General features: G+C 46.8%; 4 protein-coding genes across 8 annotated transcripts; 2 read left to right on the plus strand and 2 right to left on the minus strand.

The window, feature by feature from the left end:
• Window positions 1-32,023: 32,023 nt before the first annotated feature.
• On the minus strand, window positions 32,024-105,849 carry LOC144162707 (DNA-binding protein RFX2-like). 5 transcript variants are annotated; one of them, XM_077693348.1, is made up of 19 exons: window positions 105,756-105,849; window positions 94,882-95,131; window positions 92,883-92,909; window positions 90,402-90,531; window positions 88,997-89,126; window positions 84,781-84,886; window positions 79,834-79,875; window positions 75,321-75,371; window positions 66,869-67,096; window positions 65,612-65,793; window positions 65,142-65,261; window positions 64,276-64,642; window positions 62,279-62,367; window positions 61,374-61,525; window positions 60,179-60,276; window positions 56,363-56,512; window positions 48,691-48,899; window positions 47,075-47,228; window positions 32,024-40,632 (listed from the first exon to the last, which is right to left on the minus strand). In XM_077693348.1, the coding sequence occupies exons 2-19, from the start codon at window positions 95,098-95,100 to the stop codon at window positions 40,393-40,395; spliced, it is 2,694 nt and encodes an 897-aa protein (XP_077549474.1). In that variant the 5' UTR covers window positions 95,101-95,131; window positions 105,756-105,849; the 3' UTR covers window positions 32,024-40,392. The 5 variants fall into 5 exon arrangements, with proteins under 5 accessions (XP_077549474.1, XP_077549475.1, XP_077549476.1 ...); XM_077693349.1 differs by lacking the exon at window positions 92,883-92,909; XM_077693350.1 differs by lacking the exon at window positions 75,321-75,371.
• Window positions 105,850-106,293: 444 nt separating this feature from the next.
• Window positions 106,294-136,563, plus strand: LOC144161639 (uncharacterized). The gene is made up of 7 exons (XM_077692269.1): window positions 106,294-106,390; window positions 106,468-106,588; window positions 116,761-116,869; window positions 118,433-118,548; window positions 121,379-121,562; window positions 122,364-122,484; window positions 132,293-136,563. The coding sequence occupies exons 1-7, from the start codon at window positions 106,337-106,339 to the stop codon at window positions 136,295-136,297; spliced, it is 4,710 nt and encodes a 1,569-aa protein (XP_077548395.1). The 5' UTR covers window positions 106,294-106,336; the 3' UTR covers window positions 136,298-136,563.
• An 8,426-nt stretch (window positions 136,564-144,989) lies between these two features.
• On the minus strand, window positions 144,990-153,007 carry LOC144161640 (uncharacterized). Its single transcript, XM_077692270.1, has 2 exons — window positions 152,669-153,007; window positions 144,990-145,858 (listed from the first exon to the last, which is right to left on the minus strand). Exons 1-2 carry the CDS (start codon window positions 153,005-153,007, stop codon window positions 144,998-145,000), a joined length of 1,200 nt encoding a protein of 399 aa, XP_077548396.1. The 3' UTR covers window positions 144,990-144,997.
• Window positions 153,008-160,736: 7,729 nt separating this feature from the next.
• Window positions 160,737-164,690, plus strand: LOC144161641 (uncharacterized). The gene is made up of 3 exons (XM_077692271.1): window positions 160,737-160,745; window positions 163,728-163,984; window positions 164,533-164,690. Exons 1-3 carry the CDS (start codon window positions 160,737-160,739, stop codon window positions 164,594-164,596), a joined length of 330 nt encoding a protein of 109 aa, XP_077548397.1. The 3' UTR covers window positions 164,597-164,690.
• The last annotated feature ends 78,256 nt before the right edge of the window (window positions 164,691-242,946 follow it).

Below are 242,946 nucleotides of genomic sequence, written 5' to 3' on the forward strand. Positions count from 1 at the left end.
GATTGGATCGGATTGGGTTGGATTGGGTTGGATTAGATAAAATTGGATTGGGTTGAACTGGAAATCTTTTAGCAGCAAGTAAGCATGATAATCAGCTAATCCTAGACAGCCAGGAAACCTAAGAATAACCAGCTACCTTAGCTCACGTTACGTATATCCTGACACAGCCGAGCGAAGCCACTGCTACTTTTTTGTTCGCGATTTCGGTCTTTGAATGTTTGACGATTGTTTTACCACAATTTCAGCAAAGGTTGGAGATAACTTTAGTAAAATCTGGTAAACTTTGGTTAAATTTTGTAAAAGTGGTGGTAATTTTTTTCCTTAGTATCTGCATCATTTGGTCGAAGTTTGAGCTATGAAATCGATATCATCTTTATCGAAACAAAGCAGTCTGAACCAAACTTGCATTTCGTCTCCACGACCCCTTTAACTGTGACGGCGGCACCTTTGTGATCGACCGCCTGCTGTACCGTGGTGGGCGTGAAAGGGTTACCCTTGCTGTCACCGACCCGCGCTATCATATCAGCGGTCAGCCCTACACATGCTTGCTGCTCCGATTTCATTTAAAAGCACTTCGCTGTCCTGGCATTGCTACCGCTTTATGTCGCGCCTCGCAACACCTGAAGCTGCGACGCTAGCCGACATCACGGGATCTAGCGCGGTTCTGTGGCAGTTGTCTTCTTCCGTAAAGTGAGCCTCGTGTCTGTAACTTCCTGGTGCGGAGTACCTTAGGACCGCACAATGTCCGTCCGCGACCGTGCGCATAGCATTTACAATCGCAAAAAATTCCACAGGCACCGGCAGGATTGCGGTCTGGCAGACCAGACAGAGTTAGTGCCAGTCGTCTTACCCATTGGTCTAAGACCGTGAGTTAGTACCCGAGAGTCAAACGGCTTACTCCCTCGCCTTTAATGGTGCGGAGCACCTTAAGACCTCCCAATGTCCGTCCGCGCCCATCCGCGCGCACACCGCCATCAAGCGAAAATCAAGCAAAATTCGATTTGAGCCGTAAGTTCCAGTTTCATTTGGGGAATAATCAAGATGCAACTCATGGCTCAAATCGAATGACGGTCAGGGCGCAAATCGGATGTCCCTCGGGGCACAACTTGAATGTCATTTCGAGTACCCGTACTCCGCACCCTCACCATCACCCACGGAGTGCAGATGCTGCCATTTTTTATGCTACTAATTTTATCGCAAACTTTAAAAAAATATTCTAGATATTAAAGAGAACCGATGAGGCAATGGCGAGTCCCAGCCACTGTCATGCGACGTCTCTATTTCTCGACAAAACCTTGTTAATGCTATTCTATTCGTGGCCGCCGACAAACCTGCCTGTGTGATTGGAAAAAAAACTGCCTGGGTGATTGGAGCGGGGCCTCTAGCCCCGTTTGATCGTTTCACTTGAATGCTAACGTTTATTTCACACACGGATAACTATGCTTTTATTGCTGGCATGTATGACTTCATTCTTTCCCAAAGTGCGCGAAATTTGAAAGCTCTTTCAAAATTTCTTCCATGTTTTTGCTTAGAAATCTCTTTCGTGGTCGGAATGGAGCTGAGGGAGTTAGCAAAGGCTGGGTCTTTCAAATTGAACACACTGTTCTTTGTCTTCCTCGCCTCTTTGAGGGCAGAGAAGGTGTCCCAACACGTATTAGCAATTTCGCATTCTAAGGACGCTTGTTGAGATTTCAGAAAGATAATGCACCTCCGCACAGGGGCTGTTCTACCATTACGGGCTGTGTTAAAATACAGGCTCACCACAGCATCTCCTTGATAACAATAGTGCACTATAAAGTGTGTACCCTCTCTTTGTAAATGTCCTTTAACAGGATTAATGTCTGTTTCAGCACGTTGGCAAACATTTCAAGTTTTTGTAGCGTGAGCTACACTGGCCGAGATTGAGCAGTTTCGCGTGGCTCCTGGAGAGCCGTGCTGCGCATGCGCGAGAAGCAGTGACGTCACACGGCTGCCCGGCGCCTCTCACACACCCCACGCGCCCAGCGTCTTCGCCTATCTCCGTTCCGCACGTGGCGGCCCGGTCCACTTGATGATCATGCGAGGGGTGGCCGGGTGTGGAATCGATGGCTGGTGCGGCGTAGCAACACCGGCGTGCGCCTGTGGAGCCAGCTTAGCTCTGGGGCGATTGGTGACGCTGCGCCGGAGCCGCTGGATAAAGATACATGTTTCACATAATGCGTATACCGTGTGTGTGTCATTGAAGCAGCAGTAAGCATGATCAAGCTAATCCTAGACAACCAGGTAAGCTTAGAATAACCGGCTAAACCTTAGCTCACGCTAGGTATGTCCTGGAATAGCCGAGCTAAGCCACTGCTAATTATTTTCCAAAGTTCCGCGAAAATGTCACTGTCGAATGTTGGCTGCAATGCCCCTTAGTGAGACGAGTCGAGCCCGCATACGAACCTGAATGTCACTTGTCCTGCTGATGTCAAGACATGCCTGGAACATGCCAGCAGCTTTCTGGAATGACGTCTGGCCGACCTCTGGTACCACCGTGGACCGTAGCAGCGACTTGATTGTATCGTATGTCTTGGCCTCGACCTGAAAATTCCCAAGTGTCATTTATTGCCAACAGAAGGGCACATGAAACCACCGGTGCAATGTCTCAGTGCCATATCGCACAAATTATTATACCCGAGTAAGCAAGGGAACAACAGACGCGCACAATTCACTTTAAAGACAGTCTGCGATGCTAAAGTATTCTGTAAAATCACGATGCCGCTCTTTTATTCGGACTCCAGAAATAATAAGGGACTACAGGTTTTCCCGCTCAATTTAATCCAGGCGCCAGCCAAATTAATCTAAGTGTCATCTAATTTAATCCAACCGCCATCTAATTTATTCCAGGTGCCAGCAAATTCAATCCAAGTGCCAACCGATTTAAACTGGGACGAGCGCGCTCTAACAACTGAATTTTATTACTGAATTGTGACTCTCGCCTTGCAGTCAGTGTACTCGATAAATATACGCTTCTTGTGCCTTACACAGTATGTGATGTGTTGATTGAGCAGTAGCTTTGGTGCAGCCTTTCCCGTATGAAATGTGCGAGCAATACGCGAGGATTTTTTTTTTTCTTTTCCGGTGGCCTGAAAGTGTGGGTGCGGGTTATATGCAGGCGCGTGTTATGCGCACGAAAATACGGTATCCAACAATGGTTTGCCAGCAGCTTAGCTAAATTGCAGAACAAAAAAATTACAGCATCTCCACTTTATGGATGATGGCGAAGGTGCAGAGTACGGGGACCCGAAATGACATCCAAGTTGCGCCCCGAGTGATATCCGATTTGCGCCCCGACCGACATTCGATTTGAACCGTGAGTTGCACCTGAATAATTCAATCAATGAAACTGCAACTCACGGCTCAAATCAAATTTCGCTTGATTTTCGCTTGATGATGGTGTGCGCGTGGATGGATGCGGACGGACATTGCGAGATCCTAAGGTACCCCGCACCGTTACAGGTGAGGGAGTAAGCCGTTTGACTCTCTGGTACTAACTCACGATATAAGGACCTCATTGATGTTATGTTACCCATTCCCCTATACAGGTCTATGTATACAGTGGGAAGGGAAGGTGATGTGCTCAAGAGGGTAAAGAGAATGCCCGTGCGCGCCTCCGTTAAAAGTTTCTTTCGTCAGATCCACAGTGGCACGCTTCCTGTAAAGCCATGGCTCCAGGAAAAAGGATTAGACATACATTGGAACATTAACTGTCGCATATGCTTAAAGCCGGAAACTATTGACCACATTTTTCTAGACTGCTCAGACGCGAGATTTCACTGGGACATCCTACAGCGCACTGTTAAGAAGGGCCTGCCCATAAACCCTTTTGGGATCCGTTTTCTGTCTGTGTGTGATACAGGGGGCATGCCATTCGACATGTTTATGTTGATCAGCATGCACAGCTTGTGGCGCACGAGGATGGCTGACAGGCATGCCGATCCCAATGCGCGGCCGGCCAGAGAGTATTTCATTGAGAGTATGGTCAACATACGTGAGGTAGACAAAGCGCTAAGCGAACCACCTGAATGGTTACCAATTCTTGATGACCTTGTTCAGCTGAAGAGATTTCAAACTTGTGTTATCGCAAAGGTGGCGAATGTTATAAAATCACTGTAACCTTCTTCGTTTTTGACGAAGGTGGTTCTTCGTTTTGATGAAGAAAGTTCTTCGTTTGAGACGAAAAAAAGAAAACGGTCGTGGTCCAATGGGTAAGACGACTGACACAAACTCTGTCTGGTCTACTAGACATAGGCTCGAATCCTGCCGGTGCCTGTCTGGTTTTTTTTTTTTTTTTGCGATTGTAAATGTTATGCGCACGGACGCGGACGGTCATTGTGCGGTCCTATATAAGGTGCTCCGCACCTAATATTTTCCGATGTGAAAAGAACGAAAGAGGCTTAAGTTCACCTGGAATGCGAAAACCGCTACCGGGCCCCATACGCATCGCATTATCGCTAGTTTGTCATCCTCTTGATTCCAGTAACGACATTATTTTCATAACACAGCACTCCTTCATTGGTACGGCGCCCCCGAGTGGTGCAAACTTTCTGCTCCTGCTCGAGTGCCATATGTTGGGGCACCGCCTTACTATCCCGCTGGTTCTAGTAAATGCCGCAGGGTTGCGCTGCGGGATTATAACCTCACGCCAATTTTCTCCTCACGGTCAACGTCGACGGCGACACTCAATATTCTGCGACACGGTGCCCTTAACGTTGCGCGTTGATATATTTTCCGCTGTAGCTAACCCATTGATGCCGAAAATGTGTTAACCTCAACAGCGGCACCCTTAGCTCTTCATCTGTTTCTGTATTGGGAAGGGGAGAACGTGCAAAAATGTCGCTTACCGCAGCAAAGACGCTCTTGTGGGGACCCCGATACTTGGAGCAGACGTGTGCGTAGAAGTCATCACACGGATGGCGAAGGTCATCGAGAAACGTGAGCAACGAGTTCGAGATGTTCCGGCACTCGCTTGACAGGCACGTATCGGGCGGAACCTGCATTGGAATTTCACGTTTGGTTGGGGCCATATTTGCTACTTTACAGGGGCCATGAAGAGAAAATACAACCTTGTTCGATTTGAAAAATAATTGGCAATTACGTCGCACACTCTGCCCCAATCCAGACTCGAAAGAAGTGTTAGAAAATAAAGAAACGGAAAAAATACTCAAAAACTTTCAAATTTGGTGCCAGACGACGTAAGCAGTGTCGCAGTAGCGGTACCGATGGCTCATTACGTCAGTATATTATCTCTATGCTTAATACAGGCAACACTTAAACATAGAGTGCGTTACAATTTCCTCTTTAAACGGCTTCGTTGCCGTCTTTGCGGACAGCCAGCCATGTTAAGCCCAGTTCCAATTCGAACGAAGCAGTCAACGAAGACTGCTTCGAGGAGACGGCATCAAAGTCAACAACGATGCAGAGTACCTTCCTGTCTAAACTAATAAGTGACACCAGCGCCACCTTTTGCCGTATTAATGTTGAAACAAAAGCACTCGTTCTTTTATTGAAATATTTAGTATAATTTAGTAGTGGTGAAGATGACTTTGTTTAATTTTTAAATCACGTAATGTTTGTAATAACAATGGTATTATTAGTTACGAAACCTGCGCCTTGCGTTTTTCGGCCTGTCTGCTACGAGGCTGTCGTCTGCGCTAGTGTTGCGTTTGGGACCGCGGCGCCGTTCCAATTTTCTTCCTTTACACGTCTACTTAACTGTCTACCAAGCTGCGCGCTAATTGGAATGCAGCCATAGTGTGTTAATCAAGTGTTAGCATTCAAGTGATGCAATCAAGCATCACTATAAGGCCCCACTACAACGGAGGTCCATGCTTATATATTGATTGATTGATTGTAGGGTTTAACGCGCCGACGCAACGCAGGCGATGAGGCGCGCCGTAGTGGAGGGCTCCGGATTAATTTTGACCACCTGGGGATCTTTAACGTGCGCCGCCATGCTTATATATACTAGAAGGAAATCTGTCGCTGAAGTCGCGGTCCGCCGTGGGCGGAGCCATTGCCGCTAGCCACGTTCCTCGCCTACTTGGCTTACCTAGCCATATGGCTTCTTTTTTTTTTGTCTCGAAGCCAAAAGCAACAAAAAAGGATAACATTTTTTTTTGTTCATTGTACATAAAGCTTCTACATAATCGCTTACAAATTAATCTTTTTGGACGTACCATTTTATAATAACAAGACAAACTTAATGAACATTCTACATTAAAATTGTTGCTTTTTGGCAGCCAGAGCCAACTTTTCAGCCTGTTAATGAGCCATGCCAAGGACAAGTGGAACGTGCCTGCCCGGTACATGACGGAACGCTCGCTGAAGCGGGGCTCCCCGAGACAGTCGCGCCAGATTTCCCTCTAGTGTATATTAGTATGAAACTCTATGCCCACTACAATCATCAAGTCATGTCTCTTGGCGGTGCCTTATGTCGACGGCCGCCAATCGCAGAAACTGGATTACGTGACGTCATGGAGACGTCGGCGGAAAATGGCTGGGGAGTCACCCCTGCTTCATCTGCTTTGCTTAGTACCTAGAGGATCTGTTCGAAGGATCCGGCAACATTGGGGTTGTTATTGTTGGGGCAAAGCAGTTTTCTTCGTGAGCCAATGTACCGTATTTATTCGATTATAAGAGGGTCACGATAATAAGGCGAGGGTGCAGCAGTTTGGAGAGTAAAAAAAAATCGCCATGTACAGTCCAGCCCGCTTATAACGAACACATTGAGAAACTGAAATCAGTTCGTTATATCCGTTCTTCGCTGTATCTGAACATAAAATATACGTGCACAAATGGTAATGGGAAACAAAGATTTGTTCTTTACAGCCGGGACTTCGTTAAAGCTGGGTTCGCTATAAGCGGGCTATACTGTATATACACTGTGATTCGAATATAAGGGGGGTATGGCTTTGAGACTGCGGATTTTGTAAAAAAAATACCTCGCCTTATATTAGAATAAATACGGTAGTATTTTCCATTCATGGCCCGCTTAAAACTTTTTGGGGAGAAGCCCCTTAGGGGCTCGGGCTGTCGGCATCTCTTGTCGTCGTCGTCTCCTGTCGTCACGGTAAATCAAGTTGCCAAACGATGGTCAAGAAACAAGTGTATACTGGATAAAACCGGTTCAAAATAAACTAACATGATTTAAACTAACTGAAAATACAGGAATGGTCAGGATTTAACTGCATTAATAACATAAATTTGTTGAATTCCGTCTCGAAAGTGGTTTAAAACGCCAGGTTTTCTCCTGTAAACCATCTTTCCAGCAGGCTGCGGCGTGTGACGCGAAGACAACTTGCGGCCAGTTTGTCTCATTTAATTGCTTAAATACGGTTCAACGCAAAAGAGGGTGCCAGCGCGTCAGAAAGCGCGTTTGCTCCTCCCACCGGCGCTTCTACGGCGCTGAATCATCGCGCTCCATTTGACAAGAGAGAGAATTACACTTACAATCTTTGAATACACTTATAAACTGCATGCTTCACTCCTTCCCAGGTTTCATATTAGAGGAGACAGCCCCGGGTTTTTTTCTGCAGCAGCCGTACCGGAGAAGTTTTGGAGCACCAATGATTGTAGCAAATATGCATTAAAGGCTCAATTTTCCGAATGACCCTGCTATTTCACGCCGCCGACGAGACTACCCCAAGTCGACGTGACGTAGGTTCTCGGATAACGCGTGACGGAGGCGTTGATTGATTGATTGTAGGGTTTAACGCGCCGACGCTACACAGGCGATGAGGTGCGCCGTATTGGAGGGCTCCGGATTAATTATGGCCACCTGGGGATTTTTAATGCGCGCCGAAATCTTGAGCTCAGCTGATCAGCAGCCCACCAACCCCGCAGCCTTCTGCGCATGCGCCGCTGAGTTGTCGCGGGCTACGTGACTCGTCTTGCGCCGGGGAAGAGGAACGCCGCATTCGCCTGGAATGAAAGTGAGGCCGGGCCTCCTTCGGTGAGCGTTGCACGGGACCGGACGGCTTTGAGCCGTGGTTGGCAAAACAGCTACATCAAAGGTTAACCAAGCGAAACCTAGAGGTTAACCAAGGTTAAAGGTTAACCAACATGAAATAGATTATTAAGCAGAAAGGTGCAATTGTAACATTCCAATTGTATCGTATACTCAGAGGGTTTACATTCCAATGTGTATGCGGTGACGTTTGGCGACTGGATAGTGACAGCACTTTCTTCCAGTTAACCAAGGTTAAAGGTTAACCAAGCGAAACCAAACGAAACCCTGATGATTACCCTACTCCCTAATGCAAAATTCGCGTCCAGCGCAAACTGCTGTCTTCTGGATTACTTCTGCGTCTCAGGAAGCGATCGCGTGATCAGTGAACGCACGCGCGCGCTACTCTGCTGCTATCTCACAGCGCGTCGTCGGCGAGCATGTTGTCGCAAATCGTGTTTGAACCTCCCGCGAAAATGTCACGTGGTTCGGACCTACAGACTCAAACAGACTAAGCCAAGATTTTGCTTTGCATATCCAAGGATGGCTGAGCTAAGTCGGAGCTATTTTTTCAGGCAAGGTCTTGGAACTTAAAATCTCAAACACTTTTTTACGTTCACCTCTACAATTTCATGGCAGCAGGAGATGTATAAGCAAGCTTATGGAGCACTAGGGACTTTTGTGCCACAGTTGCGTCCGTCAAATAAATTGTCTTCTGCCATTTTCGTGGCGTATTAGATCTTTTACATCTCAGTGGTTCAATCAGCGTAAAATTATTTTTCCATGTTTTCTAAGTAGACCTATTTGTGCGTTTCTGATCTGATTTCTGATTTCTGATTCCCATTCCTGATCGAAACGTTTTAACGACAAAGATCTAATTCCGCTACACGAGTGCTCGGGGACAATACAAATTGACTTTTATAGAGATTGTGTGTATCCCATTTGTGTGGTTGTTTAAGTGTGCGTTCTCACCAGTGCCTGCGAGTACCGGGGGGTGGAACTCGGCGATCATTACGGATGAGGTCTTGATAATGGGAAATAAGTGGCTTTGGGCTCGGTAGTCTGCTCGAAACATTTTGCTCTCGATGACTGTCCAGCCGTCCAGTAAGTGAGAATAAATAATCAAAAGAAACTCCCCCCTGCAAACATGTCTAGCCCGGATTTATTTAGCAAGCGTTATCGGTTCGCTTAGTCCTCGCGCGTCCGATGTGACTGTCTTTCTTTTTTTTTTTTTTGTGGTACATGCTGACATCTCTTAAACGCTAATCGCTCGAAGATATTCGTTAGGAGCGTTGTACATATTATTATTATTTTTTTTTTTTTTTTGCTTTCAGGGGAGCTCAATCTGAATCACACATCCAAACAATAGGTTCATGACAAGAACCATAGGCCCGAAGCTCCCGTGAGGACGAGTCTGCCGTCGCCGCTCACATGGAAAGATCGTTCCTATTACTTTTTGCCGCGAAGTGCACAAACGCGGTTAGTCTAGTCGTTCCTCTTTAGGTGGTTTGTATGCATTGAACACCGTCCATATTCTAGCGTTAAATACGAATTGCAACAGCGGCGTTTCAAAAATTGGCCACGTATCTGCTCCTTTCGTTGCAAATGTCCTCAATAGACGACAGTCTTTGTAGACATTTGCCAAGCAAATGCCCCCCTTTGCTTTCCCGCAAGGCGATTTGAATTTACCGCGTTCCACTGCTACAGGCCGGGTTCCTTGATGCCAGCGCTGCAGTACGGCGGAGACACGCGTAAATGGAGGCGGCCAACTACAAGGTTTATAGAACCACGTGGCGGTGCTCCACGTGCGTTCCAAACAGAACGTGGAACCTAACTAGTGGAACCTTTCGTTGCTGTTGCCAAGTGATTTTTCATATGCCGCCAGGAGGCGGCGGTTTTCTGCAGTAGATGTAGAATATCATTCGTTACCGAAAAACCAAGCATCCATGAATTTTTTAATAAAGGAACACTGTAAATATCCCTTGTGTACTAATTTCCTGTCTTATATTTGCGTAATGTCTTGTTCTTGTTCAACAAAGTTGACAAGTGTGAACATATAAACCGGGCTGAGACGTTTACATTTGGCTGAGTATATAAGACTACTGCGCAATATCAATTCTACTTTGGCCGGGTGGCTGAATCTAGTTACAGACAGACAGACGGACAGAGAGACAGACATATAGACAGACCAAAATTTCTGGGTTTAAGTCGCCCAAGAAAGATTATCGTCTTTAAAAAACCCTGATGATTACCCTACTCCCTAATGCAAAATTTGCGTCCAGCGCGAACTGCAGTCTTCTGGGTGACGGCGCATAGCTGCTGCGTCTCAGGTAGCGATCGCGTGATCAGCGAACGCGCGCGCGCGCGCTACTCTGCTGCCATCTCACAGCGCGTCGTCGGCGAGCATGTTGTCGCAAATCGTGTTTGAACCTCCCGCGAAAACGTCACGTGGTTCGGATCTACATATTCGTTTACCGTGCACCGGAATCTCGGACAAACGCCCATTTGTTACTTTTGCGTTTACTAACTTCTTAAACTAAAAACTGTCTTACAATTTGAAAGCGTCTTTCAGTTTTTCAAGCACGGAGGAACTTCAACAACCGTGGCCCCGCCTCTGGACACAAAAGAAGGATCACGGCTAAACCACCCCGCACGCGGTGTATACACGTATCTCTGACCACGGTCAGAGATAAAAATGAATATAGTTTCTTTCACTGTCCCGAAATGGTCTCTGCAAAAAATTTCCAACTGCTAACTGAGTCTGCTCATCCGACCGTTCAAAGACCGCAAGCTGAACCACGGGTACGATGCACGGACTACATCATCATCATCAGCAGCAGCAGCAGCCTATCTACGCCCACTGCAGGGCAAAGGCATCTCCCATTATTATCCAATTACCTCGGTCCTGTGCCAACTGTGACCAATTTATCCCCGCAAACTTCTTGATCTCATCTGCCCATCTAACTTTCTGCCGGACTTACCGTCGCCTTGTTCAGTGGTTCCTGCTTCCGCCGCGCGTGGGCCTGCACAAGAATCGTTCCCAGCAGCAATAGTGCCATGAAGACCATTACGGCGAAGGTGACCAGTACACCCAGGTTCTGCTGCTGGGCCGTGGTTTCAGGTCTTGGCGGCAAGATTTCCTCGGTGCTCACAGGGAAGGCTCGCTGGGAAAAGCGAAAAGGCACAATCATTATTATTACTCCAGGTGCGACTCCCATCTGCAACGTGAGCACTCCTGTGGCCAACGTGTCAAGGAGGTGAAAAAAAAAAGACCTTGCATCAGCTTCCTTTATTCCAAATGTTGTGGAAAGACGATTGTCGTCGGCCAACCTTGCGACGTAACTCTTCCCACGCTTTTCTTTCCTTCCCTACCGCCCCTAACTTCCGTGATGAAGTTTATGGAAGTTTGTTCATTGTAATTCAATATTCTCGTCTCACTCGCATCTACGTCCAAAAGTATTCGCATATTAATTACGCGTTTATAAACCTATGAAAGCAATTAAAAAACCATCGCGATATTTTCCTGAGCCCATCCAGCGAACGCGTCGTAGTTTCAGCAGTTTGAGGTAGAGTTTAGCCAAGCAGTTTTATTAAGTGCGAATGCACTTCTTAAGCGACCCTGAATCGTCCGCCGCCGTAGTCCGCATAGCAACAGCTGCGGGTGCGCGCGCTCCTCGTCTTCCCTAGCAACGGGGGGAGATGGGCGCGCGCTGCCTGGCCGCTGACATGGCACATACCCACGTGGGGGATTGGCCAGAAATCAGGCGTGAGAAGGGCTAATGCACCCGCTTAAAGGAGTACTGACACGAAATTTCAAAGCTGAGATCCGCTCTAGCAATCAAGTACAACGACAACACAAATAGGTGTCTGTGAATAAATGCATCTTTCTTTCTTTGTAGTTGTGTGTGTGTGTGTGATCTCTCTTTCGCGAACATTACCGAACCACGCAAATTCAACTCGTGCATTCGCACTTTCACATTCTTCCCCTCGGGGAAATGCGGGGAATTTTTTTCAAATACCTGCCTCTACAAACCTGAATCTTCGGGCTCTTGAAGCCGGATATCCTTGGTGAATTAAGCAATATACACACGAACCTTTCGCCGCGATTTCACGCATACAACACATCAAGTCACTTCATGACATCTACAAGGTACAGTGGAGTTCACACGGGAGAAATTCGCTTCTGCAAGCACTATGAAGTCGCTTCGCCGGTCTTCTTCTCACAATAAGCTGTCTGCCAACTGCTGGGTTATGCCAGATGCCCTTATCTAAAGCTGAATAAATCGATTGATTGATTGTGGGGTTTAACGCGCCGACGCAACTCAGACGATGAGGCGCGCCGTAGTTGAGGGCTCCGAATTAGTTTTGACCACCTGGGGATCTTTAACGTGCGCCGAAATCTCGTACACACGGGCGTTTTCGCTTTTCGCCTCCATCAGAAAAGCGGCCGCCGCGGCCGGGAATCGAGCCCGCTCAGCAGCGCAACGCCCTAGCCACTGAGCCACCGCGGTGGGTTAAAGCTGAATAAATCAAATCCACTAAAGTGACCAAAGCAACCACGGCGTTGCCAGCGGCGTTTGGACGTTATATGCCGTTAAGTCGTGCTCTTCGGGGGCCGGCGGCCCCACAGAAGTTTTTCCTTTTGTGGAGCAATCGCGCCTTCCCTGACACATACATTATCGCTTCAGGGAGGCGATGCACACACACACGCACACTCCTGCACTCCTCTCGTTCTCTCCGCAACGCCGCGGGTTTTCGTCTTTTTATTTTTATCTTCCATTTTTGCGGCGCTGCTGGTGTTTATTTCAAGCCGTTGCGAAATGACAGGGTGTTGGCACGCAGCGCGTAAACAATCCCGCGCGTATACAACTTGTTTTTGTGTGAGGAATCGCTTTCCTGTCGCCTTTGCGAACCACATTCTGTTTTAATAAAGTACCGTTCGTTGGCCGTTCGTATCGCGTTGCAACAGAATAGCGGTAATTTGTTCTTTCTCTCGCTAATAATCGTACTGCGCGGAATACAATGCTCCCAGACGTCGTCTGCTCACGGACTTCAGAAGTTATGCCTTCGTTGTCCGAAAGATGGCGCTGAACACAGCACATCAGTGGCGCCACCACACCAGCGCACGAGGTCCATATGCGTGCAAGACCCTACGCACGCGGGATTCCGTTCCCTTGAGTGTACACGCCCGGCACTTCCCGTAGGGTTTCTGTGCATAGCTATGTAGAGGAACTCCAACTTCTGTATAACCCAGCGCCAGCTATACTTGTTCGCTTTGCACGCGCCCGCTCTTGAGCAACTGCTAAAAGGAGTCCGTCATTCGGCATCTGTGGCCTCGAACTTGAGCTGTGCGTCCTGAAGCAGATGGCATAGGTTCGAGCCCCAACGGGTGCAACGATATTTTGAACATTTTTAATGAGTTGCATTCTTTGCAGAGTACCCCACTACCAGGACCGTGTAACGCCCTGCATTTCCACAACAATGCAGAATTCGCGAAAGTTCCAAATGTAATCGTTGTAATAACGTAAACGGAGACTAATTTGTCGAATGAAATTGTGAAAAACAAAAATAAGAAAAATGTTCAAAAATTAGGAAAATTTAACAATGGAAATACCACAATGGCAGTATCACAAAAAATAGAAATACCGCATGGCATTTCTACAGTACTCCAGATTTCGCGAAAGTTCCACTTGTAGTCTTTATAATAGCGTAATTGGAGATAATTGGTCGGAGGAAACTTTGAGAAAATAAAAAATAAGCGAACCGGGGATCGCCCCGCATTTCCACAATAATGCAGATCTCGCGAAAGCCTCAATTTTAATCGTTACAACAGCGTAAATGGAGATAACTACTGGGACAGGGTTTACAAAAAAAAATTTGGCTGGAAAAACTCACACTTAAGACAGGCTGCATAAGAATGCTACGGCATTAGTAGACAATTCTGTGAATTTCTGCGGAATTTTTTTACTGTAAAACATTGCCTAATATCATTGGTTCATGAGACACGCCGCAGTGGAGGTCTCCGGATTAACTAGTACCACCTGAAGATATCTAACGTGCGCCGGAGTCTCGACACACAAATGTTTTCTCTTGTCACCTCCATCGGAAAAGCAGCCCCCATGGGCTGGATCGCACTCGCGTCCTTGGACTCAGCAGCATAGTCACTAAGCCACCGCGTCGGGTGTTTTCTGAGATCAGTTCTACACGCTCTTTTTGTAAATAAGGGTCACTTGCTACCTTATATGTCGGTTTAGTCATGAGACCACAGCATATGACCACGTATAATTAAAGGGGTCCTGAAAGGCGTTCTGAGCGCACTAAATGAACAGGCGCAGTGGTTAGGTTGGCGGTCAACGTCATCTGTGTACAGTATAAGCAGCAAGGAGAACGGTGAAAAGAAAAGGAAACGCGCCGCGGAGATGCGCTATTTTAATTTGCGATAACTCCGCTAATACTCATCGCTTCGACAAAATTCTTGAACGAGGCGATTACTAAGTTTTATTTAATTGTGTGTACAGCCATTAGCGAAAATTTACGGACCACGAAAATGGCAGCTTTAAGTTATTTCTCTTCAGATAGGAGCCCACAAAATGTGGTACGCGAGTGAGATGCCGTATAACTGCTACACAGTATTGTAAAAATGCCGCACATGATACTCCGGGCTGCCGTGCGGTCGAGGAATAACATAAAATTGCTGCTTTCGTGGTCCGTAAAATTTTGCTCTTGGCGGTACATGCATGTATCACCGGACAAAAACATTCCAAAATTAGTAAACAAAGCCAACCACTTGCTAGATGAACTTAATACCTGGAGCGCGGTAAACTCTCTTACAATAAACACAACAAAAACGAAGGCAGTTTTGTTTCGACCGCGACAGAAACGTTTTTGGGATGAAGTTAATTTAACACTCGGACCAACAGCTACAGAAGTTGTGCCTGTTATTAAAAGCCTCGGTGTACTCTTTGAAGAACACATGTCTTGGAACAGTCATGTAGAAGCTGTCCTAAATAAGTTCGCCAGAATAGTCGGTATTTTTTCTAGGCTACGATTCTTTCTCCGACAAAACATAAAGAGTAAAATTTATAAATTTCTTTTTTTTTATCGAAACTTAGCTATTGTTACTTGGTGTGGGGAACAACGACAAAAACTAACATAACAAAGTTACACATGATTCAAAAGAAAGCTGTATGTATGACAGCAAATGTTTCCTATGACGGTCACACAAAAGCCTATCTTCCGGAATTTAAAGCTGCATCTTGTACACGAATTTTACGACATGGTCCCTCTGAAACGATATCAAAATTGTGTAAAATACAATGATGCCTTTTTGACCCAGTTGTCCTATCTTACATTAAAAGAAAACGTGCATGACTTACCTGTTAATGAGCTGTCGAAAATTCCACGAGCACGAACTATGGTCGCCAGATGCTGCCTTATAATTGCCTATTTTACTGAACACCGCCTCGATTTGTTAGTGCGCAAATGATATGGCACATGAATTTACTGCCTGCAGTTTTGCTCTGAATTTTTTTTTGGTGCCCAAGTGATTTGTTGCGCGCTTGTGCTTGCGGTGTTGCTTTATTTTTGCAGTTCTCTGTATTTCACTGCAACATATTCTTTTGGGAAAGAGTTCATTTTCTTTTTTTTTTTTGGGGGGGGGGGGGGACGGGAGGGGGGCTGTATTTTCTCTGCGCATGTTTTTTTCGTGCTATAGCGTTATCGCTCTTTGCTTTGGTGAAATTGTGGCTTCCTGTATGCGTTTTCTTTTCTTTAGCTTGTTTGATATTGGTGCGCACATGAAACTTAAAGACTGTAAGCAACTTTTGCCTGTACAATCGATTTTTTTAGCACATGCTGCTACATGTGCGAAGATATTGATTGTATGCTATTTTTAAAGAGGCACAGTCCTTGTCAAGCCTTCGTGGTTTTTTTGTCTGTGTTCCCTTCAGTGTCATTTCGATGCTGGAAATAAAAATGATTTGATTTGATTTTGATTTGAGGTTGTTTCAGGGCCCCTTTAAAGGGGCCATGCAGACAAAACACAACTTTGGTTCATTCGACAAAGTGCCTCGTTCGAATCATACTGACGCAACTTTTAGCGTAAACTTCGCCCAAATAAGCTATATAATTAGGAAAAATGGGAATGGCCATGCGACCCACTAGCTCATTTCCCGCAACAGAACCTATGATGTCATATGTGCCAGCTGTGCGATTGGCTGAGGCCGGCAAATGCAAATTAGGCAGGGCTAATGAACTTGCCAAACGGGCTATTTGCGCTTACATTTAGAGCACATTTTTATAGCAGTAAGAATGGTGGATTGAACAGTGGAAGTTACGAAAGTACATGTAAACATAGCAGTACCGATGCGCACTGCTGTTGGTACTGCGCGCACAATTTTTAGCTGCGCAGCAGTACGGCGTTCTATGGTTTCGACACTGGCCGATTGGCGTAAGCGACAGGGTCTTACGTGGCCATATTTGTCGAGCGAATACCATGTTTTACAAAACGATTATTTTCAACCGTAACAAAAACAAGTCAGGTGCAAATGCGGCCAGAAACAAAGCAAACGCAGAAAGCTGCCCGGCGCAGTAAGGTGGCGCCATCTAGGAGAACTGATGGTAAACAAGCCTCTGCAGTCAGCTGTCGAGCCTAATGGCGCACTAGGTTTCGCTTGAAGACGTGTTCTTGTGACGAAATTGCAGACGTCATGAAACCACGCGATTTGGCGGAATAATCAAAATTTCAACCTAAATTCATTAATTTCTCTGAGTAAAGCGTTGTTCGCTTCAGGACAAGCCCTGGGGACACTATAAAACACGAAATCCTTCGAATAAAACAAACTAATTTTGTATGCATGACCCCTTTAATGTTCTGAATCACGCTGGGAGTACCGGGCTTGTACTTACATCGGAACAGAATGTCACCCTACGTCCCAGACAAATGGTATTCATAAATGGTTTCTTAGCGGCTCTCTTGCCTAGCGTTCAGTACAAGAGCACAAAGTGCAATCGCTTACCACCTGTTCCGGCGATGGCGAAACTGTCTTAGGAGACGACTTTCCGCCTTTCGGCTCGGCATCCTTAGGCGGCTTCTCCTGGGACGAAAGGACGCGATACCGTGAGGTGAGAGAAATGCGCTGTTATTGGCTTCTGACTCTGAGAACCACTACATTCGTATCTATATATAGTCGGCAGCTTCAAACTGCTTAGCGAGAATACCATTCGATTGGCCACAAGCGAGGAAGGCATCCTGCACCTCGGAGAATTTCTCCGGTGTAACCTCTCATCTTTATCACGGATTTTATCAGGGATGTATCAGGGAACTTTAGGGATGCATCAGGGATAGGGAGTTTACCAGGATACGGAGTTTGATCAGGTATGTAGTGACTTTAAAGCCCCTGATAGGGACTTTATCAGGGATGTAACCTTTTATCTTTATCAGTGTATGGCCCACTTATCACCAAAAATTTGCGGACAACAAGGGCACCGATAGTCTGCTGTGCCCCTGGTTCAAAACGACGCGCAACACTGAGTTTCGGTTTGCGCGTCGTTTTGTGTCAGAGGCACAGCATGCACGCAACCAGGGATGCGCGCCCTGATTTTTCTAGTTTCCCGCCTCCCCAAGCGACACCCCAACCCTAGAACACATGCATTTGCATGCCAACACCGCGTCGCTTCGAAACGATGCCCGTCGCTTTTGAGGATTACGCCCGTGCTCCCGCGTTCTTAAAGCTCCGCAAATGGATCATCCAGTACTTTCACAGCGAAGCTGTGTATGTTTAATGCGAGTTCTAGCACCCGTGTGGAACAAAAACTCGCTCATTACGTTTTACTCTTCCCGGCGACCTACGCTGCTCGTCCGTAGGTGGCGGCTGCGTCTCGTGCGCGCATCAGTTTGGAAAATTTCAGCAAAAAGTTTTTTAGAGAACATATTTTAGAAAAATATTTACAAAAATAAAATAAACGTCTTAGGGCCTAAAATATATCAAGCTGTTTCTATTTGACCCTGTAAATATGTCTTTCCAGCAACTCTTTTCTGTTTAGAGGTGAAGCCGACTGTAGAAGCCCGGTGTAAGCTTCGCCTCTTTAAGCTGGCTTTCCCAGCTTTCCCTGGCTTTCCCTCTTTGTCAAAATTTTCTAGGCCAATCCTCTTCTCGACCACAAACAATTCGAAGAAACAGCTTTACCTTTTAAACGCGACAAAAATATCTTATGACGGTAAGAAAGAAAGGTGTTTTTTCTAGCTTTCCGGCATAAAAAGTTTCGGCCTCACTCGAGACGTAAGCTTGCACATTCAAATATTTGCGGCTTGTGCGTTTCCGGCTTCACTTTGTATACACCTCTCCGCCTCCGCCGTGTCCACCTCCCGAGTCGTGTGTACTGCTCGCCAAGCTCTACGTGTATCTCCCCTTTGCCATTGCGCGATGCCGCGCGCTCTTCGGCGGCCACCTGTGCGGCGTACTAGATCCTGCGCTATGATTGGCGTAGCCGTGCTATAGTAAAACGTCATGGTCTCTGCACAACATTCGTGTATGTCCTTAATGTGTGACGTAGAGATTGGGCCGCTGTTCTTTTAATTCAATATAGCAAGTCTCTAGTACAGCTAAACCCCAACAGAGCAAATTCTTAAGCTGTGCACAGGCCAGGAATTGGAGCCCCTGCCTGCTGGTTATCGCGGTAGGCCCGACCAGGCCTGACCCAACACAGAAAGCATACCGTAATGTTGAATCCTTAGCCTTAGCCAGCTTTGCTTTCGTTGGCTCAGGGCAGGGCGTGCAACTATGAAAAGGGCGCTGCTACAAAAAAAAAATTATTCCACTTTCGAATTGAGATGCGAAGACTGGGAAAACAGCAGAGCTGGTGGTCTTCACTGGCTTTAACTTGGCTTTTCTTGGGTCTGCCCATTAACGGTAGATCGGACCCTGATGCCGCCAAGCGCACGCCGTCTCTCTCAACTAGGAGAACACGTGCACGTCAGGGCTTGTGTTATCGCTAGCCTCAGTCAATCCCCACCGCGGGCCTCCACACCCGAACTTGAACTCTTCACTCCAACTTATTCACGTCAACTTCAACTTCTTCACTTCAACTTAGTCAGAGTCCAAAGTCAAAGCCCGCGCTGCGAACCCACAGGAAATGCTGAGCGCCCAGAATGCGATGTGGCTTGGCGGCATTACTGTTGATTTTTCTTTTTGATTCTACATGGTGTCTTGTGTTACTGTCGAAGAAGGGCAATAAACGAAAAAAAAATTGTTGTTGATTCCTCTGTCATAGGAATCGGTAAAACACGAAAGTGAAATGTGTAGCGAAATCTGCAGCTGAGCATGATTTGCGAATCGGCGGCTGTCTTGTGGGTTTGCTTTGCGAGCGACGTCCTGATGGCGGATCGCTTCGGCAAAGGTGTACTGGCGTCATTTCTGTGACGGATACGACGTCAGTGGAATCTTGGTGTATCCCGGCATAAAAGACTTTCGTGTTAAAATATAAAACCCGAAAACGAACAACCCTTCTATACTCGGTTACAACTTAAGAACGGCACCACTTCATGTAGTGTATCACTCCGCCAAAGCACCGGACCCGTGATGTCAGTGCGCGCGCGTTTTGAAAGGGGTTTGCTATGAATGCGTGATATCGTCTGCCTTATCTCACGCAGTTTGTTTGTCGTCACTGGAGTCGTTTATAAGCATATTAAGTCGAAAAAATCACTGCAACGGCACACACCAGGTTCAAAATATTCCCAGTAACGCCCTACTTGCGCCGCGCGGAGTCACATCGGGCTACGGTGATAAGGCACAGCGGCAACTTCTGGTGCCGTTCTTAAGTCGTCACAGAGTATAGTATAACGTACTCGTTTGTTCTAAATGATGCTTCCCCGCAAGAATACCCTATGTGCAGGGGTGCACCCTTTACAGGCCGCTTGCTTCGTTGTATTGGCGTCACTTCCGTGACGCCACTCAAATGTTTGTGTAGCCCGGAATAAAACATTTTCGTGTTAAAAAATGATAGCACAATCGGATACAAGCCGGTTTCATAACCCCCAGGTTCGATCCCGACCACGGGAAGCATTTTTCTTGACACGCGCACACCCCACACCTGCTCGTCGGCTCCGTTCCTCCTCACCACTTTCCCTTACCCCTCTTGGCCTAGAATTTTTTCTTCTCTCCATTTTACTGCCCCGAGTTTTGAGCGACGCCAGGTACGGATGGAACTCAGGCATAAAAAGCTCCGCTGTTAAATCAAAACCCCTTTCGTAAGAGAAAGATGGTTAAAAAGCGAAGCTTTCTTCATGCAAACTGAGTCAAACCAAAGTCCACAAGCCACCCTCCTCAAGTCAAAAGCCCAAACTTCCGAAGTCCAAAGCAACGCCCACGCTACGAACCCAAAAGTAATGGTGAGCGCCCCGAGCGCCATGATAGCGCAATCGGATGGACGCTGGTTTCTAACACGAGGGACCCGGGTTAGATTCCGACCACGGGAGGCGTTTTTGTTGTTGTTTTGTTGTTTTCTTGAGGCGCGTACGGGTGGAACGGGTGGAACTTGGGTTACACCAGGCACGGGTGTAACTCAAGCATAAACAGAGTCACTTTTGAAGGTTTTGTTAAAACCTTATTATGGCTTCATTTTACCAAGCCCAACCCGGGCCGTCGGACATCCCCACACGACCGAAGCGTAATCATTTTGTCATCGGAGCAACAGTGCGAAAAAAAAAAACAGAGACGAAGGAAGCGGATAAGGCGAGCGCTGACTGACTAGTTGTGCGTGCGTGCGTGCGTGCGCGCGTGTGCGTGCGTGTGCGTGTGTGTGTGTGTGCGCGTGTGTGTGTGTGTGTGTGCGTGCGTGTGTAGCGACAAAACCACCTGTCGGTTAGAAGACCATACTGCCGTGCACGCGGCTGTTACCCAGTGCGGCTATTACCCAGAAAGAAACATCCGTTCTTTCCAGGCATGCCAGGTAAACAGGATGAGAAATAATTGAAGCGTTCACCTTCGAAAAGTGGAAGATGACTGCGCTGACCAAAGGTCTGAACTTGTTCTCTTCCTCCTTTATGCCGTAACTCTTATCAGTCCGGCGATTGCCTGTTGTTGAAGCGTCACGTGTGTTCAGTTAGAAGCTTTACGGGTGTTTACTTTGTGGGGAGAGAGGGGAACGAGTGTTTTCGAGTGGAATGCTGTGTTCTCTCTCTTTTCTTCTGCTGATGCCTACGTTTATACTCCGTGAATTGTGAGCCAGCGCTCGCCTTGTCTGCTGCCTTCGTTCCCGTATTTTTCGCACTGTAGCTAAGATGACACCATACCAACTAGCCCAGCTCACCTCTCTATTATAATTATTTAGGACCAGCACGGCCATTTTGGTGATGGAAAGAGCCCTTGCACACCTGACTCTTAACAAAAAGGCTGGCAAAAAGGTAGTAACGGGTTCTATTTACCAACTCCTAACAAACGTCAGCACCCCGCAGGACGGTACGTAGGTGCTGCCACACAGTATGGACCCTAAATGCTATCGTTACTAATCTAGAACGTGCACTAACTGCTGGTTGTTTGATGCTAACATTCATTGATAGTAACAAAATTATATGAGCTATCGAACATGATAACTACACCACCTTTCCCACTCCACCTCACGATTAAAAAGTTTTTGCAAATACACATGCTGGCTTGCATATATTCCCACAGTAAAATGCATAATTCCAAAATTATCGCTAAAATGTTTGATTTTTGCGACAAGCCCGCCGACTTTATCAGAGGAGTTTTGGCTGCTGGCTATAAAAGCAAAAAGAGCAGATGTATTTCTAAGGTAACTAAGTTGTACTCGCTCTCCACTTGCATCTCGTCGCTTTTCTTGCTCAATTTATTTGTTGTATCAATGTGATATGTGCGTGCACGCTGAATGTGTCAATGTCGTGCTGCGCGCTCAGCCGACCCACATTGTCACGCGTAGCTTTTTACTGGGTGACGCATGGCCAGTTAGTAAACGCACTAAGTACCCAGTGTCTGCTGTGACAAGTAAGTAGGTAGTGTTCTGTTAGTAGATGCCACCACCTTTTTTTTTTTTTTAAAGAGTGATCTAACAAATCCAGACTACCAAGTTCCAACCAGACCACAAGCTTCGCTGGACTTCCCTGCTTCCAGGGTGGAAGGCTCCGATTTTGAAACTTCGAGATAAAATTCTTATTGGGGCATTGAGTTTTTTTTTTTTTTTTTTCAAGTAACCAAACTTGCATTTTGCCTTCATGACCACTTAGCACAAAAGCTGTCAACTTTACCGTGGGCCGAAGCATGGTGCTTGCCGTTTTAACCGGCTGTTTCGGCTTTGTTCTGGAGCCTTGATCGTCACTTATTTGTTTCGCTTCTTCAGCCGCTTCCTTCTGCAAAAGAAACACGGAATAGTTTGGCAGAAGCGGAGCGTCTTTGTATTTATCCGCAGTTTCCTCCGCCGAACTGTGAATGCTTACCGGTGGCGCCGGCGGTTTCGGATCTGCCCGGGAGGACTCACTGGCACTTTCTTGTTCCGCTTCTTGCACCGCTGTCATCTGCAATGGAACCACGAGGCAACCTCGCACACGCCCTGCCCCATTTTATTTATACATACTTTTTAGTAGCTCCCACTGGCACTGAAGACCAAAAAAGACTTAGGAAAAATTTGCAGTCCCTTACACGCGAATTTCTATCGTGGACTGGGCGCCGCCATTTTTTAGAGATCGATGCGCCACCATGCGGGCATTCTTGGGGACTGCGGGGCGCGCAGGCGACCCCGCAGTCACACGCTGTTGCTCCGTCCCGTGCGCGGACATCAGACGTCCAAGCGGAATCGAAAATCGGTGTCATTTATTCGGAAGCAGCGCCAAGTTTAACAGTCCTTTAAGGAAAATGTTCAAAGCCTCCGAGAGCTGTCAGGTTTGCCCAAACATTCCGTTCCCAACCCTCTAAGGCTGCGGGCCGCCACCCCCCCCCCCCCCCCTCCCCCATGCGCTTTGTACTGACCGGGTTGCCTGTGAGGCTACGTTTCGCCGTGCCAACAGGACGCCCGACTTTTTACCACCAATTGATGTTTATTTTCATAACTCTGGGCAGCTTCCCGTCATTGCTTTTACTTGGCAATGTACAGAAGCTTATTGTCCGGGCGTCATTACGCCGTTGTTGGCTGCACCAGCAATCAGCGTAAGCGCGAAGTGCTCATGCAAGAAACATGTGAAGTGCACCACAACAAAAGAAGTGTCTGCATGTGCGTAGTCCATTCGCTGCACAAATTTCCCGCGTACCTTGAGTACCAACGCAAATGGGTCGTCACGCTGATTCGAAGAGACTTCGAACCTAGTAAATTTGCGAGAGTAAGTACGGTCGTACGCTACTTTTGGAAGAGCCGTTTATTCACCCTCATGCTTAATCCTGATCGCACGTTTCTGTTCTCTGTAAATATGGTCTGTTCATTTCATGGACTGGAAGCCGACAAAAATCAACCCGACACCTATGCTGCAGCTCGGGTACTCGAAAACGCTGAGCCGAAAGCGAAATAGGGGCGTCGCTGCGGCGGAGCATTCCCGTTCGTGTAGGCAAATATGCCTCCTATACGTGCGCTCAGAAGTCAGTGGGTTGGAGCATTCAGCGAATGCCTCAGATCGCAGGCACGCGTAGTGGAAATTTCTAAGCATGGCTTGCTGCTGTCGGTGCGCGAACGTGTTGTCATTTAATACGCGCTGCCACACATCATACTGAGTTGTTGGTTAAACCAGGCCCTGAAATATTCGCTTTAGCTGTGCAGGTCGTACGCGTTACATGCTCATAAAATAAAAGTAAGTTTTAACAATATTTGCCGCTGCTAAATACCATTTCCTGCTGTCAAAACAGGGCAACTCATTAGATACACCAAGATTTCACGGCCGTTTTCTTGCTTAAAAGAAATTACGCCCACCTCCCCTCGCGGGAACCCTGGTGTGATGCGACGCTGAGGGGGGTTCAAGCGCAAGCGGAGAGCAACCGTCGACCGAAAGGCCGCCGGAGAGCGGCACACCGGTTATATGCGCAGCGCGCCCGAAGGAGAGGAGACCGCGGAAGAGACAGTACTGCACATGCGCCGGCGCCAGTGCGTCTGCCGCGGCTATGACGCAACACAATCCACTTTAATCCAATCCAATCCAATCCAAATCCAACCCAATCCTATCCAATCTAAGCCAAGCCAATCCATTTGAATCCAATCCAATGCCCCTCGCGAGAGAGGGGCATCAGAGAGGAGAGGGCGTGAGCGGCGGAGAGCGCACCTCACGCGGCGAGGAGAATGGGGGAGGGGCGGACGCCGACGACGACGACGCCGGATGCAGGAACAAGGCGAGTGAATGATATGTAGACGCATCTTTTTTTTTTTTTTTTTTTTTTTTTTGCATTTCAGCGGCGGCTGGGAATCGCGAACAGCTATTTCACGACAGACCGGGTGTGCTCCGCCACCGCGACACTCCTATTTCGCTTTCTGCTCAACTTTTTCGCGTACCCGAGCTGCAGCATAAGTTTCTTCTTGATTTTTTGTCGGCTCCCAGTCGATAAAATGAACAGAAGGTACCTCGAGAGAACAGAAACGTGTGATAAATTGAGCATTACGGTGAATAAACAGCGCTCCCAAAAGCAGCGTACGACCGTACTTACTCTGGCAAATTTGCTAGGTTTGATCGAACTTGCCGATCCAGCGCCACAACCCTTTCAACGGAAGCAGGAATTTGTTCGACGAACAGACTCGCACATGCAAACACTTCTTTTGTAGTGGTGCACTTCACACGTTTCTTGTATGAGCCCTTCGCGTTTACTCGGATTGTTGGTGCAGCCAACAACGGTGCAAGGACGCCCGGACAGATAGCTTCTGTACATTGCCATGTAAAGGCAGTGACGGGAAGCTGCCCAGAGTTAAGAAAATAAACATCAATTGGCGGTAAAAAGTCGGGCGTCCTGCTGGCACGGCAAAAGGTATAAGCCTCACAGGCAACCCCCGTCAGGACAAAGCGCATGTGGGGTGGCCCGCCACCTTAGCGGGTTGGGAACGAAATTCATGGGCAAACCTGACAGCTCTCGGACGTTTTGAACGTTTTCCTTAAAGTACTGTTAAACTTGGCGCTGCTTTCGAAGAAATGACACCGATTTTCGATGCCACTTGGGCGTCTGATGTCCACGCACGGCACGGAGCAACAGCGCGGGACTGCGGCGTCGTCTGCGCGCCTCGCAGTCCCCAAGCAATGCCCGCATGGTGGCGCACCGGTCGCCGGAAAATGGCCGACCCTGCAAAATTTTGGTCTATAGCAAGTTGAGGGAAACGCGAAAGCTATCGCATATGAAAACTGCGTCAAAACTTCATCAAAATCTTCGCTAAAAGAGCGTCCTAGCCTCGCTGAAAGTGCGTCCAATCGATCGTAAAACATTCAAAGACCCAAATCGCAAACATGTGCTGCGATGCTTTAGTCATGGATTCTAAAGTGTTGTAATGCTTCTACCTGCCCAGATGGCATGCTAGTTTGAAGTGTAGTGCTGCCACATGCCTGCTAGTTCACTCTAATAGAACGAACCCATGCGACCATTTTTCGCGCACTATGTAAACGCATTCGTGAACAATCTAAATGTATACCGACACGTGGTTTATAAGAGTAAGGTACACTACTGTACTCCTCCTTAATGATCAATGCGTGTATTGCCTTATCTAGAACCGTTCCTTTTTTGCGATTTTCGAGTAACCCATTTGGCACAATGGAATCCCGGTTTCATGCACACGCCGTGTGTCCACAGATGAGTGCATTCTGTCGAACTGGTCGGTGGGGAAATGCATCAGGTTCTTGACAGAACTCCATTGGTCCCACTGAGAACGCTTTCGCTTTAAAACGCTTCTGTAGCTGCAAATGCTATGACCTGACGAAAGTGCGCTTATTTTATTTCCATTGAAGTTTGGGGTAACGGGCTGAACGCAGAAATATTAAAATACAAAGACCGATCTTACTGCGCTTTCAGCGGGGACACTTGATGAACTGGGCTCGGGAAGGAGGTCCTTGGGGTCTTCAGCGGCCGTGACGGCAGTGCTTACCGTTGCCGTATCCGTATGCTTATGTGCGCTCGACCTGGACATTTTCGAAAGCGGAGACTCTGACCAAGCAAGAGCGACTTCCTCTTCTACGATGATTTCGAGCTCGTGAGCTGGGGGTGTTGAGGCTGTTACTGTGGCCTTAGAATACCGCCGATACAATTCGTGTGCAGTTGAGCAGACTTTGGAAATGGGAAGCGTTTTATAGTTTTACCCGCTATAAAAATAGCAAATAAAGCAATAACAAATAGCAATATTCGCAGAAAAATTCCGCTCTGTAATGTTGGCACCGACCTACAAAAGACCTGCCTTCACAATTCAGCGCTGCAAATGTATAATTTTTTTTTTAAATTCTCGAAAAGAAGGGAAGTAAAATGGCATTTTGATGTGCAGGAATAAAGAAGAATATTTAACCGTTGAAAGACTAGCCTATCGGCTTCAAGGCCAAGATCAAAGTTCTTTACTTGCTGAGGGGTGAGCCACCACCCGTTTTTTGTAACATTAAATGGAGCGTCAATTAAAAGAATTCCACTTCAGAGCGCTGCGGGTGTCCTGCTCTTGATATATTTCCGGTGTTGCAACGCTTTTAACATCATCCGCGTCAGCATACTTGTGTCCACTGTTTTCCTCTCCTGCGGTGCCGTATCCATTCTTTTCCTCCGAACCTTCTGATTTAATTACCCCGCCGAGTTAATCCTCCTCAACTACTTCGTATCTCATCTCTGGGCAGCAGCTCGCTGACGCTGACGGTCCACCGCAAAGCAAGTGAAGAAAAATTAGCAGTGGCTTAGCTCGGCTATGCCAGGATATACGTAGCGTGAACTAAGGTTCAGCAATCCAATCCAGTCCAGTCCAGTCCAGTCCAGTCCAGTCCAGTCCAGTCACTGCTCCTCGCGCAGGCGCAGCACGGTTCTCCAGGAGCCACGCGAAACGGCTATCAAGCGGCTCCGGCGCAGCGTCAGACTTGGCTTGCGCAACGGAGGCGCACAGCTGGGCACGCGCCGACGCCAGTGCGTCTGCCGTGGCTATGACGTCACTCCTCTGGAATGCGCAGACCGGCGAATGTGCAGACCCAATCCAATTTAATCCAATCCAACCCAAATCTAAATCTAATCCAATCCAATGCTCCTCGCGCTTGCGCAGCACGGCCCTTCAGGGTCCACGCGAAACTGCTCAACCTCGGCCAGTGTAGCTTACGCTACAAAACTTACTCCCTTCTTCATGAACACATCGAACATCGACTTATATGCTAATTCACCCAAGCGTTTGACTTCCCCCGCCCCATATGTGTTGTTTTTTTTTATCTTAGCCATCATTGCTTTACGGTTCTGAAAGACACCAATTAACTAATTAGACTGATCTCAAGCCCTGGTCAATCGCTTTCATTGGGTATGTGCCATAACCCATAGGAGAATAGTTTCAAATTTCCCGCGCTACATTCCTAGCCCACTGCCTCTTCTTCCTCCCGATTGGAGCTATGTTATCTGCCACCCAAGCTTCTGATACGGGATGCGCGTTTCCTATCATCCTTATTTCCGTTTCTCGTTGTCGCACCCAAGTTTTCATATGGTTCTAACAGGAACGTAAAACTGACCTGAAAACGGTTCATTTATTAATAATACGCTCGTAGATCCTTTTTATGGGTGGCTAGAATTACAGCATTTGCGCATTTTGATCCGCCAATGGTTGTTGTTATGGTAGAACGGGTGCCTTAGCAACATATGGCAAAAGTTTAAGGCTAAAAGTAGTGAGTTTTGGCTTTGTCTCCTTAACACCATGGCACCAGGCCACAAGCCCTCAAACCAACGGTTCAACAGTTCCACAACACGCTTTCTCCTATAAACAACCATTGGCGGATCAAAATGCGCAAATGCTGTAATTCTAGCCACCCATAAAAAGGATCTGGATATTGCACATAACATTTCGAAAAAAGTCCGTTTTAGCCATGAAGGCCCATCGTTGGCTCAACCATGACCAGGCAACATTTCGGTAATGGTAACGGTTGGTGAGCATCGGTGCTAAGAATTTGGACACGCTTCATTGGAATCAGGCTTAGCAGGACGTTAAAAAGAACAGGGGAAGGGACAGTTCCTAATTGATGTAACCCTCTACTAGGCGCCTGAGAAGGACCAAGATACAACTTTAACTGAACTGTCTGTCTCTTAGAAATTCACAAATCCATTCTATAATGTACCTTGGTAAATTTATTCTTTCTAACCTGGAGAGCAGCACTGGATATTCCACGCTGTCAAAATGTTTTGCAATATTCAGGGTCACTATAGCGGAAACCTGCTTATGTGGACGGGCAAGTTTAATCCGGCTTTCAAAATACATAATGTGCATTCCAAATAGAACAACCAGGTCAAAAACCAATTTGGCTCGGGCTGAAGATATAATTTCTGGACGCGAATTGCATAATGCGCTGCTCCAAGCTCCATTCGATTAGTTTAACAGCATTTGACGTTAAATCTTTAGGCCTGATGTTTTCAATCCCGAGGCCATGCTCAACATTCTTAAGCATGCGAAGCATTTTGGCAGGACGCCACACATGCGCTCACAACCCAGCCCTACCACCCCTCTCCACCTGTTCCTTTCCTGAGCTGTGGGAGACACTGTTGACCAGCTGTCAACCGGAGGACCAGACTCTCCTGGTGACACGGGCCAAGACGGCGAGGGCAACGCATGGATTCCCGGACTAGGGTTCCACTCTCACATTTGAGCTCATTAAAATGTTTTGTCTCTCTCTCTCTCTCTCTCGGGGAACAATGCATTACGGATAGAGTAATTGATCATATGCAGTAAGTGATCAGGAGCCTCATCAAATAACAGCTTTAGCATGGCAATCGTAATTCCATCCGGGCCCGGTACCACATCCGCCAATTTTGCCAAGGCGTTAGCAAGCTTACCCGCCGCGGTGGCTCAGTGGCTAAGGCGTTGTGCTGCTGAGCACGAGCACGCGGATTCAATTCGCGCCCGCGGCGGCCACTTTTCTGGTGAAGGCGAAAAGCAAGAACGCCCATGTGTACGAGATCTCGGCGCACGTTAAAGATCCCCAGGTGGTGAGAATTAATCCACTACGTTCAGCGCGCCTCATCACCTGCGTTGCGTGGGCGTGTTAAAGCCCACAATCAATCAATCGGTCAAGCTCTGAGGATGTTGCTCCAGCGCTCTCGCTCTGTTCGCTCGCTTGCTGCCGATGGTAAATTAGTGGCAATATATAACTGCTGCTGATGCGGAGAGCGGAAGGCTATATTAGTCTTAATTCTGGTCTGGCTGGACATTCAGTGCGCACGATGCGGAGCTTTCCTTGCGTGCTCCACATACCTTTGGTTAACTGCGCACATGTCCGTTCTGTATCCACATTTAAGTAATATCTCGTTTGAATAGGTGAGTCCGCCGTCGTGGGCGTGCCCGCTGATAATATCGAGGCCCTGTTGTGTATTCCAGCAGCCAGGGAGCGAATTAAGCTCAGCGCGGCACGTGCTAAAGTCAAACCAGTTTAACCAGAGGTGTTATTGGGCACATCAGCAACCATGTAAACAGCGGCCGTGCTGCCGCCGCACTCTCGAGTTTTCCACACCTCCGCCCATACCAAAGCATCACCTCAATCGAAGAGCCTGCATGCTCTTTTTAGATGCAGAGCATCTGATTCACTCGCCTTGTCCCTCCGGCGTCGGCGTCGTTGTCGGCGTTGTCCACCCCTCTGCCATTCTCCTCGCCGCGCGAGCTGCGCTCTCCGTCGCTCTCCGCCGCTCACCCCCTCTCCTCTCCGATAAGGAACACTCTCTCGAGAGGGGCGTTGGATTGGATTTGATTTCATTTGATTGGATTGAATTGGAGTGGCTTGGCTTGGATTCGGTTGGATTGGATTTGGATTGGATTGGATTAAAGTGGATTGTGTTGGATTGTGTTGCGTCATAGCCGCGGCACGTTGCGTCATAGCCGCGGCAGACGCGCTGGGGCCGGCGCATGTGCAGTACTCTCTCTTCCGCGGTTTCCTCTCCTTCGGGCGCGCTGTTACTACCGGTGTGCCGTTCTCCGGTGAAGCAACATCCACGCTTGGCTCAAACACCTAGAGTCCACGCCGCTTTACAAGTACGCCAACGTCGTCATCGACTGGGACCAGCTTACGCAGTCCCCTCAACGTTATGCGCGCTATAAAACGCGTTCCCTTCGCCGCTCCGCCTATGCGTCGCATCTACACAGGGGTTCCCGCGAGGGGAGGTGGGAGTTTTCTTTTGTGCTCGATTTTCAATGCATGTGCTTTAGAGTCGCACAACGTACGCAAATGACGATGGTGTAGGGGCACAGGCAATGAACCATTGGATGAAACAGGCCCAATGAACCATTAATTAAATATTCGCTCTCAGATCGAAATTTTCTAAACAACCACTGCTAACGCAAGCTCTAATTACAATGGCAGGTGCACCCCCGTACAGACATATGTTCTCTTTGAAACATCAATCGACACTCAGCTGCTCACATTCATTGTCCCCCTTGGCACCAAGCTACATTTTACGCAAAAAGGTAGAAAAAATCGACTGGCCAATGCACAACATTTTTAACCCCTCTTCTTTGTAATGAAGTAATAAGTTGTTTGGTTATACGTAGTTATGGTGCAGAAGTATTTTAGTGCCTATCTGGGGTACACGAGGCAAGGGTTAGTAAATCAAGGCGACTTTACTGCAAGCCACTAACTTTACAATGTAAACAATTGCCCAAGCAACCACGGACGCCCGTGGGACTTCCACATCCCCTGTACGTCCATGTCTGGATGTATAGAGGGCAACACCCTTGTCTATAACACAGGTTTCGTACTTATAGCCTTATCTTGCCTCGGCCGAAAAATATTTGAGGAAAACAATTGTGCTATTCTGAAGTATGAACCATATACTTTAACCTCAACATTTTTTGTGACAAGTTTGAGCCCGCAGTTTTGAGAGATAACCAGTTCAAATTCAACTCAGTGTTATAGACAAGGGTGTTGCGCACTGTACATTTGTGGACGTACAGTCGACATCCAGCAGCCCATGTACATTTCCGTATGTCCCAAGGACATTCGACCATGGATGTGCAAAGTTACCAAGAAGCATCAAATAATGGCATAAATTAAATATAAAAGCTAGAACAGAAAAGCTACTTTGGTTTTCCAATTAAAAAGATTTTGTACATCAACATCCTCACTTGTATATTGCAAATTTCATCTGTGTATTACTAAAATTAAGCCTCATTTCTTAACTTTTTTGATGCACCTCACTGACTACAACGATAATCTCTTTGGGGAAAGGTATTTAAGAACTGTACCTTGCTAGCGAAATGTGTGCAGCAAGTTTCGTTGTTTCTCTTTACCCCCCCATAGTTTGTTGGTGTTGTACAGTGTTAGTATTGGTTGTAGGACACATGCTTCTCCTAAACGAAACATTTGTGATTCTGTACGTTTTTGCTGAACATCCAAAATACTTCGAACGTCCGAATGGACGTACAGAAGTATTTTGTATTTTGCTGACATACTGGTATGTCCACCGACTCTGAAACAGATCCGCTAGAGCCGGAATGAACGTACGTTGGATGGCCGACGGAGGTCCCGTGGTTTCTTTAAGTGCCCCTAAAACTATGAAAAAACATATTCACATGATTTTGTTCCAACTGTGGAGATTACCCACTTTCTTGCCCACAATGTCCACCTGACTGCATTTACTAGCAGTGAAAACGGCATTGCTGTTGGTCGTGTGAATGGACTTTTGGTTCCCTTTCCCCTGCCCATGGTCCCAGTCCTACAAACGTATATAACAATTTTTTTTGCATAAGAAAATAAAGCATTGCGCAGGCCTGTATGCACATCCCATGTGCAAGCCAATCATGTGTGCCTCCAAATATAACAGCGTTTATCCAGTGTGCCGGGCCAGTCCCTCACAGTACTACACTGTTATCATATTGGTGGTTCAAAATTTAACATTTAAGTAGCTGGTGAGTTAACGGCAACGCTAACTAAAGGAAGACAACGACAACTTCAATTTTCAATACCGGTGTCAAATTCTTTTTGTGTTCTTTATTTCACACCCACACACGCACAAAAAGCATCAAACAATATTAGCTCTTTTACTTCTTTCATCTCATATATATGTATAAAGTGCTATAAATAACAATAGTACTAAAGTCGCCTGCTCTGAACTCTGAAGGAAAAAAAAAAAGACAAAGCACTCACATTCACTTGTGCAGTCGTCTCGGGCACAATCAAAAACTGGTTATAATTTTCCTCCCAACAAAAAAGTAATGCGGAATAGAAATCCGTAGCATATCACACAGCATGTCAAATCTTTGATGCAGCTTACGACAAAGCGCATTTTCGGCAACGAGAAAGCAACTAAGGAAGATAACTTTAGATATCTTTCAAAGCATCGGTGAACTGGAACACCCAGGCCTAAAAAAAAAAAAAAAGACAAAAAAAAAAAAAAACGTTGCCTTTTTGCTTTTAGCACAACACCACAGGCAGTGCAAAAGGATATGGCTGCAAATATTCTGAGCGGTTCAAAGAAACAGCATACAAGAGACTGCACAGAAAAATGATGGCAGCATTCGCACTATGCGCTCTTTCTTTTTTGTTTCAATCCTTTACATTACCCAACCCGCATCCTCAGCTTAACTAAGTCTCCCATGAATTTGCAATGTGAAAAATTTGTTTTTGGCTGTAATCATGAAATGTAGCCCTTTCCACGCTGTGCCTACTGAATTTTCATCATAACCTATTGCCAAAGTATTTCCAGTTCACAGACGAATTGAGCCACGATTGCGGTCTAGACATGAAACTTTTTCTGCGCGAAACGCAGCTCATTTACAGGCAGGCAAAAAACTTTGAATGTCTGTCGGGACGGCCAGTGAAAAAGAATGGAGGGGGAACTCCCCACGCCACAGTTTTGAGAGTTAAGTTCGAAACGATATGCTCGAGTTTTTTGTGATCAACATAAGCATACGTCGCACAGTATTGGACATTTGAAGTTTCTCAATAAAACATACTTTTTCTCACACATTTTTGCCCTGAAAATTTTTACTACTGCTTCCGCTTGACTTGAAATTATGTCACCAACATCATTTGTGCAGAATACTACATCACGGCAAATGGCTGTGACAAAATTCACCCACGCCAGCATTTCATTTGCTCACTAAACAGAATCTTAGCATGCACTTTCCATGCCTACGATGTGCTTGTTGCGTCCTCTGAAATTCCAAAGACTTCGTCGATGACAAATGCCGCTATTCTTGTTAATTCAAGCTACTCCACATTGACAAGGTAGAATGCCCTAGTTTTGAAGCCACACAGATGAGAATGCGGGATATCGTGACCCAAGCGAGGACGATTCCAAACAAAACACAACGCGACACATTGCTCCGTATCATACGGAGTGATGATATGGAAATACGGAGGCCTCAGAGACAGAGCGAAAAATAGCACAGCGACCACACTCGGTACATTCCCGCATAGCTGGAGAATTCAATGAGAAAAACAAGCCTTGGGAACAGCGATAAAACGCTCCCGAGCACATTCTTCTTTGTGCGCATATCGTAACACACACACACACACACGCGAGCACGCGCAAAACTTGTACATTCGCATTTAAAATGTAACAGGCACGTCACACGATGATGCGTTACCAAGCACTTCCTTTCTGCGATAAGAACCCTGCGCTTTTCATATTGTACATGGAAAAAATCTGACTCGTCTTGTATAGTGCAGGCACGGTACGTCATAGGTTAGTAATGACTAGATGTCTTCATTTTTCTTGCTCAGGCAAGTACACACACCCAGAAAAAAAAAGGGGGGTGCTCGAATAATGCAATAAGCACACGATGGCATCAACGATGATAGCAGCATTTTTCTTTTTCACACCACGCAAGCTGCACGCTAGAAGATGAAGTCAAAAGAGAAGCTTGATGATGTGATGTTGTGGACTGTTGGTCAGAGTGATGCCGTAATGGCCACCTCTGCTGGCAATCAATGCCGAACAGCTAACCACGGGTATCAACGCTTAGCTCCAGAATGAAATGTGGGTCCACCTAGCCCTTTCTGCCCTGGTGGTGTCAATCGACGCCACCACATAAACGTTCCTCTAGTGCATAGAGAACGAAACCAAAACAGCTAGCTTTCGAGGGAATTGTTCTGCAATGATGGCTATTGCAATTGATATCACTAATGTTTCATTTTAGTGAAGCTGCATTATACAAAGAAGCAGCAGCCCCGGTGAAGCCGAAATTACGACATTAAGGCTGAACAAAATGGCGGCCTGAGTTTAATTCCCAAGCTTGTAAATTTGCACTACGAAGTAAATTTGCTTGCACTACGAAGTTTTCTTGTTTGTAGGTTCATGTAGTCACAAAGTTTAGGAAAATAGGCAAAAGTGATGTCTCTGCTCAAGATAAAAGTTTTAATTGCCAGATGTCCTAATTAATTGCTTCATTAATAAATCTGCAATTACTTCCACTTCAACCTTAATTTTTTTGTTTTGCTTATGGGAACCTAAACTTTAAGAAAACACACAAAAAACATTGTTTTGCTCGAAGTAAAAAAATCAGGGCTGAAAGGGCTAGACATGTTTCCGAGTGGACTGCGTGAAGTTTTCAGATGTAAGTTTCGAAGAAAAGAAATACTTGAGTGTGAGCAAACGAAACCTGCGTTTTTGGCCTCCCTCACTCGGCATTGCTTTTGCCATTCGCTCATCTCGCGATGAGGTGAGTGGCTGGTTCTAAAGAGATGAGGAGGTAAATCTTGCCTCTCCCACACATAAGTGTGGATAGATGAATGTGTAACAGCAATGGATGAGAAGCTTAAGTCTGTACAGGCCCGGTGCAGCAACAAAAGTAGAAAAAAACACATTCAAAGCAGTAATATTCATACCTCCCACGCTCTCGTGCTGAAGCAACCGTTTTAGCGATACATCAAACCACTTCTCCCTTCTTGGGTTTGAATTACGAAGACTGTACAGTGATCAAGGTGCGAAGCGAGCGCAAGTTATGGGTGTGCGTTTAAGGCATGATACAAGCAATATGCAGTACCTCGTAGAAAGCTCTTTCCTTCAATGTGTGTTCAAGTTGGGATGCAGTAATAAGCGTTTTTGTCGTGACGAAAACAGCGACCTGGTGTCAGCATCCGTCTTAATCAGTTACGAAGATTAAATCCTTGGGGAGGGAAAAAAACAACAACAACAAAAAAAAAAAAAGCATGCATGCAAGTCCTAGACAGTGTTTGACGAAGCTGCATTCCTCAGGGCCGAGATAATGTCTGACGAAGTTCCTTGCATTCCAGATAATAATGACTTGTGTCAAGAAACTTGATACACAGCCATGACTATTGTGATGGGCAAGTTTGACGAGCCTGTCACTCGTTTAAAAATCGAAAAGTCAGTGCACATTCTCATGTTGACACAGCAGCCAACCAAAATATCTATACTGAGTTCAGGCCTGCAACTAACAAGGCAATACAAAGCTCGGGTTAAAAAAAATGTACAACAATCTGACCCTAAAACGTCTGCCCAAGATTGCAGAGATCGTCACAAGTTTTTAACGACGCTGATCGCATTGCAAAGCACAATGACGACAGACACTCCAAAAGAAGCATGCCATCGAGAAATAAATCTCACAGTGTAAGACACTGCGGAGACATCATTGCGGTGTATCAACCTGCCAAACAACAAAAATACCATTTGTAACATCAAAGCAGATCACTTACCCATTAAAAGAAGCAAATGCAGAGTTGACAAACCAAGGCATTCAGAACACAGCGCTAAAAGAAGTTGCACGCAAACATTGCAGCGAAACCTCAGGAAGTTCTGATACGGCAACAATTCAGGCAGACACGCACCCCATACATGTTCCTACAGTAAAAGCGGCAGGTTTGTCGCTTGGTTAACTCTTTCGTGACCGCGCCATAGGCCTTCGTTCACCCGTATCGTTCACAGGTCAACGATTTTCAAACCTCCCACGAAAGCTAAAAACGGCACTTTGCAGGCAACTAACGCCATCTGGCGTATTTACTGACACAAAACTCTTTTTTTCATTTGATCATTGTTTGTTTCCATTTCGTGAAAGTAGGCAGCGTCGGGAGTGAAATTTGAAACCAAGGTAGCGGCAAGTTAGACCATAATGGCGTCCTGTATCACTGCGCGCTCCACAAAGGCGGACAGCTCTTTCAGGTATTTCGGCCGCTGCTGCTGCTGATTCTTTTTACCCCAGCAGCAATGATGACTTCAGTAACGATGTGGATTCGTCAGATTTTAGTTCTGATGAAGACGCTCCCACTCAACGGCCTTTGACTTTGACAGGTGCCGACAAGTAAGGTTCGTTTTTGACTTCGCGCTGTACTTATAAATAAAACCTGCTTCCTATCTGATGACTGCGGTTTTACTTTCCCGTGTAAGGTCTGGTCAATGTGTGGTGGGGATATTTTGCAAAACGCACCACGCCGTATTGCGTTATCACCTTCAAGATAACCTGGCGCTCGTGTCAGATTAGCGCTGCAGAGCGACCCGCTGAGCGCTGAATTTTTTTCTTGCTTTTTACCACTTTAGTTATAATCATTTTGTGTCATAACACAAACAGGTATGCATGGATGCATATAGTGGAACGGCAGTCAGGGTCACTACGTTGATGAACCCGCAAAAATCCAAAACTTGGTGTACACCATTGATGTATTAAATGATAGCTTGGGAACGTAGAAACAATTAGTGTATCTTAGAATTGCCAAAATAATATTTAGGCTCAGTACAATAGCCTATATGAACTGTCTGTATACTTTATTGAGCATTTTTTTGGTTTATTTTACCAATAAACTGTAAATAATTGCACCTTTCACAAAACTGCTGTTATTTGTTTAAAGGAGCAATTTATAAGGAACAATTTTATGCATAGCAATCCTAAACGTGTTGAGTAGCTCAAGAGAAAAAAAAATGTTTTGTGGAAGCACTCAAAATCAACCATTTTTCCGCGGTCACGAAAGAGTTAAACTTTAACTTAAGCCTTGCAAATTACACAACAAATGCTAGGATTCTGTACATCACAGATTTGACAATTTTCCCCACGTCTGCAGACACAGTGAATAAATTCCACTTGTCACATGTGACGTCACAATCTTGTTGAAGCAGACAACAGAAAGACCACTCGTTTAAAATACCTCGTCAGGTTGGTCCCATAAGTAGGTACATCACAACATGAGAATTGTAAAAAGGTTGACTTTTTTCATACAGAGCGTCACTTCTGGCGTGACAATTAACTGTCCCGGGTTCACCAGTAAATGTGGAAAATGTTAACAAGCAGCACATCATCTTTTGTTGCCCCAAGTTTTCGCATGGTTTGCCATAGTCTTGTGGGCAAATTTTTAACTTGAGGTTTGGTTTTTACAAGAATGTAATAAATATAATTAAGAATGAGACAAGAACATCCGTTGTTCTCACTCACTAAGAATGCACGTAACTTTCGTGTGCAAGAACAAAAATGTTAAACCACGAGATAACATTTCCTTTCAATTTTTTTTTTTACCGTTCATAAAACAGACGAATCTATTGCAAACCATGCGAAAATTAGGTGCGTGTTGAATAAGGAGCAACATTTCAGGATTTATACCTACCGGTGAATGCTATTAAAGGGGCCCTGCAGCACTTCGCATCGACAACTCGGAATGTTTTTGGGGTAAAGTCCATTGTCCCAGCAATCTCCTCCCGCAAGAATTATGAAAATCCGTTCATTACACCGAAACCACACGCGATAAAAAATTGCGCATAATCGTTCCCTGTCAACTCGACTGCGGACAACACGACGAAAGCTGCGCACTCTCTCCCAGAGAGGGGGACGCCTCGCGGCATTTTCTACGGCGGCCTTCAATTTAGCACAAGTCAGGGAGTTTTCTCGTTTTCTCCACAGCATGAAGGGGTCTATTTCCTGTCTGGTGCAACAAAAAAGCAGGCATGGCTGCCTGCTTGCAAGCATGCTAAGGCTGGTAGGGCGTTTTTGAAGCAATAAATGTTTGTTGTCGAGTGGTCTGCTTGAAAAGGCAGTATGAGTTTGTCACTCAAACTCCGTGCGCACTCAAAACACAAAAGAAGCGCCAAAACTATGCGTAAGGTTCAGGCATAGAAGAGGTTGGTACACAGTGCCGAAGACGGCGGATCGTCACGGGAAATGCGAGAAATAAGCCGCGAAGTTTGCCAGTGACAACCAATAGGACAGCCATGGCCACAATGATGTTGTTTAGGCTATGCCAGGGGTGCATAATGAGGAAAATTGAAAAGAGCGCGGTTGGTTTTTCCGCATCTCTTTCACGGCGATTTGCGCGATCACCGCTTCACTCGCATGGTAATATTTGGCTCAGGTATTCCTGGCAGCGTAATCTAATTGTTTCACCGGTTTATTTGGACTCATCGAAGAGTGTTGCAGGGTCCCTTTATAGTTAAAGACACGCAGCTCCTGGCACACAGTAAAAAACAAAAACTACATAATTATACGATCATTAATTACGCATGCACAGCAGTCTTCTGAAAACTCTGGCCTGTGCAGTTCAGTTGTGCATCCATGCAAATACGGCTATCCGCATGCAAATACGGCTAAAATAAAATCCACCTTTCCTCATTTTTACACAGCAGCCACCAACAAACACAACACAATTCAAACACAGCGGCTTGCGGGAAGCGTCCAAAACAAAAACATATGGCAACTGTCAGCTTTCGGCCGCAAATAAGGGCTGTCGCGAAGACGTCTCCGGAAATGGCACTTTTTTAAAAAGTCCGGAGCATGGTAAAAACATAAAAGCTATTTGGTGCAGTTCACTCCATCGTTTAAAGCATGCAGCATCCACAAATAGGCCAGAAAAACACTACACTACCTCCCACTGAATTTGCGAGGAGAAGACCAGAACATAGCAGCGCCAACCCAGTGCTCCATTTGACTAGGGCTTGGACAACTCTCTATTGGGAGAAGTTGTGCGCTAATGAAAGGCAATCATTTAGAAACTTCCCGTCCACACGATGGTAGTCTGCTTGCTTAGCGGTATCTTTTAAGTAATAAACGCAACAGTCATTTCAGGTTAATGCAAAACAAGCGATGTTATCACAAAAAAAATTGTCCTCGCACATATAATGCTGGCTGCAATGAAACTGCGAAACTAAGGCTAAGTCACCTGAATGGATTGATAATGCGTACGATAAGCATGCCCGCGCATGCACGAATGCCCTGCGTCCATCGCCCGCCCCGAATGATGTAATTACCGCAAAACATGCATTGCGATTCATATTTGTTTTTCAACCAGTATATCCCCTCGAAAGTTGCCTGTCTTTCTTGGCTGCAGTTTCTGAAGAGTATACTGGAACTCGGTGAAACAATGCTTAAATGAGAGTTGTCACGTGATGTGCGCGAGGTACTGGCGAGTTCCCGTTCCACACTCACGTGACACTCCTTGTGCGTGCAGCGAGGACAGAAGTTAACAAAACAAAGGCAATGGCTGTGGATATGACTGCCTGTTTTGTGACATCACCTCGAACAAGACACGTTTAAAAAGATGAACGAACCGGACACACACTTGCTACTGGACGACTGACATCTACCTTCCATTGCAATGAGGCACCTGTTTCACTCTTTCTTCCATCCTCCTCTCGAAACAGAACAGCCCTTCGACTTCATAAAAACACATTCACCAGGAACGCCGACACCGACGCACGTGTTTCGCTCAACTCTTGCCTGGCCTCCGTAGAACAATGCTCTGCTTCAAGCCTCTCGAAACTCAAAACTCAAACGCAGAAAAGTGGAGAGTATATCCACCACTCCCACCTTTTCCTGCCCTCCCCACCGTTCTTCATTCCCAGCATATACGTCACTTTTTCTCGAGCTTAACATTAAACGTCACCGTAGCAATCTCACCGCAATCCAACACTCCAAGCGCGTTGGTCCTACAGCTAGCGTCCACCTCCGATACCGTGCTACTCCTGTACATTTGAGACCACCGCTGTGTTCTCGTGCTCTTAAAAACTCCAGATCGCCAGGCCTATTGGATTCAAGAAATACCACAAACTTGCCCGACGTGTAAGAAGCACCTTTTGCCCGCGCGGACAACAAGTCAACGCCAACAGGGAGTGCGTGTTGATCCCTGCAGCGCCAGCGACGGGGCTTCAATGGCTTCCATTAGTCCCCCTCTCGTCTCAGTTCTTGTCACATGATGACTTCCTTCGCACATCCACTTTCGATCCTCGGCCATCTACGTCGTTGGGATCAAGGGGACAGGGTGGATGCCGCTCACATCACCCACTTAGCCCAAGGTTCAAACGACGAATGGCGTCTTGATGACGGAGTGGTGAAAGACATCGACTTCGGCGGGACACGTCTCTTTCCTGGTCGGCCACTGACTAGACGGCCTTTAGCTTTTTGGCCGGCGGAGAGACGGTGGCCTCTACTTCGATCACCTGTGGCTGGCCGATGATGTTGGAGGGCCAGCCGTTGGCAAGGACCACGCTGTACGCGGAAGAGGAGACGGGCCGGGAGGAGCAGTTGCTGGTCGTTGACGAGGACGGCGACGAGCCGTTCTCAACGAGCCCGTCGGGGCTCAGGGCGTCGCTGGACGCTCCCTTGGCTCCCATGCCCAGAAACTGCGAGAGGAGAGAAGAGAACGGGGAATGTGTTATTGGAGCCGTCTCTAAGAGCCAGTAATGATGGGATGTACTGAAACGTACAGTTTCATACCACTACAGTACCATCATCATCCTGACTACGCCCACGGCAGGGCAAAGGCCTCTCCCATAGATCTCCAATTACCCCGGTCCTGTGCTAACTGCGACCAATTTATCCCCGCAAACTTCTTGGTCTCATCTGCCCATCTAACTTTCTGCCGCCCACTGTAATGCTTGCCTTCTCTAGGGAAGCACTCTGCTACCCTTAATAACCAACGGTTACCTTCCCTTCGCATTATGTGCCCTGCCTACGTCCATTTCTTCCTAATTTCTACTAATATGTCCTTAACACGAGTTTGTTGCTTTACCCACTCCGCTCTCTTGTTGTCCCTTAATGTTACACCTATCATCTACCGTTCCATTGCTCGCTGAGTCATCCTCAATTCAAGTTGAACCCTCTTCGGGAGCCTCCAAGTTTCTGCCCCGTAGGTGAGTACCGGTGAGACGCAGCTGTCATACACTTTATTCATCAGGGGCAATGGTAGGCTGCCACTCATTATCCAAGAATGCCTGCCAAATGCACTCTATCCCATTCTTATCCTTCTAATTATCTCTGCCTCATGATTGGGATCCGGGGTCACTACTTGGCCTAAGCCGATATATTCACTTACCACTTCTACTGCCTCACCACTATATACTACTATATACTAGAGAGAAATCTATCACTGCCATCGTGGCCACCGCCCCAATGCCTAGCAACCTTCCTGTCCCACTTGACCTGGCTAGCCATGTGGTTTCTTTTCGCAGTAGAAACTAAAATCAACAAGAAAGGGTAACATCTTTTTCTCGTTTGTCTTGCATGAAGCTTCGAAGTAATTCCTGACAAATAGCTTTTTTCAAGCTTCACTTTTCTCCTAATAAAACAACTTTATATAATCTTTTGCAATAATATTGTTGCTTTTTTTCAGCCACAGGCAAGTTTTGGAAAGTTGTGCCAAGGAAAAATGTAATGTTCCTGCCCGGTCATGACAGAACACTCGCTCAAGCACGGCTTGCCTTTATATGAACACCAAATTTTTCTCTAGTATATAGTAGAATGAAATTCTATATGACATTAAAACACTACTGCACTGATGTGGGAAGAAAAAACTTGAAGGTAGACAAGGTCAATAGCTGGGCTTCCCTACGATTTGGACGAAATAAACACATGATTTTTTTCATTTCTTCAAATCAGTGCTCCTCAACTTCAATATTAAGCAGAAAAGTGTCTCAACAATTCAAAGGTATCTTTGCACAAATAGATAAACTCTGTAAGTCACTTTGAACCTTTTCACAAATTCATTGTATTGTATTCCGCTTACTTGAGAAAAAAAAGTGCTTTGTTCCTAATTTCTGAACGAGGATAAGATAAGGATGAACATCCTCAATCTAAATCGCTCGCAATTAGCGCTGTTAAAGGGACACTGAAGTGATATGTAAACATTGCGGGATTACTTGCGCAAATTGCAGTCCGGAGTCCCTAGGCCATGTTACGACCACTCTGAGCTCGTTTACGCGATTTTATTTAGTAGATAAATTAATTCGAAAATGCTGTCCTCCTCTCTTTACGCTCGCCCATTTTCTGCGGCGTTTTCGTGTGACGTCGCGAGGAGCCGAGCTCGCAATTGGCTGCGCTACTGCACGTCTCCCCGGCCTTCAGGCAGAGTCAGTCGGCCCAGCGTTTCGTCCGCCGGCCGCCGACGGGTCGTCGCAATTCGTTCGCTCAGTTGAAACGAAGCCAGGACACGTTTGTGAATGGAAGAATGGGCCTTTGTTTGTACACCTAGTTTGTACACTGTATCTAGCTCCAAGTCAAGGTCGCTTCACACAAGCGCTGCACAAGCGCACATGCGATGCTTCGCTGACTGGTACGCCAGTAGGAAAATATAAGGCCTCTTGAAGGCGGGAGAAGAGCCAGCGAAGTCAATATAGGTACTAAGGAAATAAAATCAACTGATATTTTTACCGTACAGCGTAAAAATAGGGTGCGGGAAGCACTTTTTTGTGTTGGGCGAACAAGCACAGTGGTCAGCAGCACGACTACGCATCTGCGAACGCTTTTCCGTCTGCGAAATGCAATTGCTAGACGTGAGCTATTGTGGAAACTCGGGGGACGCTTACTGCACGAGCGCAATACAACAAATAGTCACCTAAGCTGCTTGAAATGCCAAAACTAAATAAAAGTGTAAACTGGTTGTACAATATATACCCTATATTACCAAGGCCAGCGGAGCCCGCTCCGTGGCCGAGTTGTTTGGGGCGCTGTATATGCCACCGCAAGTATTTTGCAAGTCAGGAGTTCGAGTCCCCGTGGGTACGTGCTTTTTTTGTTTTTGTTAGTTAACTTTTTTGTTTTCTGCCGATGTTTTCTACATTGAGTTCACCTTTTTTTGGGCCGCAACGTTCATGGCTCCACGAACTAGTTCACAGAACGCGTGCAGGCTGGCACTGGCGCGCTAGCGAGTTCTCGTTGGCGTGCTGTTGCCATAAGCACCGACTGCTTGCGGGCAGTGGGCACAGGCCAGAATGAACAGACCCTTGGCCTGGTGCGAACACGCTTTTTGCGGTACAGGCATGAGTGAGGCAAGCTCCAAATATGGGGGAAAAGCGCATGACATTTGGGCGTCTGCGGGTACGCGGAGGGCGTCCATGCACTGCTTAGGCCTCGGCTAGTGAATGCTACGATTCCAAGCCGTCCTGGGAGGCTTATCTTTATGCATTTTTACAGCTGACAACATGGCAGAAGCGCGGTACGATGATTACTGAGTTATTGAGAATGCCCATCCAACGACACCACCGGTTGTGTTTTACAGAACCGAAACCGAATCTTGTTTGGTTGCTCACCTTGGGCATCGTCCAATCACAGAGCCCGCTCCTCCCAACATCACAGCTTTAGTTGGTGCGGCCGCCGCAAACCGCGCATGGTAGTTTTTCTTCTTTCGCGCTTTGTAAAATAATTACCGATTTGTAAACTGCATAAACCATGAAAAGTGTGCTAATTTGAGCAACAAAACCGGGAGCTTGACAAATGCACTTCAGTGTCCCTTTAAAAATGAGTGCAAAGTGACAGTAGCAAAAGCAAACTAATCCAGCATAGTGCTACAGACTTCATCACAGAGATTTCAAACAAGATGCTACTTTACTTCGCACGCATGCATAACTCGTCCCCCCATATAACCTGGATTCTCAAGTTGTTCCCGGAGTAAAAAAAAGAAGGATACTGTGTATTACTTGCGTTATTGCCCACATAATGCAACATTTCAATCTTCACAACAGCAACAAAAAAAATTTTTAGAAGGAACAGAAAAGCGTCCGTAAAAAAAGAGGTTGAAATAGTAAGAAGTAGCAGCAGCGTTTGAAAAGGCAGCCTCCTGTCTCACTTCTCTTCACCTGACCCTATTTTTACATTTGGTGCCGAAATCGTATACGGCAATCAGCCAGGAGCTAGAAGACTTTCTTACAGCAGATAAACTCGACATCGAATTTCAAATGGCCAAGGAATACAACGATCGGACCCTCAACAACACATTGGCACAAATTCGCCAAGAGATCCACCTTCTAGAAGGAGCCTTTTAAAATGCCCTACGAGCGTGAGCCATCAACGATGTGGTCCTGTTTAGACAGGAAGGTGAGGCCACGACCTTGATACCTTGGCTTCCACAGCTGGGCATATTTGGCTCTCAACGCGAGCTTCAGCTTTGAACGGAACATGCTTTTGGGAGCAGTTTCAACAGACATTTCGTACCAATAGCGCACTTACGGCCATGTTGGTTTTATTATCTGCGCCGTTACGTGATGGGGGAAGTGGCTGCAGCAATTGCACGTTTACCAACCACGGAGTCATGCTATGCAGATGCTGTTGAAATTCAAACAGTGGTACGGGAATAAGGAAAGGATACGGCAGCATCATCTGTCTGCAACGAGGAATCTGTTGCCTGTAAAATGGACTACTGACATACGGGGCTCAGGCGGCTCTATCCTCTGCCTGAATTCTCTCTGAACGTGCCAACTTGTACTTTCTCTGCCACGCTGGTGGATCTCCCACACGACATAACGTTGAGTTTGATTAAAGAGAAATGGCATCGAGAGCTCAACTTTTAAACAGCTGATGGTTCTACACCAGCCCATTCACCGGCAGCGACGGCTGAGTCGGATGATGAGCTAACGAACTGCTAACCATGTGACGATTGAAGTAGAGAGTGTGAGCGGGGCTGCGGGTTGGCCCAACCACAATTCACTGGCAACTGACCAGAGAAAGAACGGAGTGAGCTCCCCATGACGTCGGCATTCCATGTCAATGACCGTAAAAAAGAGTGCTTCTTTTGCCACTCCCAGAAACACAGCACCTGCTCATGTGTCGCTGACATCTCTCCGACTACTAAAAAAGAGTGTTGCCATCTTTGCCATACGTTTTTTTTTGTCTGTGTTGCACGTTTCTGCTTTCTGATGGTTCTGCGATGGTGTCGCTTCATCAGAGCTTCACTGCTGACTTTACACATCACGTGATACTTTTTGCGGAAAAGAGCAGCAACTGCGGCACTCAACGCGAGTTCGACGTAAACGAGAAGTTGATCAGGGGTTGGTGAAAGCAGCGGGACCGACTTTTTGCGCGCAACAGGTGGCGTTGTGCTTTTTGCGGCCTAGGTACCGGGAGGCATGATGCACTCAAAACAGAACTGAGGCTTCATGTGGAAGAAGAACGCGTGAAAGGCCTTCAGGTATCCTGCGAGGACATTCAGGCAAAAGGCCGACAGGTGGCGCGTCAAGATGGGATCGGCCACACTACATTTAAAGCGAGTTGGGGCTGGGTCCAGATGTTCATGCGAAACAACGCGCTGTCCCTTTGTTGTAGAATGGCTATCTGCCAGTGTTTGGCAGCTGAATATAAGGAACAGCTGGTGGAGTTTCAGAGGTACGTAATCAAGCTCCGGCGTGAGAAGGATTACATTCTTGGCCAGATTGGGAATGCTGATCAAACCCTGGTTTATTTTGAAATGCTGACCCACACGACTCTCACAGCAAAAGGGCCCAAGGACATGTGGTTGCTGACAACAGGCCACGAGCACACACACGGCTCTGTAATGCTGTGCTGGATGGCAGATGGGAGGAAGCTGCCACCATACATACTGTTTCGGCGGAAAATGATCCGAGAAGTTCCTGAAACAAAGTGATCATTCGCGCGAATTAGGAAGGGTTCATGAATGAGGCAATGGTCAAGGAATGGTTTCAGCTAGTTTGGATGCGGCGACCGGGCGCACACTTGCACCTTCCTAACATGCTAGTCCTTGAGTCGTTCGGGGGCCAGTGTCGAAAAGGCCGTACAAGTGGTCGACGTGGACCTGGTCGTCATATGACGACCTCAACTTCAACCTTTAACCTCAACTATGACGTCTCAACTTCAACCTTTAGACGTCACCGTGAACAAACCTTGCAAGGACCGCGTGGCCAGGTACTACTGGGAGTTACTGGCGAAGGACGCTGCCACCATAACACTGACAGGATGCCACAGTAAATTCGCAACGTGGGTCATGGATGCGTGGGACAACCTACCAGAGGAAATCACCCGCACTGGCTTCAAGAAATGCTGCGTTTCCAACCCACTTAACGGCACCGAGGATGACGTCATTTGGGATGATGATGATGCCAGCAAAGCATCCAAGGACGACAGCTTCCCCACCTCCTCCGACGATGAGGCTTGTGGCTAGCGAAATACAGTGCCTACAGCACTCGTGTTAATGATAAATAAAGGTTTGTCATGTAAAAATTTTTCTGCTTTTTTATTAAAAAAAATGGTAAATCTATATTTTACTTTTCTTTTTTCTTTCCTTCTTTATTCTTCTTCTTATTATTTTTTTTTTTTGCAGCAGCAGGACTCTGGTGCGAGTTAATTGGTTCATGAAAAGACGGAACAGCACGAATTAAACAGGTCCGAGGAATAGAAACACACGGTACACAAAAGGGCACTGACTACCAACTGTACTACTGACTCCTCACCAAACAGCAGTTGGTAGTCAGCGCTTCTTTGTGTACTACATGTTTCTAATCTTTGGTCCTGTTTCGTTCGCCCTGTTCCGTCTTATCACAATTTCTTTTTATTTCTAAATGAGCACTTTATATAGGGGTCGACCTATATTCGGGCTTGACCTATTTTCGAATAAATCCGGTATGGTGTGGAGATTGCGCCTGTGTCTTCCTGGGGGGAGGAGAATGTAGAAAAAGAGGTTGAAACAGTAAGAAGTAGCAACTGTTCGGAACGGCTGTCTCCTGTCTCACTCCTCTTCGACCGACCAGTCTTTTTTACAGAGCCTCTGGTTAAAACGGCCCTTCGTGGATGAGAGATAAAGAGGCGACGGTTGTGCAGCACAGCCGGTCGCAGCCTCACCTCTCCCATGACCGCAATGGGGGTCTTGCCGGTGGCCTCGGAGACCTTGTGCTCGACTAGGTAGAACATGTACTCGTCGTACAGCAGACGGATCAAGTGGAAGGACCCGAAGCTGGCCGCACTCCGCAGGGTCAGGTCCCGAATCACCATGGAGCTGCATTGAAAACAGAGGCGGTTGACTGAAGGAGATTCAGTGATTACGACAAAAGAGTCCACAATAACACAGAATGTGACGACAACAATAATTAGGCTGTAGCTAGGGGTGAGCCGGCCCTAGCTACCGTATTTCCGCGCGTATAAGCTGCTTCTGCATATAATCCGCACCACCCCTTTCAGCCCGCCGGAAAAGAAAAGAAAAAGAAATCCTCGTGTATTGCCCGCACATTTGATACAGGAAAGGCTCCACAAAAGCTACTGCTCAAGCAACACATCACATACTATGTAGGCAGACAAAGCGTATATTTAGCTAGTAGAATGCACTGACTGCAAGGCCGAAGTTGATATTCCCTAATAAAATTCAGTTGTTAGAGTGCGCTCCCCTTGGTTTTTCTTCGTTGTCCTTGTATGTTTTGTGCAATCGCTGCCATAGAAGGCTGTCAGTGTTACTGTGTAGGAGCTTCATGGCACAACACACATTGCCGTGAAGCTGCCTTAAACGAAAAAACCTTGCATATTATCTGCCCCCCTACTTTGCCACTGAAATTTTAGCATTTTTGGTGCGGGTTATACCTGCGAAAATACGGTAGGTACTTCATGTTTTCAAGGAGTCAGGAAGACAAAATACAGCTTCCTTCGAAAAAACTAGCCCGTGGTAACTCACTCAGTTTCATCCAAGCCATGCAAGACTCTTTTTTTAACTGAAAGAGGCAAGAATTTATAAAAAAAAGATCTTGCAAATTTCAGGCCAAAGTGATTTGATATGGACGGGCAGAAGTGACATAACACATGCCGGCACTACAATCAGAGTGTTAACAGCATGTTAGTGTTCAAGTGACGTGACTGAATGAAAGTGTAGGCTCCCCTACAATTTATTGGAAGTGGCTTAGGTCAGCGGCCGTCGATCGCACAAGCAAGGTTGTGCGACGTCATAAAGAAATCCCCGGAAAGCGGCCGCGGAATCGGCACTGTTCCATGTGTTTTCCTTAACACCTTCCTTATTTGTTTGAAGTTAGCAATAAAATTGGGGTCACCATTATTGGGACGAAGTAGCCCTTTTATTGAACAACCAAGCTAGTATTTTGCTTTTGTGGCTGGCTCCTATAATAAAAAATCGCAGACTATCTCCACTAATGTGAAACCTGGGGAGGGGCGAAGCATGCAGTGCATAAGTGTATTCTTGGTGCCTTTGAATTTTTGCCAGTGGAGATTAAGCCACTGGGGGGCAGAGGTATACAGCTGTAAGTCTCTAATTTTTGAAGCCCGAAGCTCTCTAGTGCGAGGCGTAAACGAGTGTACCAATGTTTTTTTTAGTACGCGTTGCGTTCTAGAGCAAGGCATAAATGAGTGTCCCGGTGTTTTAGTACCGTGACTACATGAGACGATGGTTACGACGACGACATTAGACGCCGACGGCCAGAGCACCTACGGGGCTTCGCCCCTGATATAGCGAGGCGCACCTGTAGAAGGACCACTTGAGCAGGAACTGGCGGGCGGCGCGGGGGAACTCGGGGCGCCCCCGGAAGGGCTCGAGCACCTGTCCCACGACGCCGTCCAGCCAGGCGGCCCACTGCTCCAGGGAGGTCTGCTGCTGCAGCGTCAGCTTGAAGTCCTGCTCCAGCCGCTGCACCAAGCCGTCCTCGCACTGGCACACCCACGACGCCTGCTCCTGTTTCAGGGGGGAAGGGAAAAGGAAAGGGGACAGTGAGCGCTTGCCACCGCCAGGCTCATCAAGATGCACCACAGCCTCCTCGAGTGCGACATTCCGTTTCCAAGTCAGCGCAGGACGCGCACTTCCTGTTACTCCCAAGCACCGTCTGGTGGTTAGGTTTTAACACTACCTGCCGCGGTGGCTCAGTGGCTAAGGCGTCATGCTGCTGAGCACGAGGATGTGGGTTCCATTCCTGGCCACAGAGACCGCTTTTCTGATGGAGGCGAAAAGCAAGAACACCTGTGTATACAAGATTTCGGCGCATGTTAAAGATCCCCAGGTGGCCAAAATTAATCCGGAGCCCTCCACTACGGCGCGCCTCATCACCTGTGTTGCGTCGGCGCATTTAACCCTTCAATAAATCAATCAATCAGCTTTTAACTTTAACACAGCCACAATTTTCTTGATCAACTCCTAAAACGAGCTCTCCATTCGGCCCCTGCGGCCAAGCAGGTAGCATTGTGGCTTACAATGCATTTACCCTGGGTTCGAGCCCCAGCAATTCTACCTTCTTTTTTTTTTCAGGGATTTTTACTACAGTGGAACCCCGATTACACGTCCCCTGGTTTTACGACGACCCACTTACAACGGGCCAGCAAGGTCCTGGAAAACTCACCATAGAATCAATGTTTTAAAAACCCCAATTATACGGTGCTCAGGTGTACGCCTTTCGCTTAATACGATGAATGCTGGCGGGGATAAACCAGCACTTTTACAACTTTTTACGCCGCTTTGCCGCCTCGTTCCGACCTTTTTCTATTCTTAACCCTTGTTTGGTGCTGCTTGATGTGCAAAGGTAAACAATAAGCGGCAGGCCCGATTACTTGGTACACAGACTCAAGCAAGCTGGCGGGCACTGGCAGTGGCGGGCACTGACGGTGGCGGGCGGGAGCCTTCGACGGCCCCACGCGGCAGCAGAGCGCCAATGCGCCAACCGGGAAATGTCAAAGTCCAGGTAGCCGGCAGACCGCCAATTTGAAGCTTCCGTCGAGCCGATGAACGTCACATGCAATACCAGATTCCTTCAATGCTTCCCTGGTCATAAAACTCCCGCTCAAGTTTCGTTTGGGGAAAAAGGCGACCACCAGGGGCGCCGCCGCCGATTGGAGGGCATCCAGCAGCAACGGCGACCCCGTGTGTCGGGACGTGCTGTGGAAGGTAAATGTGCACTTGTTTTTGGCAGAACCTTTTTTATAGAAACACAGTCTTGGTAGTTATGCCCTCAAGGTTGATACAAAATGAAGCCGGGAGGGAGGTCTCATAACTGCAGCCGTACGGAGAATCCGTATAAGGCAGAATGCCTGCTCAAAACGAGTGATGGATGTCTAGATTTGATTCTAAGAAATTTTTCAGCAGAGGGCATGCGTAGGAGATTTAGCGCGCGTTAAGTTGTGTGATGGTTTACATTCTTCTGCGACCCTTGACTGCTGCGCTTCTCTCCGCGCTGCTGCCTTGCCCCGCTATAGTTCGGAATCTCGAGAATTGATTTCACAGCACGGCCAAAGCATGGCTAGGGAAGCCCTGAAAATGGCACTGTTCGGGGATAAGAAAAATTTCCGCAAATAAAAGCCTAAGTGGACTGGCCAGCATGCTCCGTGATGGTATTCATAGGTGCTGAGGTTCCAAACATTTTTTTTTACTCGGCATGAGGTGGATACAGTGAGCGACATGCAGAATTACTTTTGCCCGCCTGTTGGGACTGAGCCCCACGCAAAAAGCAGTGGACACATTTCAACTGCTCAAGAGGAAACTCGACATGTCTGGCAAATTATTTTTTTGCAGCTTCCTCGGACTTAGCTTCTGAATGTTTTCCTTTGTCCCGAACACACGGTGCAGTGCGTTGTAGTGCATGTGCTTTTTATCAGCGCGGTAAACTTTCGAAATTATTGAGTACAGTGAAACGAAGATTACTCTCGCTAGTTGTGGATTTTGTCAGAAACAAGGTGAATGTGTGGGATATAAAGTGTATAAGGCCACAGCCTTTTAAATATTCTTTTATTGATTCTCGCAGGTAAATAATACACACTGGGCCGCTGATTGGCCACATCAGCCACAATTAATGGTTTGTACACGAACAATCACGTGATCTTATCTACTTATATACTCTCACTTATCCACTCCAAGATATTCCCCAAGACACAAGCACATCACTAATAAAAATCAACTAAAACCAAGTATGTTCTCTGCCCATCGACTCTCAGGTGGCCTCTCTAAAGTATTATCAGAGTCCTTCAATGGTACTGTGAATACGACGCGTGCCTAAATTAGGTATGCCCCACGCCGACAAATTTCCAGCCTTTGTCAACACGGCGTGCACATTACAAAAGGGGCTGTCACTCCCTCGTCACATATCTCCGCCATCATGGCGACACTTTAGACCTATCACGAATTTCAGAAGGAGGAGGTGGAGAAAACTTCATTGAACAGCGAGATCGAGCTGGTAAGTGGGCAGGGTCCTCAGTCCAGGACTCCGTAGGTGCGGCCTGCCGTCTTCGCCCTTTGAGCAAGCCAAAGCTGCTTACTTGGGTCCGAGCTGGTAAGTTCCCTCTCCCACTGCTCGTATGTAGGACTGGGAATTGGTGCAAGGTCTGGGTTTGAAGGGCATGCCCAAACCATATGGAAGAGCGTTGCTGGGCTGTCACAGTGCCTCACTGCGTACCATGGACTGTACGACTTTCCCAAACTCGGCGGCACGCGTTTCTTTATTCATATGTAGCCCCACAAATGAACTCGATGTAAGCTTAACTTTAGACCTACAACGAATTTGAACCTCAGTGCCTACCATGGACTGTACAACTTCACCAGACTCGGTGGCGTGCCTTGCTCTATTCATATCGAGCCCCACGAATGACCTCGAAGCCAGCTTAACCCCAGAAGAACACAACTGCACTTTGCATGCTCTGATGCAGTAATTACCCCCAACAACTAGACAGGCATTAAGCCAGCATCTCAAGGCACCCTCGGCACCGCTTGGACTTAGGACAACAAAGATGCGGTTTGCCGCAAAAGGACATTGACAACCTTTCCCTGACAGGAATCATTTCTATTGGCTAGACGCACATCCCCGCCACCCCTGGCAAACGATGAAAGGTGGACAGCGTCCCCGTGACTGGGCTATGCACCCCTTCAAAATTACCGTATTTTCGCGCGTATAACCCGCCCCTGGATATAATCTACACCCCCACTTTCAGCCCACTGGAAAGAAAAAAAAATCCTCGCGTATTGCCCGCATATTTGATGCAGGAAATGCTGCACCAAAGCTACTGCTCAATTAACACATCAGATACTACGCAGACAGAAAAAGCGTATGTTTAGCAAATACAATACTCTGACTGCAAGGTGGAAGTCACAATTCACTCATAAAATTCAGTTGTTAGAGTGCACTCGCCCATGTTTTTTCTTCCTTGTCCTTGTATGTTTTGCGCAATCGCTGCCATGGAAGGCTTAGTCAGTGCCACTACGTAGGAGCGTCACGGCACAACGCGCATTGCCGTGAAGCTGCACTCAAAGAAAAACCCCGTGTATTATCCACACCCCTACTTTGCCACTGAAATTTTCGCATTTTTGGTGTGGGTTATATGCGTGAAAATGCAGTAAACCTTCAAACTTCTTTCCGGGGAATGGCACGCCTCCATCTCGCGCACAGCACGGCGTCAGAAGGAAAGCGAAAGAGCGACACTTTTTTATCATTTCCTCTGTAGCAGAACGGCAGCCGGGAACGCAGGAAGTCAACGGCATGACCGTTCACCGAACACTTTTTGGCACTCATAAAACAAACAATCCATTTCACCAGTACACGACTGGTAAAGCGAATGAACTCTCCTAATAATGCCAGGAGTGTCTGCTTCACGCCGCGGCCTTCTTGGGCACCGCACGAAGCTCTCCCAAAGCGTGACGGTGGATTTTCATGACCAGGAATCCCACTTCCCTTGCCCGCTTGCCGTCCCCTGTATAACTTGCCTGTGGCCTTGGCCACACTCTCGCCTTTTTCTCCTCATATTGCTCAACCGCATAGGCCTTCCCAGCTTATGTTGCATGTGCAAGGCACAAGGCTGGTGGGCTAGTGCAGACGGTGCGAGGGGGGGCTCAAAATAAGCGTTGTTCTTTTTTAGAAACTTGGAAATTAAGTTAGGGGTTCGCACGTTACGCGAGAACGCACTAAATATAGTAATTTAAACAAGTCCTTAGCCCACCTGTCTCGTGAGACCATCTATTAGGTGGCATTTACCCATACCCTGATTACACACTCCGGTCATGCAACGCCTCCACGCGGTGCTTTGAAATTCGTATTATCGAGGTTGCAATATATTAGAAAAATGCTTCTTTAGGCCAGTTTGTGCATTCTTTTTGCAAGTAAGGGTGGTTTAGTATCTTTTTGGTCAGTTTATGTGCGGAAAAAAGCCTGTCATCACGATTAATTGAAGTTTTGCATCGCACCAAAAGTGCCCGGCCAGCTCTGACTTCGGTACAGAATGTCCCTCCTCCAGTAGCGGCGATGGGCTTACCTACAATGCACAGGTGGCTCGCAGCTGGAGGAAAAGGGTAAGGGGCTTTTGGAGCACCTCTAATCTCCCTCTCACTGGGCCCACTTGCACTTCACTTTTTGAATGTCAATAACTTGATCGCACCCAAGTGGCCTCGGTCAACACCCCTTAGACAAGAGAGCTTAGCTGCGCACTGCGACAGCCCCTGGTTTCCTCATAAAAGGACGCTCAACGTTAATTGTTTTCTTTAATCTCACAATGGTCCTTTTTTATGCGAGAACAAGACGCTTTTCTAGTTCTATGCTACGACGAGCACTCGGTCCACTGACTGCTTTGTTTCTTTCCCGCACTCAGATGTACAGTTGAGTCCACTTATAACGATACCGTTTATAACAATATATTGGATATAACGATGAACAGCTATGGCGCCGTCAACTTTTGTATTCTTTCTATGGCAAAATAAACCGCTTATTACAATGCTCCAGTGCCACGATATCGGATATAATGATTGAATCCGGTTACAGTGTGCACCAAAAGTGCAACAGTGACGACTCTGATGGCGCGGTTGCGCAGCCTACTCAGGTATACTGTCTTCGTAGGAGGCCCAATGCGTGACACAGTCCCTCGGGGACTTTGTTTCTGCCAAGGACTTTTACCTCAGCTACGTGAAGCACCTGTAGATGCTCTTGGAAAAGATTTGCGCTAGCTTCCCATGCGGCAAACAAAGGTGACCAATTATTGCTTCTTTTCCGCAAATTAGTAGTAGTACGAACTTGCTGGCATGCGAATAAAATGTATTGAGCTCTGTTCCGTCTTTTTATTTCGCTACCCGCTTATAACAATTATCGGTTATAACAATGGGATTTCCGTGGCACTTGGATATTGTTATAAAGTAAGTAACTCAACATGAAATGCTTCACAATGAAACCTACGTTATGTGGTTTTACGCACTATTTGGAAACCTCAAGTATTTTCGAGGTATTCCGGAGTTTGAAAATGCAAATAGGCTGTTGTATCAATTAATGTGGATACGTGAAATTATGTATTGTCGAAATCAAGAAATGCACCGCTGAGGAAACATGCAGCAACACAGGTGGTGTGATGTGGCTCTGGGCCAAGAACAATACAGGAGTGAAAACAACATTTGCTAAGATGGCCAGATAACGTAGTAAGCGCTTGGCCTAGGCCAGGCGTGCAGCATCTGTCTCAGGAGACGAAACAGCGTGGCCACCACGATAGGCATTTCACTGCACCGCCCCGGAATGAATTGTGGCCATTATCACTTCATCCATCAAGTGTCGCTACCCTCTCCTTCGCTTTCGCAGCTACAATGCCTTGTATTCTGCGCATTGTTTTCCATCATGACATTATCTGGTTGCTCACCTGCACCAGCTGCAAAATTCAGTGGCAAAGTAGGGGTGCAGATAATAAGCGGGGTTTTTCCTATAGTGCAGCTTCCCGGCAAAGCGCGTTGTGAAGCTCCTACGCTTGCGTGAAGCTCCTACGCAGTAACACTGACTAAGCCTTCCATGGCAACAATTGTGCAAAACATACAAGGATAAGGAACAAAAAACAAGTACGAATGCACTCTAACAACTGAATTTCATTAGTAATTTGTGACTTCCGCCTTGCAGTCAATGTATTCTACTTGGTAAATATACGCTTTTTCCGTCTACATAGTATGTGATGTGTTGCTTGAGCAGTAGCGTTGGTGCAGCCTTTCCCGCATGAAATGCGCGGGCAATACGCGAGAATTTTTTTTTTTTTTTTTCTGGTGGGCTAAAAGTTGGGGTGTGGAGTACAGTCGAACCCCGCTACAACGAACGCCGCTTCAACGAAATTTCCGCTTCAACGAAATATTTCCAATTCCCCGTCAGCTAGCCATAGAAGTCAATGCAACAAAGTCCTCGCCACAACGAACCATTTGTCAGGCTTGCTTTCGCTTCAACGAAATTTTCGATGATTTGGGCTGGGTTTGAACAATTATTTTACAATAAAATAAGCATAGTGCCAGCTATCTGTAACTTTTTATACATTCAGGACGCTTAGTTTCACCGAAAATGCGCGTTGCGACCACACTGCCACCCAAAACAAAACAAAAAATAACTCATAGGCGCACGCCATTGCTTGATAGTGATAACGATGTGGCTGGCCGTCTTTACACGAGGCGCAGGCCCGCTTCGCCAAGGCGGAGCCCCAGAGCTACAGCCAATCCGTATCCAGTTGTAATTGCATGAATGTGCTCCGCTGCTGGCGCGGTGCCGTCATGTATGCGTTTTGAGCAGCTGTCCTTGCCGTTTTCCTTCTACCATTCTTCATAGCCAAGAGCGAAAATCATGTTTGCGCGTTCGGTCTTGAAGCCTAGTCATCCTATCTTAGTCGCGAGCGTGCGGTCCTGTTAAATGCAAGCGCGCGCGTCTTGCCTGCCAAGTTCAGTAGCTGCCGTGCCCTGTCAGAGGATAAGATAACGGCGCTGTTCCTGCCACAAGCGAGAGGGGGGCTTCCCACGGCCTAGCAGCTATCTGCAAGTAATCAGCTCGGTGGACACGCCTTGTTGTACAGCGATACGTTTTGCGCCTGTTTATCTTCACCCCCCTCCGTAACGCGTTCTTTGGGTGGTGAAAAAACAGATAACCATTGGTATGTTTGTTATCCGAATAAACATGAGTTATTGCGCGTCACTCCTTTTTCGAAACATTGTATTATGCTGCCAATGTTGCAGAAACGCACGGGGCTATTTTTCTGGCCTTTCCGTGGTGTGTTGGGGCAGATTTCGCCTCAACGAATTTTCGCTTCAACAAAATTTTTCGCACGTCCCGTCAATTTCGTTGTAGCGGGATTCGACTGTATACGCAGGGACGGGTTATACGTGCGAAAATACGTTATATTCCTGCTCTGGGTGTGAGGAGAGAAGCCTCCGCAGCGCTGGTGACTGACCTGGACGTTGTGGAAGTCGACGCGGTTGAGGTCGGCCAGCATCTGGCTGATCTGGGCGGAGTTCTGCAGCACGGCCCGGGCTGCCTGGGCCAGGTGGTTGAGCGACGTGTACCGCCGCAGTGTCTGCGCAAACGCGCTCACCGCACCAATCTGCACCAGGGGGAGATGAAGGTGAGGTCGGCGTCAATTCTGAGATGACGACTATCGTCTGAAGGAACCCCTTCCGTTTTTTTCCTTTTCCCCTTTTCGATTAGCGTTCGAATTAGCCAATGCACTACGACGACCAAACAGGAACACAGGTTCAAAAGAATTGACACACGTGTAAGTGATTGACACACCAGCAGAGGAGGCGAGAACATACAGTAGAACATTGTTGATACATTAAAGAAAAAAAAGCGCGAGGGAAAAACATACTACCATATTTACACGATTTTAGGTCAACCCTTTTTTTCAAGTTTGACAATCCAATGTTGAGGGGCCGACTTAGAATCGAAATCGAACTTTGTGCCGCTTTAACGGCAAGAGAAATGAGAAATCTGGGGTGCTACAAGCTGGGGAAAGCGTAACACCCTTGTTTCTATGGTTACGGCTGAATCGGAGCGTTTGCCATTGTGTACATTCTGGCGTCAATAAAGCTGATGCCGACTTTGAAAGTTGGCATTCCCGATCTGCGTGCTTTGTCCACCGTACCTAGAGTGGCTAACCTTCCACCAGCGCGTTCGGATGTGTACTGAACAACGTGATATGATTGTGCCTACGTCAGTGCCGTGCATTGATTCAAGGAATTCGGTAATACCCATTTTGTTTATTAGAGATGAACAAAAGGCTTCTTGAATGCGAGTAACGTACTCACGAATCAAAGGAAATCGCAAGCAGCCACTTCCATCACCTGCCTTGTTGTTTGTTTTGATATCGTGCGGCAGTGGCTGACTGCTAGTAGCTTTGATGGTTGTATCTCGCAGCGAATGTGTTCTCATGATTGGGAATAAAGTTTCCCACTCAACCCACCGCGAATGGTTATTCCGTGTGCTTATACAAAAGCTCTTCTTTTTTAAATCTACTGTGCGCACCACGAGCATACAGCTCTTGTGGGAGCATCGATCATAGATTGAAGAGCTGCCGTATGGGGGGTATTGGTAGTTGACAGAAGAGCTTCTCTTTGTGATACGATTTTCTAGGTGACCGCGTTGCCGTGTGCTTGTGTCACTTCTGTGTTGTGCTGAATCATCCCGTCTGTCATGAGTGCCCTGGGCCAGAAGAACTCTCTCGGTGCTCGTTCACAGCAGCGTTGAAACGGGCTGCTTTCTGCGCTCGCTTTCTTTTTTTTTTTTTTTTTTTTGAGAGAGAGAGAGAGAGATGCAATTTTGGGGGGTCGACCTACATTCGAGTTGACTTACAATCGTGTAAAAATGGTATCCAAGAAAGTATACTATTCGGTAAGAAACGTACTACGGGGAATTTTTAGTGTTCACAATTGACAGCGTACTAACCGGGAACGGGAAATCGTATGAACTGAGAACATATCAACGCGGTTATAGTGTAATTCATCTCGTAAACGCCTGTTAAATTAAACACATGTACGTGTTGTACGTACAAGCACGTGTGCATCTGTAGTTAACCGTACAAATACTCATACGTATACACCTAGGTAGGCATACATGTCATCTCTTCAAGCTGCACTTGTACCGCCAGCGATGCCAAGCCAAACTGTGCATTTGCTTTCCCATTCTATCTACTGCGTGAAGTATATATATGCCAAATGTTCGTTTGCAAAACTCTTTTTTCTGCTCTTACTGGGCTGACAGTAATACACGTGGCATCTTCTGTTGGCCATTTCAGGGCACTCTCACGAGCAGTGTCGTGTCACCGGTGGTGTGGCGGTGATGCTGGTGATCCCTGCTGGCCTGACGGGGCAACTCCAGCCGCTTGACGTGGGCATAAATAAGTCTTTCAAAGATCTTTTGCACCGTGAATACGATGAGTGGCTGTCAGCGGACAACTGAGAACTCACACCAGCCAGGCTCACTGTGAAGAAGGCGTCGCTGGCTACTGTGTGTGGGTGGGTGCTTTCCACATGGTCGGTCGGTCATTCCGTGCAATGTTGTGACGCGGTCTTTTGCAAAGTACGGGCTCACACTGGGTGACAGTGTGCTGTGGTACCACAGCAGCTGTCATGGCAGCAGCAGCAGCAGCGTTAGTGAAGATGATGACACTAGTGAGGGCGAGATGTAGGTCAGGTGACCAATATATTTTGGTATTAGAATGCACTCGTGTGTCCTGTCTTCTTATTTTGTTTTTTAAAGTGCGATCGGGGGGCGATCGACCTACATTTGAGTCGACCAGCAATCGTGCAAATCGTGTAAGACGATTCCCCTAGGCAAGCAATTTCTACCGTGTTATTTTTGTCTGGTTGCAGTACAGTGAAAGCTTGTTGATTCAAAGTTCCATATTTTGAATTTATGGATAATTCGAACTGTATGACTTGGTCCGGCCAAGTCTCCTTAGAAGGCTATATTTTGAAGAGCCCGTTAATTGGAACGTGAGGGTCCTCTGCCACAGATAATTCGAACTACGCGCCATCGTGCCGGAAGCTTGGGGCCTGGCTGGCGGCCAAAGAAGCACACCGTTTTCCTGCTCTTTTTGTCTCATTCGCCTGCAGTGTTCCTTTCGTTCACTGGGTTACAATGAGGGACGATGGCACCGTAAAATCACTGGAGCAGGCGCTTAGGTGGCACGCATTTGAACATTTATAGTTTCTTACACATAAAGCAGAGGCAAAACACCGGCAGCCACGCTTTTACCCACTCAAGCCTAGCCCTTCCATCCCTGATTTTTTTATTTCAAGCAAAGCAATATTTTTTCGGTGTTTTCCAAAATTTCAGGGCCCCATAAGCCCACAAACAAAAAAATAGAGCTAGTAGTGAAAGTATTAACTGGCTTATTAATGAGGCAAATACTTAGTACATCTGGCAAGTAAAAATTCTGTGCTGTGCAGAAACATCTGTTTTGCATGATTTCCTAAATTTTGATTGGTTGTGGGGCAACATGCCGATGCAACGCAGGCGATGAGGCGCGCCATAGTGGAGGGCTTTGGATTAATTTTGACTACCTTAGGATCTCTATCGTGCGCCGAAATATCGGAACACATGGGCATTTTTGCTTTTCACCTTTATCAGAAAAGCGGCTGAGTACCTTAGGATCTCTATCGTGCACCGAAATATCGGAACACATGGGCATTTTTGCTTTTCACCTTTATCAGAAAAGCGGCTGCCACGGCCCGGGAATCGAACCAGCGTCCTCGTGCTCAGTAGCACAACGCCTTAGCCACTGAGCCACCGCGGTAGGTGATTTAGTAAATTTAATGATTACATGAGCCTACAAACAAATAATGAGCTTCGTGGTACACGTACTTATTGATTTAAAAGCTTTGGAATACAACTAGGGCCTCTGTATTTTTAGTCCCAATGTTGTAGTTTCACCTTCAACAGAGCATCTTCTTTTATGTAGCATCAAGCTTGCGCTAAAAGGCCACAACAGCGATGTCTTTCACAATAGGCATCCTTGAAGAACAATTCCCGCCAAAACTAGCAGTTTTGGTTTCGTTCTCCACGCGCTGTGGAAACTCTTATGTGGTGGTGTCAATTGACACCGCCAGAGCCGAAAGGGCTATATCATAGTGTGGGTTCCAATGCTGGACAGATGAGGCGACCTGCTTTATTTGTGTAAGCCCTCGATTCAGCATGCACGGTGAAGAAAGTGCAATAAAAAAAAAAAAGAAAAGAAAGGGCGCCAGGGGGCAACCTTGGAGAGACCTACCTTGACCTTGACCATTTCCTTGGGGCAGCCCAGCATGGCATGGGTCAGCCACCCTTCCAGGCTCTTGGCAAAGTTCCGAATGGCCTGCGTCAGAGAACCTGCAGGCAGTACAAAAGGAAAAAATGAGATTCACTGGCCGTCTAGACGATACAACAGGTTGACAGTTGCTGGATGGAAAGACTGTAATGACGTGCTTCACAGAAGCCAACCAAGCACAGAAAGGAATAGACTGAGGAGTAGAAAAATTATTTTGAGATTAATTGACACTTGTAATGATGTGGGAAGTGGGTGCATAAATGCCTACATGCCTTTCGATTTGCATAACCTGTCCGGTGCCTTAATGTCTTAACAAGAAAATGACGGTCACGACTACAATAGCAATGCATTAAAAATCAATTAAATTACAGAGGAACCCCAATTATACAAGTTTCTCTGGTGCAGTGGAAGCACTGCCCAACTGGGACCTCATACAATTCCAACAACAGAAGCAACGTCTACGACTTGCAGTCTCGCGTGACAGTACAGTGAACAGGTTACAATATTTAGGGACAGTGGAAACCTGCTTATACGATTGTTTCGCTTGCAGCCTTGGCACTTTCACGCTTTCACCTTTTACCCTCTCAATCTGCTAGGCGCAGGCAAATTTCCCAGCTTATCTTCCAAGTGTGAGGCGGGGGGCTGGTGGGCTAGCGTAAATGCTACGGGGTGAAGGGGCACAAAATAGCAGCCTTTTTTTTAGCTAGGGGTTCTCAAATTACATGAGAATGTGCTAAATACAGCCATTTAAATACATTCTTATTAGTCCACTTGTAGCGTGAGATCGTCTACTAGGGCGGCATTTACCCATACCCTAATCATACGACACCCCGGCAATACGAAGCTTCCATATGGTCCCTTGAAAGTCATGTTAATAGTGTTCCACATGCATAAGCTATTACTCCATGCAGCCTATAAATCAAACCAAACACCCTTTTACAGCTCAATCCCACTTTCACTGAATGCTTAACTTGTCTAAATCCCTCCCCCCCCCCCCCCCTGCAACCCTCCTGTCACAAGACTGCTGTCACAATGTCAGCGCAAAAACTTTGAGCTCCGTTGCACTTCAGTGGGAAGGTTAGACGAACGCCCCAGAGGGGTGAATGGATGACGACAATGACACTGTTTCGTGCGTTGGTGCACTTATGCTTGCACTCACTGGGTATGGGCCTGAGCACGTCCGGGATGAGCACGTCGACAAGGTTTTGGTAGAACTGGTAGTCGGCCCGCTGCACAAACTTCTGCACCGCCTCGCACTGACACAGCAGCTCCATCTTCTCGGGGGAGAGGCCCGCCCGCTCGGGGTCGTCCCTGGCAGAGGCAGCGATGCGAATGCGTGAGACACTGGTCTTTGGGAAGGACATTGCTCTTAAAACAGCTTCTTTTAATTTTCAAGTAAACTTTGAGAAACTTGTCAGTCTTGCTGCTTTTCCACCACTGATTTCAAATACGGCATTATTTTTTGAGTCGTTCAATTAGTTCCCAAGAAAATTAGAGATAATTAGCCATTTTTGGTGCAACAACAGACAGAATAGCCTTAGTCATAAAGCTGTAATCTTTACATTTCCCAACACTACGAACCCTGGTGAGTGCAATAAGAGAATCGGTTTTCTGATGCACCGCTCAGAACTAATTTTACAGCTCATCAAACTTTGGTGGCACCAGTGGCAAGGAACCTTTTCGAATGCCCATTTCAAACACCAAAGTTTAATGAGCTGTAAAATTAGTTCCAAGCAGTGCATCAAGGAACTGCTCCTCTTACTGCACTCACCAGGGTTCATAGTATTGGAATACATAAAGATAACAGTTTTATGGCTAGCACTTTTTTGCCTGTTGTTCCTCCAAGAATGGCTAATTATCTCTAACTATCTTGGTAACTAACTGACTTAAAAAATAATGGCATATTTGAACCCACCAGAAAACAAAGCAGCAAGACTAACAAGTTTCACAGAGTTTACTTAAAAATTAAAAGAAATCGCATTAAGAGCCATGTGCCCCCTTAATTAGGCAGAGCTTACTTTAACCGCCAGTCTCTCGCCAATCGTAAAAGGGAGTCCCACTCACCCGCCGTCATTGCTCAGGCCTCCCCACAAGTTTTGCCAGAGAGACTCGACGGTGGAGAAGTGCAGGTTCATCACCGCTTCCAAGAAGGTCTGCAACACGCAAGCGACAACAGTACGTCCCATTACCATCCCCAGCCGCAAACTAATGCAGCGAACAATCCCGCCGGCTGTTCTCCTTTCATTGAGCTCCAGTTTAGATTCAGCACTATCGAATGGCAGCTCATCCTTCTATCTCTTATCACTCTGTTCCCCAGAAGCTTGACCTCCTGAAGGTCTAGCTCGAGCTTCACCCTGGCCTTGGTCAGAAGCATTTCATCCCTTTCCCCACTAGCATGGAAGAAAGATCATCTTACTCCTCACCAAGGATAACGGCATTTAATCCTCTCATTCACTCCCATGGCAAACGAAATGACCTGTGAGATCCCTATGCTGCACTTGATTGGGGACCGAGACTACAAGTCACAGCACAAACAAAGTTCTTTTGGAAGCACCAGAGCCCCAAAAGAGGGACAAAGAAACTGGGCATAAAAATGAATGCCCAAAACGAATGCATGACCAACACGCTCGACAGCATGTGAGAAATGACGACGACCATGCATTACGGGTGACGCACCCCTCAATCACGAGATCACACCCCACCAGGAGACAAGGTTCCCTCAGAACATGTACGGTTCAACAAGCTTAAAACCACTCGGTTAGAAAGCAACAATGCTGGCGGGAAAGGAGACAGAGAGAGAGACGGAGAGCAAGAGGGATAGGGAGAGAGAGGGAGAGACAGGGAGAGAGAGAGACAGAGAGAGAGATTTCCTACCTTTCAGGTTTGTAGACGTGCTTGAATTGCACACTGCTTTAAAATTAAACACACAACTTACCTTTGATTCCAAGAGGCCTATTTTGTAGCAGTCGCTAGTCTGTGAGCATAATTACACCTATCTTGCCCAGAAGGGGCCAGTACACATGTCCGTCTGTCTTTGCCCTTTCGGATGGAATACCGTGTCATGTGTCAGCACTTCCTGTCCAAGTGCTTCCTCTATCAGGTGGTGTGGTAGAAAACAGATGGGGAGAGGGGTTGTCCAAGGCATCCACCAGTGGCTCATCAACATTTTCATTAAAGAGAGGGGGGAGATAGGGAGGGAGAGAGCAATACAGAGCGAAACTGAGGGCATTCCAGAGTTGTAAAATGCAAATAGGCTGTTGTATCAATCAATGTGGATACATGAAATTAGGTAACGTCAAAAATGAAAAATGTCCTTTGCAACCACTTAGAACAAGTTAGGAACTGGATGTACCACAGTGGGTGTATCTCCCTCTCTCTCCTTCTAAAGTAGAGAGAGAGGGAGATAAATAGAGGGGAGAAATAGAAAGAGAGAAAAAAAATCCCGGGCCATCTCCACTAACGTGAAACCTGGCGAGGGGCGAAGCATGCAGTGTATAAATGGATTCTTGGCACCTTGGCTTTTTTTCCCACGGAGATGAAACCATTGGGGGGTACAGGTGTACAGCTTTGCTGTAAAAGTCTCTTGTCTTTGAAGCACGAAGCTCTCTAGCGCGAGGCGTAAACAAGTGTCGCGGTGTTTTCTTTGTACGCGTCACGAAGCACTCTAGCACAAGGCATAAATGAGTGTCCTGGTGTTTTTTTAGTAAGCGTTACGTTATAGCGCGAGGCGTAAGCAAGTTTACCAGTGTTTTAGTACCGTGACTACATGAGACAAACAATGATTACGACGACGACGACAGGAGACGCCAATAGCCCATGCCCCTAAGGGGCTTTCACCCCTACAACAGTAAAGGCAGAGAGCGAGGGTATAGAAGGGGAGAGAGGGTAACAGTGAGGGGGGGAGAGATGGAAGGAACGAGAGGAGGAGATAGAGGTAGAGACTCGGACAGAGAAGGGGAAGATAGGGGTGTAGAGATCAGGAAGGCGAGAGGGAGATAGAAAAAGAAATGGGGAGACAGGGGGAGAGAGCGAGTGAAGAGGGAGAAAAGGCCCCTCCTTGCCTCGCAGTGGTCCCGGTAGAGCCTGCGGAAGATGTCGAGGTCCTTCTTGGTGAGCCCCTCGGGCAGCGGGCTGCTGCCAAGGTCCACCTCCCCCAGGGCGGGCACGGCCGCCGAGGCGTCACCCAGGTACTGGTGGTGCTGCTGCTGTTGCTGCGCCGACGAGGGCTGCGCCGCTACGGGCGGGGTCGCGCTGCTCGCCACAGCCGCCCCCCCGCCTGACGACGAGTCGGCCGCCTGGCCACCCTGGCTCGCCAGGGCTCCCACCCCGCCTCCACCACCCACCCCGCCTCCTCCTCCCACCCCTCCGCCACCACCCCCGGGCTCAGGGGTGTCCGCCAGGCCGGTTTTGCTGCCACTCAACCGGAATCTGCTGGGACATGGGAGGAAGAGCGGGTGTTCCCAGGGTCACCAACCATAACCAGGCAAATGTGAGCAAAAGTGTGAAAGATCCCAGTACTGTGCCTTACCAAAATCTGAACATCTTCGAACAACAACGTAAAAACACAGACACTAGGGAAAGAAAATGACAGGACTAGGGAAAGACAATGACAGGACGACACAGCATTGTCCTGTCATTTTCTTTCCCTAGTGTATGTGTTTTTACGCTGTTAGGAGATGTTCAACCAATACCAACTCGCCTAAATGTTTATCCTTCTGCTGTTCCTAAAGTATCCCTGTCCCGTGCTTTCTAATGATTTTGGCCAATTGCAGTAGTAATCAGCCCCAAAAAACAACTTTAGGCAACTGTCTCAACCAAAGGTCTCTGTTGAAAGAGGAAACTACTCAGCTGCTTTTTGGACTCCGCAAGCATTAGTTTCAAACTGTTCCTGCATAGCCCTTCGAAACAATGTCGGTGAACTGCTCACCTCTTGGCCTGTGCCGCCGACTGCTGGAGAAGAGCAGTGGTGGTCACCTCCTCAGAGATCTGGTTGAGTGGCGAGTTGGGCTTCACCCGGATGCCGTAGTAGTGGTACTTGGAGTTGCCCCTGTGACCAACCACCGGGAGAGGGAAAGGGGGGGGGGGGGACTTTCATTCATGAAATCAAATTACGGGTCGTGATAACAGGTATTTTCGTGCAAACTTTAAATTCCACCGCATTGAGGTTGAAACATATGTGACAGCCACTCTATTTGTACGCTGTAAGCAAATGCGAAACTCAATTTGAAAATCAAATTCATCGACACAACTTCAAATATGTAGAGTTCCACAGGGAAATACAAACCACAGCTCAAAAACAAAATTTGTTAATGCCCCACCCAACATGCGGTATTCCCCAAGGTCTCCACCTGATGCCCACGCTATTTGAAAACCCCGAAGACAGCAAGGCGAGTATACCGGGTGCCCAGGCGGCGGGTGCGCAGGCCGAGAAAGACGGAGCGGATGAGCTTTCCAAAGGAAGCGGCATTGACGGGTTCCAGCTTGTGTTCCCCGCAGTGCCGCAGGTAGTGGTCGTACAGTGTGCTCCGCGGCAGCGACACCCCCTCCGCCGTCTCGTAGTTGTCGATGAGCCACTGCACCTGCATCGATCATTTCGCACCAGGGGGATGAACGTCTAATATTCCGACTAAATCAGACGGTCGTCGCTGGGTTCGCACTCTTTCCAGCCCTTCCATATGTGCATACAGAGGGCACTTCGTTTTTGAGTTTCATGACATTGAAAAATCTAGCGGGAAAATGCTGGTGTGCTCTGAACGTCACAACAAACAGGTAAAAATCAGATTCTTAAAAATGTCTCTCCTAAATGAGGGGTTCATTTTCATTAACAAAATCTCTCAGCAATACCAAATGCTTGTTTCATTAATTTTTATGTGAGGTAGAAAAAGTGTCATGCAGGTTGTGTGCCAAAAAATTTTAGCAGCACAAAAACGATGTCGTAAAACTTAAACAATCTGTCCTCAACAGGAAATTTGAAAATTTTCATCACACCAAGACAGAGCCACTTCAACTTGTAACAAGGAACAGTAGTGCTGCCTTTGTTGTAGGCTCCTGCTAGGGTGTCTAGAAAGTTTCTCTGACACTCCCAAACCTTGTCTTTAGCTCATTCTTGCTAATTTTGTGACCAGATGCAGCTTGCAATATTTTGAGATTGTACAAGGTCAAACAGACAATGCCCTGTCAAACTGCTATAACAATAGAAGTTACACATGTTACACGAGTTAATTAAATGTGGGCAGCAAATACATTTTTTCGATTCAGGTTTATTAACATGTCGGTAACAACCAAACTGCACATACTATTAGGCCAAAGACAGGCAAATAGCCAAACATTGTCTTAATTTAGCACGATTTGTAGAAGCGGCCCAAATGAACACAGAGGCAATGGGCCACTGTGAAATGCTGAACAGGAATGTTCGAGCAGACAACTGACCATTTTCCTGTTCTGAAGAAACTAAACCTATGGCAGTTACAACTGCCACAAAAAAACAACAAAGATCAAACCGCCACCAAGATGCGTCCACAACACCACACGTTCCAGTGCAGACGTACCGTATAACACCCTGAAGAAATAACAGCGGCAAAAAATAAGCTCAAGTGAGTTAGCGCGAGGGGGAGGTGGTCCCCACGGCCTACCGACGGTGGCAGCAGCACCTACATGGATGATGTCCATGTCGCGGATGTTCTGGTGCTGCCCGCCGACCGACGAGGGCGAGTGCTGCGCTGAGCCGACCGAAGCCGTAGCCGTCACGATGGTGGGCGCGGCGGCCGGGGTGGTGGCTGCTGCCGCGGCCAGTGGCATGGGCGACCCTTCCTGGAGGGTCTGCACCACGCACTGGTCCCCGGGGTAGGCCGACATCATCTCGACCACTTTGCGCTCGTCATCCTGCAGTCACCCCCACCGCCCATCCGGCAACCCAAACCGAGCCGTGAGGGACCAACCCCACTGTCACAGGAATCGCGTCGTCAAAGGGTGCATTCCAATTGACAGACAGCATCACAGGACGCGAGTCAGGAAACAACTTGCTTGAATGTTTATTACACATACTTTGATTATGCTACTTATATATGGATGAATTATACAATATATTATTATAAGCCTGAATTATATTACTCTTGCATTATTATATTATATGCACTTATATACGTAAGTCTGTTACAAATACCAAAGTCAAAACTGTTAATGACAACACACGAACGCATGGTGTTCAATACATGAAGCACAGTTCGCTGATAGCCACCCACGCTACTAGCAAGATTATGGCTCTGAGCTGCGACAGCTAGGCATGTAAAAGCATGTGTTTCTTTGAGTTCTTTTTCCTTGACAGAAAGCTTGTCTTGAGTCTTGTTTTGGGTTGCAAAAATAAAAAAAGTTAACAACTAAATAGTATTGCGAGTGATATGTAATTCTTGTGGGATCCGTCGACCCCCAAGGACAAGACTCGACCGTCAAGGGGGGAGAGAAGCGACCATAGAGGTCTGTCTTTAATGGAATGTCGAAGTGAAGAGAAGACAAAGAGGAAGAAACAGTGCATGCGCTCATGCAGCCTGAGACGATGATGATGCCAGCCACGGGAGATTGGCCCAAGGCCATCAGGTCCATCAGGCTAGCTGGCCGCAGCAGGTTGATGGCGGTCGATGGCGATGGGGCTGGGATCTCAAAAAGATTCTACATCTTCCCGGCCCCCAACGCCGTGGAGCCAGCATGCTTATAAACGCTAGATACGTCGACCGCGCAGCCATGATGCAAGTCCCTGCTCAGTCTGTGCGTATGGTCGGCGTACCCGACGGCACGATACAAAGCAGCGTTGTTTTCGCACACTCTTGTCAGGGTCCAGTACGAGACGAATGGATCTTGTATTAGCGCCGCAGAAAATGTCGATGTGGACGCGGTTCCCTGAAGACGCAGTTTTTAGGAAACGTGGTCCTTTCAAGCAGTGGATTCCGTAGTCCTCTGTTATACGACATTTATCAGTCGTCGGAATCCCGCTGATTCTTCTTTGGTTCCTAAGGTTGGAGACAAATGGACACGATCGCGTAACTACGCTGTGGGTTTGTAGTAGACTGCTGAATGGGGTAATTTCCGCCGGATTCGAGGTACATATCTTAAGTGTAGTGGTCAGTGGGCTCGTTTCCTCGCTTATTTTCTGTGGCTGCATGCGAAAATTCTCCGGTTCGTGGGGTGAGTTGCGCATAGAAGTGATCCATGAGGGTCCTTCCCACGACGCGGAATGCATCAGTGGCTGGCTTTCTGATTTCCTGGATAAGTTCTCGGCTGAGTTTCCACTTCCTAGGGAAAATTTGTGATCGTGCTTCTTGACCAAGTGATCGGTTCTTCGCTCTGCTCCTACGGAATTGTCACGTAGGTCAGTCGCTTGTTCGGAGGGATCAGCAAGTTCGTAAGTTGCGCCTACAAAGTTTGTGTTTTTCTCTGGCTCTTCTAGGTATTCGTTGCACATCGAGGGAACGTGCCGTCGTTTGCAATATGGGCAATCTATCTTCCTTTTACACTGTCGAGCGATGTGTCCATGGGTTAGACAACGGAAACAACATCCATGTTTTGTGAGGAGAGACTTCTTTTGCTCCATAGTGATTTTCCTATCCGAGCAAGATCCTGGATCGTGCAGGCCGGAGCAAAACAAGCACTGTCGCGTCTCGTTAGCTGTGGCACACAGGGCTGCTGCAGAATTCGGATGTTTGACCATTGCTCTTTGACGCCGTTTCCTTGGCTCTTCATTCGCCTTAAACTTCGTTCTCCGAGGTGAGTTCAGTATAGCTGCTTCCAGACACTCAAGTTCGTGTCCAAAAAAATTAATTAAATCGTCGAACTGTTTCCTGTGGTCTATTGGTTGGTGCTGACAATCCAGTCCGGTAGACGTTGAAGCAGTAGACAACGTTTTCGAATGCCGGTAGTATCTGAGGACCATGTCTCGAGGGAGTGCCCTTAGAAGGATCTCGCGTAGCATGGCACAATAAGTATCTGGGCTCGTACCAAGTGCATTCAAGCTTCTGCAGTGTATCTGCACATCGTCATGGAGCTTCCGTAATAGAGTTACGTCAGTTGAGGATGAAACACGTGGTATATCAATCAGTGCCCACAGGTGGTCTCGTGTAATAAGAGTCAGGTCGCCGAATCGCTTCTGAAGTATCTCGATCGCGTAGTTATAGCCTTGTTCTGTAATGGGGAGCCCAGTTACTGCGGAAGCGGCTGAGCCGGTAAGTAGGTTGGTCAAATAATGAAACTTCTCAATCGCTCGCAGTTCCGAATTCTTGTGTATGGCGTATTCAAATTGACTCCAGAATCTCGTCCAATTATGACGGTCTCCATCAAACTTCGCCAGTTCTATTGTCGGTAGCTTCGTTCTGGTGGTCGAGGGCTCGCTATGAGGCGGTCTCGTTACAGAAGGCAAAACGAGAGACTCACCAGCCTGCTGGTCTCGAGATCTGTAGCGAAGTTCCGCCATGATCTTCACCACCTTGTCACTGAACGAAGTCGCGCTGGAGGTCTCTTCTGTGACCATTTCCTCCGTCGCTTCCAGAAAAATGTCGGCGTCCAGCTTCTGGATCGGTCGATGCATGGCCTCAATCCTCTCCAAGGATACCGCTGCGTCCATCGCCGTGGTCAGGGTGCCACTTCGGAAGCCGTCTTCTATTTCGGACAAGGCGGTTGAAAGCTCGTCCCGAAGGGCGGTTCGTCGCAGCAGCTTCCGCTCGATCGTAGTCATCCTTGGTCCTTGGAGGTAGGTCCGCCGGTCTCTCAAGCAGAAGCCGTCGAAGAAAGGCTGTCGGTTCTGCTTGTCGGTGTCGGCCTGACAGACACGAGTCCCGGGTCGTTTCGGCACCAAGTTGTGGGATCCGTCGACCCCCAAGGACAAGACTCGACCGTCAAGGGGGGAGAGAAGCGACCATAGAGGTCTGTCTTTAATGGAATGTCGAAGTGAAGAGAAGACAAAGAGGAAGAAACAGTGCATGCGCTCATGCAGCCTGAGACGATGATGATGCCAGCCAGGGGAGATTGGCCCAAGGCCATCAGGTCCATCAGGCTAGCTGGCCGCAGCAGGTTGATGGCGGTCGATGGCGATGGGGCTGGGATCTCAAAAAGATTCTACAATTCTCATAAAAATGATGCGCAAAGCGTCAGGCCACAGGCAAGCTCTCACCACTTCACATGCTTACGCATGCGTGCTAAATCTGCCTGGCGCAGATAATGAACATCCCTGCCAAAAAGCCATGCCAAAGGCGAGATTGACAGTTCACTGGTTATCAGCCGAAGATAATTTTTAAAATAGTTGTTGGCTGCTGTCATCGTGACGGACTGTTTACGTCAAACCTTGCCCCCAACAACATGGAGACATCCGAATAGTTTTCGCATTCCTAGCTGTCGCAGGTACATTTCATTAGGCCATGCGTTCATGCGTTGTTGCTAACAGTTTTGACTTCCGTACTTCAGTAAACAACGGTAAAAAAAACTGCAGGCGTCCAACACTGGCATGCCTAGACTTCTGAAACTGCCATCATTTCAAAAGCAGTCGCGCACGACAGCAGTGGCCCATGCATTTCTGTGCAGTCAGTCCACAGACCGTAAAAAAACAAAAACCTGAATAGCCCATCGTCCACTGTCGCACACTGGAACACCCTAGCTTGGATAACAACACATGCCAGGTGCAGTGAGGTAAAACAACAAATAAATTAAACTACAACCATTTGAGTAAATTGAATAATTTAATCAATCAGAGCTAATAAACTAGGAGAAAGTTTTCAGCTAAAGAGATCTATTTCTTTGTTGAATTTTATTACACCCAGAGATGGCACTGGCACCGGTGACCTTTTCAAGCCACTACTTCATCACTTTCTGAAACTAGACCCACGTAGCTATGTAATTTGCCGTCTACTAGTGCAATTGGAACGCACCCAAATTCATAGTAACAGCAATGACTAACAGTTTGAATCTGGTGTATAATTGAGCAACGTTCATAAACCGACCAGTTGGCATTCCACGACGGACTCCACAGGACAAGAAAAGGAAGATTGGAGTGCTCGTGTGACAATCACAAATGCTGCATTCAAGTTCAGCGTATCAGCGTTCTGCCCGTTTTATCTCTTCCTGAACAATCAGATGCACTGTATGCTGGCACAACAGAAGCCAGCTAAGTGTAACACACCGCTGTGTATGAAGCTTTCAGCATTTGGCTTTTTTTTTAGATAGTTAAACAACATTTTATATCAACTTACTGTTTGTTGTCTTACATTCAGCTGCTTTTCCTAATGACAGGGTGAAGTGCATTAGGAGTGCTTCTCAATTACTTGATCCACAGATATGAGTGCATCTTTCGACGGGAGCAACGAAAGACAGTTTGAGCAGGAGATGTCCCTCACTCCCAATTTTCTTCAGCGCTTTAATCTCTTGCGACTTCCATAGCTGGAATGCTTCCCTAACAAGCATTTATTTCAAATTGCTTCATTCTCTCTCACTTTTTTCTAGGAATCAAGTATCGATGGGTTTGACTGCCTACGTTCCTGTTCCTATGATCACTCCTATAAAGTGTGAGTGCAGAATCTTAAGACGTTTCCTTATCTGCAGCACCAGCCTATGATAGGGTAACCTTAAACACCTCAAGTGCAGTCTTGTGGGGCAAAGCAGCAAAAATTGGGTGGCTTTTGCCTAAGACAGTTTCTAGCAAGCTGTAGGTGGCAAGAGTACAGCACACACCAAGCTGGGAAATTTTTCCATTCTTGCACTCCGAAACTGACACCCACGCAAAAACACGTGCCGGTTCTTCTCATTCCTTTCATTACCAGAGAACGCAACAAGCATATTTAAGGGTGGACATGGCTCTGCTCTTAAAACAATTTCTTTTAATTTTCAGGTGAACACTGTGAAACTTGTCAGTCTTGCTGCTTTTCCCCGCGCTGATTTCAAATAGGGCATTATTTTTTGAGTTGGCCATTTATTTCCCAAAATAATTACAGATAATTAGTGATTTTTTGAGGAACAATAGACAAAACAGTGCCAGTCATAAAACTGCAATCTTTATATTTTGCAATACTATGAACCCTGGTGAGTGCAATAAGAGAATCGGTTTTTTGATGCACCATCCCGGAACTCATTTTACAGGTCATCAAACTTTGGTGTTTGAAACTGGCATTCAAAATAGTTCCTTGCCACTAGTGCCACCAAAGTTTGATAAGCTGTAAAATTAGTTCCAAGCGGTGCATCAAAAAACCGATTCTCTTATTGCATTCACCAGGATTAATAGTACTGGAAAATATAAAGATTACAGTTTTATGACTAACACTGTTTTGTCTAATGTTGCTCCAAAAATGACTAATCATCTCTAATTATCTTGGGAAGTAATTGACCAGCTGAAAAAATAATACCATATTTGAAATCAGTGGGGAAAAAACCAGCAAGACTGACAAGTTTCACAGCGTTTACTTGAAAATTAAAAGAAGCTGCCTTAAGAGCAGGGTGCCCACTTAAAATCCCATACTGCTTCCCAACAGATATTAAGAGTTCCTGAAGTATGAATGTTCTACAAACCAGAAATTTCCTTGAGGTCGTTTAACTAAACGAAATGACCCAGTCACAGAAACCACATTCCGTGTTTAAATTGGGCGCATGTTCCGAGAAATACAGCAGGTACATTTTCTTCACCGTTACCAACGTGGCAGGGTATATGAGTGATACTACAGTGCAAGCACCTCGAGATGCAACTCACCTACAGGTATTTTCAGTAATTCACTGCCACAAAGGGTTCTCATACAAGTTCACAGAGGTTTTCACACACACACAAAAAAAAAATCTTCCGACACTGCTCAGTGTACAGAAATGCAAGCCATGCACAGGCAAATTCCGCTACAAAGTGAGCAAGCAAGCCAGCCAGTAGCATTGCAGGCATTTCAGGCACTTTAGCCCACTAACCTCTAAGGGGGGCCATGCAGACAAAATTCGGTTCATTCGGAAGATTGCCTCGTTAGAGTAACACCGACACCACTTTTAATGCAAACTTCACTAAAACAAGCTGTATAAAGAGGAAAACAAGAGAATTGGCACATGTGACACCTTATCTACTGCTCTGCATTGAACTCATGACCTGCTTATTATGGGCAGCTCATTGTGATTGACTGAAGCCGGCAAAATCCAACGCAAATTAAAGAGGAATTACTGTAATCTTGCAGAACGAGCTATTTACACTTAAATTTAGTAAATATTCTTCTTATAGCTGTAAGAGTGGTGGCATAAGTAATGAAAGTTACGAACACTTAAACATGGAAGCGCCAGTGCGTACGGCGCACACCATGCCAACCGAAGCTGCGACAGCCGTTGGGCGCGTTGGGCTTGGCCAACTGGCGTAAGCGACATCTCCACTTACGTGACCCTGTTTGTCGATGATACAAAATTTTTTACACGAGTACTATCAACCGTAACAAAATTAAGCCAGGCACAAATCTGGTCAGAAATGGAGGAAGTGTGGACAGCTGTCCTTGAGCGGTACTGTCGCGCCATCTATGAAGGCAGACGGTAAACAAAGCAACAAAAGACGTTTTGCCATTCGCAGCACCCCCGAGTCAACATACTAATGTTCGCTTTAGGCATCTTCCCTAAATATATCATTGCTGACGTTACGAAATGCACCATCTATGAAGGCAGACGGTAAACGAAGCAACAAAAGACGTTTTGCCATTCGCAGCACCCCGAGTCAACATACTAACGTCCGCTTTAGGCATCTTCCCTGAATATATCATTGCTGACGTTACGAAATGCACGATTTAGAGGGAGAATTAAAAATTTTGGCTTAAACTGCTCAATTTCTCTGTGAATAAAGCATCGTTCGCAGCGTGACGAAATTAAAAGTGGTGCCAACAGCAAAGTGTGCAGATAGTACCGTAGTGTATAAACTGTGAACCCCGCTCACGCCATTACAGTCTAGTCCACTTATAACAATATCCAAGTGCCAAGAAAATCCCATCGTTATAACCGATAATTCTGATAAGCCGGTTGGGAAATAAAATGACGAAACACAACTCAAAACCTTTTGTTTGCTTGCAAGCTGGTTCGTACTACTACTTATTTGCAGGAAAGAAGCCATAGTCAGTCAGCTTTGTTTGCTGCTGGCGACACCTTTTTAAAGAGCATCCATAGGTGCTTCACCTAACTGAGCAAAAAGGTCCTTGGTGGAAACGAAGTACCCGAGGGACTCTGTCATGCGTTGGGCCTCCTCCGAAGATGCTACCCGAGTAGGCTGTGCAACCGCGTTGTCCGAGTCTTCGCTGTCACCGCTGTCCACAGCACGTATCCGCGCAACGATTGCCTCTTCAGTAAGGCACTCGGACATTTCCAAAACATCGGCCCTGACATCCCTTCCACGAAATAAAGAGGCAGTTGAAAAGGCAACCAGTCAAATTTAAGCAGCGGGCACTGACACGACAAATGAACGCGTGAGTGAGCGAGTGGGCGCGAGGACGATGCCAAAGTGGCGGCAACAAGAGGGGGTTTGGAATGAAAACTATTCCCCTCCTCCCCTCGCTTCCTCATAAGTAGCGCAGTCGACTCGTTTTCTGAGGGGTGGTAGGGATGCGAGGCACATCGCGATGCGGCAGGCGCGGAGAGCCGGCGGCAGCTCGCATTTTTGGTGCACACTGCAACCGGATTCAATCGTTATATTCGATATCGCGGCACTGGAGCATTGCAGTAAGCGGTTTATTTTACCATAAAAAGCATACAAAAGTGGACCGTGCCATAGCTGTTCATCGTTATATCCGATATATCGTTATAAGCGGTATCGTTATAAGTCGACTTGACTGTAATACAGTAGCCAAACGTTTTTTCAGACTCCAAAAATTCGGACTTGCTGGATATTTCGGACTTTCCCGAGGAACCGCCAGTTTTACCATAGGAGAAATGACTCACGGATTTTTCGGACTCCTCTCTTATTTGGACTATTTTTCGTTCCCCTCCAAGTCCGAAAAATCGGTCGGCTACTGTACATTACACTGAAAGTGCAGTGCACCAAAGCAAACTTTTTCAAAACAGTTACGTGGTGTTAAATGTGGTGTCACACGAAAAGACCACACAAAGGTCGTGTTGTGCTGTGCATTATTCCGCTCACCTCCTCAAAGATTTCGGCCTTCAGATGAGCGTCCGCTTGTTGAAAACATTTCTGCAAGCAAGTTGGCTATTCAGTGCACATGGCCTTACGTACAGCATGAACGATTTTGCCCTCTGATAAGTTGGATCCACAAGCTTTTTTTTAATAATATGTCTCATACAAAAAGCCTTCTTCAAAATGTGCATTCCATTTTGTGCATTTCAACGGAACATTCCTTTACAGTGTATCTATGACAGCAAGTATATGCAACTTTTCTGATGCATACCTGCCAACCTAGCAACATAATAATTTGGGAGACCGCAGCAGGGGGGGTAAGGGGGAGAGAGAAAAAGGGATTTTTTTTTTTTGCAAATTACTGAGACTGCAGATTGACATCAGAAAGGGGTAAGGATGTTTATTTTGAGCAGCTTTGTTCTTTTCGCGAAGCCACGAAGCACGGAAACTCAGCTGTGTATGAGTCCAGAAATACTTGCAAATAGTTCTTATTTGCTTCTGACAGCGCCATCGATCTTACAACTGACCTCGGGAAAACATGCAACCAACGCCTAGGCAGGCGGCGCAGGCCAAGCGTACAAAATGCGCTCGCACTTCCTTTAAACCCGGTCGTGCTCTAAACAACGACTCCTATAGCAAGATGCCTGCCTGCCGCGTTCATGAAAGACCTGTTTTTCAGAGGTGGTAGCTAGCGACCCTTGCGGAGGTCGCTCGCAACAAATTTCCGAACACACGGCCACGGCTGCCTCGATCGGCGCTGCCGCCATGGCGCGCATGCTCCCTTCCACCGGACCAACCGATCTCGGCAGTTGGCGATCCGAAGTGGCCGGCGTTGCTACAAATTTCAAGTTGACAACACGCCGCATTAACGCAGACAATCTCGAAGTACTCGCATCAACGCTTCGTGCCAAAACTATGCGTCGGACGTCAGCTACGACAGACAGATGCGAAAGTTGTGGTACCATTTCCCTCGCCTTCTTTCGGTACGGTGGTGAGCGCGTCTCACGGCGCTTTCGCCCAGATGCGCGGTACTCTATAGCAGTCTAGCGGTACTCTACGGTAAGGTTACAATAAACTAGAAGTATAGTGGTGAGTGCTCTGCCGCAGCACCCCAACTGTCGCAGCAGGAAAGACTGACGTACATGCGTGATTAAAAAAAACGGCTCTACTATGGCGGCCAGGAGATTCGAGATAGCTTTCGTACAATCGGGAGATTAGGTCGAAATTCGGGAGTCTCCCGGACAATTCGGGAGAGTTGGCAGGTATGCTGATGTATGTCAAGGTAAATAAGCTATTCGGCAAAATATTTAACGCTGCTTTAAGAAATTGCACTGACATAGCCCATAAGATAAATTTCCAGAAAAAGTAGGAACTCAATTGATGGCTGGCAAAACTATCCTCATAAATTAAAAAAAAAAATCAATACTTTTGAAAGTTTGTGTTTTTATCCTGAGAATATAGAGAAGCAAAATCAATTATAACGTAAAAGCTCAGTTAATTCGAACTGTAAGAGGACACTCCCTCAGTTTGAAATAATAATTAAAGTTCAAACTAACGAAAGTGAATAACAAAAGCCGTACAATGTGATTGAGGAGCAGTAGAGCATGTCAGCGATTAATTGCCTTAGAAAGTCCGCAACTGAAACCCGCCTTTCACCCCTAAATTGGAAAGCCCGCACTTTTTTCTAGAGAAAGACCTCCTTTTCCCATAAACTCCAAAACGGAAGAAGAGACGAGCAACATTCTATCCGGTCGTCACTTCCAAGCAATGGCCGCATGGGCGCTTCAACGGTCCCCTCCTCGTGTTCTTCGGCAGCGACAGGTTTTACGCGTCTGACCTCAGAAATGATGCACCCTATTAGCACACCCCCCCCACTGAACTCTGTGCCTACATAGACGCGCGGTCCGGAAAGAAACTTCTTCCAAGAAGCTCCGCCATGGTAGTTTTCAATTGCTTTTGCCTTATTTAACTTCTCTCTCCTTTCTTCTCTCTTTTCCGGAAGCGATGCAACCGTGTGTGTAGACAGCGGGTGCGTTTCTAGAAATAGCCGTGGACCAGGCCCCGAGCTGCTCGAGCAACGGTGCATAGTTCGAATTATCCGTGGCGGAACCTACTCGCATTCGAATAAACAGGCTTAATAATACATGGACTTCTAAGGGGGCTCCGACAGACCAAATCGTACAGTTCAAGTGACCCATAATTTTGAATTAGTGATGTTTGAATTAACGAGCTTTCACAGTAGCATGAAACGCGCTATAAACAAAGGGAATTTAGCTTGTGCTGGATTCTGTTGCAATTTAACTGGTTTTAACTTTACAGTAACCACTACACCTGCATTCAAACAGTCTGCCTTCGAAACACCCTCCTCCTCCTCCTCCTCTTTCTCTCTCTCTCTCTCTCTTTCTCTTTCTTAACTGAAAGCTGACACTTGCATTGTCTATTCTTTCTGCTGACTTCTTCCCCATATATTTCGCTGCCCGCTATGAACATATGCAGTCTCAATGCCTTAATGTTATTTATTCTGGTACACGCACAATTTGTATAGACGAATGCTCCTGGCTGGACCCTAATCAATTGGCTGAAGTCTGAAATTCATTCTGTCTTGTGTATTACGCTTTCATAAATTCTTTCATTTTCAAAATCTTTATGAGAGTCTAAGTGCACATTCAGCACCTAATGCATGTTGTGTTTTAAAAACTTTGTTTGTCACATGCGCTTATCGTTGCTGTTACATCATTGTTTGTAGAGTTTCAGTGAGCTGCCTACCACAGGAAACCACTTGGACAACCTCAGATTTTGATTGATTGATTGATTGTGGGGTTTAAATGTGCCAACACTTCACAGGCGATAAGGTGCGCTGTAGTGGAGGGCTCCGGATTAATTTCTCGAGCCCTCCACTACGGCTTTCCTCCACATGGAGGCAAAAAAGGGAAACACCGCGTGTCGAGATTTTGGCGTACGTTAAAGGTGGTTCCACGTCGTCAAAATTAATCCGAACACTCCACTCCCCCGCACCTCACGACCAAGGTGTAGCTTCGACCTTTTAAACCCTCAAAATTTTATGTATAGTTTCCTCCGTCAACTGCACATGCTCTTACTCTACAGATGATATTGAAAGAATTTACACTTTTTAATTAAAAAACTACGGTCGTAGTCTCTCTTTTTTATTTTTTCCAACCTTCCTTACTATGCAAACAGCAATTTTGGTGAGTGAACCCTGTCGCAAGGAAAACGCAGAGGCCCTTTCTCACTTGGTACTAATCAAGAACTGGAATGCACTAGGTTTGAATGCAAAGTCACTTTGGAAGCGTGACAAGTACGACGGATTAAAATTATTTTTGCTGCAGTGAACATTTAATGATGTGTGAATAAATACAAACACACCAGCGAATAGCGTGCAACACGTGTGCCCAAACGAAGCAGCTTGACCATAAAACGACATTTATGGTTAACTTGTAATAACCTTGCAATAACCACTACACCTGCCTTCAAAACATGTGCCGTAACCCCCCCCCCCAACCCCCCAATTCCTAAAAGCGAACACTTGCACTGTCTATTCTTTCTTCCGACTTCTTCATATATTTTGCTGGTTGCTATTACTATATTTGTTGTGTATTATTGCTGCTTGTGATAACTCACTTAGAAGTTAGAAGATTGAATACAATACACATAGGATAGAAGCAATTCGAAGTCAATACGAGGGCCTTAGTCCTTAAAACTCCACCAGACTAAAATGATAACGATGTGACACATCGAATGCGGTGGCTCCAAAAACAATGAAGGCACTCCTTATAATAAACCTACGTATAATAAAAAATGTATTTGTACTTATGGTACTATAATATAACACTATGAGATGATACAATTGTGATATGATACTATGATGATATTTTTTGGCAGGTTGACATCTCATTTCCCACTCAGCTTGAAAACACTACCTTGACCTCAGCAGGTAACCAGGTTTAGCAAATCCCAACACATTGCAGGGTCAATTCGTAGAATCACTCTTATTTTAATTTAACTAAGTTGAACTTAGTGCAATCTTTGCCTGCACTTCAATTTTCCGGCATGCGAAAGCTGCGAACATACTCAATTCACACGAGTAAAAAAAAACTGTCACACCAGATTCGCAAATACTATTTTCATAAGTTATTACACAAAATTGCAAGGCATACCAATTTGCTTTAAATGTTAAAACTGAAACAATAACAGCCTGAGCATAGCAAGACTGAAATTTCGCTTCTTTAATATTCAGTACGGCTTTAAACTCGTTTTGTGCCAAACTTAGCTTTCTTTTCTCTCTAAGTCAGACATTCATTCTCAATAGGCTTCAACTCTATGCATCCCAGCCAATATACAAATGCACGGCAAGCACCCTTCCCAGTCATGCAGCTAACTTCTGCAAAGCCACAGTGGGAAACCCAGCAAGACGCCATGCAAACAAACGCAGGCAACCAGTGCTAGTTAGGTGCAACAGTGCGGCAAGCGGTTCAACGCAAAAGGTTAGTAAATGGCTTACGGTTTTCGAGCTTAGAAAGGAAACTTCCGCCACTTCCAGAGCCTGCGTGACGCGCAGGTTTTTGAGGGGGGGGAGGGGGAGAGAGAGAAGTGGGAGGAAATGAGGAAGAGAGGTAAACAAAATTGTGTTAGTAGCCTTCCCATGTCCAGCCAAAGCAGCAAGGGCAGGATTTCGGGAGTTTCAAAACGTCCATAAACGACAACGCAGCCACTGACACTGACACCAACAATGAAAACGGCCCGAAAAACACCTTTTTGTGACACCGGCTCCAATCTGTCATCAACTCGGTGTAAAGGAAGAAGCAGGGGAGTAAACAATTCAACACATTACACTCAATTAATACGATGCATTTTAGCGGCAAGAAAATGACAAACAGGTCAACACTCCTCAATGGCTACACAGAAATTGTGCTAACATTTGGAACATCAGAGGTTGGGAGCATAGGTAATGTTGTTTTGCAAAACTCAATGCAACACCCTTACGAATCAAGAATAGCAAAAATTTTGAAACGCCTACGACGCATCATGCCACGATGACATCTAGATATGGGGAGCTTTACGATTGGGTTTGGCAGAATGCAACTCGCTGACAACATAGTCACGTTCAAGGCAAGTGGCTAGACTTCAAGCTACTTAAGATCCACAGCTGAGGTAGCAGTCATTAACAATGTACAGTGGAACCCCAATGATACGTCCCTAGGTGACACGACGACTTGCTTCTCCCCATAGCAACTTCCCCATAGAAACAGTGCATTAAAAACCCCAATGGTACAACACTTGGGTGCACGCGGTCAACTTCACACAGCAGACCCTGGCAGGGATAAACCGGCATTTTTCCGGTTTTTTACACCACTTCGCCGCCCCGTCTCGACCCTTCTGTATTCTTAACCCCCGAATGACGCTGCTTGATGTGCAAAGGTCTGCAAGTGAGACAGACCACTCGCTGAACAGACAGAAGAAAGCAAGCAACTACTGGCCGACGGGAGTTAACCTTCAACGGCCCCACGCGGCAGCTGAACGCCAACACGCCAACCACAAAAAGTCAAAGTTTAGGTGGCCGGCGGACCGCAAATTCGAAGCTCCCGCTGAGCCACCGAATGTGAAAACAGATACGACGCAACCCCATGATGGTACCCGCCGCGGTGGCTCAGTGGCTAAGGCATTGTGCTGCTGAGCACGAGGTCGCGGGCTCGATTCCCGGCCGCGGCGGCCGCTTTTCTGATGGAGGCGAAAAGCAAAAACGCCCGTGTGTACGAGATTTCGGCGCACGTTAAAGATCCCCAGGTGGTCAAAATTAATCCGGAGCCCTCCACTACGGCGCGCCTCATCGCCTGCGTTGCGTCGGCGCGTTAAACCCTACAATCAACCCCATGATGGTGACTAAACACCTGCTTTACACGTCTGCTTCATTCAAGTTTTTTTCCTTTCACGATGCTCTCTCTCCCGCTCTCTCTGCTCTCTGCTTATCAGTGTCTTACAAAGCCCCGTTGTCACTCCATGAGGCACATGGCTGGCAGGCTAGCACAGACCCCGTGAAGAGGAGGGGGGCACAGAAAAGGTGTTTCTTTTTTCTTTTTTAGAAACTTAGGAATTCAGCTAAAGGTTCACACATTGCGCGAAAAGGTGCTAAATATAGGTAGTACTTTAAAGGGGACATGCAGACAAAATAAAAGTTTGTTTCATTCGAAAAATTTAGTGTTTTATAGAGCACTCAGCGATTGTCTGGCAGCAAATGATGCTTTATTTACCGAGAAATTAAAATTTCAAGCCAAAATTTGAATTGTCCCACTAATCGCGTGTTTTCGTGACGTCAGCAATGACTCATACAGAGAAGGGACTAAAGATGACCTGCTGACCAGGGCTGCTTCCATCTTACAGACGGCTGTTTGGTTACTTGGTTTATCACCCACTTCCATAGATGGCGCTGCAACCCTTCGATTCTGGCCAAACTTCTATACCTGCTGTATTTTTATTAGGTTCATACTAAAACGTAAGCTATGACTTGACAAACATGGTCATGTAAGTGACCATGTTCCTCAGTTGGTCAGTGTTGTGCCAGACAAGTCCAACCCGTCTGACGGCTGTGCTAGGTAGTGTCAACCGACAAAGTGCCGCACTAACTCCTTTATTTCATTGTTTATGTGTTTGCAACCTTAATTGTTCACCCCACCATTCTTACTGCTATAAAAAGAATGTGCCCTAAACTTAAACGCAAATAGCTCGCTCGGCAAACCTATAAGCCCTGCCTACTTTGCGATCGCTTTTGCCGGCCTCAGCCAATCGCACAGCTGGGCATATGGTATCATAGGTTCTGTTGCGGGAAATGAGCTAGTGAATCGCAAGGCCACTCCCTTTTTTCTGAATTAGATAGCTTATTCGAGTGAAGTTTACGTTAAATGTGGTGTTCGTATGAAAAGAGGCAATTTTTTTAATGAACTAAGCTTGTGTTTTGTCTGCATGGCCCCTTTAACTAAGTTCTTAGACAACCTGTCACGTGAGGGCGTCTGCTAGGCCAACATTTACCCGTACCAAGATCATACGACACTTTTGTTCGGTCCCTTGAAAGCCGTATTATCGGGGTTCCACTGTAATTGTAATTTCCCCTCCAAATTTGTTGTTACTCTTGTAAAACATCATTACAAGAGACGCTCAAGGGACCCGGGAAACATGCCTCTTGTAACTGAGGTCTCTTGTATGCAATTTTGCTAACATGGTGAACGTAGGAAAACCAACCAAACTGCTTTAATTCATATGTCTCTTATAACCAAGTGTCCCTTGTAACAGTGTCTCTTGTAAAGAGGTTTCACTGTGACAGCTGTTAGCAGTGCTTTCTTTTAGCTCCTAAAACAGTGCACTCGACATGTGAGCCCAGTACTGACATTTGAACAATGAATTTCAACGTGGAGCGTCAGGTTTTCATTCGTTTACCAAGATGGGACAATAGCACCTAGGTGTCATTAAACTAATCAATGCACGTCTTTCCGTCCCTATGATGGCAAACAACCAAGTCAACACACACACACACACACACCACAAGGAAATGGCTGTCAGTAGTTAATACATTCTTGCAAGAAGCACTCAAGAATCAACAAGCAGCTTAGCTTTTGGGAATTCAGGAGTTTGGACTTGATAACTCAAATAACACAATTCTACAAAGGCCAAGTCACAGTATCTCCCTAACCATTCGTAGTAGTGACAACCCAAAAAGTCAAGAATTAATCGACACACTAATGTTCCCATTGGAAGCTGCTTCACTTCTATGTATAACCCCTCTGCGGCATGAATTTTGTTAAAAGTTAGAAGGAAAGCTGAACTAAAATGACTAAGAATGCACAAGTTATAACTGAGCTGGTTACAAGTAAGTTCGCAAGCACTGTTAGTTATGACAGAGAAACTGTTTGCCTTCAAATGTAACTACGAGTGTAAAAATGAGCCCAGCCCGATTTGTGTAAGGAAGCTATCGTATTCACAAGTATGTCCTTTCCATGACCACAAATGGTTCAATTAGTTTCCCAAGAGAAAATGGTAGCAGGTCCCAGCTGGGACCAGTTAGGACCAGGTGGCAATTTGACCATAAACTAGCTGCGACCAACTACTATACCTCTTGATTTCTAATAAAATTGGGACCGCCTCCACATCTACACACAACCACTCTGTACACAGAACAAAAATAACCGAAACACACACACAAATGTACACAGAAAAAACAACAAAGAGCGGCACTGTAAAAATCCTGCACACCATAAAGAAACCATGCAAAATGCAGGCATTCAATTATAATTTATTTACAAAAAAAAACAGCGTTTATTGGAAGAAATCACATAAAGAAGCAGAAAGGCTGACAGATAAAAAGGGCTTGAAGTTTATAGCTAACAAAACAAATCCCCTCTTACCAAAGTGACGCACAAACCACGAACGAAAATGAAAAGAATATGAAAAGCTGCAGTGAAGCCTTACCAGCTACCGTATTTATTCGATTATAAGGCACTCACGATTAAGGAGAGGGTGCAGTTGTGAAGTAAAAAAAATCACTATATATACATATATATACATAAACTGAGCTTCGAATATAGGGCGAGGAATGACTTTGAGCCTACGGATTTTGGAAAAAAAAAACCTTGCCTTATATTCGAATAAATACGTTTCTCACTAGCACAAGATACAAACGAAAACAACACTTCGAAACAAACAGAATGCGGCTGCCAGCCCCCCTTGGTGCAGTCAACTTTTGCTAGCTTGAATTACATCCAAAATAGAATAAACTAAGTCAACATGCCTAGATTAGAAGTCCCTGTTGAGACCACGCAGCTTCTTCAAATCAAGCAACAGAACCAAATTTAATCGAGGTCACACTATTGAGAGTCGACCACTCCAACACTTCAAGAGAAGGATAAACGAAACAAAAGGAACCCACTTCAGCAAAAGACACAGTATTATAAGAGAAGCCATGAAGATTGGACTACACGAAAAAAACAGTCAAACCAAGTGTGCACACAACCACACGCACAACAAAAGAAACACAAAACGAAAATCACACTGCTCCAGTGACACACAAGCACAATCAAATATGAACAATTTCGTTTTTTAATCAATTTTTTCCAATGAACACTACGTTTCCCTGAGTCAAACAGTATCTCAGGCCCACCTCCAGTGTTAAAAGATGAGGGTACTAGAAACCTCTTTTAGACAGCTACAACTGTTTGAAAGCGCATGTTGTTGCGAAAAAAAAACAAAAAAAACAACGTTAACTGGGGTTTGTTTTTGGTCAGTAGCTTTGCAGAGTGAAGGGACTGTAAAGGCACCTAGGTACAGCAAGTACCTAGATACAACGACTAGGTACAAAAAGTACCTAGACCAGTTCAGATGCCCAAAACCCGACGTCTTCAGCGAAACGGCGCATTACCAAAGACCAGCAATGGGGAAAGAGCAGGGGCGGTGCAAAGCTCACCTGCGAATAGGTGACCGCAGTACCGCTGGCGGTGCTGTAGTACGCAGCATTGCCAGGGGTGTACATCGCACTGCCGTCCGTGACGCTGTACACAGGATAACCCGTCCTGGCAGGGAGGAGGGAGAAGAAAGAGGCGTCAAACAAGAGGAGGACCGTCAGTAGGAAGGCCAACAAAAAGCGCGAAGTTGAACAAGTTGGTTACTGAATAAGGAATTCATCGTACTAGCGAACATTAAGACAGGGACAAAGCTAAAGAGGAGACGAAACATACACTAGAACTTAGTTTATGCCACATATTTGGAGGGGTTATCATAAAAATGCAGTGAAAACAAACAAAACACCATCGCTCATATCACAGGCCACATTACAGCGCCGGCCAATATCACATGGCAGAAATTACCGTATTTACTCGCATAATCCTCGCACTTTTTTTTCGGAAAAGTCAAGGCGAAGTTAGGGGTGCGAGAATTATGCGGGGAAAAAAAAAATCCGGTGCACAGTGTTGCCAATTTGCCTTCGGCCAATCCCGCTAAATGTAGCGGTCGTTTTTTGTATATGTAAGCTCAGTGTTGCCAACAGCAGCTATTTCTTTTTATTTTATTATTTACAACGTAAACAGTCTCCCGTCAATCAGCGATCATGAAATTGCCGCCTTTGCTTTCTGGCGCGCGCCCTATCTCGTCGTCGTTATGTGTGTGTCGTGTGCCACACTCGCGTCTTTTTTCGTGCACTGAAACTACAAAAGTATTTCTTAAACTGGCTTCGTTCGTTACAATAGACTTCGGTACTCAGAATATCGGGGACGGCGGTAGATTGCGGGTTAAGCCTGTTTTACATACCTTTATTTGCCTTGTTTCGCGACGCTATTTCATTCGCAGTTTTTGCGCTGGAAGTTTGAGAGGATACGAGGGTGGGAGGCCGTGCGCAGTGCGTTCCCGCATATGGATCACGTAGTTGGCCCTAAAAAGGGCCTTTGGAAGAAAAAAAAAATGCAGCCGACTGTCAAACTTTCTTGGACAATGGTCAGAAGATCCGAAGAGTCCTAGTCAGTGCTTGCATCACTGGTCGTGGCCTCGTCGTCACCTCCCGATTCCTCGTCGGCTTCAGACGTCTCGCCTCCGTCCCACAGCAAGTGGTCTTCGCTTGAATCCAAAGCATTAGATATGCCAGTCTTCTTGAAGCTGTTGACGATAATGACTGCTCCAACCATCCTCCACGCTTCCGCAATCCAGTCGCACAGCAGCTCCACTGACGGCCTCCTGATCTTGCCGGAAGGCGTCAAAGCGTGTTGGCCTTGGGCCATCCACTCTGCGTACAGCCTTCGGACGTTATCTTTGAACGGCTTGTTCAAAGACACGTCCAAAGGCTGCAGCACAGACGTTAGGCCACCTGGAATTACAGCCAGTTCTGTGTGCAGCTCCTTCAGCTTTGCTCGAACGGGCTCCACAAGGTGGCCCCGAAAGCTGTCAACAACGAGGAGCGACGGAAAAAGAAGAGCTCCCGGTCGCCGCCCCCACACAGTGTTGATCCAGTCGACCATCAGGTCTGAGCTCATCCAGCCTTTCTCTTGCACGCGCACGTGCACACCGGGGGGAAACTTTCCTTTGGGGAGGGTCTTCCTTTTGAAAATGACGTACGGTGGTAGCTTCCGCCCGTCCGCCGTCACGGCCAGCATCACCGTGCACCGCTGCTTTTCCGCGCCAGTCGTGCGTACGTGCACGGTGCGCGCGCCTTTCTGCTCAACAGTAGTGTTGCTGGGCATGTCGAAATTCAGAGGCGTTTGGTCCGCGTTTCCAATCTGCGACAGCAAAAAGTTGTTTTGATGCCGCATCCTGATCACGAACCGGTGGAAATCCACGATCTTGTCTTCGTAGGCTTCGGGCAGGCGTTGGCAGAGCGTTGTTCGCCTCCTCAAAGAAAGGCCGTTGCGCCGCATGAAGCGCGTGGCCCACCCGTTGCTGGCTCGAAAATCTTTTGCCGGGATGCCTTCCTTCCTGGCAATCAAGCGCGCCTGGTTGCGCAAGATCTCGATGGATACGGCGCACCCATCTCCGCGTAGAGCCTTCAAATAGTCCACGAGCAGCGCCTCAACTTGGGGAAACTTGCCCGTCTTCGGACCACGGAAAGCCCGGCGTGACTTCTTCGTCGCCTTCAGCTCCTCGTGCTGCCGCCTCCAGTAACGCACGTTGAATTCGGTGACGCCGAAGTGCCTGCCTGCGGCGCGGTTGCCGTGTTCGATGGCGAACTCTATCGCTTTCAATTTGAAAGCGGCAGTGTAGCTGGCGTACTTCCCCATGGCGAAGCGGCACCAAGCACAAAACAAAGAGATCAAAAAGTTCTCAAAATGGCAGCGAGCTATCCACCACTGACGCGAGTGACTCACTGACTGCTATGACCACGACGGCGACACGGCGACACGACAGTGGGCGGCGCGAACGCCGTCTAGTGGCGCGCACGCGAAACCGGCTCAAGGACGGCTCAAGGACGGAGGGCGCCTGTTAGGGAGTAGCCATGCAGGTTGTTAGGGCGCGTGGATGGAGAGGCGGCGGGGGAGGGCGCGCGTTGGAGAGCGCGTGCACCATGCGGGTTTCGCGAGCAGGCAACTTTCGCCGCTGCAGAGTTGGGGGTGCGAGGATTATGCGAGGAACCAAAAAATCCATGTTTTGGTGGCTCACATTAGGGGTGCGAGGATTACGCGAGTGCGAGGATTACGCGAGTAAATACGGTAAACCCACACGTGCGAACAGCCTTCATCCATCGACCATGCGCAACTACCTTCCCCTCTCCAAAAGTTTGAATTCCTTTGTGGACAGCGCCAAGAACGGTGCACTGACCCCCCCTTCTCTGCTTATCAAGAAAGCTTCAACCATTTCTCGGTCGGTTTGGGAGGACGACCTGTACACGATGCGTGTCTGGCAGAAATCTGGAGTGCAACCCATGCACCTACAGCAATGATCAGCCAGGTGGCCAGCCCCCATCTGCACATCCACAGCCGCATGGTGCTCTCTGAACCTCACATTAAGGCACCTGCCTGCTTGACCAATGTAGCACTTTTGCACGACAGGGGGGTCCTGTGCACTACTTTCGTAGCACAATTCACAAACCTACTTGTGTGCTTTACGGCACGCTGGGCCTGGTGCAGGGGTTATTCACCCTACAACCATCATTGACAGCCTCTCAGGCACTGAAAACACCACCTGTTGAAGGCTGTTCGCACGTGTGGGTTCAATTTCCGCCATGTGATATGGGCCAGCGCTGTAATGTGGCCTGTGATATGAGCGATAGTGTTTTGTTTGTTTTCCCTGCGTTTTTATGATAACCCCTTCAAATATCATGTGCACCTTGGTGTTTTCCTGTTTCTGTGGCATAAACTGAGAGGAAGTTCTAGCGTGTTTCGTCTCCTCTTTAGCTTTGTCCCTGTCTTAATGTTCGCTAGTACGACGAATTCCTTAGTCAGTAGGAAGACACAGAAAGGATCGCACAAAAACAAGGTTTTAACTTTTGGTTTTGGTTTTTCAAAAGCGAGCAAGGTGCGTTGCCTCCTATCATTACCGTGGCATGTTGTAGGTACAAACTGGGTACACAATAGACTTCAACCAACAGTGGTTGGCAAAGAAACGAGATAAGCAACTGCTGCCACGTCGAGTGTGGCCAGTGATGGACATAGCCACTTGAAACAATACCAAAGAGATCTGCAGCAAACCCCGGCTAATCGCATTATCAGGTTACTTGCTTGAAATTTACAGTGCACCTTTGTCAGTACACAGACTCGGAGTTCAGACTAAGGCACACATTTGTATTGTAAACATCTCACTGCAGTTGTTGCAGCTCCTGCTGTTTTGAGTGTTGATTCACGCGAGATTCTCATGCAGTCATCAGGCTTAGGAGCAACACATGATGCGGAATTGGCAACCTTGAAGCGCCTTCACGCCTCGAGGGGCAATTTATTCAAGCTGCACGCAATGAAATGCGAAAACCTTCAAACGAAACATACGGAGTATCGAGCACTGAAACAGAAACAAAACCAAATCAACTGATGCAAACAAAAAGCTCAAGTCTACCACTGGAAAAAAAACTTAGGGCTACAATGCCTCAGCTGTCTTGAATCATCTCTCAATGCAATGTCATCTCAGAGGAGTCTTTACACTTTGGCAAACACTGTTGCCAACACCAATTCCAAACGCTTTGGCTAGGTAGGCAAAGAGGCAGTACGTACATCTGTCCGTTAGTGGCGGTGTAAAGACTCGGATCGCCCGTGCTGTCGACGTACTGGACGTACGTCGGATGCACGGCGGACGTCGGCTGGAGGGTCACAGTGCTGGGCGTCTGTCCATCAGCCTCAGCCACTACCGAAAAAGAAGTCGGCAATCGATCAATCAATCAACACGTGACAATCAATCAAAACATGGCCCGCTGACGCAAAAGAAGAGATGCAAAACAAAGGAAGAAAGTAATGGCACAATAACCGGCTTGTGCTTTGAAAAGTAGCCTGACTCAGCTAGTAGCAGACAGCTGACCAATGCCCAACTAGAGTTGGGGTTTCATTCGTGAGTTACTCATGCTGGCCCATCGTGTCTTATGAAACCCTGCCTTCTGTCTTATGAAACCCTGCCTTCTGTGTCATTTTATTCGAGTGTATTATTGAGTGGCACTGCCTCTGGTGGTAAATTTTGTACACTGCAATAAATGCTTCAGAGTGAAGAACAGGTGGTGTGGGGGACTCTCACTGCTTGGGCTTAGTTGAAAGTCACTCATTTCTAGTGCCGTGCCCCACATTGCAAGCACTTTAGTACTCCCTTCAAAATTTGATTCCGGATTCAGACCAAGCTGAAGTATTCCGTTAATGCTAACATTTAAGTGTGTCTAAAGACCGCAAATATTACATACCTTTACTCACAAAAAAAAAAGGAAAAGAATTAGCAAATAAACTATCGTATCTACATAAAAGGGGGTGTGATACCTGCGCACATAATTTTTACTTGTGCACATGATTGTATACTTGTGCACATAATCGTTTTTAAACCATGCGTCAAAATGTAAGCAACGAAGGTAGCAATATTTATGCCTCACATCAATTGCAATAATGTAGTAATTACATTTACGCACAAGCATTTGCAGCTGAGAACCCTCCCTTGAATGGGGCGGGGCGCACTGTGTTCACTTGAAACTACTAATGAAGTTAGCAGCAACACATCATTGTTTAGACAACTTCCTAAACACGTAACTCACAGTACTCATTTTCCATTCCGCTCCGTTGGTGAGTTCAAGTTTCACTCGGAGTGCTCCGCAAATACATCGCACTCCGTTCTGAGTGCGATGTATTTACGGAGGACTCCGTTAATACACGCTCTCGAATGCAATGCTCTAAAATAATGCTCTCAAATAATCTCAAATATTGCCCTCAAACAACCTCAAATTCTCTCAAAATAATCACCCCCTTGCGCACAACTTTACCGTTGAAAGTCACTATGACTGTGCGGTGGTAATTTCCAGCTTAACCATAAACCGCGTGCCCAATTTTATGCGCCACTTCCCTAAATCCAACGCCTTCACTGGTTTTGAAACACGTGTAATGATGACTACGAATGAGAGAAGACCGTCTCCAAGTGACTTCCACTCACCCGCGACGGCAATGAAGTGGGGGGTGCCATTGGTGGTGGCGACCTGGACGACGGTCGTTTGTGGAGGACTTGTCTGCGACGACGGCGACGTAGAGGGAACCACGTGCTGTGCGGCCGCCGTGGCAACCACCTGGGAGTACCGAAAAAAGGTAGCGGCACCACCTCATCGCCCATTTCTTGAGCTTCAGGATGTTAGACGTCATAAGTGCCGAAGTCCATGGCTCTCAAAAGTTGTTCTTAAGATTGGGCCGAGCTCTTGCACTTGCAAGTGGGCAACTTTGCAAGAGGTGTCCTCGTGTCTCCATGTCTCACACATCCCTTGCTGATGCATTACTAGTGTCTTTTGGGGCTACTTTGAGGCTACTTCGAGGCCCCGAAAGCAACTCGTGTGCATTCTATCTGCATTTAAATTTCCCAGTGAAGATGATGTAAATGGGCAGTGTGTGTTGCGTGGGGAAGCAGCGAAAACAAAAAAAGATGCCTGCCTCGTGGATGAGTGAATCTTGTCCGCAGCTACCGATTACGTGGAGAAATGACGGAAAAACAACTCCACCCACATTCAGCCATCAACTATTGTCTCTGACTATTTCACGATTCTTTTGCGTATAAAGATATATAAAGGCAGGCAGAAGGAATAATTGCCCAAAATCGTTCATTTGTCTACACAGCGAATGAAACACGGAAGACGAAAAAAAAAAAAAAAAAAAGGCCCCGAAATGTTCACAAAGTTATAACTGTGATTAGGCAGGTACACAGTCCACTTATTTCCTGACCACAGTGCAAAAACTGAAAATCAGCGTAACAGATAGACTGCTCAACAGTGCCAAGTCACTGGGTCTTCCTGAACCTCACACATCAGGCACTTTCGCTGCATTAAGCTTTTCAAATTTTGAACAGAGTTTCCGTCCGCAGTATCAAAGAACAACTAGTTTCGTTTCTATTGGTCATATCAACATCATATTTAAGAAATGTTCTTGTAACTACCCTGCAGCATTTTACGTCCCAACCAACACGTCTGCTCAAATTACTAACATAGCACCAATATTTTTTCTTTACCTTGTTTCGCCAGAAATAGGCAACTAAAAAAAAGCCCTACATTTTCACCTTTTTTCCTCAACTTGAGACTGTGTCCCAAAGAAAGACAAAACAAAAAACTTCCCATTGAATTCAATACCTACAGTAGTTTCTGCGACAAGTTATGAGTGACCGAAAGATTAGAACACCATGGTTAGCTTTACTTACAAAGCAACCAATAGCCTTGCAAAATAAATAAAGACAATCCCCCAGTTACATTGATATAAACCCTTTATAAAGGCAGCATCAATTCAAGATGCTAGCTAGCGATTTAAATTCAATTACATCATCAATTTCAGGTCAATGGCACTCAGCAGCCATAACAACACTAACAACAAAACAACCAAAGGCATCAGTGTGCAATATCAGGGTCAAATCACCAGTAGCTTTACCGCCATTCTGTTTACCAACACCACTTGCAGGCTCCCATGGCAATTTTAAAAGGGCCACGCAGACAAAATACAAGTTTGTTTTATTCGAAAGGTTTTGTGTTTTATAGCGCTTGCCTGGCAGCAAATGATGCCACCGTATTCACTGAGAAATGAATCAATTTAGGTTAGAATTTTGATTCTCCCGCCAAATCCTGTGTTATCGTGACGTCTCTAATGAAGTCATAACGGCGCGCATTCAAATGAACTTCCACTACGTCGTTCAGCCTTCGGCCTTGCTTGCCGTCAAGACCTCCCAGATGGCGCTACGATACTCAGCCACGAACCATTGTCCGCAGCTGCTTTGTTTTCGACCGTATGTACACCTGGCTTGTTTATGTTTTGGTAGAAAGTAATCACTTTGTGAAACATACGGTATGCTCGACGAACAGTCACTAACAGGGTGTGCTCGACAAACACTGGCAATCAGCCAGTGTCGTATAAGGCAACTCCAAAGCGGAGGAGTGCTGTGCAGCTAAAACAAGCATAGTGCACCCAATACCAACAGCAGTGTGCATTGGTACCTCTATGTTTACGTGTATTTTCGTAACTTCCACTGTTTACCCTACCATTCTTACTGCTGTAAAATGGATATGCATTACATTTAGGCACAAATAACTCATTCGGCAAGCTTATAAGCCCCGCCTTATTTGTGTTTGCTTTCGCCGGCCTCAGCCAATTGCAGAGCTGGCGCTTATGACATCATAGGTTCTGTTGCGGGAAATCAGCTAGCGGGTCACATGGCCATTCCCGTTTCTTTTAATTATATAGCTTATTTGACCGAAGTTTGACCTTATTTGACCGAAGTGTGCGTTAAAAGTGGTGTCAGTGTGATTCTAACTAGGCAACCTTTCGAATGAACCAAACTTGTGCTTTGTCTGCATTGCCCCTTTAAGGGGAGGAAAGCATACATAACTACTAACAAGCTAACTCGCACTCCCAATACTAGTTAAGGCAGGTGAAACAAAGCAATACTTACCAAATGCAGTTTCCCCATCTCTAAAAACTTGACGGAGGAAAGAAAAAGTACAGAAAATAACAGAAATAACTAGCTAAAACCATTAAAAACAATGGCACTAAACAACTGATTATGACAAAAAAGAAAAGTGAGAGAAATCATACCAACGTAAGAAGCAAAGTAAAAATAAGGAACCCACTTTCTCCACACACACACACGCAAAGAAATTTTGTGTGTTTCAGTTTTCATCTATTCCAGGAACACCGCCGGAGTGGGAAGTGTACCTATGACACGCATGTCAGAAATAGTTGTACCCTAGAACCCTAGATCGGGTTGGCTGAGCATTCATGAAATGTCAAAAAATCCAAAGCTTCCAAAGCTTTTAAGAAAAAGCCATAAGCCCTTCCTTTCTGTGAAGAAGGACGTGCAGCGAAGCTCGAGCGACAGTAGCGTATTTATTGAAATATAAAGAGATACTTTTTTTTTCCAAAATCCGTAGTCTTAAAGTCATACGATGCCTTATATTCGAAGCTCAGTATATATATAAGATGATTTTTTTTACTCTCCAAACTGCACTTTCACCTTTATAATTGTGACCGCCTTATAATCTAATAAATACGGTATGTATCACGAAACTTGCGCTAAATGGACATACAGACAGACGAAGGAAGACGGACGATGCGCATTCTGTCTGTATGTCCATTTAGCGCAAGTTTCGTGATACATAATGCACCAACTAGCCCAACAGCACATTATACTGAAATACGGTATGCATTGACCACTTGCAGTCCAACGAGTGTGCAAAACAAAACATGTTTGTTGGTAATTTGCAAGTGAGTATATCGTATTTATTCAGTTATAAGGCGGTCACGATTATAAGCCGAGGGTGCAGTTTGGAAAGTAAAAAAAATCGCCACACACACACACACACACACATATACATACGTACATATACATACATACACACACACATACATACGTACATACATACACTGAGCTTCGAAGATAAGGCGGTTTGAGACTACGGTTTTTAGAGAAAAAAAAAATCCTCGACTGATATTCAATAAATACGGTACTTCCCAGTTTATTAGCTGAATGAAAGTTGGGAGGACTAGAGTTTTAGTCTGGCGGACAAATGTGGGGCTGCATGTTCCCCTTGCGCAGAATTCCACGCATTGACAGCACATGAGAATTCTACAAAATTTACGACTTCACTGCGAACCAACTAATTACGAGAAGTAGATAAAACTTGGCGCACTGTTAGAGTCATCATAGCGGCCAAATGGCATATCATTTATTTAGGGGTAGTTTCGACAAAAAAAAAGGGGGTCGCAGGTCCTTTCTGTAAACACACTACAGCCATAGACGGCTGTGCGTCGACAGCAGCCAGGAATTCTGTAACCTCCACAACCTCACCGTGAACAAAATCCCAGGGCATCTCCACTCAGGTGAAACCAGAGGAGGGGCAAAGCATGCAGTGTATAAGTGTATTCTTGACACTGACATTTTTGACAACGGAGATGAAACTGTTGGGCGGTAAGGGTGGGTATACAGTTTTGCTGTAAAAGTCTCGTCTTTGAGGCACGAAGCTCTCTAGCGTGAACGAGTATCCCGGTGTTTTTTTAGTACGCGTTTCGTTCTAGCGCGAGGCGTAAATGAGTTTCCCGTTGTTTTAGTACCGTGACTACGTGAGGCGGCGCTTTTGACAACGGCATGAGACGCCAACAGCCGCAGCGCCTAAGAAATTTCATCCCTACTATTTATTACAATAAAACTTGGTGTACCGATAGGATCAGCCTAGCGGCCAATTTCAGTGTGAATTTTTACAGTATATTGATAGTCACAGAGCAATCGCGAGACACTAAAGATGAAAACTTTTTGTGTCGACGCAACACGTAGATGAATGGGCTTCAACCATTGCCGAAGCGTAGCTCTATTCGGCTTTGCTGTAAAAAGCTAGGAAGGGTAATAGTCCACTAAAGTGAAAAGCGAAGTCAGGCGGATGGGGGTGGTTACTCACCACCTGTGCCTGTGCCACCTGGGGTGCCTGTGCCTGGGAGGCCGCTGCCGGGGTGGCCACCTGCATGGTGGCCGTGCTGGTCGGCTGGGAGGAGACCACCACAGCCTGTGGCTGCTGCTGCTGCTGGGCAGAGGGAGGGGGAGGAGGCGACGAGTTCTGCCCGGCATGGCCCGAGCTCAACGGCTGCATCTCCGCTATGAAGCCCTGCGCCGCTTCCATCGAGCCCGGTAGCACTCGCCCTCACGCCTGCCTGCCAGTAAGGTGGAGGAGGAGGAGGAGAGAAAACGGCATGGCCAGGGTTAGAACACCAGCCAAGCCAAGCCAAGCCAAGCCAGAGAACGTGCATCGATTCGTATCTCACCGTGGTTTGTCGATCAAGCAGCAAGCTCAGGACGTATACCACTCCGTGCTAACTCTTTATCGTTTAATGGCTTATTTTGCCAGCTATATCACACAGATGTTTGAGAAGCAAATTTTACAGCGAAGCTGTTTCTGGCAAGGGTTTTGTCCATGTGGAAAAACTCAGGCCCCCAATTTGGTGTGAAATTGTTTGATTCTATGCAAAACTTTACATGCCTCGTCACTTGGACATGCATTGTGCGTAGATTTATTTCCAACAGGCATCTTTTTTCAAGATCAATAGACACTTGATTTGTCAAGATTGGTGTCAAACACGTCTACGTTTACACGGCCCTCCCTCCATCAGTGTTTCAAGCCCTTGCATGTCTCGTCTCCTTCGGCTCCACGGGGTGGCAGTACAGTCTAAACTCCGGCTTTTCCAGTCATCCATCTTCACAAAATAGAATGGCTCATAAATTTTATTTACTCCCAAGCTCAAATGTATGGGAACCAAAGTGTACCAGACGTTTCAAAAATGTTTGCAAGACAGCAAGCACATGAAACAAATAACGTTGTCCCGCCAACCTTCTAAACCCCACTTCCCTTCCTGTCTTGTTGCATCGACGTTCCTGATATCTCATTATCTGCTTTTTCTATAATCTATTTTTATATAATATATTCTTTCTCAATAATCTGTAAAAACTGCGTAAACTACATATTAATATGCCAGCACATGTATGAGTTGTAAAGGGCAGCTGCTGACAGTGAAGATAACAGAGCTTTCGTGCCTGTCGTACGTCGACATGCCCCTTGTGAAATGGATGAAATATGAAATGGATAACTTTGGCAAAAGTGGTACCCGGAGGCAACAATCAAAGTCTGCAGTACAGGCAAGATTTCCCACATCAAGCCGTTTTGTACACCCAAATTGAAATACCTAGTTCTAAAGTATGTGCAAATTTTTATTTTTCTTTAATAAATTTCGAAAGAAGAAGAGAGCAAACCAATATATCATTTCAAACGCTTCAATGTTCTTTTTAAAATTTTTCATGGCATTTGCTTCTTGTGAAACGAAAGCGACTTGCAAAACAGGTGAAAACAATGTACAGGCCAAGAACACAAGGGCAGGAAATGACCAGAGGTTTATTATGTGCTTTTTTCCGCACCTGGCAAGCATCTGGGTTCAATCTCGAAATTTTAGTTGTTGCAGAGCTAAATCTAGGCGGAGCACTGGGATGACATTTTTCAGCACCGGAAGTGCAGCACTGTCATTAAATGGTACTTTCCTAGCTTCAGTTCAATGAGACTACTGCAAGAATTAAGGCAGCAAAAATGACTACGAAATGTGGAGCACATAGAGTTTAATGTACCAAGTTTTTTTCTGCACACCACGACGATAAAATGGCTTTCCATAGTTTTCAAAGTGGCTTTCAATAGTTCTCAAGTCACCAGTGAATACAAATTTTCAATAGCCTGCAGCTAAAAAGCAGTGGTCATTTCAGTCTTATAAGTGTTCTATGCACAACACAATAAGAGTATCACAAAGGCTGAAATTGTAATGTTGCAACTGCTCTCTCTCTCTTTTGCTTTATTTGACAGACAACCATGCAGCACATCACACTCCACACCATGCCATAGTTGTCATGGTAGGGCATTGCTTGCAAGTAATTTTATTTCCAAAAGCGGTCTATGCCCGACTGACAGCGCCCCAAACAGGCCCATAGCACCTTCATTCTGTGCTGCTCACAATCCAGATTTGTCAGAGTAGCAAAGCTTCACGCATCAACTCCACTGCCATAGTATTAGTCTTCATAGAGTGAAACACAAATGCACAAAACGATGTAGTTCCGAATTATCCCCTTTGAAGGATTCAAAATGGGAAGCAGCCTGCACACGCTGTTTCCTTCAACTTCACACGGAGGTCCATTTTCCCTTTCAATAAAATAGAATACACCAGAAAGACAAGCCCTCACATTCGAAAACTGGTTGCGGTTACACAAATGCCACCTCACCAACTGGAGCAACCTTTAATACGACAGCGAGCAAAATTCCAGCTTCTTGGCAAACCTGTTGAACCGACACAGAATCATCGAAGATGGTATTCAGAGCAGCTGAGTGAACTAGGAGTGAAATGCCTTGTGAGCTGCTGGAAAACTTAGCACAGGATAAGACAGCACTCGGCACTTGGGTTCACTGGCTGAAGGCTGCTCGCATATCCCTACAAGAAGCCCCTGCCCTAGCCTTGAGTTACCATTATCTTCTTTTTTTCGTTTGTTTAAAATGTTTTACCCACAGCGGCTACACCTGCGCTATGAGGTTCGCCGAAGTGGGACATTCCAGATTAATGTTAAGCAACTGGAGATCCTTAACATGCACCAAAATCTTGACACAGCGCTGTTTTTGCTTTTCGCTTCCACCTGAAAAGGGGACGCCGCGTCCGGGAATGAAACCTGCGTCCTTGTGGGCCACTGAGCCACCGCAGCGGGTCCTCTCTGCCTTCCGCACCCACACTTGCATGGTGGTGAAGGCATGGGATAACGAAACGGCAGCTGTCTTTTCTCGGTCTGTTATCATTGACAGCTGCACTTGGATCTGACACCTCTCCCTCCCTCTCATCACCTACCCTTAACCCTTTCACGGCCACTCCCGAGATAACTCAGGCAGCCACGCAGGCGCACCATCTGCTACTCCCAAGTATACTCGCGTTGCCGTTGTTTAACTCGCTCCCTACCACTACCGCAACAACTCAGGCAAAAAAAAAAAATGATGATGATGCTTAGCGGCTTCCCCTTTGTAACGGAGGGGCGTTGCACAGCAACCTTAGTCGTGATGCCACTGTACAATCACCTCGCCAAAAAAAAAAAAAAAAAAAAAGAAAAGAAAAGAAAAAAAAAACTAAGGAATTTTGGTGCTAGTCTGACTTCTATATTCACATGTCTTTCTCTGCTCTTTTACCACTAACATTCTAACCTTCTTTTACTAACCTCTACCCCGCTGTCTAATTCACTTCTCCCTTAACCTTAAAGCCAAGGGCTTCCGGAAGCTGGATGTCTCCCTCACTGAAGATGGACGGATTCTCTTGCACTCCGTTATAATGTTTACAATATGTCGCATGGTTCCTGGCTCCCTGCTGCAACCTGCGCACAGTCCTTTCTGTACGGGCTCGCGGATAAGTGGTTTTGCGGCAAGCAGCCTGCCCGGGCTTCAAAAAGCAATGTACTCCTTTTGGTATTATCAAAGAACTTTTCCCTCGTGATCTCCCGCTTCCCAATTCTGCATATATCTAAGCGCTTCTTTGCATCCATCCCCTATTTCCGGGTCGTCGTCTCTGAGTCTTTAAAGGAGCCATGAAGACAAAATACAAGTTGGGTTTATTAGAAAGACTGCTTAGCCCCGATAACAATGATACCAATATCATCGCAATCTTCGAACAAGTAACGGAGATATTGAAGAAAACGTGTGAAGCAGTCGCGACCCCCTAGCCAATTTCCCGCAACTTTTCTATGACGTCACGGAACCTTGTTTGGGCGATTGGCGGCCGTCTAACTGACCTGTCGCGATGACACATGACTGGACGTCTGTAATGGGGCCTCTAGCTCCATTTGACCGCATCACTTCAATGCTAATGTGCGGTTAACGCACTGAAAATTACGGTTTATTGCTGGCCCGTATGACGTCACTCTTGCTCATAACACGTCACTGTGGCGCAGAATTTGAAAGTTTTTAAATACTTCTTGCTTTTTTATCGTTAAAAAACATCTTTTGTGGCTGTAATGGAGCTGAGTGAGTAACTGAATCCTAGTTCTTTCAAATTAAACGAAGTTGTATTTTCTCTTCATGGCTCCTTTAACTTCAGTTTTTATTGCCTTAGTCGTTTCCCCTGCATTTCCAGGTTTCAAATACTTTGCCCTGGGCCTTCTGGTTCTTTTCCTCCACTGTGCGTCCACACTTTTCATGTAAAGAGGCCGTAACACACTGGCCACCAATCTCTGGTCATCAATATTTCTGAGTCATTCTTCAAAACGCATTTTTCTCTGTGCTTCTCTCACTTCAAAGGAGGCCTATCCCATGTCTCGTTGCACTGCCTCATTTGTTGTGTGCTCCTAATGCCAATCGACCTACCGCCCTTTGATGAACTTCTAGCCCTGATTGAATCTCTGATTTGACACACACTACTGTGTTATAGCGGGCATGTCACACTATCTACGGAGAGCTCACACAAACGCAGAAAATTTGTACGTGAAATTTTAGACAACAGATGGAACACACATTCCAATTTAGCTAGCAATTCAGATTGGTCCAGAGTCGCATCTCTAAAAGATGCTCAGTCATCTTACGCTGAATTCGCATCAATCATAAATCATTGCATACTATCTTCAACATCGGTCATGTCTTGCCAAAAAAAGCAATCGTCGCCGCAAAAACGATGGCTAACAGTTGGTCTGCTCAAAAGTCTACGAAAAAATGATAACCTTTATCGGAAGACTAAAAAGCAGCCATTCAACAGCGCACTAAAGCAACGGTACAAGAAATATTGTACTGTACTTACATCAATACTAAAGAAAGCGAAAAGAGTTTACTACGAAAACCAAATCTCTGTGTCTGGCAGCAATATAGGAAAGCAATGGCGTTTGTTGAATGAGTTTATGCACAACAACATAGGCCGGAATCTGATAGCGGAAATAAATCATGATGGCAATACCCTCACCCTGCCCGATGATATAGCAAATGCTTTCAGTATCTTTTTTTCTGCCCCACCGAGCTCAGCTGACCCGCCTACTTTAGACAGGGTTCGTACAGGCTTCAAAAGCAAAAATTCAAGGGTTTTCAAGGACTTTCAAGGACCAGAAAACAAATTATCAAGGTCCCCGTCTAATGTTTTATCAGGGATTATTTTATAACTTTTTCAACACAATGCAAAGGTTTTTTATTGCACAATACCTAAGCACATTAGTGCCCATTTAGATAGGCGCTAACGGGTTCGTGAATGCTCCCCCAGCTCTATTTTTTATTTCATGGTTGGCAGTGAAAGGTTTTTCTTTTTTCTTGGTGTTTTGCTAAAGCTGTTTGATTTCAAAAGTTCGTTAATGTTGCCTGCATCTCCTGCTTTGTCAGCAAAGTATCAGTTGAAATTAAATCCGCAAGTGTTGCTGCAAGGCAGGATGAACAATGTGAATGTCCACCATTTGCACGTAAAAGCAAATAAGCAAATGCAGATGGAGCGTATGCGGCACAGCAAACATGCAAGGAGCAAGCGTCCACAGACTAGATGGAAGATGCAAGATAGAGAATACAAGCTGGCTTTCACTGCATTGTATAGTGACATGGACTGGATTGACAAGTGCCTGCTCCCAATGTTGCCTTCTAATAAAAACAATCCACCAAACTTGTCATTTCACGCAATACACTTAATCTTGATTGTTACAATATTTCTTTACATTTGTTAGCACCTAAACTCCATGACAAACACTTTAAATTCTAGTGAAAAGACAGGGCCATTGATTCTCTCCAGAAAAATCAAGGGTTTTCAAGGACCATTTAAAAATTCCAGGACTTTCCAGGCCTTGAAATTGACACTTCTAAATTCAAGGGTTTTCAAGGTTTTCAAGGACCTGTGCGAACCCTGTTTAGATTATCCGCGACTCGTGCCCCAATCATTTTTCTTATTATCTACTACTCCCAGTGAGTACGTTCCACAATTCTTAATCTTAAAAATACGAGTGCGGGCCTTGATAATATGCATGCAAGCTACATTAAAGCCATTGTTGACATCATTTCTGATACTTTTGCGCATATCGTTAACCTTATATTTGAGACAGGCATTTTCCCAAAGGAACTGAAGAAAAGCAAAATAATCCCTGTGTTTAAAAAGGGTGACAGAATTTTGATTTCAAACTACCGACCGATCTCAATTCTTCCATTTCTCAGTAAAGTTGTTGAAAAATTATTCAAACAGCATTTATCTAATTACCTCGAACAAAAGAATATAGTAACCAAAAGGCAATTCGGTTTTCGTCATGGCTTATCAACCAACCTTGCTCTAATAGCCTTAACTGACAAACTTAAAAAAGAAATCGACCAGGGAAAAATTGCAGGGTCTGTGTTCATAGACTTTACCAAAGCCTTTGACACGATTACCCATACCATACTTTTCCGTAAGCTTGCTTCATATGGAATAATTGGACCCCCCCCCCCGAAACTGATTCAAAGCTATCTACTTAACCGTGAACAAATTGTTTCTTTATCTGATGTGCTGTCAGATACCAAAGTAATTAACACCGGGGTTCCTCAGGGTTCCATTCTTGGGCCGATTTTATTCTTGTTATACATTAACAATCTACCGCACTGCCTCAGCTGGGAAATGGAATGCCTATTGTATGCTGATGACACCACAATTTTTACGTCCCATACAAGTACTGAAGCCATAACTGAGAGATTAAACTCTGACCTCCGAAACCTGAACTTGTGGTGTCAAAAAAATAATTTAAAAATTAATCCGATGAAAACTCAATTTATGATATTCGGCTAAAGGGTCCAGTACACTGATAGTATCACTATTATGATTAACTCGCACCCCATAACAAGTACTGCTCAGAGCTCTTTCCTTGGTGTTCGAGAGCTCTTTCCGATACTACTCTGCTATAACGATGTTGGAATGTACTTTTGTAAACCCTTCCCAAACTAGCTTTTACCTAAAAGGATTTTTTCAGTGAAAGTAATAAAAGAATCAAGTGGTGCCATCACTTATTGATGTGCCAACCAAATGTTTCATCTTTCTGAGGCCTCCCAGCACAAGATGTTGCAAGTAAGCTATTTAGGCTCACAATAATACAAAAATGTTGTTTGACATTGCACAAACCAAACACTGATTGAGACCACACAGCAACCACGGGGTAACAGTTACAGAGCAAGACAACTTCAAGAGCCTTCGTGCAAAACCAATCTCAACGAGATCGCGGGTTCGATTCCCGGCCGCGGCGGCCACTTTTCTGGCGGAGGCGAAAAGCAAAAACGTCCGTGTGTTCAATATTTCGGCGCACGTTAAAGATCCGTGGTCAAAATTAATCCGGAGCCCTCCACTACGGCACGCCTCATCGCCTGTGTTGCGTCGGCGTGTTAAACCCCACAATCAATCAATCAAAACCGGTCTGTGGCCTTATAAAATTCGCATGAGGAATTTTTGCATATGCCCCACACTTCACACTCCAATTTACCTCGAACCTCCAAACCTTTCAGTGTGAATTATACGCAAGAAAATATGACGCACCAATTACAAGCACACAGCCACTAAAGCCTCTTTGTGTTGGTGGGCAATGCCTTCACTGGTTGTACTGCTTTGAGGTTTTTTTTGTACCATTACAAGAACCATGGCTATGCATACCATCTTCAGCTAGAAGTGCCTCTTTGAAAAGCAGCAATCGAGAGACAATCACGAACCACGGCAGTGCAGTGCACTCAAGGCTGTTTATTAGCAAAGCTTATCAAGGTCACTGAACATTGTTTCAAAGATAACGTCACAACTAGATAATGATCTAACGAGCGCTGTGAACGTAATTCTAGTGAAACAAGCTTCCACTGAGTACACATTGCTGAGAATCAATCGCGCAGTTCTGGACGGTTCAGGCTCTGAAAATGTGGGAGAACTGTTTTGATAAGAGATCTCATTTGAATTTGGTTTAACGCACTAAGCTACACGTGGCCTATCAAGCAACTGAAGCAGACGGCTATGGATTAACTTAGATTTACAAGGTTATTTATTACGCACTAAAATCTCTCTTTTTTTTTTGTCCATGTGCGAAATGCAGCCTCTGGGACAGGGAATACATTAGAATAGAATTGAATAGAATACAACAGAGAATAGAATGGAGCTTAGACACCGTACGGCCACGCCAGGTTTGCGCTGATGAGTTGGACAGGTGAGACCCACTGATAGCTACCCCCTGCTCTTTAAATCTACGGGTGAAGAGAGCGAAACAAAAGATTAAAACGACACATAAACAAAAAAAAAAGGCAAAAGAAAGAGCAAGTAGTACTAATTTTAACATCAACTGGTGCGGAAAGTATCAAACAGCATGGATGTCCAACACCGCTACCAACCAATCTTTCAGCACTTCGAATATTCCAACGTTTGTCAGATAGTTCAGTAACCCAGAACTGCCACCTGCCCAGTTTGTGACCGGCCCGACCAGTTTGTCAAACAGCGGGCCGGTTGCTGGTCCATACTTAAAACCGCCCGTCATTGGCCGTTTTTTAGCAATCGTGCAGCAATTACTTTTTCTTCACATTATATAAGTGTCAATTCAGCAACTACGACGACAAATATGTGTCGACAAGCTGTGCAAAGACACGCGAGCGCAAAAAAAACGTGGGCGAGAGCACTCCCTGAAATGGAGGGGGACCAAAGGGAGGAACAATACAATATAATGCCGCCGACGTTGCCCTGCGTCGTTGGTGGGTTGCATATTATTGTGCGTGTATGTATACGTGAATATCAAATACATCACGTCCCATGCATTGCAAACTTTTTAACGTTTGTTTGGTGGATCCATATTCAAAGAAGAGCTTTTAATGGACGAAGAATCTACCCGCCACGGTAGCTCAGTGGCTAAGGCGTTGTGGTGCTGCGCACGAGGACGCGGGTTCGATTCCCGGCTCTGGCGGCCACTTTTCTGATGGAGGCGAAAAGCGAGAATGCCCGTGTGTGCGAGATTTCGGCACATGTTACAGGTGGTCAAAATTAATATGAAGCCCTCCACTACGGCGCACCTCATCGCCCACGTTGCGTTAGCGCGTTACTCTTCAACTTTCAGCAAAGGTTTTGTCTCTCACTCTCTAGACCCTACAATCAATCAATCAATCAATCAATCAAAAACCCAGATCTCAGTCACTTTCAGTATAAACATTATGTTGATTTCTCTCTAAAGAAACGTTACAGTAAATGACAGTCAAAAAAACATGTCGCTTTTTTTTTTCAACACAAATTCAATCTTCTATACCCCCCCACACACACACAATTTTTTTTTTGTCTCTCTCTCTGGAAATGGTGGCAACCATACAGTGATCTTGAGTGGACCTTTTCCCCGTCCTCTTATCTCAACCTCACCCAGGCCCCAAAACACTGGCTGCTTGTTCTCTACAGGTTAAAATTCTCGGCACAAACTTAATGCAGAGACATGACAATCCCACCAGATACGCCACAACCAAAAAGGTCAACACAGTCCCCCAAACTGCCTATACTGTAATGCCGGTCTTCAATACAAATAAAATGGATTTGCCGGAGAAGCCTTTTCAGCCTCTCAAAGTAGTAACTTAATTTATCACAAGAAATTAATAATACTGCTTCGCATGTTCGCCCTCGTGCTACTTTGGCACTCTAAAAGCCGAGCGACAGCAATGCTAAATACGGCAAAACCAAGCCTCGACGAACGAAGATATCTAAAAATAAATTCCTCATCCCGTACAGCGACCTTTCGATTGTGTAACGAATGTAACAGATAGCATACAGCGTACGATACACCGATCACCAGCTTTTTCCGCGCGGCAAACGCACTGACCGCAATCTGCGTACTGGCTACTTAATCGCAACCTTCTCCGCAAAGGCGTGCTGCGCTGGGCCGCAGGTAAGGCCGAGGAAAGGGTCGGGGGGCAAGGTCGGCAGTGCCGAAACGTCGTAGTAGTTTCCAATCGCCGCAGAAAGTCGTTTCACACCAGCTGTTCAACGCATCGGCTAAACTCGCGCACCGCCAGCGACAGCTACATCGTCAATCGAAACTTGTTCGGCGGTGCTCCATCAACGAAACCTCAGCGCTAAGTTTCGTTCGAGCAGATTAATAATAAAACGTCCGGACTTTGTCCCGTCCGCGCGCGCGCGACGTAACGGACTCCTGTCCGCTCTTTTCGGGCGGTGGGCGCCCGCTCGTCGTCACACATCGCTGACTGCGTCTCGTCTAACGGTTTCGCACTGGCCCGCTAGACGCGTCTGTTATCGCCGTACCGGCGCAGGCTCGGGCTAGACGACCCTCCGGGTGACTAAGCCTTCGGCAAACACGAGATCGCCTCCGTTCTTGGAAGAGGCGTTCCGTTACGCCTGGTGCGACCTCCAACAAACGAAACAAGACGAAATATTACGGAGTTCTGGGTGAACCCGATCGCTGGTTTCAACCACACCTCCAAAGGTAAAGGATGGTACGGGAATGCGATCGCTCTCCTGGCCGACTTGGCTGTGAAATAACCCTGCGGGCAATACGTATAGCGTTGCCGTCGGCAACCCCAGGTCCCTCGATCGCAATAAGAGGGCGTGGGAAAAGAAAAACGCGCGAAGTTGGGGCGACGACGGCGTGTTTGTCGTGAAATCGGACGGGGGAGGTGGGGGACCGGCCCTGCACGCCTGTCGCGAATATCGCCATTTTCCGCGCCGCCGGAGGCAACTGCGAGCGATTCGTGACGCGAGACTACGACCCGGCCGGGACGGCAACCGAAACAACCGCGAACGTCGGCTGTGGCGAGCACGATGCAGCATGCCTAAGCAAATTCACCTTTTTGTTGACAGGTTACTAAGTCCTCCCAGCTTCCGTAGTTATGGCGTTGACTCCAAGGGCAACAGTTGCCAACTGCCGTAACACGGCATCAACGAGATATCCCTGCGCGTTTGTTGCATAGTAACGGTACACACAACCTTAATATAAAGTTTTGGCCAACTTTTTAAGCATATTTGGATTGATAACACAGTGTTTTAATGTTGTGTTTTCGTTCAGCCAACTGTTTTTTAGGTTAAGTGTTGACGAATGACAAGAATGTTGCACTATTTTTTAACACGCGTGCAAAATTGAGCGTAATTAGGCGGCCGTTGGAGACGAGGAAGCTAAGGACGCTTTCGTCGCCATGTTGCTAAGCAAAAATATTTTACGGGAGCAAAAAATCCTGAAGAGAAAATTGTCTGAGTCAAACTGAAACAAAATGAATAAAGAAAATATAACCTATTTTTATATTACAAAACTCAGGACAGTGTGAAAAAGAGATGGACGTAACAGGGGTGTTTGTGTTTGCATGACCTTGATCTCTGGTTGCTAGGACGCCGCTTGAGCAGACGACACGAAATTCTCTCTTGGCGCCGGCAATGGAAGGCTTCGGCGGTATTTTCAATTTCCAGGGTTTTGATTTCCTTCAGGAGGTGAGTCCGCTAACGCTTCAAAAATGAAAATGCGTACCTTCTAGCCCAAGATTTAACCAATTTCTGTTCCTCTACAGGTCAGTGCCGAGCGGTTAAGCAACGCCAAGTCGGCGTATCTGTTCAACTACAGTGACAGCCCTCCTCCCTTGTCTCCTGTGAGGAAGGACTTGCTGTCTGACTGTGAACGCATTGAAATCCGTAAGTGAAAGTTTTCTCCATTCTGTTGAGGAGTCGGTCTTTGTAAAAACTGCAAAGGACGACTCCCGGTCATTTCAGACTGTAACGTACAATGTAGCCTAAGACGCAATTAACTAGGAAAATACTACGCCTTTCCATCACACCCAGTCGAAAATAATTTACGGTAGTCCCTTATTTCTGTGATGCGCAAATATACAAAAAAATTACTTTTTTTCATTACTTACTTCAACTAGTGGCTTTCCCTATGATATTGCTCTTGTCTCGTAGAGCCGTCAATTAATTCTTTCTACCCTTAGGAAGGCGGGGTCGGAGGTACCTGGTTAGAACTCTGAGTCATATGACAAATTTTTGAGACTAGAAACACAAGCCTGTACTTTTTCGATAAAGAGCGCAGCAAAAGAAAAAAATAACTTCAAAACTCCTCATGAACGCCTTTTATTTGTTCATTTGGCGCGGTGTTTGAGCCCGGTACAATGCGATTGGGTTTCAGACCTTCGGTGACGAAAAATTTTCGTGCTCGCTATACGATGGTAAAATTAGTCAGGAACACCCAAAACTGTGTGCAAAGGAATATTTTATTTTGTATTACTTTCTTCTCTCTTATTTTGTCTTCTGAGCAATGCATTCGTGTCTAGTAGTGAAAGTGACTATAAAGGGGCTTGATATTACAGCACTTCGGGGATACATGGGTTTTTGAGGGGTTATTCAATATGATGCACTAGGGACTACACACGAGCAATCATGTGTCTAGTAGTAAAACCGACTGTAAAGGCGCTCGATATCCAGCACTTATTAGGTGTACATGGGTTTTTGTGTGGGTGCTCAATACGACGCTCTAAGGACTTCACACTTGATATAATGTCCTATAATATCCCTATAATGTCCATATAATGTCCAGGAGGAGGACCCTGTCCCTACCATTGTCCCTAAAGAGGAAAGTGTATGACAGCTGCATATCTCCCCGGTACTCACCTATGGGGCAGAAACTTGGAGGCTCCCTAAAAGGGTTCAACTTATAAATTTAGGACGACTCAGCGAGAATGGAACGGAAGATGATAGGTGTAACATTAAGGGGCAAGAAGAGAGCTGATTGGGCCAGGGAACAGACGCGTGTTATGGACATCTTAGTAGAAATTAAGAAGAAGAAGTGGACGTGGGCAGGGCATGTAATGCGAAGGCAAGATAACCGTCGGTCATTAAGGGTAACAGACTGGATACCTAGAGAATGCAAGCGTGGTCGGGGCGGCAGAAAGTTAAATGGGCAGATAAGATCAAGGAATTTGCGGGGATAAATTGCTCGCAGTTAGCACAAGACCTGGATTATCGGAGATCTATGGGAGAGGCCTTTGCCCTGCAGTGGGCTTAGACAGGATGATGATGATGATGGTGGTGATGATGATGTCCCTAAAAACATCTTTTCCCAGCAATGCGTTTGTGTTTAATAGTAAAGCCGACGTCAAAGGGGCGCGCTGTGCAGCGCTTTATAGCGATCCGTGGGTTGTAAAGGAAGTATTTATTAAAAGGCCGTTCTGTACTATTATACTAAGGAAGCAGAATTTCAAGGGACCTGGTATATAGCGTTCCACAGGGATGCATACGGTCTTATGGAGGTATTCATTAAGAGGTTCTTGGGCTTTCGTACTTTCGGAGATAGAACTGCCTATGCTGCGCCCGAAAAAATGTCATCCCAGCAATGCCTTTGTGTATACCACTAAGACAATAACTTTAAGAAGGCTCGTTGTGTACATGGAGTTGTTCGTTTTAGTGTTTTACCCGATTCTTACACCCCGAACATGTTTTAAGAGAATCGGGTTAAACCCGCTTTCTCGCGGCGAATGGACCTCTTCAAAGCAGCAATCGCGCCACAACCACGCGCTCACGGTCCAGTACTTGCTGGAAGCAAGCCCCACAAACACAGCTTCCGAACTCATTGAGTATTGGCGTGACTCTACCGTTCACTATCCCAGGCTGGAAAACACTGCACTAACATTGTTACGCCTAGCTAATGGAAGCTGTGATGTCGGGAGAACATTCTCCCAGTTGAGGTACGTTCAGCGATCAGACAGGCCTCGAATGGAGAAGACCGACATGTTGCGCAAGCAGATGACAATGTACGTAAACAAGGATGAGTTAAAAATCGATGACTATCTTCTCGTGAAAAAAAAATGTTTCGTTTTGAAGAAGTTATCAATGCTCTTTACTGTCATCATTAACTGATTCATTTCCAAACAAATGACATATTTCGGAGAGCATTTTCAACAAAACTCTGAGCTAGGTTGAAACAAACGCCAATTTTAACGCGCTATATAGAGCCACGAAGCTCGTGATACCGTCTAAAATAAATTGAGCGTATTACTAGATATAACCTGAAAAAAAAAAAACGATTTTCGGAATGGTTTAAAAAAAACCCCGATTTCTCCACGATTGTCAGTTCAAAAAATGGCACCCGGTTTTTACCTCCCGATTAAAAAAAATATACATATAAAGCCAGAAAACGAACAACCCTATGTGTACAGCGCAGCGGCTTAGAATTGGTGCGCCTTCGAACATTATTTTGCTAAAAATCTGCGAAGTCCCACGGAATCATACGCGTATATATGAGGGAACATTAAACACTAAAAATCGCCATTTTGTATTGAAATTGTGGCTGCAAACTAACCGTGACAGGTCTTTATGGATTAATCCTGGTTTAGCATTCAAAGTGCGAAACAATTTTTCTTGCTTTCTCTAACAATGACGTCTTTTTGTTAGAAGTGGGGGCTAATTGCGTTAGTAGAGAAAATAAAGACAAACAGGCTTAACAGTTCCCAGAAATTGGCGACGCTCAAACGCGTGCAATTTTGCATGCGCTGGCAGTTAACTCAAAACAGATATATATGCAAGTCAGCTAACACTGAAACTGAATACCAACATGCCTAGCAGTTCTCCCAAACAGATGACGCTTTAACTATGTGACTGGCAACTATATGACCGTGAACCTCACTTAAATACATCCAGCATTTCTCTGAATTCACGCGATCTTAGAGACCTTGCAATAGATGAACAAAAGAAGGCAACATATTATGGAGAACTTTACGCCCATTAACAGATGCGGGGGCCTTCATTTTACTCATGCGGAATTTCTGAAATATTCGGACTTTTTATGAGGCGTTGTTTTCTGTATATTTTTCAAGCTTTCGTCTTTCTACCAACAGATAAATTTTATCGTTATATTTTCCCCGGTGTCTTTTAGTTGTAGCTGTGAATGTGCGCTCACAGTGTGCCCTATTGATTAAAAAAAGATTTTTTTTTTCGTTTGCCGAAAGTGCTTGCTGCTTTGCCTATATATTTCACAGCTAGTTCTTGTAGATCATAGTGGCTTTAACTACAGTTCTGGCTTTTTGTTGGCTTTCAACAAATTAAAACATCCTGTAGGCGTATGAAAAGAACTTCGTAGGCGCAGTAACAATGGATAGAAAGCTTTCAATATACAATAAGGCATTTTTGAGTCTTTTTCGACCAAAAACACACGTGCGATTGTTTAATTACGCCTTTAAATCATTGCAGACTCACGGTATTTATACCCAGCTTTCTCGCTCAAAGTTCCGACCTCTCAGGAACCTAGCAAAACCACTTCAGGAAAGTGATATTTGGCATAAAGCAAGAAGTCAACGTGAAGATGAAAACTCTAAAATAATTTTTAAGATACTGAATATCATTTTTTGTGTAATTCGCTGTCAGATATTACTCCCCGTGCATTTGTATGGGATAGTTTCCAAGGCTCAGGAACTTAGTCGCGCAACGTGCGTGACTCGAAACTGTGCACAAAGCAAGTTTTCACCCCCAATATTAGCTGTGCAAAAAAAAAACTTTGCATTTCGCTAAATAACTACAGAATAATCGCTGTTGAAAGGACTGCCATGAGCGGGAAAGCTGCACACATGTATGGGCAGACTTTAGTAAGGAACGCCATGTCATTTCTTGAAAAAAAAAAAAAACATATACATACTTCTACTTGGGCGACGCTCCGCTTATGTGTGTATACAAGTGTGGAATGCAGGTTTGAAGGCGGCCAATACCAATTTAACGTATGCTCATCTTACCACAACGAAGAACAAGAGCAAAATTCACTGATGATTCCTACACTCCCTAATGCGAAATTTGTGCGCAGCGCGAACTGCCGTTTTCTGGTTATGGCGCATACCTGTTGCATCACAGAAAGTGATGGCGTGATCAGCGAACGCACGACGGCGCGTGCTACTCTGCCGTTGTCTCGCAGCACATGACCGCCGCCGGCGAGCATGTTGTTGCAAATCGCGTTTGAAGCTCCCGCGCAAATGTCACGTGGTTCGGATGAGCGGCGAGCGGACCAGCGTATGGGGGAGTCGCGAAAGGGAGGGCGCTCCCTGGCGGCGACATATAGCGAAAGTGTGAGGGGAAGGCAGGAAAGAGATGACGTGACAACCGCGCATGCCGCCCTCTTCCTCACACTTCCGCCATACGCTCTTTTCCGTTTTATTTCTGCCTTCGCTGCTTCGTTCGCTCGCTCAGTTACGCGGACGGCGACGGCCGCCGCCACCGCGAAACCCAGGTAGCGGGCGCCAAAGTGCTGCGCCCTAAAACACACTATGTACTGTGTCAGAGATACGTCAATTGGTTTGCACAATAGTGAAACGAAGTTTAATCAAGAGCTTCTTTAGGCTGTGAATTTTTTTGTTTTTTTGTTATTTTAACTTTCTTAAACCATCTTAATGCTCCTTTCCATCCTAATCCGCCATAGTTGTCTAACATGAGGCAAGCTGGCTAACGACAAAAATTCGGACGAGAACTTCCTACAGGGGAATGGCCGGTGGATTTTAGCAGCACGAAAAAAAAAGAAGAAAACTCAGACGAAGATTTGGGTTGATCTCGACCAGTCTTGGGCAGTAACTTGTTACTAGTAACAAGTTACGGGTAACTAGTTACTTTTTTCAGTAACTTGTAAATGTAACCAGTTACTTTTACGTTGGAGGAACTTGTAACTGTAACACTGTTACGTTTTTCCCCAGTAACTGTAATTCCAAATGCCGTTACAGTTACTTGCTTTTAAATGCAGATCATTTCAGTAACTCACGATGTCACCTGCGTTGACGTCCGTAGTCGTAGTCCGCACCCCTCCCCCTACACTATATAAAAAAATACTATCCGGCGCCTGGTTTCGATCCCTCGACCCTGCGGGCGGAACGCAATGTACATGGTGCTCTACCCACTGCGCCACAAAGCCGACACAGAATGGGAGGCTACGAACGCGCCTTATATCCTTGACTCATTCAAACTACGTCAAGAAGCTGCTGATACAACGCATTCACTACCACCAACTCCCCAAACATTAAACGTTAACGCAATACACCCACCCCCTATGCGACGCATTTACTCGAGTCCCCCTCGCGGGGAGATGGGCCCAATTTTTTTAATAAAAAATATCCAACAGCAACACTCGTCAAGGCTAATGTACAGTTCTTGCTCTCCACTATTTATCATTTTCTTCTTTCTCATATCCTCTCCACCGTTCACCTTTCCACAACACAGCTCCCCTCGCAGCTTAGGAGAGGATGTCGAGAGGAGAATTATCTTCCTTGCAGACCGAGGTCGGAGGTCGGTCCATGAGGTGATTTCGTAAATCTATTCGGTCGCTTTGAGTGGAGCAGAAACAAACAAACAATAGATAAATAAATAAATAAATAAATCATTTGGTCCCGCTAGACTTTTGCCCACGTGTGTGAGGGAAAGTGGTGCGCCAACTACAGACCACAGCCGAGGCGCTTTTATACAGCACCGAATAAATTCATGATTATGAAAATAATATACAGCAATCCCTCGTTAACTCGAACTCGGTTATCTCGAAATATCGGTTAAGTCGAAACTTTTTCGCCACGCATTTACCTTCAGTAGGTGGTGCGTACTTGTCCCCCCTTGTCGCGAACGTTTTTTCGGGGGACCACGGATATCTCGAAATGTAGCCAGAGAGGAAGTCTGCTGTAGGCAGCTGATAAGGTCTCCGTTCGAATCGTTATCTCCCACTAGCGTTACTAAATAAAGGCGTGGCTTATTTAGTGACGCTAGCTCCCACTACGCGCCGAAAGCTGTCGTGAACGGCAAATTTACGGAGTACGCGCCCTGTACGAGGCTGATGTCCCCATTACGGGAATGCTGTCCGACGCCCACATCGTCGAGATAGCTGCGGACGACCAGCTGCTCGTACAGGCGACGAGGAGACTTGAGAAGTGCCTACGATGGCAGAAACAAGAAACATGCTGCGCCTGCTTCGCGAGAAAATAAAATGTAGCGGTGGCAGCCTATGTTTGATGCGATGCATTGAGAAGCTCGTGAACGCCTTTCTGGACGAAATGGAAACACAATACAGGCGACCATCACGCAGTTCTTTCTGCCGCAATAATAAAAATTCGGTTTTCCTGTGAATTGTTCTGCCTTTATCGCGAAAGCTCCCCTGTGCAGTGCAGCATTTCCTACCAGCACTTTAGCTCTTGTATCAGTGACCTGTTCACAAATTTTTGGCATTTTGCTTAACTCGAAACTCCGGTATTATCTCGAAATTTTCAGCGGATTTTGCGACTTCCAGTTAACGAGGGATTACTGTATGTGCATTTTTAATGTAAACGCCAGAAGATACTCCCACTCCACTGTCATCAAGCTTACCGCTGAAACTTTGTCTTTCTGTCAATGTGTTAGGTGAAGTGTCTACCTGGAGCTAGCGCACCCTCTGTTTTTGTTCTGTAGTACTAAGACCCCCACTTCCGCATTTCGCCAATCTTTCTTTGTTTGTCCGGTCCTGTGCGCCGCACATTTGAACAATGAGAAGACGTCCGTACGTGGTACTGTAGAAAAATTCGTTATTTTACGGACGTTTTCTGTGAAAAAGAAACAGCGAACGCTTTATCGGTCCCCTCAGTACGGGAATCTTATTCCTGCTCCGGATATTTGAGAGTACCTATAGCACTAGTTCTTTCGCTGTAATGCCCGTCGTACTCGTGCCTCTAGCACTGGTTGGTTACTTATGAAGGCAGCCTACAGACTATGAGACAGTCTAGAGAAGGCTTAAAATTAGACAGACAAAATCAGACACTCAATCAGACAATATTGGGGCTTCACTAGTGCGCGTTAGGTTCTTGATGAATAACTGCAGTTGCCTGGCGTTTTGGTTAATACAACGAACCTTTTTTTTACTGGCAAGCCTCTTTTTGTTTGTACATTATAAGTAGCATTTTATGCTGAAATGTACATGGTCTGTGACCTGATCGCACCTTAGGCGGCGTCATGCATGAGAGCCTAATTATGGCTGGTGCATTGATTCGCGGTCCCCGTTGCAGGCTTCAGCCACCGGAATATATAGCTCACGTAAATGAACGGTCAAACACAATTTTCTCTTACGATTACAGAACCTCCTAAACAGACGAAAAGAATCAATCGCAAAAAGATACCTATAAAATCTCTGGCATCCCTTCCTAAAGAAAGCGGAGAGAAGCGCGAAAGCGACGATTATTTGCGCACCATACAACGCATTTACGAACATTCTAAATGCATACCGATACGTGATTTATGAGATATATATTATGGTACTCCTCCTTCATGATCGATGCATGTATTGTCTTATCCAGAACCGTTCATTTATCGCAATTTTCAACTGACCGTTTTAACACAAGCCAGTCGTCTTAGCGGGTAATTGTCGTGTAATTTGTTTGGGGATACCTTCGTTAACAGAAGAGTTAAAGCCGTTTTTTTGTAATCATACTCCCTTCGTAGATGGCTATGCTTCTCTGCACAACAGGCAATGTGGGGAAGCCAACTTACAAAAACCAATCACACACCGATGTTTAGAATGTCGGCTTCACCTCCAAACATAAGTGCATTGCTCGGAAGACATCTCTTTCGAGGAAATTTAAGCCATCTTGTATCAGAATATGAAAGCCCTAGAACCTTTTTTTTAGATGCGGCGCATCTCTTGCTCTGAGGCATGTCCCTCCTGCGTCGGCGTCGACGGCGTCCGCACGCCACCTGCGCATGCGTGACTCTCCTCCGCTCTTCTCTCCGACAGCTGTGCGCAACACTCTCACTCGGTCTCATTATCATAAACAACAGTTGCGTGCGCGCGCTTCGCTCCGCTCCCGTCGTGCAAGTGCGCGCATGCGCGACTCTCCTCCGCTGTCTCCTCTCCTTCAGGCGCTGTGAATATAAAGCGGGTAGCGCGCTGCGGCGGTTCAGTCAGCGCTCGCTCTCGTTCGACTCCGCGTGACTTCGATTGATGACTTCGTGATTGGCTTGATTCTTCCAATGAAGACGTGATGGAAGCGACGGTCCCTTCAGCGAGTGGATTGACGCAATCCAATACCAGCGTCACCCCAAACGCTCAAGGCAACGTTACGACCATAGAGAATCAACCAATGGAAACGCCAATTGAACCCCCCGATGCGTCGCATCACATCAGGGTTCCCCTCGGGGGAAGATGTGCGTAATTTTTTTTTCATTAGACCTTTTCGGTCGGCCAACCAGTCTTTGGTGAAATGCGTTAGATTTTTGACAGGACGCCGTCGGCCCACTAAAGAAATTTTTCGGTTTAGCAGAAATTCAGTCTCCTTCCACTCTGTGAACAAGCATGACCAACGAAGCTGGGGTGCCGAACCTGAACGTGAGCGACATGCTTTTACCGGGACGCAGTCCAATGAGTACAAAACAACTTGGCAGCACGCGGGAATTCCCAAAAATTTACAACTTCGGTGTGAAGTATGTAACTCTGAAACGTAAAATGAAATTTTGCGTAATGGTAGAGCCGTCATAGCGGCTAACTTTCGTATAAATTGATTTTGTGATTGGTTCAATGAAACGGTGATAACTTACAGCCGTTTTCTGTAATCGGACTCCCTCCGTAGATGGACATGCTTCCCTGCGGAACACACAACGGGAAAAGACAGATTACAATAAACGCCACTTAAAGTCGTCTTCACCTCTAAGCACAAATTTATTGCAGAAAAGATATCTCTTCAGGCGCAATATAAGCCGCGTTATATGAAAATATGGAGGCCCTGGTACATTTTTATGAATTTTTGCGATTTTGTAGCGTAAGCTACACTGGCCGAAGTTGAGCAGTTTCGCGTGGACCCTGACGGGCCGTGCTGCGCAGACGCGAGGAGCATCGGATTGGATTGGGTTGGATTAAATTAAATTGGATTGCATTGTATGGGAAATACAATTCAATTCGAGTACGGGTGTGTATAGAATTATGTATGCACATTCACCGGTCTGCGCATTCCAGAGGAGTGACGTCATAGCCGCGGCAGACGCACTGGCGCCGGCGGATACCGAGCTGTTCGCCTCCGTTGCGCAGTAGCCAAGTCTGACGCTGCGGCGGAGCCGCTTGATAGCCGTTTCGCGTGGCTCCTGGAGAGCCGTGCTGCGCATGCGCGAGGAGCAGTGACTGGACTGGACTGTACTGGATTGGATTAGATTGGATTGCTGAACCTTAGCTCACGCACGTATATCATGGCATAGCCGAGCAAAGCCACTGGTAATTTTTTTTTCCTTACGCTGAAGGTGTGGCGCGCAGTTTTACGATTGCAGGGATTTAAATGGGCGACGCAAAATGGCGCTACGCTGGCGTGGTGTTCTTGTCTACAAGTCGGAGACGGTCTGCTGGGTTCTACCCATAGACAGCTTCGCTGTAAAACTGAGTTTGAAGGGCTGGGGGGAGGGGGGGGTGCAAGGGAGGATGAATCCTCACAAGCCCTCTCCTATAAGTTATGCCGCGGTCAACACCGAAAAAAAAAGAAAAAAAAGAGTGGAAACATTGAATGACGGCTCAATGTCGGGAGCAGAACAAATCTGTAATCGCCTTCTAAAACTCCAACGCCTTTCTTTTCGAGATGCATGACCAACCGAAAAAGTGGAACTCGCCGAAAACCAAGACGTTGAAACTTAGCCTAGCTGTGACAGCAACTTAGCCTTGAAATGAAAATTGAACCCTGCAGATCTCGAACGCCACCTTTCGTTTGCCCAATCACTTCCTCGGGAGGGGCAGCGCGTAGAACTCTAATTTTCTAGAGAAAATTTCTAGAGAACTCTAAATTTCTAGAAAAAACTCTAATTTTCTAGAGAAAAAAAAAAACTCTAGAAAATTAAAGTTTTTTTTTTTTTAACCGCAGGTCCCCCGGACAACGATTTCCTGCGTGAGGCTTCTAAAGAGGCCGAAAGGATTCTCAGCAACTGGCCCATCCCCGAGCAGTTCACCCGACCACCCGTTCCGACACCCAGGTGGGCTGCTTATACAAAAGGTGGTGCGACGATAATTCGAACACTTTAAATTTCTTTCCTGAACGAATCGCTGCTCTGTTTGCGCTCAAACTTCACGCGAAGGTCGCATTTTGTGGTCTATTTTTTTTTTGACACCGGGAACAGCGACGGCACTTTTCTGTTTATTCCGAAAATAAATAAAAACCATTTTCGCCTATGGGAAAATGGCGGCTGATTACGGCGTGCCAGGCAGCGCAAGTCGATCTTGGAGCGACGGCGCCACCTGGGGTATTCAGAGCGAAACGTACGTTTGGGATTACCGTGTTAGGAGCCAAATGGTGTAGCAGACGATCAGAAAATGTGAAAGCGGGTTTTCTGATCGTCTGCTAGCTCATTTGGCCGGGTAATGAGCCGGGTAATGAGTTTATCCTAGGTACATTTTCTGATCTGATCTACTTTAAGAAAAGAACGTCAGTATGGACGTTAACCCGTCCTATCAAATGTAACCAGTGGTACAAGCATACAATTGTACACTTGCATTTATTCGCGTTTATTTATTGTTGACGGCCAGTTGTACAAACATGTTCCTGTGACGTGAAAATGGCGTTGCGATAAACAAAGTATTGATTGGTTGTAGTGTCCGACTCAACGTAGTGGAGGGCTCCGGATTAATTTTGACCTCCTGGGGTCCTTTAACGTGCGCCGAAATCTCGTACACACGGGAGTTTTTGTTTTTCGTCTTCATCAGAAAAGCAGCCGCCACGGCCGGGAATCGAAGTTTTTGTTTATGGCACCGCGGCGGGTGCCATAAACAAATCAGCTGATACCATATTTAATGCGCGTCCACTATAGTCTAGGTTAATTCCCCGAAGTTTGCATTAAATTCTGAATTATTTCTTTTGTTGTCGCAATATTTGAAATGAACCAAAGATTTTTTTTTTCTTCAAGTCAAAATTATCTACTTTGTTAACCAACGCCTCACTTATGTGTGAACTGAAGTACTTGTTTTTGTCCAATTAGTTGGGTGGCTAACGTAAGAGCTTTTCAGCGCGATTTCCGGTGTCGTAGTTTGCCTCCTTCTTGCCACATTCAATCGAGACCGAAAGCAGATCTATAAAGCTCGTTAATTTGAAACGCGAGGGGAAGCTGTCTCAGTTCGAATTAATGAATGTTCGAACTAGTGAAAGTGAAGAATAATAACAGCAGCGCACTGTGATTGGAAAATAGTAGGATATGTCAATACTCCGATGCTTGAAAATGTTTGTGGTTGCACTTCGAATTATCCATACCAAAGCCTATACTCGCGTTCGAATTAGCGGGCTTTGATGTACACAGGCTTCTACAGAACTTCGCGAGACCAAATCGTACACTTCGAATGATACATAACCATGAAATATTTAAGTTCGAATTAACGAGCTTTCACTTTACTATCTTTTGTCTTGTTACCATCTAAACAGCATGACCATTTGAAGCAATTCACGCAGTATATTTATCGTGTATGCATTTCAAGCCGTTGCGTAAACGAAAATTCTAATGCTTGATGTTTCTTCGTAAACAATTACTTCGCTTGCTTTGAATCTTCAGAGCGGAGGAATGGCCGGGAAAGTGGTGGCTCGAGGGCCCCGACGTCGACGAGGAGGATGACATCGACGAATTCTCCGACGACGACCGACGAAAAGCACGGGATGACCTGATTAACGGTAGGGTCGAGGCAACTTTTTACCTTTTTTTCAGATCATTTATTTCTCGGAACAGCGCAAAAGGGCGAGGATGAGGTGAAGACGGGGCACAGCGCTGACTAACAACAGCTGTTTATTGCACAAAATTATTTAAATACAGCATTCTGTTGCAGCAAATGAGAGAAAGAGGGCAGATGAAAGAAACGCACAGACATTTCAAGCCGTCACTGCAGCTCACGGTGTTGTCACCAGATAGAAAGGCAATTTCTTTGTCGGTTAACAACAGAGTGAGCTGCAGTGACGGCTTGAAATGTCTGTGCGTTTCTTTCAACTTCCCTCTTTCTCTCATTTGTTGCAACAGAATGCTGTGTTTAAGTAATTTTGTGCAATAAACAGCTGTTGTTAGTCAGCGCGCTGCGTCCCGTCTACGCCTCGTCCTCGTCCCTTTGCGCTGTTCCGAAAACGCTATACCAACACGCCCAAGCTTATCCCTTAGCTAATATGATTTATTTATTTATTTATTTATTTATTTATTTATTTATTTATTTATTTATAGGAAGTACCTACAGTGCCATTACGGCAATATTGTAGGGGTTTATTATTGTAAGTATTATTGTTGTTTTTTTTATTATTATTGTATTATATTACAATATTGTAATTTTGGCATGCAACGTGAATAGGTAAAATAATTATTGGATTTTTTAAAAACTGAAGATGGCGGATATCCATTTTTTCAAAGTAAAGTTGCGGAGCATCCAAAGAAAAATAGCCGGCATATATGTACATGGGCGGACAATTAGGCCGGCTATTCTGTGAGAAACATCGTTACGAAATTTAGGTAAGATGGCATTAAGTCTTTGAAAAGCAGTGACTACGTCATTGTTGTGCACAATCGACAAGGGAGAAAGAGAATGAGAAGAGGGTATTCAGTGCGCAGAACTTTATTGAAGGAGCGTACTATTACGCCATTAGAAAAGCGTATTACGCCATAAGCAGATGTAGCGTCACTTCCGGTTACATCACAGATGCCGGTGGCACTTCCGGATGCTTTCACCCGACGCGGTAATGTAGAAGCGGTAATAAAGTAAGTAGAGCAGGGGGAAGATTGCCGTGGGGCGAAGACATGGTAAATTCACACACACGCTCAGACACATTTTTCAGAACTCTGACAAGTGCAAGTATTTTTAGGGTTAAGTGATGCGGAAGTTTTCCTGAAAATTAAGGTCAGGTAAAAAAAAATGAAGGAACGCGCTAGCCAAGCTGGAGTAGGCGCATGCGCAGTCCGCATTCATTAGAGCCGATGGCTCAGTTGAGTGCCCTGCATTGGCAGACGGCATCGTATCCACCCATAAAGGAAGCACAGAATACTCAATAGAGGCCCGACTTTAGTTTTTGGGAAGTCACTTCGCCTCTAAAGGGGCCCTGCAACACTTTTCTTCAACGTTTTTCGTAATAATAAATGCTTGCAGATCATAGTCAGCCAACAGTTGATTGATTGTATACGGCTTAACGCGCCGACGCAACGCAGACGATGAGGCGCGCCGTAGTGGAGGGCTCCGTATAAATTTTGACCACCTGGGTATCTTTAACGAGCGCCGAAATCTCGTAAACACGGGCGTTTTTGCTTTCCGCCTCCATCAGAAAAGCAGCCGCCGCGGCCGGGAATCGAACCCGCGACCTCGTGCTCAGCAGCGCAACGCCTTAGCCACTGAGCCACCGAGGCGGGTTTAGTCAGCCAACACATCAAGTACTTAGATTAAAGGGTGGCAAAGTGAATTACTGCGTTGTACCCATAAGATAACTTTGGAACTTGATCAAAATAATGCTTTCTCTTTCCCGGTACTGGCACTCTTCAACTGGTGGAATGACGTCATTACAGGGGTGTAGCGGCTATTGTTAGGATTTCCTTCAGTTGCAGCAATGAACGCATTCGATAGCCACTTTAAAAAGAAAGCCACAAAAGCAAAGCAGAAACGGCAGGCGTATTATCTGCTGCGACGAGAGAGAGAGAACTTTATTACGCAACAATGTGATAGTGGTTCCTCAGTCCAGGAGCCCATGTGCTGTCCAGGCTGCTGTAGCCCTGGTCACAGACAGGAGCTGGTCCTCACGTCGACATCTGGACAGCAATATCTCCCACTGCTCAAGGGAAGGGGGACGGGCTAAGGTCTGAGTTTTTGCGCAGTCGAATAATGTGTCAGAGTTCCTGGTTCCTGGCAGAATTTACACTTATCAGAGTACTGATGAGTAGGAAGGAGTAAATGCATACGGATGGGGTGGGGAAAAGTGCCTCCCAAATCATACAGTGCCGCTGCTCCGTGCTGGCGATAACTGTATCTTTCGCAGTGATCCCAGAAGCCAAGGAGAGAGTGAAAACGTTTATTGGAAGTATGGCGGAGTCCCCTTAATATAAAGGCCCTGGGATCATTGTTTAAAATACCTCCACAAGGCTCCACGCATCCCTATGCCACATGTTGCGTTGGGGTCTGCCGATTTTATTCCAAGGGCGTAACATGCTGGGGACTCGCGGTGGTTAGAAGAGTGCATCTTCCGCCGAATATCAAGACCCTCCAGGAAAGGGCATCGCCTCCTCAGGGCCAGGTACCCTAAAAAGAGATTGTCATGTCACTGCGGACTTTCGCAAGTACCACGGGGATACACACAAAAAAATGCAGACGCGAACTCCTTCACCGCATTCGCCAGCCCTGGCTATAGTCCTCGAGTCACGCTTTCTGAATAAAGAATAGTAATAATAACAATTCCAAGGGGAGGAGTCCTGTACTGTTTACGCATTGATATTCAACGATGAAGAATCTCGAGCAGTGTGGCGGCAGAAGAGCTTCTCGTGCAGCGATCATGCCGGGCAAGGACAAAATACTGTTGCCCGAGCTACCCCTTCGTGAGTGGGCCACGCGGAACGACGCTATGGACGTGGAGAAGACGCTCGCGAGGTTCCTGGAGACCAGCGAGGTCCACTACCTCCAGGAGATCCTGACCATCCACGACCAGCCCTTGGACCAGCGGGACATGATCAGGTACTCTGCCGTACTTACTCGTCCACCAGGCCTCTGGCGTACTCAAGGGAAGGATGGAACGGACGAGGCCACTACCTTAACTTTAGTGTCATCAGCTGCAACAGAATGGACAACTAGGCGAGTTGGTATTGTTTGTTGGCTATTCTAACAGCGCGCAAAAACGAACGACGAAGCTCTTCGTGTTGTTTCTTTCCTCGCCATTCGTTTGTACGCGCCGTTAGAAAAGCCATGTATCATCAAATAATGATTATTGTTACATTTGCGAATGCGTCCCCGTACCCAGTTTCGTCGCCTCCGTCATGTAGTGGTAGTGTGGTGGACGAGCAGCGAGCCAAACCACCAAGACTTGTACCATACTTCATACCTGCCAACATTTTATGCAAAAAGGAAGCATTGGGCATATTTCAGGCAAGACGGCAATACCTTACTGGTACTAGCCAGTGTTCTTTTAATTGAAAGCAGATCCGAGCCCGATGTTTTCGATATAAAATGAACAAATGCGCCTCATTAAACAGCATTTCGACACAGAAATACAAAAAGAGCTCGCGCCCGACCCTAGACCTCGTGGCGGCATTCCAAGAAGTCCGAGAGTAACAAAAAGTTCCAACAGATGGCGCGCGAGCAGTGGAACGCAGGAAAATTGATTTGACTGGAGCGAACCTCCACCGTGTTTATCGTGGCAGGCTTCTAGACGGGAGAAAGGAGAGGCTTTTGGGTGGCAGTGGCGGCAGAAGACTGTCGTCTTTCAACGACACTGATTTGTAGCGAAGTGAGCAGATACGCGGCCATTTTGTTTTTCAGGCAGTACATACCGAGTGCAGAGGAAGGCGCCGAGGCAGAAGCTGCCGTAACCGACTTCCTGTTATCGGGGTGCGACCAGGATGAAGACGTTTGCGAGCCCGATTCCATCTTGAATGCTAAGGTTGGTCCCGAGACAATTTGTTTGTACCGTAATTACCCGATTCTAACGCGCCCCCTATTCTAACGCGCACCCAATTTTCCTGGGGAAAAAAACCCGGAAAACTTGCACCTCTGATTGTAACGCGCACGGAACTTTGTGAGCAAGAAAAATGAGTGCGAGAGAAACGGGCGATTTAGTTCCCGAAGTAATCTCACTCATGTCACTCCTCATCGCTCTCCGCTGACCACAACATCTCGTCCTCAGTGCCGTCAAGCGCGTTCGCGATGCCACAGTTCTGAATGAACGTTCAACCATGGTCGATGGGATCGTGGCCCACGCCTCGCACGCCCATCCCGCGAGCTTCTCCAGAGGCGCACGCTTCAGCCGACCGCTCGTTTTGAACGCGCGAGAGCCGCTGCTGCCATTGCTATTATCAAGCGTGCAAGTGGAACGATTTGACGATTTGTGTGAACGCCGATAGAAAAGCCTAGGCGCCTAAGCTTCCTGCGTCCGAAAAATCGTCGCTAAAAGCTTTGACGCCATCTTGAGATGGCGATGGCGATGGGTGAGATAGAATTTCCGCTGTTTCGGCAGTTTCGGTTTCGTATCCGATTCTAACGCGCATGCGATTTTTCGACCTATTTTTCCGGAAAAAAAGTGCGCGTTAGAATCGGGTAAATACGGTACATTCTGATGCGCTGTCATGCATACCGTGGGTCTTGTGAAGCGTGTTACTATAGCCGACACTTCAAGAAAATGTATGGCGACCGCTGGAAATTGTGGGCGTTACAGTTTAATGCAAAGAATTTTAACACCGAGGCTGTACTATCATCCCACGGTGGCAGTAGTGCGGTCTGAACGTCGCATCTACTTGGAAAACTCGTCGTCTCAGGTTTCGTCATGAATGCTCTGTAGCTCTCAGTATAATGTAGCCATGTTGGCAAAAATCATACTGAAATTGCACGCTGTAAGATCACTCTAACATTGCGCCGGATTCAATTTGCTTATAGTTCACAGTGAAATTGTAAACGTTACAGAATACCCGCCTGCTGTGAATACACGAGCTTTTACGTGGGGAGAACGGGCAGTACTTTCATTGTCCCCTGGACTAAACCTCTAGTCCTTCCAAGTTTCTTTTACAAATTACAGACAAACGCGTTCTGGCTGTTTCGTGTATAAATGCGTCGATTGAGATAAAACGCACATCTTCGCTGTTCGTCCTTCCTCACAGCGTGGTATACGCATGACGAATTTTTAAAGCGAAGCTTTCAGCTTTTCACCGAGGAGGAGGAATAACTCTAATTGCACAGCATGTCAGCGCTAAACGCGCTGGGTGAGAGTGGATCCCTCTTCACAGGATTCCATATAAGCTGCTTTCGCCACCTGGCCCCTGTTAAACAGCCGTAGCTGATCCTCCAAGGCAGGACTGGACAGCAAGATCTCCCATCGCTCGCTAGGGTCGCCCGTAGTATATGCCGAAAACTCGCTGCAGAAAAGCCAACGTTCTCTGATGATGATGGCGATGATTGTGGGTGAAGTTATGAAAAATTAAATCACTTACCGTGGTGGGAACCGAACCTGGGTTCCTGGCGTTATGAAGCCGACGTCTATTCGATTGCGCCATTTCGGCCCGCTCGGAGAAGTTCGAATTTGGAGAGGGCTGCATGGATGTGCAAAATTAGACAGCCTTAATATTGACGCCGGTGAGGCGATAGACACCAGTGACCGAGAGTAGAACCGTGGGCCTGAAAATTAATATGCAGAAAACTAAAGTAACGATCAATAACCTCGGGAGAGCACAGCAGTTTGAGATATATGGCGAGGCAGTGGAAGTGGTAAGCGAATATATCTACTTAGGCCAAGTTGTGACCCCGGATCCCAACCATGAGGCAGAGATAATTAGAAGGATAAGAATGGGCTGGAGTGCATTCGGCAGGCACTCTCAGATAATGAATGGCAGCCTACCATTGTCCCTGAAGAAGAAAGTGTATGACAGCTGCATCTTACCGGTACTCACCTACGGGGCACAAACTTGGAGGCTCACTAATAGGGTTCAACTTAAATTGAGGACGACTCAGCGAGCAATGGAACGGTAGATGATAGGTGTAACATTAGGGGACAACAAGAGAGCGGAGTGGGTAAAGCAACAAACGCGTGTTAAGGACATATTAGTTGAAATTAAGAAGAAATGGACGTGGGCAGGGCATGTAATGCGAAGGAAAGGTAACCGTTGGTCATTAAGGGTAGCAGAGTGGTTCCCTAGAGAAGGCAAGCGTTGCAGGGGGCGGCAGAAAGTTAGATGGGCAGATGGGATGAAAAATTTTTGCGGGGATAAATTGGTCGCAGTTAGCACAGCGCCGGGATATTTGGAGATTAATGGGAGAGGCCTTTGCCCTGCAGTGGGCATAGATAGGCTGGTGGTGATGATGATGATGATCGAGTGTTAGCACAGTTGGTTTTTTTTCCAAGAGCTGGTTAAGAGATGACAGCAACGTCTGCGTGCTTGCCGTGTCCGACTCCAAGCATCGTCTTCTTCCGCCGGTCAGATGATGATGATCACAGCTGTTGGTTTAATGATGATGAAGACGGATGATATCTGCAGCATCTCACAGCGGCAGCTGGGACTGAAGGGACTGATGAAGTCCGCTTTGATGGTGTGCTTACAGTTGTGTCAATATTCCAGTAACGGTATAGCACTGGGTTGGTTCGTTTGGTGTTGGACTTGATTTTGAAAAACTTGGCATTGCCACATCGTTCTCGTTTGGGCAGGGGGGTAATTGTTTGTACAGCGCAGTTCACTGTTAAAGGGACACTGAAGGGAATTTGTCAAGCTCCCGTTTTTGCTTGCACTGTGTAGACTGACTCAAATTAACACACTATTCATCGTTTATCCGGTTGACAAATCGGTAATTATTTTACAAAGTGCGAAAGAAGAAAAACTACTATGCGCGGTTTGCGGCGGCCGCACAAACTAAAGGCTGTGACGTCAGGAGGGGGGGCACCGTGATTGGACGATGCCCAAGGTTAGCAATCAAAAGTTTCGGTTTCGGTTTCGGTTCTGTAAAACAACATGCTTGACATCTGATGGCGTTGTTGGATGGGCATTCTCGATTTCTCAATTATCGCCGTACCGCGCTTCTGCCATGTTGTCGGCTGTCAAATGTCTAAGATGAACCTGCCAGGGCGGCTTGGAATCGTAGAAATCACTAGACGAGGCCTACGCAGTGGATGAACGCCCTCCGCGTCACCGCAGACTCTCAAATGCCATGCGCTTTTCCCGCATATTCTGAGCTTGCCTCACTCATGTCTGTTCGTAAAAAGCTAGTTCGCACCAGGCCAAGGGTGTGCTGATTCAGGCCTGGGCCCACTGCCCGCAAGCAGTTGGTGCTTGTGGCAACAGCACGCCAACGAGAACTCGCTAGCGCGTCATTGTCAGTATGCACGCGTTCTGCGATCTCGCTCGTGGAGCAGTGAACGTTACGGCCCAAAAATGGTGAACTCAGTTCAGAAAACATCGGCCGCATACGAAAAAATCAACTTACAAAAAAAAAATACATGTACCCGCGGGGATTCGAACTTGCGACTTTCCAGCGCCTCAGACCGCTAGGACACGAGCCGGCGCTGGCGGGAACGGATATATAAGGTTTATAATTTATGACCAGTTTACACTTTTATTTATTTTAAGCACTTTAAGTACTTTATGTGACTATTTGTTGTATATCACTCCTGCAGTAAGTGTCCCCCAAACTTCCACAATATCTCACGTCTAGCAATTGCATTTCTTTGACGGAAAAGCGTTCGCAGATGTGCGGTCGTGCTGCTGACCGCTGTGCTTGTTTACCCAGCGCAAAAAGTGCTTCCTTCTCCCTAGTTTTGCGCTGTACGGTAAAAGTTTCAGGTGATTTTATTTTCTTAGGACCTATATTGACTTCGCTGACTCTTCTCCCGCCTTCAATTGGCCTTAGATTTTCCTACTAGCGTAAAGTCAGCGAAGCGTCGCATGTGCACTTGTGCAGCGCTTGTGTGGAGCGACCCGGCCTCTGAGTTTGACACAGTGTACAAACTAACAAAGTAAGGAAAGGCACATTCTTTCATTCACAAAGGTGTTGTGGCTTAGTTTCAATTGAGCGAGCGAATAGCGACGACCCGTCGGCGGCCGGCGGACGAAACGCTGGGCGCTGGGCCGACTGACTCGATCGGTAGGTCGGCTGGTCGACGAACCGTGCAGTAACGCAGCCATTTTCCAGCTCATCTCCTGCTGACGTCACACGAAAACGCCACAGAAAATGGGCGAGCGTAAAGAGAGGAGGACAGCATTTTCGAATTGATTTTTCTACTAAATAAATTCGCGTAAACGCGGCCAGAGTGGTCGAAACAATGCCTACGGACTCCGAACTACAATTTGCGCTACTAATCCCGCAATGTTTACAAATCACTTCAGTGTCCCTTTGAAGGGAAACGGCGAGCGCGTGGCCGCTGCGCTCCGCGAAGCGCCACCGCTGAGAAGTGGCGATAATCGGAAACAGCCGGCACATGCGCATTGACCACTACAGGGCTACAGGTGGCAGAAGCCGCTCAGTCGTCTGCTACGGCGCTTCGCCGTGCCGCTCAGATCCTTTGGGCAGGAGTGCGAAATCCGCCTCTTTCATTGCGGTGTGCTGCCACCTAGCGTGCCTAGCGGAAGTTGAAGCTGTAGGGCATGGAGGAAAAAAAAGCTTAGGAGAGGCCCCCAGCTATCCCCGCGCATTGGCAAAAGTGTGGAGGAAGTCACGTGTTTTCGGCGGCCATTGGAAGTCGCGTTAGCAACGGCGTCCTAGCAACAGCCCGCCCGCCGTTCGCCAGTCATGGAGGAAAGGCAGCGCCTGCCTTGTCGTCCGATTGCGAAGATTGCTGCTTCGCTTTGCTGCGCTGTGGTCTTGCGGAACTCGAAAAGGATGCTGCGAGTTGCGACAGCTGCGCCGATGTGAATATGTCATTTAATTTCTACTTGCAAGTGCACCTTGTACCGCGTCAAGCTTTTGCTCCGGTCGCGATCACGACGCGCCTATTGAAGTGCAGATATCGTGAACGCGCCGTCCCGTCGTACGCGCGGACACCCGTCAGGTAGATTTTCGGGAAGTGATACACGGTGTGCAGTACGTAGGCGACTTGCAACCGAACGATTCGCAACTCAATTTTTTGGTTATCGCCGCTGCAATATATAGTTTGCTAGGCCGGCAATGCGCGGCAGTGTCTTTGCAACTGTTACAAGGTAGATTCCCAGTTGATATAATTCCATCGTCCTATTACCTTAGTAGGTGTCCGTCTGTTGACTGGAAAAGTGCTGGATCTGGAATCTGGATCTTTTTGTGGTCTCGCTCTGGATTTCGCTTTTCAACGCTTCATACTGCGAGGTTAGTGTATGAACGTTTTCAACTGATATCACCTTGAATTTATTGACACTGAGACAAGTTGAAACTTGGCGAAAAAAAGTTTATTGACGCCACCCACCCTCTCATTTTTTTTTTACTCAATAAAACGTTTTGCCTCCTCCTCCTGCTCCTCCTCCTCCTTCGCAAAAAATTCTATCGAAGGCACGCGAACAACGGTAAAAACATTCCACAATTTTTTAGCGTGAAATCTGCATGAAGTACTGCTTACCTATATATATAGAACGGCCGTTTAATTGACTAATCATCTCTGATTGCCAGTGAAACTGCAACGCAAACTTGGGCACTTTCCAGTCCGGTAGCCGCACGGCGTTCGCCCACTGTTTGCGGCGTTCTCCATCGCTTGGGAACCTATAAACGGCGGCGATTGCAAACAAAGGATGAACGCACACCAATGTACAGCAATACTTGTCAGCGGAATGATGCACTAACCGGTGGAAAGTGACGCCCAATTCCTTGGGTACCGATCGCGACTTGCAGCCTGGCACCGAGCATATTGCGGCATTGTTAGAGCGAGCCGCTTCGCAAACCTGCTGCGGCCACACTGAAGACGTGTAACAGTGTAACCGCGCGTTCAGGTTCACGGTCACGCGCTGCAAAACGGCCTTCTACCTGCCCATCAGCTGATTTCCGCCGGCTCGGCGCTGGCAGATGCAGACGACAAGAGAGGCGATACAGGACGGAGGAGGCGGAGAAGGTGCACCGAGAGAGAGGGGCAAAAAGAGTCCGCCAATGGCATGGAGGGCCAATGGTCCGCCATTCGACTTACAGAAATGGCGTTTCCGGCTGCGCTGGGTGTGACGTCAGGGCCTCTCCTAAGCTTTTCTTTCCTCCATGCTGTAGGGTTTGCCGGCGTTTCCTCCGGCTGCGTTCTCGTTGTATGCACGGCAATCCCACATTACGGCGAGGAGCAGCCGAAGTTTTTCTTCTGTGTTGGTGTTATAACGCCTTAAGATGACAGCCCCTGGTCAAAACATAATACCAGGCGGCTTCTTATCACTGAATGAGGGCTGGCAGAGAAATCTCGGACAGATCCGTGTGCCGTCCGAGCAGCAGAGCGAGCAGTACTTGGAGTCGTCTGGCATGAAGTGCGATCGCCAGCTCAACAAAGGCCGGCAGTTCGCAAAATGCCTTTAAGCGCTGGACACATGTACGATTGGTACACGCGATTCGCATGCGACTGATCGTTACGACTGTCGCCACGACTAGTCGTACGCGTGAATTTGAGACGGCCCGATGCGCGCATGAGATGCGTCGTCGGCGTCGATCCGCCCACTGTTTTTGCCCCATGGTCAACTACGATGATCGCTGAGCTGAGTTTGTAGATTCTGCGCGTTTGCTCGTAAGAAATGGAAAAAGCAAGCAATCGTGAAGCGTTTACTGCCTTCGGAAACAGTCCGCGCACACGCCGGCCGCGCCTGCCAGCTCGGCACACTCAGCGGCTCGAACCGGCGCAGACCACGGTAGCAACCGCGCTTGTCGCTGCTCTTCTGAATCAATCTGATCGCTAAAAAGTTCCACATGCGAGAAAGTAGGTGTTAGTGTGGTGAAAAATTGTGCTAGGAATTGTTGTCAGGGCTTATTTTAAAAGTGGCGATCAGATATATCTGCCGCGATGCAAGCCTACGCTGACCGGTCGCCGCGGCGCGCGGTGCGTCGAGCGGCCGAGAGATGATCGGCGCAGGGGTGCGCCGTAGACGACAGAGCGGCTTCTCTCGCATGGAGCTGTCAACGCGCATGTGCCGGCTGTCTCCGGTTCTCGCCACTTCTCGGCGGGGGCGCTCCGAGGAGCGCAGCGGCCACGCGCTCGTTGTTTCCCTTTAAGAGTGGGCCGCACTGTACATGCCGACCCTGGATGTCCAGCTCTGGCTAACAATCAGGGCGACGCAGGCAGCTGAAGACCACGGCTTCTTGGGCTGAGGAAGCCGACCAGAATTGCAAGAACAGTTTTAGATAAACTCCTAGTCAATCATTAAATCAATTAAGGCAATCCACTGGTTCAGCTTCACCACAATGAACATTAGTGGTGAATCAATGTAGCCAATAGGAAAGTTTCGGCGAATGACAATGCCGAGCATGCCGTTTGACTCAGAGGTTCTGTCTGCGCTGTAGCTTCGACTGGTGGAGCGGGCTGTAGCGGCTGGCAAAGCATATGGGGTCCTGGACTGAGGACTCCTCCTCCTGAAGACGCCATACAAATTTACTACACAATACAGATGTTTATCCTCCTCTTCCTCCTCTGCGCTGTGCCATCACGCAATTCAAGTGTGCTGTCTTGAGAAAAAGCGCGAAAAACGACTACACGTAGAAAAGAACACAGGCAGGCGCGCTGGTCCTGTGTTCTTTTCTACGTGTTGTCGTTTTTCGCGCTTTTTCTAAGGATGTACCACCAACTCGCCCAACTTTCAATTGTGTCAAGCGTGCTGTTGTTCTCCATGGCGCAGATCTCACTTCTGAGTAAAATGACTTGAACGTTGCTGTCATTCTCGGAATTCGCTTTGGTGACGGTATGGAGTGGCCACTAGAGTGCACTGGGTTGAAGCTGAACCGCGTGATTGCGTTACAGTGTAGAATAGTAAATACGCTATCATCACTCTTAAAAAAAGGTTGTGGCTGTCAATACCGGAACGATGTGAAAAGCTATGGCTGCGATGGCTAAAGCTGCGACGTGAAAAGCCATGGCTAAAGCTACGATGTGAAAGGCTATGGCTGGGACAAGTTACTTGTCCCAGCATACAATAGATACTTAGTAACTGGAGGTAGTAAGTACATCGCTAATCAAGACTACTAACTGAAGCAGGCAGTAAGCACCACAACCTTCACTAGTGAAGTCCTATCGATAACAATCATCTGAGCTAGATGCGTTTACTAACTGGGCATGCATAACCTAGTCATTAGCATGACCTTAATCTAGTGTATACTACTTCTATACACCCAGTCAATATTCTAACCATACAGTTGCTAGTGGCAGAGCCTACGCACTGTGCCGCGTCGTAGTAAGGTTCGTAAGGAGTTTGTAAATATGGCCGTTACTACCCTTTACGACCTTTTTTATTTAGAGTGATGCATGCCCCAAGGGTTGGTGTACAGTGGGCTGCAGCACGCTTGAAAAAATTATGGTGGAAGCCGCAGATATGGCGGTTTTTGTTTTATGCAAGGATTTTCTATGCGACGGGTTATGCTATTTTAAATAGTGAGCCCGCACTACGTGCCTACTTGCTAGCGTGCTGGGATGCCAGCGTGCCAGGGCTGCCGATGCCTTCACGTGCCTTATGTACAGTTCAGCGCACACGCTGCGGTGGCTCAGTGGCTAAGTCGTCACGGTGCTGATCACGAGTTCTCCGGTTCGATTCCCGGCCGCGGCGGCCGCTTTTCTGATGGAGGCGAAAAACAAAAACACCCGTGTGTGCGAGATGTCGGCGCACGTTGAATATCCCCAGGTGGTCGAAATTAATCCGGAGCCCTCCACTACGGCGCGCCTCGACGCCTGCGTTTCGTCGGCGCGTTAAACCCTACAATCAATCAATACAATTCAGTGAAAAATAGACAGGGACTAAAAACGACACAACACAAAAGCGCTATATACTACCACTGAAGTTTATTTAAAAAAAGACACTCGCTTATAAACACGCTAAGAAGAGATAAACCTGGCAAATAGAAAAGAAAGGAAGAAATGTGAGGTACCGTCACACGGGATAAAATTTGGCGCAGTCAGACACACCCGTCAACAACGCGTACGCCATAAACCTCAAGAAATTCAATTCATTGGGCTGAAAGGTGCGAAGATGGCACACTGATACACTTGTCATTCTCTGTATGAATATTCACTGCTTCCATTATTACCCTGGTGCGCTAGGCTCTCGACCTGAAAAGCACTTACCCGTTTTGCAATAACGGACCACAAGCACCATCTTCACAATCTTTGCCGTGGGCAGCCAAGTGTCCCTCATTGCCACAGCGTACATTATTTGCATGTTCACGCTCTTGTGTTGTGTCTTTTCTAGTCCCTGTCTATTTTTGCGCTGACCTGAACATAATGGAATACCAACTAGGCCAGCCCATTACGTTACTAAACCATATGTGCCGTAATTCTGCCGCATGTTGACTGGTCTGGGTAGGTGCGATAATAGTATCGCTTGCGGGGTAGCCATGTTGACAGCGGATAAATTCGAGCTGCACTGGAATTCCGTCGTTGCAAGTCACGATATTTTAGTGGTGTCGTGAAATATCTCCCGTTTGCCTCTTTTGCAGCTTTCAGAAGCAGCTCTGGACATAATAGTATCGCTTGCGGGGTAGCCATGTTGACAGCGGATAAATTCGAGCTGCACTGGAATTCCGTCGTTGCAAGTCACGATATTTTAGTGGTGTCGTGAAATATATCCCGTTTGCCTCTTTTGCAGCTTTCAGAAGCAGCTCTGGACGCCGTCATCCTCGACGCCAAGACGGTTTTCTGCGAGCGGTCGCCATCTCTCGAAGGGAGCCAAACTAAATCCGAAGAAACGAAGTCCGACGACAAATCAGCAACGGCCACAGTGGTGTTCGCCTCTCAGGTGGCGCCGAGCTCCACGCAACCTGGTGGCAACGGAGACGAAGCTGACACAGGAGTCACCGATTCGGAAAACAGCAGCCACTCGGAACAGGAGGCTCCGACGTCGCCGAGTGGAGACACAAGCGACCTACACGAGATGGACGAGAAGATGCAAGACAGCGGACATCCTGTGAGCGATACCACGACCGTTACGTCTTCCGATTCTGGATCGGCGGAAGAAGCGGCGGCACTTCTGGAAAGTGGCGTGGTAAGTGTGACCGAAAGCTCGGGGGAGGAACCGGAAGTGGATGCGGAAGCCCACCATGAGCCGGAAGCCGCCACGGAACAACGCCGAGATGCCGTGCAGCTGCAGGTCGTTCAGCAAGTAACGGAACCTAAGGTTGATTGTTGGGAGAACAAGGTGCCCATCAACGAAGAGCCTACCCAGAAGGCATGTGAAGACACAGAAAAAAACGATCGAAAATTGCCTCCCAACGAAAACGATGTTTCTGATCGGAAAGAGGCTTCAGTTGGGGAAACTCTTGAGCAGAAGGAAAAGACGTCCACTGGAGTGAAGAAAGACAATATCGCCATCGTAGCGCCACGGCAAGTGGTCCAGGAGGATTCCGAGGTGTTTCCGCGCGTGGTGGACGCCTCCTTAAGTACGGCACGTATTGGTTTTAACGACATCTTTGATGGTAACTGGGACGACGTCTTTCCTGAAACTGAAGGAATGGACTTCACGTTTTGCTCCAACGTCGCTGTCGTTGACGAAACAGAAGGGCGTCATTCCGCTAATGAGCATATCACCAGTGACACTGACTCTGAGCCCACAGCTATGGCTGAGGATGATGAAGAGCGAGAAGACGGCGACAAGGGACGAGCTCAAATAGTGGAAAGTCCAGCCGCCAGCCCGGCCAAACGAGCTAAATGGTCTCAAAGGATGGCCGCTGGAGTCACCCAGCCTAGCTGCCCAGACGACGCACAGCTAAAAAATGTGACGCACAGAAGTGACGCAAAAAGTCTGGGCAATCAAGCCAACATCAGTGCCCAGGTCACCAATATCACCGGTTTAGAAGAGCTGGTGCCGGGAAAAGGTAGCGCTTTGGGCGAAGGTTCACCGCCGATGGATAGTCGCTGGGACCAAGCTCCAAGCGCCGCAGTGGACGACAGGTTGGAGCAAAACACGCACCACGACCAAGCCCAAGATCCATTGGCGCAAGGCTGGAGTGCGGAGATCTTCAAGACGCCTTTGGATCACAGCGTTGGCGAAGAAGTTGAGTATGGTGAACTGATACTAGGATCCACAGGCCCGGGTACCCCGATCATCGATCGGAGTAGAGTCATGCTACCGCCTAGCTCGGTACGCGAGACTTTCAAAATGCCTCTCGCACGACACACACTATCGGAACCAGAAACAAGCAGGCAATCAGCATCCGGTTCACGTCCGACGACGTTCGGTTCATTGTCACACGAGCGTATGGTAGACCTGTGCGGCGTCCTTCCACAAGGACCACTCGAGGAAGATACGCCGCACCGTGCTGTGAACTTCGGCAAACTAAAAGATAGAGCTTGCCGAAGCACAGGGCCAGGGATGCCCACGAAGCTAGAAGACTGGTACAAGGTGTGCAAAGGCAACGACGGTCATCAGTATCAGCAAAGGGAGCCGAACGTCTGCCACGGGCGAGGCGCCTTCAGCGGAGCCAGAAACGAGAGGAAGAGCTGTACACTCGACACATCAGGAGTCTTCCGCAACAGACGCCGACAGAAACCTTTTTCTGACCAAACAAACCGCATCACGCGGTACTTTCCTGCCAAGAAACCCACGGGGACCCCAGCACTGACCGATCTGGTCAGCCAAGCCTCACAGGGCAATCGTCCTTTGCCTAACTTCGACAAGTTTCGGTTTGACCGCTTCGAAGCCCGTTCGAATCGACCCGTCAACACCCCTGCTTCGACTGGCAGTGGTTTGGACGTCAGGGAAGATCACGAAATGAAGGGCGACCCCGTTGCACCGAACGTCGGCCCTTTGGGGACAAAGAACGGCCAGGGAAACGCCACATTCCAGGTGGGAGCCAGATTCAACAACCTGGGAAGACCGAGTTCGGTGCGCCAGGTCAGCGCAGGTCAACGAACCCCAGCAGAACGCTTCGGGTCTGTGCCACACTCACGCGAGGAAGCCTGGTTTACCAACTTGCACGAAAAGCCGTGGCCGAGGAGCGCCAGAGAGATGCAGGACTGGGAAGACAGGGAGAATATGCGAAGGATAGCTGCCCGGGGATTGCACGCAAATCACGACGCATGGAACCTGTATACAGTGCATGCCTCGACAGTGCCTAGCACGACCCGAAACCTGCCCAAGGAGAGTGTCGGCGGACTAGACGAGTTTGCTCAGAAAGCAGCCGGCTACAGCCGCCCGGCCATTACTCCCATACATCAAGAGGTGAATGAGAATGGAGATAAGGCTCCTGACTTTCGCGCACCCGGAACTGGGGTTAGTAATACAGGCCAGCCAGTCCCCTTGGTACAGCAGACTCGTGAGGCCACATCAGAACGTCCGGGACCACTGGCGGAGGAAGACGGGATTGCGTACAACGCCACCAGGAAGGACGCCAATGAGGCACGTCTTTCCTACAACAGCATCGCTTTCGATCGGCGAGGGCATATATCGGAGGTGTCTCGGCACATTAACAATGGTCAAGCGACAGTTGGTTTTCCCGGTCGCAACACTGATGACGCGCTTCCGCATTGTGCTACCCTGCAAAGTGGCAATCAATTCGCACCACAGATGACACCCCGAGACACGTTTTTCATTCCCGGCACGTCTCGCTCAGCGGTAGCTGTCATTCTCCAGGGAGAACTCAAGGGCTTATCCGAGCCAGATGAACTGGACGAAGCCATTGAGGCGGAATCGCAAGGCAACGAAGAGCCCGCCGCCTGCAAGCCTCGTGGTACATGCCAGGCTGGGTCGACTCTTCTGCTTCAGGGACGACAACCACTTCCTTCACGCGACAATCGCACCTGTTTCGACAAACGCGGCCCCGGAAGACAGCAAGGCGAATTTTCTAATGACAAAGGCCTGCAAGAATATTCTGGCGCTGCCGCGTCAGCCATGCGCAGCCACGATCACGTCGCCTTCGACGAAGAAGGATGTTTCGAGGATGGTGGAATTTGTGCCAGTGACTTCTGTGAGCAGGAGCTCGAAGAAGATGATGGAGTCTTGTACGACGACGGAGATGGCTGGTGGCAAAACCAAGAGAAAACCGTCGTGGAGCCAACGAAAGAATCTGAACGTGAAGTCCGTCAGATCATCAGGGAGACCTTTGGTGCAGCGCGACCCATGGACCGTGGCGGTGTGAGATCAACTCCGCTCGCTAAACCCGACAGCGGACAGTTCTTTCCGAGGGGAAACAGCATTGCTGAGGTCAACAATCAGCGCCTTTTGAGGGATGACCGGCCACGTTTCGGTAGAGGCGGCTCAACGGCGTTCGGTCAGTTTGGGCACCCGCGTTTCGACAAACCGACTGGTTTCTTCTTTGACACCTTTCAGCTGCAGCGCCAGCATCAGAGCGCACCTCTGTTCAAGGTAGGAGCCACTCAGAGGGTTGGGGAGGACGACGTTCCGACAAGGGCTGGGAGCGTTCGAATGCCTTCTGCAGCTAGCTGCGCTGCCCCCATGAACGCGGACAACATCGCTCCTAAGATGGCGGCAATGCCAAAGGCTCAGCTGAAGAAACAAGTGGATCCGAAATTAATCCCTGCGGCTCTCCTTAAGCCAGCAAAAAACAGCCCCTTGGCGAGCACATTTATGGCGCCTCGCGGCGTCAAGCTGAAGAAAGCGGATGAGACCACCACTTTGGAAGGTCAAAATCCCTGAAGTGCCTTTCTGTCCTGTTCTTACTGTTTCTGTTTCCCAATACTTCAGAGGCTCGTTTCCTTTTCTGTTGGAGGACTGTTGGAAAAAGCGTTTGTTTGACGTGGCTCTTTCCATGTTTGCTTCAGAGACTTTTGTATGTTTGTGTTTGGGAGTTTGTATTTATGAGTTTTCGTTGATGAGTTGGTACATTCAGACGGACCTAGTCCTGTGGCGATTTCGCTACGCCCAGGTGAGCGTTTTGGCGTGCTTCAGCATTTGTTTTGTGTTTCGTTACTTCTCGAGCTTCTTACTGGTTAATAAAGTTCTTGCTGCGTTTCGAGACTGTTTTCAGCGTCTGTCTCTTATTTTGCTTTCTTCTCCCGTATCTGTGTGTATATTAAAAAAAATGAGAAGAAAAGGCTATAAGGCACTGCAAAATAGCGTATACAGATCAGAGTGTTAAAGAAGCCCACAGAATAACGACACAGTTGTGGTACGTCCACTATTAAAGGAATATTCTCATCTGTCTTGATTCAGGGACGGAGTTTCTCGATTTTGTTAATTTTTTTTACATCTTCTTGTCCGGGCCGTAATTTTAAGATCGTTATGATAACTCTTTTGTCGAAATCTGACTTCAGGATGCATTGTGCAGCTTAACCCATGTGACCCACTAATTGACAATAAATCCCTGGCCTGTACAGCTTCACTGTACCTGCAATGCCCTGCGGAACGAAAAAAAAAAAAAAAAAGGGCTCAGCTTGCACATAGTGGTGCGAGACTGGAGAAACAGCAGAGCTGGCGGTCCCTCTCGTTTCGCCGGAGACCAGGCTGTTGCTCCTCACATGGATTTCCCAACTTGCCGCTAAAATTTCTCCATGACTGGCAGGCCCGGATCGTTTTGCCAGCAGGCTTTCGCGTCACTCTCAAAGTTGACTGTGTTTACGCGCGCTAGAACCCGCGGCAACCGGCTTTTGCGAACACGGCGTCTGCAGGCTCCCCACTTCAGGCGCAAACGCACGTGAACAGGCGAGGAGAACAGCACGCGAGAGATCACGCTACGAACGCGCTAGGCAGAGTGTTCTCGAAGGTCGAGCAGGCCGACGCCGGGCGCTCCTCACCCGGCGCACGCTCACGCGCTGGTAATGCTGGGTAGCGGAACAAAAGCTTACACGTCTCTGCTGTTAAAAAGAAAAAAAAGTGATGTGCATGCGTATTTTCTTTTGTTTGTAATTTACTTTTTTTAGGTGGATTTTAAGAATAAGGAGGAGTTTATTTAGGTGCGAAAGAAAAGTACACAAAAAAAAGCACTACAGACAAGGGTCCCAAAGTCTGTGACTGTACCGGGACCCTCGATGAGATATTGCAGAGGTAATAATTACAAAAACCATTAGCAGCAACAGTGTAACAATATAAGGCGCTCAAAAAAATAATAAAAAAGGGTGATTTCATTTCCACTAAACAATCAAAACAGGAAAAAGTTCACAATTTTACAAAACAAAACAAGATTGGCATATTCAATTTCCACCAGGATTAAATCAGCAAGAAATTGGAGCAAATACCAATTAACAGGACAAGATATGGTCTTTTATGGACGATTTAAATGACTACACTCGCGTAAATAGTTTCACAGCAGGCGGTAAACTATTCCAAATTGATATTGCAGTGAAAGTTGAAGTCATTTTGCCGTAATTAGTTTGTCCCGTGGTAGACTTTTCCATCAAGAATCCATTCGGCCGCCAAGCACCTTTCCAATTATGTTATTCAAAACGTTTGAAGTGTATTTGGCAGGGTGGGTCGTCTTGCCTGCAAAACTGGGATAATATCATATTGCAAATGAGAAAATTTGTAAGAAACAGTCCTCATTTAAGAACATGCTAATTTCTTAATAAATCGCCCTCTCTCTTACGTTCATTATTTGTGCCTGCTTTTCTTGCGTCGTAATAATTTGATCTCGCGAGGCAGACGTAAAGTGGCGCTTTTTAAAGCGGTATTACCAGCTTTAAAGTATCCTTTTCATGCCTGTTCCTGCCACGACGCCCGAGCAAGCGACAGTGGCCATTGAACATGTGCGTGCTCCTGTTTATTTAGGCCAATTGGTCATCATTAACAAACACAGCAGTTTCACGGGACAATTGAGCGGATATATGTTCAACTGCGGGCGCCTTCGTGCCGCAATAAACTAACATTTTTAGATGTTGAGTCGCCTTTCACAATGCAAGAATTAGTGATGGCTATCGAATCCGTCAACGCCAAGAGCGCACCAGGAAAGGATGGCATCACCTGGCAGATGCTGCGCAACCTTAACGAACGCGGGAAAATGCAGCTACCTGAAGAAATTAACAAGGTTTGGCTGTCAGGCGAAATTCCTGCTGAATGGAAGCACTCCGTGGTGAGCCCCATTCCCAAACGAAGGAAGCCAGCCGTCAGCATCAGTAACTTGAGGCCCATCTCGCTTACCTCAACACTCAGCAAGCTCTTGGAGCGGATGGTTCTCACCCGGCTTACCTACCACCTTGAAGAGGCACAGAAAGAACCCTACTTCGACCCGGGCCAGACAGGATTCCGACCAGGCCTCTGCACACAAGACAGCATTTTCTTGCTCCGTCGTTGTCTTCAAAAGCGGAGAGGAAGAAAAAGTGTTCCTGGCATACTGGTAGCCGTCGACCTGCGGAAGGCGTTCGATACCGTAACGCACGAGGCAGTAATCTCCGCACTCGAAGACACGAAGCCAGGAGCCCGCATCCTCAACATCGTCAGGTCATTCCTGGAGGGACGCACCTTTGAGATTCGGAGTGACATTAGAAACCCTCAGATTTACAGCAGCAGCATTGGTGTTCCCCAGGGGGCCATACTGTCGCCCACGCTATTCATGGTGTCGCCCACGAATTCATGGTGTGCGCCTCACCATGTACGCCGACGATGTGACGCTGTGGACGGAGCCCGGTGACCCTCTCAGAACAGCAGAAGACGCAGCCAACGCTATACAAGACGCCCTCAATACTTTAGCCGACTACTTGAAGACTACGGGAATGGAAGTGTCTCCGGAAAAAACAAAATATATTCTCCTGGGCGGCTCCACGGTTGAAAACGACTAGGTCAAGCTCTGCCTCACCGGCCAGACACTCGAGAGAGCTCCAGACCGGCATATCAAGATTCTTGGCATCCCGATACATGAAAGCGGAGGTGCGGCAACGTGGCTACGGCAGCTAGAGCCTAAGTGGAAACAGCTTCTGCATCTTGTAAGACGCATAGCCCACAAATCCGGAGGAGCCAGCACACGCACAGCTCGTACCCTCACAATGGCAATACTAACGTCCAAAGCTTGCTACGGAGCTGTGTGTTTTGACCTGACAAAATAGCAATACGACAAGCTGGAAAGACTACACCGGGAGTGTCTTCGGGTGATAACGGGCCTGCCCCGCCATGCTCGGGTCGAGGAGCTGCACCGCTACTCTCGCATCCCGCCGCTCAGAGACATCATCGCAGAACGCAATGTAGGACACGATCGCAGCCGTTTCTACACGCCAGCGGGCCAGTCGCTCCTATAGCTGGACGGGGAACAGCTGGGTGAACAGATAGAAGTGCTCCGCACGATCGCTCCCTGGGAAGACGTCCAGGTTCGTGTCACGAAGCCAGTCACGCGCCGACGCACGAAAGGGGATCACACGGCCCAACGAACTGCCCTTGCTGAGAGGGCTGACTTCCAGGACAACGCCATCTTCACGGACGCCGCCTGGGACCCAGACACCTTCCGGGGAGCGGTCGCTGCCGTCCGAAGACAGCAGCGGGATGCGCAGGCGTTTCAATACTGCCAAGAGCAACCTGTGAGGTCACTTGAACTGCAGGCCATCCTTTATGCACTAGAGAAGTTCACTGAATGTGCAAGGACCAGCCCACTTTCTGTGCGAGGACAAACCTGCACCGTTTGTACCGACTCTTTGGACGCCCTCAAAAATCTGACAAAGACACCTAGAGCCGGCACTTTGGCGCACAACGTGAAAGTCGCTTGCGCAACCCTTCACGAGCTCTACGGCGTGATGGTGCGGGTGGACTGGGTCCCGGGGCATGCGGGCAGCATCGGAAACGGCGCCGCCCATGACGCGGCGAACGAGCTGTTACGTTTCCGCTCGTCCCCCCTTGACACAGTCCCCCAGACTCCGCTGCTTTTTGACCCGGACGCGGAACGCGAGCGGATGAAGGTGCAAGCCAAACGAGAACTGATGGCGAAGGTGCCGCACAATCCCCACCCACTTCCCAAAGGGCTTCCGCGTGGTGCGAAAGTGCTAATATACAAGGCTAAGACAGGTGCTGCCCTTACGGAAGATGTTCTGGCAAAGTGGCGAGCACACGCTGCATCCAAAAGAGCTCGTGGCGGTGACCCACAAGCGGACATCACCGATCAGAACGAGGAGGGCGACCAGGCAGCCACTGCGAACTGCTGCACGTGCAATACCGGTGCCTCTCCAACCTTAAGGCACCTACTGTGGGACTGCCCCGGCCTTTCACCGCTTAGGATCAGGCACAAGGGCTCCGGCATTGCATCATTGGAAGAATGGACAACCCCGCCCCCTCACTTGGACGCCGCGAGCACGATCACTTTCTTGTGGGAGTTCGTGCGAGCGGCAGACCTGACCGGACGACTCCGACGGCCGCCCCACTCCCTTTCCATTCTCCCCTCTTCCCCAACTAGGCTACCAAGCCCCCCGTATCATTAATAAAGTTTCATTCATTCATTCAGATGCGATGCTGAGCATCTCTTGTCGGCGGCCCTGTCCTTCCTGCGTGCGTCCGTCGTCGTCGTCGTCGGCGTCCGCACAGCTGCGTCTCTCCTCCACTCTCCCCCTCTCCTCTCCTATAGCGAACACTCTCTCGCGAGGGGCATTGGATTGGATTCGATTGAATTGGCTTGGCTTGGCTTGGCTTGGCTTGGATTGGATTGGATTTGGGTTGGATTGGATTGGATTAAAGTGGATTGTGTTGGATTGTGTTGCGTCAGAGCCGCGGCAGACGCACTGGCGGCGGCGCGTGCCCAGGTGAGAGCGAACACTCTCTCTACCCCCTTCAGCGTCGCATCACACCAGGGTTCCCGCGAGGGGAGGTGGGCGTAATTTTTGGTTTTGCTGTCGTAGTTTAAGGTCGCGCGCGTCATCGTTTCACATTATTTGAATTTATGGAAAAAATTACGGTGCCTATATTTAAGGCGTTGGAGGTCTAAAATGTTTTTCCTGATCTTTCTGGCGCCTATCATGCGCTTTTTAATGCCTGAAAATACGGTCTCTTGTTATCAACGTAAAATTGGCAATTATCGTGCTAAGGAGCAGCCAAATTTCTAGGAACGCGGATATCGTAACTTGCGCAGAAAATGCCAATGGGGCATGAAGCAGGTAAGGGGGGTGGTGAGTCGCACGTAAAAATACTGGGAGGGGGAAGCTATGGCCTTCACCCCCCCTCCCCCCTGCCCTCCTGACCGGCGTCCCTGCATGGCCTCAAGGACTTTGCTTTCAATAGAAAAGATCGTTGAAAAACGTTCTAATTCATCACGTCAGCAGCGGGGTCTTAGGGAGAATAAGAGCTGTCAGCGTGTTACACCTTGCTACCATTAAGGTGTAACGATATCACAGAAGAGACACCAAAGCATTCCACAGACCGGCCCTTTAGTCCCTATGGGACGACATAAGGGCTGGGCGAGAAAGTAGCACGTCGAACCTCACTACTTCAGCTCTTTTAAATGCAGAGCATTTCAGTAACTCACGATGTCACCCGCGTTGACGTCCGTAGTCGTAGTCCGCACCCCTCCCCCTACACGATATATAAAAAATACTATCCGGCGCCTGGTTTCGATCCCTCGACCCTGCGGGCGGAACGCAATGTACATGGTGCTCTACCCACTGCGCCACAAAGCCGACACAGAATGGGAGCTACGAACGCGCCTTATATCCTTGACTCATTCAAACTACGTCAAGAAGCTGCTGATACAACGCATTCACTACCACCAACTCCCCAAACACTAAACGTTAACGCAATACACCCACCCCCTATGCGACGCATTTACTCGAGTCCCCCTCGCGGGGAGATGGGCCCAATTTTTTTAAGTTCTCCTTGAAATTTCACCCCTCTTATTTCGAAAAATTACTAGTTTCAATGAACGAGGATTGCTTTTTAAAGCGAAGCTTTCTAGCGCTACCATCCAACAGTTCTTTCGTGGCGTGCGCGTGCGGGACTCCCAGCGCGTCGGAGGCAGCGGCGGAGAGAGGGAGGGGGCGGAGTGTTTCACTCATGGAGCGCACTACAGATGCCGCTGCGAATTTACCCAGCGTTCCCCGCGCGGAAGTGCCTGCTCGCCGGCGGCGGCGTTGGCGGTGCGGCTTTGTTGTCTGCTTTAGCGACGGCTCTTTTGGGCCTGTTTTAGTGCAGCTTCGCGTCCATTGCGCGGTGCCTTAGCAGGGCTTGATTAACTTGTTCGACAGCACCTCCTGGGTAAACCGTACCCGACGGAATTAAGTGGTTGTACGGCAAACATACGTTAAGGATTGGATTACATGGCGGGAAAACCAAATGTAGAGACCACATACAGACACCTGACCGATAGAGAAACGCTACATTTTGCGCACTGCTTGCCACGAATGGGACTCCGTTTTCTAAATTTGTGATTAGGTTGTGTTTTAAGAGGTATTACAAAAAGCGAAAGGAGCAACTGGTTCTGATAAATAGGGATTATAAAAGTTCCCTCAGCTTTATCGCAATTCTGAAACTTACGAAACTAGCTAGTTGAAATCGGTATAAATGGTAATGACTAAGCTCACATGCCGAATTGTTTCGGTGTCTGCGCTTGTGTCACGCGGTGGTGTAGCCCCGAGCTAGCACAGCAGGATGGCTAGGTTCCGCTGTCTCACCCTTCGAAAGACGCCCCTCTCCGTTTTCTCTCTCCCGACTCACGGCCAGGCTACAGCGGCGGCGTCCGCCGCGCTAGCTCGGCCGTGGCCGACGCTGCTGCTGCGTTCGGGACGCCGCCCCCGCGAATTCCAGGTAACGGCTGGCAGAATCTCTGGTTTCACTCTTTGTAGAGCCAATTCAAGTGACGTCACATGGGCAATTGTTGTGGGTGTCGTTTAAAGCTTTGCTTTCCAACCACTTTCACAGCGTGAATAGGAGCCAATTTTTTTGTCAACTTTTTTATATCCAGGTTGTTACATCCAGATGAACGAAAGCATCTGTTAACCAGGCTGAGTGCACTATCAGCCAGGATAAATGTGGTTATGAGCTGAGTATGAGTTGCTGTCTAATTTAGCCTACCTAATATCCCAAAGGTAAATCGCTCTCTTCGTTCTCGCAGACCAATTTTTCTCGCTGAAGTTTTATTACCCTGGACTTCTGCCAACAGGGACAGCTTCTATCAGTAACTACGCCTGTTTCTTAATGAGAATTTTGCATTGAACACGAAATGAACTCCTCATTTAGTAGGACTTGATTGCTGGCTAGTTGGTTCATGACGTACGAAGGAATACTTTTGCGCAAAAGATGAGGACGAATAGAAGAGTGGACAAGACGAGCGCTCATCTTGTCCTCTCTTCTTCGTACTCGTCTTTCGCGCAAACTTATTCCTTCATTCCTCATTTAGATCACCTTGTGTTTTTTACAAGCCCCCTTCCTTGATCGAAGCGGCCAGAATAATGTGGTTTAAGTTCATGTGCCCCAACACCGTGCGCTGGATAGCTGCTGATGCCAAAACGCCTCTCTCAATAACGAGTTGCAACACCCTGGCGTCGCCCCGCTGCCCAAAAATCTCAGTGCGCGGCGCGGCTATATATGGCATCCAGCAGTTAACACTTGAACGGAGACAGCAGTCAATACGAAAAAAAAAACGAAAATACGCACGTTGTTTCGTCCAGTAAACAATCTGACCCCGTTGAACTTACGTCGGAGTGCTGTGGAACCCGCGCAACGCCACCGTCGCACTAAGACCAGCACTCGGCCAGCATGGATTCCCCACGGAAAAAGCACCGGTTCTCGAGGTTTGCGGTTCGGAGGGACACTTTTGTCAAAGATGAAAACATTGGCTGCGGCTTAACCTAGTTTTGCACGGGTGTGAAAAGCGAGAGGTATGGTTAGTGTTATTGTTTAGCTTGGTTCTCTGTGCGGTTACGACGTTTCTCGAGGCGTGCGGCTCGTTCTTCCTCCGTCTCCACGGTTCGCTCTCTCCTCTTGGTTTCGTTCCGATGACGAAGCCCGAATTCTTTTAGTCCCTCCGACTCACGTTCTATATATGACGACGAATCCCACCGAGCCGCTTCTACATATATACGTTTTTATTTTTATTTTTTGTTATTGTTTATTTTTAATTTTTATAATTATTATTTTTCTATTTTTACTTTGATTTTCATTTATTTATTATTTTTTATTTCTTTATTTTTGTTTTTTGTCGCGGTTAGCGGCTCTGCCAGCTGCGGGGGATAGGGAATCACTAGGTTCTTCAGCCGCCGCAGGTTCCATAGGAACCGCTGCCAGCTAGCACTCCGCTCGCGGGGCGGCCGCAGGCCAAAGCGAAACGGCAAGAACACGGCCATTGCAGCTCTCGCTACAAAAGTGGCTCCGCAAGAAAACACGTACAGACCCTTGGGATACACAAAGGAATTTACTTCAGCGACACAGCCCAAATTTCACATCACACACTCGTCCTTGCAAAACCTGAATCCCATCCGCGTCCCTTCCCCTTCCTTCGCGTCACGCCGAGTCGCCCAACACGTCCACGGACTTGACGAGCTCGACGATCCTGGTCTTCTGCTTCCAGCGGGCCAGCGACTGCACTGGCAGCAGCGAGAGCACCATGAAGCAGCAGCAGAACGTGAACACGTTGCAAAGGTACTGCGTGTCCAGCTCTTTGCCGAACGCCAACATGGCGGCCGCCAGGAGGCGCCCCGCGCACCTGGCGTACGCCTCGTTTCCCGGAGAGATGTGGGCGCAGCTGCGGAGCTTCCTCATGACGGCGCCCCACAGGCCGAGGCCGAAGTGGAAGGCGAGCATGGCCATCACGATGACCAGGACAGAGTCCGGGTAGACGGGCATGGCCACGGCCGCGAAGAACATGCCCACGCCCGCCAGAATGCAAGCGAGGGTGAGCGAGTACCGCGGCGTGGCCCGGATCATGCGCAGCACGCGGAAGAAGCAGCTGCCGAAGACGTGGAAGAAGCAGTACAGCGCGTACAGCAGGCCCACGTCCATGTTGCTGGGGTTCACCAGCGGAGCCCAGTACGCCTCGACGATGGTGCTGCAGCACCACAGCGCCACCTCGGACGAGAGGACGGCGAAGGTGACCACGCGGTCCGCCCGGTACGGCTCCACGAGGCCCTTGATGGGCTGCGACTTGGGCTTGAGGAAGTGAAACAGGAAGAGGCCGACCAGGATGTAGGCGGAGCTCTTGTACAGCAGGTAGCAGTTGTAGTACATGATGTCGCAGAGAATGCTGCTGACGACTCCGCAGACTATGCCCAGGAAGCCGATGACGAGGATGATGGCCAGGTCCGAGGGGCGCATGCGCGGGTTGAACTGGCCCAGGGCCAGCGGGAACAGCGTCAGCACGCAGACCTGGCGTTGCAAAAAGAGCGATAAAAGAAAGTTGTGAGAGTCTAGCCCTGCCAAAAAATGGAACGGATTTTTGTGAGGAGCGTTCTACAAATTCGTAGAAATGCCGCACCAAAAAGTGCTTAGTAAAATGTGTCATAATCGGAACTGGATTGACCAGAATGACGGCACAGGACACAAATCGCGATCATACGGCCAGGGCCCCAAGACCATCGTCCGCTGTGTAGTTCCGTGACGGGGGAGTTAAAGGAGCCATGAAGAGAAAATGCAAGTTGGTTTTATTCGAAAGATTTCGTGTTTTATAGTGCCCCCAGCGCTTGTCCGGATACAAACGATGCTTTATTCACTGAGAAATTAAACAATTTAAGTTAAAATTTTGATTTTCCCCGCTAAATCGTTTGTTTTCGGGATCTGCAATGACATCACAGGAACCGACCGCTGTGCAGCCTAGAATACCTTCATTCACGCATCCGCCGTACAGGGTAGAGACACGTATACGCTGGCGCCGCCATTTTGGGTCGCTCGCTCGCCGCCGAAGCAAATCATTGTGTCAAAACCGCGCTAAAATTATCGCCGCAACGCGGTTTACTGAAGAAGTTTGAATCATATTGTCTGTTTCGCGTTGCTAGGTCTCGTGGGAAACGAAAAGAACAACGCGTTGAGCACGTTGGCCCAATTGCGGCGGCACGGGACCGTTCAAAGGTTGTCTCCACCCTGTACAGCGGTGTTGGCTTGTTCCTGCGTTTCTTTACGTTACCCGAACCTAGATGGCGCCACCATACCGTGGCAAGCGTTTGGTTTGTTTTTGCCCGTATTTAAACCTGGCTTGTTTTTGTTCTGGGAGAAAATATTCGTTCCCTGAAACACTACTGGCTCGACAAATGTGGTCACGTAAGACACCGTTGCTTGCGTCAATCGGCCAGTGTCGTCTGAGACAACCCCAAGCCCCGTAGTGCTGTGAAGCTAAACCTAGCATGCTGTGCGCAGTATGAACAATAGTACGCATCAGTACTTCTATGCTTACATGTGCTTTCGTAACTTCCACTGTTTGTCCCATCATTCTTATTGCTTTGTAAAGAATGTGCCCTAAATTTAAGCGCAAATCGCTCGTTCGGCTAGTTTGTAAGCTCTACCTAATTTGCGTCTGGTTCTGCCAGCCTCCGCCAATCGCAGAGCATTCTCGTGTGACATCATAGGTTCTGTTGCGGGAAATGAGCTGGTGGGTCGCATGGCCATTCCCGTTTTTCCTAATTATCTAGCTTATTTGAGCGAAGTTTACGTTAAAAGTGGTGTCAGTATGATTCTAACGAGTCAATCTTTTGAATGAACCAAACTTGTGTTTTCTCTTCATGGCTCCTTTAAGCGTAGTCGGAATGCCCGGTTAATAATTGCGAGATTCGAAACACCGGAGTTCATCAATACACATCTGCTGCGAAACTCCGCGCGCTTCGTGCTTTGTGGACGCTGAGGGGAAAGTTTACAAAGACGGCACCCAGGGGACGAAAACTGAATTTTGCTTTAAGTTCACCTAATAGTAGAACATATTATAATAAATCTTGCTTTAAAAATTAGAAAGCATACGTAATGTAATAGTAATACCTCGTTAACTCGAAGTAGTAAAAACCAGGAAATATTTCTCGATAAGCGGATTTTCGAGAGAAGCAAAGTTGCTCGAATTGACATGAAATATCGAGTTCTTTGCAAAAAAGGCGCTACTACTTACAAGCTCTTCAACAGCCGCTTCCAATCTTAGTTTTCATAAAGGTTTTAAATAGCAAAAAAAAACATACAAGAGACGTTCACCGGCAGGGTTTTGTGGCACTGCAATTTTATTGAGCAGAAAAGAACTGCGTAATGCTGGTCTGCTTTGCTGCCGCAATCGGGCCTAGTAAAGAGTCCTCTAGCTGCTTGACGCATTGCATGAGCCGATCTTCCCCGCCGCTGCACTCAAACTCACTTCGCAGCAAGCGCAGCAAATTCATCCTTTCGGCAGATGTCGGCACCTCTCGAGGAGGGTCTTCGCCGTCCCCTCCTTTTGCGGCCATTTCAACGGTTTCGGCGTCCGTATGTTCTCCTTTCACGGGCACATTCTGCTGTACGTCCGCGCATTTCTCTACCGTCACATGACATGCCACAGGGTTGCTTGACAAAGTTGATATGCCTGTAGGCTCAGACTTCACGTTCGGGGAAAACACCGGCTTTGTGGTAGGCGTGGCTAAATAAGAAAAAAACTGAGGGACTTCGGCGCGGCAGTATCGCGTGCGAATCTTGTGAAACGGTCGCGGCGGCGAAATTTTCGTTCCACTCTCAGTCACGATTTCGAGATATGCGCAGTTTGGCCCAAAAGGAAAAAGGTTCGGTGCCACGGAAAATTTCAACTTAGACGATTTTTCGAGATATGTGAGTTCGAGTTAACGAGGTGTTACTGTATTTATGTTTCCTCGAGTTTTCTTATCATGACGTACGGCAGCGGCCGCAGGCACTTCACCTTTCTGCCGACAGACGTCAGGCTTGCCAGCGTTCCCCGTGCTTACCCCTGTAGGCAACAGTTGAAGGGGGCCAACCGGGGACCGACTTTTGATACATAAGGCTTCTGTGAAGTTTCCCAACTGGTATATATTGAGTAAATCTGACGAAATACAGCCGCTTCAAAGTGATATTCAACATCTTCCAAGTTAAGAATCCGCCCTGCTAAGCCTTTATATTTAGGAACTTGTTGCTTGAAGAGTTGGCAAGCACTTTACGGCATGATTTAAGCACTCAAAGAATACCGACAAAGGAAAGGGGCCAGGGCAGCCGCCTTTCTTTTTTGCGCTGAAAATGTCGTCAAGCTCTATATGTTCACGTACAAACATGCTGTAATGGTTTTAAAAAATCCACCGCCGAGCTTGTTGCGTAGGGTTTGCTTGTTTGTAGCCTTTCACACTCTTTCCTGCCTCAAGACGGCTGCGGAAGTTGTGCCGTTATATCATTCTCATTAAAATTGATATTGCTGCGTAAGTGGATGACGACGATGCCCAGTCAAAAATCACAGCAGGAATACCGCAAAAACCTAACAAGAATTCCTGTTGCATGACAAAAAAAAAAAACATTGTTGGGACCACAGAAGTCCTTTTGTTACGACAAAGCCATCTGTTACGACGCACACACATTTTTGTTGTAACGAAAAAGTCAATTTTCTCAACGACAAACATGCCTGTGGTCCCAATACAACTGCCATTTACGCTACTCTTCACAATGGGAATTAACAATCAAACCATGTTCAACAACTGATGGAACATCAGGATCCCTACAAGACAGGAATTCGGCACGATGGAACATAAAATTTAGGACAGGAATACGACACACGACAGAACATCAGGATCACGACACGACAACAATACGACAAGACGACGCGAAAATAAGACAAAGTACAGAAATTTTTTTTGTCGTCTTTAATTTTCTGTAAAATTTGGGGGTTGTTTCTGACGTGTTGGACATGTTCTTCAGAAGTCGTCGGGCGTACGTGCGTCGTAAGGAACTGGTCTTGGTCAGTCGAGTAAGCTGAACAAGCCCGGTCTCTATAAAGTAGTATGATGGCGGATCGTTCACCCTCTCTCTAGATGTACCCCCAAACACACCCCTTGTGGCTCCTGAACGGCTCCTTTTGGATACCCCAATCATGGTCGTAGTAGAGTGCCCTCGTCACAACTTCACCTGTGCATATCGTGCTAAGTGAACGCTCACAGTGCAGTGCAGACTTTATATGAACAATCTTCCCCTCCCCTTTTCCCCGTGTCCCACACCAGGGCCTATTGGCCTCCTCCTGTAATAAAGCCATCCATTCCATTCCATTGTCGTCTTTTTCGACTGGGTGATGATATTTTATGGCGCAAGGGTTTCACAACGGGAGAGCGCAAAAATACATTTAATACGGACCAGTGTGGAGGGCCGAAAAGGAAAGGTAAAGGAATTGGCCGCGTATCTGCTCGCTTCGCTGCAAATGTCGTCGAAAGACGACAGTCTTCTGCCATCCCTGGCCCATAAATGAGTGCTGCTAACCTGCGAAACCACTTTTCCCCTAGCTCGGATGAAGAAAATCCCTAGATTTCCCTAAGTTCTTGCTGAATGCTGTTATTGGATGTTTTCTCTCAGACAACGTGTTTAGCGGTAACCACATGGGGCGAATTTTGCGGCAGACGCGACAAACCATGCGACGGGGATCCGCCATCGCTCGTCCTAATCGCTCGCTGAGGCAGCCACATGGGAGTGATAAACGCGATCTCACCATTGCCGCACAGCGTCCATAACAATTATGGAAGCACACGCGGCCGCAAGGTTTTTTATGCGTGCATTTGTCATAAAAACGTGAAATCTTGCACTACGAAAGAGTGCACTTGTAATACCACGCTAGTGTATAAAAATAATAATAGTAGGAACGAGCACAGACGATGCGCAGTGCATGAGAAGCGAGAGCGAGAAAGTTTATATTCATCAGTCATGTTCTTTTCAAATTTACACCAGTAATGTCAAACGTAGGGGCGATCGCTTTGCGGGATGCACATTTGTGTGAAATAGATATCTGGGCTTCATTGAGAAACTGACATGCATAGGTATATAAAAAATGAATGCTAAAATAAATAAAGAGCAGCATTACACGACTGAAGGCATAAGACCACGTAGACGGGAAAAAATTCCCTAGATGTCGACAAATTTCCTTATTTCCCTAAAGACAACCGAAAGTCCCTAGATCGAGGGAAATTCCCCTAGAGTTGGCAGCACTGCCGTCAATGCCTCTCTTCTCTTTCCCGGCGACCTCTCACGGTCTTCCGCCTTGCGTTTCACTCCTCCCGCAGTTAACCCTCTGGAGGTTTAGTCAAGCCAATTAAATTTTGTCGCGTTCCACTTCCTGGGTGACATCTACTGGAACATTTTGTCACGGGGTTATCCCAGCAGACAGGGGTTATCTGCTGAGTAGTTTGCTGGGTGTTGTGGAATGTGATCTGTTCTTCGAAGCATGGCCTATAGTGTCACTAGGTAAGGTTTCAGAGTATCGGCGCTCTTTTCTCCTATTGTTCCGTGCCGTCGCTATTATCATTGATCAATTCGCATCACGCGACATTCGTACTCCTTCGGCATTTGTACTCTTTCGGTGACATTTAGACTCCTTCGAAAGCCGCCCCGAGAGGGCGACGGGAGCGCTTCCTGTACTTTTCGTTCGAAATATTTTTTTCAAAGGGTGTTTTTTTATTAGGTATGATAGAATTCACGAAGTCGAGTAATTTTAACTAAAGGAACCTTGCAAATATCACATATATTTTGATGTCTTGTGTGAAATATGCCTAATGTTGTTTTTTTTAACTCAACAATGTTGACAAGTATTACCTTGTAACCAGATTTAGTAGTTTGGGAATGTTTTGCTGTTATAAACGTCTCGTTCAAGAATTCCTTCAACTTTGGCCGGGCGGCTGAATCGAGGGGCAGGCAGGCAGGCAGACAGACAGACATAGAAACCAAACATTTTGGGTTTAAGTAGCCCAAGAATCCAGGAAGGGCTGTTTGTTTGCATCTACGGTGCCTTCAAAAGCAGCCGTGGAAGCATTCTGACCTGACTTGATTACCTGAAAGGGACATTTGAAACACTTCCGATAAACACGTTCACCCTCTCCTTCGCATCCAGTAGCATTGTGAAAACTATAGTTATCACCAGCACGGAGCGGCACTGCATGATTTGCTCGTCGCAGCAGATCCGAATTTGATTTCTGATTTGATTTTGTGGTGATCTTTTTTTCAAGTGGCTATCGAATGATTTGTCGTTGCAACTGAACAGAAGGCGGCCATTAGCCGCTACACCGCTATAGTGACGTCATTCCAGCACTCGAAGAACGGCAAGACTGGGAAAGAGAGAAAAATCTTCTGAGCAAGTTTCAAAGTTATCTGATGGGCATAAAGCAGCAGTTTTTGTCTGAGGTAGTTTGGTACCTTTATTCTAAGTACAGGATGTGTATGTTGAGTAAGCTATGAACACATATAAGATTTACAAAAACGTTGAAAAAACAGCGATGCAGGGTCTATTGAAATGCCGCACTTTTCAGGGACCCATCACACTATTGCTTAAGTCCTAATACGTAGGGTCCCACAAGTGCTCCTAAAAGTGCTCTTTAAGGTGCGTTTTTAGGAAGTATGCATGATGCTGGAGCAGTCGGTATACTGTATCAGTGAGTCTGAATCAGTTATCGAGTTGTCTGTTTTATGTTTTGTTAACTATGTATACGCTTCGCCAGTAAAGATGCCGCTGTTCTTGTCTAAGGTTTTTGTATACGAAACGTTAGGTTAATGAAAGGCCCATGATGCCGCTCAACTGGTTTTAGATGCGTCACCGTAGAATCCAGTGGTCGAAGAACTCCAAGACCAGGAAAGAGAAAAATCTTTTGAGCAAGCTTCTAAGTTACCTGATGGGCACAGAACAGTGATTTGAGCATGAGTATGAGCATGAAAGCTGCCGTGGAGAGGAGGTGCGCCGTACAGGATTGGCTGAGCCTGGTGATGACGCAAGCTCTGACGTGCACGTGCTAAAAGAGGCGATGTGTATGCCGTTGGCGTCAGTATCTGGTCTACTGTCGAGCTGGGCAGTCGAGAAGGAGCGCAAACAGCTCTGCTGTTACATCAGTCTTCGCGACGTTAAGTCTGTGATGCTGGCATAATATTTTTTGTGTAAATGCTGGGAGTTTCACGGCTGAAGCTGTAGGGGCACTCGGCAAAGAATGCTACGCATTAACTCCGGGCTGCGCAAAACTGGCATCCTGCCATTTATGACGTCACCGAAACGCATACCTTGGAGAGGATCTTGGAGACAACCAGGTGGCTTAGCTTTTCGCTGTCCTTAAGCATGCACGACTCGAAGTAGAGCCCCAAGAGCAGCGGCGCCGTCAGGGTCCATCCGACTCGCTTGGACACGGCGACGCCCCAGAGGTCGGCCATGCAGCCGCCCAGAGCGCCGGCGGCGTAGATGCGCGCGATGGAGCCCTGGTCGAGGTTGTAGTAGTAGTACAGCTTGTACTCGTACGGGTTCTGCAGCCGGTCGGCCACGGTCAGCACAATGTAGAAGATGGCACCGTGCCACAGGGACAGCACAGACGGCGGCTTCGTCGCGGCGGGGGCTTCGTCCGACATGGCTTGGCTCGGCTTGGCTGCGGGAGTGAATACGGATGGATTCAGGCTTGGGCATCGGATTTACTCGCGTTAAAGTTTTTGAAAAAAAAAAAAGCCGTTCCACTCAATGTGAAAACTGCCGGAAGTGCAGACCAGTGATTCGCCATAATGGGCTCAGCGCCGTTATCCGCTCACTGCTGCCGCCCAATGCATTTCAAATTTCCCTCCTTCGCAGTGCTCGCGCACCCCCAGAATGAAACTGCGCCAGCGGGAGTATTGTTCTCTTTGTGCTTGCCTTAACTGCGTATGCTGGAGCTGTTCTGTGTCATTTCGAACGCGTAGTTTTTTTTCTTTGGTGGCTGGAGCCATTTGTGCGTCATTTCGAACGCACCATTTTTTTCTTGCGCGACCGCTTTTTTTTTTTTCACCGCTTTTTTCGCTTATAATGTCATAATAACTAACCAACCGAGCGTTCCTAAGTAAATGAACGCGGGCGCTGCCGGTTAATTACGCATATTTTGCCTCAACTGTACCGATAGTTTTCGTTGCGCCAAACAACGGGGAGAAGCATGACAAGCGCCAGCGGTTCACGAGGTTCGAACGGTTATGACTATTTAAACCGCGTAGTTTTTGAAGCCTCAGCGTGACCCCCCAACGACGGCACACCAGGGTCCACTTGGGTCCGTTATCTCGCTGCGCCGCCTGATTCCGGCAGTCGCATCGACCGTTAGCTAGCTACGACGACAGGGTGAGCCCATAAAGTGCTCTGCACCTAATATAGTCATCACCACCGCCACTATCATCATCGTCGTCGTCAGGGTCCACGAAGACAAAAACAACCTGTTCAGCTTTAGATAGCTACCCTTTGATAACTCACTCAACTCTATTCCAGCCACGAAGGACGCTCTTCAACCAAAAATCACCTACTCCTCTGTCGAAACGACAACGATAGAGGAACACGAAGCGTTAGAAAATCAAGTCCAACATCACAGTGAAAATGCGCTGGACATACTTATACTAAACAAACTGGACAACAAAGGGGACAATGGAACCCTCAAGTAACACGAGAGGGTTCGATTGGTTACCACCAGGCTTTCAATTTGGTAAAGGTTCTCTCTAGAGGAACATTAGTAACGTTGGTCTAGAGCGCCGTCCGGTAGTACTATAAGCACGAGCACGCCTCACTAAGTCATTCCATATGGCAGTGCCCAAAAGACCCCTTCCCTCTAGTCACCAGCAGCGAGCCGTGGAGGGAGACGTTGGGTAGCTCCGACCGGGCTACACAAGAAGCCCTGGTCAAGAGCCACCGAATTCGCCACCAGCCTTAATTAGGACGGCGGCCCCCGCGCTTCTCTGACCACTTGCTAGAATAAAGTTTTCTCCTCCTCCTTCTCCTCCTCCACTAAAGCGACGTCCACCTGCGTTTCACAATACAAATGTAGCGCGTGGCCCTGCTTTGCTCTTCCTATTGTAACGTAGCGTAACGTGCCTTAATCTAAAAAACCCAACGAGCAGAAAGCACTCATTTAAAGCTCCAAAACTAACGTAATCAATAAAAATCACGCTTTGAGAGAAATATTACACAGGGTTTGTGTAAAGGCCCTGTCTAGAGTTCCGTTTGACGGTATTATAAGCACTCAATTATATCGACGTCCACCGGCGTTTTGTAGCAAAATTGTTGCGTCTGGCACTACATCGCTCCAGATAACGTAAAGCTAGTCAACCTAACCTAGACATAACATAACATGACCTAACGGACACAAAGAAATCATTTCAAACACCAAAACTAACCTAAGCCATAAAAAGTCTAGTTTAATTTAACAATAAAAGGAAACACCCGAGGCAGGAGCCGGTCTCAAACCACCGTCCTTGGGATCCAAAAACTAGGACGAATATTCTACACTACAACGACAGACGCTTTGGCCGGTGCTAACCTAGTCTTAAATATTCGAATGTCGTCACACGGCAATCTGCACCTTGCGTTTGGTAAATGCGGCGTGCGCTGGCCACGTCATTTGCAGCCCTACGCGGTCTTTTTCAGTGCGGAATTCCTACTATACGCATGGGGAAGTTTCGGCAACCGCGTCGAGAAAGCGTCAGGTTAGAAATAGCACAAAATCAAAGGCTCACCTATATACGGCAGAGCAGGGAGAACCCGATGTTGCAACTCGTCCTCACGGTGGAATGGCCGCTCCAGGCTACCACCTCTTCTTCTTCGAGGTGGTGGTGGCCCATATAAAATGACGCGTACATTCTTGGGGGGATTGGCCAAGAAGAATTTGTTTTTGTCGTGGAAACCAATTCAGATAAGACGAAAATAGGGGAGCAGAGAAAAAAAATTTCTTCAGTATGCCGAAGAGAAAGAAGGAAAAAAGTAAGAGAAGGGGAGAAGAGAGCGAATACAAAATAATAAAAAAAAATTGCAGCAAGTCAGAAAATTGTCCTGTAATGCGTAGCATTCTTATGCCGCCTATCCGGAACATACCCAGCTTTCTAGATCGAAATTCCGACCTCTCAGGAACCTAGAAAAAACACTCCAGGAAAGGGATATTTGGCATAAAGCAAGAAGTCAATGTGAAGATGAAAACACTACAAGTAGTTTCCAGGATTCTGCATATTTTGTGTGTAATTCGCTGTCAAATCTTACTCCCTATGCATTTCTATGGGATAGTTTCCATGGGTGAGGAACCTAGTCGCGATACGTGCGAGACTTGAAACTGTGCACGAAGCAAGTTTTCACCCCCAATATTAGCTGCGCAAATCTGTAAATTTGGCTAAATAGAGGAGGACCGGTAGCCTTTATTGTGGCAGGAAGACTCTACGTTAAGTGGGGGAAGGAGAAATAACTACAGAGTAATCACTGTTGAAAGGACTTCCATGAGCGGGAAAGCTGCACGTGTGTGAGTTATTTACAGCTATGAGTAGCAAAAGGCGTTGGAATAGTTTATATTTTTGAAGTTTTTGTTCCTTTTCGCGAATGATGTAAATGTGTAATAGCGATGAAGTGCCGTTACTTCGCTAATTTTGTTTTGTCTTACTGAAGATGCAAGGCGTAGTGCAGGGTAACATCCCTCTAAATAAAAAGAATGTTTCCCGCGTCTTGTTGCCGATGAGCTAGAGAATGTGGGCCACTTCAGACACCCTCTTCTTCAGAGAACACACGTGGACGCTCCATGAAGGTTCCTGTCTGCTAGTATACGCCCATAGACTTGCGGCTTGAATCTGGGGTTTTAAAATGTGGGCGAACAACAGCGCTCACCCCCGCTGCAGCTCACATGTGGCGCATTCTGCAAACACACACCTTCCCACATCGCACCCAACTGGTCCACACACACCCCCACATTTTCACATCCCCTAATTGCTCAGCATGTGGGGCTCTGGACACCCACTACCACTCCCTTTGTGAGTGCCCAGCCTCCCCATATCCCCCTCTACCCGCCCCCACCCTCTGGGAACAGGCCCTGGGGAGCCCGATCAACTATTGGTGACGTCGCGGGCACTGGACGTCGCGGAGGCCTTATGGTCCTCCGCCCCCCCCCCCTTTCCTCATCCCAGAGACTAATAAAGTTTGCTCTCTCTCTCTCTCTCTCTCTCTCTCTCTCTCTCTCTCTCTCTCTCTCAATGCTTTGCCGTATTACCCGCATTGCCTTCAGGAAGGGCATATCGAGTGGGATAAGTAGTTTGAAGTGGAGATTCTTCTAGGGGCGCGTCCTAAACATTCTGCGATAAACAACACGTTTTAAGCTAATCAGAGAATGCTGCTGCGGACTTCGGTTTGCAAATACTACACGTGGCTATCAGTTAACAAGCAAAGTGCTGGTAAAGCTGAGTGCGCCGAACGATATGAGCGTGTTACTTTTGTACGGTCAAGGCAAACAGGCGCAACGATGACTCCAAAAAACAAAATTCAAGAGCCATTTCACTCTGTGCAAGTGGATTGCAAGAGAAGCTGTAGCGGCATCCCCATGATGAGGACCGTCGAGGCGGGAATTTCAAAATGAACAACAGTAACTATAGTCTGGACGACGGGACCACCACCCCGAGAAGCTGGAGGAAACTAGACACTCAAGCGTTTGGAACACCCACGAATAGAGGGCGGTGCGAACACAAGTCCTCCGCTGGTCGTACAGCGACAAAAAAACAAAAACAAAAAACGTACCCGAGAATCTAGAAATCTGAAAAATTGTACCAATTTATAACTGATCTATTAAAAATGCACATCCAAGTAATTAAATGCGTGAGATTGAGGTCGAAATCATGTTGTGAACGCGTGAGACTTTAGGGGTGACCCTGTGCTAACAAAGCGCGCATGCACACGCACAGACGCACACACACGCACACACACAACACACACATGTACACACATGCAATAAACACACACGCACACACACAGCACATCACACACAGACAGGCGCACACATAGAACACACACGCACACACACACACACATGCACGCGACACACACGCATACGCACAACATACACATGTACACACAAATCACACATACGCACACACACAGCCCATCACACACAGGCGCACATACACAACACACAGGCGCGCACACACAACACACACTCGCCCTCAACAACACGCAACACACACGCACACACAAACACGCAACACACACGCAACACACACATAACACACACCCACGCAACACCCACGACACAGACACGCGCACACCGGGACGCCTCTTTTCCAACTCTTGGCGATTCAGACACGCGAATTTTTGTTCACATGCAATTAAAATACACGGGACCGTACCCATATAAGGCTTCGCTTTAATATCTGAATAAGGCCTGCCCGCCGAGGTGGCTTGGTGGTTGAGGCGTTTGTGCTGTTGTGCCCAAGGGCACGGGCTCGATTTTCGGTCGCGGCGGCCGCTTTTCTGATGGAGGCGAAAAGCGAAATCGCCGATGCATAGGAACTTCGGCGCTCGCTGAAGGTCCCCAGGTGGTCGAAAGCACCCCGGAACGGCCCACTACGGTGGGCCTCACAGCCCACTTTTCAATTACCGAATTTTCCAAAATGCCTCTGCCTTGCGCATTCTGGTATAGAGACGTAACAGTCTACTCGAGAAGTGGAACGATGTACAGCCGACATGTCCCACTTTCCCATCCTGAGACGCCTGTGCCGCGCCCGATAAAACATCCACCATCCCAATCGCATTGCTCCAGAACAAACAACGCGATAACAACACGCGCGACCAGACACGTAAACAAGCTGATAAACAAACAAGGTTCTTCGAGAAAAAAGCTGCCGCGGACGTTTCCTCGCCGTGTACCATATCGTTTGTTCATTTCAGGCTACGACAACATGGAGATCTTGTTTCTGTACCGGCATGTTGGGCTTTCCAATGGTTATGTTTGTAATAGAACATGACTGGTTAGTTACTAAAACTCAAAATAGCAAAAAAAAAATTACTACGATCCCATCCCTAACAGAATACGTATTGCGAGAGAGCCAACGTTCTTGGGGGAGCCCTTTTTATATCTATATAGTAAAGATGTGTTCCAGCGCACCCTGCTTAACAGGGCCAAGGCGTACTTAGATGCCCTACCACAACGGGGCGCCCGGAGTAGCCTCGAACCAGGTCAACAGACGTCTTCTCTCTCTCCATCTATCTCTCTCGGTACAAATGGTAAATCGGCCGCTGAGATGACATTATCATAGGGCTCAGTTTTATTTACTTGGCAGAATTGGTTTGTTGACCGTAGAGGGGTAGATGTTAAGGAATTTCCGTCTACCTGCCGCGGTGGCTCAGTGGCTAAGGCGTTGTGCTGCTGAACACGAGGACGCGGGTTCGATTCCCGGCCGCGGCGGTAGCTTTTCTAATGGAGGCGAAAAGCAAAAACGCCCGTGTGTATCAAATTTCGGCGCACGTTAAAGATCCCCAGGTGGTCAAAATTAATCCGGAGCCCTCCACTACAGCGCGCCTCGTCACCTGTGAAGCGTCGGTTCGTTAAAACCCGATAATAAATCAAGGAATTCCCATCTGCTCCTAGAACATCAACTTCTACAGGAGCAGTATAGCTAAAAATTAAAGCAGTTGCACTCAATGTGAAAGCTGTCGGAAGTGCAGAGCAGTGATTCACCATAATGGGCTGTAGCGCCCTTATCCGCTCACTGCTACCACTCAATGCAAATGAAATTTCCCGCATTCGCAGGGCTCGCGCGTCCCCTGCCTGAAACTGCGCCGGCGGGAGTTCTGTTCTCTTTGTGCTTGCTTTTCCTCCCGCACGTACCAGCGTTGCACAGCCACTTTTTTTCGCTTACGATCGTAAAAACCAACACAACGAACGTTTCTAATTAAAAGAACGCAGGCGCTGCCGGTCGTCTGATCGCACCAGACCGGTATTCTGGAGGTCGTGGGTTCGTATCCAACCTGGCGGGCATTTTTTCTCCGCTTTCTTTCACTCTTTCTAAATTCTTTATCTGTTTCAATAACCTACCACAACCTCCCCTTTGCTTTCCGACTGCGTATTCAGCGTAATTTTATTATGTGCATGCTGTTTTGATAATTATCCTCATCTCGAGGTAGTCATTGATGAAATCTGTCACACTTCAACAACTTCCAGTGCTTTATCTCCTGATGTGTCAATGAAGTGCCAGTTCTACGAAGCCGACCCGCCTGAACCCACCCCCTCAAATAGAAAGTATGCGTACTAACGAGCTGGAGGGACACCGCGAAAGGTGGTTGGACGTCTAACAACGATATTTCAAGGTCGACTTTATTTCCTCATGCGCGCGGGCTGTTGCTCCATTTTACATTTTCTTTCACGTCTCGCGGTTGCGCTCGCTCGCGTTGTCCATTAAGCCCCGCGACCGTCTCTCGCGCTCCAAAATGGGCGAGAAAAAGTTACGTGGTGCCAAAAGTAAGAAAAGCACACAATAACTGGTCTTGCTTTTTAGACGGCGGCGTAGTGACCGAGCAAAAAACATGAAGTAAAGAGAAAAAGCAGACGTAGGCTCATCTTCAGTGCGCGCAAGCCAGTTTTAGAGAAGGTAAAACGCGACCGCAACAACGCGGGAACTTGGAAACTTACGCGAGCGCGCTTTGAGAATTGGCGCCATGGACCGCGACACGCGCCATGGAACTGGACGCGTGCCCCACGCCGCTTTGAGGTGATGAAGATTTGAGAAATGTGACGGCAGGTGGGAGCGCTTTTAAAATAGGTTGCGAAGTAACAACGTCAAAACGAGCTCACTCGTATATCGCTGTATTTTTATCTTGTGTGCTTTTTTTTCGGCTCGAAAATTTGGCCTGTGTACTAAAAAAAGAAGCAATGGATGGCATCTATCTGAAGTTCATGACCGCCTTGTGCTTGGGATCTTTGACTTCAAGATGACACCCTGAGCCGTGCCGCAAAGTCGTCCTTGTTCTTTTTCATTTTTACTTCCTCGACGAGTCACATTCTTAACCGTCCTTATTATATTTGCCGCTCTTTCTTACTGACCGCGATGGGCGCATCTCAGCCGGTCCTGCGTTGACGTACCGGAAACAACCGTCAACAAAAACTTCTGGCGAGGTGAGGGAGAAGTAAGAGGCGGAGGGAGCGCGTGGCTATAAAACGCACCTTTCCTCCCGACTCGGCTCCAGAGAACTAGACAATTCTGAAACCGAATAGAGGAGTTCGCTTCGCCTTCGGTGCGTCGTAGCCCGCCGATCGCGGCGTCACTGGCAACGAAACTTCGAGCCCCTCACCTTGTCGGGACCTACAACCCATAGGACTGCGGATTACAAGCCGATATGAAGCCTGTAAGTAGGTCCTCTCTGTTAAGTATTCTCTGGAGGTTAACAAATGTGGCCTGTTTCCCACGATTTAGTCGGGTTCTGCAACTTTTGCAATCACGAAGGTAGGGACTGCAGCTTCTTTCGCTCAAGGGCATGGAAGGACAGTTGAACGTTGATTTTAGGATAACAGAATTTACAGTATACCGAATTAACGAATTGATTCAGAACACCCGTGCAGTTCGCCATGGGCTTAACGATTTCTTGGTTTTACAAAGTTCGCCATTAGCGAAATTAGCAAGTCACCCCAAAGCCAATGGTTCGATGCGTAGTACGGCGGCACCCAAAATACGAGCATGTCGGGCCGACAATAGGGCATCAATTCATCGAAATTGACACTTCTAAAAGAAATGCATCGGTCAGAGTAACCGTTTTCACAGCCTAAATTTTGTAAGTATAGCGCATGGTCGTTCCAAATAAGCTAACCAAAACCACCTCTTCTTCGTCCCATTTTCTACAGGAATTTTAATGGCCACTAACGACATTTTCCGACGAACTACGTTCACACAGCAAGTGTTCTTTGGCGCATTGAGAAAGTGGGGAAAAAAGTGGGCCACAGAACGCTTTCACGAGCGCCGCCAATGGAGTTGTTTTGAAGACGGAATAACCAAAATTTGAATAATTAAAATGTCAAGAAACACGTTTTCGCCTCACAATCAGCTATATTCGTTGCACAAGTTTGGATTGTTGCTCGCAGGAAACAAACCGAGGCCTCACAATTGGGCACTGAAGAAACTGACTTTGATGCCATGAAAATCCCCTCAGTACACACAAGAACAATGCGCCTTATTTACTGCCCTTTCCGACTTTCTGAAACCTCCTGCAGCAAAGTGCACAAGCGCAATGTAGCTGTTGTTTAGAACAAGCGCCAAACCGAGCACACATAGCAGTCCAGCCCTTACCCGATAGATGGCGACAGCGAGCCGTGATGTTTGGCGAGGCTGGAGTCGCGATTTTCCGTGTACATCAGTGGCAGGAACCAGTACAATATAAGAATGCATCGCGAAGTTCTGTCTGTTCTACGCATGCACATTTCAAAGGAGCAGACTGAATTTACAGTATGAGCTGTAACTATAACATCAAGAACTGATACAACCAATGCCGTAGCGAAGAAGAACTACACATAAAATATGCCGCCCGCTCTGGGGTGATCGCGTTCACTCGGAGCCTGGGGACTTGCAGCAGGGCGCACAATGAATTTAGCTTAAACCAAAAACTCGCGCTACTTTGAAGGCCGACAAGGCATGTACCAACATAATGAGGACAATTGAAGGTGAAAGCTGTAGACAAAGCACTCATTCTTTACAAGAACGCACGAACCTCTGTTTTTCTCTGTTCATGTTATGGAAGTAGTGTATTGTAATATCTAATTATGTTTATTAACAAGTGCTGTTTACAAAGGCACACAACATGAAACCGACCAAGAAACCATTTAGGACTGATTTCCACGTAATAATTCCAAAATGAGGTAAAAAGTACTGTTACAGGCAAAAAAAAAAAAAGAAAAGAAAACAAAAAGAAAGACGTTAAGGCCACACTTCAAAGCTACAGCTTAAAAAACCATTACGCTTAACTACATAAAGGGAAGTGAGTACGTCCGCGTAAACAAGAACATAATTTGAAAGTTTAAAACAATTCGATATACTCTCCCATCGAAATTGTCGATGAGCCAAGCACCTACTACATCTCTACGAGATTAAGGCGGACGTTAAAGATGCCAAGGTAATCATAATTAATCCGGAGCCCTCCACTACTGCGCGCATCATCGCCTGCGTAGTGTTGGCGCGTTAAATACTAGAATTAATCAATCAGTCAATCAACAACTACATCTTAGTCATAGTCGCTGCCCTTCATACTTACGCTCCAACAGTGCTAGATAACAACTGAAAAATTTGCATGCGACGAAGTAGAAAAAACAAGCAGACAGCATAGAGATGGGACATGGTATAGATAATCACTTGCATGACAGACAGACAGACAGACACAGACACGGACAGACAGACAGACAGACAGACAGACAGACAGATAGACTGATTAATCGACTGATTGATTGGTACATCGATTGATTCATTGATTGATATATCGATTGATCTGTCGAAAGATCGATCGATCAATATATTGATTGACTGATTGATTGATTGATTGATTGATTGATTGATTGGTAACAAGATATAGTTTGGTCTTAGACGAGCAGATGAAAAGAAAATCTAGTTGACCAATAAACCGCCCGACAGGCCTACATATATACAGATGAAGATATCCTGAATACATATGCGATCAATAGAGAGTGCACAGGGGAAATTTGGGGTAGAGGATTTATTAAGACCCGTCAAAGTTAGGCTGTGTTCCCGTCGTTCATATTGTATGAATGCCATATTGTATGAATGAACTTTGGCCTGGCGGATGAATCTATAGACAGACAGACAGATAGACAGATCAAAATTTTCATGTTTGAGTAAACCGCGAAAGACTATCGTGATTGAAAAAATTCCTCGCTCACCTAAGTATGCCTATTTCGTTTGAAGGTGAAAACCTCGCGATTTTCAAAGAATTTAAATTTTACTGCTACATCGTATTTGCGTGTCTTTCTTCGCTTGGTATTCGTCGGAAATTACTTCGACAAGTGGGAGACTGGCCAGAAATCGGGGCAATTTGAGGGGTTATTGCGCCCCAGTTGACTAAAACAGATAAGCAAAAGAAAACACACAAAAGAAAACCTAATCACAGAAGAAGTCGACACACTCCCCCCAAAAGGAGCAAAATACACAAAAAACAAAAAAAAGAGCCCCAGAAAAACAAAATCAAAGCACAAATAAACAGAAGATGAACACAAAACACTCACGACAGTAACATAAGGGAAACACTGGCGAATCACTTCCGCACTTTTGACAAAATTCACGTCAGTGAAATTGCACCCATTTCTTCCCTCTCTCTGTCGCTCTCCCCCAGGCTCTAGTGGTGGCGTTCGTGGCTGTGATGGTGGCCGTGCTGTTAAGCTCGCTCCCTGAGCCCGCGAGCGCCGGCGCACCGCTGCCCGAAGAGGTGGTGGACGTGGGGCCCGCCGAGGCGGCCCAGATCGCCAAGTACCTGCCACTGATCCAGCAGATCGAGGCCATCGAGCGCATCAAGGCGGTGCAGCAGATCAAGAAGGGCAAGGGAAACACGGTGCCACCATTCCTCCCCATCGTGCTCGCCTTGCATCACAGGTACGGAAAGTATATGTGGTGCCGAGGCAGGACCATTTACATGCCAAAGTACGTGGACTTTAGCATAAAAATGTGTCCCACTTCCGGCCCATAAATGCTTCTTTGTAATATTCCTTGGACCTTCACACTTTGACGCAGAAACTCCTTGTACAGTGTGTTGCTATAAGTGCTTCCTTCATTTTTTGAAGTGATAATCACTGAACATCACATTGGCGGGGTGCACGCTATGACTTGTCTTTCTCGTTCCGAGCAAGTGTTGCCACGATTACAGCGAACGCTGGAGTCTTTCTCGTTCCGAGCAAGTGTGGGCCCGACAACGGCGAATGCTGAATTTGTGTTTTGGCCAATCTTGCATACTATCTCTTAGTGGGTGTGCCGTTTTAGCCCATCTTGGCCAATCCCCTTAGTGGGCATGGTTGCATTCGTGGCCAATCTCCTTAAGTGGGTATGCTCAGCATTTTATTGGTATTTGTAACTGCGGACACGAAAAACGATTTGATAAACAGCTGGATGCTGAAATCGTGCCTATTTGATTCACTTGTTCGCAGGTCTGAACAGGGTGGAAAGAAGAAGAAGCTGCGCCTGTTGAGCAGGCTCTTCGGCGGTAGATGATCACTTGGTTCGGCTCTTGAGAGCATGGGGGTCGGTATCACCATCACGGTCGGCGCTGGACGCCGGCGCTAACATCGCGGGAGAATGACGTCAATAGGAGATAAATGCCATTACCGGCCTTCTAGAAAAGAAATCAACTTTACACTGCCGTGGGTTGCTTGGCTGCCAAGCATCTTTACTGGGGAGCGAAGTTTAGTGCTCCCTCCTTGAACAGGCAAAACTGACATCGACTTTGTGACGTCATCTGGTAGTGCACAATGTTGTCAAGTGAAAGAAATCCTTAGTATATGCAGACGCTTGCGCAGTTTGTGTAAAATATGATAAAATGTTGGTAAGGAGCCTAAACAGGCCCTGACTTACCAACGGTTTCTCGGTTGCCGCAATTTTCCTTTATCTATATTTGCGCTGCTGTCCTTGGTTTTCGTGGTGTTAACTTTTTAATAATTTATTCACGGATTCTAAATTTGTATTCTCAAGGAATCGACATGATTTATGCAACAAAGACATGCTTCTGACCCCTATGGGGTCAAACGTGCGGTGTCTAATTCGACTGCTACGAATCTGAGCGGGCAGTGACCAAATGTTTTTCTAAAACAACGTCATATCGAGTATTTGAGCTAATTAACAAAAAATTAGAGGACTGTTTATAAAACGCATTTATCCTCTGATGCCGCTGCCACCATTGCACTTGTTTCGCGTGAGACTGAAGTGAAATGTTTTATACATGGCTAAAAAGTTGTTTGCAATGTGTTTCAAGGCTTCAGAATTTCTTAGATCCAAATTAGGGCACAGGATTAGGACCAATTAGGACACAGATTCAAGCCACGTTTGATATTTTTGAAAAATATGCCACATGAAGTTGCTTAGATATGAAGCGGTTTAAAAAATCTTTGGAACAGACAACTGATGAACAGAAATTCGCTTAGAAAATGTTGCGCATTCGTGGTTGTGCATAAAGATGTCAAAGATGCTTCGTAGGTACATTATCTGTAAGGGACACACCTAAATCGATCAAGCAAGCAGTCAACAAGCGATTGTTCGTTTTTCTATAAGCAGTCGTAAACTTCACCATTTGGTGTTTCCTAGCGTCATTTCATCGGTTACATATGCCGAAGAAGTAATAACCGCCACACTGTGCATATACCGAGCTTTAGCTTCACTACACTGTACTCGAGTGACAAATCCATGCCGCCAACAAAGAGAATTCAGCAAATGAGAGCAAAGGGCTGAAAATTTGATCTGCGCTGTGGTACAACGCAATTCAGAATGCCACGGTTGCATTGTGTGATACCAGATTGCAGACCGAACTTTTGAGTCATATCGTATGCCCGCCATTGCCAGTAGAACAGATTTAATACTTGACTGCGTGGATTGGTCAGAGGAGCGCATTGTGATGAAGATGAAACACGGAATTATCTTAGAGTGCTCTAATACACAGTAAACTTGTCCCCGTGGAATCAATATTCACCATCCCGCGAATAAGCACTGTAACACGTGCAACGTATTTAATAATTTCGCTAATACATGGCATCCTGAACTTCGTGGTTGGACGTTAGGGTGTCATCATTTGTGCATCCGTGCCTCCGCAACCAGGACCCTCTACTCCAGCGCCGCCTTCCGTGTGGGCTGTCTCGATCACAGTAAACTTTACTTTGTAGACTGTAGTTGGGAGTAGCCTTCACGAAAGCCTCTTTTTCCTCCTCAGGATGGCCAGTAGAGCTCACTGCGACACCTGCGCGGTTGCAGAGACAATCGAACATGGGCTTTGTATTTGTCCCCAGTATTAATCGGAAAGACGCGTGTTCGCCGCCGAGCTCAGCCGATTGGACAATCAACCGTTCAAAATAGAGACTATTCTGGGACTAAGGAATTTATCGTACTAGCGAAGATTAACAGAGAGACAAAGGTAAATAGGAGACGAAACACACGTGTGTCGTCTCCTATTTCCCTTTGTCTCTTTGTTAATCTTCGCTAGTACGATAAATTCCTTAGTTAGTAACCAACTAGCCCAACCTACCGCCTTAGTTATTCTAGGACACCGACTCCCCCAATCCACTTCGAGAAAGGAAACAAAAGCCTCTGTGCGTATCATGAAGGATATACGCTTGGATGAAAGACTAGAGTGTCCACAAAGGGATTAAAGTGTGTGCGCAGCCCCCTCCTATCCCCTCTTTTTCGCCTACCCTCTCTTTCATCCACTGAACACCCATTCCCTAGTGTCGAGTAACAATCCCGGCTCTAAGCCTAGATAACCTCTCGGCCTTTCCGTTCACTTTTCTCCTCCTCCTCATTGCGAAAAAGTTGCCTGTATGATCCCGTGCCCGCACACTGCAGTTGTATACGCTTGTCTTACCCACAACGATTACTCAATAATTACATACGGAAGTGAGAAAAAGTTTTCAAGCGTGCACGCAGAGAATATTGTAAGCTTTCGGCATGTTCCTGCCACATCAAAATACAGGTAAATATTGAAAGAGAATGAAACTGCTACTTGTCATGACGGTGCAGCGTTGGTTAAATGCAGAAAGAATGCTAGACGCCGTGGGAATACGGTTTCCGCATTTATAGAAACAACATTCCAGATAATCGTGCGAGTGTGATAAAAAGCAAAGTGCTGCTGCTTTAAAGGGACAGGCAACCGATTTTCGTCTTGTATGTTTTCTCTATCCCAAATGAAAGAGCATCACATAGAACACCTTAACCCCAGACGATTTTTCTGATGGCGCCCGAGAACTTTTGAAATCAGCGTTTTTAGATCTACCAGCCGTACGTGTCCTGCCAAGAGGAATGCTGGCCATTGTGACCGTGAGCCGTGCGTCAACACACTGTTAGCTGCCCATGAGACTAAACGAGGTATTTAAAAACTTTACCCCGTAAGACAACAATAATGTGCAACCTTTTCTATTCCTTCATGCGGTTTATGAATCACGCGTTGAAATCGACGGAGTTGTTTGGACACGTAACGTAGTGTAACGTTTAGAAATTATTAATAGAATTATTCGTCATTAGAAATTATTTAAGCCGGTTTATTTAGAAATTCCTTGCGAATACCAAACTATATAAAACGCTGGCTTTCATACGAGCTAGATGGCATATGCTTTACAAAAATTGGTTGTCTGTCCCTTTAAGTATCTTACAACGACAAAAATTTAGTTCCCAAGATTAGCCTACCATATCTTGCACCCTCAGCTTGCATAGCAGGGCACATCAACTTATGGCATTCACCTTTTAAGGGCCATTTCCTGTTCCAAACTTACTTGTAGTTTCACTTCCTTCTCTGCTCGAATACAGGGAAAGAGGAACATTCTGCGCATTCGGAATGACATAATGCACAATTCTACATGCTTTATAATTATGGTATGGAGGTAACTGTTTAAGAGCAAATCATACTTCAATTGAAGAGAGGAGTATACTACTGTTCTTTACTAGATACACGCAACTTTGGCGCTTATTCTAGCCTCAGTCTGAGCCTTTAATTGGTGGTCTAATCTATAATAATCCCTCTTCTTCCTGGAGTTGACTCTGGTGTGTTTTACAAAAGCCCAGGGAGAGCTGTCTGTATATTCAAGACCTGCTCGGAGATTTGAAGCTGTGTTGAATGCACGTTTTTCTAGCTCCGCAAAACAGTGATGATGGGCTCGAGTGAAATGATTCCCACTAATAGCCGGGCGGCCATTCTACTGTTGCCACCTTGCAAGTAGTTTAGGTTACCCGCCAGCCGTACACTGTGGACAGTTAGGCCTGGTTTAGACTGTTGGCGCAAATGTCGTAATACCTTTAAAGACGTCATTTCACGTCCCAGCCAACCGAACTGCGTGACATGAAGTTTTTTACGTCCATAGATCACGCTATGTCTTTTGCGTCGGTAGTCTTAATATAAGATTGCCGGCTGCATATATTTGTCAATCGAGTACATCGTGGTGGAGCTGAGATACAGGATTTTATTTGAGTGTAAAGAGAAAAACAACTTTTTGTAGGAAACACCCTTTTAAACGCAACTAGTGACACAGGTACCAAAATTCGCACTGCAATTATTTACTGCCCTAGTTAGCATTGCAACGGCGAAAGTAAAAATGTTGCCCCTTTTTACACCGCGTGTTGATATGGCAATATATTCCTGACAATCACATACAATGGACATCTGAAACAACACTCACTGCTTTTCTAAGGCTGTGCATGTAAGGTGTGGACGACTGCACTATCAGGAATGTTGGATATATCATAAAACCTCTGATGACCCTGCAACCTGAAGTAGAGACATGAATGCCCCTTCGCAGCATGGTCAATCATTTTACTGCACCAGTAAAGAAATCCGATCTAGTTGGTAAATTGAGTGCATTTTGAACAGCGCTAACAGGACAAGGGCATGGTAGGAAAGTTTCATCCTTCGTTCTGGTCCCTGCCCTGTTAGCGATGTTCAAAATGCAATCACTTTAACAAGGTTCAGCAACGGTATCTAAAAGTTAAGCTGGTCTGCAGTTAAAAGGCCCTCAGCCATGTTCTTTCTTGGGATTAAAGTCACCTGATGAACAGCACATTGGTCGACTGCAGCGAGCTCTAAATGTAGCAACGACGTTTGTCACTGAGACAATTTTTCCGAACTAAATTGCTGCTTCGACAGCTTGTTCTTGTTGAATTAGTGTTTGCCTATATCTTCTAGCCTGAATACGTTTTTCTGGGTTTTTTACAAGTGAAAACAATATTCTGACCGCCGCTTCTTCGCGCAGAAAAGAGCATCCGAACACGGGCGCGTGAGCAGACGACGCCATAGTTCACTCTTAAATTTCTAGAAAAACTTATTTAGGCAAAAAAGTAAGAAAGCATAGAATTGGTTAAGAAGAAGGTATCTAAATATCAATTTATTGTTGAAAACTGTCCTACTGGTGGACTATTGCGATGAGACGGCGCTGCAATCGAGCAATGTGTTGTTCGTCCGATGGTTTTCATACCTGCAATGACACGCAGTTGTATGAGAAAACCGGAATTCTGATATTTTAGTGTAAACATTCCAGCGCAATCATTCTAAATTAAAAAAATATTGAAACCTATAAGCGAAAAAATTACCATTTCAATTTAGCACCTGTGTTTTGTTTACGTTAGTGCTTTGTGTTTAAGCGAATAATCCGGCTGGCCTTAGTTAAGTAACCACGTCGCAAAATATGTAGACACTGCCTGATGCTCTGCCATTGTGTGGGACCGTTATGGGTAGTTTTTACGTTCAAATGGCCCTAGCGAGGTTGCGTCGTGCTCGTGTCATTTGCTTGCCTCTATATACTTCAACATATTTTTTTGTGTTCCCTGTATTCATTTAACAAGATAAAATGGTCCCGGTCGTTTTTAGGCCTCACAGTCATCTAAATTAAACCGGGATGGGAAGATATGGCATCTATTGTCCAAGGTTTGTTACAAGCAATTAAAACACCTGCGTACTTCTGGAAACAGAAATTGTACTACATTTTGCGAGCAATGGTTGCATAAGTCTGTTGACCCTTTCTGTTGTTCACCACTCACTGTATATGTATAACGCAACTACCTGTCCAAAATGTTTACTTGGTGTGTGAATGTGTACTCATTAAAAACCACTTGTATACTGTTATTCACATCTTGAAGGTGTTTATATTTAATAAAATGATTGACTCCCATATATTGTGACTCGACTGCCTTCGTTGGTGAGTGTGGCGCTAGAAATCTGCAGTTTGCATGTCGGCCAATAATTAATTGTCACGAGTTTTATTAAGCATTGATATGATTTATTGCTTCACGTCAGACACTTTTTAAAAGGTCCATGGCGATAAAAAATCCAGGGCCATCTTCACTAACATTAAACCTTGGGAGAGGCGAAGCATGCAGTGTATAAGTGTATTTTTGGTGCCTTGGCATTTTTGGCAACGGAGATGAAACCATTGGGAGGTAGAGGTATACAGCTTTGCTGCAAAAGTCTCTTGTCTTTGAACCACGAAGCTCTAGCGCAAGATGTAAACGAGTGTCCCGCTGTTTTTTACTACGTGTTACACTTCTAGAGCGAGGCGTAAACGAGTTTCCCGGTGTTTTAGTTCCGTGACTACATGCGACGACGATTACGACGGCGACAGGAGACGCCAACAGCCCCAGCCCCTAAGGGGCTTCGTCCCTAAAATCAACTTTAATAAGTTCGAAAGAGCTAGCTTTTGGTGACTCACTCAGCTGCGTTCCCGCCCCGAAAGATGCTTTAAACCGGAAAAACGCCAGCATTCTCGGAAAAGTTTCAAATTTCGCGCTAAACTGACGTAATAAGGTCAGGAGTGACGTGTAGTGGGTCAGCACTAAAAACACAGCTATCAGTGTGTTAGCTGCACGTTGTTATTCGAGTGATACGATCAAACAGAAGTTCGAGGGGCTCCACTACAATACCCCAGTCATATTTCTTGGCGGTGGCTTAAAAGTTGGCAGTGGTCAATCACTCAAACAAGATTCTGTTACGTCATAAAGAAATCACCGGAAAGTGGCGGGGGAACCGCCACTGCTTCGAGTGTTTTCTTTACTTATCTCGATTATTTGTTTGAATTTTGCATAAAATTGGTGTCACCGTCATCGGGACAAAGCAATCGTTTTACTGAGCCAAACTTGTATTCTGCGTTCATCACCCCTTTAAGGTTCTCCATATTTATTCTTCAGCTTGAATACAAAGCGGCACAACGGTTCCGAAACTGTGCTGACCACATAAGCTTCAGTTGTAGCTGCGGCGATCAGGGAAACCTTGATGTCTGCAAGAAATAAACTCCCCCGTTATCACGGAATCGAACATCTCAGCAAATACTGATGGCAGCACAGCGCGCAGTCTCCCTTGCTTTCACCGCACGCACCATTCTGCATATATTTCGAGAACGATCGTCAGCTGACAACTCCCCATTTCACGTTAGTGCCACCGACGTTATAATTTCTGTGTGATGTGTTTCAGACAGCAGATAATACTAGTTTTATAGTCAACCCTGCGCGTTGCTGCTCGGTTGATTACCTGCAGTACTGGTTTCCAGGGTAGAGATCGCCAGTTCGTCACTTCGGCTCCTAGACTTATGGACCCCACCCTTTTCTTTGAGAGATAAAGTTTACTTCTACTACTTCCATCGCTTCATTTATAAAGAAGAGCAAAGTGCGGCGTTTCTGAGAGTAGTTTAGGTTGACTAACCTAGTTATAGTAACTTGCAAAGGAGGGGAAGAGACCAAAGGCCAGTGGGAATATCAATTTTCGAACACAGTAATGCATGGCAGGAAAATGTTCATGCTAGAGGAACACTACACGGAACTTCGGTTGCAACTCGCTGTCGTACTTTCGCGGCGTGTGATAGAAGGAAAATAGGAGGGCAATATTTTCTGCATGTAAACAAAAGTAGAGCAACTAGCACCACAGACTTTTTTGAATCTGTGGGTTATGAGCTTGTGAGTGGAGTGGAATTTCTGAAACCAAACAACGTTTGTTAAAGCGAAATGGGTTAATTCATTTATTTTTTTTAAATGGCAAAATTGGGGAGTTAACATTTTTGCAGCCTACTACTTCAAAGGATTCCGCAGGTCACCCCAAATTTAGCGACTTATCGCCGTTGATGTTGCACCATCTAACTATTAGGGCGAAAACCTTATATGTCTCGTAAACCGGGAAAAGGGACCGCCGTTACAAGCACGAATGCTACAGAATGGCTGCCACTGTGAAAAAAAAAAAAAAATATATATATATATATATATATATATATATATATATATATATATATATATATATATATATATATATATATATATATATATATATATATATATATATATATAATGCTGAAAAACCTTCTGCCGAATGACGACGATGGTTGGAACGCGAAGTTTTCTTGCGTGCGAAAAAAAAAGCGAGGTGCCAAAGTAAAAGCTGCTGCAATCAAAGTCAAAGCATCAACCATCAAAATGAAAACTACCTGCCAGTCAAAACCCTAACTCAGGCGACATCAAACGAATCCCTCAAGAGAAAGCTAAGCGCCTCCACCCCCACCCCCCTCAACCCGTCGCCGTCGCTAGACGGTGGAAAATCGAACGATAACGTGACTGAACCTGACTTAACGCAGCGCGTTAACATGTCATTACCTCAACTGAGCGCAAAGTGCAGTGCAATCCAGTCACTTAACAACTGAGCATACCTCCGGCAGGTGGCAGAAGTGTGCCGCTTAGGAGGCTACCCCCTCCAAACGTTCTTCTGCATCACTTATCCACAAAAGCTATCTTCCACGTTGCGTCATCAGCTGTCTTAAAGCAGAGCGTCAGCACCTCCCGCTTTGGTCGTGCGCCCCGCGATTACGGCTCACTGACTCAGCCGATCAAAGGGGACCGATTGCGCTGAAGAGGTCCCCGTTGGGCCCGTTCCGTAGTTTTCGTTGTTGTTTTCCCAACTATCGGTTCTTGATAAGAACGCTTACTTTTGTGTTTTCGGGATTTGTGCTAATCTGGTTCCTTGCCACCAGCGTCATAGAGGCTGGTTAGTCAGACTGGGTGGCTGCTTTATCTTGACTGCGCGAAAACAACCTCCCAACAAACGCAGCGGAGCATTGCAAGCTGCGAGTGACGAAGCGCACTACCCGCTGTGTGAGGCAAAACATGTGCGGGCACGCGTTCGTTGCTTTATGCAGTAGTTAAGGCGATAACCACTGTTACATGCAGAGAGCGCGCGCGCGCGAGACAGAGAGAGAGAGAGAGAGAGAGAGAGAGAGAGAGAGAGAGAGAGAGAGAGAGAGAGAGAGAGAGAGAGAGAGAGAGAGAGAGAGAGAGAGGTCGCATGCACTCATGGTAAAGAAAGGCGAGGTTAGCGGAGCCATTGCACCTAGCTTGCTACGCGATATGCGAAAGAAGTGTGAACGTTAACCTATTAAAAATAAATTACTAAAAATTGGGAGCGGATGCTCACAAATTTCCAGTCACATATAAAATTAAGGTTTGGTCGCAGCACTTGTCTACGCCTGCGCTCTGCAAAAACAACAAAAGAGATTCTGTAGCCCGTGCACACTGGAATAAATCGGACCAAGGACCCAATACAGCGGTTCAAGACCCCCGTCACGCGACATATACAGAGTTGTCGCAAGGGCCCGCCTTGGCACCGTGAATTTTGAGCATACGAAGATGACTTGCTTCCTGCCACATGTTGAACAGTGTTGAAGAGGCCTGCTAAATTAAGCTAGCTTTTCCTCAATATTTCACAAGCTTTACTAAATGATGCGTTCTATGCCTCACTGATGGCGTCGATGTCAGAGAAAAAAGCACTGCAGGTAAGCCGGCTTTACACAGAGTTTTGTACATGATAACGAGTTTCCACAAAGGCATATCAAATACCTCACGAAGAAAAACATTTACCATGATCGTAATCGAATTTGGGTGCCTCGCGTTCTAAAGCCGGGGTCTCATCCATTTCGCCATTTGGACTTTTCCCATGATCGTAGTCGAATTTGGGTGTCTCGCGTTCTAAAGCCGGCGTCTAATCCATTTCACCATTTGGACTTTTGGACTTTGGACTTTGGACTTCGTTTTAACTATCTTTCTCTTTAAGGAAGGGACAATGATTTTTATTCTGACATAGAAGTCGTTCAAATGACCCCAACTTGATTTTTGTCTTCATCGTCAGATAAAGAGAGCTGGGTTCGTGATGATGATACGGATGGCGGCAGGGAGCCTTTAATGAACGTGCACAGTTACTACCGGGCGTACGCAAGAAGGAATCCTTTAGCCTGAAGCCAGGCCTCTACCACCATGTTCTACGATAAAATAAGCAGGGTGAAAAAAATCCAAAAAAACGAGAACGAAACAATGGTCAAGGTGCAAGTCACTGCCGCCACTTTGCACTTCCCTTTTGTGGGAGGCAAATAGAAGAATGAACAATAAGGCCATGCGCTGGGCACGTGCATCGTGGATGCGCAAGCCCTTGGAATCTTGAATGAGGGGCTCTTTATTCAAGAGGAATGCGACAAAAACGCCGCTTTTTGCGTAAGTGTGTGCAAGTCCTGGAACTTCTTCAAAGATTCGGCCCGACGGCGTTGGAGCGATAATGGGCGCTATCGCTAAAGGAGCCTTCGTTTAATCTTTGGAGTCTAGGCCTGCGGGAAAGAAAGGCTTCTTAGATTTCTCCCTAGCGCATTTTTTGCCGTTTTGCCGTCAGGCGATAGGCTACGCATAGAGACTCGATAATGGGCTTCACCTTTGTCTTTCTAATTTTTTCAATGAGTGCTAAAATTTCGCGTTCCACAATAGAGAAGGGAAAGTTGATTCTCCTAACAGCTTTCGCTCATGGTTTCTCGGCAGGTACCTGTCCGCTCATGCCCCTGAACCGCCGCGGTGGCTCAGTGGCTATGGCGTTGTGCTGCTAACCAAAAGCCGCGGGTTCGATTTCCGGCTGCGGCGGCCCCTTTTCTGATGGAGGCGAAAAGCAAAAAAACGCCCGTGGGTTCGAGATGTCGGAGCACGTTAAAGATCGCCAGGTGGTCAAAATTAATCAACAGCACTCCATTACGCCGCGCCTCATCGCCTGTGTATGGGTGCGTTGAACTACACAATCAATCAATCGCTCATGCCCCTTTGCCGGTCCATCTCCCTTTTGCACAACTCCGGACATTCAGTCCAACCCACGCACTATGCGGTCCTGCTATAAAATGGCGAACACATACCGTACCCCGTGCCGCAAAGTGTTCAGTGGACACCGTCGAGACACTGACCTGCTGTCGACCTCGATCGCACTAACCGGTTGTCGATGTCGATAGTGTAATGTTGGCAATGTCGATATCTTCCAGCGGGTCACCAACCCGGCTGCAATTAACTGTTTGTGAACTTCGAAACGTCCCCTTTTTCGCCTTCCCATCCAGCACAGCTTTCCACCGCGGGTCCCGGGCCCTTTTTTACTTTAACGGCCTCTTATTTGTGGCTGGAAGGGGGTGTGCACTGTAAAAAAACGCTGATTTTAAATTTGTCTATCGAGTATCGACACGGTTTGTTCCAGTTAACAACGAACGAGTTATAGGCCGACGATGAGTCCGCATGAGGCTCATTGTCGGCCTGTAACTGGTTTTTCAGTAGCCCCAATCCCAATCAAAGCACCGCTTTCCCAGTAGTCCAATTTGGTTGATAGCGATATAGCTATGGGTGTCGGCAAGGAGGTTGAAAAGGCAGCACTTGCCACGCCCCTCTTAAGAGAGCCCAGCAAAATTTCCCTGCCGCATCGCCCTCTCCCTCCTCCCCCCAAGACAAAATCTTGCCGGCGCCAATAGCAATTGTCAGCCAGCCGTCAGCCAGGATTCATCACGTGATTCCACCAACACAGCACCGCAATTGGCGACCTGCCAGTTGGTGACCACAATGACTGCAGTACAACCATACTCACAGAAACATTTCACCAAGACACAGCTGTTCGTATAGATTTCATTTCATTACGTACAGTTTCAGAGTATACAGATTAGCCAGTGTCCTGTGTGCTGTTGTCTATTGCTACGCAACAGTTTCAGATAAATTCACCGGGTTTGTTGACAAACAAACGGGCCCAGATTCAATAAAAAACGTTTCTCATCCTACTACAGAACTGTTCGCGCATAGGATATCGTAACAGCAGTTTGGGATTGACAGGCGCCGTCGCTGCTATCTGCTTATTGGAGGACTGGTACATACATACCCCTTGGCACCGAAACGAGCCTCACAAGGCTCCGTCGATTTCAAAACTAGAGTCTTGGAATTTCATAGTAATTTTATACGATAGCATAGATAACCCGCTTACGACCAAGATTGTATTATTGGCCGTGAGGAGATTGTTTCACAGATCTACGATCTACTTTCCTACGAAAAAACAAAGGCCTACTTCCAACATAGCAGGATTAGCTACATGCATATACTCTTGTTGAAGTCTGACACCCCCAGTCACCCGGATGAAAACTTAGCAGTGGCGTACCAAGTAAAGCACTGCAGAAACAACGTTAATAGTCAATGCCTCAGTTCTGGAATATACCACGCTAACTTTCCGTAGGTTCAAGAGTTCCGGATCAGCTAATCTTGGAAGAACTGCTGTTTCACACGTTTTATCGAACCTCAGTGGGGAATAATGCGTATCCATGCTGTGTGGAAAAAGGGAGGGAGAACGGTGGCGTGGTCCACCTGAAAATGCGAAATAAAAATAGCCTATAAGAAATAACAGCTTTAACCGGCCTTACGAAGCTTTGCAACTATGTTACGTCGCTAAGAAGGCAGGCTTAATTCTATGTACTTTTGTTACAATAACCGCAAGTTCTGCTGTATAAGTGCGGGATCGCGGGTACACATTCCTTTACAAAATAGAAAGATCGTCATGTTATCACAAGTCTTGCATCTTTTTAAAGTGCCTCCACGCTGGAAAATTTACCCATAAAGTTTCGGTAACATTCCTGCAAGCGCAGCTATCGTGCGTTTGTAAAAGTATGATCGATTAATTTATTTTCACTGCGCGTTAACTTTGTATACTCGCAATAACTCGTTTATGCATATTTATGTTCCCTGTTGATTGTACACAACTGCTACCTGCATTATTCACCGCAAAACAAAATTGTCTGGCATTTATTCTTACGGAGGTGTTGGGGAGAACACAAAATTTGATGACAGATGTATCAATGAACATGTACCCATATACGCGCACGAGCATTCCAACTCAATTCGTTTATTGGGTTGGTAAGGTGGTATGACACCCCACCAAGCCAATGCTGATGATGTTCAATGTCAAGATATTTTACTACGCTACATAAAACATTCACTGTCTCCCCTGAGCAGTGAAATCCAAATTCCTCCATTGTGGCTTTCTCAACTTCGTGAAGAGCCGGACCAACGGTGCCTTGATCCTCCATATTTTTGTGCCCTCACTTCAGCAGAGAGCTAGTGCACCATCAGCAAATGACATTGGCGGCGATGGATACACGTCGGGACATGTACGTCTCTATAAGCGGGTGAATTTATTTATTTATTTTAAATACCCTCAACCGTCAAGGCAAATTTGAGGGCAAGGCCGTAGCTTTAGGAAATTATTCTTCCAAGCTACGAAAACATAAAAGTTCGGGATCAAATCATCTCCATCAAGAGCATATGGACTGGCGGCATTAGCAACTACACAGGATAAGCAAAAATTGCCTGTCTTTACAGGGAACACCTCGCAATGCGTTCTGGTCCAAGCTGGTGCGCAACCATGGAGAGCATATCAGGTGGAAAAAAGGTGTGGTAGGAAAAGCACGTTGTGTAGTGACATACAGAGAGATTTTTAGATGCGAATGCATCTCATTCACTCGCCTTGTCCATGCAGCGTCGTCGGCGTTGTTGTCGTCCGCCCCTCCCCCATTCTCCTCGCCGCACAAGCTGCGCTCTCCGCCGCTCACCCCCTTTCCTCTCCGATGCCCCTCTCTCGCGAGGAGCATTGGATTGGATTCGAATGGATTCGCTTGGCTTGGATTGGATTGGATTGGATCGGATCGGATTTGGATTGGATTGGATTAAAGTGGATTGTGTTGCGTCATAGCCACGGCAGACACACTGGCGCCGGCGCATGTGCAGTACTCTCTCTTCCACGGTCTCCTCTCCTTCGGGCGCGCTGCGCATATAACCGGTGTGCCGCTCTCCGGCGGCCTTTTCTCCGGAGCCAGGCTCGCAGGGAGATAGGAATTCATCATAGTCTTGTTGCGGCATCCAGCGCACCATTAGTTCTCCACACTGCAAAAAAGAAATTCTTCTCAAAACGTAGCAGAGGACATATGCATTTAGGTCTAAATATGCAAGACGAATAGCATTTTTTCGTCGTCAAGCGCTTTGTAACAGAGCTGCTGCATTCGCAATCCCTCGTCTCAAAGCTTGGGAGGTCAGTTGATACAGCGAGACTAGCAGCAACGATTCTGTACAAAGCCCCGCAGGAAAATGATGACTCAAGCGCGAGCACTAACCGGGAAAAAACGAACACCACCGCGCATGCGCGGTGCATGCTGAAATCACGTATCCCCTCTTCTCCACCCTACTATCGTTGTCGGTGAGCCTACGGGCAGACGTTCTTTCCGCACACCCGTTCTCGCGGCGCCCGATTCCCGTTGCGTAGGGGCTCTAGCTTCTCGCTGCCACCGCTGTAGTTTCGATTGGCAGAGACGTCATTTTTGTAGACGCCTGTTTAGCACGACTCAGGAAGACGTCAACTTCGGACGCCTAGTGCCCACAGAAAATCGCTCACTGAGCCAACTAACGCTGTCGCGTCAATACGTAATACAACGGTATTAAGGGACTCTGGTAATACTAAAGGCATAGGGGAGACTCATTAGAAATTTTTTTTTGCCCATTTAGGCAGATATTTTGCCATATTTGTTGGCATACTCCGGCACGGCACAACGGGGGGTATATTGAATGCGATAAAATCGGTTTGGAGTGATCTCATGAGATACGTACGCATGTACGCGAAACACAAAATTTGCGTTGGAGCCAGGCATACCCTATTATGCGACATTACACAGAAACTATAATGATCAGCCTCATTTTGAGCAGCATGTACCGGATTGTCATTCAGAGCGATGACAAATCCGCAACCCTCCAACTGAGTTGAAGGAAACCGGGCAGCTGGGACAAGGAGGACGAACGAGATGACATGGCACGCACTGCACTATTTGCGCTCTACTAAAATGTATCTCTAACTTCGTTTACAAGTTGCTTTATTCCGCCAAAGAAGGGTCACAGGCAACTGTTGCTCCCCCACCCCACCCCCAAATGTTAGCCGTATTAATACCTCGCAGTGTGTAATCTTGCGCTAACCCACAACTGCAGGTCATTGCGGACGGCGCTAATGAACACGGCGAACAACAGACCGCAGAGTTGCGAAATGGTAGCTCCGAATCGGTGAAATAAATCAGAGGACACCGTCCCCAACGGGTTATTACCTCAAATTAAGAACTGTATACCTTCGCGAAACTATGCAGGACTTACTTAGGTACAATAGTGTAAAGTGATGAGCTGGTGCTGGAACACCATTTCGGCTGAATGAACACGGCAGACGTCTTGGTCTCGTGCATATCTGCCCCTTACACGCAAAGAAATATACTTCGCCCTTAGAGAATTCTTTACACTACAAGGGTGGAAAGATACAGACAAACTCTACAAGCGCTCTCGAAAATACTTGACCGACAACACGCAACACTCACAAGGATAGCACAGGCGGCTCCAGCTGCACCCCAGACGTACACGCCCCTTATCACCAAGCGTAAGCCAGCCCACATGCTCCGGACTCCACTGCTCGAGGCACGAACGCGGGCTGCAGAACGGCTGTCCGCACTACACAAACACTGGACGCGCATTCGAACTGTGTCTAAGAGAATATGCTCGCGCCGCGGAGTCGTTAGTCTCACCGCAAAGCACGGCCCTCCCTGCTGGGCCACGAACAAGTCTCCCAGGAGTTTAAAGACAATGGTCTTTCTTGGGCTGGTGTAACACGAAAATTTCTGTCTGTCTGTCTGTCTGTCTGTCTGTCTGTCTGTCTGTCTGTCTGTCTGTCTGTCGGTCCCTTGATTAAATTACCCGGCCAAAAGGTTAAATAATTCTTGAACGAGAGGTTTATATACACAAAAGTTTTTCAAACCACTAAATCTGGGAAAACACGTCATACTTGTCAATATTGTCCAGGAAAAAAAAACAAAAAAAACATCAGGCATATTTGAAGCAGGACATCAATACGTAAGTGGTATTTGCAGCGTTTTATTTATTTATTTGTTTGTTTATTTTTACATAAACGTTACAGGTTCTTCGCTAGGGAATTGAATAAGGGGGGCTAACAAAGGCATGAGTGCAAGTTTTAGCGTGTACAGCAAGTATGAAAGAGGCAAAAAGATAAGATGAAACATAAGTAACAAGGAGACCAGAACTAAATATATATAAATGAGCATCACACATCTTCACAGACCGACTCAAAAGATGCAGTTCACGGCACTTAGCAGTTAGAAAACTGCACAATATTAGTAACTGGCTTCGGCAACAGAGCGTGGTACAATAAACGCGGAATGTCATAACAGTGCATACAGGAAGCCTAAGCAGTTAATTCAGATAGGGCTAAACAAATGAAAACGAAGCGCAAAAATTCCCCCGCATTTCCCCGAGGGGGAGAATGTGAAAGTGCGAATGCACGGTTGTCGGCCCGCTTGCGGCGCTTGCGCTCGGCTCCCGCAGCCCACCGCCTCGCCGCCTTCTCTTCCATCTCTTCCATCGGGTTTGTAGTATCACGTGTACACCACGCAGTTATCAAGCCGCTATAACGCCGCTGAGTCGCCAACGCACGCCGCTGACGACGTAGTTTGAATGCGTTAAAGATATAAGGCGCGTTACTCACACCGATATCAGCGTGGCGTCCGTGGCTTAGTCGGTAGCGCGTCGCGCTGCGGCCGCAAAGTTCTCGGATCGAAACCTGGCGCCGGATGCTGTTTCTTCTTTAAATATAGAGGAGCACTGCGGACGCCGACGCCGCCGCTGGCGGTGGATGGTTTGGGGTCGCGGGCAAAATGGTTTACAAAAGAATTTTCTCGGAGCCCTATAAATACCATATACACACAAGAACAAAGTATTGACACCTAAAGTTATCACAACTGAAATGAAAGAGTAATTTGTTGCAGAAGGAAACTTGGTAGGTGTAAGATACTAACTTATCGGGCAGGTCATTCCACAACGCGATGGCTCGAGGAAATGCGGATGCGTTAAAAGAGTTCGTTTTACCGTACGTGCGCGAGAAACTAAGCCGGCTGTGTAGTCTAGTTGGTAAGTAGGGAAGTCGTTCAGTAGGAAGTGGTCATTTTAGTATTTACGTACTTATGAAAGAGGTATTAATTAAATATACATGTCTGCTTCTCTCTTTTTTTTTTGCTACAGGAAATAACGCGTTCAAAGTGATGTTTTCAGCCACAAAAAACAAAAAGTGCTCGCGCGCCTTGTGGCGGCATTCGAAGAAGCCCCACAAAAACGAAAGCATCTAATAGATGGCGCGCAAGCCGTGGAGCAGGCCAAAATTGACTTGATTTGAGCAAAGCTCCGCCGTGTTTATTGTGGGGAGAGCGAGGCAGGAATAGAAAAGCGTCTAAACACCGTAGAGCGCAGTAGGCAAGACAAGGGACGAAGGGGACACGGACGAGCGCACCGTGCGCTCGTCCGTGTCCCCTTCGTCCCTTGTCTTGCCTACTGCGCTCTACGGTGTTTAGATGGAGTACCAACTAGCTCGTACCCATACGTAGAAAAGCGTGACACGTGAACGGGGGAGCGGAGAAGCATTTACGAGGCAGGGCGGCACAAGACAATCGTCTTTCAACGACCTTTGCAGCAAAGTGAGTAGGTACGCCACCAGTTATATTTATGAAGTCCGGTACAAGAATTCCGCATGAGTACCGTAAACCATTTTTATATCGAAGTCCTGATGACAAAAAACCGGTTTCCTTGTAAGCAATATTTTGTTAAAAGGGGATACGTGCGCACCTCTACGAAACACGTCACGCGACAGCCGGACAGAAATAATACGAACTATAGAAGATGTAACGATGTATTTACGATATGCCCAAGGCTGCCATGAACAAGCCCGCGCCGGTCATGTTCCCCCCTCTCCCAGCCCGTCTTATTCATCGTCGGAGGCCGCGACCACAGCGCTATGTTACACAGCTTGCTTCTACGTCTTCTCGAAACAATATGAGAGAGAGAGAGAGAGAGAGAGAGAGAGAGAGAGAGAGAGAGAGAGAGAGAGAGAGAGAGAGAGAGAGAGAGAGAGAGAGAGAGAGAGAACTCTTTAATGTGGGCTGGAGAGGTCAGCTCTGCTAGCGGCAGTGCTTGCTACGCCAGATGGTTAATATACAGTTAAGTGGTGACGACTCAACATTCACAATAAAGATACATTTCGAATGAAATGATTTCGTTATAACGGTGGTCCGCATGTATTCCGTCTGTATCTTTATTTAGAGGGAAACTCTAATTCGAACTGCTGCATACAGATGGGAAAGAAAGCTCAGCCGCGTTTAAGTAGCGTACGCGAGTTCTAAGAGAAGCCCAGAAAGCGAGCCATGGAAGTTGACCAAAACCAAACAAAGGATATAATTCGAGTTTCCAGGCAGGTGGCTGTTAATGAATTCTGGAGGTCGCAGGGTTGTTGACACTGTGACGGGCAGCAACTGTTCGCATCGGTGCCGTCACCGTTATCTGCATCGCTGTCGGGCATCAAGACTTGTCAACACGCCGCCATGCCCCGCCAAGCGTCCACAATCACTGCCGGGTCCGATTAAGGGCTCGAAGTCGCGGCGCGTCGGCTAGGCGCCAATCTCTGCCATCTCGAGAAGTTGAAACAGTTTCTAGCCTTACGAGATACGGGGGTCATGAGTTTTTAAGCCAACACGCTTCGTGGACTTCGAGTAGGAGGCTGTTAAGCAAAGCATCTTCCGGAGCCTTTGCAGCTTTGTTGTTGCCAGGTGAAATAACTCCCGCGACATGCTTACGTAGTCTTAGTACTCTACAGGGGCCACAAAGTCAAAATGCAAGTTTCAAGTTTGGCGCGTTAAAAAGTCTGCTTTGTCCGGATAACAAGGAGGAGGAGAAGGAAAACAAATAAACTATCCTTATGTCTAACGACAACTATGGGGAAACGTGAAGATTCAGTCGTTAAGTTTGTTGTTTGATCGTTGAGTTTGATCGCTTGCTTGGCTCGGATTTAGCGCTGAATGGTTCGCCGGGTTCGAAGTGCGTAGACGCAATGAAGCTTCGCGTTTTCCCGTAGTTGTCGTTAGAGCAGAAAGGTAGTGGATCTGTTTGAAGTATGGTGAGAGAATAAAGACACGTTCCTTAAGTACGGCAGTCTTGACTTTATTTGGATCACACAGGAACGAACGACTTTACATTTCCGCAGTATTGCCTCGTGATTGATACGAAAAGGGAAGCCGTTTATCAGGGTTTATTGGCGCAGTTCCAGAACGACGCTAAGCCGTGCGCGGTGGTCTAAGCGCAGCGTCCTCCCCTTTCTCTTCCCGCACACAGAATAGGTGGCAAGATATACTACCATCAGGCCGACCTTTCTGTGTTTTTTCATTTCAATAAAATCCCCCCCCCCTCTCTCTCTCTCTCTGAACCCCTGCGCGTGGCCCCCGCAGTCTCGAGCGTCCCGACGTGCCACTTCTTTCTCGGCGTCTCTATCAACATCATCTAGACTGTCCATGTTGGCGGCAAATTAGAAATTCGCAACAGTGATCGCTGGTAGCAACTCAGAGGTTCTGCCGTCATGACTCGACACAGTGTGTTTGCAAACGCGATGTGCAGGAATGGTTTTCGGTGGTGGGCCGAAGTGGGGTCTTTAGCCCCAACGAATATTGGTCTAGCATGAAGCTCTCGATCCATTTACCAGACTATTTGGTCATGTCCACGTTGAAGCCTCCCCAGAGCAGGAGTATCTTCTATCGGTACCTGTAGTGTCTGCGTTACCCAGACCAGAAACCTCTGAACGTCGCTCATTATCCCGCTTGCGAACCTCAGGATTTTGTCGATGTCGCTTGGCCTTTGTCGTTTCCGCAAGACGAAACTGCGGATACTCCCGACGAGCACGGGCACGCGCGCGTGCCCGCTCGCGCTGACGTTTCTAAAGGCAGCCTGCCCTTCCACTGAACGAATTACACGCGGTATATACATTACGGTAGCCAACCCCACACTGCGAGTATGTGCAACACTGGATGTACTCACCAGTTTGGTTGGGATTGGCTACTCAAGGAATTCATCACGAGAAGGCTTCGCGTTCAACCATCATTGTGATTAAACTCAACGATAAAACGACGAACTCAGCGACTGTAGCTTCGCGTTTTTCGATCGTTGCGTTAAAAGAAGGGCAGTTGATTTTTAAATGCGGAGCATTTCTTAGTCGCACGATGTCGCGCTTCGGCGTTGGCGCCGTCCACACGCTCACTGCGCATGCGCGTCACGTCGAGGCGCAGGTGCGCGTCTCTCCCCCGTACCCTCCTCGCTCTCAACAACAGGTCCGGTGGTGCGGGAGGAGCGCGTGTACCCCGTGCGCTCCGTCGCTTTAAACAACAGCTGCTGCGGTGCGGGGGGAGCGCGTCTCTACGAGCATTCGTCGTAGCTACCCGTGCGCTGCGTCGCGCTCAACAGTAACGGCGGCAGGGCGTGTACACGTGATAACGGTGTGGTGGGTGCGTGGAAAGTTCGCGCGCTTGTGTACGGAAGTGTGCGCATGCGCGTCTCTCCCCCGTACTCCTCTCCCTCGAACGCGGGCGGTGTGTATATTAGCGGCGGAGCGCGCGTTCGGAATTCAGTCAAGGGCGTCTTTGCTTGGCTTTCGCTTGACTTGACGCTTTGCTTGACTCGAGTAGATGCGATGGAAGCAACGTTTTCACCAGTTACGCAATCGCACGACCGCTCCTCAAAGACCCCTTGACAGTGCACTTTAGCGACCACAAAGCAGTCATCCTCTCCGTCCAATACAACGACGGCACCAAGCAATAAAGACAGACTTTAACTTTACACTCCTTGCCTTCGCTTCTCCTTCATTCCATAAATAAGGATAATAAAGACGAAATAACAATTAAGCATTCCCAAATCATACCCAATTACGCAACATTCACGCGATACCCCCACCACTCTGCGACGCATTTACTCGAGTTCCCCCCGTGGGACGATGCGGGCGGGTTCTTTTTCTATCACTTCACCCACAATCACTAATCAACGTCAGGGAAAGTTGGCTTTCCTGAAGGGCGTATTGGCGTACAACGGCATCAGGGAGAGCAATAAACCTTCGCTTTAGAACTTTATTCAAGCCCAACATTAAACGTGGAGAATATCCCGGGCCAGGTTCACCAACGCTAACTGGTCTGTCAGCTGGTCCGAGAGTTGTCAAGCCCGCCATGTTGGAGGAGGAGCGTCTGGGAAATGGCAGGACTGCAGTACAATGGGTCGGGAGAAAATACAATGTTCTAAATTAGCGTATGCTTCGGGGCAATTGAGGCATGCTGGGGAGTCTCGGTTACGATAGGGAAAGGAACGAGCAGGTGTAAGGAGGCGTATATGGAGAGAGAGAAACATCTTTAATGAACAGGTGAGGTCAGCCAGGCGGGGCGCCCGACTTGCTACACCAAATGGGGGTGAAGGTGTGATGAAGATTAATGAAAACTCTCACTTACACATGAATACTCAAACACACAGACGCACACAAAAAGCACACACACAATAAGGCGATATAGTCATTTGTCTGAGAGTTACACGTATTACATTGTATTGAAGTAAATATTATCACCCCTTTTACAAGATTGACATCATTTGACAGTGCCCAAGATATCTTGATCTACTGCTCCTTCGCGAGCACATTCTCTTACTACTGATAAGTGCAACATAAGGGAACCAGTAGGAATTAATATTAAAAATAGGTTTGACACTGTCATGCGTAAGTAAGTCATGGAAAGCGCTGAACATTTCGGAATTACGGACTTATCTTTGAATTTCATTTAATCTGTTTCATCTAACCACATGTACGGAATTTCAGTTGGAAGCATAATCTCGCCCCCTCAACCTAATCCGATCGGCATACCAACAAGGTCCATAATATAACAGCGCGGTAACACGAGGACACAGAAAGAGGTACAAATAATACAGGACCGGGCTGTTTATTTGGCTGTTCCTATAAATTGCATGTTTCCTGAATAAAAAATCAGTTGTTAGTTTGCGCCGCACCCTGTATTATTTGTGCCTCTTCCTGTGTCCTCGTCTTACCGCGCAGTTATATTATTATTCAATACCAACTCGCCCAATTCACGGCATACCACAAGGTGCTGACTTATTTCCTGCTTTCTTTATTTGGCAATAGAACATCTTCTAACATATCTTAATAATGTACAGTCATCGACAAATGAAATGCGAACACGAAAATATGAACCAAAACGCGAAAAAGTGTAAAATGCTTTTCGTTGAGGTCCAATAATGGCAAGTTATTGGTATATTTGGGAAGCCACATTTTCAAACTTTGTTACTGTTATTAAGCCAAGCGTCAAATGGAATTGTATGGAAAGAAATCGGCTATTTTTATGTTTTGGTTCATATTTTCTCGATCGCGTTTCATTTGTTCATGACAGTACTTGCACTACTGGCGTAGATGATTAACATTGTTGTCCAATATTGATTCAGTTGAGGAACCAAAATATATTATTTTAAAATCTACGTAAAAGGTCGAGGAAAAAAATTGAATTTATAAAGGGAAACAGTTGTTGCAGAAGAAACCAGTGTTTTCCAACGTGCCGTAGTGTGTCATTTGCTGCAAATATCGTTGTCGGAAATACAGGCTCCCGGAAACGTCTAGTGCCATTATGTATTATCGTCGAAAAACGTTGCACAGTCCTTGAACTTCTTCATTAGCCAAAGCAGTTTGGCAGTATGTGTGGTATTCCTCACGGGAGGGATCGAGAGTAAGGCGTGGTCATCAGCGTACATGCTCACTCTTCAATGTGTCTGTAGCAGCCAAATAGAGCAAAAAAGTGCTCAGCAGCGAACGCACCCTGGGAACGTAGACCGCAGTGCGAGCGGTGATGGTGGTGGTGGTGGCCCACAAACTGGCGCATACCCACTCAGGGGGATTGGCCAAGAATATTTTTTTATTAAAAAGAACCAGATAAGGCAAAACAGTACAGTCGAAGAAAGAATTTAGTACGTAGATTCAAGAAAGAAAGAGAAAAAGAAAGAGGAACGAGAAAGCCTCATCAGAATCGTTTCAGCAAGGCAGGCGAGCCGTCTCTGAAATGAAGGAATGGATGGCGTGACAAAGATCTTCATGGCAGTGTCCTAGCTTCGTGCCTCCAAAAGACAAAAGCACTGGCAAAGTTAGTGGCTTTCCAAGACGCCGCAGGGGAACCTCCAGCAGCCTTCTTCGGTGATGAGTGTTAAGGAAAGACGAAGACGAGCTTGTATAGGACATTATCACCATCATCAACTAGTGGAGGAAGAAGTGGAATAAATAGCGTTCTGAGCGGTGCCATGGCCCGGGGCCCAGTTCCTCAACATTTGGTGCCGTGAAACCCGGGAGGAACGGCCCAGTGGACTGCCTTACGGCGCAGCGCGTCTCCGAGGCTCGCGAGGCCTGGGAACCTCCTGGTTGGGATATTTCGTGATTCCCTCATCTCGGAGGCCTTGCCCTTGGGCGGCGCCCGCCATAGCCGGCTGATCGACGCTCCACACCACCCACACTGAACCCGTAGACAACCCACGAGCAGACCTGACCTGATGCGGCGCAGTCTTCGAGGACGCTAGGCCTGGGGTCCCCTGGAAGCTACCCAATTCTGCGAGCCTCGTCATCGAACGCTGTCTGCCGCTCGGGCTCGTGTCTAGGACTCCCCGTCGCCTGCGTTCGCGCCGTCTGCCATGGAGGAGCTTCGCCGCCACGGTGACACTGTGAGGGAAGCCGTCACAAGGGGCGTAGCTGCCATTCAATTGCTACTTCAGGATCCCCTCTCATCGACCGGCCAGATCCGCTCGCACCTGCACGCCGTCGAAAGCAGGTACGAGGAGTTGAAGTCCCTCGATAAGCGCATATATGAGGAGACCATTGATTTGGACGACCTTGAGGCCGATTTATTCGATAGCTACGAGTACGACGAAAAGGTCGTCACGATCCGTACACTGGTGTGCTTCGCCAGACCCTCCGCTGTTCCTCCGCCAATTGCTGCTCGGAGCACCGGAGCGCCCAGCGATTACTCCGCCGTCATCAGGCACGGCAAGACCACGGCGCCCTCCGGTGACAGCGGGATCACCGCGGAGGCTGACAAGGTGGCGAACGTTCCCGCGGCGTGTGAGCCGTGCGTTTCTGACCGTCGGAACGTCCTCACAGCTGCCGACGAGTCTGATCCTCCAGAGAAACCAGCGGAGAGCACGACCTATTCTATTGAGGCACAACTGGGTGCACCCAGCCGCCCGACCAGCGGTGACTGCGTGGTCTTCCAGGACGGCCACGGAACCGACCTCTCCAAGGACCCCACGACCACGATGTGCGGTGATGCGGACCCATCCAGCGTGATGCTCCTCGACGCTTCAGACATCGCTGCCGCTCGTCGGGGTTCCTTGCTGAGAGAGCACGTGGTTGTTAAGTGTCGCAAGCGTGCGCCGTTCCCACTTGTACGACGATGGCCGTGTTGCTCCCGGCGCTGGCTTCTTCGGTGGCATCTCCGCTGGAGTCAGCGCTTCCTGGTATCCCCGACTCTGATCGGCGCACCGGCCTTCCGAGTTGGATCGCACGAACCGTCAGGTGACCCTGGTTGCGGCGAGATCGTGAACGGCAACCGGGGAGCTTCAACTGCCACGCTTGGCGGCCCCCTAGGAAGCTCCAGGAAGCCACACCATCCGCTGCCACGATCATCCCTCCTGAGGCATGGGGTCGCAGTTCGCGATCGCGATGTGTGCACACGACGAGCGGTCACGTGTGAGCAGCTACCATCCCTGCCGCACGGCACTGGCTACGTGCGTGCCTGCCGCGGGCACAGGACTGGGTTCGTCAGTCTGAGGCTACAGCCCGAGCAGGGTGAGTTGCCCTATGATCCTGGTGGCTACGACAAACCGGGAGAACAGGACGGTTACCAACGCACCGGGGCCAGCAATGACCTGCTTGCTCACCAGCTCTTCCTCACCATCAGCCACGCCACAATGTTCAATGAGTATGGCGAAGAGGAGCTTGCAGCCGTAAAGGAAGCTTGCAGGGGCAAGCTAGACCAAGTGTTCAAAGCTACTATGCACCCTTACCGAAAAAAAGGGCGTCTGAATCACGAGGGATCCCAATCAATCCGGCATTGCAAAGAACCTCGACCCAAGATCGCCCGCTATCTAGCTCCTACCCCGGAACCGAGGGTTGTTGGACTTTCCTTGCCAGGGCTGAACAAAACCGGTACAAGGAAGCTACATCACTCCTCAAAGCACCGGTGGAAAAGGAAGCCACTCACGACCTAAGACCGAACGGCTCAACGAACCACAACCAGGATGCTGAACTGGCAGTTATTTATATTTGTGATATTTCCTGCGTGGGACCTGTGCAAGTGTGTGGTCACCAATCATTGTCGCGGGCGGGAGTGTGTTGAGGAAAGAAGACGAGCTTGGGACTATCACCATCAGTGGTTGGAGAAGAGGAGTGGAATAAATAGCGTTCTGAGCGGTGCCATGGCCCGGGGCCCAGTTCCTCAACAATGAGAGAATCGGCGACAAAAAAGGAAGAAATGCTCATCCGATTCAACTTTATGACAGGAGTCGCACAAGGGTGGGGTTGTTAAATCTGCCCGATATAGGTACCGATTAAGTGGGGGAACACCACAACGAAACGAGGTCAGCGAAACTTCGCTCGAGCGAGTTTGGCAGAGGCTTCTTTTCCAACGGAATCTGAGATGTTCGAGTTCCGCAGAAGTGTGCAGTCCGTGATCTGACACGTCCTGGACCAACAGGTATTGGCTATAACGGGCTAGCAACACGCAAGCAAACGGGGGAAGCATCTCCACATTGGTAAAGCCAATGCCATTTTTGATAACTTATCGTGGGTTCGTTAAGGGATAATCCACAGTGGCCAGGCAGCCAAACAAGCCTAATTGCCCGCACAGTTTTCTAACTTTGGGACCTCCTCTGTACTGTAACATTTTATTCATGTAAATGTAAACATTCCTGAAATAAAGTTTGATTGATTGATTGATTGATTGATTGATTGATTGATTGATTGATTGATTGATTGATTGATTGATTGATTGACATAAATGGGAACGTAGGAGTAAAAAAGTTTTAAGCATGGGACTGACAGTTTCCGCGGAAAGGGCCATGCACACGGAAAGGGAATCAGTGAGTACCATCCCTGAAGATTTCGATGAATCGAGTTTCAAGACGGCACGAAGAATAGCAAGAAATTCTAGATAAAATATGGGAATATAATCTGGTAGGAGCAATGAAAAAGACCAATTCAATGCCGAGAGAAGACACCCACCTCAACTTTCTCATTTTCCCCCGAGGCGTCGGTTGCAATAACCACATGCGATGGGTACTCAGACTGGTGAGCCAGGAGAATGTTTTTAATTAAGTATATTGGAAAAAACTTACCATTTTTTGGGAGAATATTATCAAAAGAAACCTCCACTACTGTGGGGTGAGGCTGCAAGACGGAAACTGAAAGGAGCGTGGAGTTTAATGAATGAATAAAGAATTGGCAACATTACCTGCGGGCGCCGGATACGAGACCAATAAGAACCGAAAAACGCAATTGCGTGCTGGATAAAAACAGCCTGTGGTCTGGCCAGCGGACAGCAAGAGATGGCACAACTTGCGATTGCCGCAACCTTGCTCCGTAAATTACCCTAAGGTGGCAATGTTCATCTTATAACCGTATTTGCTGTTATCACTCGCCAGAAGTTCTTTATTAAGATATGTACTAGATTTGTATGTCCTACTGAAAAAGACAAATACGTTAATTGTGCTATTTATGGCGGCTACACTGCGCCAGTTGTAGTGAAAGATCTGTATCTACAATTTTGGGAGGGCGCTAAAAACTAGACGCAAGTGTGACTGGCTATTCAATGTTTTATCTCTGTGTTTCCTCTCCCTCTGGCTCTCGTCTGCTGTCATTATGGCTAATATATTAGCCTCAATGTGCGAGGACCGTCTGACGGCAGTCCCCACCGCAAACAAATCTTAATCTTTCACCTTGTAGAAATACATGAAAGTACATGAGACGACCATTGTCTTATGGACGTCTGCAAGGCATCCATAACTTCTTAAGGGCAGAGCATAAAGTTATTTAACCCTTTCCGCCCCGATTTTTTTATTTCAAACAAAACAATGTTTTATGCGTGTTCTCTTAAAATGTTGGCCCCAAAAACCCCACAAACCGAAAAGGCACTGGTAATGCAAGTATTAAGGGATTTATTTTTGAGAGAATTGTTTAGGACATTTGGCAATTTAAAATTTTGTCGAGATGAAGCGTCCTTTTTGCATGTTTTCCTAAGTTCTATGGCCACATGAGCTTACGAATAAAAAATGAGCTTGATAGTGCGGGTATTTATAGATTTACATGCTGAAAAATACAACTAGGACCTTCAGTTTTGTAGCGTAAGCTACACTGGCCGAGATTGAGCAGTTTCGCGTGTGCAGTGAAGGTCTGTTCTGCGCAAGCGCGAGGGACATTGGATTGGCTTGGCTTGGCTTGGATTGGATTTGGATTGGATTGGATTAAAGTGGATTTTGTTGGATTGTGTTGCGTCATAGCCGCGGCAGACGCACTGGCGCAGGCGTGTGCCCAGGTGTGCGCCTGAATTGCGCAGTAGCCAAGTCTGACGCTGCACCGGAGCCGCTTGATAGCCGTTTCGCGTGGCTCGTGAAGAGCCGTGCTGAGCATGCGCAAGGAGCAGTTACTGGACAGGACTGGACTGGATTAGACTGCATTGGACTAGACTGGACTGGATTGGTGAACTTCAGCTCACGCTACGTATATCCTGGCATAGCAGAGCTAAGCCACTACTAATTTTTTTAGCCTCAATGTGGCAATTTTGTTTTCACCAGACCTTCTTCTTTGTAGCGTCCAGCTCGCGCTAAGACGCAACAACGGTGATCTCTATCCCAAGAGGGAACCTTGAAGAACAATTCCGCCGAAAACTATTAGTTTTGGTTTCGTTCTGTATGCGCTATAGGAACTTGTATGTTGGGGCGTCAATTGACACCGCCTGGGCGGAAATGGTCAAATTATATATTCAGATTGTCAATCCCTGCCAGACGGCTAATGAACTTTTGCAAGACGTTCACTGAAAGTAGTTTAAAAGATCACGTTGAGGAAAGAAGCATTACCTAGAGGTACCGCTAAGCACAAACTATATGATCCCGCAAAACACGGAGATTCAAACTGGGTTGTTAAATTCCCTGAAATAGATACACGCGACGCAAGAGGGCAGTTGCTGAGAAGCCCCGAACTCCCTGAAGTTCTGAGTCGAATAAAACAGCGATCGCGCAGCAGAGGGATGTCAGTGCGAAAGCCTGCCATCTCCTACCGCCCTGCGTAATCCCGGGGTACAGATAAGCCGACCCACCTCAGCAAGTCGCTGCAGCTGGCTTTGCTGCTCCGTTCGCGGTTCACACTGCTAAAAGAAAAAAGCGGAACAAGGTTTGGTCTAAACAAAAACAAGCAGGAAGGGGAGCGGGTGGTTGCTCCTGCTGGCAAAGAAGATGGGCAGGCTATGACACTACAGAACAAACAAAAAGGACAGCAAAATAGTACATGCGTAACTAAAGTGTCAAGCCAATGGCAGTCCAGGCGGACGGGGTGTGCCTTATCGGATGCCGCAGCGACCCGCAGTTTTTTGCCACCGTCCGCAGTCACACTGGCAGCAAAACAACCCGAACTGAATGTTGCGGTTGTTGTTTTTTCACTGACCTCTGGGTCGGTTCGGTGACAGCGGCGGATGCTGGCTCGGCAGAGTTGCTTTCCGAGTGCGCTTTGGACGAAGTCACATGTATCTTGGCTGGCCAAAGAGAGCAGACGACGACGCACTGCCGGCAGGCCGGAAGGTCAATGGACGTAGCCCGGTCAACGCCTCCTCGTACCGCTAAGAGTTGTCTGCTTGTGATATGCGAAGCCCCCAAAATAGAACCTCATAAACGTGAATGAAAAAAGAACACTCGCGAAGAGTCCCGTTTTACCCGAAATACACGTACGCGAGTAAGAAAAGCCGAGCTAGTTGGCAAGGTTGCATTTTGAACAGCGCTAATGAGACGGGGACCCAGGAAGACGGATGATACAGGCGCTGCGTACCATCTTGCTTAAAGTTACGAACTAGCTTGGCTTTCCTTACTACTGCCATTCAATTCTAGTTATTCGACCTCTTGTCGTGGCAGCGCCTTGTTTTTAGCGCCGTTTGATACGCAGGGGCACGAAGTGAACGTCGTATATGGCAGAAAACCACTATTCATCTTCTTTCAGGTGTGCCTATTTTCAAGTAGACTAATCGCGGTCTTCACAAAACACGCATGGTTGAAGCAGTTCACCCGTAATTCAACACCCAAATAATCACCAATTATTGCACAGTTAATAGTATGCCCGCTTACATAGGGGGCATATACAGGGTCTTTCCAAATCACTGTCCTTACGCAAATTTGATTCATACGCACGAATTTGATTCTGAAATCTTTCACGAAGGTTTTAATTCATGGCAAATTTTATTCTAAAATAACGCAGCAGCAGTAGTGCCCCGTAATCAAAACAATCGCAGAAAAACCAGTTTTCACCTACATTGAGAAAGCTGGCCGGATCAATTTTTATCTGTGTCGTGACATGACAAGCCAAAAAGGCTTAGTCTTCGCCCCTAGACGAGGAGAGCTTTTTATTACACTCCAAGAATAAAAAAACTACTTCACCACTGTTGCATGCAATATTTGTGAAAGAACTGACTAAAAATGCGACTACTATAAAAACTTTGACGCAGTCAAGCAAGCCGTTTTTCTAAAATATTCTTGAAGATGCAAGGCGATTTTGCAATACTTGTATTAGTGAACCCATGGTGGTTTTGTTGGCGTAGGGTAACACGCATTTCTCACGGCAGTTAGATAAAATCTCAACGAAAAGCTTGTGGCAAGGCGTTTTAACCACAAAATTTATTTTCTCTAGTGGATGGTGGGTAATCATCTCCAACAAGTTTGAATGTGTTGCTCCAGGGTGTCGGACATACCTTCTGACACAAGCCCGACTTAACTCGGAGAAAAGTGCGGTAAAATGATATAGACGGAGGAAAAGGCATACACTGCGATGACTACCAATTGATCTGTGTTTTCAAGAGCAACGAATATACCATTGCAGAGAAAAAAGAGAAGGCATGGAAACTTGGTTTTCGAGCCCAAAAGCCACTAATGTGCACGAGTTTGATTTTCATTTCACATACTTGACCACCCTGTCGGGAAAGTCTGCAGAGGGTGTCCTCCCTCCCAGCTCACCATTTCATGAATTACGAAGGCCTCGTAACGTTGCTAGCAGTTGCAACACCATCAAAGGCCGGGTGTAAAAGAAATTTAGCGCAGCGAATCACCGAATGGCTCCCTGTGCCTTTCCTGAGAGAGCTTGCGTGTTCCGTGACCCAATTGTTGCTGCAGCCACCCCTTAGCCCTACAAAACTTTTGCAACATCAGATCTTAATCTCGTTTACCACGTCCTTGCGGTATACAGAAATGGTATACCTGCGAACGTACACTTGCAAGAAAGTGCTCATCTGTTAGTAATTCGACTGCGCTGAAGATGTTCGTAGCTTGTTAGCCTCTAAAGTAATAAGAACGGCATTTGGGAGGCGCGGATGTGGTAAACAAACGAAAAAAAAAAGACGTTTGGAGGAATATTCCCCAAGATTTCCTTCTCGTATCACGAGGAGCCGTCACCGTTGATGCGAGGAACGTCGAGCTCGCGTCTTGCATAATGATGACGGCTATCACGAACTCGACCGTTGTTCCGGGAAGCGGGCATGCTATCGTCGGACGATGATTTGCGTCAAGTTTGCATAAAAAAGAAGAGGAAAACTGGAACCCCTTTCACGCCAGAGATCGCTGCGAACGAGAAGTGATAACGGCCACTCAAACTTGATGGGTCTTATAGCCGTGGATTGCGGTCTGGCCGAGACACTGCCTGGCACATTTTGCTTAAGAAAAAAATTGCCTCCATCTCCCCGCGAGGGAACCCTGGTGTGACGCGGCGCATCTGGGGGTTCAATTGGCGTTTCCATTGGGTTGATTCTCTACATCGCGTGAAACGTGTTGTGAACGCGTAGGATGCCTTCCATCACATACGGATGTTCTCATACACGGGACGATGGAGGCAATTTTACATTTTCATGCACATGCATACGCGAAATGAGAGAGTACACGTGTTTTAGCGGCCACCACCCAGCGCGATACCCGCTTTATATTCACAGCGCTTGAAGGAGAGGAGACCGCGGAGGAGAGTCGCGCATGCGCGCACATGCGCACCAGAGCAGCTGTTAATGCAGCGTTAACGCAGCGAAGCGCGCGCCAATCAAGCGCGCCAGCTGTCGTTATGCTAATGCGCCGGAGTCAGAGTGTTGCACACAGCTGTGGGAGAGGCGAACGGAGGAGGGCTGCAGACGGACGCCGCCGCTGCCGCCGACGATGCAGGAGGGACATGCCTCAGAGCAAGAGATGCGCCGCATCTAATAAGAGGTGCTATGCCTAGCCTACTGCAGCCGTGTTTCCCGCATAAATTAGTCCGGCTTTTTTCTGCAGTTACCAAATGTTATGCGAGAGATTTTCTGCCGTTCATGACTCGCCCACTGCTCGCGGCGCATGCGCCGCACTTGTTACAACGACCAGTGTGTCGACTTTTGCCCAAGCTGCCCACCCACTACCGTTCACTGACTAGCTAGAGTGGCTGTGACTTATTCCCGTGTCTGGACGAAACCCCAGCCAAGTCAAGCAATAGCAATGCTATGTTGAGACTACCGACGTAACAGAAATATCGTGCGCTATGGACGTAAAAAACGGCGTTTCACGCAGTTCGGTTGGCAAGAGACGTCAAATTACGTCATTATTTAAAGATATTAAGACAGTTGCGACAAGTCTGAACCCTGAACCCGGCGCAATGAATAATTAACGTGCCCGACAACCAGGACAGCTCCAGAGACCGCCAACAAGAGCTCGCGTCCAGGGGCCAGGAGCTATTGGACTCGTATGGGACTCGTGAACAGGGTTCCACCCCGTCTGACGCCTGCGCGTCACCTGAAATGGGCTCAACAAAAGTTGTTTCTCTATCGAGAGAGAGAGAGAGAGAGAGCTCAGAAAGGTTGGTCTCCGGTGGGATAAAACGTACGACTACAACGGCTTGGTGCAGGAACGAAGACATATACTGCAGGTCGCTAAAGGACTTCATGCACGTAACTGAACCAGATGCATGCCTGTAGACTCGAAAACTTATCGGTTTTGTGACTATCTTTGCTTTTTGCAGCCCCGCTGTCCCTTACTTTCCTACTTTTCTTTTCCCCTCTGCTCCCCTACTTTCTTCTCTCTTCCCATCTTTAAAGGGACCCTGCAACACTTTTTTGAACTTTTTTTTCGAAACCTTAAATGCTTGCAGAACGTAGTCACCCAACACACCCGTTACTTAGATTATGGGGCCGAAAAGTACGTTAGCCAAAAATTACTGTTCTATGCCCTTCAGATAACATAACTGCAAACTCACTCAAAAGATTTTTCTCTCTTTCCCGCTCTTGACGTTCTTCGACGGCTCGAATTACGTCACTAGGGCCATGTAGCGGCCGTTGGCCGGTTTTCCTTCAGTTGCAGGAATGAACGCTTTTCGATAGCAACTTAAAAAAAGCCCAAGAAAAAGCAGAAATGCTAGGCGTATCTGGTGAGACAAGCAAATTACGCAGTGCTGCTTCATGTTGGCTATAACTAGTGCTTCCGCAGTCGTTCCAGGCGCGAAGGAAAGAGTAAAAGCGCTTATCGAAAGTGTTTCAGAGTCCCTTATCTCATATTTATTTATTTATTTATTTATTTGGTACATACTGCAGGCCCATTGAAGGGCCCAAGCAGGAGGGGCATAACATCAAGGTGTACATGAAAACACATATCAGCAAACAGCTTGTTGGATGGCATCAAGGTTTTCAACGTTTGAGGGTGAAAGCTGGTTCCACTCTGTGATGGTTCGAGGGAAAAACGAGTATTTGAAGATGTTAGTTCTGGCGTAGTGTGGGGTATGTGATTGGAGGTGCCTATTTCTTGACAACCGGGCTGTGGAAGGCTTGATGTAAGAGTCAGGTTGCATGGATAATTTGTTGTTTTTTAGTAGAAACAGGAATTTTAGTCGTAACATTTTTCTTCGAATTTGCAGCGTAGGAATTCCATTTTTCTTCAATAAGAGGGTAGGAGAGTCAGTTGCACGATATTTGGAGAATATAAATCGGACAGCTTTACGCTGAATCATTTCAAGGGCATCGATGTTAATTTTTGTGTAAGGGTCCCATACCGAACATGCATATTCTAATTTTGGCCTTATTATGGAAGTATAAGCGAGGAGCCTAACGTTAGCAGGAGTATGGCGCAGTGTATGTCTCAAAAAACAGAGTTTACGAAAGGCGGATGAGCAATTATTTTTAACGTGTTTATTCCAACTAAGGTTATTGGTTAAAGTTACGCCTAAGTATTTATATTCATTAACTTCTGAAAGTGGACGAGAAGGAAGATGGTATGGGAAGGAAAGACTATTTCTTTTGTTGGTAATTTTCATGAAAACAGTTTTATCTGGATTAAGCTGCATCTCCCATTCATTACACCATGCAATAATGTTATGCAAGGAGGAATTAAGTAGTCGTTGGTCATCATGGTTAGAAATTTCCTTAAACAAAACACAGTCATCAGCAAATAGCCTAATTTGTACAGAGTCCGGGATAACGTTAGGAAGGTCATTTATATAAATTAAAAAAAGTAAGGGACCTAAGACGCTTCCCTGGGGAACGCCGGATGTGACAGGGAGTTCGTCGGAATTATGACCATCAATGCTTACAAATTGAACACGGTTAGATAAATACGCAGAAATCCAGTTAATAATGAAAGGTGGAAGGCCAATAGTTTCGAGCTTATGCAGTAGTTTGCCATGTGGGACGAGGTCAAAGGCTTTACAAAAATCAATGAAAATAACGTCAACTTGACCTGATTTATCAAGGACCTGGGCAAAGCTATGAACCACTGATGTTAACTGAGTGACCGTAGAAAAACCTTTGCGAAATCCATGTTGGAAGGAAGAAAGTACGACATTGTCATTCAGGAACGTTGTTATGTAAGTAGCTATAATGTGCTCAAGCATCTTGCAGCATGATGAAGTTAGTGATATGGGACGATAGTTACTGAAGAAAGCACTGTCACCTTTCTTCAAGACGGGTACTACGCGCCCTATTTTCCATTGAAATGGTAGAACGCCTGAATTGAGTGATGAACGAAAAATGACAACAAGAAAGTGAGAAAGCATCTCAGCATAACGGCGCAAGAAAGTGTTTGAAATGTTATCAGGATCTGGAGTTGCTTTTGTTTTTAAATTCAATAACATTTCAAATACACCGGGTTGTGACACAATATCAGTCTGGCTTGGGGAACAGGAAGTTTTTGTAGGAATAGCTACATCTTGTGGTGAAAAAACACTGGCGAAGTAGTGGTTGAATTGTTGAGCAATGTTTTTTTTGTCGGTGATTGCTGTCCCGTCATGCATCATGCGGCTTAGAGGTTGTTTCTTTTTGCTTAGAAATCGCCAGAACTTATCAGGCGCATTAGTAATAAAGTTTGGAAGAGTATGCTGAAAATAGCGCTGTTTAGCAGAGACCACAGCATGACTTAAAGCTGATTGAGTTGCCTGAATTGCCCCCACATAGGCCGCGTGGCGACAACACGAAGCAAAAAAAAAATTAACAGTGGCCTTGGTTAGCGAGTGTGCGTTAGCGGTTTGGCAAGTTACGTAAAAACTGGGATAAATCATTTTTTTTTGTAATATACGAAGCGCATGCGCAGAGAGCAGAGGAGGGTAAGATAAATACAGACTACTCTTTTGCAAGTTTCGCGGCGCATGTGCACAGAGCAGAGGGGTGATATCACGTTCAAAAACCTTCTCCCATGGTTTGCATACACGTCAGATTGTAGGCTTTCTACGCAATGGGGCCGCATCATAGTAATTGAGTGCAAATAATTTCACTGCTTTTTCGTTACTCAACAATCTAATTTTTCCCGACATAAAAAACAGCATTCTGAGGTGTTTTAGCTGTCCACGGCAACATAGGCTGCCCAAGATGCTTCATTGGAAGCAACTGGAAGTGAGGGTGGTATTTGTGTATCGCTTTGAAACTAGTTACTGTATTATTCAATTTTTTCAAACTAAAAGATAAAAAAGTTGAGAAATGTTTTCAAAAGAAAAAGAAACAAATGTGTTCTTTTTGTGTGTTTTTTGTTTTGTTTCATGAACAGGGAAGGATTCAGTGTAAATACGCAAAAAATCATTGAGCTACCTTTCATGAAATTTAATCGAAGTGTGTTGTTGCCCCAACTGCATGGTCACTTTACAAGTTCTGCGTGCTTAGATTGAGCAGAAAATGAATTCTGTACAAAGAACTTGGATAAATAAATGAAATGAAATGAATTATATATGCAATAGTAAACTATTACATGACGCTTGCGTGCCATCTAGTTATAGCGCGAACTTAAGGAGAATTCTGGCTTAGAATGGATAACGAGGGGAAATAGAAAGTTCCAGTTTTTGCTTGACTGAGCAGTAAGTAGCTGGCGCAAAGGTACACTTACAAAATGTTTTTTCTTGCTGGGAGAAGAGAAAACTTAAGTGTTTGCATTACTAGCGCTTGAAGTGTTTCTAAAAGGTGTTACCTTTTTGATAAGAGGCTTGTTGTCAGGTATACCAATCGCTTTCATCAAAAGTAATGAAGAGGGAGAAATCAAACTTGTCGCCGTATTGACAAAGTATGTATGATTTGACACTCCACGGAATATATGAGGCCAATCAGCGGCTTTGATAAAAGAAAACGATCTATTTGAAGTACCATTTCCTTTCGTAAAAAATTAAAAAAGAAAATACAGACGGAAATTATTCCTTATCATTCTTATCGCACCATGTTATGTTTCATTTTATCACACACTCGACGTTTGTGGTACCAATCACATTACAATGTTCGGCGAAAGGTTTCAGTATTTACTGGAATAGTGTATAAGTATATTTTCGTAACTTGTGAGGGTGAAGTAGAAAGTAGACACGTTTATGTTGATTAGATTACACCTAAACCTTTGCCGTTATAAGTACTTCTCCATATGGCCGCCAAACACCGTCGAAGTCATTGTGTCATTGCATACCAATGACATTCAACGGTTAACCAACTAAAAAAACATTGATATTTGTAACAATGAAAGTGACATTGTCTATTGTTTATTGAAAGCTTTCACAGGTGTGCAATACAAACAACAACGCCTGGGTCCTTATCCTTCGGCTAGTTAAGGATCCATTCAAAAGATATGAACTGGCGTAGTGGAGTATCGGCAGACATACAAAAATTCACGGCAAGAAGGTATTAAGGTAAAGGCAGCCTGCGAGCAGCATAGCACAAAAAAATATGGCAAAACAAACCAGTCCCGAGTTAAAGCATGACCAAATGTGTCGGCTGTATTAAACGAGCTCTATCATCGTGCAGATCTTCGACATTTTTTAAGCGTGGGGAGGGGTCGGTGTAGGAGAAGCACAACAATGTTCATAATTTAATATATATGTTGTCTATCAAAGCTTCCAAATTCAGTACAAATATACCTCGTCCAATCAATAAACCAACAAATTCATCAATCAGTCAGATTTATGCACCATGTTCGAACCAATCTGAAATCTGTTGCACAGTTCTTGCGAGAAATGACACTTGTTGCAACGTTGACCGAGTTTTCTATTCCGTCAGGCACTACTTCATTCTAGCGCGGACACACAGGTCGTAGAATAAGGCACCCTAAGAGCCCTGTGTGCCTTCTAGTACTCTTAGAGGAGCCGATGTCCGGAGCCCACTTCACACAATTGAATCGGACTGCATGAAGAAGTCGAGCGGCTTATCTATTTCTCACTACCACTCCACCCTTCTTTTTCATTTTTATGAGATAACGAAGCATGAAGGCGGTCAGCGGCAAGCTCGCACCACTTGTAACATGGTGGCCAGACACCGCGCTGACTTACTGGTTTGTTCCCTTGATAAGAGCAACTACGTGCTTCTCACTTTTAACACGAAAGTGTTTTATGCCCGGGTGCATCAAGATCTGACCGGCGTCATATCCGTCACGGAAATGACGTCGCTCGCCAGCAAAAGTTCCATTGTCGCGGCTGCGCCCGGATTCAAGCCACGAACGCTCTCGCCCCGACGTCAGGTAGACAGCGCTCTGCCCACTGCGCAACGAATTCAAGCGCAAGTAGATCTACGAACGCGCCTTATATCTTTCCCACTACTCTCATCATTCAGGTGCCATTCAGGAGAGGCTGCCGTCTCAGAGTATTGAAGCGAAGTAGTTCATCATGACTCTAATGAGCATCGACCGTTGGCGCCTCGATGCCAGCGTCTTCGTGTACGCGGATCACGGGTGAAATGAGGCACCCTCCGTCAGCTACTGCTTTCGATTTCGGTTTCGGTTCCGTTTCGTTCGCACGGTTTTCAACGGGCTGTTGTTTCAGTCGGATTTACGCAGTGTTCCGGCTCGTGCAATCCAGTGTCTAACGTTGACGCGTCTAATGGTGCCATACCGACGCAATATAAATAACTATGTGCAAGTTCAGTAACAGAGTGGATCCCTAGAGAAGGCAAGCGTGGCAGGAGGCGGCAAAAAGTTAGATGGGCTGATGAGATCAAGAAGTTTGGGGGGATAAATTGGTGGCAATTAGCACAGGACCGGGGTAATTGGAGAATAATTGGAGAGGCCTTTGCCCTGCAGAGGGCGTACAAAGGCTGTTGATGATGGTGTAAGTTCAAGTGGAGGCACAATAAATGCTCGTGTGAAGGCACATTTCACTTTCGTGTTTTACCGATTCCTATGAAAGAGGCATCAACCACATTTTTGTTATACAGAAGCCCAGCCGACAAACGCCAATGGCGTTGCTACCCGCTTTTCGAGGCTACGAATACTTGTGTAGACGGCGAATATATGAATTTTAATCAGGAGAAATCCGTAACTGCCCCATTGTGCAACAACTGTCTTTGCTGTTCTAGTTGTCCGGTCGAAAAAATAGCCGTTGCTGTAAACATTATTAAAAAAAACATGGAAACGTGCTCGCGTTTGCGAGGGATTTGAACCCGGGTCTCCACTGTGCTAGCCCCCTGCGCTAACACTGCGTTATTTCCGCACCCTGCCAGTGGTCAAAGAAACGCTAAACCAGTGCATGCCACGTGACAAGTGAACATGAAGGCGCATGAATAAAACAGGTGCCCGCCAGCCATGCAGACCAATAATTCTGAGGAACCGGTGGTGTGTGTTAACAGCCTGTTGGTTGTAGTATTTTGAGCCGAAATAAGAATAAATGAATGGGAATAAAGATACGCAAACACGATTTAGCGCTAAAGAAGTCGCTGATAAGTATCTCCAGGATTCCGCCTTTGAAGCCCGTAAATAGACTTAGGTGCCCCCAAAATGTTTCGGCTCTGCTGTAGATTTTCTCAACACAAGAAGCAGGTTGTATGAACAAGGCGAGCTGACAATAGGTCCCATGAGGTTGATTGATTGTGCGGATTAAAGCGCCTACACAAGCAGACGATGAGGCGCGCCGTAGTGGAGGGCTCGGGATTAATTTTGACCACCTGGGGATCATTAGCGTGCGCCGAAATCTCCTACACACGGGTGTTTTTGCTTTTCGCCTCAATCAGAAAAGCGGCCACCGCGGCCGGGAATCGAACCCGTGGCCTCGTGCTCCACAGCGCAATACCTTAGCCACTGAACCACGGCGGCGGGTAGGCCCCATCATGTTTTCCTGGTACCTGTTAGCAACACTGATGACACACCCCACTATTATTTGCATTAACGTCGCCTGAGCGTGCAGGTGCCAGTCGGAGGCGCACAATGCTGCGTTGTCAGGCTGGTACTAAGCGTGCCGTCACCTGGTTTCATGTCAGTGTCATGAACCAGCCGTCATTAAACGTGAGAACTCAGAATAAAAGCAGTGTCTCTTTAAAAGTAGCACTGACTGAAATACAACCAGAACTGCTGACTTCGTGCCTCACCTTTTATATAATGGTCGCCAATACCCAGGAAAGCTTTAACCTTCATAACTTCGCACGAAATAGCTGCTCATACAGCTCGCCATTTTCACCACCCAAAAGCAATCTTTGTTGTTAAGTGGTTAAGTGAGCATAATTTTGTTGTTAAGTGAGCATAAACCAATAATTCTTCATGGGCTCTTACTACGCAAACAACCGAAAAAAGATACCCTTTTCCATTTTCACCACCCAAAAGCAATCTTTGTTGTTAAGTGGTTAAGTAAGCATAATTTTGTTGTTAAGTGAGCGTAAACTAATCATTCTTCATGGGATCTTACTACGCAAACAACGGAAGAAAGATACCCTTTTCCCCACCCACCCTTACGCTATATCAAGCATGTGTTTATTGCCACCTTGAGACAGAAACTTTCTATACTACACCATTCCCTGGCACATATCACCGCCCCTTTGTCCACATAACTGGCAAGCGTGCAACCTTTCCCTTACTACATAACTCCTAGTCCTCTCCTGGTCGCATCTCTCAACCGCCTTCAATCTCTAAACCCTGAGCGGTGGTAGTCATCTCTGACCAGCTCGCCACCCGCGTGACAACTCGCCCCGGTGAAACAAGCACTGGTATCGGCACGGGCTCGCGCCCTACCGGACTTAGGAGGCTGACGTTTTTCTCTTCCCCTCAATCTCAAATAAAATGTTTAGCCGCCACCACCGTCTGTTAGCTTAAATGGCACAAACACTGGATATTGGCACTGGGATTCTGGCCACTCCGTTTGACGGTAGCCCTCACGCGGCACTCTACATTATGATAAAGCTTGAGACTCGTGCCCTATGGACAGCCACCGCAACTTCACCATAAAAGCGTGAGGGTACCGGCTATTTGGAAATCCTTGTGCGTCACAGCGCGAAAACGAACCAGGGTCAACAAAAAGATGGACTACACACAAGCGCTGTCTTCCAACTAATTTTAATGGAAAGAAAGCCCACCCTTAAATATACATTCTATCGCAATGTCACGGCAGATAAAATAGCTGCAAAACACCCACGTATAGAAAAACCGATTAATACCCGCTTTCGGCAGACGTAGAAACAACGAAAATGACGACAAACCGATCAGTCCTGGGAATATTCACTATTGGATTGCTAAATAACTTATCTAATTTTTTTGACAATTAAATCGACGGGAACGTGCTCACTTATCTCCTTCGCTTACCATTACTTCACCATCTATCGGCGCCTGGTCCGGACGGTTTGCCAACGGAATTCTACAAGCGTTGCTGGCCAGAATTAGGCTCTTCCTTAGTGCAACTTAAAAATTCAATCCTAGCAGATCAGCGGCTTCCAAACTCGTTTAAGAGAGGCCGTCTAATCTTACTTTTGAAAGAAGGAAAAGACCCCTCTCTCCCGAGTTCTTACAGACCAATAACCGTTTTGAATTCGGACTACAAGTTTTTAACTTCCCTTTTGGTATCCAGAATTAAAGCTCTCTGGCCGGACCTCCTCTCACTCCAACAGGTTGGCTCGGTCCCATACAGAAATATTTTTTCGGCACTTAGCCTAACCCGAGACGTACTTGCCTATACGCACCAAACTGGTATTGCAGTCCTGTGTGTCTCTTTAGACCAAAAATAGGCATTTGATAGGGTCAATCATTCATACTTGCTTGCCATATTTCAGGGATATGGGTTTCCCTCTGAATTTATTCAGCTTCTCCGAGAATTGTATGATAATTTATCCAGTGACCTGGTCATTAATGGTGTGGTACAGGGGGAAATTGCAATTCATAGAGGTGTCAGACAAGGATGCCCCTTGTCGCCGCTTGTGTTTGTCTTATGTCTAGACCCGTTCATCAGAAAACTCGTTGATAACCCCCAAATTAGGGGTCTCCCCTTGCCCGGACAAGGCTCGGTTAAAGTATCTGCGTACGCAGATGACGTCACAATTTTTATCCGGGACACTGATAGCTTCACGGCTGTTTTAGGGGACTTCGAGTCTTATGCTCGACTTTCAGGTGCCGAGTTAAATGTCACAAAAAGTGCTGTCCTCCCTCTGGGAAACGCTACACTCTTACCCATTCATAACTTAAAAATAGTTCGAGACCTGATGATTCTCGGCGTCAGATTTACCGAAGAAGGTGTTTCTCCAGACATGTGGCCCGAGTTAGTTGAGGATATTCAAAAGAATGTTGCCCGGGCTAGGTCTTTCAGCTTCTCTTTTTCGGAGAAATTGTATCTGATTGTATGCGTTTTTCTTGCTCAATTCTTTTTTGTCTCCAGGATTATGCTGCCTCCCCATCCTGTTACGCACAAAGTGTCCCCCGACATTTTTTCTTTCTTTTGGGATGGAAGCACGGAGCGTTTAGCGAGAGATGCCCTGCGCGCCAGTTGTTAGCCCTTAGAGTCGTCTCTTCACTTCTCAGTGACGTAGAAGCTCCGGACAGACCTTTGATCCTATACATTCTCGGTCCTTCTAGACGGGTTCTTTGTCCAACTATGGCCAGAAACCTGCACCCCAGTGCAGCTTTCCCGCCAAGACTGTTCAAGGCCGTCATTACTTTAGCTAAGGAAATTCGTGCACTGGATGCTGATCTCGATTTTGTGAATGAGCAACCTGCCAGGCTGTGTGAAAAAATAGTTACTGCGAGGTCGGGCAGACGTGTGGATCCACCAGATTTCCCCTGGTTACGGCTGACTTCAGGTAGGCTGCCAGAGGACGCCAAAAACATCCAGTGGCAAAAAGCGTGGCGAATTCTTCCCACAAAAGATAGATTATTTCGCTGGGGAGTAACACAGAACTCTTCCTGTCCCAACTGCGGTCAACCAGAATCCACGGCTCACACGTTCTCAAGCTGCACTGCTGCGCGTTGCTTTTGGCGCATCATACACCGTGCCGCTCCTAGTTTGGGGCTTGCACGGTATCAACTGAGAGAAGAGTGCCCTGGCACTCCCCTTGGCAAACTATTCGTAGTGATTGGCGATTATATACTATGACGTAATCACTGCAGGGCCGTAGCACAGAATCGCAGGCTACGTATGCAGTGGCCCTTGCTTTCCTTCTTCAGACAACACCTCGTGACCTTTTTGGAAGGCGAGTTGGCCCTTTTGGGTGAGGAAGAGTTTCTGCGACATTGGTCTACCCGGTTTATTGAGGTTTCGAACAAAAGGGTTATTATTCATGCCAGTTTTCCAGACTTGTGTCCTTAGGGATTTTCGTTGTAACAATTGATTTTGGTGTTAGAATTGAGTGTTAGTGCGGTACAGTACCCGTTGTGACATAAAAACAACCCTGTTTTGTATATTGCTGCATTCTTGAAGCGAATGTTTTTGTATAATTATTTTCCTCGCATGTTAATCTTTTGGTTGTAAGCAACTCTAAATTGTTTGTATGTTAATCTTTTGTCTACAATCAACTTGAAACTGTTTATGTGCTTCTGTAAGTGTCTGTAACTGGTAGCTTGCGCGCTCTATTAGTTTTGTAGCGACTGGCGCTGCACTTGTTTAATTGTTTCTGGTTGTTACGTTTTATCATTGATACCGGAATTTTTTGACAATAAATTTATCATTTCAAGACAGTGTTTATCCTTTGTGTTATTCAGTACGTCCTGCTGGTCCCTAATGAAACAGGTAAGCCATGGATGTGCACTTGGGAAAGCCTAAAACCACGAATGCTTTGTACAGGTGCATGTTACAAGGTAAAAACATCTGCAATGCTATGTAAAGGGCGTCGGTGCCTGGAGTGGGGGAGGTATCCCCCCACACCGCGCATCGGCTGCCCGTCTAACGCAGTCTTTGTGCCTACGAATGTACACCACTCGTGCATCTTTTATGAAACAATTAATAGCAGTTCCCACTTCATTCTGTGAGAAATGTTCATTTGTTCGGCTACCAACAAGGCGTGATGTTCTCAAACGTAACAGAAGCACTATGTATGCGGACGTGGTAGAGCCTGGGACTACAAGTGCTTTGTATTTCTGTATGCCACAGGACGAAAATAAAAATTCCTTTTCAGAGAGACAAAGACTATCGTCTTTAAAAATACACACCTGGTTGTGGTCGGCGTTTTCCTCACGTCTGCTACTTCAACAAGTAGCTTCCTATTTTAGGGTCACTTGGGTTGTGTGGACACAGTTTGCATAGAACACAGTACGGTGTTCTTTTTTTTTACGAAGCATGTTCCCCCCTTGTGTGCACCGATGTAAAGTTACCGCTATCGTGAGTACTTCCGCAAGCAAGACGTGCCGTTGCAAGAAGTGGACGTCCGTCTTCGCCTTGTGGGTTTACTGATAGTCAGAGGGCGCCGCAGATATGCTACGGGAATGACTAATAGAACAACCCCTCCAGGAACACGGAACTTGCACTTCGCGCCTTTTTGACAGTGTCAGGGGCCGTAGGAGCTAGATTCCTACCGTTGGAGAGAGGAGACGTCGCCATTTGTGCATACCACACCAGCCATGTACTGAAAAGAAAAAAAAACTGAGCCTTTACACCTTGTGAATTGGGAAGTCTTGCGAAGCTAGTGCTCTGGTGGGAGTTTCTGTGTTGGGGATTAGTTATATCGGGAACTTACTTTGCTGAAATGTATGGGCAGTGGCGGGATTTCTAAGTCACAGACAAAGGACACACGCGACTGGTGGGTAGAGGGCGCCCTACAGGTGACCGCCAAAAAGTGCCGCATTGCGCAATGCTAGGGAAGAGAGAAACGCCGCGCATGGCGATGTGTATACACGCTCGGGAAAGAGGCGGCGGCGGTGAAGAGTAGTAAAAAGTGGAGCTGTAACCACTCTTCGTCCGTAAATGACCATGCTTAACTGTGCAACCCACAATGCGGCAGAGCCAGCTTAGAAAGCCCAAGCTTACACCGATTTTCTTGAGGTTTGCTTCACCTCTAAATACCAGTGCCCTGCTGGGAAGACATCTTCTCAGGAGCAATACATGCCGACGATTGTATGAAATTATGAAGGCCCTAGAACACTTTCTTTTATATTTTATTATTTTTACACATTAAAACTTGGTCTACGATCAGGCTGTCGACTGAGATGATCTGCTCGATCCTGCTGGAAAAACCACTGCGAGGAAAGGGCTGGAAAACACAGGCACCTTCAAGGTGGTGCTGGATAGATCCGTCTAGTACGCGGCAAGTAAAGAGCCCTACAGGAAAAACATACCGTCAATATAGGAGCGCTCCTTCCTAGGAGATCTACAGTCATCCTACTGCACAGGAAAGAGGTACTTTATCATAGGGATCTCCAGAATAATCGGCATTCTTATCGTTACTCTATCTCCTCTGAAACAGGCGCCAAAGATGACCAGAGAGAGGATGCTTGAGAGCTTCCGAGAATTGGTTTCGAACAGTGTACGAAAGCACGTGACTATGCAAATTTATGGTCGGAATGTGGCCACTTTACGCCATTTTATCGTTCTGGAGATACGGATTGAGGAACTATGTCGGTGGAGTGAAGCGGTCCTCAAATGGCCCTCACGCAAGCAGAGAGTTTCGAGAGTTGATGCTAGCCAAGGTTCACGAAACACGTGAAATGCGATTGTTGTGCAAGGATGCATGAAAGTGAAGTCGAGTGCAAGGATGCCTTGGCCCCGAATCCCTGTCTTGGGTTCAAACGTGCGTGACGGATAGAGAGAGAGCGGGAGCCTGCGCGTGAGTGATGGCCTTGGTGCGTGGAAAACGGTTTTCTGGCAACAAAACTTATGTGGAAACCAAACGGTACTGAAACAAACTGCACATCTCCCGAAGTGGATAATTTTCCACTTCTTTTATTTAGTACCATTGTGGGTCGTAGTTCCGATGTTAATGGCTCCCCGATGCCCGGTTGGAGAAAAAAATCGCCTAATGCGAGTGCGGTGTTCTATGGTGCAGTTGTGATGCAGGGAAGAGGCTTAAATTTTCCACGTATATTGGTTCGAAAATAAAGGCGGAAAAAGTGTCAATGTATGCCATTTTATGGCAACAATTCTTTAGTTTCCAAATTTTATCAGCATGTCTACTACACTGCGCTGCTGGGAGCGCATGTATCACAATTTGAGCTTCAGTCTCTTTTGCAATTGCAATGTGTGAAATCGGATCACCAGTATTTTAAAACGCAAGTGCTTTATTCCCGGATACACAAAGATTTTACTGACGTCATATCCGTCACGGCAATGACGCCAGTACAATGAAGCAAGCGGCCTGTAAAGGGTGCACCCCTGCACAGAGTGTGTTGTTGCGGGGAAGCAACCTTTAGTACTAAAGAGTACGTTATACTTAGGGTTGTTCATTTTCGGGTTTTATATTTTAACACGAAAGCGTCTTCTGCCGGGACACACCAAGATTTCACTGACGTCATATCCGTCACGGAAATGAAGTCAGTACACCTTTGCCGAAGCGACCCTCCAGAAGCACGTCACTCACCAAGCACACCCACAAAATCATGCTCCGCTGCACATTCCGCTGCACATTTCTCTTTCGTGTTTTATCGATTCCTATGACAGAGGAATCAACCACAATTTTTCGTGAAGTTGATGGTTGTTAATTTATCACAATGCACCCGCGTCAGATACTAAGCCAAATAATCAAATGAGAAGGACAATGAGGTTCACAAAAGGATTTACTGCATAGATCATTTTCATCGTGACAGCATATACACGCTACTTTTGAGAAATTTTGCTGCTGTCTTCGTAAAATCCTGGGTGAGAAGCTCACGTGTTTTTCTAACACGTACAATGTCGATATGTGTACCACTAAAAGCAAATAAGCATAACTTCGTTGAGTAATCTGTAGTATGCTCACATGTGTGTACACGATAAACTATTGGAGCTGTTCTGGACTACGCAAATACACCAGGAATTGCTGTGGTAACGCTTAAATTCCTTTGTTTAGAAGCTTGCATTGATTCCTACTCACCATTCGACCCATTATCATCGTTGTCGTTTTTTGCACAAAACGGGGTCATTGTTTTTTTTTTTGAAGAGGGAGGGGGAAGGCGGGGGGGGGGGGGGGCTCGGAAGCTGTGGCGTGGAAGTGTGTCCTTGTTCCCAGGAGAGCCATGTAGTTTTTCTTTTTTCGTCCCTGTGTTGTTTTCGCTTTGGCCACCAAGATGAATGCCTACCAATTAGCCCAACTGTCCATTCCGCTATTCTCAGCAAAGCTTGGTGCACACTTCCTTTTCTTCTTTCCCGAAGACTTTACGGACATCAACCAGTTTCGCAACCAGGCCTTCGCATTGCGTTCGCGCGAACTTTTAGTCATGCGACTGTTCGGGTTCGGCCCGCCACGGTGGCTCCATGGCTAAGGCGATGTGCTGCTGAGTTCAAGGACGCGGGTTCGATGCCGGCCGCGGTGGCTGCTTTTCTGATGAAGGCGAAAAGTGAAAACGCCCGTGCGTAGAGGTTTCGGCGCACGTTGAAGATCCCCAGGGGATTAGAATTATTCCGGAGCCCTACACTGCAGCGTGCTTCATAGATAAAGTGTAGTCTCGGCGCGTTAAACCCCACATTCAATTAATCGACTGTTGTGGTTGGGTTCGTTGTCTGCATTTAGCTGGAGTGCTAAATTCGCTGTCCCGATGTGCGTTTATTTTTACACCAGAACGAGAGGTTTGACGCAGCCTACGCTCGATACAAAACAAAAAAGAACAGATAAAAGGGGCTGTTTGGCTTTGTTATCAAAGTGTACGATTGATCTAGTACCAGACATTAAGAAAACGACTGCGTATGCGGGCACCGGGCCAGCTGACAGAGGTCTACAGACAACGGATTCGTCGGAGCAGACTCTCCCGTCGTTGTCAGCAAAGAAGAACCGCGTGCGAGGAGAGGCCATTCCGGAAACAGCATCCAGCGATCGCTCACTAGCCAAAGTTCGAAAGGCGCGCGGAACAACATCACGTGCGTCTGCGACGCGTTCTCGGCGGGGGAGCCGCTGGCACGCGCAGTGGTGCTCAATCTTTATCGCAGATTGTGCCCGAAAGTGCGTAGGCAAGAGCGAGATAATCCGCAAAGCCGAGGGAGCAAAATATCCGAGAACGCAAAGGTTTCGCGCAACGAAAAGGACTCCAAGAGAATGGTTGTGCCGAATTGGCAGCAGAGCTCGACCTTGGAGGCAGGCAGTAAAAACAGCAGCAGCAGCAGCAAAAAAAAAAAAAAAAGACGTTCGATAAAACAGAGAGCGGGAATTTCAGAAAAAAATTTAAAGTTTAAATTGTTGCTTTGTAATTTCAGCTCGGCCTATTTTTCTAAATATCGTCAGTGTCTTGATTTCGCAGATTGGAAGAACCCTTAGCTTATCATGCCTAGTCTGCGTGACTTGAGATATGTCGACCTCTATTTAGTGCATACAGCTGGTGATTACACACGGAAGGGAAACGTGGCGCCTTAATAAACAGCTAGAAGGCAAACTTAGGTAGGCTTAATTGGCCATGAAACGAATAACGTTAGGAATAACACTTAGGGACAAGAAACGAGGTACCTGCATAAGAGAACAAACTAGAGTCGACGGTATCATAGTTCAAGTAAAGAAAACGAAATGGACTTGGGCTGGCCATGTAGTGAGACGAACTGACAACAGGTGAACCATAGGGTAACAGAGTGGACACCAAGAGATGGGTGTAAGAGAAGGGATGGCCAATAGCACTATGTAGGGATGAAATACGGAACTTCGGGGATAAACTTTGGACTGCGTTAGTGCCAGACAGAAGTGGTTGGATGTTCGTGGGAGAGTCCGTCCTGCAGTGGACCTTAGTATGCTGCTGCTGATGATGGTGACGATGATGATGATGATGATGATTTAGTAAAACAATTGAGGGCCACATTGAGGTAGCCTGTTATTTCTGTTGTTGTTAGCCTGTTGTTGTTGTTGTGTTTAAGATCTGCACTAGAAAACTCCTGCAAACATTTATTAGGTGCTAGCTTTGCGAAGCAAGTAGTCCATCTACAAGACGCGGTTTTTCCTTCTAGTGTACTCGTGGCTGTCACCGATAAGTTAATAAAAGTTGTTAAAGGTCGTGCTAAGCGTGGCTCGAGTGGTGATCCTTCAGAGAAGAAAAAGAAATTTGCAGTAATTCCTTACACCCACAGGATTGCCCACGGGCTTAAAAACGTAGGCTCCCGCTATGGTGTTAACGTGGTGTTCAAAGCTACAAATAAATTATCAAAAATTTGTCCACTGGTTGCCAAAAAAGAGATAGCAATATAAAGTCCGTTGTCAACAAGTGCACTGTCAACCACAAGTACAAGTATGTTGCGTGTGCTGTAGGCGTTGTCTATCATATCCCGTTGTCTTGTGGTTTTTGCTACAGAGGTTGTTATTTCCGTAGCAAGAACATAACCTGTATAGAGTAATCCGGAAAAAACCCATACAGGGCTTGGCGCAAGCGAAATTGTCACAGGCCAACTCTCTCTACTGTTGATATCCAACTCCACTCACTCACTCACTCACTCACTCACTCACTCACTCACTCACTCACTCACTCACTCACTCACTCACTCACTCACTCACTCACTCACTCACTCACTCACTCACTCACTCACTCACTCACTCACTCACTCACTCACTCACTCACTCACTCACTCACTCACTCACTCACTCACTTACTCACTCACTCACTCACTCACCCACTCACTCATGAGAGTAGGTGGAAATGTGGCTGCTGTACTGGGGCCCTTGCATGATTTCAACCAGCATCGAACGCCTCCTGAAAAACTCATTGTGTGCTTGCTGGTGAAATTGCATCCTGTACCCGCAGTGAAATTTTACAAAAATTATTAATCATCCAAAAGAATTTTGCTGTTTTCTTACGTATTCTGGCAAGCCCTCATGGCACGAAAACGGCCGCATGTCCAAATGAACCTGGAAGCCGTTTTGACTTGATGCATGAAAATGGCAGCAAGTCCAAACTGCAAGAGCTACTAAAATATTACACATTAAAAAGGGTGTGTAACTATAGAGAGGAAGAAAGAGAGAAACATTTACTTGGGCCGCTGAAGTTGGATTGGTTCCCAAGTCCGCGAATCCATGAGATGAGCAGAAATCCTTCGCTCTGGATGCCAGGAGTTGCTGGACGTCCAGATGGCTGATGGTCACTAGGTTCTCCCAAAGCTCTGGGGTGAGAAGCGGACATCACAAATGAGAAAGCTTGTGATTATGTTCACACCGTATTATAATATGAGGTAGGGTACCGCACTGTGAACAGGACTGGCATTCAGAAGAGTATTAACTTGGAAACATACCATGCCGGCGAACTGGGTGAGGAAAGGTATTAGTTTGTAGTGTACAAAGCAGCGATTCTTCTTACTTGGAGAGGGCAGGGTGAGGGGGAAGAAAGTGTTGTCTGTCGGACCGGTAATCCTGCGTTATGTCTTGGTAAGCTACAAGATGGGTGGACGCTGTGGGCTCCTCGGAAGCCTGGCGAGTCAGGCCACATGCTTGCTCATGAGCAAAGTGGTTGCCCGTCAGTGAGGAATGGCCCGGAAGCGTGTTTCCAAACGCTTCGCTGCACAGAGCACGCACGTGACATGTGTGATGTTACTGCGCGCGCTATTCTTTTAGGCTCCTGCTAAAACAAACCCACCGTTCTGGCTCTGTAGCCTTGACTTAGAGCACTGAGTGCTGGCGCTGACGGCTTGGGTTCGAGCCCCAGCAGATCTATCTCGTGGGTTATTTTTTTTAATTGCGTAATTTTCCTAAATATAATTTTTTTTAAATCTCAAATCTACGCTTTGTTTTTGTTAATAATGGTGATTTGGTATGTTTTAGGTCGCTTTAGGCTTGGGCGCAGCCAATGACAACGTTGAATTACCGTTTTCCATCGCGAGAACAGACATGTCGCGTGGGTGCTCTGTGCAGCGAAGCGTTTGGAAATACGCGGCCCGGAACCCAGATGATGTCCACTTTCCGGAGGGGTTGATGTGACGAGAGTAACTTTCAGGGAGAAGGGGCCACCCTCCCGGCTAAGAAGCGTCTACAGGCAGCTTGAGAATCTGTGATAATGATTGGGTGCTTTGTATGTATAAGGGCTAGGGCGATAGCTACCTCTGGTTGACGATGTCTTGATTGGTATACAAGTGATGAGGGCGGCCGTTGTGGCGACCCACAAAATGACAAGCCTTAGTGGGACTTAGTTGTATTTTATTGATGTTCGGGAGGCGCGAACGACCGCATAAGGGGTGAGCACGCACTCCGTACACTTAGAACCGAACATTTATTTTGCGGACTGGTCAATATACCATAAATGGAGGGAATAAAGATCTAAAAAACACCAAATATAAAACCACACACGTGCCAAGCAGCAGGAATAGTGTACTGAAGCCTTTTACAACACGAGCAGCTAAATTGTCTTGGCTACACATGTTATTGTTCTCCACCGCTGCTAACCACACCCCTCGGGCCTTTGGGGTGCCACAGAGGTTAGGTTGCTGATTTCATGGCGTAAAAGTCCGGTGTTCGAGTCACGGGATTTCCCTAACCACATTCTTTTTCTTGAGACGATCGGGGTTTTCTGTCTACGAAGGACGAATTTGCGTCGGTCAAAACAGCTTTGTTGTTAAAAGTATTTAGGCAAAGAATAAAACTAAGGTATCCTAAGAGACGAAAAGCTCAGGGGCAATGGTAAAGACTTTCTTTCTGCAGTAGACGCAAGCAGAGCGATGATGATGACTACGAAAAGGATGATTATGATGACAAGAAACCTGCATAAGAGAACAAACTAGAGCCAGATACTGGTGGGGGGTGGTGGGGAGCAGAAACGACGTTGCGGGCTTGTAACCTCCACTATTCGTCATCATGTTTTGCCGGTGCTCTTCACGTTACTGGTATTTCCAGCGTCATACACACCAGTGGTTCTCCACCATAAGTGCGCAGCGGCTACTTTCGGGCTTGCAAAAGTGACGGCGAACCCCCCGATAATCAATGTTGGTCCGTGCCATAACGTCAAACATGTGCATTTGGAGCTAAAGTCCTTCACATAATAAATACCATCTAGCGTTTTGTGACTAAACCTTATGCTGACGCCTGCCATTATGTTGATGCTTCCATATTGCCAGACAATTTTCTCTGGTAATTAAAAGCCGCTCAAACACCAAAAGAGCCCGTTTTGTGTCTGGCTTTCTCGCATAGCTGGCGTGTTGTTCGACAAGCCAACGTTAAGACTTCCGCTCAACGGAGATATTAAACGTTCGAGTCATCCAACGGAGCAACCTTTTTGCATTGCCAGCACGGTTTGACAAAAAGGAGAAAGAAAGGGGGTGGAGGCATAAGAGAAAAAAAAGAGAGTTTCGGGAAGGTCTTTTTGAACGTACCCCCATCTGAGAACCACTGATTCACACTTTCCCGTAGCAACCTTTCTCAAGACCGTTTTACCCGTCGGGAGTGGCGCATTCGCTCGCGGTGTTGGAATCCTCAATTTCACAATTATGTGATCAAAGCTGCCGGTACTCCTTGATGAGGACTCTTTTATGAAATCGAGTAAGCTATAATAGGAACTGCATCGGTCCGAACCAGTTCCTCAAAGTTACAGAGTCATCCCCCCGGGACAAGTCGTGTCTTGCAGAAGGAACACCCTTCCAACGCGTGCGGGGCAGACAAGAAGCAAACAATGGACACTTGAGGAGCCAGTATCTATGAGCATTATCGGCTGGCTTCTTCGACGATGCACACTCCGGCTTTTCCGGCATGGAGCTCCTCTTCTGTACAACGGCACTTCGCTCGAGCCTCGCGTCCGCGAACGTGGCCTGTAGAAAGCACGAAGGTGAGGTTTGCGCCTCGCCTCGGAGGCCCTCACAGCTGGCGAAGCTGGCCGGGGACTCTCTGTTCGAGGGTCTAGATAAAGGCGCCCGTAATCTGAGCGCTGAAAGATTCGCGGCACGCTCCGTCAAGATTTAAGGGCGCTGTGCCAGCGCGAGCAGCTTATCGCAAGCCGCATCGATTAGAAATGTGAATAATTGATCGTGGGTTTTAAAACGCGGTGTGCGCCGTAGTGGAGGGCCCTGGAATAATTCTGACCACCTTGGGATCTTAGCGTTCGCCAAAATCTTGCACACGCGGGCGTTTTCGCTTTTCGCCTCCATCAAAAAAGTAGCCAACGCGGCCTGGATCTAACCCGTGTCCTCTGTTTAACAGCACAACACCTCAGCCATTGAGTCACCGCGGCGGGTAGAGGCACAATGACGGGTAATAGAAATGTGCAGGGAAAACAAAATACGACCTTCTTCAATTTAATGGAACGAAGGTTTGGTATAGGGCTCAAAAATAATCATTCTAAAAATTACAGTGCGACAAACACAATGACACAGAAGAACCACAACCGAAGAGCCCTTGTCCCGTCGTGCTTCGTCTGTGTTGTGTTTGAAGCGGCGTAATTTTTTGAAGAAACATGCATCAAGTCGCCCAAGAATGTGCTTGCTGCAGCCTTTGGTAACTCACTGAGCTCTATTTGAGCCACGAAATGGGTTTTTAAGGGAAAAAAACGAGAAAAGATAATCCCAGAAAGCTTTCAAATTTCGCGCTGTACGACATCAGCAGTGACGCAATAGGGCGAGCAGGGAAACAATGAATTCTGACACCAAAAAATCGTTATCACTGTGTTAACTGAACGTTAGCATACAAGGAATACAATCAAATTCAACTAAGACCTTCCTAGCATCGCAGAGTCAATTCCTGGCGGTGGCTTTGGTTGGTAGCCGCCAATAGCGGAAACAAGATTTTGTAACGTCATAGAGACGTCACCGTAAAGTGGCTCCGGAGTCGCCATTGCTTCATTTATTTTCCTTATTATCTCTGTCATTTGTCCGACGTTTCCGATAAAATTGGTATCAATTTTATGAGGACAAAGTGCCTTTTTTATTAAAGCACACTTAAAATTTGTCTTCCCGGCACCTTTAAAAACATAAATTACCTATTTATTCAGACGAAAATAAAAACGACCCTTCGTAAAAAAAATCCCGGGCCATTTTGCCTAACGTTAAACCTGCGGAGGGGCGAACCATGCAGTCCATAAGTGTATTCTTAGGGCCTTGGCGTTTTTGCCAATGGAGATGAAACCATCGGGAGATACAGGTTGAAGCCCGAAGCTCATCTAGCGCGAGTGGTAAACGAGTGTTGCTGTGTTTTTTCAGTACGCGTAAGCGCTCCAGCGCGAGGTGTAAACGAGTGTCCCGTTGTTTTTTTAGCACGTGTTACGAAGCGCTCCCGCGGGTGTTTTTTTAGTAGGGGTTACATTCTAGCGCGAAGCGTAAATGACTTTCTCGGTGTTTTAGCACCGTGACTACATGAGGCGATGATTACGACGACGACAGGAGACGCCAACAGCCCAGCCCTTAAGGGGCTTCACCCCTAATAGAAATAATGGCGTCGATGTAGGATGAAGCAAAATGCGACCCAGCAGCCGGATCAACTGAGGGACGCAAAAGGGAAGTCGAGAGGTCTGGTTTTACGTGTGTGTGTGTGTGTGACGGGTGTGTGTTCGTGTCCGTGCCTTCGTCCTGTTGAGCGCGCTGTGCTTCATGAATTCCGATTTGGTAGGGTCACTGGCAGCTACATCGAGAACACAATCGAAGGAGGCGTCCGACCGTGAAGTAAAAGTATTTTTAATAGCTCGTTACTACTCTTACAATAAAGGCCGGACAAGCATACGACGACCGTTTGTTGCCACCAAATTCTATGACACACTAAGAGCCTTTCGTAATACTTTGAAAACGTTTCTATAGCGAAGCTGTGTATAGCTAGGATCGAGCTGATCGTTTCCGGCGACGGACCTAGCGCAGACCAACAACTTTTAGAGTATAAAAAACTATAAAATATGTTTCTTGTAATTTTTACATTACATTCAGCTTCCAGAACTCGCCATGAAAATACAGGACATCTTCACTAATGTGAAACCTTGGGAGGGGCGATGCAGGGAGTGCATAAGTGTGTTCAAAGACTGTAAGTCTCTCTCTTGCCACACGGCGCGCACTGATTGGGCGCTGGAGATGCACCCGTTGGAGGAGCAATCGCGCGCTTGCTGAGGCGGTGGCGCCCTCTCTTGCGTTGAACCGGATTTAAGCAAATAAATGAGAGAGAGACTGTCCGGAAGTTCTCTTCGTGTCACCCACGCAGCAAGCTAGGAAGTATGCTAAGAAGTTGCGCGATGCGTTGAAAACGGCTCTCGTTGTAGGTTCTTTTAGTGCAAATTTTCGCCCATGGAGTAGAAACGTTCTAGCGCGAGGCGTTGTAAAACGAATGTCCCAGGGCGTTACCTTAGTACGCGTTACGTTGTTGCGCGAGGCCGTGGAAAATGAGTGTTCCGGTGTTTAAATACGGTGACTACATGAGAATACGACGAAATGAGACGACGACGAGATGAGACGCCGACAGCCCAAGCTTGTAAGGTGTTTTTCCCCTAAAAAATTCAGAGCTATTCCACGCCGTGGAAGGAGAAGTCCAGCGAAGCTGGCGCTCTAGCGAGATTGGCTTGTTGTGGTTTTACTATATTGGGGTTGCTTAGGCTGGAATATAAGGACCATGGCGCGATCGCCACAGGTTAAAGGCACGAACGATTGTAGGGCAGCGACAATGGCGTTTTATTATAACGCTGCTACGCCAATCATGGTGGTGCTTCTGGTGCGACGTACAGGTGGCTACCAAACAGCTCGCGACGTTGTGCAATGCCAGTTGATTGATTGATTGTGGGGTTTAACGCACCGACGCAGCGCAGGCGATGAGGCGCGCCGTAGTGGAGGGCTCAGGGTTAATTTTGACCACCTGGGGATCTTTATCGTGCGCCGAAATCTCGTACACACGGGCGTTTTTGCTTTTCGCCTACATCAGAAAAGCGGCCGCCGCGGCCGGGAATCGAACCCGCGACCTCGTGCTCAGCAGCGCAACGCCTTAGCCACTGAGACACCACGGCGGGTGCAATGCCAGTTGAATGCCGCGCGTCCACACACTATATTGGAAAAAGAGGCGGCGGCGGTGCTGAGGAATATAAAGTGGAGCTGTAACCATACTCCCTCCATAAATTGCGATGTTTCACCGCGGAACACATCATGTGGGAAAGCCAGCTTGCAAGGCGCAATCATACACCAATTTCTTTAAGTCGGCTTCATCTCTTAACAAAAACACATTTTTAGGAAGACCTTTTTCATGGGCAATATGAGTCTTGATATCAAAACGCAGTGGCTCTAGGACTCGTTTTTTTAGCAGTGGAGCTGTTTAATGTTGAGCTTGGCCCGGTGGCGTTAGAAAAGAAAACACCAAGAAAAGAAAACTTGATAGGTTATTATAAAAGTGAAGCCAGCGTTCGCGCCTGCTCGAGTGTGAGCACAAGAGGCATTGCGTATGGGCACCCCTACTAGTATACCTTTTTGAATGTGATAGTCTTCCCTGGGCTACTAAAACAAAACAAAACAAAACAAAAAAAACTGGCGCAGCTTGCACTAGTGGTTAAGGCTTAGGTTCGCCCCGAGACGCCCTTAGGTTCGCAGGAGTCTCGCTGGGAGGTTCAAGTATGAGTTATTTCCTAACTTCCAGGAAACGCTTCCTAGCCGGACATGGCATCTTCTGCTGGAATATTTTACAGTTTGCTACGTTTTCTGAAGGGCATGGTCGGCGCCCTACTGAAATTAAATTTTTGTACGGACTGCTCGCGAGATTCGCTGTTTGAGAGGTCATTTCTCTGTGGCCCGTGGCGGCCTTGCCGCACGAACATTTCACGAATAGGCGCTTTTACATAGATTTCGTTCCGACTGGGTCAAGTCGTAGCCTTCATCCAGTAGAAGAACTATTGTAATATAAACAAAATGTTGATTTATTCAGCTCGACAAGGTGCGCATATGCAGAAGGAGAGACAGACATCCACACACACACTCACAGAAACAGGTGTAGGTGACCGCTTGATATAGCGAGGGATCTTTATGGCACATCGCGGAGGTTTTTTTGCCCCCTTAACCTTCAATAACAGTAAGTAATGAATGAAAGTGGCCATTTTTGTAGATTTTCGGGGTACTTTATAATTGCAGATATTAAGATGAATGGCCAATCGGATTCAATTCCAAGACATATATCTTTCCCGCAACCGGACTCTCACCGTTAGCGCAGTCCCAACCGCATACATCTGAAGGATCACCTGCTAATTTTGTACAAGGAGTGCGCTTAAGAACGGCGTGTTTCTCCTAAAAATTTCCTTTGGTCGCTTTGGCGATCCAGGCAGGGCGAGGCTGACTAAAGTAGATCAAGGATTCCCTGCCCGCCGCGACTGTCCGGTAACTGAGAACCCCACTTGCGGGCGGCGTAGATGCTTCTTGCCGTGCAAGCGTTGCATGCCGACGACGCGCGCCCAGCGAGGACCGTGGCTGATAAGCCGGCTCTCTCAAGAAGCCTGCGGGCGGCCGCCTGGAAGGACCGTCGTGCACGCCTTCCTCACCGGCCGCGAGCACTCCATCCTTGCCCTGTGAGACGGGCGGCCTATCGGGAAAGTCAAAACGGGGCTCGACGATACGAAAATGCCGCCCCCCCTCCAATCTCCACCTCGTCCTTTTTTCTTCTTGCGTGCGTCTCCTCTTTGGCTCTCTTTCGTGCTATCGAAGTCCAGGTGCTCTTGAAGAAGATGAGGACCTCGGCGGGTCCAACGCTTCGTCGAAGAACGCGCCCTGACTTCGCAGGCTTGCCTTTGCGGTGCCGCTGGCACACTCGGTTACTGGCAGAACGCCAGAGGAAGGCCCTCCATGCTACGTGCTTTGCACGCGAGCTTTCGGGGACAGTGAACTAAGATTCCTTGGCGTCTGAATAAATTCCTAGTGATCAATAACAGGAATACTGAACATTTTTACACATGACGTAAAAAGGTTTTATTTTGCGTGTCCTAAGGGCCCCGAAGGGCATTACATAGGAAAAGAGGAGCAATTCAAAGAAGGTATAACTCAACACACGTGAACACAAACTGCAAACGGCAGCCAGTCACATATCTGTGTAAACGGTTCAATTATAAAAAAAGGACAGATACATTGATATCTGCAGTTCATGACACCACTGAACAAGCCACTCACAAGGATCAGGTTTAGAAATATATTCACTGTTAAAAAAAAGAAATCAAAGAACGCGAAGGGCTCTCAAGAGTGGCATTTATACATCTTATACATTTAAAAACATCCTATACATTTAAAAACGTACCCAACGCAGATTGAAAGGCAGAAGTGTCAGTGAGAGACACAATATCTGGGGGAAGTGGGGGAAGCATGTCCCACTCCTGTATAGACAATGCCAGAGGGTAATTTTGATATATTTTTGTTCTCGCAAATATAGGAGCAACTTTGCATGTATGGTCATTGCGGTTGGACACATAATGAGCGGGAAGAATGCGAGTTGCTGAAAAAGATGAATTGCAATAGTAGAGAGAATGAAAAAGGGACAAACGGAAAAATTTTCGGCGCGTGCTAAAATCCGGAAGATTAAGTGACTGTTTTAATGCCGAAACAATTTGATAAGAAGAGTAAGGGCACGAAGTGAAACGGCCAGCCTTATTTTAGAGGGATTGATACAATCTGGGAGGGAAGCGGTGTGAGGGTGTCAAATAATTGATGCTTAGTGGAGTGTAGTTCGGATAATGTAAATGTATGCGCGACGCCTTGTGTCACTATTTGCCAGATGTAAACGGCGCTTAAGAAAACCAAGCTGTTTGAGTGCCTTATTAGTGATATGTTCAAGGTACATATTCCAGTGGAAATCGGACGTAAAAATAACACCGAGGTATTTGAAAAAAGGGCTCCGTTCGATTATGCTACTACGCAGCGTATATATGTTAGACGGAGGGTTTAAAAGGCAAGAAGAAGTAATGATTTTGGCTTTTTCGCCATTGATTTCCATTTTTCATGCACGACACCATTCCGCGGGGGTATTCAAATCTTTTTGCAGAATCGCTACGTCATCCGCAGTGCATATTTGTCTATAAACCACATAATAATCGGCGAACAACCATATTCTTGAACTGATGTTATTCGCTATGTCATTAATATATATAAGAAATAATACGGAGCCCAACACCGGTCCTTGCAGCACCCCTGATATAAATGGACAGAAATTAGATAAGTTATTATTTATTCGTAGTGAGTGAGTGGCCGCATAGAAACTCATTATTTAATTGGCTGGTTTTTTCATCTAACTTGAGTCAGTTTATTTTCCTTATTAGCTGTTTATGGGACACACGATCGAATGCTTTAGAAAGGTAAATAAATATTGCGACGGTGTAAAGGAATTTGTGCAAATAATTGTGTAAATCCGTCGTTAGTTCGGACAACTGCGTTTGGCAGGAGTGCTTGTACCTAAAACCATGCTGATTTTCGAATAACCAACAATTTTCATTAAGGCGGAACATAATCTGAGAATAAATTATATGCTCTAGAAGCTTACAACAAAGTGATGTGAGTGATATCCTGTGGTAATTGCTTGGGTAAGGTGGCTCACCAGATTTATATACCGGTACAACATGACCGAACTTCCAATCACCAGGAACCAATATTTGTTGGAATATTAAAGACAACAAGAACGATGATGTATGCGAAGTTAGTTTCAGCAGTTTTTTACTGATACCATTCGGTCCAGGACTGGAGTTTAGAGGCAGCCTGGTTGTAGCTCGGCGTACACCTGCAAAAGTGACGGTTGGGTGCGTTATCGTGCAACTAGAAACTGTAGAGGGCTCGTCAAGTGGTTTTTCGTCCACAAAAACGTCAGTAAATGTTTTACTAAGAATATCAGGACATAATTAATACCAGGACAAACTGTTTGTGCACGTGGTTCTTGCTTACCACCCGATGCTTTTTGTAATTATGGTTTATATGGTTTATACCCACCGCGAAAGTCTTGTACACATCTGCTTTAACAATCGCGCGAAGTTGACGTAGACATGACTCCTGAATTACGCCTACTCGTATATCCCGTACACATGACTTGTTACCACCATTCCTGCGCTTTTTACAAGTCTATCGTCGGCAGCGAAGGGGAAGCTCTCGTATGCATGATGTCTACCGATTATACGTAATATTTGCACCAACTTCCAAGTCAAAAATGCTGCGCGCATGACATGTAACCAACGCCGCAAAGATGCTATTGCATAAGTACGCCTTACCCGTGGCCATTAGGAGAACAATTGCCGTAAGCACATCATACAGATGGATATTTTCGCATATTCGCCGACAGCCAGTTTGTCTCTACAGGTGCCAAGAAAATCAGGATGTTGCAGTATTTTCACACAAATACTTACAGTTTGCTGAATGCTAGGCCAGTTCCTTGCACAATTAGTATTTGAAATACAATACAATTTATTCTTTCAAGCGTGGGTCTACGTGGCTCCAGAGAGGTAAAAGTTAGTTGTACTTTTAAGGGTCGAATGATTAACATCGTTATCGCAACTTCCAGTTAGCTGGCCTAACGAGATTCGGTAGACTTCGGATAAAGGATTCAGGCATCACTATATCTCCGTGTATGTTAGATGTGACACTCAGTGACACCCCATTTAGGCAAACGTAATGTGACGAGATTCCCTGCTGCTATATATGCGCATAACGTTCAGTTTGCTTGTCCGAAGATGCATAGCATTTTTTCAAGGCTGGTAAAATGCAATGTTCCTGCCGTGGCCGCTGCATCCGGTGTCCTTGCTTCACCTTCGTCAGTCCATGTTTAAACTCAAGTTCCTGTCTCACAGGAGGCAACAGTTGGTGAACATGCCTGACTGGAAGAATCCTGTGCGCCAATTATCGTCGACTCCTGGACTCAGCTGGCCCACGGGCTCTCTTTGTGGTCACGTGACGCTTAATGCACACTGGTAGTAGGTGCACTGATCTTCTGGTTACGTGACATTCTGCGTCTCAGTGAAGCTGCAATAACTGAGGTCCTGTAATCAACGTGACGGGGTGCCGCCAGTATAAAGCATGTAACATTAAACCCAGGAACCAGGACACCAACAGAAACGTTTCCTCTCCAAATCTGGCTCCCCTCCTGCCTCTCGTTCTACCGCCCTTTATCACCTTTGTGAATCGTGAGAGATCGTTAGGAACCTTCGCAATGCACACTCCGTATGAGAATGGTACCACTACGTATGTTGATAGTGCTCCGGTTGGCATTCCCCAGTAGTTTGAGGTCACACCGTTAACGCTCTAGAAAGGTGAGACGCTAATGGGATGAACCCGTGGTGCTGCACCATCTCGTCGCAACAGATAATGCACCCCGTTGCAACACGGCGCTATTACAAAAGAAAGCCTTAGTGTGTGCATTATCCGTTGCTCTATTTTATGCTGTTATGGTTTTGGCCATGTTTCGCGTGTCTTGCGATAGTGTGCTTGTAGTTTATAGACTTGGAGGCTTGCTAGGAGGGCAGTGCTGCAAAAAAATGTACAGATCCTTCCGAGTGTTTCTCGTTGGTTGCGAAACCCATATTGTTAGCTCAATCGCAAAAGGAGCACTCGCCAGGAGGGATCGTTGGATTGCGTCGCTTCGAACAAGATGTGTTTGGGCAGTGCGACTGACATAAGCGGGAACTGCCTGCACTCCGTGAGCAGCGCATTGCTGCGGTGTTCCGCGGTGCGGAAGGTCCGCACTATCGACGAGGACGTCGTCTTTAGTGAGAGAACGAGGGAAGGCCGTCGTTCTGGCCTCCCACCCCCTCAAACACTGGAGACTTGACGCTTCGACGATAAGGCTAGGCCACGTGGATGGCACGGGACAGGCAAGAGCGCGGGGCTCCTTTTCCTGTTTCCTCATAGGTTTCGCAACACTGCCGTAGAAGCACCATCTCTGGTCGCCGCGGGTACAAAAACCAAAGACGAGAGTATCGCCGTCTTTTAGTTAAAGGTACACATCACAGTTGAGGGACGCACGGTTTGTACGAAAAGACAAAGAGGTCCTTCATAGCTGTACGCTGTTTCCATGAGCTAGATGAAACAGCTTTGCGCTCTGTGCCGCTCTGTGTGCTGTGCTTTCTGTGTGTGTTTGTCTGGTTCTAAACGTGCACCTAGTTTCCAATTAGAAAACCGGCACAAGTAAGCAGTTGTGACAAATTGAATAATCATTCCTTCAATCAGGAAGTTAATTCAGTGGCGATAGATAAACCAATCAAGCTGATAAGCTAAATTTTTTTCCTTGCCTAATTGTTTATTCAGCAAGTGAACGCATAGGGTAAATAAATTAAATAGTTACCGTTTAGTCTAGCTTGATGGAATAAATGAATTACATGGCAATTACAGGAAGGTGAATTCTGCGGGTGAAACTGCATTCAGTTCGCCCCAAGCACAGCTACACAACCTGTCAGGAGATAGTCAAGACTTGCTTAGGGGCATTCTTTAAGAACCTTGATTGCAAAAAAGTTAAGACGTAAAAAGTTAAGCGATAAGTTAACAACCTTGACTGAAGAGAGGGAAAGAGAGAAAATTATTTTTATTTGTCAAGAAAAGGCTGATCAAGAATTTCTTTTAACTTTTGCACTGGCCGCTGAACCGACAGACGGACGGGCAGACAGACAGACAGACAGACAGACAGACAGACAGACAGACAGACAGACAGACAGACAGACAGACAGACAGACAGACAGACAGACAGACGGACGGGCAGACAGACAGACAGACAGACAGACAGACAGACAGACAGACAGACAGACAGACAGACAGACAGACAGACAGACCAAATTTTTTGCGTTTAAGTAGCCTGAGTGAACGCAGCAGCAGCGGGAAGCTTGGAGCTGGTACTAACGGAATCTATTAAACAATCATGTATTGTAAAAAGAGTGCGGTAGGCCAGCACTAGAAATGCAGATTGAAAGGAAACTGCGTCGAGGTGATTGTGTAATTTGATAGAAGAAGCCTGGCCACGCGTATCATCAAAATTAAATAAAAGAAAAACAAAGATTGATTTGCTGTTAAGTTATGACGCTCCGTACTCTTGTCTGTTATTTGTTGCTTCTGGTGCTATGAATGTATGCCAATGACTATGAGAAACAAAATTCGTCAATCAATTTTATTTCTAAGCCAGTTATTAGGTTTTTATTTAAAATGCCAACAAATTTGAATCTGTGTTGTCATTCAGCTTTTTTCTCATCTTTTCAGGGCGAAATAACCATGGGCTACTCAATGTAAACTTATAATATACCTAAGGCTACCTCGTCGATTGTTCAAATTTTCCGCGAGTTCTTACAAAATCTTGAATATAGAAAGCGCCTTTTAATCAATGGTTTCCCTTCGCTAATTCTGGTGCTATTGCGCAGTTCTGGAAAAATAAAGTATATGGTTCTCCCAATAGTCCTCAAGCCGTAGCGCCAGTGCGCAAGAGAGCAATCAAGGAGAACTTCGAACGGAAGCCTTTCCATTCGCACCAACAATCATCTACATCTCAATAAAACAACGCGCAAGTCTTTGGTGACAGCACTTGACAGCCCGCGCACGCTTTAATCATTCTGGCAGGCTACCAAGGTGCTGCCCTACATCCGCTTTGACGAGTGGGGGCTGGAGAAATTGTCGAGAGCCGCATGATCTGCGGCTTGTTTGACGACAAGGAGAAAACAAGATACTCCAAAGGGTGAACATCGCCATTTACGCGACCATCATCGGCGCTTTCTTCGTCATTTTAGAGTGATAGTTTTGCGTGTCATCCATGTGCAAGATTGGAAAATGCATAAACAAGATAATTACGCAGAAAATGACTCACTACAGAACAATGATAAATACAAAAGATCTGAGAGCTATTATTGCGTTATTTGCCGCTGACTTTGTTTCTGCGTGTGTGTGAAATTGTGACAAAATATTTGAGGGGTTAGTATTGTTGAATATTAGCGTTAATTAGTAATGTCATTTCTTCTGAAATTTTTAATGTTTCAGTATGTTTTATTGGCTCTGGTTTCCTTCTTACGAGATAATTTCTATGGATATCAAGTGTGTTTTATTGGCTCTGGTTTCCTTCTTACGAGATAATTTCAATGGATATCAAGAAGTTGTTCTCTGTGTGTGTTATTGGGCAGTCCTGTAAATAGTGGTGAAAACTGTCTGCTGGTAGGTTACATTTACATATGTTATTTGCAATGGCGAACCTATGAAAATAAAACGGAAATCTACCGTGTCCAGTGATAAACTGTGACGTGTGGGAAAGTGGTCCGGAATTTTGTGAACATTCTTTATCCATTGGAATGTGTAGCTTTCATTTCCTTCTTGTTGCCACTCAACATTCCAATGTTTTCTTAGGTTAATATTGAGCTCTTTTTTTTTTGATAAATTCTGATGGAGGCGAAAAGCAAAAACGCCCGTGTGTACGAGATTTCGGCGCACGTTAAAGATCCCCAGGTGGTCAAAATTAATCCGGAGCCCTCCACTACGGCGCGCCTCATCGCCTGCGTTGCATCGGCGCGTTAAACCCTACAATCAATCAATCAAATCATCAATTTTTGATAAATTGTAGTGAAATAGGCCAGTCAATTTTTTCGCCATATTTTGATGCTTTTTTAGCCAATTCGTCCGCTATTTCGTTACCGACATGGCCACTGTGACCTTTAAAGTAAGTGAACGTTATTTTGACCTGTAAGACAAAAAAAATCATGGCCATCTCCACTAACGCGAAACCTGGGGAGGGGCGAAGCATGCAGTGTATAAGTGTATTCTTGGCGCCTTGGCGTTTTTGCCGGCGGAGATGAAACCATTGGGGGGGTAGAGGTGTACAGTTTGCTGTAAAATTCTTTTGTCTTTGAAGCTTGAAGCTCTCTAGCGCGAGGCGAGTGTACCGGTGTTTTTTTAGTACGCGTTATGTTCTATCGCGAGACGTAAACGAGTTTTCCGGTGTTTTATTATCGTGACTGCATGAGACGACGATTACGACGACGACGACGACGGGAGACGCCTACAGCACCAGTACCTGAGGGGCTCCGCCCCTAAAACGAGAGAAATGCTACGGCGTGAATAGTTGGGGATATGGGCAGTTAGTAACTCTCCGAATTTTGAAGGGTTTCGCTCTCCAACCTTAGATACTGGGCGAAATTTTAATTATTTATTGCCAAGGGAAAGAATAGATTTACTGAAATCTGAAGTAGAACCATGAAGTAGGTGGATGCTTATGTAATTTAAGAGGCGATACGATGAGCGCGCAGGGGGAAATAACAGAGATCGACGAATTTCAGGAAATTTATTGTACAGTTTATGGAATACAGAGAGTTGAGAAAATTTACATCTCGTCGCTGAAAGAAAAAAAAATGTGTCAAAATATTAAAACCTGCACTATTCCCCTCATCTACCACAATGACGCCGTCCCCGCTACGTTAACTTAACATTATCTCTCTTTCGCACAACTCGTTAGTTTTCTCCATTTCAAAAATCTTTGCTGCTTGTTTTCGGATGAGCTTCTCAGGCTCTTTCTTCCGTGTCATTCGTCATGTTTTGCGTCACTTCAGGCGATAAACTAGAAGGCAGAAAACGTCTTCGTCTTGCTTTTCTGGCTAGCTTCTCCGGTTCGGTGTTTAGTGACTCATCCTTATCGTCAACCCCAAGGCGAGGCGGAGGAGACTGGCGGAGGAGACGAAGGAGACGGAGGAGACCCGAGATAGTTGCCCTGGCTGCTTCCCATGGCGGCCGAATCACAGGAGCTACACGTGCCGTCGATGCTCGGTAGTAGATTGAAAAGCAATGTAAACAGGGCGATAAATTTTTTGCCGGGCAAATCCCGACTGTTCCGGAGGCGAGGCAACCTTGATCGCGCCGAGTGCGTGTTCGGTCACATCTGGTGATGGAGATAAAATGAGTTTGCTTTGTCGAGTTCGCCCGGGTGTATTGAAAAAAAAACCCCACCGGGAAATTAAGTCTGCGTACTACTTGGACGGCCAAAGGCCCAGCGATTATCAAAGACTTCTTCACTGCTATATCATGTTAGCGAGTGTTTTCATTCCTTCGCGTTCTGAAGCCAATTACTCCAACAAGCAGACTTTTTTTCTTTGCTTCGTGTTTTTGCCATGCGCCATATGAGAGGAGGTTTAAAGATGAGAAGAGTGAAGAAAGTAAGAAGACGAGAAAAAGAGAAGAAAGTATAGAGAGAGGGGCCGCAAAAGCACCGATGGTCACGAAACGAGAGGTTTTCGAGTCTACAGGTATGCATGCAGTCCAGTTGCGTGCAGAAAGTCCATCAGGGACCTGCAGCATTCATCTTCCTGCACCCTGCGGTTGTAGTCATCCGGTTTATCCCACCAGAGACCAACCCTTCTGAGCGCGTCGTCGCGAGCTGTCCCTGTTCCCGCGCACGTCCACAAAAGATCCATGGCATCAGCTTTAGCCACCGGGGGCGCACACTTGGGACAAGCTCCTGGGTCATCTTGTGAGTGCCCCAATCCCAAGTGACTGAAGTTGAGATGGCCACCCCAGCCCGAAGGCTCCTGGGAGAAGCTTGCTTCACCCGGGAAAGATTAGGGGGCAAGGAGCAGACACACGGGGGAATTAAGGCGCGTGTATCACTTCTCAGAAAAGATTTCCCGGCTGCGTGTTTCCAAACGCTTCGCTGCACAAAGCAGCCACGTGGAATGTGTGATGTTACTGCGCGCGCTACTCTTTTGAGCGCCTTCTAAGACGCGCCCACAGTTCGGCCTCTGTGGCTTCGATGTAGAATACTGAGTACTGGTGCCGACGGCTTGGGTTGGAGCCCCAGCCGGTTTTAGTATTTTTTTATATTGCCTAATTTTCTTTCTAAATTTAATTTTATTTTCTAAACTCAAATCTACACGTTGTTTCTGTTAATAGTTATTTACTACGTTATAGGTCGCTTTAGGTTTGGGGTGCAGTCAATGACCCCGCCGAAATGCCGTTCCCCATCGCGCGAACAGACATGTCGCGTGGGTGTTCTGTGCATCGAGGCGTCTGGAAATACGTTTCCTGGCTAAAAGACGGGATATGTTGTTGTTGATAAACTTTATTGACGCACACAGACACACACACGGCGAAGTCCGGAGTTCTGGGAGAAGAAAAATTCTGCAGAAATTCAGATACTTATCTACTAATGCGTAGCATTATAATTCCGCTTGTCTTGAGTGTGAGTTTTTTTAGCCAAATTGCTTGGTTTTTCTCAATCCTGTCCCACCAATTATTTCCATTTGCGCTATTATAACGACTAGACGAGGAACGTTCGCAAAATCTGCATTGTTGTGGAAACGCAGGGCGTCATACGGTTTACCATTTCCCGCATTTTTTTATATTTTTGTTACTTATTATTTTTTCAAAATTTCGTCGGGCCTATTATCTCAATTTACGCTATTATAAGGTCTACAGCTGGAACTTTCGCGAAATCTGCATAATTCTGGAAATGCAGGGCGCTACACGGTTCGCCATTTTCCGTAATTATTTTATATCTTTCTTTTTTTTAGTTTTCAGAAGTTCGTTCGCTCAATTACCTCCATTTACGCTACTGTAAGAATTACTGGTTAAACTTTCGCGAAATATGCATTATTGTGGAAATGCCAGGTGTTATACGTTTTGCCATTTTCTGAAATTCTTATTTATTTATTTCTAGTTTTTGAAATTTTCGTTCGACCAATTATTTCCTTTTACGCTATTATAACGATTACATTTATAACTTTCGCGAAATCTGCATTATTGTGGAAATGCTGGGCGTTCCACTATTTGCCATTTTCCGTAATTTTTTATATTCTTCTTCTTTTGTTGTTTTTCAAAATTTCGTGCTACCAGTTATCTCCATTTACGCTATTGTAGCGATTGCAGGTGGAATTTCAGCGATATCTGCATTTTTGTGGAAATGCAGGGCGTTACACAATCCTGGCTGCGGGGGTACTCAGCAAAGAATGCTATGCATTAATACACTTAGGTGCGCTTCCATGTCTGCATCGCTGAGTTCCAAACCCGCAGCTCACAATTCACCACGCCGCACTTAAATGAAGCAGGAGACGCTACTAAAGCGGATTAGGTTGATGGGAAATTCACCACAAATTAGGCTAGGTTCTACCACTCACTATGCCTCATTGTCCAGTAAGACCACCCATATGCTACATTTATTCAATGAATTATGAAATTCTGAGGTAGAGCACTGCACGAGCCTGATTTTAAGGCCCGAGCCCGGCCCGGGCCCGCTTTGTGAAGCCCGAGCCCGACCCGGGCCCGTGACACCGAGCCCGGGCCCGGCCCGAGCCCGGGCATTTATAAGTGAACCTAGCCCGGGCCCGGCCCGGGCCCGCCGTCTCAACCCCAGGCCCGGCCCGGGCCCGGTTATCTATTTTTGAGCCTAGGGAGGGCCCGCGTGTGTGTGACGAGGTCCGGTCTTAGACGCCGAAGAAAATTTGTTTATTATATTTGGACCAGTTTTTTCGTAGCGGGAGATCAGACGGAGCATCTAGTCTGTACAAGCACGTCCTGAATTGAAACGCAAAAATTGAGGGTTTTTAAGTGCACGTAGTTTAGCTTACACCGTCTGCAGTTCACGCCCCATCGGCGTAATAATAGCTCGTATTCTTAAACGAGAGGCACCGCCATCTTTGATGACCAGACTCTTGGCAATTTCACGTGGTTGTCTCGGTCACAAGTTGGTATTGCTGAGATTTCTTGCTCCCAATTTGAATCCACGAGTACGTAAGTGCGTTGAAATATTTTCCCTGCAGTGGTTGTTAAGCGGTGGCGCTTCTCTGGCACGCGAGTTTGATTTCCAGCCATGGCAGCCGCATTTAGATTGGTTCGACATCGTAAAACACACGTACATAGACATAGGTGTACAGCTCCAGGGTGTCTTAATTCCTGCCCCGCTAGGGCATTTCTTGTAACCGTATCTTTGATACGTTATACATCGAAATATAAAACGTGTATGCAGTGCATGAAATGTGATTAAAATTACAGTATAGTGACTATCAGACCTAGCAAAACATGTTTTTAAAACAATATGTACAACTAACATCAAGAAGCGCGTAAAAGTAAACTCAGAATATTCAATTTTATGCTCTTTTCTACACTTCACGTCGGAACTATTAATGACCGGGGCTATGGATTCAAGCCCGAGCCCTGTCCGGACCCATGGCGTCGAGCCTGAACCCGGCCCGGGCCCGCCAATAATTGACTTCGGCCGGCCTGGCCCGGCCCGCGGGCCGGGTCCGGCCTGGGCTTTCGGGCCGGGGGTGCGCCGCCATTACCTGCGCCTGACTACGCAGCATAACTCGCACCCTTTGGTTTCCCGCCTTCAACAGCGTTCAGCGTCAAAGGTTCATCAAGCCACCTTTGGTGATGTCATAGCCCTGCCTCCTGTGTCTCAATGGCAACACAGCACTGGGTTGCCTTCATGAATTGTTCCCTGCATTGATACCAATGCTGATATCCCCGGGATTCCCCAAAAATTATCTATATCTACAGTGGCAGCAAGGCATATGACGCTAAATTAACGTTATGCTGATTGTGTTCATATATACACCGATGGATCGTCGACAGCCTCTTTCACAATACCGAGCCTCCACATTGATAAGGGGGTCAAGCTTTCGCACCCCACATCTTCGACGGCTGCGAAGCTTTCCGCAATATATCTTTCAGTCAAATTTATCGCTACCATGACTTCACCGACTAAATGGGCAGTCCTCTCAAATTCAAAAGCGGCTCTCCAAGCCCTAAATCCAATTGCGGCTTAAACTCATCATATTCTCTTGGCAAGACACATCTGTGATGTGATGGCAACTGAAATAGGAAAAACTCAGAAAATAACAGTTCAGTGGATTCCTGGGCACTTTGGAATAAGTGGAAATTCACGAGCTGACCAACTGGCAGCAACCACTTCTTCAAATTTCCCGTGTAGCGCCGTGCCGTTTACCAGAGGTGATGTGAAAACTTATTTGAAAAAACTGAGGACACACATTACTCTGGAAACCAGGTTGACCCATAAATATCTTTCATCGCTGGTATACCAACTGGATCCGTACCTTGCATACCCGTGTGCGTCTCATCTCGGTCATTCCGTTGACAAGTTGCTACATCGCCTTCGTCTTGACGTGGCCTGCACCAAAAAATTCCTTTACTGCTATCTCGGACACCCCTTTTTTTGACGAAACTGTTGCGTCCGTGGGACAATGTGCGCAACCAAACGAAAGCCTTCCTTGCCTTAAGGGAGTTATTTCAAGTGACGAACATGTGCGAACGCTATTAAATTCATGCACATTCCTCTGAATGGGTGTGGAAACACACAAGGGTGTTATGTATATTGGCGAAAGTATCTGTGTCGCGTCATGGCCATTTTGTATTGTTTCTATATAGATGTATAAAGGTTTTTTGGACTATATTCCGCTCCTGTACGGAATCACGTGCATATATGTGTGTGTGCTTGTGTACTATACAGAGCAAGTAGTTACTGAGTGCGCATGCGATCTTTCAGCCGCTTCTGTCTCAATGTACTTATTCTAAACTTGTGGTTCCCTAGACTCCAATGCCTGGAGTAGCCAGCTTCTGTTTGGGTTGGAGCTAAACTCTACAATAAATAATTATTTCTCTCTCGCTCCCTCGAACATCCAGAAAGAGACTGATATGCTATGATTCCTTTCTGACATTCTACCATAGTGGTGTCCGCAACTTTGGAACTTATAGATAGTGCATTTTATTTATTTCCAAGTAACCCATAAATTTTGTGCTTAGTGACGGTCTTCTAGGCCAAGAGCACGATAAAGAAGCTCCATAACGTCCTAAATGTACCTGTCAAGGCAGATAGCGACAATCAGGGCAGTTCTTTTTGTTTCGTTTTTACAACGTCAAGCGTGCTTGCACCCTTTCCTCACTTGTCATTTTCTGGTTGAGCGTTTCCAGGGATATAAGTGCTTTGCCCGACGCTATCGCGTATCTAGTCTTCATTCAATCTCGAATGATGCAATCACTCGTGTCTTGTAAGTGCCAGATATGATAGGCAGCTCTTAACGCAAGCGCCACGTACGGCGCTCGCTGATGGGACGCAACCTTGCTTGGCAGTGCGCGAACGCATGGTTTTCTTCTTCTATAGGTTGGTGTAATTAGAAAAAGTCAACAAACGGAAGAAGACTGCTTTCACGCCAAGAATCCTATATCTTAAAAGTGGCCAACATTACTGGGACACTGAAGTTAAGGCCCAGCCACTTCAGCGCATAATAACGACGTACTCCGTTGATAGTGTACTGCCCGTACCAATATACATTGGAAGTAAAAACCTGGACGGAGCAAAAATAGTGGCTTATGCCCTGAGGAGTGCGCAGCTTTGTATGCTGAAAACCGGGAACAATTGAATGTGTTTTTGTGGACTGTTCAGGAGAGTTGTTCTTTTGGGACATCCTCCAGCGAACACTCCAAAAGGATTTTCTTGCACATGCTGACGGGATTAGGTTTTTTTTTAATGTTACGGTTGGACGCATATTAAAGACGATAGCCTTTCTTGGGCTACATAAACGCAGAAATGTGGGTCTGTCTGTATGTCTGTCTGTCTGTGTCTCGATTCAGCCACCCGGCCAAAGTAAAAAAAAGGAGCTCCGCAATAGTCTTCTATACTCATAGCCAAATCTAAACGTCTAAGTCCTGTGTCAATGTTCATACTTGTCAACATTTTTGAACAAGAACAAGACATTACGCAAATATTAGGCAGAAAATCCCTACATAAGGGATATTTGCAGTGTTCCTTTATTAAAAAGTTAATGGATGCCTGGTTTTCGCGATAGCAATTGGAATAGTACATCAACAGCAGAAAACCGTCACCCGCTGTTGCCCGCGCTCTTGGCGGCAATTAAGGAACCAAACGGGAACAGCAACGAAAGGTTCCACTAGATAGGTTCCACGTTCTGTTTGGAACACTCGTGGAGTAGGGCAACCTGGTTTTATAAACGTTGTAGTAGGGTGCTTCGATTCACGCGCGTCTCCGCCGTACGGCACCGCTGGCATCGAGGCACCCTACTTTAAGCAGTGGAACGCGATAAATTTAAATTGACTTGAACAAACCTCTAGCGTGTTATCTTAAGAGGAACGAGACGGGAGATGAATAGCATTAGAGGGAAGCGGGAAAGAGAGAGGAGGCACTTACGTGGCAGGGGAGCCACTCGACTATCGTCTTTCGATGACATTTGCAACGAAAGGAGCAGATACGCGGCCATTTTTTAGCTTTCGCGCTTTCTCAATCTTCTTTAGGAAGGGTTGGTACATTTTGTTTTATTTCTTGCGAACGCGAAGGAGAAAAAGGCTTATTTGCACGACGTGACGCCCTGGTTGGGGCATCCGATATGTTTTCAGCTATTTCTAATTATTTCTCAACTTTAGAAGGTGGCCACAACATTTCGATATCCGAGGAAACACCGTCACTCGTTGGCTGGTAGGACAGCATGTTTCCTACCTGTGAGAAATCCAACAACGCCTGCATCCCTGAATAATCCACCTACAGCATTGGCAACTTAGGTTTTATTTCTCTCCGGAAACCACAAATTTATTTCAATTCACTGGTTCGTGTAGCGGTAAAAGGAGCAATGTGGAGTTCCGTTCCGTATTAGTGTTGTGTATGCCAACCTGCACACATACGCAAATTGGAATACACAATACTAATACGTCCTAAAATGGAGTACGCTTCAGCCATATGGGATCCTAATCAAGCATACGTAATAACTGATTCAGAAGCCCTGCAAAACCTTGCTGCACGCTTCATCTTTCCGAATTATTCACTGCACACCAGTGTAACAGCATTAAGAAATCGCGCCGAACTTGAAGCCTTATTTTATAGTCGTTGAGTACCTGGTTTAACACCATTTCAGAGGCTTTACTATCACGCGTCCATTCATAACGACTTCATGCCGGAATTCAGCCACCTTTCAGCGTCGTGATCATCCGCGCGAAGTCAAACGCGGCACGTGTCGTTCCCTCGCATTCACTCAATCATTCATACCTCGAACCGCGTTAGAATGAAATGATCTGCCATAACACATCGTCATCGAAAGAAATGTCTCAAAATTTACAGATGCTCAGCACAAAAACATGCAGACCTAATGGCATTTCACTGCCTCATTTGTAGCCTCATCGTTTGCTTTTGTTTTTATTGCTTCCTTTCTTTCGGCCCGCTAGCATACGTCTCTGTGACGTGGTCGTTAGTTTTGACATGCCGTACCGATTCTTCCCCGTGTGTGTTTTTTACGTGATCCCATTTTGTCTGTTCCTTTTATTTTCATTGATGCACTGCACTGCGTTCCACCATTGTGATGTTCACCCTATGTAATACCCTCCCTAGAGGGCCTTTAGGGTTAATGTAAAATAAAAAAAAGCATGCTAAGGCAAGTCGACTACATCTTTGGAAATGCTACTTGTTAAACAACATATCTAAAAGTATGTCTTCCTGCGGGTGAATTGCCCAAGAATCTTTGTTGCAAAACGCTACGTCTAAGGGAACTGCACCCAAAAGTCTGTGCCTAGATTCTATCTTTAGGGAAATAGTAAACATCTAATTATCGACTTACGAATGATTAACGGCCAGTTGAAGGAAGGTCAGTTGGAGCAAATATGTTCAAAGTGGCCACAAAAGGAGCAGCAACAAGCAGACGATAAGTTGCCCCTGAGCGACGTCAGCCTCTGATTGAGACAGGCTTTACTCTTTTTGCAGACAGCAATGCAAGTGCACAACGTTGTCTTTCTGTATTACTCAGGGGCCAGGCCAGCTAGATATACAAATTTCAGAGGCGATACTGGGAACTAGAGCGTGCCTGGACATGTTCCGTGTACAAACAGACTCCCACTAAAACCGTATCGCCCACGACCGAGCCTACTCCGACCCGCCAAGTAGCCAAGCACGGCTTTTCGTGCGCAGCCTTTGTGAAATGTATGTAGGCCATAAACGAATTCAAAGGAAAAAATTTACGTTGAAGTGGGACAGAGATAATTTATTGCAGAAGAAAGGAAAGTGTTTTCGCCAGCTTTTTGGCATAAAGCATCTCATTTTCAATAGACAGGCAAACTGGTATGCTGAACCATTTTTGGGCCTATTACTTTTGGTACAACCTAGAAACTCTCGACAAAGACTGGACGTCTTAAAAACAAACCACGATAAAACAGGTGGAGAGAATGAATCATTTTTAAGAAGAAAAACATTCAACACTGTTGGACTTGATAAACCACCGTAGTGAACATTTTTATCACAAAACAGGACGGCGTGAGCAGTGCTGCTTTGCAGCTCAAGATTACACGATCCAAAAAAACAGTCGCGTTTACTTATGATGTGGAAGCTAATGTTTTGCATTGCCACAACTTGTGACTGTATCCAGAACGCGCCATCAGTGGTAAGTGCACTGTGCTCTGCTGTACTAATGGCCGACGAACCCCATGCATGTGCAGTATTGCCATTAGATGAAGTATTACACAAGTGCCAGCAACATAATTGTACAAATAGACGTGAAAAAAGATCAAGAACATGCTGCGGCTCTCACACATCACGCAGCATGAACTCCTCTTAGGATACCTGTACCTTTTGCGCTAGAGAGGGGAAGGAATCTAGCTGCTCAATGCAACAAGCCGGCTGCAGCGAAAGAACACTGGAGAACCACGAGCATGTTACTGGATATTCCCGCCACATGTTAGATAAACTGTTATTACTCCTGCAGCGGACCTGAATAGGCTGCTGCTGCTGCTATGATGACAACTATGAGCAGAATGATGACAGAATGATGACAGAATGATGATCTGCTATGAGCAGAATGATGACAACGACGACGATGATGATGCTGATGCTGCTGCTGATGATTAACAGGATGGAAAGTTGACTGCACAATCACTGCACAACATTGGTTTGTATTTGATCGCCATTTGTAGTTTGGTTTCCGATTAAGGATTTAACGGTTTAAGGTTCCAAAAAGGCCACTGCATATTCGTCAACCTTATAAAATACCCGAAATGTCTTTAGCCTGTGGCCTTTAACCACGCCGTTCTTATATTAGGTGGCCGCGAAATATCCAATCATTACTGTTCTGCGCACATCAGGAAACTTAGAAGCGAAAGCAAAACATTTTTTCCTTTTTCAAGTCCACGGATTTTTTGCTCGCTCGAGTGACGTCACTCAAGCGATGTTGGCGCTATTGGCGGGCTTCATTTCACAGTTTCAGCGATAAGCGTATTCGATAGCCAAGCTAAAGAAAACCGCACTAAAACAGCACAAAGACGGAAAGGGCTATCTGCTGCGGCAAGCAAATCAGGCAGTTTCGTCCTGTTCGGGCGCCAACTCTAGCGTCCGAAGGACTCGCCGACAGGAAGAGAAGAGTGAAAGCGCTTGTCGGCCCCGCAGCAAAGTCCCTGACAGTTTTTCGTCTGTTTGAGGGGCCAAAATTACCGTTAGAGCATGAGGTTATTGCAGACCTCAAGTGTTTCCTAGGCCTGTGCCTCATAAAGAATAATATGGCGCACATTTCTGAAAATTTCAATTCGAGCTAATAAAAAGAATCAAGGAAGCTCGCACTAAGGCGTACGACTTGAAGGTAGCGAAGCTGTAAGCAACCCGCACGACCATCACGAAGGACCAAGTCCACGATTGCAGCCGATTTGCTTCGCCTTCGCTGCCGAAACAACTTTTACTCGATCAATGTTGCTATAGGTGTGAGCTTGTTTCATTTTTTTTTGGAAGTGTTAATCATTGGACGCTATGACATGTCTTTCTGGTTTCGAGCAAGTGTTGCCACGATTACGGCAAACGCTGGAGTCATTCTCGTTCCGAGCAATTGTTGCCACGATTACGGCGAACGCTGGAGCTTATTCCTTTCGCCAGTCTCGGACAATCTCCCTAATTGGGTGTGCTTGGCTTGACAAACGAGTGCTGGGGATGCTGGGCGGTCGCCGCGAGGCACGCACACACGAGCGCTCGGTATGTTCTTGGTTTTGTTAACTGCCGGGCGATGGCCGCGAGGCCCGCGCTCGCGTGCGGGCGTTCGCCAATTTCTTGGTATTTTTAACCCCAGACACTTAAAATTACGATTTGCTGAACAGCTTCGTACTGTACGGTCGTAATTAAGATGCTTCGGCCTCCCTGTCAAGTGTCCCCTTGTAAATCATAGGATACTCGTATTGTAGGGCAGCATATGTAAATGGTAAGGCGCCTGGGGACACTGTTAAAAATTCTGTGTAGGTGATTTCACTCATACATAAAGCATACAGGTACCTGCGCGCTTGCGCACGTGAGTGAAGTTACTCTACAAATAGAGGGGTCCGGTACTTTCAGCAGCACCTCATGCGACAACAATACGCTACTTTGTAAATGTACTTTTTTAATTTAGGTCTTCAAAAAAGGCAGAGGCAGATGCAGAGTAGGAGGAAAAAGGGAAGAAGAAGAAGAAGAAGAAGAAGAGTTCAAATTCATTTTTTTCGCCCCCCGTTTCTCCCTGCATATCAATCGCCCTGTCGTTTTTAAATGCAGAGCATTTCAGTAACTCACGATGTCACCCGCGTTGACGTCCGTAGTCGTAGTCCGCACCCCTCCCCCTACACTATATAAAAAAAAATACTATCCGGCGCCTGGTTTCGATCCCTCGACCCTGCGGGCGGAACGCAATGTACATGGTGCTCTACCCACTGCGCCACAAAGCCGACACAGAATGGGAGGCTACGAACGCGCCTTATATCCTTGACTCATTCAAACTACGTCAAGAAGCTGCTGATACAACGCATTCACTACCATCAACTCCCCAAACACTAAACGCTAACGCAATACACCCACCCCCTATGCGACGCATTTACTCGAGTCCCCCTCGCAGGGAGATGGGCCCAATTTCATTTCCCACATTTTACTTTTCTGCATTGTATTTTTACTGCTGTTTTCTTCGTCCTCTTTTTCTACTTGAAAGTTACAATGATGCTTACCTTTGAATGATCTCTTTTTTACCTTGTTTTAGATTCTCCCGCCTATTTTTGTTTTCCTCTAGCGTTTTTAGTTAGTTGAACGCCTTCTTCGCGGTCAATCCCCTTGAGCAGGTATGAGCCATAGTTGTCCGTTTAGCAAACTGCTTATGTGGAATCACTTGGCGAGCCATGCACGAATGCTGAGCTCGGCGTGCAGTGGACGGCTGCTTCCTTTGCAACTTTCGGGAGACTCTTCCGTATCGTCGGTGACGTTAAAGAAATGCTGGTCCCGCTACTTCGGGAGCATCTGATGTCGCATAAGAAGGTGTGTGCGTTGAAATGAATTTCCTGTGTGGCATGTTACGACTTAGTCTGCAGTCATAGGCGAATAAAACGCGATCAAAAAATTATGAACCACAGCGCACATACAGCGCGATTTCTTTCCAGGCATCTCAAATTGACGCTTGGCTTAATTACATTAACAAAGTTGGCATATGAGGATTTCCAAATATATTGATACCTCGCCATTATTGGACCTCCAGGAACAGTATTTTTCAATTTTACTTGTTCTGGTTTATATTTTTCGTGTTTATATTTCATTTGTACAGCCATGTGTACTGCATAGTTAGCATTTGTTAGCATTTGTTGCGGCAATTCCATTCCGGTGTTACCTATCCCTTAGTTCCTGACTACTTAGTTTCTTGTTGAAGCCACGCTTGTGTCACAATTCGTATAAATGAAGAGGTGTATATACTAAAACTGAAGTTATCAGAACCGTAATATTGAGTTTTTTGTTGTTATAACATTGCACATGTCTCTGCATACACAATTTTCCATATTTGATTTCGATGTTTATATGACACGTAGGTTGTTGCGTCGGCGCAAGGGGCCGCAAATTGTGGTATTCCTTGCTGCAGTTTTATTGGGAAATTGGGATACTGAAACACAAACAGCGCAAAATTAATGTGCAGCGCTGTTCATGCCCAATAGCAGTGTAGAACTAGTCCAAGCAGCAGCCGCAGGTATTACTTCTGTTGGCGGCACTTTCGAGGGTAAACGTTTCAAAACAGGTAATCCTTGTTATTTTATTTTTTATCGGTTATCGCTGTGCAGGAAAACGTATGCACGCGACTTAAACAATGTAAAGTACGGTGTACGCGTATATATCTCCCGAGATACGAACGAATACTGTAAACCTATAAAAAATATAAACCAGAACAAGTAAAATTGAAAAATACTGTTCCTGGAGGTCCAATAATGGCGAGGTATCAATGTATTTGGAAATCCTCATATGCCAACTAAGGAGAAGACGCGTATATATCTCCCGAGATACGAACGAATACTGTAAACCACGAAATTGAGTGTATGCTAACGTCTTGCCCCTGCAGCTTCCGAGATTATGGAAGTTAATGTGCCTCTTAACAATACATGAATCACGTGAGATTTAGAGCATGTGTTGGGACGTGGATGTGTAGAGCATAATGCTTCGAAGCGCCATAGCGTGAACCACGAAGATCTCTTATGCACAGCGTATGAATCAAAATTCTCTAGTATGTTTAGAAGGTAGGACAAATAAACGTTTTGCAGCCGCACTCCAAAATCGCTTTTTGAGCATTTTGTCGTTTGCGCTGACCTCACCAGTTAGTCAAAAATCGAGTCAATACTGGAAGTCTAAATCATGAACAAGAATCTCCCCGAGCATGTAATTAGCCACGTTGCATCCAGTAATCGCGATAAAAGAGACAGCATTCATTTTAATACTAATAAAATCAAGTGTTGTTCCAACCGCATCGAGATGCTGATGCTGAAATCCCCTATGATTACCAACGCACTGCGCGTTGCTGTACCATATGCTGGACAAGTGCCAACTGCGAGGCGAACGGGAGTCTGACTGTCTGCACATCCACGATCTTGACAGCTGGGGAAATTGACGCTCGCTGGCACACAGCACCCGAAGGACTAAATACCTGGGTCACTCTCATCTGGGTAAGCCACATCCAGGGTTGACTGGCTACACCGTCAAGGACAATCCCGAATGAGGGGTGGAGGAAGGCGGCACAACGCTCTTTCACACAAAAACTCTACATCACGAGAACTGTAATGCTGTTAAACGAGCAACTTTCTTTATGAGACTCACATGCGGTGGTTCACGAGGAATACTTATTTCGTCCAACGTCGCCTATCACTGTCTACCCCTACCTGATTGTGGCACTGCTCTTCTAAAGACACTGCTTTCACTGAAAGAAGCGCCACCTCCCACTGAGAATGCGTGCGGTACCTGAACAACTAAGGGCAGAAACAAATAATGGACTCAACTAAAATGTTCAATTAAAAGACCCCTGCAAAACCAGCGCAAAGTGACGCAATTGAGAGGCACTGAAGGCGCGCGGGCCGTCTCCTTAGCAGCAAGGAGACGACGGCAGCCGTCGTCGCCGTCAGTCGTGCACGGGAGCCGAGCTCCAGCGTGCACGATAAGCCGCAAAACACTCGAGCCATTTGAATGGCCACTCCAAAGATCGCCCGGGCGGGCCCCGAGAGTCCGATACGCGGCACTGATTCCATGCGCCCGGTGACAGAGATCCAAGGGTGGCTGCGTCCGGCAAGCGGATTCTCCGTCCTCTCACTCCAACCTTCCTTCACTCTCATTATCTCCTCCATCCTAAGGAGAAGATTGCGGAGGGGACATGCTGAAGGGAAGGGCCAAGAGATGCCAGTCAAAGCACCCCGACGTCTGACTTGGTTCTCGACTTCTAGATTGTTCTTGGCCACTTTCCTTCTCCTCACGACGGTCGCTCCCTTTCTCCATTTCGCTCTCTCTCTCTCTCTCTCTCTCTCTCTCTGCCTTAAGTGTCTCGGCATC

The sequence above is a fragment of the Haemaphysalis longicornis genome, unplaced genomic scaffold (genome assembly GCF_048455015.1).
Source record: "Haemaphysalis longicornis isolate Haplotype H1 unplaced genomic scaffold, Haemaphysalis longicornis Haplotype H1 scaffold_12, whole genome shotgun sequence".
Taxonomy (NCBI): Eukaryota; Metazoa; Arthropoda; class Arachnida; order Ixodida; family Ixodidae; genus Haemaphysalis; species Haemaphysalis longicornis.

Excerpts from the sequence above, each read along its gene's own strand:
- LOC144162707 (XM_077693348.1), bottom strand. The coding sequence starts at position 95,100 with ATGGAAGCGGCGCAGGGCTTCATAGCGGAGATGCAGCCGTTGAGCTCG. Across the intron at positions 65,794-66,868 it reads GCGACATGGACATCATCCAT|GTGCAGTGGCTCATCGACAA; the intron begins GTAGGTGCTGCT and ends TGATCGATGCAG. Across the intron at positions 40,633-47,074 it reads CCATTGCGGTCATGGGAGAG|TTTCTGGGCATGGGAGCCAA; the intron begins GTGAGGCTGCGA and ends CTCCTCTCGCAG.
- LOC144161639 (XM_077692269.1), top strand. The coding sequence starts at position 106,337 with ATGGAAGGCTTCGGCGGTATTTTCAATTTCCAGGGTTTTGATTTCCTT. Across the intron at positions 118,549-121,378 it reads ACGGGATGACCTGATTAACG|CGATCATGCCGGGCAAGGAC; the intron begins GTAGGGTCGAGG and ends CTTCTCGTGCAG. Across the intron at positions 122,485-132,292 it reads ATTCCATCTTGAATGCTAAG|CTTTCAGAAGCAGCTCTGGA; the intron begins GTTGGTCCCGAG and ends CCTCTTTTGCAG.
- LOC144161640 (XM_077692270.1), bottom strand. The coding sequence starts at position 153,007 with ATGTCGGACGAAGCCCCCGCCGCGACGAAGCCGCCGTCTGTGCTGTCC. Across the intron at positions 145,859-152,668 it reads TCTCCAAGATCCTCTCCAAG|GTCTGCGTGCTGACGCTGTT; the intron begins GTATGCGTTTCG and ends TTGCAACGCCAG.
- LOC144161641 (XM_077692271.1), top strand. Across the intron at positions 163,985-164,532 it reads GTGCTCGCCTTGCATCACAG|GTCTGAACAGGGTGGAAAGA; the intron begins GTACGGAAAGTA and ends ACTTGTTCGCAG.